At 41.6% G+C, this 236,393-nt stretch overlaps 19 protein-coding genes across 44 annotated transcripts; 12 read left to right on the top strand and 7 right to left on the bottom strand.

The window, feature by feature from the left end:
• Positions 1-35,421: 35,421 nt before the first annotated feature.
• On the top strand, positions 35,422-38,300 carry LOC143211815 (transient receptor potential cation channel subfamily A member 1-like). The gene has a single exon (XM_076429816.1). The coding sequence runs from the start codon at positions 35,521-35,523 to the stop codon at positions 37,207-37,209; it is 1,689 nt and encodes a 562-aa protein (XP_076285931.1). The 5' UTR covers positions 35,422-35,520; the 3' UTR covers positions 37,210-38,300.
• Positions 38,301-38,946: 646 nt separating this feature from the next.
• On the top strand, positions 38,947-40,030 carry Wrm1 (wurmchen 1 transmembrane protein). The gene is made up of 3 exons (XM_076430111.1): positions 38,947-39,088; positions 39,550-39,767; positions 39,837-40,030. The coding sequence occupies exons 2-3, from the start codon at positions 39,578-39,580 to the stop codon at positions 40,028-40,030; spliced, it is 384 nt and encodes a 127-aa protein (XP_076286226.1). The 5' UTR covers positions 38,947-39,088; positions 39,550-39,577.
• Positions 40,031-40,219: 189 nt separating this feature from the next.
• Positions 40,220-42,166, top strand: Wrm2 (wurmchen 2 transmembrane micropeptide). The gene has a single exon (XM_076430115.1). The coding sequence runs from the start codon at positions 40,220-40,222 to the stop codon at positions 40,397-40,399; it is 180 nt and encodes a 59-aa protein (XP_076286230.1). The 3' UTR covers positions 40,400-42,166.
• LOC143211943 (uncharacterized) lies at positions 41,243-94,790 on the bottom strand. The gene is made up of 5 exons (XM_076430108.1): positions 94,320-94,790; positions 53,082-53,221; positions 49,821-49,970; positions 47,737-47,892; positions 41,243-46,163 (listed from the first exon to the last, which is right to left on the bottom strand). Exons 2-5 carry the CDS (start codon positions 53,218-53,220, stop codon positions 46,129-46,131), a joined length of 480 nt encoding a protein of 159 aa, XP_076286223.1. The 5' UTR covers position 53,221; positions 94,320-94,790; the 3' UTR covers positions 41,243-46,128.
• Positions 94,791-101,257: 6,467 nt separating this feature from the next.
• Pan3 (Poly(A) specific ribonuclease subunit PAN3) lies at positions 101,258-106,719 on the bottom strand. Of its 4 annotated transcripts, none has more exons than XM_076430092.1 (9): positions 105,656-106,719; positions 105,098-105,360; positions 104,597-104,854; positions 104,145-104,523; positions 103,942-104,058; positions 103,353-103,592; positions 102,988-103,270; positions 102,383-102,737; positions 101,258-101,946 (listed from the first exon to the last, which is right to left on the bottom strand). In XM_076430092.1, the coding sequence occupies exons 2-9, from the start codon at positions 105,173-105,175 to the stop codon at positions 101,830-101,832; spliced, it is 1,827 nt and encodes a 608-aa protein (XP_076286207.1). In that variant the 5' UTR covers positions 105,176-105,360; positions 105,656-106,719; the 3' UTR covers positions 101,258-101,829. The 4 variants fall into 4 exon arrangements, with proteins under 4 accessions (XP_076286207.1, XP_076286208.1, XP_076286209.1 ...); XM_076430093.1 differs by having other exon boundaries at positions 106,078-106,719; XM_076430094.1 differs by having other exon boundaries at positions 106,420-106,719.
• A 2,551-nt stretch (positions 106,720-109,270) lies between these two features.
• Slu7 (Pre-mRNA-splicing factor Slu7) lies at positions 109,271-111,740 on the bottom strand. Its single transcript, XM_076430096.1, has 5 exons — positions 111,161-111,740; positions 110,807-111,078; positions 110,406-110,729; positions 110,028-110,325; positions 109,271-109,947 (listed from the first exon to the last, which is right to left on the bottom strand). The coding sequence occupies exons 1-5, from the start codon at positions 111,386-111,388 to the stop codon at positions 109,345-109,347; spliced, it is 1,725 nt and encodes a 574-aa protein (XP_076286211.1). The 5' UTR covers positions 111,389-111,740; the 3' UTR covers positions 109,271-109,344.
• A 280-nt stretch (positions 111,741-112,020) lies between these two features.
• Positions 112,021-113,231, top strand: Rpb10 (DNA-directed RNA polymerases I, II, and III subunit Rpb10). 2 transcript variants are annotated; one of them, XM_076430113.1, is made up of 3 exons: positions 112,021-112,176; positions 112,432-112,552; positions 112,954-113,231. In XM_076430113.1, the coding sequence occupies exons 1-2, from the start codon at positions 112,082-112,084 to the stop codon at positions 112,538-112,540; spliced, it is 204 nt and encodes a 67-aa protein (XP_076286228.1). In that variant the 5' UTR covers positions 112,021-112,081; the 3' UTR covers positions 112,541-112,552; positions 112,954-113,231. The 2 variants fall into 2 exon arrangements, with proteins under 2 accessions (XP_076286228.1, XP_076286227.1); XM_076430112.1 differs by lacking the exon at positions 112,954-113,231 and having other exon boundaries at positions 112,432-112,588.
• Path (solute carrier family 36 member pathetic) lies at positions 112,954-129,874 on the bottom strand. Of its 2 annotated transcripts, none has more exons than XM_076430097.1 (10): positions 129,616-129,874; positions 117,926-117,971; positions 117,751-117,833; positions 117,355-117,453; positions 116,629-116,779; positions 116,211-116,332; positions 115,749-116,113; positions 115,106-115,289; positions 114,839-115,005; positions 112,954-114,743 (listed from the first exon to the last, which is right to left on the bottom strand). In XM_076430097.1, the coding sequence occupies exons 2-10, from the start codon at positions 117,926-117,928 to the stop codon at positions 114,502-114,504; spliced, it is 1,416 nt and encodes a 471-aa protein (XP_076286212.1). In that variant the 5' UTR covers positions 117,929-117,971; positions 129,616-129,874; the 3' UTR covers positions 112,954-114,501. The 2 variants fall into 2 exon arrangements, with proteins under 2 accessions (XP_076286212.1, XP_076286213.1); XM_076430098.1 differs by lacking the exon at positions 129,616-129,874 and adding an exon at positions 124,255-126,566.
• LOC143211941 (uncharacterized) lies at positions 129,699-136,855 on the bottom strand. Of its 3 annotated transcripts, none has more exons than XM_076430104.1 (7): positions 136,714-136,855; positions 136,520-136,661; positions 135,911-136,075; positions 134,785-134,911; positions 134,510-134,723; positions 133,033-133,162; positions 129,699-132,951 (listed from the first exon to the last, which is right to left on the bottom strand). In XM_076430104.1, exons 1-7 carry the CDS (start codon positions 136,720-136,722, stop codon positions 132,689-132,691), a joined length of 1,050 nt encoding a protein of 349 aa, XP_076286219.1. In that variant the 5' UTR covers positions 136,723-136,855; the 3' UTR covers positions 129,699-132,688. The 3 variants fall into 3 exon arrangements, with proteins under 3 accessions (XP_076286219.1, XP_076286220.1, XP_076286221.1); XM_076430106.1 differs by having other exon boundaries at positions 132,776-132,951; positions 133,029-133,162; XM_076430105.1 differs by lacking the exon at positions 136,520-136,661.
• Positions 136,856-137,064: 209 nt separating this feature from the next.
• Positions 137,065-142,542, top strand: LOC143211940 (uncharacterized). Of its 4 annotated transcripts, XM_076430103.1 has the most exons (4): positions 139,508-140,074; positions 140,375-141,042; positions 141,433-141,728; positions 142,330-142,542. In XM_076430103.1, exons 1-3 carry the CDS (start codon positions 139,958-139,960, stop codon positions 141,695-141,697), a joined length of 1,050 nt encoding a protein of 349 aa, XP_076286218.1. In that variant the 5' UTR covers positions 139,508-139,957; the 3' UTR covers positions 141,698-141,728; positions 142,330-142,542. The 4 variants fall into 4 exon arrangements, 3 of the variants coding, with proteins under 3 accessions (XP_076286214.1, XP_076286218.1, XP_076286217.1); XR_013009576.1 differs by lacking the exons at positions 141,433-141,728; positions 142,330-142,542 and adding an exon at positions 137,065-138,169 and having other exon boundaries at positions 138,864-140,279; positions 140,375-140,502; XM_076430102.1 differs by having other exon boundaries at positions 139,508-141,042.
• Positions 142,543-142,705: 163 nt separating this feature from the next.
• On the top strand, positions 142,706-148,698 carry LOC143211935 (uncharacterized). Of its 3 annotated transcripts, XM_076430091.1 has the most exons (6): positions 142,706-142,846; positions 143,251-143,417; positions 145,526-145,636; positions 145,974-146,204; positions 146,277-146,537; positions 146,767-148,698. In XM_076430091.1, exons 2-6 carry the CDS (start codon positions 143,319-143,321, stop codon positions 147,907-147,909), a joined length of 1,845 nt encoding a protein of 614 aa, XP_076286206.1. In that variant the 5' UTR covers positions 142,706-142,846; positions 143,251-143,318; the 3' UTR covers positions 147,910-148,698. The 3 variants fall into 3 exon arrangements, with proteins under 3 accessions (XP_076286206.1, XP_076286204.1, XP_076286205.1); XM_076430089.1 differs by lacking the exons at positions 142,706-142,846; positions 143,251-143,417 and adding an exon at positions 143,460-144,860; XM_076430090.1 differs by lacking the exons at positions 142,706-142,846; positions 143,251-143,417 and adding an exon at positions 143,464-144,728.
• Positions 148,699-148,827: 129 nt separating this feature from the next.
• Positions 148,828-150,091, top strand: LOC143211944 (uncharacterized protein KIAA1143 homolog). 2 transcript variants are annotated; one of them, XM_076430109.1, is made up of 3 exons: positions 148,828-149,090; positions 149,468-149,600; positions 149,666-150,087. In XM_076430109.1, exons 1-3 carry the CDS (start codon positions 148,980-148,982, stop codon positions 149,827-149,829), a joined length of 408 nt encoding a protein of 135 aa, XP_076286224.1. In that variant the 5' UTR covers positions 148,828-148,979; the 3' UTR covers positions 149,830-150,087. The 2 variants fall into 2 exon arrangements, with proteins under 2 accessions (XP_076286224.1, XP_076286225.1); XM_076430110.1 differs by having other exon boundaries at positions 148,949-149,090; positions 149,434-149,600; positions 149,666-150,091.
• Positions 150,092-150,595: 504 nt separating this feature from the next.
• Positions 150,596-162,571, top strand: Mep-1 (zinc finger protein MEP-1). Of its 13 annotated transcripts, none has more exons than XM_076430078.1 (10): positions 150,613-150,752; positions 152,259-152,397; positions 155,520-155,612; positions 156,625-158,976; positions 159,096-159,184; positions 159,673-159,810; positions 160,434-160,610; positions 160,703-160,825; positions 161,365-161,469; positions 161,579-162,571. In XM_076430078.1, the coding sequence occupies exons 3-10, from the start codon at positions 155,543-155,545 to the stop codon at positions 161,891-161,893; spliced, it is 3,369 nt and encodes a 1,122-aa protein (XP_076286193.1). In that variant the 5' UTR covers positions 150,613-150,752; positions 152,259-152,397; positions 155,520-155,542; the 3' UTR covers positions 161,894-162,571. The 13 variants fall into 13 exon arrangements, with proteins under 13 accessions (XP_076286199.1, XP_076286193.1, XP_076286191.1 ...); XM_076430081.1 differs by lacking the exon at positions 152,259-152,397 and adding an exon at positions 154,927-155,112 and having other exon boundaries at positions 150,738-150,752; XM_076430079.1 differs by lacking the exon at positions 150,613-150,752 and adding an exon at positions 151,078-151,383.
• A 2,301-nt stretch (positions 162,572-164,872) lies between these two features.
• Positions 164,873-169,804, top strand: Parp1 (Poly-(ADP-ribose) polymerase). The gene is made up of 5 exons (XM_076430088.1): positions 164,873-165,076; positions 165,750-165,891; positions 166,519-167,057; positions 167,120-167,325; positions 167,623-169,804. Exons 1-5 carry the CDS (start codon positions 164,963-164,965, stop codon positions 169,586-169,588), a joined length of 2,967 nt encoding a protein of 988 aa, XP_076286203.1. The 5' UTR covers positions 164,873-164,962; the 3' UTR covers positions 169,589-169,804.
• Positions 169,805-169,810: 6 nt separating this feature from the next.
• On the bottom strand, positions 169,811-171,875 carry Eif3i (eukaryotic translation initiation factor 3 subunit I). The gene is made up of 5 exons (XM_076430107.1): positions 171,719-171,875; positions 171,161-171,407; positions 170,456-170,736; positions 170,186-170,386; positions 169,811-170,113 (listed from the first exon to the last, which is right to left on the bottom strand). Exons 1-5 carry the CDS (start codon positions 171,719-171,721, stop codon positions 169,865-169,867), a joined length of 981 nt encoding a protein of 326 aa, XP_076286222.1. The 5' UTR covers positions 171,722-171,875; the 3' UTR covers positions 169,811-169,864.
• Positions 171,876-172,538: 663 nt separating this feature from the next.
• On the top strand, positions 172,539-175,884 carry LOC143211827 (uncharacterized). Its single transcript, XM_076429831.1, has 7 exons — positions 172,539-172,751; positions 173,027-173,203; positions 173,596-174,007; positions 174,296-174,489; positions 174,631-174,960; positions 175,020-175,148; positions 175,224-175,884. Exons 1-7 carry the CDS (start codon positions 172,557-172,559, stop codon positions 175,296-175,298), a joined length of 1,512 nt encoding a protein of 503 aa, XP_076285946.1. The 5' UTR covers positions 172,539-172,556; the 3' UTR covers positions 175,299-175,884.
• Positions 175,885-177,036: 1,152 nt separating this feature from the next.
• On the top strand, positions 177,037-181,520 carry Afg3l2 (AFG3 like matrix AAA peptidase subunit 2). The gene is made up of 13 exons (XM_076431285.1): positions 177,037-177,250; positions 177,629-177,749; positions 177,822-178,137; positions 178,216-178,309; positions 178,394-178,559; positions 178,637-178,772; positions 178,971-179,089; positions 179,167-179,442; positions 179,530-179,757; positions 179,963-180,189; positions 180,287-180,463; positions 180,566-180,784; positions 180,969-181,520. The coding sequence occupies exons 1-13, from the start codon at positions 177,167-177,169 to the stop codon at positions 181,236-181,238; spliced, it is 2,433 nt and encodes an 810-aa protein (XP_076287400.1). The 5' UTR covers positions 177,037-177,166; the 3' UTR covers positions 181,239-181,520.
• A 2,638-nt stretch (positions 181,521-184,158) lies between these two features.
• Positions 184,159-206,034, bottom strand: LOC143212443 (uncharacterized). Its single transcript, XM_076431286.1, has 4 exons — positions 202,871-206,034; positions 196,182-197,339; positions 195,044-195,539; positions 184,159-194,298 (listed from the first exon to the last, which is right to left on the bottom strand). Exons 1-3 carry the CDS (start codon positions 203,034-203,036, stop codon positions 195,100-195,102), a joined length of 1,764 nt encoding a protein of 587 aa, XP_076287401.1. The 5' UTR covers positions 203,037-206,034; the 3' UTR covers positions 184,159-194,298; positions 195,044-195,099.
• Positions 206,035-211,382: 5,348 nt separating this feature from the next.
• LOC143212444 (uncharacterized) lies at positions 211,383-214,192 on the top strand. The gene is made up of 2 exons (XM_076431287.1): positions 211,383-212,372; positions 212,460-214,192. The coding sequence occupies exons 1-2, from the start codon at positions 212,251-212,253 to the stop codon at positions 212,731-212,733; spliced, it is 396 nt and encodes a 131-aa protein (XP_076287402.1). The 5' UTR covers positions 211,383-212,250; the 3' UTR covers positions 212,734-214,192.
• Positions 214,193-236,393: the final 22,201 nt, after the last annotated feature.

Genomic DNA, 236,393 nt, shown 5'->3' with positions numbered 1-236,393 from the left:
CAAGATCTGTATTAATAAATTGTTTAAAAGAAAAGCAAAACAAAAAGAATCTTGAGGCGCTCAGCAATGATTACTATGATTACTACCTTCCGAGACATCTCGTGAGAAATTCTGTGAAAAAAGCATCGACTCTCTCGTAAAACCGAAGTGACATCATCGGTAGCGTGTGTGGTGGTTGATCAAACACACGACTCACGCTTGTTTCATTGACTGATTCATTGGTGTCGGGCAGCGCCGCATACCTCTCCACGACTGACATTACTGGATCGAGAAAAACTACGTCCAGTGAATTGTTTTTTCTCGGAGGCGGCCGAGTCAATTGGCAAGTCAAGAAAGAGATGACTCACGATCCTTGGAATCATCGACACCGTTTCCGGTCGGTCGCAGTTTCCCCGAGAAATATAATAGTTCTCATGGAAAACTATTCAGATCTCTGCGAACGAGGTCATTAATGATTAATGAGATCGTTGTAGATTTTTGCGTTTGCTCGACAGCAGGAAACGCGAGTCGATCATAATTATCGGACGATACCGCCTCGAGATATCGCCGTTTACATATACTCGGTTATCTCGTGTGGCAGGAATAAATAGTGTTAACAATTATTGTAAATAGAAACGCTGGAGCAAACCGAGCATGAAACTGTTCTGGAAATAACTTCTCAAGCCTGTTATGTAAAGGATCTTGTTAAAACAGTTGTAAAGAGTATCTGTGAAAAAGTGTTGCGAATTTTTAAGAATTACGAGCAGCTGCAAGTTCACCCTTTGGAATCGAAGCAATTTTAATTCCAAAATCATTTCTTTCATTCCAGATCATTTTTATTCCATGTAATCTTTTTTACATTGTGCGCATCGAATTGAACCTGTTTTCTCACACAATAGTTGAGTATTTTACAATTTATTAATATTAAAACTGTTTTGAATAATGGTGTAATGGAAAGATTAAGTGAATTTAAGGGAAATCAATTTCCATCGGACTAGGCTTTTCAAGAACCGGTGCCGATGCTATAACACTTTTCTTGACTGCCAAGAAGGCCAAGAATGTCGATTCCCATGAACGTGTCTGTGCACCGATTAGCATAGCGCTCCGCCTGCGTGAGAGCAGCTTTTATTGCATCTAATTGACGGAGATATTAATGCGGTCTTGATAAACGGGACAGGTTGTTTTTCAATTCGGTGAGTCACCGATTCATTCATGCAGATTGTGCGATACCCGGCTCGCTCTTGAATAATTATGTCTCGGATGTTGTTTACTATTCGACTCCGCGTGGAAAATCGATTGGTCGTGATTTTTCTCTCGATCTTGCATTCCCGTCGACAAAAGAACCGCGATTAATCTTCGTGCCTCGTTACCATGGATATTCACAGTATTTTTTCTCGTCTTTTTGTCTTTTCTTTACGTTGCGTTCTTCTTGCAACAAGAAACCAGGAACACGTCCGCGCGAAAAAATAAACGAGGAAACTCTTGCATTACGCTTCTTGGCCAGTCTTTTGTTCCCGTCCACGCGCAGCCAAAGCTCGCCGGCGAGTTTTTCTTGATTATGCGAAATTCCCATCGCTTTATTTCACGGTTGTAATCATCCCCGCAAGCGTAAGGCGTGCATTAAAATTTCAAATTCTCGCGGCCCTTCACGGTGTCTAGCGCTTTCTCACGTTCGCTTAATTCACTGTTATACCGTGGCGTCGGATGCATATAATTGCCGGATTATAATAATAATAAATCGCTTTTTCCTGATCCTTTACTCCCGGTTTATTCAGGAGAAGGGATTTAAAACCCATTCTCGCGCATTCAATAAAACCGAGCTCGCTCGGCGTTACGCGCACGCGTCCCTTGGAACGCGCGTCGTTAAGTCAACAATGGGAATGTTTAATCGCTTCGCTAAAAATTCTGGAATATCCAGAAACAATCAGAATAAACAATCCCGTGACGAAGTTTTTAACGAAGTCAAACAAGTATGAATGTTACGCCTTTCTTTTTAGATGAAATGATATTTGGTTCGTTGGCGATCATCTTTAAGCATTGAAATGAATGTAGCCATACAAAAAATATAAATTTTCTTTTCTGTTCTACGACACTTTAATCACGCTAATAGTGCTGAATGCAACATCTTGCAATTTATTCAAGTGTCTGGTTCATTTTCTGGTGTAATCATTTTCGTTTATGGAGAATTAGATACTTTTATTCGTTTTAATCACTGTAACTGTAAAGAAACTGTTACAGCAAGGGGTTGACCTGATGGATGTTTATGCAATTTACAATTTTTATAGATATTACGTATGCAGACGCTACCGTTGGTGACTCTTGACCCTTCCGGAGATATGTGTCGAAACAGAGGGCCTATTTAAGAACAAAGGGCTCACCCAAAATCGGATCATAGTGGGACTCTTGCAAGCGATGCAACGAGTTATATAATTTCTAAGAATTCAGTTCTAATCTCGGAAGTAGCACGCGTGGCCCCCACCATCGCTTAGGCCCGATTTTGGGTACTATATAAGGGCATGTATCCTTCCTATTAGTTGGGTTGATTCAAATGAACACGCGCAGTACATATGGTTCCACGACGGAAGTCATTTCGAGCAAGATCGGGTGTGTTAAAGTCCTTTTCGAACACTCTGTAGTAGATCGCCCCCGCATTTCTCGGTGCGTCAAAACTGAGAGCATTTAGTCCGCGAAACCGCGACACATTACTCTAAACATTTGTATCCATCATTTATTATCAAGAATATATTATTTGTATTAATCCATTCAGAGTTGATTTCCATTAGGCATATTCCTTTTCGATTTTCCAGTAGCTAGTATCCTATGACGATACATCTTTGCCGCTCGAGGTGTATCTATTCAAATCAAGAAGTTACGAGACAGCGGAACCACGACCCTATCCTATACAGGGTGTCCCAAAATTCGTGAAAATCCCGAAAGGGGATGGTTCCTGAGACAATTTCAAGCGACATTTTCCTTTGCAAAAATGTTATCCGCAGCTTTGTTTAGGAGTTATTAACGAAAAACATGGACCAATCAGAGCGCGACCTAGACGCGAGTTGGCACATTCGGCCTGGCGCGCCAACCGTCTATTGGCCGACTGTGGCAACTCGTGTCTAGGTCGCGCTCTGATTGGTCCGTGTTTTTCGTTAATAACTCCTAAACAAAGCTGCGGATAACATTTTTGCAAAGGAAAATGTCGCTTGAAATGGTCTCAGGAACCATCCCCTTTCAGAATTTTCACGAATTTTGGGACACCCTGTATAGTGGCGACCCGGTGGTGAGATAGACATCAGCTAGTCCTCGCGTACCTCTACAGTGGCGACCCGGTGATGAAATAGACCTCGGCTAGTCCACTCTTCCATATTCCACATACGGGGCGACCCGGTGGTGAAATAGACATTGACTAGTCCCACGTGTACCCTTCCTACCTAGACCCAAACTCCCCTCGGTTCCCGCATCGCTGCCTGAACCTCGGCTCGTAATTTTTAATGGGAACAGCCTTTGTATATTCTAGTATTTTTCGAAAATTTCACAGAGAATAGAGACTTCAGTCTTGGCACATCGCGCTCCGATTCTTCCACGCAAAGATCCACGGAGGCCATAACTTGCGGCGCGCGACGAAAACAGGCGATCCGCGTGGAAATCGAATGGCACCCTTGAAATAAGGGTGGCGCATGGTGTCCGCGATGGCGTCGCGTCTTCGTCATCGATTCTGTCTCGCGGGGGTCCGGGATTTTGCAGTTTCAATCAGACAAACCATGCTCGTCCGTCTCGGCGTTTATCGCCGGGACCGGGCTCGACCGATTCGAGGGAAAAGCAATTTGCAAATAGGTCCGAGCACGGGGTTCAACCGGCGTCGTATCGGATTCGTCATGACACGCGACCCGTGGCGATACGCGAGAGATCACGCTCGTCCACGTCAAAATACTAATTAGTCGCCGGACAAGCCGGCTCGGGATGCAAGCTCTCTCTCCTCGTTCTCTCTCTCTCTCTCTCTCTCTCTCTCGTATCGGTTCTCGAGCTCTCGCGGTCGCGCTTAAGTATTCACCTTCCCCTCCTGTGGAACCGATGACGCATCGATCATTGGTTTCGACTCGGATCTGATTTTCCCGAACGTTTCGCCCAGAGATTGGATTTTCTAGTTTCCAGGGGATCATTGTGTCCGAGCAGGAAGGGCGCGCCACCGATATTTCATTAAATATTCAACTCTGGCAGAAACGCAACTCCTGCCACGCAGTACGATAATCAGTCGACGCACAATTCAGTGTTTAATCGCGGGTCAAAGTGTGAAGACATCTAGGGGTGGCTACATGTTACCGGGGTAAGTTGCCCCGAGCGTTAGACACCGGGAAAAATTTATACATTTTTCTATACTGATTTTGGAATATTTCGACGCTGGACTTATCGACACTTTTAAAAATAATTGCAGATGAAAAAAAAATTACAGACACCATTCTTGACACAATAACACAATTCAATATTGAATTCCGAGTACGGAAAGGTGTTTTAACAATGATCAAATTAAGAAGAGCGTCCGAACGTTTTGTCATCGAATTGAAAGAGTATGAACGTACAATAAAAGCTTGGGATTTTCCAGGACGATTCGAGCAGCGAACCGCGAAACGGTCCGTGGAGCAACAAAGAATCATTATCCGAACAAGTGCATGTGCCGGTGCACTTACTGTAATCCAATAAGGTCGGGGGTGAATCTGAGTGTATCGGCGACCGTGCCCTTTGCACGGATTTCCAGCAATAATACTCCGGTCTGTTAAACGATCGCCTAGGAGATTATCCGTAATTGCTAATAGTCGGAACAGTCGGCCATGATATTAGGTAAGTACCTACGTTTACATTGCCGTCGACAGTAATACGATGGAAATTCGCAGCGATACCCAAGCGATACCAAACGATACGGCGACGCGACGCTTTTGTTTCGAGTTTCCCGTATCCTGTGAAATTAATAAATTCCGACTGCACTTTGTTGCATCCTCACGCGCTCTAATAATCCGTTGCAATTCCTCTTCGACTTTAATATCCAAAAATGCTGAGCGTAAAATTTGAATTTCGATTAAAATTGGGTAGCTGAGAGTTGAATTTGAATTTCGATTTAAATATTTGCCAATAATTATGAAAGTGGTCCAAGTCATATACAATTTCTTCTTATTATAAAATCATCAAGACTAGAGACAACTCAATGCAACGAAGAACAAACATTCTTCCCATCGTAAAACGAAAACAATGCCGAATTCGTTCTAGAAAAATCCGCAGCCACTTCGCATCCTGGCCTCGATCCCAGAAACTGTGTCACACCTGTTACAAAGACGACCGATCCCGAAAGTTGTCGAGTTAGGAATCGTCGGTAAAAATCTACTCTGTATGCAGCGATCCGATAAATCGCTGCGCGCGACGGCTACTTATAGGAAACGGAAGTTGAAGCGTCCCGATCCGGATAGGATTTCCGGTGGAAAGTTTTCGCGCTTGTCAAGAAATTGCCGGAATTAAGGGAGCATCGATCCTCCTCGGTTGATTCGCCGGGGGAATTTCGTGAAGACGAACTGAATCGCTTGTTCGCAAAATACCAGCGAATTGGAACAAGCAGAGAGTTTCCCGCGGCGTCGCGTAATCCGTGATCCACGAGAGTTACGCTTGCGGCAGCCTTGCGAACGATAATCGCCGAAGAAAATGCTCGAGCACGATTATGCAAGCTCGTCGTCGTCGTTTCCTATGATCGAGGAATCCGGCTTCGAGTTTTTGTCGACTGTTTCTCGGGAAACAGGAGTAGAAATCGACTACGGAAATTCGACGCACGGGTATACCAAGAAAGTTTAACAAGAGTACTTTCACGTATGCTGCCGCTGATTCCAGCCCGCTTTCGTTTGTATTCCATTGTTGCGAGTGCAACTGTTTCTGCTGGATTTTGTAAGGTTTCGCCGTGCGAAATTGTTTGGTCGCCGGCTGTCCTGTTGCCGAGGTTTTTACAACTTATTCGACGTTGTGTATGTTTCCAAAGAATGAAATAATTTATGTAGGACTTTGTACGAGAATTTTAACGATTCATCTTTATCGGGGCAAAATATTAGGTCGTTGCATATGAAATGTCCGATTTTTAACAGTAACGTTTAACATGCACAACTATTTCCTATTGAACAAAGAATCACAGGTCTCTTGATTGTATTATGGCAGTCATTGAATTTTTTAAAATAAACAGTAAACACTGTCTCTGTTTACTTGTCATTGTGACTGTCATTGATTAATTTAATACTTTCAACAAGCTGAGAAAATTACATAAATTAGCACTCTTAAATCATTGTAATCTTACCACTGGTTTAAATTGCACCCACTCATTTGCTGCCATAAATGCGTGAAATCCGCAGTCTATTGATTAGTCACCGATATGTTGTGTGTTTTGTCACACATACAAAAAGAGCACGCGCAATCACACTGATTTATGTTGAAGTCGAATTGATTGAAAAGGAAATCTTACATGCATAAATTAAAATTGAAGATAGGCTCGTAAGCTTTGTACCTGAAACTGGCGTACAATCAGCCTCTCAACTGTTAGACCCCGTTCAGACACGGCGGAATCCGCGCGTTTTTGACCGCGCGATTTGAACCGCGCGGAGCTTATTTACATTAGCGTATATGGATTCGTTCACACGCATCCGCGCGGTCGAACAATCAAAAACAAAAATCGCACGGTTTCCGCCGTGTCTGAACGGGCTCTAATAGTATTTCTCGATGAAAACGCATCGCAACGTTTGCATTTGAAAAAATCGGACATTTCATATGCAACAACCTAATAAATTCGTCAGGCTAGAAGGAGAATTAGCACACGCGTCTTAATGTGCTGAAAAAATTCGTGTCCGTATAAAGGTCCGTTCCAGATGACGCACGAGGCATAATCTTTCCTGGAACACTCTAAATAGAGCGAGGGCCGCACACGCGACCGTTCGCGGTTTTGCTTTTCGCGTTTTATCGCGGTCCTCGTGACCTCGCGGCCTTATCCGTCGCTTTCAGCCAGGTGATTTCTTTTAAAGTCAACCGACGAGCAAGCCCTCGTCGCTAACTACCGTCTCTCCGCAGCCAACCCCCTTGCTCGACACACTTCTTACGAGTTAATTGCACAACGCGCCACGCCACGGCCAACCCAGCATTTACGTAACCGCGGTTTCATTCATGCTTCTCGAGACAAGCGCGAAAACCACCCCTTGCCTGAACCGACTCTTGGCCCGCACCCCCTCAAAACACTCCGCTTTCTAATGGTTTTTTTTTCTTTTCCTCTTTCTGGTCCTCTCTCTCTCTCGTGGTTTTGGTTCTCTCAGGCGTCGATTACAACGCCGCGCCGGTCGCGCTCGACACGGTTGTTCTCGCAACGTGGCCCGGAAACGCGGTTTCCTTTCATGGCACAAATGATGTCACGCGCGGAGGCCTGATCGCGAATCGTGGTCTTCACGGTGGATAAAAATAACTGGGTGAGATATCGCGTTTCCTCTGAAAAAATGGCGAAAAACCGTACGGCTGGAATAATGCGCCGCGTTCCTTGCTCTGCGGTTCTTCGCCGGTCTCAACTGGTTCTAGCAAATTTTTTATAATAGCATCTTGGGATATTTTTTACTCGTTCATTGAGAATTTTCCGTGAACCATAAAGCACCACACCTCCCTCGCAGCTCAACCTTGAATGATCCGACGAGGTCTTATAGGTCTTCGAAACCACGTGAAAAACTTCCGGGACAATGAGAAACAGGAAACGTAAGGTTTCCTTGAAAAAACGTAATTGACGTCGTGTATCCTTGACTTTCCATGCAGATCAGCTGAATAGCTGATAGTCGTCAATACCGAGCCTGATCTCGAGCTGTCCTTGATACGAAGCAAAAATATCTTCACGATGTTCTTGTTCCTTAAACGACCTTAAAGTTCCTATCGAGTACTTAGTAATTAGCTCCAGTTCATGGTGACTGCGGATCTTCATGCAAAAATCTTAAAAATTGAAGATGTCAATGTATGATTCCTCTAGGTACTTGATTACTTCAAGGTAGCTTCTATTTCTTGCAGACAATTTTTATTTTGCATAAAGGTCAGCAGGCCAGTGATTATACTACATTTTGTCAAACACGTTCAATAATAACGGACAAGCTCGATATCGATATCTGTCACCAAAACAAATGGAACTCGATAATTCATTGTGGACCCGTTTTCAAGCTTCTTCGCGTTGTACGCGCAAAGTGGCAAACGCGAAACGTTGAAGGGAGTCGAGCGACAGCTCGATGCTGGGATGTATGGATGTTGCAGTTCCGCTTCGCCGCAGGATTCGCATGATTCATTGCGTAATGCGCTTTGGAAGAGGCAAAGTCGACGGATCAATCGGGCGACCGGTTTCCTCATCGATGTGACATAACCGTTGCGAATCAATTACAGTTTGGAAGCCCGTCGGAATCGCTTCTGGCGTATCCCGGCTGCACTGAGCCGGCGACACCCGCCGTTCCGACGCCGATTCGCGATTCGCACGAATTTGCGATCCCCTCTCTCTTTCTCTCTCTCTCTCTCTCTCTCTGTCGCGTGAACGCACAGCGATATCCTTGAGCAGGCTCTCTCCGTTCGGTCGCCAAATATTTGCCAGTATATTTCAGAGATCGTTAATATTGGCTCTCGCCGATGCCCTCGTATTGATCACGCGCGAATTCCCCCGGCCTTATGCAATCGAAAGGTCGTATCACTTCGCGAGATTATCACCAGTTTTGCACACCTCGAAAATCGCCTCGAATCCGCGATTCTGCGTTCTTGCTACGAAACGTTGTAAACGCGAGCACTTCGTTAATAAAAAAGCGAGCCGTTTGGGTAATCGCGTGCCGGCAATGCGCGCTGTGTGCGTCGCTTAAGTGCAATTTGCATTGTGTAACGTTACACGCAGCGACTTGTTTCCACATTGTACAATTTCCATTGTGCAATCTACAGATGCATTCCAGTTGTCTCGCAAATCTCTCCCCGCAAAACATCGTATATTCTTCGGGTGCAATTTATACGAAGCGTCACGCATTCAGCAGGTGCAATTTACAATTTATACTCGGCACTCGTCGGGTGCAATTCTATATTGTGCATACTGCGTCGCGCATTCTACGTTGTACAGCCCGTAGTTAGACCCTGCATTCCATTTCTAGGAGTCTAGCGTACTCGCGCTGCATTCTACGACACATGTGCGCTCGGTGCAACGTCCTCTGTGCAACAATCTTTACTGTTCCTATAAAATGATTCGATGTACTGTTATTAACAACGGAATACCATCTTTCCACGGTGTGAGGCCGGGCCGATGTAATTATCGAGTTTACGACGAAGAAGACGCTGCGAGGGGTAATCGTAATTGTAATTGGCATCGACGCGACGGCCAACTACGCGACTCCAATTAAAACGGTTTTTCCAAGCGCGGATATCGGATGTTTCGAAGACAATCTCGCTCGCAACGTGCTCTAATTAAAATCAGGCAAATCTATATTTACTTGCAACATCCACTCGTTGTCTTATTATGATTAATTAGCCGGCGTCCACCGATTCCGAGGAACGCTCAATGGGGGTTCCCGGTTCATTAAGCCCCGACGGTGCACGATTATAATTCACCTAGCCGCCACCGACGCCGTACTTCGTGGAAAACTACCCCTGTGGCCCAGAGGATAATATTCCACCGGTTCGCATAAGAAAAAACCGAGGGATAACTTGTAAATACCCCGGCCTCATTAAACACGGTTTCGTTCCCTTCGTTTAACACGTTTTAATAACCGCCGCCGGTACGCAATATGCTAATCGACTCTAGAAATTTGCAATTACATTCCCTCCCCTCCTCTTCTCTTCTCGTGTCTCGGCTCCTCCCATCATCCCCCACTTCTCCCCTAATTACCGGCGCCGTTCGGGCCACTCCAGAGAGATCCTAGTCGAACTTAACAGCATTAAAAGAGAAAGTTTTCGGTCGCGTTTATATCCGCGGATTTCGCGCGGAACGCTAATCCGCTTCATCGAGACGCGTGAGAACGGGGCTGAAGAAATGTGCAAATGATCGTTTCCCACCTGTTCTTGCATTTCTGTTATTCGACAAATATTTGCCATTTTTAATTTCCACGAAATTCGTAGAAGGAGGAAGTTCATGCAACTCGAAAACCCAGACTTTCACCCAGGGACACCCCAGAGTTCCAATTTCTTCGAATGTTTTCTAGAAATGTGAAATGATGAAAATGGTATATTTTCCATCTTTAATTTACATGAAATTCGTAGAAGGAGGAAGTTCATGCAGCTCGAAACCCGTGGAAAACGGAGGTGAAGAAATGCGAAGAGGACACCCCAGAACTTGTATTTCTTCGAATGTTTTCTAGAAATGTGAAATGATGAAAATGACATATTTTCCATTTTTAATTCACATGAAATTCGCAGAAGAAGGAAGTTTATGCAGCTCGAGGACAAACGAGGGGGTCTCAGGTCCCCGAAAACCATGGAGAACGAGAAGAAGGGTGGGGGGCGGGATAAAGCCGTTGTACAGCCAGTGAAATAAATGTCACGAGTTAGTTACTGCCCGTAAAGTGCACCGCACTCGTTGCTCACCGCGCCGCGAACTTACCCGTGGCCGGTTACTCATCTTTTTCTGTATCCCCCCGGCTCGTCCGCCACCATTTCGTAATTTATGCCGCGTTTAATGTGGATTTTTACGTGCCGGTCGGCAACACCTGTATAATTGAATTTAAATGGAGCCACCGCCGTTTCCGGGCGTCCCGGAGCCCGGTTTTATCTTAACCGGCACGGTGAGCCACGGCGAACCACGGTGAACACCGTCCCCGTTGGCAATTAGAAATCACTGGACGCCGTAACTGACGCTTTTTATTTCCCCCGTAGTACCGCGTACCCCGGGGAATGCGCCGACCGGAATTTTATTCGACGTTCTATCAAGCGAACGGATCCCTTATCTACCGCCGCTTTTCATACGTTTTCCGTGTACGAGCCTGTCGAACATACTTTCGCTCCGGTCCTGTAACTCTTCTTGCGAAACAGAATTTTGTTTGACAGTTTATTGAATCTAGTTTTGAAGAAAATTAATCGCTAGTGGCTTGTGCTGACTGTGTCCTGTAACAACTGTGTTTTACAATCGCTCGAAAGAATTTTTATTTTGCATAAATTCCCCGGGACCGTTTTGGTCCTCGTAACGATCCTTGCAAAACAAAATTTTTGTTATTTCAACTTTGAGATTCAGCGTGTTACAGCTGATTGAATCTGTTCGTTAAAAATATGAATTTCTACTTGTGTCTTGTAACTATTGTGTCCTATAATATATGTTGTGTTGTAACCGTTGAAAAAATCACTTTTTGCATAAAAATCCCCGGTACAGCGATTACGGTAATCGCTGTGAAGGATAACGTGGCCAAGGATTGCAGCACAGTGCAGGAGAGCTGCCCATTCGAGTGGACGCGCAAATGGAGCTCCGCGATGACTGTTGGCATCAACAAAAACCCGTAATGACAGGTTGCATCTAGGTGACACGCGGCCAGACGGAATTCCTTTACACGCGACTGCACCCGGAAGCCGGGGATGCAACGGTCTCCTCCCACGCAGCCTTCCGCCACTTATTTTTACGCTCGTCCTGCACTCGCGTTGCAGCCATCGAATAATAAACGTCTCCTTCAATGCGGCGACTAAGTAGCATAAACATTGAGTCCCCGGGAACATTGATTTCCTGTTCTTTTCTATGCACCTTTATATTTTTCAGCGTGCTCAACACCTTCGCCATCTGAATTGCAAAATAAGTTCAGCGTTCAATCGAAAATATTAGCGTAGGCATATAGTAAATATAAATTGTCTTTTCGCTAGTACGAAAATATTGAGGATGAAAAATCTAAAGATTGGAGCAAATCCGGGATTTCCTCTTGCTTTGTATGCACCTTAATTGCAAAATAAGTTCAGTGTTCAATCGAAAATATTAGTGTAAGCATATAGTAAATATAAATTGTCTTTTCGCTAGTACGAAAATATTGAGGATGAAAAATCTAAAGATTGGAGCAAATCCGGGATTTCCTCTTCCTTTATATTCGCCTCAATTGCAAAATAAGTTCAGTGTTCAATTGAAAATGTTAGTGTAGGCATACAGTAAATATAAATTTTCTCTTCTCTTGTGCAGAAACGTCGAAGATGAAAAATCTGATCGAAGCAAAGTCTGCCCCATTCCGAAAATTCTCTGTTTCAGCCGGCAGTTAAGCAGGAACAACGATTCTGCGTGGGTAAATAGGGTGATTTTTCAGATACTCGATATTCGCACGTTCCCATTCCGGTTTCAATAGGCCCGCTAATCGCCGGCAGCACACACACATATTCAGGAAACACAAAGGGCGGATCGTCGAACAACGTAACAGACTTTCGTCGACAAACTTGTCGAAACAGCCCATTGTACGTATTTGTGCCATCGGATGGAGCCGACCCATTGTCCCCGGGGGTTGATTGATGAAATTAACTAAGACAGAGGGAACTTCCCAGCGTCCAATACCACGCGACGAAGCTGAGAATTCTGCGGGGCCGTGTATCTTGACTCGATTAGTCGTTTAAATCGTCTTCGACGCGCTTGCCGCCGCGTTGAGCCGTGAACAAAGTTGCGCAACTATCGAACGGGTCTTTACATGCTGATTTACCGTAATCGTCACAGTTTCTAACATCGTTTTCTGCCGCTACAGCGCGTTTAATAAAAATCGTCTGCAAAATACAGTGAACGAATCGGCACGCGAATTCGTTCGCGAACGACTGACTAGTCGTATGCAGTTTATGACTTAACACTAAAATGTAAAATGCAACTTTTAGTATTTTTTCTACAATTCCAGTCAATTGCAATTTTTGAAAAATATTTTTTTCACATCCACAACATCAACATCAAAATATTGAAAATCTTATCGTCTCTTTTTAGAGCGTCCGAATATTAATCCGAGTCACTGTACGTAAAATAAGGAGAGTAAATTGTCTTGTGCGAGGAAACATCGATAGCCATGTTGGAAAAATGAACTCTTGCACAATGCCGGTCATGCTTCTCGTCGCTGACAATGGTCTGTCTGATCCAGTCGCGTCGTCGCGTGCCATAAAAAGCGACCGGAAACGGCGATTGCCGTTCATTAACCGTATTCCAATAAGCGGATACCGGATCACTTATCGGGCCCACGCATTCGTTAATGATACAGGATCGGCGTGTCCGTTAGCTGCTCCATCATCTCGAGGTTTCGATTGTTCCCCGGGCCGTTTGCGAACACACACACGCACATTTCCCCCGACGTTAAATAGACGCGTGTGCTCCCACGGAACCGTATGCAAGTAATTAATTACCGGCTAACCGGCACGCGTGCACGCGAACGTTTTGTAACTTGTCCCCCACAGAAATATACCTCTCCGGCGATGCGATGAATCCTGGGAACTGCACTTCCGGTCCACGGACCTCCGATATACCTGCGCAATTCGGCGGAGCACCTAGGTGGTTTTACAAACAGTTGGTAATTAGTAATTAGCCGGTCGGTTCCCGTGACAACCCACGTAGACCTCGCTTTCTCGAATTAATCAACGCTTTCTATTCCGCGGAACCGGCCGTTTCTCAAAATCAATGTGGAATCACAGGAAAAATGCTCCTTTGTTCTGATGTCCCTGTTCGTGCAACAGAGAGCTCGTACAATATCATAGGACAACATATTGACGATGTCCCTGTTCGTACAACAGAGAAAACTAAAAGCAATTCAGATGTTTTGGCTCACAAAAATGACGTGGCTCTATTTATTTCCAGTACACCTTTCAAAAACTAATAACTTTCTTATAATTGTACCTTAATGATCAATTAGATGCATTGGTTTACGAAATGATATGCAAAAAAGATTTTCCAAAAATTATAATTTACAAGATTACATGCAAAAATAGAAAAGGCACTTTTTAAAAGATTCGTAGATAACGGTTTTGGCACAATTATAAAAAAGTTTTTAGTTTTTAAAAGGTGTACTAATACTTTGTACACACACACCCACTGTAGATGAAAAATATAAAACTGGTCATTTGACCGACAGTGATTGGTCTAGCGTTAATTCCACATCATTTTTGAAAATTCTTATAAGCCGGGTTTCCTCGAAACTTCCGATTAGCTAAACAATTGCAGAGCACCGTATCTAACAGCACGGTGTTCTGTTACTGAATTCGTAATCAGCGTCGCATTAGCATCGAAGAAAACGGATTATGGTTCCACGGTCGGCTCGCGCGATGCTTTACGACGTTCGACACCGCTCGGCGACATGCGGCGGCCGTTTTTGCGCGGTCATTAAACGTTTAATAATTACTTTTGGCCAACTGCTAACCGCCCGGTAATTACTCCCATAGTAAAAAACACGAAGTGAAGTCCTCAGAGGAGGTACCATCACTACTCAGACACATCGTTAAAGTCAATTAAGGTGCTCGAAGGTTTTACAATGCTGCTTTCCGCCGTTTATGGCCGTACCGTCCGCAATTTTTCTGTTAATCGTCCGCGGGATCCGCGAATGGCTATCGAAAGGGAGATTCGTAGGTAACGGGAACACGAATCTGCGTGGTCGCGAGTCCTTAAACAACTTGTCGAACAAACCAGGGATCTCGTTACACCGTGTAACCTTGTTCGGGACGTCCTGATTGTCGAGTGAGTCATTCGCGAGCAGAAAACTCGGAATTGTGTCGTCTGCGCACGTCAACCATTGGTAAAACTTTTTGCTACTTTATTGCTAAACCTACTTCACATTGTTCTATGTAAAATCATTTTCTCCTCGGCCACTTCCTTTGGACTATCTTCTATACAGCTAAAGCCGGAACTTCTTTGCACTAAGTAATTCGGTAGTGGTCAAAGAAAACTAATTGTCAATTCTTTTTACCTTTTTAAAAGGACGAATTTCATTCTAAAAGTTATTGCTGTGATCTCTTCGGCCCATAACAATTTCTACACACGCTAAATAGTAAGGTAGAACGTATTCGAACGAAGTCCCGACGAAAGGACAGAAACGAGCAACGAAACCGTCGCATGAATACGACAGTCAAACGCATGCCCGCCGGTTTAATACAGTCCGTAAATAGAAGACGGTCTCGCACGATCGATTATGCATAACGGTGAAATGCCAGTTGCATTCTAATCGCGGCGCAGCATCGACCGTCTCGCGGCTTGTCCTCGGCGATGCGCTTTCGCCGCCGAAAAAAAATCTTCACTGTTGCATCGACTGAATCGATAGTAAATTTTCCTCATCGTAACAATTTATCATTAGTAGACTCTGCGGATGTTCATGCTTTCTTCAATTTTTCTAGAGAAAAATTTTAAGAAAGCGGAATGACATAAAATTCTATTTTTACACTGGAAAATGTAAGGCGAGGATCGCAATGCAATTCGATTTCAAGCATTCTCGGAGGGATTAATCAAACAGTAGAAGGTTAGTCAGCAAGGTATAGTTTATCGGTGAACTTTCATCATTCCCGTGGTTCCGCCATCGAGATTTATAAATCTTTATTACCGCGGCTAGAGCCGTGGTTTAACCAGCGGCGGAGCTAATGCTACTCTATTGCCCGCATTAGAGTTATAAATCCGTTGTCTACTACAAAAGCTGGCCTAGTCCACGTAGGATTATCCCATAATCACGCCGGTACGAATGAATTTAAGGCCGGCATCGGAATAAGCTCTTACTATAATTCCGTCTCTTCGACCATATTCGCTCGAACGTATGGCGGCCGGAAGACTATGCGAACCAACTTTGCCGGCATCGCCATTCTATTCTTTGGAATTCTGCGCACGCATGATCGTTGCAACAAGACATTGTGAAAAGACAATCATAAATAGACTGCGGATCTTTATGCAAAATAAAAATGTTCTGCTTCGATTGTGGGAAGCAGGAATAATATAATAATAAAAGCAGGACTTCCTTACATTATAAAAACAACATTACAGTATTCTTAAATCTTTCTAATCTTTTATTGTTTTATATTTCACCCAAACAATTTCTTCATAAATGCATAAAGATTCGCAGTCTAATCGTAAAGTTACAAGAGTTAATTGTCTTCATGAAGAAAGAAAAATTTTATCATGTACAGAGATTGTAATCAGCACAGAGATTTTCGCAAGAAATTCAAACTCTATCTCCACTGTTTCCCCATTCGTTTAACAAAATAGGAAACCCATAAATTAAACTAGAGTCTATGTGTCGAACAAGTCTGACAAGGTTCGGAGAAAAACATTATACCTTCAGAACTCGGACCGAACTCCCTTTCATACTCATCGAAAGATATCATCTACAAAAACAGTTCTACAGTACTCGTACAAGTTGTTGAACCCGCCCGACCAGTCTGTCCATTATTCACTGTTTCTACTTATTACAACCACTGTCAATGATCGAGTGCCGGTGTACGGGTCAATTTGCCTTTCCATATTGGAATTATAAATCTGTAATAAAACAAATTATGAACACTCCGACTGGAGTAGTCGGAGACCAGTTAGAATTACAAATGGCTTTGCACAAAGTAGACATGCGATATGTATCGTGTATGCTGCAGGGGACGTTGCGAATATTTCAATCATTTTTCTCAGAACCTAACTCAATAGTGTATCCTTGTGATCGTCGTCCGAAAGGGATAGTAAAATTGTTTATACAAATTAACTATATTTTATTAATATTCACTGGCAATATAGACAAATTAACTAAACCCTTATTTGATAAAATTTGACTATATATTCACCCTTATTAAAATCAATTTATTACAACTTCACATTTATTAAAAATTCACTGGCAATATAGAAAAATTGACGAAAACCTTATTTCATAAAATTTAGCTATATATTCACCCTTATTAAAATCTATTTATTATAACTTCACATTTATTAAAAATTCACTGGCAATATAGAAAAATTGACGGAAACCTTATTTAATAAAATTTAGCTATTTATTCACCCTTATTAAAATCTATTTATTATAACTTCACATTTATTAAAAATTCACTGACAATACATATAGAAAAATGAACTAAAACCTTATTTGTTAAAATTTAACTATAGGTATATTCACCCTTAATAAAATCTATTTATTATAACTTCACATTTATGAAAAATTCATTGGCAATATATAAAAATTAACGAAAATCGTATTTAATAAAATTTAACTATATATTCACCCTTATTAAAACTTATTCACCCCAAAAAATAATCGCACAAGATCAATTTCGCGATCGATTCGGGCCCGGGACCGTTCTGGGAAGAAGATTGAGGATCCCCAGAAAAGTGCGAGCGCGTTTCCTGAAGTTCTCGAAGGACGGTAGATGCGGACATTAATTAAGGGCGAGGCGGATCGTTTCTGACTCGCTACCGCGCTTCCTATTCGTCCGCGAAGTAACAGCTGGGCGGTATCCATTCTCCATCGTTCTTCTCTTTTTCTTCGTGGTTCCTGGTGGTTGTCTAGTTACTTTCTTTATCGTGGCGGTGCCTTTGCGACCCGCGAGAGCTGCGCAACGTTCGTTATGCCAGCCGGAATAATAATATAAAAGTGCCGAAGCACGGGGATTCCAGCGGTGGCCGCACGCCGATGCTGCACGGCCGGGGGGAAACGAGCAACAACGATAATTGCTTTGATTCATGCAACTATGCGGCCGTTTCCGATGCACCGGCGCATCGGGCTGCGGTGAATACAGTTCCCGGCAAAAGTCTCTTAGAGCCCCTCCATCGATCGATATCGATTTACTTCGTTCCGCGATCTTGGCCAACCCTTTCTCCACGGACAATGTACGAAATTTTAACATTATTATATATTTCATTTTGCAATTATCGAAATTATGTTGTTTTGAAAAATGTTTTATTCACGTAAGGTTGAATATCAATGTTCTAGAAATTATGCAAATTAAAATGAGGATGCATTAATGCAAGCGTACGTAAATACACGTGTACATGTATACACGTTCAAAACCACGATCTTGTAATTTTTGTATTCTAAAACATTTTAATCGCTTGTACATCAATGACTGCGTGAAAATAAAAATTGAATATATAAAAAATCGATTTTTCTTGGAAAGTACAGCATTCGAGAGACATGTAAAATTTTTTATTCCAGAGTACAAGCTCGCTTCGCCGACCACAATTTATTTCGGTGAACGGGTTACGTTCGTTTAACGGCGCGGCGCTGTCAAAAATCGTGCATTTCGCATGCAACAACCTAATATATTTCCCATCGTTCGAAGCGCACGCGAAGTGTATTCCTCCTCCGGCGATTCTTGTTTTTCAATTTTCTGGCGGCGCAATCTCTTTCGAACGGCCGGCGAACCGGCTCGTTAAGGGAAGCGGCAGGATAATCGTTGCAGACAAGCATATTCCAGTTTTGCGGCTAATTGAACCGCTGATTGATGTATTACCTTCCGGACGAATCGTTGCGCGGCCAGCTCGATTACCATTTAATCAGTTTCTCTCGCAGAGCGGGCTGTTATCTGCGGGCCGAATCATTTTTAATAATTACGTGGCGTGACGTGCGGCTATGGGGCCCCGTTGCGTCGCGTTCGCCGTTTCCATTGGTGAGGGGGATAGGTTACGGTGGACGGTTCATCGAGCGCTGGGTTCATTCCCCAGCCAGAAATAACGTTAACAATTTTCTTTGATCAGAAACAGGGAAAGTGATGAAAGCTGGATACTAATTGACATCACAGTCCGGTGAACAAATGTTGCCGGGCGCGCGACCCGACCGCTATAATCACGGTAACAAGGTCGAACGTCCACCCTCCGCAATAGTCGGTCCGAATATAGTTAGTCGGCGACCAATCACGTGATGTTGCGGAAATCGTTGGAATACTCATCGAAATTAATATTTACCGCGACACGAGAAAAACTCCGTATTGTCGCCCCACTCGCGATGTTCATTTCGCAGCCACTTTCGCGAAGCGTCTCTCGAGTAGCTCCTCGCGAGAGGAGACGCGTATTCAATCCAACCCCCGTAAACACGCCCCTACAAGAGGAACACTAACCTAGGAGGACAAGCGTCCTATCCCACGTGGATATTCGTTGGGGAAGACAATTCAGCTTCTTTTCGCTCGGAAGTGCAACCGAAGGTGACAAGGGTATTATTGCCTGAATTTTGGGAATTTTTAACAAAGTCTAACAAATATCAATGTTACGCGTTTCATTTTAGATGAAATAAAATTTGATTCGTTTGTAATCAATGTTCAAGCATTGAAATAAATGTAGCCGTACAAAAAACTTTTTTCTTCTACGACGTTTTTCCAGACAAAGATGTTCTAATCACTGTAACAAGGCGGCGGGTTAAATGTTTTCAGTTTTGTGGTCCATTTAGTAATTCATTAATCAATAAAATGCGTTATGGACACACAGAACGATTTAGAACTTTTCCAGTCGATAACAATGTCGATCAGTGCACCGTTTAACATCGACGTCAATCAGTACATTTTGGTCCGAACAGAAGCATATAGGTTTCTGTGGCTAACCGTAGTCAGTCATCGGGGACAATCAGGCTTCTGGTAGAATAGCACCGTGCAAATCAAGCATTCCGGTTTGAAGTGCATGCTGTTATAATCACAAATGAGCAATTGTGCAAAAAGCATTTATATTTCAAGTATACAGTGGCCCACAAAAGTGTTCGTACGCCCTTTAAAACAAAATAACTATTTTATAATTGTAACAAACGACCTGACTTATTTACTAAATGAGGTGCAAAAAAAATTTCCAAAAATTATAATTTACAAGGTGACATGCAAAAATAAAAAAGGCATCTTTTAAGACTTTTCTATTTGGACCCTTAATGAAAATTTAAAATATTTGTTTTGTAGATCTATGTTATTTATACACATACGAAATGTTTCAGATTTCGAAATGTTTGAACATATCTGTAGTTTCAGTTTATTTATATTAATGTTCGCCAACTGTTGGTTTGGGCTGAAATTCATTTTCTCTTTGTCAGTAGCTAGTATTATCAGTCCACGTGCAGTTCCCAATATGGCACTATCAAGTGTTCCCTAATATGGGTATAGCTATATATATTGACATTCTTGGTGTGGGTGCTGAATACTAGCTGTCACTAGGGGTCATATTAGGACCTCAAGGTGTACCATCCTGTCGCTGGAACCTGCAAATGACACACCACAAACAAAAATATGTTTCCCAAGCTGTATTAATTTTTAAACAAACTTGACCCCAGAATCTTATAGGGAGGAAATGCATCTACAACTGATTATATTTTTGGACGAAAAAGAGCATTCTAAAATAATCAAAAAATGACATCAACAAAAAGTGGTTCACATTTGTGCACTTTGCCCTAACTTTGTAAATTATAATATATGGAAATTTTTTTTTGCACGTCATTCAATAAACCAATGCTTCTAATTGCTCTTACAAAACATCAGGTCGTTTGGTACTATTATAAAAAAGTTATTCTGTTTTAAAGGGCGTATGAACACTTTTGTGGGCCACTGTACATAGATTGATATCGGAAATGGAAAATCTACAAAAGTCTACAAGACTGACCCAACCGGACCAGGCTTGAAAAGGTTGCCGTAACAATCCAGATGTTAAGCAACACAGCCAGCTCTCGTCTAACAATTCTAATAATTTTCTCCGACGCTGTTCCATGCCCATGGAGCTCTGGAAAATAGTGGGCGAATGGTAATCGACGGTACGTAATCAATCCGATCTCGCAGATCTTATCGCGAGGAATCCTTTGGCAATCTACAGGTAACCGAATCCGTGAGACGTGAGGAGGCATGTCGGTCCATTAATTCGCGCATCGAATGCAGGAGCCCGCGCGATTTCCGCGCTCGGCTGGCCCTTAATGGAGCACCGGTTATCGGTGAAATTTCCAATAAGACTCGTGAGTGCCTCGGGAATCATTCCGTTGCCTGGTCTGCTAGCACGTACAAGCCAGAACCCCGGCTCAGAACCTCTGAACACAGTTTTGACGGTTGCTCACGGCGCCCGTAATGCGCCAATAAAAATGCAAAGTGCGCCCGCGGACTTTCCTTAGCTGGAAAATATCTGCAGCGGTTGGTAACGCCGCCCGAACACGTTGTGCAACCGGCTCCCATGGCACGAAGATGTTGCGAATCTAGGAAAAGTACAAATTAAGCTGCGTCCACACCGAGGTAACCTCGACGTACTTGTTTCAGGGAAAGAACAAATTCGACGTAGCTTCAGTGTGGACGAAGCTTAACCCTTTGCACTCGGAGCTATTTTAACTCGAAAATTAAACATTTCTTCCGACCTAGAATATTTCTTAGATTTTTGACATTTTATTAAATGTTTAGTAACTGATTAGTAGACAACGGAAGGTTTATGCAAAATAAAAATTTTCTTAGATTGCGATCAACTAGACTGCAGTACGTGTTTGTTTTAATATGTTGAATATAATATAAAACCGTATTTTTAAATTCTTCTAATTTTCTTACTGTTATAAATTACGCATACTCATTTTTTACGTAACTGCATAAAATCTGCAGTCTACTGATTAGATGCCAATATATTTATGATGGTACAGCAATTTTTAGTGACGCCTCTCAGAAAACGACGAAGTAGGCGATTCTTGTGTTAATTGCTGGAAATACTGAAATGATTTTCAATGTTTCTCGCGTACATTGATGTAGATAATTTTCTGTCGCCGATAATGGCCGCCCGTCGCACCGTGTGAAATGCACATTAATTAACGAAGATTATAAGTTATAAATTGATGTAGATTCGGGTGCCTATTAGTTATGCCGGAACGCCAATTATAAACTTTCGCGGCTTTGGAGACCTGGTGCTTAGCATAAACTACAAGCTATAAGTCCGTGCAGGTTAACCTACTCTCGAAGACTGACTATGGTTCTAGCAGGTGTCCACGGAATTAGGTGAGACCGGGGGAAACAGTGCACAAATTGGCCTCGTTCACCTTTTATAAGAAAACTTTGCTCTACACTGCAATGAAGTTGATTAACAATCCTATTATTCGATAGGAATAGTTGCGTTACCAACTGTTGCTGTCGCCATTGAAAGATTCCTTATGAAATCCGTGGCAGTGAATCACTTGTTCTCTAAAGACTATCAAATTACCGATGGCAGTGTTAACATCCAGAATGAATCATGCACAGTGACGCACTTCTGTGACTTGTTACGTGTGTGTATCCGGTCTTACGAGGAAACTAATAAAAATTACAGTCAGCGTTTAATACTGTCCTGAGGAAAACATAATTTTTAAGGAATATTTAAGAATTCTGAAAGATCTGTGCTGGTACAGAGAATAAACAAGTTATAGTCTTGTTTCCAGGATTGAAGATCAAAAGTCCTATTTTTACGTTTGTTCGGCGTAACTTGCAACCCTAAAACAAGGCTACCCCCGCAAGGATTAAGCAAACGTATCCTCATCAGCGTGCAGAAACGCAAAAGAAGCTTCCGGTATCGATCCTCGTCGGAAGACCAGCCCAAACTCATTTTCAACATTAAACAAATTCCCCTCGCCTCCATCGGATTAATTATGCGCCTTTGAGTGCTCCAGCTAGGAACCAATGGTTCGGTTTCGAAATCCGGTGGTTCTCCAAGATCGCAATACCCGGTGAAACGAAACACAGGGATCTTGTTTGCCTCGTAATAAGGACATCGTCGGGTCGACGTTTCATTAAGGTAGATCATTCGTCCTCTAGCTGAAGGATACTGCTTCGGGGGTTCGCGGATACAAGTAATTTCGATACGGAAAACCGAGAGTACAGCAGAACTAACGGAGAGAGAAATGTTTGCTCTTTGCGAGACTTGACGAGTAATTTACCATCACAACTTACGGGGACACAATAACGCCGAGCTTTGTTCGCGAAGGATTAATTATACACGGACTCGCGTATCACGTCCAGGTGGATGGTCCGACGTGTCTGTAAACGACAGCCATCGTATTTTCATTTCGCGGCAGCAGGCCGCAGGATCGACGGACGCGTCGAGGTCGGCGTCGACGGCGTCGGAGTCGGCGTCGCTCGTACACCCACGCCAAATGGACATTTCGTTTAATTCGGCCACCCGATTATCGGAATTTAACGATCGAACGATCGCCACGCTCGAGCTGGACCATCCGCTCAACCACGATGCGCGTTTCCATATTTTTTTTGTTCTTTTCCGAACCCGTCAACCGAAATTTCAAATTTTTAGCTTTCCGCGCGGTAGACGACGCGACGGTATGGTGAACAGTTGTAGAGAGGATTTGTGTGGTTGTTGTAGGATGTCTATGAAGTGCTATAATATGCAATGAACAAACAAATAACTGTCTAGATGCACGGTAGTGCACCAGCCACGTTCTCGCACTACCTCCTTGTACACAAAACAACTTAGCCGTTTTTAGAGGCTTATAACTCGGCACTGGAGGCAGATGGGGAGATGTAATTTCGTACACTTGTTAAGTCTCAATATTGACAAAACATTAATCTTCCAGCATTAGCAGGTTCCGAGATATAGGACCTCAAAAATCGCTAAATTTGTCACTGACTGACTGACGGATCATCAAAACCTTTTGGGTACTTCCCATTGACCTACAAGCTTGAAATTTGGTACATAGGTCCACCATAACAAACACTCAAAGGAATAATGATCAAAGTTTGAAATTTTACACCTCAAAGGGGTTGTATTGAAAAAGAAATATTACGAAATAGGTACGTGTGGGTTCTATGAACATAGCAGCATAACATACAAAAGTACACGTTTTATTAGCTTCGAAGTCGCAACAAATACTGATGAAAAAAACAATCGCTCTAACGTAAACAAAAGAAACTGCATCGAGCATCGTCTACAGTGGCGGGGGGTAAACGGATCCGGGCGTCGCGTCGCGTCGCGCGCCGGCAGAGTGTTAATCTTCGATACATCGAATTAGGATGTTTTTGTTGGGATATAATAACACATAATATTAGTGACATTCCACAGAATGGTTAGACGATGTCCATGCCAGGCGAATCCGAGCGTTCCCGAAGACTGCCTCTACATTAGTTTCAACCGCTCGACAACTGCATATCTGGTGACACCGCGTCGAAGGTAGTGCCGCAAAAAGTTCACGGTGGAAGGATGAGGGATGGAGAATCGACAGGGTCTGGCCGAATGCAATGGGATGCCTATCGATCGTCCGCCATGTGTGAAATAACTCAAATAACATGCACGTGCACACATACGCACGCACCCACACCCTCCTACTTTCCGTGCACCCACGTTCGCTGGAACCTTTCGGGGACGCATTCCTCTATGCTCTTTCACTCATTCTGCATTTCTTCCTCTCTCTCTCCTCTCTATCTTGCTCTTTCTCTACAGTCTTGTTCCGGTATAAGGCTCGGGACAGGCTTTGGCCGTGTTTCGGACGAGGGTAGCTGTGCAGCTCAACTTTGTTCTCGAAAGGAGTGAATTTCAAAAGAAGAAGAGAGCAGATTTCCTTATTTCGGAACAAGACTACTTCTCACTCATTCTGCAGTTCCATCTGCAGTTCTATCCCTCTCTCTCTGCTTCCCGCAGAAATATTCAGAAAGGAACACGGATGCGTCGCAGACGCACGAATAACGCGCATGCAGTTTTTCTCCGCGTGCGAGGCGCAGCGCCGATCATCTCATTGATGAATACGCAATTTCCATGAATACCGTATGAGATTTGTCAGGACGTGTATCCTCGACACTCGATACGATCGAGGGAGAGAGAGAGAGAGCCAACGTCGACTCGAGTAGAGCCGTTTCGTCTTTCTCGAAGCGGATTTCGAGAAGAACGACCTCGATGCACAACCCACGAACGAACGCCGCGCCGGTACGTGCAAAACTTGATCGTCGCGTATTATTTATGACTTATGAGAACGAAACGGGAGAATAATGGCAACGGCACTAAAGGAGAACCAGCCTCCGACTACAACATGCTCGACCCGTTCCGGACCACGGTGAAACCCTGTTCTTCGACGTCGATATTATCCGAATCTGTCTCTCGACGGGTTTCAACGGAGAAATTAGTACCCCTTTGTATTGCTCCGGTGATCGACGATTAGAAATTGGGTCGTGGCACTGTCGAGATCTTGCTCTTGCAGATTTTCTGCATTTTTTTCCTAGCGATCGCGCGTTTCGGAAGCCGTTCGGTCGAGTGAGATCGGAATTTAGGTTGCGGGAAAAGTTTATGAGGAGTTAGAGTGTGCTTTTCAGAGTTATGCTCGGGGTTAATAAAATACAAACAAATCAGTTTTGCAGAGTTTATCGCATGTTACGCGATAAGTTTCAGCCAGCGGTAAGAATCGTTTCAGAATCGAAACGGAACGGTGAATCAATCTGAAACGGAAGCGAAAAATTCGAAAAATCTTTACCGCTCGGTCGTCTTCGCAGACGGTTTTCGCGCGAACTTTTTCCGCGAAAGTTTAGCACGGCATAGCCGTTATAAAAGCCGGCGCGGCGGCGGCGGACCGATTTCATTTTATCGCGACGCTGTCATCGGCGAATTACCACGTAAACCGGCCGGCCGGCCAGCGTTCGAGTGGATATTACGTTGGATCTGCAATAACTGTAAGCGTTTCGGGATTTATATCGTTTCATCCTCGTGTAACCACCATATTGGCCGCTGCTAGAGAGCTGCTAAGCCCCTTACCATTCGCCCCGCGCCGGACAATATCCGGCTAACTTATATTCGAAATGTTGCATCGTGCTGTTACTCCCTCCGCTTCGATCCGCTCGTTGCGCATGGCCCCGCTTCACGATGCACTGAAAATTCTACAACCGGTTACCACTTTCCTCTCAGTCAATATTAATTGCATTATTTATCGCGTCGAGCTGGCGGACGCATAAACTTCTCCGATCGACTGTCCAAGGAATTCTGTCGTTTCTCTCCGAAGGAATTCTGAAATAAGTAGAAGTCGTTTTTTAATCTCTCAGACAAGTAATAATTAACTTGATACACGAAAACCGTTTCGAGGTCAATACTGTAAATCATTAGGAACAATCTACATCCAAAGTTCTTTATTCAATGTTCATAAGGCAGAAAAGTTTCGAATGAATTTTCTTCTTCGTTGAAGGTCCTCGGGGGAAGTTAGTGTTGCGCGTGCGTTCGTCAGGGGGTTGAAACTACAGTTAGCCGCAATTCCGAAGCACATTCGCGCGGCAAGTATTTCCAGAAAGGATCGGTATCCATCTCCGGGAATCCAATTAGACAACTTTTTCTCAAGATTCTGCGGGAGGGGAGAGAGGGGCCGAGGAAATGGCTGGCATAAAATCGAGAAAAACATCGTGAGGGGTGCGTGCTGGCTAGCACGAGGCTCCACCTAAAATAAGGGTTCGCAGAAATGTATACAGTGCCTCGAAAAAGTATGCCATCTTTTCCTGAACGATCCTCGTGCGCTTACGGAAAACATTCGTTAAAATCTTGCGACACACTTTTAGACAATCTCCATCAAGTTTTAATATTAATAACGAAATATTAATAACATAATATTAAAAACAAAATTGAAATTGAAGTTGCATTATATTTTAAACAGACTTAAAATCTTGTACACAGTTTGAGACAATCTGCATCAAATTTTGATCAATAAACGATATTAAAAACGCAAATGAAATTACCACCGTTCCATCAAATTGCAACAATAACATAGAAGCGCAAAATAAAATCGAACAAAAATTTCGTTGCGAGAGAAGAGGGTGCTCCGATACTTTTCCGTGCCACTGTACAGGGGTGCGATCGCGAAAAGGGGGTAGGTGACGCGAATATCGAGATTGGATCGGGGGCGTTCGGGGTTCACGTTAAGGAAACCTCATAAATATGTCGTCAGGCCGGTAAACAAGGGCACGCGAAGTCGGTACAAGCTGTACGTTGGTTCGCGTGCCATACACAAGGGCCCCGGTGCGTATTATACTAGAATAGTGTTCGATGTCCGCGGTGGTGGTCGTGGTCGTGGTCGTGGCCGCGGATTTAAAGCCGGCAAATTTATCGTTCCGCGAGTAGGCGGACAGAAGCGACGAAAGGGATGAAACCCGTGTGCGAGGAAGGGGTTGTGCACGAATGGATGCGACCAGGAGTTGGATCACGAGAGAAATCACCTAAGAGAGAGAGAGAGAAAGGACATCGGGGGGGGGGGGCACCGAAAACCTCTGGCAGACGATCGAAAACCAGTCGTCTACCATCCCTACCCTTGCAACTCGATCTGGCCACGATTCAACGACCGTTCTGCCGGCCCTTTTCACCCTGCTTCACCCTTCTCACTTGTTCCGAAGCATCGAGACCCTTCGAACTGTTGTGGTTTTGCTTTGCTGATCGGCCGTCACCGTTTTCGATTCGTTTCTGATTGTGTCCTAGCGCTTCATCTTTTTAGGAGATGTTTTGGAATCTAGAATTAGATGATGTTCGCTTGGTTCGAGCTCTACAAAGTTCAAGGATTTCGTCGGAAGCTCTTTTGAGCGATCGTTTCGCGAAGTCGTTGCATCAGGACAGTAAATAACCAATGCAGTTGCGAGAAGATAGCAACACGAGAAACAAGAGCAGCGTTCGCGAGCGTGGCGACCATATTCTTCAAAGACCACCGGTGAAGCACAATCTTTATAGTGATCGTCTGCAACGTGGCACGGTGTTGCGCCGAGCCCGAATCCAATCTCAACCGAATTCCAGGTCCGGTATCGCGTTATCGCGTGCTGAGCGAATTCCAGCGAGTTTAAGAAGTCGGAAGCGAAGTCAACTCAAAAGCACCCCCTCATTTTCGCTCATACATAATGAAACCCAGCCGAACCCCAGGCAATCTACATCGAAAGCGACTTCATTCCGCCTTCTCGCCTTCACTTCGCCGAGGCCGTTCCCGGGCGCGAACTTCGATAACTCCGGGCGAACAATATTTATGAAAGAGAGGAGAGAAAGCATCCAGTGTCTTCTCGATACGACGAACATTCGGAAGAATATTGTATATTTTTTCGAGTCCTCTGAAGGATAAGTAAATGAACGCGTCCTATCCTACGTTCGTAGAGTTCCCCTTCGAGTAGAATTTATCGGACACCGCCTCCTTAAGATCTCCTTCTCGACGACGCGACGGTGGACCACGTTAGGGCGGATCTCCACCGTATGTACAGCCGCTCCAGTTCCGGTTCCGATAAGAAGACACGCCGTTGAATTAATTCCGACGCGCTATAATCGCTTCGCTTCCCCCGGCCTTCCTCGCCGGAGAATAATTAGTCAAACACCATCCCCCGTCCCAAAAAACCCTCTCGAGATCCACCAATTTTTTCCTCCTGTTACGCATCATGTTCCATTAATACTGTCATAGAAATCGAAACACATTTAATGAACGAATTGAAGGGTTCGCATTGAAAAGCAGGAAGTACAAGAGTGTGTAGATCTGGATTAGGTGGAATGTCGAAAGTACGAGGGTCGTCTGAAACAGTATCCTCTTTTTTAAAGAAAATGTGGTCGAAGCGTCCATTTAATTAATTTAATACCACACGTCGATTCGAATGGAAACAACTTTATTTTCCAGTGAAATTTATTTTATGTTCCTTTTGAAAAGTGAGCGAAACTAGGTCGCGCGAAGCAATCGAGACGAAGATTTGCGAGGGTAGAAGAATTCTTTTGTCAGTTCCGCGGGCATTCTCGTGGCACGTTAGTTAACGAGGAGGAAGAAAGGAATTAATAGTCTCTGTCTCATTGTCGGTGAATTATCCGGCGCGTATTACTCGTTCCCGGACGACGAAAATCGTTCTTTTCCCGAGTAGATCTTTCTCTCTCGTCCACGGCACCGATGAAAACGAAGGGAACTGGCGGAAGCCTATTCGGGAGGGGAAGAGCATCAACGAGCGGCCGTGATTACGGTACCAGCGTTCTTCAACGACTCTGACTTCTCTGCGTCAGGCAGGCACCAAGGACGCCGGTACTATCTCCGGCTTGAATGTCCTGAGGATCATTAACGAGCCGACTCTCTTGCCGCGGCTATTGCATACGGCCTCGACAAAAAGGGACGCGGTGAAAGGAACGTTCTGATCTTCGATCTCACCGCCGTTACTTTCGACGTATCGATACCGACTATCGTCGATGGCATATTCGAGGCGAGCCTCTGTAAATCTGCGTTCCTCCGCCGATCCTTTTTCCCCGACGCCGGTGGAATCCAACATGGTCGCCGGAGAGCGAGCGAGGAAATCCTTGCGACACTGGGAAATCCTCTTAACCCCTTGCCGCGTAACATTTTCTTTATTTTAACTGGAAAATAGAATATCAACAGATTTAAAAATGTACATTATATTTTGAATAAAGTGGTACCGCAACTTTTAGTGGTGACTCCGAGTCTCTGGCTACATTTATTTGAATGCTTAACACTAAAACTACCGAGCACTGAAAGCGATTCATCTGATAAAAACGACGAGGCTCTATTTATTTAGATTTTGTGCAATTTTTATTGCATTACGCGCTTGGATAAATAAATTTATCGAATCAGTTTCCATGTAAGCAACGTCATCATTTCAATAATTACAAAAATTTTATTAAAAAAAATTAAACCGACTTCGAAAAAACGCACTAAAAAGTATGAAATAATTTCGGAGAACCAAATTTTATTTCATCTAAAAAGAAAGGCGTAACGTTCGTATTTATTATACTTTGTTAAAATCTTCATCGCGAGTGTGACTCGTGAAAATACGGCAGAGGGTTAAAGAGAACCACGACCTCGCAGTTTATTCTGCAATTTATTCGAGCAGTGGGAGCAACGATGCTAGCAAGTAGAAAACGGTGGTGCTGTCGGCCATTCCTCGGCGAAGACTACGCTCCGAAATAGCATCGATGAAATTCCTCGTGAGAGTTGTCAGTCTCCGAAGCATCGATTTGGTCAACGAACTTACTTTGTACGGATTTTCGGGTTTCCTCGGTCATTAACAACGTTGAACGGCCGATGTTTCATGTCAGGCTGTGCTGATGGATCATCGTAGCGTCTGCCAATCAGGTAGCTCGCATCTGTCGGCGGGGATTTCATTTTAGGCTTCCTTGGCCGTCGATTCGAATCGATATCGGTATGCTGGCACACGATCGCGTAATTGGCCGCGAACGGTGCTCTAGACTGAGCGAACGGATCCAAGGGGAGGAAAGGATCTATATCTATCTTTTCTTCTCTATCTTTTTCTCCTTCTCTGTCCCTTTCTCGCTTTGGTGCGCTGTTAACGTCGTGAAACGAGCAAGCGAGCGTATTCCGGCCTCGTCCGCGGACAACTACAGATTCCGAAGCGGTAAGTCGATTTGGCAACGGCGAAACGAGAGCATTCTCGACTTTACAGCGGCTTCCGGTCGCGTTTCTTTTCGCGAACCGGCAACCGACCGACGCCGGAAGCCAGACCAGAACAGCCCCGGAAACGCCGTTGACTCTTGTAATCCCGGCTACCATGCCAAATCGCCGGACTTCGCCGCGAATTATCGAAAATTCAATTCGGCAACGTTTCTATTTCGCGGAACGGGCTCCGCCTACGACACACGCGGAACGCCTCTCGCGATATCTTCGGATTGCGAGACTTCGGGAATTTCTCAAGATTCTGCGACACTTTTTAACCCTCTGGAAGCGGGATAAAAGTTCTCGTCGCAACCTGATAAATCCTGAATCGACGACGGCTCGATGTCCATGGTTTCTAGTGATAATCTCGACCTTTCCATTGTGGAAGAGCCGCCGCGCGAGTAGGTCGTGCCGAACTCGATGGCAACTGCCTGGTGCTGGCATTGTGAACCCGACAAAATGTTGCAGGCCAAACGGGAAACGAGACGACGACGTCGACGTTCGTTGGTCGCTCGACTGTTTCGACTGTCGCGTCGCGTCGCGTCGTGGTCTCGTCTCGCCTATTGTCTTCTTCCTTCCAGCACCGTGCGCGATTACGCTGAATTACGCGACGAGCAAAGTTCGCAGAAACCTACAGGCCTCTCGAATCTGTGTTTCCCGTTCCGGTTAAAGAACCGGACGTGTCGCGCGAAGACTAGAATTTTCGAAATGAATAAACGATGCGCCGGGAAACGAGGCGAGCTTAGAAACGGCGCGGCGCGTCGCTCGAGTCCTCCCGGCTCATGTTGATTCGTTTTTCAAAGAAAACGCGTGGGTGGGAAACGGGGCACGGGCGTTTCTCTATCAGTCCGTGCAAACACAGTTGACGGTGTGCGTCGGTTCGTTAAAACGAAGTCAGGATGATATAGAGTCGGCTCGATAATAAAACGCATTAAAATTCGATTACGTTTTCAGGCGCGACCCCACGCCGAGCTAGAGAGAGAGAGAAAGAGAGAGAAAGAGGCGTTTTAAATGGAGCTTCGGGAAAAGCTGGACGAAAGGGGACGGACAACATCGGTACTCTCCCCCGTGGCAGCGGGAACGTTACAGAATTAATGAGCTCGATGACAAAGTCAACACCCGCGTTTTTCGACCCCAACTCTCTCTCTCTCTCTCTCTCTCTCTTTCTCCTCTCCCTCTCTCTCTTTCCTTTTTCTCTCTCAGTCACCACGTTACCGGTGCCATTAGACAAGAGCTCCGGCCCCGTTCTCGATATATTTATGGCGAAGGGTTTCGAGTTTTATCACGGGGACCGATAATCGTAATTAAATTACCGTATGCTGTCCCCGCGCCGCGCCGTTATCGGCACGATAAATCTTAATTAGATCGAGAGTAACGATTACTCGATTTTTTAGAGTAATTACGTTAATGCAGACCTCTCGTCCACAAGTTCGGCGTGCCCCTCAAAGAGGAAGCCCACTCTGTTTCGATTGGGCCTCGTAAATTGCCCTGGACTCCCGGGAACCACTCGCCTAAATTTCAATCCGCCTAATTATATAGATCAAATTGTTTGAAGCGCCTACAGGCGTTTCTTCACGAAACTATGAGGAGAGAGTGGAATTTCAAGAAATTCTGTGGAATTTTTTATGTTCTAGCATTTTTGGAAATTTTTAGAAGCCATAAATGCATAAAGATCCGCTGTCTGGTAATAACAAATGGAAGCAATGCCATCTCTACACAAAAAATGAAATTACTTTCCGAACAGCTTAATACTTTAGTTTAAAGAACAATTAATAACGTCTCCATTTAGACGATTCCGTTTGAAATCTTGATCGGCAGTCTTTCTCGTTGTTGCAGTGCAAGGGGTTAACAGAAATTCCTGTTTCTTGCGATTGCTTCGAGAAAATTGCGATCTCGCACCGAGATTCAAGGACTACCGACAACCTGAGCGTTCTCTGGCTGCGGCATGGGTAAGGGTGGCTGTTGGACAGGGTTGGCAAGATCCTTCCCAGGCGATCTCGTGTCTCGAGATTTCTTTTCTGCCTGTTGCCATCGGCGTACGAGCCCAGGCTCTATTGGAATTGTCAGCCCGTCCGGATAACCATCGGAACGGAAGGCAAACGCGAAAGGGGAACAGAAACGAGACGTCTGGGACGCGCACGGTCGAGAAAACGACGGAGAAAGTGGCTCGGCTCTTCTTTTCGTCTAATTTTCTGCCCTAGGTAACCTTCGACATCGACGCGTACGGTTATCCTGAAACGTCTCCTGTGGTCGAGATGTCGACGCACAAGGGGACCAAGATAACGATAATCGACGACAAGGGCTGGATGACCGAACAGGACACCAAAAGAAAGAGGACGGCTAGACAGAGAGGATGGTTGCGAAGAAAAAATCTCGGAGCCTCTATCGCTATAACGCGAGGAACAATGTGGAGAACCGAGAGGTCGGCTGTCGGACAAATGTAACGGGATCATCAAGTGGCTGGACATCAATTGTTGAAATAGAGAGCTCTAACTTATCCCGACTATCCCGACGAGATACTGTTAAAGACTGCCAGCCTTATGGGAGATCATGTCACTCGAATAATTCGGTGTTTTCTTACGCCCTCTAGGATATATCAGGGGGTGTAAGCTGGGATATATCTCGTCGGTGCAGAAGGCCACTGAGGAGATTCTTGTCGGTGCAGAAGGCCACTGAGGAGATTCTCGTCGGTAAGAAGGCAAATCATCACGGAATCATATTGATTATCTTGAACACCGACGAGATACTGTTTCTCGTCGGTGTCTTGAATTGTTACATTCTGCACCAAACGTATGTTTTGGTGTTGGTTTTTAAGGTCTAAAATATTAACAGCAAAAAGACCTGGGCACAGTGATGGTAGGTAAGGCGCTTTTTTCGCGCATGCGCGACTATTCTAACCTCAGACGGCCTCAGTCATGTACGAAGATCGGGGTACCTTGGCCGCCCCGCTAATTTTTGGCCCCTGCCGTAGGGCAGCGCCAAAGCCGCCACAGTTCCTCACAAACTTCGGACGTAGATACGGTCCTGACGAAACTCGCGCATGCGCGAAAAAAGCGCCTTACCTACCATCACCTACCATCCACTACCATTACTGTATCCAACAGTATCTCATGATCTCAGCATTGCTGCCGGTCACTCGAAATTTTTGCTGTGCCTCTCAGTGTCTCTTGCGTACTCTTAATTCTGAGGCCTGTTTTAAAGTACTGTCTTGATATTAATAACACTGTCCAACAAATTTCAACTTTTTTTGTGATTTCAATATACTGTTGGGTCCTTCTAATAGAGTTTTTTGCGCTGATTCCGAATCTGGTTTTAATTTTTTTCCTATACGTCCAGTTTTTGAAAATCATGGCTTTGAAAAAAAATCATATTTTTCAACTTTAAACAAATATTGTGATGTTATTATAAAAGATATTGAATTGTTGTTTACAGCAAACGATTCTGTAGACTTTCCCGAATACAGTGATATCCAATATTAATACATTATGATTGTTTAAACATGTTTAAACAATTATTAAAGACGGAGATGCACCACTTTTGCACCAATTTTTGCGGATATTTTCGAATTTATCTCAAAAAATAAGGGTCCAGCGAAAAATTGAACTATACCACGCGAAAGAGCAGACTTTTATCTTGAGAAACCCCCCTGTGAAGTTTGCATGGTCGACGTTTTTACCGAACCAGAAAGCAAAATATCTTCGCCCGACATGCGTTGACGCCAGTGGTGCTCTTCCACTAGCGCGGTCGTTCGTCGGGATACGGCGCGGCGCGCTGCGGTGAAACGGCGCGTGGCTATAAGCGCGTAATTATGTCAGCTTACTTAATGTAATATTTTATTGAATGTTATATTATTGTTATTTATTATTTATTAGTATATTTATTCTGTATAAATTATTTTATGTATTTTTTAATGTTAGTCTCTCGTTTATAGTATATTTAATACAAAAAATACCTTTTGTAACAAAAAAATAATTTATTCACACACTACACTATTACACCATTTACAATGCTAATATATATGTGTACACTATTCAGATATAATACACTACTAAAATACATATATTATATACACAACAACTAAAATACTATAAATAACTATAAATGTTTTTTATGAAGTTTTATACGTAGCAATGCAGATTTGAAATGCTTGACACGACTGATTTCAACAAACACAAAGCCGAAACTGAACTCTGGCATCAGTTTTCTTAAGAACCAACACGATATTTTGAAATAAATGACGGTCTACGGACAACGGAATACATACAATGTAAGGAAAGTCTGCAATGCGGTGACTGAAAAATTTTATTTTCAGTAATTGTCGTCTTATCTATGTATTGTAATTATAGTGCCAATGAACACTCGAGATTCTTCCGAGTAAAATAAGTCCAAACACAATATAAACGGGACTATTTTTATTGACTTAAATACATAATTAAAATAGTTTGCTCCATATTAAATCGATATAGTGTATTATATCTGAATAGTGTACACATATATATTAGCATTGTAAATAGTGTAATAGTGTAGTGTGTGAATAAATTATTTTTTTGTTACAATAGGTATTTTTTGTATTAAATATACTATAAACGAGAGACTAACATTAAAAAATACATAAAATAATTTATACAGAATAAATATACTAATAAATAATAAATAACAATAATATAACATTTAATAAAATATTACATTTAAGTAAGCTGACATAATTGCGCGCTTATAGCCACGCGCCGTTTCACCGCAGCGCGCCGCGCCGTATCCCGACGAACGACCGCGCTAGTGGAAGAGCACCACTGGCGTCAACGCATGTCGGGCGAAGATATTTTGCTTTCTGGTTCGGTAAAAACGTCGACCATGCAAACTTCACAGGGGGGTTTCTCAAGATAAAAGTCTGCTCTTTCGCGTGGTATAGTTCAATTTTTCGCTGGACCCTTATTTTTTGAGATAAATTCGAAAATATCCGCAAAAATTGGTGCAAAAGTGGTGCATCTCCGTCTTTAATCATTGTTTAAACATGTTTAAATAATCATAATGTATTAATATTGGATATCACTGTATTCGGGAAAGTCTACAGAATCTTTTGCTGTAAACAACAATTCAATATCTTTTATAATAACATCGCAATATTTGTTTAAAGTTGAAAAATATGTCTTTTTTTAAAACTCCATTTTCTCAAAAACTGGACGTATAGGAAAAAAATTAAAACCAGATTCGGAATCAGCGCAAAAAACTCTATAAGAAGGACCCAACAGTATATTGAAATCAAATTTGGTGTTGGACAGTGTAATCAAAGCAACAGAAGCTCTTTTAAACCACAGTACTCTGCAGAGGAAAAATGTGTGCGAAGATACTTATTACTAGTGTTGTGAATGGAAATCTAGAAATTGTTGAAGACCTACTGAAGAATGGTGCTGATGTTAACATGTTAGACTATAAGGTATACTTTGGAGGAATAAGTCTTCTACAAAGGGCAGTCAATGAGAAGCAAGTGCAAATGGCCAAACTATTAATAAACTATGGAGCTAATGTTAATGTTAAAAATATTCGAGGAGAAACCCCAATAGTTAATGCTATTCAAAACAGGGATACAAAAATGATCGAACTGCTTTTAACTAATGGGGCTGATATAAAAGAAGATCCTGAGGTAGTATGTACTGCTGTTATGTGTGGAAATCTAGAACTTGTTGAAGACCTACTGAAGAATGGTACTGATGTTAACATGTTAAACGGTAATATATACTATAGAAATAGTCTTCTACATAGGGCAGTCAATGAGAAGCAAGTGCAAATGGCCAAACTATTAATAAACTATGGAGCTAATGTTAATGTTAAAGATACTCGAGAAGAAACTCCAATAGTTAATGCTATTCAAAACAGGGATACAAAAATGATCGAACTGCTTTTAACTAATGGGGCTGATATAAAAGAAGATCCTAAGGTAGTATGTACTGCTGTTAGGTGTAGAAATCTAGAACTTGTTGAAGACCTACTGAAGAATGGTGCTGATATTAATGCATTAGACAATATGTACTTTGGAAATAGTTTTCTACATATGGCAGTCAAAACGAAGCAAGTGCAAATGGTGAAACTATTGATAAACTATGGAGCTAATGTTAATGTTAAAGATAGTCAGGGAGAAACTCCAATAGTTAACGCTATTCAAAACAGGGATAAAAAAATGATCGAACTGCTTTTAACTAATGGAGTTGATATAAAAGAAGATCCTAAGGTACTACGTGCTGCTGTGGAGAATGGAAATCTGAAAATTGTTGAAGACATACTGATGGAAGGTGCTGATGTTAACATGTTACTCATTGCCAATTCAAGTATTGGAAGATTTCTGCCTCTACATAAAGCAGTCATGCAGAGGCAACTGGAAATGGCTAATGTATTGATAAAATATGGAGCTAATGTTAATGCTAAAGATAGTGACGGAGCAACTCCAATATTTTACGCTATTAATAAAATGGATACAGAAATGATTGAACTGCTTTTAATTAATGGAGCTGATATAAAATTTCATCCTAACATACAACGTGTGAAGTGTTCAGCTACTAAACTACTTAAACAGCACATGGCTAAGATGAAAGCTGCAGGTTTATATGTAAGTGAAAGAAATTTGTGGTGGATTAGTAGAGATTACAAAATTAGTAATTTTCTGAACAAATGTGATGCAGAAGTACAGATCATGAAGAGGAAGAAGATTGATAATAGCTGTGCTTCTTTTTACGATATTTTGATAAAAAATACAAGCGAATTAGCAAAAAATGAAAGTATTGTAAAGGCTTTGAAATCAGATGATTACAAGACAATGTTTCCAATATATGCTAGTACGATAGATAGTCGATTTAGAAGAGGAGTAGAAAGAGAAGAGTTGTTGGAACAAGTTAGGAATAAGTTTTTGCCTTCACTTTTCAAAAGCCTTAATGAATTACCATTTCTTTGTACTGAAAAAATATTTAGCTACCTAAGCGATAAAGATTTAAGAATTTTATTAGTTGCCTGTAAGCTTTTCAATAAATAGATATATATATATATATATATACATATACAATAGAATATAACTTTATTGTTCCCCTCAAGGATTACAATTCTTACAACACCTGCTCCTTTTTCCGCCTTTCCTCCTTAAAGCTATGTGTTATCTTATAACTCTTATATCTTATATAGGTAATTATTCTACATATAAAACTAAAACTTCATACACACACACGTCGCTCGGTTTTTATTTAAATAAAAATTTCGAATAACGAATAAAAGATTTTTATCGAATTCGAAGTCTTTGAATAATTTTACGAATAAAACCACTAGACACAGTCCAAATTGTATCGAGTTTAGTCTTTTTCTAATCGGAAGAACGCCACGAAGTAGCTAGCGTCACTTTCATGAAAAAATTATGAAAAATAAACAAGGTCTAAAATTCAATTGTTAGTGGTTTCCAGAGTTGGGCAGTATTTAAATACAAAACTATTTCAATACCGATTAGAATAAAATATAAATAACTATTATTCTTTATTCAAAGGTTCGAATACAATAGTATCTTTTATTCAAAAATTATTTGAATAATTTTGTATTCGCCGCGAATTTATTCAAAGGTTCGAATAAAATTTTTATTCTTTATTTTTATTCTATTTTCTCGAAAATGAATACATCCACGAATAATTTCGGCCAGCTCGAGGCTACAATGAACACGACCGAGGCCCGAGGGTCGAGCCCTGAGGCCTTAGCCCAGAACACAATAGTAGTGCAATAAACACGACCGGGCAATCCCCCGGCCAGCCAGGTAGCTCGGCATGAAACCGCTAAGGAGTGAATGCTGAACTTGATTATTTTCTGTGCTGCCCTCACGAATTGGCTCATGTCACTTTGATTCTCTGTATTATACAATAAAGATAATTTATTCGTGCAAAATAAAGAGTATCGAATACTTAGCACAGACGAGATATAGGAAATGGGGTGCTAGGAACCCAATACCGACGGACACCAAAATGCATTGGGTGTCAGATCTATTCCTATATCTCGTCGGTGTACTTCTTACAGCAGAAAATGATTCGTACCGCTTTTCCCATAAGACACAATGTTAATTCCGGCACGAATTAATTGCTCTTCCTAAACGTCCGTACAGCGCCATTTCATACAGCGGCAAAACGCTCAAACTGTTAGCCAAATGTTACCGACAGAGAATCAGGTCGCAACAACGCCATCTAGCGGCAGATTTGGAACTAAATTTGGCTAACAGTTTGAGCGTTTTGCCGCTATACCTAATGGCGCTATTTTTAGATTTCCGGAGCAAATGATTCTTGCCGCACAGCCATAAGATGTAATGCACTTTTCGGCAAGAATTATTTGCCATTGCATTTACCTATTAGAATTCTATTTTATTATTTTATCTGTTTCCAGCATTCGATCTATATATTTAATAATTAATTACTGAATGTATAAAGAAGACAATAAAGACATTTTACTATGTAAAAAATAGAAAGACATTTTTTGAGAAATAAAAAGTACAGCAGAAGGCAAAATAAGAAGCAGGGTTTTGTAATAATTATTGAACGATTTCGGCATTATTGTAGACAATAATAGGCGAATTTATTTATATAGAAATATAACAGGTGCGTTGTGCGTTTTATTTGGTTCATTTGGTAAAATTTGGTTGTATTATTGTTACATGGAAACGGAACCTAACGCATTCATTTCTCCCACCATGTGTATCGCCCCGCCCAAATACAACTTGCTGTAACAGATTCCAAAGCATTCAGTGATGAGTGTAAGTGTAAATCCAGTCGAACGCATCGCAGTTTTAATACTAAACATCCAGTGCTATTTTACACGTCACATTCGTTAACGCAAATTCCCCTAACATTCAAGAAAAGAGTACAAGAAGAAACATAAATTATTGAACGGTACGTACGAATACAACAATTTGATTAACCCGTCCGAGATCCTCAGAGAGTCTTTTTACTGTTTGAACCCTTCATCAACATTCTATCATACTCTGATCAAACTCATTAACTATTCTACCACATAATAATTATCCACGTGCAATATTTAAAGAATTCAGCATACTTTCGTCATGTTGACCTCACGCCACGCCTTCACTTCTCTCAGCGCAGATGACGCCAAAGTGCGTCTCTTTTAAACAAATCCTCTTGCAATTTCCAAATGAATGCAACATCAGTTTCATTTAATAACAATTTCAAAGCATTCCCGTTGCCAAATAAAATTGCCAGTCTTCAAGCACGTAACTGATGAATTGGAAAAGACGATTTGTTTATTAAATAACGTTTCCGGTGAATGAATGAACTCGCGAATCTCTGTAAAAGTTTATACGTACATAAGGGAAAACTGTCTTTGTCTTTTTCAGAAGTTACTCAGTCTAAAAATTTATAAAAATGTCCATTCTAGACGAGCGAGAGGATTACCTGAAGAATCCCTTCTTCGTGAAGCATGAGTATGGTGATTTCACGCCGTTTTATGTCGCCGTGGCAATCTGTTCTTTTGTATTCGTCATCCTGTGTATTTTGAATATCGGATTTTGTTTCTGTTCTCGACACAGAGATTATTGGCAGAGTCCATTCACCGGTAAGTTTCCCGTAACCTTTCCTACTAACTTCAGCTTGCTTCGATTACATAAATTTATTCTTATAACAGGAAACAGGTGGATACAACCATTGTGGACGGTACTACCGCACAATTCTCCTCCTCTGGACATAAGCGAATTAGAACCAGGACGTATACTACAGCCAGAGAAACAGGTTCTGCAGTACCATAATCCTAAATTGCTTGCGTCCCCTCCGCAATCTCAAGAATACATGGAGATGCAGAAGCGAGAGAGTGAAATCTAACATAAAAACCAGAGGAGCTTAGACGCTAGGTCTGATGTTACACATATGAGAAAACAAGCGATACATTCAATGTACTAACATATCAGTCACAAACATCACGTTGTCAGATCGATTAACACTTTCTATAACCAAAGTTTGGAAACAGGTGTACCAGATACACAGGGTAAAGCTGTAAAATTAGGAGCCAAGATGGGACTGCACATATTCTGGCCGGCAACCACGTGCTTGACTCTTTTCGTAGTTTGCATTATTATAGTGATGCTGAAGTATGGCTCACGGCTGTGCAAATTGCGACATACTGCCGTGCCGTCTGACCAGGAATGGGAAGGAAAAGCGTACTCCAGAAAACTCTCAGTTTCCATGGCGTGAAATCAACGTGTTTTCACTGAATCTCGAAGAGTGTACAGGATGTTCCACGTGACTGGGACAAGCTGTACTCGTTTACAGCTCGACGCAAAAATGCGTCTTCTACCGCAAACGAAAATTTTCTATTCGATTTCGAAGATACAGCTTGTCCCAGTTTGCTGAAACACCCTGTACATACTTCATATCTATACATAACAGTTTACGGAACATTTATACATGTTTGAACAATTAGTACTACTTAACTTTAGTAGCACAGACGCCACAGCAATTGACACGTTATTAGACTGCGGATTTTATGTGTAAAAACGACTAGGTGCAATTTGAAACAATGTTTACAAGATATTAAGATTGTTGAAGAAAGAGAATTTTTCTTGAGCACAAAGATCCACAGTCTACGCATTATATATGACTTTTATACAACACTTTTGTACATGTAGGATAAGTAGTGTAGTCATTCCGTCCAGAGGTGAAGTCCTCATTACGATCTGCCTTATCTTCTACTGTGACGTGCCAGTAGGTTGATTTAAATATATGTATTAAAGGTATACAGATTTATTAATAACTTTGTTCGTATTCTATGAAAACAGATACGGAAAATTCGTCCAACTTTTTAAATATTTGATACTGTTCTTGTAACACTTTTATCGTCGAATTTTTGTAATTTTGATAGATGTTTTTTTTTGACAAATAAACGTGCTTGTCTTTATACAGAAACTCTGTGGATTTTATACGCACGAACGACTCCCACGTAATGAGCTTCAATTAAGTAAGAAGAACGAATTCCCTGCAAGAATGGGTTAATCGGGTTAATTAACCGGGTCTGGATAGACAGAAGCCGGTCAGTAGTTTTGTATATAATATTTAGTTTTTATTGACAACATTGGATTTTTATTACATGTGTAACGGTTACACAATTATTTAATAAGTAAGTATGTAGATACATTATACAATTTTCTGCGCTCAGTAATAACGTCAGCTTGTAAATAAATCGCTGACGATTTCCCACGAACTACGAGATATTTGATTTAGGAAATGTTTAATTTGATTCGATTGCCTAGCCAATTAAAACCTCAGCTGTTACTTTCTATCAAGACATCTTTTCTCGTATCCTTTGATTAACCAATTACCGTCGCGCTTTCGTTTCTTTTTTGATCTGGTGCAAAGAAAAATACTCCTACCAACGAATTTCAACTATATATTCAACAGGATCGAAGAAACTTTTTTTGATTATAAACTGTATAGAATTGCTACGAGCGATGCGATTTCGACTTCCAAAAAATTAGAACAATTTGAATCGCTCGCCCGCGTTCGAAAGACGGTTAACATAGTAATCGATCGCGTTTAATCATTCTTCTATCGTTACAATTCTGCTATGTTACAATGCAGTTTAAAACACGGAAGAACTTCCATCGAGTTCCACACAGAGAAAGGTGAAGCACAGGTTTATTAATTACGCTTAATAGACGTTTAATGATAGCAATTAGAAGAGACCATAGAACGTAGACAATGCTAATCTTAGCCTATCGATAGATTCGTTTTATTTATTTGTTTTTTTTTCTTTTACCATTGTTTCATTTTTAATGCGTAATGATGATATGGTGTTACATATGTAATCTAGCCTACGATCGACCAATCACCGTACCATCCTCGTATCCGAAAGATACTAATACAGGACGTCCCATTTACAATGGCCACCCTCTGCTGTCTTTGCTGTTTTTCAAAATACATAGGAGACAGAGTTGTTTTTTTTTTACGCCTCAAGGCCACAAATACAGTCGAACGAAAGTGCAACTAAATATCGGTCACACTGTACAACCGGAACTATTTTCTTTGTAATTTTTCATCCGTTATTCAAGATGGCGAGGACAGATTCGGTGGATGTGTGAATTGGAACGACCTGTAGATACTCGGATGCATTCGTTGTAAGGTCGACGCGTCAGAATCTGTACCAGCTGACCTTATTTGTCGAATTCTTTTTCCTCTGTATACATCTAGACTTAAAAACAAATACAATCTTGTATCCGGGGAAAAGGGTTTGATTTCTATTAGTTTCAATGGAACGTCTCGTGAGGCCGCGACCTAATCGTTTGCACGATTAGGCACCTGGCACCACGAGATACGCTTGAGACTCTGCGTTATGTTAATTTGATTTTTATGCTCATTCGGCTTTCGTTATTAGTTTACGATTTTCCATTCAGAGATAATACGAGACACATATAACAACTGTATACATCGACGTTTCTTAGATTTTTCTCGTTCTCTTCTTAAGGGGGTGGATCGTTTCCGGGATTGCAAGGGGGCGGGGTGTGCCTTCTCGTTTCTCGATAATGCAAAGATGGGGATTTTCAGCAATCAATGATAATTAGACTGCGAATCTTTATGCAAAATAGAAATGTCTTGCATTGATTGTGAGAAGCAGGAATAAAATAAAAATTGATTTCACCCCTCAACGACTTTGTTACATTAAAAGCAACATTACAGTATTCTTGAATTTTTAAAATCTTTTACTGATTTATATTTCGCTGAATCAATTTCTTCATAAATGCATAAAGATCCGCAGTCTAATGATAATAAATAAAAGACCAGTCTAGGCCGCAGTCGCCCTCGAAAGTCTTGCTTTTACGTTTACGTAATTTTTCATTATTTTCATTATTTCTTCAAATAACTGCATCTAATCAAAATAAAACAATCAGATCAAGCTGAAGCTTGTATTTTTTAACTACCATTTTGTTGAAGATATAAGTAAGTGTCTGAAATTACGCCTCGCAAACGTAAAAATAGGATTTTTAGATTGACCTTTTATCTAGCGCTTTTCGCCACTGAAAACCCCCATCTTTGCATTATCGAGAAACGAGAAGGCGCATCCCGCACCCTTGCAATCCTAGAAACGAGTCTAGCCATCTTGTCCAGAAGGATCGTTAGTACAATATCGGAGAAATGGTATTAATTATCGAATCGTGCTTATCATGTAACGCAGCGGTTCCCAAACTTTTAGGTACAACGTTCTCCGAGAGAAACGCGTTTCTAATTCATGTTCCTAATTCATTTCGTTATTACATATATCGTTTCGCAGGAGTTTGTTCAATTGTACAGCCGATTGAACATCGGCCAATTGTTGCAGAAAAAATCCGGAAGGTTTGGAAACCGTTGTTAGAAGACATAGTTAACATCGAACACTGTATATTACTTATAAGAGACGATATATACAGTCGATTGTAAAACTCAGTGCACACAGATGCGAAATGCTTATTGTACAAGGTACAAGAAGAAACACTGGAATGGTTCGACGATCGAGATTAGTGGATCAACGGTTAAATGAAATGTTAATTGAAACGCATCAGTCTGATTGTAAAACAACCTGTTAACTTCTGGTTGATTTGCTTTACAAACGTTCAACATTGAAAGATCAACATTGATCCGAAAAGAACCAGATTCTAAAATACAAAATAAAGAAATACAACATTGTAGAAGTGAATGCATGGCAATCCTGAAGCTAGCGCCACAGTTTCTTCGGAATCGTGAGATTTCTTCTTGCGTTGGAGGGCACGCTGCGTTCTACAACGGACCGTATCTCTGTCCACAAACATTGTACCTGGTTTTAAGTGTAAACACAGCTAGTCGAAATACGGGAGAGGAGCTGAACAGAGTAGTCAGCCTGAACGGAAATCGTACACCAGGGGTGTGCACGCGTCTAAAAGCTAACGGTATTCGATGAATTGAACGTCGGCCATCGACGCCATACCTCTTTTTCTCATTTCAGCCGGAGGAAGACAAAGTTAACGGACACCTTTCTTTTCTTTTCGAAAAAAACAACAGAGACCCTTTCCTTTTCACATCTGTCGACGTCTCGAGAGAAAGATAAACACTATATAATAATTAGACTGCGGATTTTACGCATTCAGGACGAAGGTGAGTAATTTAAAACAATATCAATGTGTTAGTTCGTCCTGATTAGAATCTTTAAACTAAGAATGAATTTTCTATGCGGCTCCTGTTTCGTACAATTTGTACAGACAATTTTTATTTTGCATATATCCGCAGTCTAATATAATAATCTAATCGGGGATCGCTACGCTACGACAAATCGTACAACGGTGGAAGTACGAATGGACTTCTCCGAACGATGCTTACAGCCGGGAGAAAAGAATATTCGTACACCTAATCTGCTTTCTATCGTTGATACCAATCCCAGTGCGACGCTACGTTAAAAATGATTGACTGAAAACTGTTTCGCAGAGTTCCATCGAGTATAATGATGATTTGCACGGTAGTGTTAGGCTGAGAATATTGTCAATTCGAAGCAACGGTGTACGAAACATTGTTTCCGCCGCTGTACATTGCTTCGGCGAGAATATCTTTCGTACAGAATCTCAACGGCAGTCGTTTCTCCATTGTATCGTCAAGGCAGTAGCATAGTGAATGAACAAATCGTTTTAAATGCAACCGGGGTCAATGTTTGTCGTATCGCTCGCATATATACACTTGAGGCGTAATCGAGGGCCAGGGATGAGCATAATTAATATCGAAATACAACAAGGGTTGTGTTCATTAAACATAATGAACGGTTTGAGTCGTGAAGCAGTCCCTAAGAAAATTTTTCTAGGGTTTGTTTCCCTTGAAGGGGTAGACTCGTTTCCAGGATTGCAAGGGTGCGGGATGCGCGTTCTCATTTCTCGGTAATGATGGGATTTCAGTAGTGGAAAGCGCTAGATAAAAGATCAATCTAGGCCGCGATCACCCTCAAAAGTCCTATTTTTACGATTACGAGGCGTAATTTGCATTACTCGGAAACATACAGCTGTCGCAGCTTTGTGAAAATAGCTACATGCGCATCTGTATGCTTCCGAATAGTGCAAATTACGCCTCGTAAACGAAAGAATAGGACTAGATCGACCTTTTATCTAGCATTCTTAACTACTGAAAAAAACCCATCTTTGTATTATCGAGATGCAATCCTGGAAAAACGAGTCTGCCTCCTCAAAATTGATGGGACAACAGTTCTCCGTCACGATCGAATAATTTGACAAAATCATGCTACGTCCTGGCCACCGTCCGTGCCTCGAAGACACTTGTTACTCTATCGAATTAATTCCTCGAACGAGCAGGTATAATGCACGGTAACTACGAGTGGGTGGAAGGCGGAGGATAATCGATAATTAATGACTATGCCGCTGCGTCGAGGATACGGTTTCGCAATGTTCATACGGAAATTGGTACGCAGTAATTTCAACGCCGATGGAACGGTTAAGTGGCGCATTATCGGCCACAGTTATTCGATGTGGCGCGTCCTCGCGATTAACAAATTTTTACGTCATTTGATATTTCGCCAACTATAACGACGCGCCCGCTCGATTACTGTTACCGACGATCGGCCGTCTACCAACAAACGATGCTCTCCGAAATCCCGGAAATCCGTGTCCCCCCGTTAACTACGAACGTTCATTTCAACAACGTTTCGAGAAAATCGTTTCTTTTTCTGTTTTCGAATCTCACGGCCGCTGTCAGTCAACTCCGGAAATACCGCAGACGTTGTTTTGCTCGTTCGTTTACGCTCACGCTAGACAGTAGTTATCTTGTATTGGTTTTTCTTGCGGTTTCATATTTATTTTTTTTTATTTTAGTCGAAAAATTAGAGTTTCACATCGAAAAGACAAGATTGTGTTTTCGTTGCGTGCTGCCGAAACAGAACGTCCGGACACCACCTTGTGTGATAGGTCGACGACTCTCCCGGCTTACTGTTTTCCCGACTTTTTGTTCGATCGTTCACCTGAAACAGATTACGCACAGTGATTATGTTCGCACGACCAGAAAATTCGAATATAGATGCCCCACTTAGGACAGGTCGATAAAACAGATCTTTAACCCGGCCGGAGGCAACCGGCCGTGCAGGTGCCTTTGTGTAGGCAACCAAAATGCACAGATCACTTTGCAGCTTTGATATTAACTTTTAATTACTCGCGTGTACAACGTACAATCTCAAAACTTTAAATTTAGCGTTTCGAGTATAAACGTTGTCAACACTGTCAAATATTTATTTTGCGTTGAAGTAGTTTTTCATTGAATGTGAATTTACTTATACATATTGGAGTGATGATATACTAGCAGTAAAATATGAAGCTCCTTGTTAATTTTCTTGGGATCTTCCCATTCGAGTATAATAAAGAAAAGATTGGTGGTAAAGGAGATACGCATTAATCAAAAAATTATGCATTTTCCCTTATGATGCAAATGGTTTAGCAATGGTCTATCGCTCGTATACGTTGTACCCTGCGTGAACGATTAAGAGCACAGTTTTCAAGCGGGGAAAAACGGGATTTGAATGAATCTCGTGAGCTTATTCGCGATGAATGCTGATGCATACGGGATCACGGGCGTGATCATTGGATGAGACACAGAAACACGTCCACCTTGGACCGAAGTTTCTCCTGTCTATTCAGACGTTTACACGGCGCATTTGCTGGTTCTTTTGTCCGTGACCCCAAGGAGACGCTTCAATAACCTATCTTTAAATCCGTCAATGCCATCGTCAAGCGTGCTTGACGAAGCCTCGCCGCTGCGACACTAGTGTCAATCTCGAGTACAACTAGACTACAACAGACCACTGAAGGTGCCAGACAATGGGGTTGTTGGCGTCGTTCAATATAATCTCGGGGAAGATTCGTTTTTACGTGATTTTATCAGCGACGCGGACCATTTTCCCGAGAACAGTAAAAAGGGAACACACGCCGCGATCTCCTTCAACAGTGGGTGTAGTGTTCGTACACTCTTTAAAAACGAATAATTTTTTAAAAATTAGTTTACTTAGCTCATGTGTAAATAATTCTTTTTTTAATGGTAAAAATAAATAATAATAATAAAGTTTCCCTTCGTAATTGTGACCAAAAACCATTAGCATTTAATTTCTTTTTTTTGCTACCAAATGCATCTTCTAAATTTTCATTACAGGGGCACAGATAAAAAATTTCAAAAGTATTTACAGCTCGTAAACTAATCCTTTTATCTTCTCAAAGAACCTCAAGTACGCACACTGTATATCGATTTCGCAGCTAGGTTTACTGTGCTCATTCTCCGGTACAAAAATGTAATGAGTGTCTCACAGATCGATCACTTTTTCAAGAGAATTCCTTCATTAATCGACTAAATTTTTATTCCACTTCTGTACCTTACAAAAGAAAATTTGTAATTTGTTCGATCGAATACTTGTCTGCATTTAGGGCTGATAAAAATCGCGAAACAACGCTGGAGTACAAAGTACAATAGAACCTCTCGTCTACACAAATGGAATTTATACTACTAGTAATGGAATGTATGTAATTGTTATGTAATTGTGGAGGGTATACCTTTATTGCTCTTCTTGGTGTTTGTCTCCGATTTACAGCCCCTGGTGAGCCGGCGCATTTTCTCGCAGGTCGGATCGCTGTTCGTCTTCAAATTGTCCACTCTCGTCATCAGCTGATTCACGCATCCGGTCCACGTGCCCTTTTCGTACCGGCAAGCTGTACTCCCCGCAAACATAAGGATGATAATCATACTGCCATAAACTCCATTTATGTTCACCCACGATGGAACGTTAACGTAGCGACAACGACGGTGCATCTCTCGTTACGGAACGACACGATCTCGATGAGTCTTTCCGAAGATCCTCTTTAAACTCGTAATTCCGTCTAGATAGCCGCCGGGGAATTATAACGCTGCCTACGGGGATTCACCTGGTAACTATACGCGACGCTGCATTGTCCCCTAGGAACCCCTTAACTTAAAAGACTGCTGAATATTCCTAGTAACTTCCCAAATATTCATGATCCTTAACGACGGCCTGAAAGTATTCAATTTACTAACTAGTAGCGCGCTGAGCTTCCAAATTTCAAACTTGATTTTACTAATTACGACCTCGTCTAGTTCTTTGTAATTTCTACCACGGATGACGGAATACCACACAATTTTTCCCCCAAGAATCCCTTGAATATTTCTACTAACTTCCCAAAAAATTCGTTAAAAATCAATCGTACAATTACGGAACACAATATGAACAGGAGAAATTCTATATATTTCATTCTATTCTAATATTCTATTTCATTAAGCTAATTGTACATTCCTGTAACTCGTGTCGAGAGAATTCCGCACATTTTCCTTCTAAAATTCAATTTTTTCTCGGCTCTCCGATTTAATATCGTAAAATTCCTGAGGTCTACTAACTACAATCGGCTGGTTACTAATTTCCGAGTATTCTCCAGCAACTCGTGCCACGATATCTCAACCAATATTCCCCAGAATTACTATCCGGCGGTTCTCTGATTTAATATCGTAAAATTCCTCGTGGTTTGGCAATTTTATGCTCGATATTCCTTTGCAATTCGGCGGACCTGTGAACTACGACTTCGCCACGGTTCAAAAAAAAAAATGACTGTTTAAATCTACAATTCCCCTCGAAACCACGATTCAGCAGTCTCGTAAACCAATAAGCAAAAAAAAATCCCGGGAAAGTCCAACTTTGAAACCGAATCGAAACCGGCATCCATCAAATTAAAAAGTTTTCGAACTGAGGCTGCGTTTAATAGCGACGAGTTTTTTCGCTGGCGACCATTGTTTTTTTTTCTATTCTCTTCTGTTCCCGATGCGTATGATCTCGTCCCGAGTAATTTAAGGGGCGAGCCTGATGTAGAATTTTTGAGAATTTATTGTAGATGATGGGTTGAATCGATCTCGAAATTTTATGCTAGGCCGCAGTCGCCTTCAGAAGTTCTATTTTTACGTTTACTTACGAATAATATAAACTTAATTAATTTCTCATAGAATTAAAATAGAGAAAATTGAAAAAATGGAAAAAGGGAGGGCTAACTTCTAACGAACGTGTTAAACTTCACGAAACGATATCCAGAGAATATTTTCGAAGGACTATCACACCATTGATTTATGCAGAAAACGGTCGTTCTTTTCTCAATTTGCCGGATCAGGCTCGCCCATTATCTCGGCAGGATTTCTTCGAGATCCTGTCGTCCCCCGGCGACTTTATCAGGGCTGATTAACAGAGACCGAGAGAGCAAGCTGCGTCGCCCGAAATCACCGATAACTGGGACACGTCGTGTCATTCTTTCGACTCGTTTAATTAATTAAGACGCCCCCGACGGGGATAGCCCGCTAATTAGCCGAGTCCATTAAACCCGTGCTCCAAGCCGAAGAACGCGGACATCCGATCGCGCCCGGATCCTCCCGTGAATTTAAACTGTATTAATTAGCCGAACACACGTCAGGAGGATCCGGTAGCTTGATATTACGATCCCTGGTCTCTCGATGAATCCCCACTGTCACGATAGAATTGGCGACTGCTAAAAATTCCTCGGGCGCGGCGCCAAAAACGTTCTCACGACGGGTGAACGAATAGATTCGCGATACGGGAAGATGGTGGATCAAAGGGGTCCCATACGTTTTTTGCACTTCTTCTGAATGGTCTTGGTCTGCTCGCAGGACTTGTCGCCCTTCTTAAGCTTCAGCGTACGGGACCGTGTGTTGGTTTGCGGGTCGCATTCCGACCATTGACCCCTCTCGTATTTGCACGATGCGGCGCTGCCGGATGCTACGTCAACAGATGCAAAACGTCAGTGGAGATAATTGGAGGCACGGCTCTCGGAGTGGTCAGAGGAATTTCCGAACAGAGCCTACGAATTCCTTAATTACCATCAACTCGTTCTTCCGAGATCGAAAGACACGGAACCTCTTACAATTCAGGATATACAATATACACTCCCGCTCATAAGTCTTAGGACATTTTTTTACTTCTTGGTAAGATGTTTGATATATGAGTGCAGCATCCTTTCCTTGACATGTAAACCATTAAATAAGGAAAAATTCGTTCGCATCCTTCAACGATTATTTCATTTTCACAGAGTTGGATGAAAATATGTATGATCACTGTCCTAAGACTTATGAGCCGGAGTGTAGGGGCAGAAAAGCCTTCACTCTGCAGTCTTGCAGTTCGGAACAAGAAATAAAATAATAAAAATAATAGGTTTGGGTTAGTTCTAGATTAGATCTGGAAATCCACGTGAAATGCGGAACATTGTAAGCGTCTGCGTTAGGTGAAGCCGTTCAGTAACAGCTCGTAGGAGGATAGAGGATTCTTGTAATCTAAATTTAACGAAAGTCTTTTACAGTTATCTCAATTGTCAATATTTACCAGTAAATTCACTGAATAATTCTCTCGACCCTCCACCAGCAGGCTAGAATACATTCAACCTAACAGGAAGCCATAAATATCCGTTGTAAAACGTTTCCAAAGTATTTCAACTCCCACCATAAAATTCTTACGGGTTGTTTTACGCGTCCAACATACGATTTCCTATCGGAACCATACCACAGTCGCTAAACCTAAAATCGCAAGGGTTCGGCGACCGGTTTTCGAATCGCGGAATGCGATTGTAGTAATAACGGGGCCACAGGGGGCTAGTTGTAATCTTTCATCGCCGAGCGACTGGTAAAACGCGCTTTCATTAAAACGCTATATCCCGATATACATTGATCGTTGAATGAACGGCAAATACAATGTAGGGGCAGAACGCGTAAACGCGACGCCGGCCGTCTACGCCGGTTTTTTATTATCGTGAATTCTCGTTTGATTTAATTATCAGCGCTTTGTCGAACATTGAGCGCTCGGCCAGCCGACCCAGTAAATTTTTAATAAAGCCCCCCCCCCCGGCCAATTATGAAACTTTGAATAATTTATACCGGCATTTCAATGGCCGGAATTTCCGACAAATATTTCACCCCTTCTCGATTTTTTTTCTTTCTTTCCGCTTCGTGCCTCGACCGGGTCGTGCGCTCATAACTGGCTTGATTAAATGCTTTCGATTAACAGGGCGTTGGACGTTGAAGATGTACCGCGAACAATTTCGTGTGCGTTCCATTTTTCGTTTTGCTTATTATTAGCGGATGTTACAAATAGATGTTATTATGAAGAGACAGCGTGTGCTTTGCATAGGAAACAGTCAAAATTAGTATTTTATAATTAGACTGGAGGGAAAGTTCTGTCGTATCTTAAGGAAACTATTTGAATGAATGTATAAAAATGTATGTTTGATATTATTCAATGTTACACAAGCAAAATTACCTGCTTATTTCAAATACGACAAAACTTTCCCTCCAACCTAATATATTGCTTTTATTGACGGTTGCTGCATACGTAAAACTGGAAGTTCTGTCAGAAAACGAGATAAAAATTGTTCTGTTACAGAGAGCTCGGACGATTTTGAAGCGACCTGTACAGAAAACAGCTTCGGCAGAGGAAACCACCCCGGAACCCATAATTTGCACATCGCTGCCAGTTCACCTGCTAGTTGCCCCGAAGGAATCGTGGCAGAGATTCCAGTTTCTGCCGATCAAGCGATCACGAGGCAGAATGTAGCTATTCCGCGGAAACGAGAGGAATTCCACTCGATCGCTGCCATTTCGCGCGAACCACGCCGATAAAGTTTCCCATTATCAGAGCCGGCCAATACAGCCTCCGATCCGTTACTCCATCGATAACGCGACATTTATGGCGAAGAAAAGATGGAGAATCGAGAATGATGCAGAAAACTACTGGGAATTCGAAGCTGGGCTCAGAAAGAACATCTTTGGGACGCTCTGTATAATGTAAAATAAACTCGCAGAGTTGTAACGAAGAAGGTTTTGAGGGATTATCTTTCAACCTAAAAGCATTGTTTTGCACACACGAGATTAATAAAACATGTGGTGGGTGCCGCTGGAGCATGCTTATCCTGCTAGACCGTAGGTGTCCAGGACAGTGATTCGCAGCGGACGTTGCGAAAAACCGAAATCGATAATATAACAGTTTGCAAGCCAGGGATTGAAGTGTCGTATCGCGGTGGCGGCCCGTCCCGTGCAGATGAAAGGCTCTTTTGTCTCAGCGGCTCTTTCTCATCTTTCGGGGGCTTCCTCTGCCGTGGCCAGGGGCCGCGAACACAATTGGAATATCATCCGGTGGCGTTTCATTGTCGGCTAAGATTATTTGCCGCTCTTAGAAATTTATTCGGGCCAGGATCGTAGCTTCCGGAGAGGAGAGATAGACCCTTTTCTTCATCGGCTTGCGGAGCCTTTCACCCGGGGAACAACCTCGAAAAGGGGGCCGGCGAAATTTCAACTTCGACCGACCCCCCTTTCTAATGCGACACGACTCCACCAACCCCCGCAATCTCCTCCCTTATCCAACCAGGTCCCTGGCTCCACTCTCGTTTCCGCTCTTATCCCGGAACAACGTTTCTTAATCCTCCCCCACGCTATTTCCCGGCCATTTTCCAACCATTCGACGAAATCCCGCGAAACTTCGCGTTTGCGCCGACAAATTCGTTGTGTCTGCCCATAATTATGAAAGTGGACTAAGTCGTATATTTCTTGTTTCAAGGTATTAAAGGATTACATTTGAATAAAAGTTGAATTTGAGTTTAGATTTAAATATAACGATCGAACGTTGCTATCCGAATCTTATAGTGGAGAATCTAGAAGATTCGTTGCACTCGAGAAGAACGAAACTCCATCATCGCGTTCGCAACTTCATTATTAATTGCAGCGAATAATGGTGGACTTAATAATTCGTGGCAATTGAGCTCGGATGGAAAGTATCTCGAGGATCGATAAGATGGTGGATTCGGTGGGTTACACGGGTTCTTAATTAAGCTTGAAGATCGGTTACCTCGTTCTTTGGTGCCTCGAACGGTTCGCACGAGGACCTCCTTGTCGTCCTCTTCCCAGAGATCGGGTTCCGCGTCCGCGGTGACAAACATCGTCAGTAAGGTGACAGCCACAAGCGTTAGACTCCACCACAGCTTCATTCTGGAAAAAGAGAAGCCGCAAACGCGGCGCCGTTAATTTGCCACCCTTAATTAGTGCAACTTTTAATTACAACTAGACCGCGAACGTTTGCGCGGACTTACGCCCCGAATAAAGCGTAATACTTCGCGGATCTGTGTCAACAGGTACGACACCGAAGCGTGGGCACGGTTTACACTTAAAAATCTTCTTTAACTTCACAAACAAACGACGAAGAACCTTCTTTTAACTTTTAATCGAACAAAATATTAACTCATTTCGTTCACACATTAAAGAAATCGTGCAGCTACCGAAAATAGCACGTTTTTCACCATTTAAAAGAAACCAACCCAACTCCTCGCAACAACAAACGGCATAAACAAAACGAAGCTGAATAAAACACTGTGTAAATGTTTTTACAAAATCAAGGTTTGATACGGCTCGTTGAAAAATCGTTCGGAGACCCGCGTCAGCTATTTTCTCTTCGTCTCTCTCTCCTCTCTCACTCTCTCGTCGCGAAATAAATAAATAAAAGACTCAAAGAGATATTTCTCGACTGTTTACCAGCGTTTACAAACGGGCCAGGCGCTGGAAAATTTACTGCGCGAAAGTTCGGTCTCGTTGTTAGTGTCTCGCGGGATTCGCCCCGGGAAAAACTAATATTTTTGCAGTTAGATAAATAATCCTCGCTGGTATTTTCCTAGCCGCAAGGGCAACTAGGTCGGTGGTTTTTCCCGGCGTAAACTCCGATCGAATCGATCGCCGCGACAGCCTTGTGTTTCCCCGAAGCGAGACGCGGGAATTATAATCACAGATTAACTGTAATATTTCATTTTTATTTAACGCGCAGTTAGAACCGGCTGTTTTTAACAGGTGGGAGAACATTCAGCTCGTTACCGACCTCAACCTCGACCGCAACAACCGCAGCTGCATAAATAGCCGCGGCCGCAGTCGATATTCCAATTATTTATTCTTTGCTGGCGGGGCCGTCGAGAACGTTGCGTTCTTAAATTAACAAATTACCTGCCGACGATTTTTCACCGCTTTTCGAAAGCCTGGAATTAGCTGGTGAGCATTTCTTAACGTACGAGATATTGTTCAGCAACGTTGGCAATTTCAATCGCAAGTCGACTCGACACAGCTCGTCGTCAGTAATATTTATATTAGATTGTCCTAAAAGTTTCTTTCACCACATTTCATATTGTTAGATAACATCAGCATACACAAACAACACAATCTTCCGTGTGTTAATGTTTTATTATTCCTTAAGCTTCCCCTTTATTAGCCATGCCATTGGTTTTCTTAAGAACTACTCCGAATTTGCACTTTAATCGAGAACGAAACGGACTTTTGGGACAACCTAATAATTAAAAAAAAACTTTTTGAAAACCACGCTTATATTAAAATGCACTAAACAGGAGAAAATAATTTTTTTAGACATTAGTGACTATATATACAAGCGTGGAGCGCTAAACTGTATTCATTCCACGCTTTTATTTATAGTGACTAATGTCTAAAAACATTATTTTCTCCTGTTGAGTGCATTTTAATATAAACGTGGTTTTTAAAAAGTCTTTTTTTATATATTTTTTTATTTTCTACTTTTTAGTCTTTTTTAAATGGAACGCAAGATATAGTAATACTGGTATGAAATAGTAAGATATAGAAACGCAAGGTAAGGAAATACGCGATATAGAATGAGGGGATGACTCCGAAAGGCGACGTCTCTTGATGGAGTCCGAAATTGTCCGAAATGGGACTGAATGAACGGAACACCACACTGACTGAGCTCCTTCGATGCGAAATGGGTCAGAGGAGTGGGGATGAGTCGGAGTGGGAACGCGTAGTGGAGTAGGGAGCGCTGGCGCGCGGAGTGGGGATCGCTGAACGCGGTGACGTACTACCGAATGTCGCGCGACGAGGTGTGACGGTTAATATTAAAATTTTCTTTTCTCCTGAACGCACAGTGGTTTTTTAAATTTGTTTTTTAATATTGCATTGTCATCCAGTTCTGAGCTATGTTTAAAGTTTCAAGTCTCTAGCTCATCGGGAAGTGGTTCAAAATTCGATTACAAGATTTGACGCATACAACAACGACAACTCGGCAAGCTAATATAATTGTGGTAAAAAGAAGATTCTTAGCGTGATTATTACTTTTGCGATTTATCGAAACAATTCCGCAAACAATCGAACGTTCGATTTTTATCGCGAGAAACAAAAAACGCCGGGCAAAAATGGAAAGAGAGTGAGCATCGTCGTTCGTATCGCGTATAGCTCGAGTAATTAGTAGAATTCGAAATTTATTTGCTTCCGTTCTCTGTCGCGGTCGTCACCGCAGATTTATTAGAATTCCCAATTAATTCAATCTGCAGCGATACCGTGCAATCATACAATGCGAGCTGCGCGAACCATATAGATCAAGTAGAATCAACCGAAACGATGTATCACGGGTTCGTTTCGAAATGATCTATGCCTGGCGACAAAAAGCAAGCACGCGCCGTAAATTTCATGTTTTCAGAATCTCTGATAAATTCGTCTCGAAAATAAATATCTTGCCCAGTGGACGATGTAAAAAGAAATATTACGAACAATAATAAATTGAAGAATTTTACGGAAAATGTTGAAATGTTTTCCATTAGAGTACCAGACAAAAATCGCAAGAAATCAAGTTAAACACGTTCCCATTGTGTTTCCTCGTTTTCGCGTGCATTTTCAGGAGTTTGTCCTAAGGGAACGCGGTTTCAACAAACGGCACATTGTCGCAGAGGAACGCACGGCTCGGAATACAGTTGTTCAGCCATAGGAACGATCCCGGTGTTAAATAAACAAACCGTGCGCCGCTGTGAAACGTGTTTCGGGGGTGCAAGTATTGGGCGAATGAAAATTTATCATCTCTCGCGAGGAATATTAAATATCTGCCAGGCGCGCTTACAGTCACTGTGCAAATGCACACATGTGCGTACGTGTGTGTGTGTGTGTGTGGTGGTTCTGTGTACATGGGGGCTAAATCGTCATGTTAATTAATAGGGAAGTGCGGGGGCGAGAAAATTATACCGTAAGCAATTCGCCCTGGCCGCCGTGGGAGGAAACGTTCGTTTGTCTCTTACATTTGCTCCGGAGGGCAATTACTGAAATCTTTTCCATTTGCGTCAACGATTTCGACAATCAATGCCAATGGAACAATGATACGTTTATCTCATTACGCGATGCTACTTTATGGTATAATCGATCGGGACTAGTTCAGACAATAAAACGCAGCGCGCGCGCGAACACGCCACGACTTGCTTGCTCGCCGATCCGAAATCGACGGTCAAACGATCGATTGATCGATTTAGGGGTCAGAAATCTGCGGTGTAACTGCCGTGTGATTGTTATAAACTGCTCTCAAGACAATCGAGAGAATGAACACTTGAAACAATTCGACCGAATCAAATATTAAACCTTCTCTCGGAAGTCCACAGAAGAGTTAGAACGCTAGATAAAATCGGAAATATTTTTGCGAGTGAAACGTTAATATGTATGCACGCGCAAATAAAATAACGGCAAATGTTAGCACGAATAAAATAACAGTACACGTTCGCCTAAATAAAATAGTAGCAAATATTTGCGGAAATGAAATGGTCGTAAACATTCGTGTAAATCAAATTTTAGTGAATGTACGCGTAACTAAAATGCCCGTGCAAATAAAATATCGGGCGAAATAAAGTATAGTTGGAAATTACTCGGTTTACTTCTCTCTAACTCCGGCTTTTCGCATGAAACTGTACGAAACATGTTTAGCCGTGTAACATATTCTCACGCCAGCGAGAGAGAAAGAGACTCATCGAAAAATCGAGTTTGCGGTTTCCCAGGAATATGTAGAAAATAAGTTTCGCCATTCCCTCGGCGGAGTCGCAGTAAATCCATCATGGCGACCGGAAGTCGAAACTCGCCGTGCGACTTCTGCGTTCGGTCAAACGCGTTCAAAGACTTAATTAAAACTACCCCGACCCACCCGTCCCTGTACAACTTTTCCGTCACGGTGGCGCAAATAATATCGCAAGAATCCGGCAGAAAAAAACGACCACTGGCAAAAAGTCCTGAAACAATGAACCCTGGAATTGCCGTGTCCTAGAAAATAATGGTCGTGTTTTCAAAACTGCAATTCCCTAAATCACGGGAACCAACTTCGATCAACAACATCTTTTCAATTTACTGAAAGTCTGTCTCTTTTAACAAATCGTGAGATCACGATTTCAACAAGAGAGCAGGACAATGAATTAATTGTTCATATACTGTTAATGCTTCACAAGTTGTTCCTTGAAACGGCACATGGTCCCATGACGTCGCACACTTTAGCCAATAATTCGGCTAGAACCGAAAGTGCAATCAAAGAGTACGGGGGAAAGAGAAAGATAATTTTTTTGTCGAGATAAATGAACGCTATATTCCAGAAAATTGACTGTGGAACGAACAAAAGAGCAAAAATCATGAACTGAGTGAAACTGGAGAACGAAAAATATGTGTGAAAAAAATTCGTAAAAGGATATCAATCGTTTGAAAGCAAGGAGCAGGGAAGGGTCTAGCGATTTCGAAGTAAAAACAACAAGAGCGGACGCAATTTTCTGCGTGAGCAAAAGGAGGATTCGAGGGAATTGAATTTCTCTCGACGATTTAATCAAAAGCTATCTCTCACTTCGTTTCTAACTGCAACTGGGAAATAATATCAATTCTGTCGACAGTGGTGGTGGGTATCGAGGAAAAAGCGGGGAACAACAGCGCGAACAGACACGGTAGTGGCTATGCAAATTTTTATTGTTGCTTGTCGAGCTGTTAATTCGAAAGCGTGCCCGCAAACTGCGCCCCGAGAAAGTTTTAGCGAAGTTACACGAAGACACGTAATTGTTAATCAGCGAGCGCGGCCCGGCCTGGTGTCGCGCCAATGTACACACGAAACGATCGCGTACAATTAATAGGGATTAGCGTGGGCGGTTTTCGAGAGAGAAAGAGAGAGAGGGAGAGAGAGAGAGAGAACGTTTTCGTACATAGCACGCGTTTTCGAGCGGACTAAATTAATACGCCGATGGTGCCCGCATAAAGCCGCAGTTTCCCGCGTTAATATCACCCTCGAAACGGTACTCTCGTTCTCTCTCTCTCTCTCTCTTTCTGCCACTATGCTAGCGGATTTTGTTTTTACCGTGGACCTCAACGTCGAAAATTTTTGCATAAAAATTCCTGTCCTCTCTGAACAATTTTAATAAGTCGCGCAAAATGTACCAGCAATATTAAATTCATCCGTCTCTTCTATCGTGTGTTTCACCTACTTATGTCTGCCATAAATGATATAGTCACAGATGCAGAAAATCCACTATACCAGTCAGCATCGGATAGAAATTTATCAACAGTGCTCTCCACCGAGTTCGAAACGCAGAATGATAATGGGATAGAAAGTTCCGTAAAATTTTTTACCGGTTCACTGGTTACACAATCCAATGCGACTCTGTTGCACCGGTGTGCACTCGACTTAAGGTCCGTTCATCGGCTTTGCGACGAGAGCCGGTGGAGTGAACAAGGTGAACAGAGTGAACGAAGTCTTCTTCTTCGGGAAGGTATTACGGAAATGCGGAAAGGATTGCCGGCGAATAGCAGCAGCGTAGAGGAGCGATGATTTTTTAATGTCGGTGGAAGAGGAGGGAGAAGCCTCATGGGCTCGTTTCCGACGAAAAGGGGACGTTAATTAATCTTAAGGAGCACAACGGGTCTTCGTTAACGCGGCGGCTAGGCTCCGCGAACGGAAAACTAGCCAGCAACTTTTTCAATTTATAATTAAACCGGTCCCCATTTCTCATTCTTTTCGCCGTTCGAAACATTTACATCGCGCCGCACTGGAATTTTAATAAGCTTACGACAAGAGAGAGAGAAAGAAATTCTTGATCTTTCTCTGTCTCTCTTTCCCTCCGTTCTTCTCCGGTCTCGTAAATATTTATGCTCGGGATAGACGGTCGCACAAATACGTGGACAATCTTTATTGTGTCGCTAATGAATGAGAACGGCGAAATTAATACCGAGCTACCTCCCCGGAGTTCCGATACAAATTACGCTGTTTTCGCGGAGCCTGCTGGAAAATTCACAGCAATCAGAAATTAATTATTTTCTGGCATTCTCGCCCATTGTTTGCCAACCCTTTCTCCCGCGCAGCCGTCGATTCAATGTTCTCTGTATGTGTGGGTGTGTATGCTCGCGCGCGGTTCTTGATTGTTATAAAATTGTTGGGAAGTGAAAAGGACGTACTGGCCTCGAACCGACTTGAATATGTTGATGCGTTAATGTAATTTTTAAAAAACTTCGACGGTCAACATGTTCTTCACCAAATTGATAAGACGTTCTCCGAATAGAAGAACGATTTCATCGGGACGAGTGAAAGAAGCCTGTATGTTCCCTTTTCATGGGACAGAACAAACGACGTAGTTCGATGGATTGGAGTCGAAGAGTGATTACTTCGACGGCTGGAGAAAAATTACCTCTCCGAAACCGTTGAACGATCCTCTAAGGAATATCTTCAGCATTCGATCGCTTTCTTCGTGTCTTGGCAAGCGAGTTCCCATTATCCCTCTAACAAAAGTATCGACAACTAGAGTCCATTTCGATTGTTCGAAGTCGCTAATATAAATAAGATCAGTGTCAATCACTTAGAAAAACTACAGGCGAATGTACAGCGTCAATGTTTTGTCTTATCCGTATTCTTTCTTCTATGTTCTGGCGGTGAGAGACATTTTGGTCCGAAAGTTTTCGCATACATGGAGTCGTTTGTCCAGAAAACTAATATCACGGGCTCGGCAGGCCGGGATCCGACGATAGGACGTCTCCGCCTTGGAAAAATAGCCGGCCGGGTTCGAGAGCGTGCAGCAAAATGAATTTTAACGAGCTGGGCGCAGAGAATGGCGCAAATCGGTCCGAAACCGGCGACGAAAAGTTTAATAACCGTGCCGTTAATGAACGGCAGCTGCAGTTCCGCGAATCGTGCTGCCGCGCCGTGCCATTTCGCGTCGCCGCCTGCCTGCATTCTTATGGGGTGAAAAGAGCGGCCACTAGAACAGAGGCAGAGGGGAAGAAAAAGAAGGGGAAAAAAGCGGTAAAAGCGTCGGCAGCTGCGGGGGCGGAAGAGGGAACCGGCAGAAAATCGAGAACGCCGCGAGAAATCAAAAGGAAACGACCGGGGAAAAATGAGAAAGATAACTGCCGGCGAAAAATGGGCGTGCGTTTGCTGCGAGAGGATTGAAACGCGAAAAGAAGTCGGATTCTGTGTCCTGGAGGACCAGAACCTGTTCAAAAGAGTTGCAAACACTACGGCTGGCTGATTAATTCCTTTTAAGCATCACTGCGAAGAAATATGTCGGCCAAATAGGAATTTCTCTGTCGATGAAACCGTGAATGTTCGGAAAAACTAGTAATCCGCCAATTCTCAGTTTTGGCGGAACGCGAACAATTTCAGCAAGCACGGGGGAACACTGGGGCTCGTTCAATAATTTGTTTAGGAACCGTCGTGTTTTTCTGACAAATTTTCACACGCCACACGGAGGATTTTGTATGGAAATTGAACAGTGTTTGTCATTTTTTTTTATATGTATAGAATGTCGACAGTATAAATAATTGCGATAAATGCGTAGAAATTGGCTGGAGTGGGCGACTGAAGTGTCGGTCACTGTATTTTTCTCCTCTGTCCAATTAGCGGAATAAACTTTTTTGTTTGTCATACTTTTTCACCGAGTAATCCGTGGAAACGCGACGGAAGTGTTTCGCATCGGAGAATTACGAGTAAACTTTGAAATGACAATCGTTCGACGATTTAACTAAATGTTGTACCATTCGAAATTCATTAAAATGATTTACTGGCGACGTGTTGGTAAAATAGTGAGAAAATATAATAGCAGTGAATTAGAAACATTAAACTCCGGTTTCGAATTCCGCAGAGGCGTAATTGCGCAGGGGTTGCACAGAGTCGCGGTAATAGCGCTAATAACACTAACAATGGAGTTGAATATCTTCGAATGGAACTGCAAAGAGTGCAGAACTAACATAATTAGGAAAATTAAGGCGCGTGAAGAGAAAATCCCGTTGAAAAGAAAGAAAGAAAGAATTCTGGCGTGGATGGGGCTGAAGAATGGCGGCGCAGTGGATAATCGAAAGTAAAATGGAGGACAGATGACGATGGCGAAAGGAACTCGGAATCGGATGGAGAAGAACGACGGACGAGGAATTAGTCGCGTATATTAAGCTCGAGACAAACGAACGATAACGAGGCCGAAGTAACGAGTATATACTATATATATATATATATATATATATATATATATACATATATATATGTATATAATATACATTTATCTACAGTGCCGGTTCTCCAGAATGGCGGCGGTCCTCGGGTGTCCACTTGCGCGGAAAATTTATATTCTTCCGGAGCGTCAGCTTCTCTCCCTCTTATTCTCTTTCGCTCTCTGTTATTCTCTCTTTCTCCTGTTCTTTCTCTATTACGTCCCTGCCCGTTTCACTCATCGATCCTTCAAACTCCGACAAACGAGCCCACGCAGCACGGCGAACCAACGTTCTTCGAATTATTCTTGTAATGAATATTCCAAACCCGATTACGCTCGACTCATTTCCTCCCGCGATCGAACGCTTTCCCTCCACTAACGATATACATTGTACAGTGTACTGGGTGTCACATTAGAGCTGTCACAAGATTCTACTCGAAAAAGTAGAGAAAACAAAAATCACAACATCTTCTTATGGAGGAGTTGGACTGTGAATGTTTGAAGATGCTTGTTGAACATATTGATGTTCGAATGCGTTCGCCAACTTTTCTCGTGTATCTCGTAGTTTGTACCGCGAGTTGTACAACACCCGGTACATGTGCACTCGATGAACACCGATCCAGCCCGATCGTCCGGAAAATTTCACATGTTACAAGGAACACGGCGGCGTTGTAATTCCCAATATCTGTGCCGTCGATCGCTCGTTGTATCGCAGTAATTTTCGGGATTAACGACGAGCGGCCGTGCCAGAAAATCGCCACCGATCCTGAAAAACGGAACACGCTTGAACACTGTCAAGTAGAAAAAGTATCCTGGATCAATTCTAATAAACGTGGATAATAAAGGGAGAGAGAACGTTATTTCTCTTCTCTCACTGTTTAACCTTTCGAGAAAAACCTCTGCGATAAATATGGAATCGACTTTCCATCCAGCAGATTATCCACAATGCGAGCAATTTCCTCGAAGGAAAAATATCGTAGGAGCTTCGTAAATTCTTCAATACCTTCATTTTTATCATTTTAGGCTTTTATGCCTACATAGCAATAATTACGGGCACAATGAAAAATTGAACAGGCTAAGAACGATCTCCTTCTTCGAAGAAGAAGAAAAGTTTAGTTTCCACGAAATTCTGAACGAACAAGAACGTTCTCCTCGGGATATAACTAATAATCCCGAAACGAGTTTAGTGGGCCGTGATTTGAGAATATTTTCGCTTGATCGCATCGGATCTAACGAGGCCACAATTATTCTCTTTTGGAGTGTGTGCTCGACCGAGAAAAGAAAAAGCGGAGGCGAAAAAAAAAGGAACTAGAGGAGGCGCGGACGAATAAATAAGGGTGTCACCCGAATTTCGCCGGCAGCGAAACCGACTGGCCACCTTTTTACTTTTTGTCTTTCTTTTTTCGGTGTCGCTTCATAAATATGCGGAACGGAGCCGCGATGATGATGACGATGATGATGATGATCAAGAGAGGAGAGACACATACACATACACAGACAGGCGAAAATTGCTGCGCATCGGCCCTGACCGATCCCGGCCACGGAAGCTGCAGATTGATTCGGTTGGCAAAAGGGTGCGCGACGACACGCATAAATCATTGTTTCAAGGTCCTTCCTTGCAATGGGAGCGCATAATGTGCAACGGCTTGACGGAGAGAGGCTATATCTTCAAAGAGACTCTCGAAAATTGATCCTCAGAGATACTGCACGCTTCTCGTAATCACAGAAGACGAGCTGGTTCGTTTCAGGTTTTTTTGCTTCGTTGAGTTTGACAGACTAGAGACGAACACTTGGAATTAGACATTTCATTAATAATGCAGTCTATTGCAGCTAATTTTATATATATATATATCAATTTATACATATATATATATGTATATACATTTACTATTGTTTTTCACAGTTCCGTCCAAATGCATTTTTCCAACATATTTTTTACACATCATTTACTAAACTAATTCTTCTAGCCTTACAGAGAAATTGAAGTCGTTTGGTCCATTCATAAAAAAGTTGTTCGGATTTAAAGTGTGTGGAATCAGTTATGCTCCTTACTGTATATATGTATACACAGGGTGTTTCCTACTTTTCCGGCAAGATTGTAGAAGCATGATCTACAAGTGAAAATACGAAAGAAATGTTATATGAAGTTTATTTATAAACGCTTTATTACAATATTATAGGCAAATATTGAATGTAGCCTGATTGTGTTTACTTTGCCTGTACTTGCGAGATATTTCGTAACGTACGAGGATCGTTAAAAATTTTTAAATCATCATTTCAAAATGACCACCTTCTGGATTGATACAAATTTGACATCGTTTATAAACAAACTTCGTATAATTATTTTTTCGTATTTTCACTTGTAGATCATGCTCCTACAATCTTGCCGGAAAAGTAGGAAACACCCTGTACATATCACGCGTCACAGTTTTTGTCCAGAAATCACAGAAGTTCTACAGTGATGGGATTATAGTTTTACCACAAAAATGGCAAAAGGTGATCGATCAAAACGGCACATACTTGATTTTATAAACTTCATTTAAAATATGGAAAAAGCTCGATTCATTTCTGCATTAAAATACGAAGAAACTTTTTGCCCAATGATATACAATATATCAACAAGATCTGTACGATATTTACAGAACAGTTCCTTTGTGTGCAGTGTAGTTTATACGATCGTACGTCTGGTCAAATCACTATTGTTAGCCGGCACCCGTTGCACGGAACGACAGACGAAATGCGACAAGACGCGACAAGAAATAGTTCGCCCGGTTACGGGAACACCGTGGCAGGAAGAACGAACAATGGCTCCGAGGAATCCCGATGGAATCCTTTGGCCGCAACATTGTCCAGGATTCTCAACAATAAGACTGATATTTCTTGTCGGCGAATCTCACCGGCCGGAAAAAGAAATTATGTGTATCGGGTCGCTGCCTAAATTCTTCCGCGAGACAACCGTGCTTGTATCGAGACATCCTTCTCGGAAGCTTTGTTGGAATAGTCCTTTCACTCCAGAAGGACCCATCAACCCATTCACCGAATAATTTTACAATTTCAACACATTCGAGTTTCTTTTTATACTGTATTTACACAATTTCTTTTAATTTTCATTTTCAATCATCAAATAATGTGATCGCTGTAACTCAGCTGGTCTCTCCGCGTACTATCGACTGTTTGCGATCGATTCTTTGTACACACGCACCGCGAAAATATAATATTCGCGACCCGAACTCCCGTAACGGATAAGAGCAACCGAGTTATCGACAGACGAAATTGTTATCGCGTATATGCGGGCAGCACAAAGGGAAAAAAGAAACGCGTACACGCAGCTTTTGGAACGCAATCGATCCCCATCGGCCCTCGGCTCCGAATGATTAAATTCCGAGCAGCCTCGCGGCCCGATTCGAAGCCGGTTCGATTAAATCGTGTTTACCGGGAATACTTTAAATATAGGAAAAATGTCCAATCCCCGGAATTTGTTTAATGAATTTTTTCTACGCCTTCTTCACCTTCTGCAGCCTCCGTGTAACTTTCAAGTTCGACACATCAACCTTTTTTTCGAATTATTATTAGAAGTGTAAAACTGCGTTTTGTCACTTTGTCCAATTTTTTCTTCAGAGGGTTGTGTTTAGAGTTTTGGTGGACAAGTCGCCCGATGTCCAGCTGCAGGTTCACCTCGGAATAATTTGTCGGTCTCGTGTCGGGGCCACCCTATATGCACATCGGCCGATTAATTAGTCTTGTCGGGGGTAATTCAATCCTGCGAATAATCGAGGAGTCAGCAGTAACGCGAACCTGGTTTGCACCGTGCGGTTGCAATGGTCGAGGGGTGACGGAGGGCCCATTCAAAGAATTCGATTTCGCTGCGGTTTTCGTCACGGGATATTGTTGACGTCGCTGGAACATTGTCCGCGTCGCTGGACATTGTTTACCCACCGACCGTGTTATCGAGCGTACAATACCTCTCTTATCGTTTTCCGCTGATTTCTGACCCACCATTCCGCTTAAACCGGCCAAGAACCTACGATTCTTCCGCCCCCGCTTTGTCGGACACAGTTCGGCCATATTTAACCCTTATCAATCCTCAAACAGCGAATCATGTTCCCCAGCCGAATCGTTGGACTTGCTACAAACATCGAGTAGATTCGTCCATCCTTGCGCCAGACAATTGAATTCGACAAGTATACCATTTTTTTTTTAAATAATAATTAACACTAGAACTATACAATGAGTAAAATGACTTGTTCCTGATTTGTTCATTTAGTTCTTCTGATAAATTTTTTTAGCGAACTTCTCTGTCGAAGTACACATTTAAACAAAACTGATATGAAATCTAAATAAATGCAATTTTGTCATTATTGATCGATAAACAGTTTCGATTCGAGAGCGTAGGATATATCCGTTTTTTTTCCTGCGATCATAATAATTTGATCTCCCACTGCGTATTACTGTAATAAAATATGGGTGTCGCGAGAGTTCAGTATTATTTACCGAATTGATATGGCAACCGAACGGAAGGTTGGACCGATTGGATATATGAATTTTAATTGAATTCGCTGGAGGCTTTGTTATTTTGTTATAAATTGATATTAAATTTCATAGTTACACAGTACTTTTCGATTTGTTTGCCCGTACAGGATAGATACTGTTTACATTCAGTATCGATAATAAAGATTGTGGATGGTTTAACATTTGTATACTCTCAAATTGTGAGAACGAACTTCAGTAATTGTAATTCGATTTTCTGGTTCATTTCAAATTCACATTTTAATTTGTCTTGAGAAACACGGAATCAAACGAGGTTCTACGCTTCGAATGCTCGAATTAACTTCCGAAAGGAAAATGATTGAAAACACGAAACCTGTAAGCTTCGGAGCTTTCCGAAACCATCTAGAGGTCAAGTTCTTGATCGCCAATAATCGTCGATCAAAATATAATTAGTGCTAATTCGAAGGAGTCAGTTGATTCTCTTTCGAGAGAAAATAAGTCCGAAGTAATAAAAGGAGATCTCTTTAGATCTGCAAAATGGTGTTACGATCTTTTCCATTTGCATGCATTTACAGCAGTTAATTGCAGTTTAATCCGGATTCGCCTCGTTCTAGATTCTCACGGTGAACTTTTCAGAAAGAGAAAATACAATTGGAGCTTTTAATGCAAAAATCGAGCGTGTCCATTTTCCAGTGCAGTTGTATTAAAAGAAGTTCTACATACTTTTATTGCCGATTGTTTGAAGTTGTGAGAATTAAACAATTTCCACGAGCGTTTTCCCTCTCTTCCAGCCTTACCAATCAGGGTTGCCGATTGTCTGAAGAATTGATCAATTTTTCCTTTTTCGTTCGCATTCAAAAATTGAAATTACAATTGAAACAGAATTGAAAGTCCCCAAAAATTACCAGCAAGCTGTTTCCAAGCTGTCCACGTTTCTAGATCACGGTGCGCGGTCTTCTTCATCATCCGGCACGCGACCGTAAACAAAAGCGGAGCCGGCTTTTTTTTCGTTTTACGGCGCCAGCAGAAGAAAGGACTTGGAGGCCGGGGGATCTTTTAAAAATAGCTTTCTCGCGCGAGTGGGTTTCTCTAATTAAACAGAATTTCCTTGGTTAACCACGCCGCGTCGCGGCCGGCGAGCATCGCCAGGATGTTTGCATGTTTGCCACGTGGACGCCGCGGAACAAACCTAACATACTAGGGCAGCAAAGTTATACATTTGACCATGTTATTCGTGTTATACATCCTCCATTTTATTTCCTCGACGGTGTATAATCGACGGCCGAAGTACGTTTCCGGTTAATAAGGGCGGAATCTCTTAAACGCAGTTGCTTATGTTCCCCGAGTAGAAAAAGTCTCGAGTGAACTTCCGTAATTAAAGTGAATTTTCCAAGTGACACGGCAGATTAACTTAACGACCTTCGTGGTCCGCTACGTTAGAGTCTCGACCGTCTTTTAATTTCTTTTTTTTTTCTACTTCAATTTTCCATGCTCGTTACTTTATTTCCAGCCGCGTTTGATCCGCACGCTCTCATGCCGTGTACAATTTTTTGAATCGTGCGCGATCGCTTTCTTCAACAGCGAAACCGGAAATGTGTACGTAAATGGAAACAAGTCGGCTCGACCATCGACATGGGAGGTACATGTTTATTGTTCCAGATACTCTGAAACATTTACACGTCTATTTTTTCAAGATACCTGTACATAACATATTTTCCCAAACAGAAACACAAGAGGCATCGACAGAAGGCTCACGAAACATCGAAAGCCCTTGGGCGTACAAGTGAAAATTCCAGTTGGTACGAATATTGCGCACCATCGCGTGTTTCCGCGATACAATTTGCGCATTTACTGCTCATCTCGATCGACCGCGTGAAATCAATTTTTCCATCCGATCACGTGCTATATCCGTTGGTTCGCTGCTATATGTATCCCGGAATTGATTTTTCACCGAGCACAGAGTGAACAATACGTCTCGGGATCTTGAACATAGCGTTCACCGAGGCTCGCGAAAACCTGGATGGCACAAGATTCGCCAAATTCCGAGGGCTTCCGGTCCGCAAGGATGAAGGCTTCCGTTTTCCCTGAGGCGGACAATACTGCGCGCCTCTCGGAAAATAAGAGTGTCAACTCGATTTTCATGGAAATTGCGGTCGCCGACATTTTCCACGTTCCAGGTGGAGACAATGCGAGTCGAACGAAACCGTTACGGTCCCATAACGCCACCATTTTATTATACAAATACTTCAAATTTCCTTGGGAACCCTGGCGAACGTGTCCGTCGCTGTTTCACCGTTGCCAGATCTGTCGTACAGTAAGGAGCATAACTGATTCCACACACTTTACATCAGAATAACTTTTATATGATTGGACCAAACGACTTCAATTTCTCTGTAAGGCTAGAAGAATTAGTTTCGTAAATGACGTCTAATAAATAAGTTGAAAAAATGCATTTGGTCGGAATTGTGAAAAAACAATACTAAAAATTGATTTTTACAACTTTTTTAGCTGGCCCAATAACGAAAATTTAAAAAATGTTTTGTCAACTGGTATAAATTATATACGCTCTGAAAATTTCATTGAAATTGTTTAATTGGTTTGCGAATTATAAACGATCAAAAATGGTAAAACTTGTCACTTTATGGTACACCACAAATTACCACTTCTGATCGTTTATAATTCGCAAACCAATTAACTAATTTCAATGAAATTTTCAGAGCGTATATAATTTATACCAGTTGACCAGACACATCTTTTGAATTTTCGTTATTGGCCCAGTTAAAAAAAGTTGTAAAAATCAATTTTTACTATTGTTTTTCACAGTTCCGTCCAAATGTATTTTTTCAACATATTTTTTACACGTCATTTACTAAACTGATTCTTCTAGCCTTACAGAGAAATTGAAGTCGTTTGGTTTATTCATAAAAAAGTTGTTCTGATTTAAAGTGTGTGGAATCAGTTATGCTTCTTACCGTATATGTATCCATTTTATGTAATTTTTCATACTTTATTATCATTACGTTCGGAAAATCCGAGCGAAGGAACAATTCTACACACGAGCCAGATTTGTCTTGTAGCTAGTCTGTATGAAAATTGAATTTTACTCCAGCGGACGGTGCGTACTCGCAGCAGCAAAAATCGCTTATTTTTTCGAATTCTCGTAACGCGTGTATCTGGCATCGAGTGGCGCGACAATGGCTATCGACGAGAACAACGACACTCGACAAAGGGAGACGTTCGCGCATTGTCTTCCGGTTTCCGCGATACCAATAGCCCCGATAATTTTGTCAATTCCGTCGCGTCGCTCGCAACGCTGCCGCCATTCTTCCCGGCCTTTCTTCTTCGTTCCCCGTCCGTTCTTCTTTCTCTTTCTGTTGTTGTTGTTTTCTTGTGTTTTGCACCCCTTTGCGAGGGTACGGGGGGGAGGCCAATAGTAGCAACTTTCAATTGCCATTCACGGCATGCGGATTCTCATTGTCAGACGGTCTATCCACCCCTGCTAGTTTTCCGACCTGTCGCCAGAGCTATATTGGCACTTTTAAGGACCGTCGCGTGAAAATCGAGCGTTTTCCACATTCCTCGTTTTTCCAGCCGTCGCACACTGGGCCGAATGTCCAATTTAGGTGGAAAAAAATCCTACACATCAGAAACGGCTGATCATATCAACTTATGCGGTGTCTTTCAAAAAGCGGAGGCCTCAATCTTCGAGTTTATGGTATTTTTGATCGTGAGAAAAATTTTTGAAAAAATATTTTAATTACATCTGTAGTAGTTTATGGTTTATGGCTGTTACCAAGGTATTTAGGGCAACGCATGTTATTAGACAGAAGACAGCAGTATCTCACCGAATGTAAACCGATCAACATCTGTAAATCGAGCAACAAACTAATTTTTTAAAGATAAAGTATCATAAAAGCACTCAATTGTTGATATAAAGGAATTTTTAAGAACATTGAACTTCCGGGTGCCCAATCCAGGTGGCAAAAAATATTTCTGCAATTAGAAACGAATGGTGACAATATAATTTATTTTGTTACTTATGCAATCATCTAGTATTTTACGGTGTACAGTAATTAGAACTTCTGTACGCGTGTCTGGTGTTTTCTGGAAGCCTGAGTTTATCAATGGCGTCGGAGAGCGTTACCCTAATCGCGAATCGCATGGCCGCTCGGACAGAGCTGGCGATTCTAATTGAATACGATAAACAGCTCTATATTTAGACATCGTCTAGCAGTCGGCGAGATAACGCGCGAGCCGTTCCCTTTGTCGAAACTTCCGGCGAGAGATCTCTCAAAGTAAACACGTTCCTAGAGGGAGAGAAAGAGAGAGAGAGGAGAGAGAGAGAGAGAGAGAGAGAGAGAGAGAACGTATACATTCGCAGGGAGCCATTGACTCCTAGAGCTGAAAACACGCGAAAATAGTCTAACCGGTGGAGCAGGAAATGTGCCGTGTCCCACTTGGCACCGCTCCTGATTTGGAAATGCTGCATACTTTAAAGCGCGATAAAGGAAATGGACGGAGTCGAGGGAGGGGGCAGGGACCAGCCGAGCCGGATCCGCCCCTGAGGTCCAATTAAATTAACGAGGATTCGGGAACACCGTGGAATTGAAAAACATCGTTTAACCGGCAGGAAATTACATATTCGGCTGAACTGAACGGCTGGGACGCCTTGAACGATTTAATATTTAGACGTTTTCACGGAACCACCTACCAAGAGCTCGGCCATTTTGAACGAGGCGCGAGGACGTCGAAGTTTACACTGGAAACTGTTCTTTTATACTGTCCACGGGTAATTTTTTAATTGTTCTCTCCGGTTTAATTAACCGAGAAGTGTTGCACTTTTCAATTGTTGTCTGGTCGAATAGTTTTTACTTTCTACGGAGAGGATGTCTACAAAAGTTTGAGACTGGACCTTGAGAAAGTTGAGCCTCGCAGTTGTAAATACTACTTACTTTACGGAACAAGAGTAATTAAAATTAATTGTGTTTCGTGGCGTTACAGATTCTTCGTGAACAGGAAGCTTGAAGCTACACATCCCGAGGAAGTTGAAAGAGTTCAAAGGATAAAACTTACAACTGTTCGCCAATGAAAGACAATAGTGAAAGTTTCTTCTAGTAAAACTTTACCGAAGCATCTAAAGTTGATTGTTCTGTATACCAAAAGTTATACGAGCAAGTGAAACTTTAAGGATTACAATTATGTATTTCGATAAGGGAAAGTTGTTCTTGATCCTTTCGTATAACTAAGGATACCGAATTATACATTTCGCTAAGCAGAATTTCAGTGAACAATGGAAGTCGATTGTTCTGCGAGGAGAAGCAAAGTTTCAGGAAGTTGACGAACTTGAGAAAGTTATACCTTGAAGATTATAACTACAATTGCAAAGAAAAGCAGCTGTTAAACTCGCTTGTCTGACATAATCGAGCGAATTAAATTCGAAATTGCTTTCGATAGGACTTTGAAAAGTTTGTACGACAATAAAACATGAATGGCACTTCTTTCAGGTATCTTCTGAAGATTTATCAAGCGTGGCCATCTGGAAGAGAGATGTTTTCAGGATACTCTAACCGCAAGATAAGGAATCAGGAATGTTTTTCGGAGGCAGGAACAATAGAATGGCGCCGGGTTACGGTTTCTAGTAATTGAAATCTGCGAATCGCAGAATATTCCTGGCTCGATATTCGACTGTTTGAACGTTGAACGACCACTCAGGCAGATTGAAACACCGGAGGCTACTTAACAACGAATTGATCCTTCGTTCGTGGAAACCAGCGAAGTTCGGCGAGCCGCGATGTCGTGTGCCAGACAGAATTGACAAAATTATCGGGAGCAACGGAGTAGAGACCAGGGACAATGAGACAATAAACGCGTTTTCCTTTGTCGAAGTTCCTCGTCGAACCCATTGTCGCGCGATCCCACACCGCCACCAACATATATACATATAATGTATATGTATATACACACATGGATATATGTATATGAGCGTATACGTGTACATATGTACGCGTTCACAGCCGTCATCACTTTCCTACCCCGTGCTGTGCGATAAAGGTGCAACGAGAGTGCAATCGGAACAGCAAAGTGACGAGAATCGCATCTGGAGAGGAACCCCTTCGAGGAACGTGTACACGGTGGCTCGGAAATTCGGATTTAGGCTTGTTCGTTGGGAAAATTGGAATCTCGAATTTTACGACTGGAAGCCTTTCAGACCAGGATTTATGTAGAAAACAGGGGCCAAAAATAACAGTTATTCTAAAATTTCCTACGATAAAAATCGTTAATAAAAAGTTGATGATTGTTGAAATTTAAGATAATGTACACAAAATATAAAGGAAAAAACTCGAAAAACAAAATTATTAAAAAATATCGATACTTTTTGGTTAAAAATAACAGTTATTAGTGTTCAAAAAATTGGATCCTCCTCGATAACTGTTATCAATGAAGAAAAACTGTTACGATTGCTCAAAGCAGTTATCGATGAGAGAAGTTCATTTCGATCGCTCATAACAGTTATCAATGAGAGAAATTTATTTCTGTCGCTCGTAACAGTTATCGATGAGAGAAATTTATTTCGATCGCTCATAACAGTTATCGATGATCGAATTTCTTTTCACTTGTTCATAATAATTATTGATGAGAAAATTCATTTTGGTTGCTTATTTAATTATTGAGTTGTCTACTCTTTTTCGGATGGAGCAAGCCCGTGAAATTCATTGAGAAGGTTTCGAACAACACAAAATCTGTTTGTTTGTCACATTAAATTTTGATTGTAGCAATTAATTTTACGAATAAAAAATTTATGAAATATTGATTGTCTGCCATTTGAAAGTTGTACTATTTAATAATAGCTATTACAAATTTCCTTCATCAATAACTGTTATGAGCGATCGAAATAAATTTCTCTCAACGATAACATTTACCAACAAGAGAAACAATTTTCAGTTACTTATAATCCTTATTTGTAACCAATACGATTTTTGTCGATGAAATACCTGTTATTCTACGACTTTTTTTCTTTTTGGTTATAACACAGTTATGGTCCCTGGTAGAAAATGGTCAAATGTCGTCACCGGATTTGTAAAATTGATGACGTTTTGAAACAATGAAAAAAAAGGTTAAATTCATCTGGTCAGGATTATTAAAGAGTTCGAAAACTCAATTATAAACCCGAATTTCAAGCACATTCGGTCCTCTCGATCCTCAATCGTTCGAACCAGATTCCGCGAAATATCGAAAATTGGAGCGATCCACTCGAAGTCTCTCGATCCCCTAAGTCCAACCGGACAGTTCCCAGCGCTAAATTCTCTCGACACCGGACAGCGCTTCAAAGCGTTTCGTTCCATAAAACGCGTTCGTCATCATCGTGCCCCTATCAATCGAGGGATCGAGCGAATCGGTCAACGATCCACCGAGTTTCAGCCTCTGATCCAGAATTCCCGGTCCGATATACATATACGTGTACATCTATCAGCGAGCCATTCTGCGCCAGATTTACCCTGAAATATCGGCGAGCTATTAAAGAGGGAGTGGATATACCTCGAGCCAACTCGGTCAGGCCTGGAACCGACGGGAAACAATAGGGGAGGTCACAGGGAACAACGTGGAAAAAGGAATCAAAGGAGTGAATGCTAAAAAGACTTCCGCAATCGTCCCCGGAAGAAATCGGATCTAGGGTGCTCGATACTATCGCGAAAAAAATGGGAACCTCCGCGAAACAATTTTTTTACAAAGTATTAGGACTTCAAAGATTCACAATTTTCACGATTTTTCCGAATTGCAGCTCACCATCCCATAACTCAGGGTCTCCCAAACTTTTTCTCTGAAGTTTAATTAATAGTTAAGGGGAGGTAATGACAAATAATCAATAAATCTTAGGCAAATTCATACGTAAAAAAAAGCTTTGTTATTCACCCTCATCCGTCCCTACTTTTCCCGGAATAAGTTACACTGTTCTGTTGTAGGTAAAGTCCGGAACTTCGTGACTTTTATCTTCTTTTTTAATACGAAACACAACCAAAAAACCTAATTGTAAGACATAAATGTTAACTCATCAATTTGAATAAAAGAACGTCGGAAAATAGCTGTTTACCTGGTTACTTTATCGATTTTTTATCGCTATGTCAATTTGACACCGAGGATCAGATTCAATTTGGGAAACCCAGCCCTAACTAGATAAAAATTCGATGTGCCGCGCATCGGTACCGCAAAAGGGCAGTAGAATTGATGGATTCCGGTTCGGAAAACGGGCTGTGCAGCGCACGAAGCCTCGACGATCGTCGAACACAATAAAAGAAGGGGCGGTGCAGCATCGAAAAACTATAGCGCGAACGGGCGCAAGAGGGATCGGTCACGCGACAAGGAGCGATCGCCGGGGGTTGAACGATGGAAAATAAGGGTGGCGCGGGGAGGGGTTGGGGGGATGCACGGGCAAGTGACATAAAAGAGCTCCGAAGGGCGGTGAAGGGCCAGAGGGACGATGGAGATGTATCGAGAGTGTCGGGAAACGACTCGAGTAGGATGCAACGTCGGGAGAAAGAGGGAGGCGAAGAGTGCTGCGGGCGGCAAAGCAGATAATGCGTCGTCGGATATACATAGACCCGTGCCGTGGTGGATGCTGGGAACTGCGAACACGCAGCGCGACATCCAGCCAGCGGACGTTGCTCCTGCATCCGGATGCACGCGTGCCCGGGCCCTGTGTTCCGCGGAAAACGAGACGACGACGTAGGAGGACAGACTTCCCTGCAACTTTCGACGGAACAGCATCCTGTCCTGGGAAACTGGTGGAAGAAACTGTTTGGGAAGTAGTCTGGGGCTTGATACAGCCCTGAGAGACTCGCACAATATTCCAGGGAAAACATTTCGGATACAAATTTTCGGGCGCGACTCATTATTAGACTGTGGGTCTTTATGCAAAGTAAAAATGTTTTATATTGATTGTGGGAAGCAGAAGTAACATGAAAACTGATTGCATCCCTTCACGACTTTGTTACCAACCAATTCCTTCATAAATGCATAGAAAGATCCGCAGTCTACTCATTATTTTGAACCTTCAGTCACTCGCACACCGTTTTCTGCATAACTACTTCTACATAAACATCTTTTCAAAAAAAATAACCACTCTTTAATGCAAAATAAATGTTTGATAGCGTCGTCGACACCTTCGTTTATGCTCGAAACACTAAATTGAAAGTTTTCAGATTATAAATATAATGTATGTATATGAATAATTAATAGTTAAAAATCCGACGACCCTCGGAAACCCTTACAAATGAACAACGAAAGCTCCCCGCATTTCTCCAGACAGCAATTCACTTAGCATCCATTACAATCTCATAATTTCCAAGACACGCAGGCGCGCCGGAAGTTCCGTACTGTTTTAAGGGGCTACTTTTCCCCGGAAGGACGAAGTAGCGTGTATACTGCATACGCAAGGACCATGTACCAGGCAACCAGGTATAGCTGATGGTTTTTTGTGATAACAATTCACTTTGCATCCGCTAGAATTTTCAAGGTACGCAGCGAGAGACAGGAAGGCGGGCATTATTTTTTAAGGGATGCTTTCACCCTCGACAAGAAGAAGAAGAAAGGTTGAAAGGACGATTCCCGAGAGGCTCCGGAAGATCCTTTCTGTTGCAATTACCACGTACGGCCGTTTCAACCTATCTTTACCTCATTCTCCCGTAATTCCAGTGCCGTTCATAGGCTGAAACCGTCCGTGCAACTTGTTTCACCCTGTAATCGGCGAAACCAACCTGGATACGTGTGCTGAGGCCGGATAACACGATTCATAACATTTTATTATTCATCCGTGATTCGTGCATTATTCATGGGGGAGCCAAGATAAGGGAAAACCGCGGATGATATTCAAGCTCATTATTTTATAAACGGAACGCCTCTGCTGCCGACGGATTCCGGTTACAGAATCCCGTTTCTCTTTCTCTTGTTTCGCTCTGTTCGAGCATCTGCATAGCAGACAATCGAAGGAAAAGTTTTAATTGGAGGATGCCCAGACGATACTTCGACGATTTTTCGTGTAACGATGCTCGATCGGACAACAACCATCGCGAATATGCGAGCTCTCCATCTCTATCTATCTCTCTCTCTCTCTCTCCCTTTCTTTCTTTTCATACTCGTTTCGTTATTCGAGAGTCTGTATAGTTCGAGGATGTCTTGAGAACAGAGAATCTCGTTTTACAGGGCGAAGGAAATTTTCTGAGAGAAGAAAATCCTGCGAAGGATTCTGGAAGGAAGACACGCGATTTTCTGGTGCTTTTACTGCGTTACTCGGCTTGGAAATGGTCATTTTGCAGGGATTCGAGCGGCTTCCGCGGAGATTCTTTGGGAAATGTGTTGTAAAATAATATTACATTTTGTTTCACTTTTAATTACTCGCATCTAGTATTTGCAATCTTAAAACATGAAATTTATGTTTTATTTATATTTAAAATTTATTTATGTGTTGAATACAATACAAACAATATTAAACTGAAGGTTAACATTGTTTTAATTCTTGGAAGGTGGCGATCGTGGGAAGAAGAATAGCTTTATTAGAACAGTAACCATTTTCACACACATCCCCCTCAAAGCGGACCATAGAAAATGCAAGTACTATCTATGAATTAAATATTGTTTTGAGCAGTGCATCGAAGAAGAATAGTTCAGCGAAATAGATCGTTGGTTACTATTGGGACAACAGATCTTGGAAGACATGGAGGAGGTCTGGATCCGGATCGATACGATCCGAAGTCTGATCCGCGTATAATGCATCGCCGTTATTATGCCACGTATTCCTGTATTTGGACCACGGATTACCCGTGGATATCGATGTTATTAGACACAGATGAAACCCGGCCAATATACAGGGTGAGTCACGAAATGTGATCAAACGTGAAGCTAACCTTGATAACTCTGGAAAAAAATGGTTGACAAGAAAAATCCGGTGCAACCAGCTTAAAGCTCTCCTTGAACCATGTTATTTCAGCTAAAAAATCTTCCGATCGAACCACTAACAGCATAATACCTAAGCTGATCGCGCTTCGTCACTCACTCTGTATAGCAGCGATGACGTCACTGATGTCGGTGCAATGCAAGCCATGCAATCGATTCGGCTATGCAATTATCGTGATTTGTTCCCTCCACGTTGCGATACTGACCGCAGACTTTCGCATTAATTATATATTCGAATCAAAACAACGCGGCGGAAATACTGACCGACCGCTCTCGATCTTTTCCTCGAATTCCTCAATGGTATTCAACAACGTTCGTAAACAATTTCTAAAAATAATCGCAAATCGCAACTGTGTTTCGGACAGCGAAAAATGCGGGCAAACATTTCCGAGCGGGGCACGAGCATCATTCGTACGTTCACTTTTGGCAGCACGAGAACACGAGAGGAGCGATATGGTGGGGGGAAAGGGTACTAAAAAAAAAAGGAAAAAATTCGGATGTAATCATGCAGGAGTGGCCTTTGAAGTCCGCGCGTTTCTTTTGAGCCTGCTCGTTTCGAGCCGTGCCCATATATTTTTAGTTACCGGCGCGCCGCGGCACGGCGTCTCTTTTCTTGTATATTACCACGGATGTGCGCGATGTAAAGAGCCGTTTTTGCCTGTGGTCCGAATAAATGGCAAAGTGGAGGCCATGCGTGCCACTCAAAGCCGTACTTTTAAATCTACTCTCATCTGCCCGGGCATTATACGCTGGCGAGAGAGATCCGATTTTTTTCCTTCTCCCGCATTCTCTCTCTCTCACACTCTCTCTCTCTCTCTCTCTCGCGAGCTTGTTCCCCAACCTACGTTTTCTTTCGTTCCGGTGTGGCCGGGATAGAAAGTAAATTGGATGAGAACTCGAAATCACCGAATGCTTGATGAATTCGCCAAGAACCTTCCTCGAGGAAGGTCGTTCGCGAAATACGGCGCACCAGTGACCCGCTGACTGCGCCATTTTTCGACGGAAAGGGATACAGCTCGCGGGGAATCGCAGATTGAATCGCTGATTGAATCGGTCTCACCGGTAAAATCGTCTGTCTCAAATCAGAAATGTCCTCTGAAAATTGTTGTACTCCAACGTCATTTCATTTTACAGCTAGGAGCATAACTGATCGCACACACTTTAAATCAGAATAACTTTTTTATGAACGGACCAAACGACTTGAATTTCTCTGCAAGGCTAGAAGAATTAGTTTAGTAAATGACGTCTAATAAATATATGTGTTGAGAAAATTCATTTGTTCGGAATTGTGAAAAACAATAGTGAAAATTGATATTTACAACTTTCTAGCTGGACCCATAACAAAAATTTTAAAGATGTGTTTTGTAAACTCGTACAAATTAGATACGTTCTGACAATTTCATTGAAATTGGTGAATTGCTTTACGAATTATAAACGATAAAAAGTGGTAAAAATTGCAGTTATAGGCCGGAAATCATGAATTATTGCAATTTTTACCACTTTTCATCGTTTATAATATTGAAACTTCTTTAACACATTTCGTTCGTCTGTCTTGAACTACTGCAAATATTCCGCTAACTTACAGTATGTGCATTGTCGACGTGTCTTCGACCAGTTTTTATTGTATCTTATAAATAAAATACTAATTAACGGAACACAGCAAAATAATTCTACTAAGCTCCTGCTCAGGAAGATGGTCGATCTTGAACAGTACTGTTTTCCAGTTTCATGGAAAATTCAGGTACGAACGGTATTTCGCAGAAATGGATTTAGAAAAATGGCGCTATGATGAATATTAACTTGTTTTGTGACCACGACATACGAATCCGTCGTGGATTAACTTCCTTAAATAAAATTAACCTTGACATTCGTACGCCGATACGATCCCAAGAGACGAACGTTTAGGCGCAGAAGCTCGCGTATATCAGCGTTCCGAGGGAAAAGCAGAACGGTCGCGATAGCGGTCCCGATATGTACGATTTATCTTTAACCTCCAGCGAGATTCTTTTTCTCTTTTTTCCCCCTCGACGCCGGTTGTCGAAAAAGATGGTCGGCATGTGTGACCCAGACGATTTCTCAATCTACTACAAACTTGCGTGTGTCGAGTAAACACGTCGAGGCGAGACGAAAAAATAAACCGCGGGAACAATCGTTTTCGAGAGCTGTGTGGTCGGTTTTCTTGGTGGGCCTGTGGCTTCAACTAAAGCGGCAAAGACTGGGAATGGCCGAACGAACATCCTCTTGTTACCATTTTAATTAAAAGCGCGAATTTTAGTCTCCCTTGACCAACAGCTCTTGAACAACACCGGGCAAAATTAACCCGCTCTCCGTTTCAACTAGATCTTCCGACCTTTTAAAATTTCTCCCTTGATCCTCGTAAATCAATTTTGGACTTTATCTATGTGCCTTCGTCTTGTTTCGAGTTAAAGGAAGAGTATATTAACACTTAATGTTAACATGTTAACGTTACATTGAATTAATTTAGTTTAAAATAACTTGTCTCACTGTCTAACACTCGCGGCGTGTTCAAAACACTTTGATCGCACTTTAAACGAGCGCACACGCCATAAATGTTCGAAGAGCTCCATAGTTCATCTGCCCCATAAGAACGTCCCGAAGAGCCACCGAGTGCAACAATAAAGCGTCATGGGGCCAATGGTCCAGGCAGTTAATCATCGCGCGGCTAAAAACGAGTCGAGGACTTCTTACGAACTTCTTCTCCTTCTTCGCAAGTATCATCGAGAATCCGCTGGGAAGACGACAAACAGACCACAGATACCGAAGCGAGTTAGACGTGTAATTTACGGACGAGCGGCGGACTTTTTCGAACCCAGGAAAAACTCTCACTTCTATTATATTCTCTCAAATTATGTTTAAGACCAAATTCAATTTTCCAGCATTTACGATTCTCAAGATATAAATTATTTTCTACTGGAGGACCTCGTTAAAAATCCTCTCCTTGTAGACTGGCGCCTCTCTCGACTTTGCCAGTCTATCGCGACCACAAAAAAACCACATAATTTAGTAATTGCGTATACCGAGATACTCGGGAAAGCTTCCCCTATCTTCCGAGACGAACTTCAAATTTGTAGACCGACCAACCCACTTAAAACGCCATAAATGCGTCGGCGACCGAAGAGCAAAGGGGGGCTACGGCTAAAAAGAAGACACGGTTGTCTTCCGTGGGGATAAGCGACGCGGTAAATGATTCACCGGCCACCGGAAGCATCCGACGTTTCCGCACCCTGTCCCTTGAGCACTTCCTCAAACACGTCCGAACAAATTTGTGTTTCGCTCGGGAAAACCAACCTCTCGCTCTCTCTCTCTCTCTCTCTCTTCTTATCAGTCTTTTTCTCTCTGTTCCGTTGAAACTACGAGATGAAAAGGTGGATGAGAAATAAGAACGCCAGAGGTTGTAGAGGACCAGAGGAGTTTCAAGAATCTCGGCCGGGCCCAGAAGAGGAATTTATTAAGCCATCAGCAGCAATTACGCGGAATCGCGGAAATTACGCCGCGATGGCGGGGCGGCTGTACGTTTCTTTGTGAAGATGAGCGGTGACCTGAATTTCGGGGACACACAGATCACTCTCTTTCGAGCATGATGCGCCTCGGAGCCGATTAAAGTGCACTGCCGGTGACTTAGAATGCTCTGCCAACGTAATCGATCGGCAAAATCTGGCTCCGGAAAGCTTTTTCTAAAAGGAACGCCACCGGAAACTCTTCTGCAGCTCTCTTGCGCTTCGAGAAGAGGAGATTGTTTTGTTTGGGGATCAAATCAATCGATCAATCGCGTTGAATTACTGGAGCTGTCTCTTTTTTCCGACATTTAATCAAAATAAAACAATAAAATCAAGCTGGAAGCTTGTATTCTTGAATTACCATTTTGTTGAAGATATAAGTAAGTGTCCGGTGATTTATGGATGGAAGAGTATCGCGACTTGCATCGTAGTTTGGAGCTGGAGCAATTGATGGGAAATTGGGCAAAGAAAAGTGTTCGATCACGATCACTATGGCAACGGAATGCTGTGCACGTGGTGTAATGAGTGTTTGCAGAGTCTGCCGAGCCTAAAATAGACGCAGGAACGAGAAGGGAGGGGGCAGTAACTCGTCCATGCAAATTGGCATTAATATGCAATTGGAACAATAGATCCCAATTAATTATCCCCGGTTAATTGGGATGCCGGGCTGTACGGAAGGCGTCTTAACGAAGTTACCATGCATACCCACTAATTTGGTAACAAAACTATGCGAAACTGCGCCCCCGCGTTAACTAGAAATTAATATTTACCACTGCAATTCGAGCACCGGCGTGGTCCCGGGGACGCGATACAATTTCTACTCCTCCAGGAATATTACCAAATTGTTATGATTCCGACGCGTGCGATCGTTGCATGGAGTATATCGATAATTTTCGTTGTAATATTATAATCGTTCGCCTCCCCGGATAAATGCAACTATCCGCGGGGAAAGATGCGGGGGAACAATGACATCGTGTGGATCGCAACGAGAAATTAACTTTGGCGAGGATTCCGCATAATTAAACGATTCCGAAGGGAATATTGGATTCTATAGCGACGGCAAAACTGTTCGGAATTATATTAGGTCGTTCGGAAAATCACGTTTTCTTCAGGGAAAATGAAAGCCAATTTGTTTACCGTTTAGGATAGGTTTTACGACAAAAACGAAATTACTTTCCGAACGACCTTATGGTTAACACGAAACTGGAACACTAGGATCTAAAGAGTGATCTGGGAAGTGGGAAACTGAAATTGTAAGCAAGAGGGAACCGCAGGACTCTAAATGGACTAACAGAGTGCTAAGAAATTAGGATAAGCGAGAGCTAAATTATTCGGAGGATCAGTTTACAGCAACAGGACCCACGAGTGTGGATGCACGACTGTAATAATTTTTCAATCTTATTAGCAAAGTTTAGACTGTGGATTTTTCGAAAAAATGAAAATCGTTCGAACGGTTTATTCAACCTGAGAGCGTCGCTCCAAATTTTTCAGAAATCCTGCGCGTACAAAAAGGGGACAAGATCCCCAACACTCGAAATCCAGATGTTATCGATAAGCAGACCACCGAATCGTATCAGCGAGATAGGATCGACACGTCGACGCCAGGAGCACGTCTTCGTCGAATGTGGTGCACTCTTTCTTGCGAGGTGGCGCAGGGACGAGGGAGAAAAAAAGAGTAGAAAGTCACGTTAAACCGCGATAAGTACCGCCTTACGGTGGTAGGTTGTTACAGGTGGGATCCATCTTCCCTGGTCTCGAAAAAGGGAACGAGCCGAAACAAGGAAGCGGAAGGATGAGCTACAAAGCGGAGGCTGCTCGTTTACATACCGCGGCATTTCCGGTACATCATCCGGTCCTAGTTTTACTGGTCCCTTAACCCGTACTAATTCTTCGGGATTTGTTCGTTGTTTCAAAATTTTTAAGGATCGCCACGCAATTATGAGCACGGGTTTAAACGAGAGTAATGATAATGTTGAATACTAGAATATACTAGAATATAGCAGAATATACCTGAAATACCAGAATGTTCCAGAATATTCTAGAATATACAAGAATATACCAGAACGTACCAGAATAAAACGATAATGTTAAAAAATAATAAACGTGGTGAAGTTTTTTTCGTATGATCTTGCTTAGCGACTTTCGAATTGGCAATTTTTCATTCCTTCGCGCACACATCGCCTACTTTCGAGTGTGCCGCGTATTTTAAACGAGGAACTGATACTTCGTTTCCTTTTCATCGTGTCCCGGAGTTAGAAGCAGAAAAAAGAAATATATATCACGAGCGGAGTTTCGCGAATTTCCGAATATTCAGCCGAGAGTATGCGCGAGAGGAGCGTTTCTCTTCAAACTATTCACGATCGAATTTATCAAAGGAGCACTTAACCTATTAAGTACTAAAGGTATGCCGCGTACGTTTGTTATTCCATGCGCGAGACGGCCTATGAACGTGTCGCTGCGTTTCCGGTTTCCTTGCATCATACACTGCACTATGCGGTCTTGATGATTGCCGAGCGTTTGCGTACCGCCACGTGACAATCTATCGTTTGATTGTTTTCCAGTTGAAAAATGGAACCGACCACGAGCCACGGTGATGCAAGGAGTGACTGGCGTGTACCTTGCACCGGTTAACTGTCTTCGTTTAGACCCGACAATCCGTCAAACGCTGTTACGCTTAAAGGAGGCGAACCATTGAAACGTTCTGCGATAATTATCTTCGTTGAAGTTTGAGAAACAATTAGAACTATTCAAAGTTGTGGAATTGAATAAGTGATACAACTGGGAGAAGGGAAGATCTTTACAACTTTTTATAGGTTAATAGACAGCGGATCTTTATGCAAAATAAAAATGTTGTACCTGAACTGCACTAAACTGTATAAGGAGCATAGAAAGAGCGGGACCATAAGCGATTATCTATCTGGGAAATCTAATCAATGCCACGGACACCCGTAGAAAAATGTCGATTTACCTATGTAAACTACCTTCCGTTTATCTTTTCTGTAAACTATGCGCTTCGCTTCGTTCGACAGGAAGCTGAGCTCGTGAGACTCCGATCGATAGATTCTAGCCCCTTTGAATTTCAATGGCGACTTTCACGGTTGATATTCATGGTGGACTTCGCCTCGGTCGCCATTTTTGTTTCCGAAGCATTCTGTTGCCGGACACATCTGTTTTCTCGTGAAATATATTCTTGAAAAATAAATCAACGCAATCGCTTCATTAGGTACGCACATATATTAACGCATACTGCCTTGGGCCGAAGAACAGGAGTATGTAATAGACGTTGATACTGGGTCAACATTCGCATTCGTTGACCGAGCGTTAAAATATCCAACTATGTATCATTGTATGTGTCTACATGTTGTCGCTCTATAGCCAGCGTGTCTCCGGTGACCCAATATCAGTACCCCAAGGGTTAAATGTCGACATCACCGTTTGCTAGACATACTGAACTATTAAACGGTTTAACAAGAAGCTCTGTTGAACCACGTAGCGGAACGTGATCTCGAAAATCAGCCGGAAAGTAGACAAGTAGAGAGCATCGAACTACAACAACAAGTTGTGAACAAGATTGATCTGGGAACTATGAACAAAATTGACAATCTGCAATTTTTATAGGACACTCCACAATTCGTGTAGACGATTTTCGGTGAGAATCGCAAAGTATTCAGGCTCTGATCCACATAGGCCCTTTCTTGCAAGGTCCCTTCTGTTTTTGCCGACGACGCGACGGGAACGATTCCCGCGGCCGTTCGAGGACAAATTTATTTGTTCGGACGGAAACATGTCCGAGCATCGAGGACCGTCGCGTGTTTGCAAAGTAAATCATTGAGAGAGAGAGGAGCGGTCCCGCCGGCAGAAACGGTTTCCACCCCCGCAGCTCAACCAGACGTCGCATAAAGCGGAAAATGCGGTTTCGGTTGCCCGGCTCCCCACGTATATACGACCTATGTAAATGGGCTGAAGTTTGCCCCGATCCCCGCTCTATCCACCCCTTTTTTCTCCTCTTTATAATGGATGTCTTAGCTTCCTGTCCCCTTCTACAATCACCCCCGTAACCGCCGAGCGAAAGCGAGCGGCAGAGAAGACGTATTCGTTCTGGCCGCGCGGTGCTGACGCTTTATCTGTCACTAGACTTTTCTCAAATTCCCGAGCCCCCAAGTTGTGAAGCGCCCAACTTGTCAAGCCCCAAAATTTTTTCCCAAGCTCTGAAATTTTCAAGCCCCCAAGTTGTCAAGCGCTCAAGTTCTCAAACCCCCAATTTCTCAAGCCCCCAACTTGTCAAGCTTCCAAGTTCTCAAACCCCCAATTTCTCAAGCCCCCAACTTGTCAAGCTTCCAAGTTCTCAAACACCCCATTTCTCAAGCCCCCAAATTTTCTACTCCCCAAATCCCCAAGCTCCCAAATTCTCAAACCGTTAAATTCAGTAGAATTTAAAAATTCCTTGAAGACTCTTCGACCGATTATGTTATACAAAAAACCTCACCTCTCTATGTATAATGGACACCTAAGCTTCCCACCCCCTTCTACAACCACCCCAGAATGCGAGCGATAGGGACAACATATTCCCTCTGTCCGCACGCTTCCAACGCTTTATCCGTCACCGGATATTCCGCGTTTTCAATTTCCATCCTCGTTTACGGAACACCGACGCCCGGGCATCGTCGGATTCCGCCCCGACGAAATTTATAACGTCGATTTTCACGTGACCCATCCCCCACAAAACGCGACCCGCGATTTACCCAGCCATTGCTCCTCCCCACCGATGAACTTTATCCTCGATAATTCACCGACGGAGAAAGGAGCTGGATCTTCGCTGCCTGTGAATTAGTCGCGACACGAACCGGTTACCTAATCTGATATCTGCGACTCATCCCCGGGACTTTCGCGCGACATTTATCCCCGGTTGGTCGTATTAAATCAAAATTCAATCATTTCATTTGTATAAGGCTCCGTGCTCGGTAGTTTTGGCGTTAAGCTCTTTAAATTGTAACAAACGTTTATTGCAAAACCGTGTATCTCACTATATCATCGAAATTGAACCCGACACGAGCAGGTTAAACGCAAAACTCGCAGACCCGCGTAGACAGACCAAAAATTCCAAACTCCACTAATTCCCAAATTTCCTGAAGCTTACAGAACTGCTTGCAGAGATCACAATCCCCGTCGCGAGGTATAATTAAATCTCGAATCACAAAACCACGCGAATCAACGCGACGCGCGATGGTTTCGTTCGTCGACACCGAAAACTCCTCGGTGGAAATGATGTCGTCTTTCGACGCGAGAATTGTGTCAACATTTTCCTTGCATTTGTCGGAACTTTTCCGTGCGTTATTTTGCCGGGGAACGTTCCCGGGTGCTCGAATTACGAAGGCACACGATGGTCTCTTTCAATGGGAACGTATCCGTGCGGCGAGGCACAGGTCCTGCTGGTTCAGTACGTGTTCTGTAGTTCTGTGCACGTGTGTCTACACGTGCGTGTGTACATACGCGTGCATATGTGTGGACCTATAGCGTAGAGAACCCGACAATGGGTTCGATTGCAAACCCCCCGGCCCGATACATCTTGCTGACAATTTACCAGAGCGCGATGCGCACGATACGTACGCCCCGCCGATAGGGCAAACTGCTTCGAGAACACGAGACGCCGGCAAATTAGCGGCAACCATGTCGCCAGATGCACCGTGGTAGATTGGGGTTGATTAAAGAGGGAAACACGTCCCGTTGATAGGCCCATGATACCCGTTTAAATACGTCCACGGTTCTTAACAAGAACGCACCGCGTCAGGGTGCGGTTATCTAGCTGTGTAGATGCTTGTGTTCGGATGTGTTCCACGGTATTTGTCACTGTTGTACGTCCTAATTCCACGGTTCATTCTCCTTATTCGGAACGCGGACGGATTAACCCCCATGATCGCGCCATCAGGGTCGACTCGCTTCTTCGCAGCATTCTTTTGATTATTGCTGAACTCCTGGTTATAGCAGTGTCTGTGAAACTGACTCACAGTTGGAATTCTCCTTTCACGGCAGCGATAATTGTGAATTATTTTAGCCAGTCACTATTTTGGCCAAACTATTGTTTACACTATTAAATATGCCAATATCGAATCAGGCTTATGGCTTAAAGGACGGGTTCACCCCTATGATCGCCATCACGGTCGACTTGCTTCTTCGCAGCATTCTTTTAATCATTTCTGAATTCCTGGCTGTAGCTGTCACTGTGAAATTGGCTCACAGTTGAAGGGGAATGGAATCCTCCTTCCACTGCGCCGATAATTGTGACTTATTTTAACCAGCCACTATTTTTATTGCGACATGCGACAATTCTGTAGCAAATGGCTTATTGTGTTAAGCTGGAAAGCACCGCAATCAAAGACTGTGTAGACTGGCATCATTCGAAAGGCGGATGGATTAACCTCAGCATCACGCATCACTATCAGGGTCAACGTCGTCAGACCATGTCTTCCTTTATCGTGTGACTCTTTAATTATTGTGGGATTCCAGCTTATCGCGATTATCAGTCGAGTCTTTCTAAGAACGCGACGCCATCGTTTACACTTGATGAAGAGTACAATTCTCGCCCAGCGGTAATTCACGATTAACGCGCTGTCTCCTCGTTACGCATTAGAAGAATTTAAGAATACTCTTACATCATTTGCTACTCACCAAACATATTAAGAAAGAACATAAATTTCCATTTCACTCTAGTGTCTTGCAATTCGGGTACGACATTTTTATTTCGCATGAAGACCCGCTGTCTACATATATTGTCATACCGTTAAACCACGTGGTGCAACGCTAAAAAAACCTTGTATGAAACTAAAAAAAAACAAAAAAACTCTACACGGGATCTGGAAAAATTCGACGGGAAACATACTAAAACTTTCGGCAAGTGTCATCGCTCTCTGACTATAGAAAAAAAAATCGCGACGACTACGTGTCGACAAAATCGATCCGCAGCGTTGAACCACGTCCAGCGACAGTGGCTGGGACAAACAGACTGGCTCTCTCGCGAAATCACGTTGATCGATCGTTAAGTCTGGAATACAGCACTACAGTAAATCTTCATTCACTGTCCGGGATTGCCTGTGCGATCACTGTCCAGTGCCTACCCACTCCACTACCAGCCAACGCCGCAGGGCGGCAATGATTGATCTCGGCTCGGATATATCGGTGTGAACACCACTACATTGACACCATGAATCGAATGTTCAAACTTCTTCATTTTCATTATTTTTTTATGAGACTTTCGCTAACTTATTTCTGGCATTTTTCTGATTAAAACAAGACCAAACACGATACATATAATTTCAACTGTATTTAGTGGTTTAATCGACGATGAAAATTTCGAACGCAACGAAGAACAGCGTATGGGACACTCTTTGAACTATGCCGGCGACACGCATCGGCCACGCGATCCGTATTTCATTCTGTCCTTCTCTATGTTCGGCTCTCTATTGAAGTTTCGGCGCGGTAGACGCAGTCATAAAAAAATAGTGTCCCTATACGATCACTCTCCGTGCAGAACACGGCGGCTGTTGGACAGTAAATGAGGATTCACTGTACTTCTCTGCTCATGAATTTATTCGTCAAGAGAGGTTTCGCGGAGAGGGCAGTCCTCGCGTTCTCGTTTCGCTGTAATCGTTTGGAAAAGTGTATTGAGTTTCGGTTCCGTGGGATTAACGCGAACGTGAAATACAGTCGACCGGCTGGAAAAAAGCCGCAGAAAGAGAGAGCGCGAGAGAGAGAGAGGGTGTACTCGTGTGACGGATACGGTGAGAGGAAAATTATCGTCGACAGAGAGAAAAAATCCACGAGAGAGCAGAAGGGAGGCGGAGAGAGAGAGAGGATCGAAGCGGTTGAGCGTCGCGAGCGAATTAAGTTACGGGGGAGCAATTTGAGGGGAAATTGCGTGCAATATTTGCCATTGCCCTGGCGGAATCGTATTACCGGTCCTGTTGCCCGACGAAGACGGAACGATCCTGGCTTTTCTATGGGGGAGAGCGGGTTGAATTCCACCGTGCCGCATGCGAGCAGCAATTCGTAACGTCGAGTTTTATCGTCTCGAAAAAGCTTCCACGATGACACCGTGACACGCGTATCTTTCACGAGATCTCCCACGGTGCAACAGGGACAGATAGAACACGAGGGAAAAAGGCTGTTGCGAGAGAGGCGTCTCGATTTTCTTTCACGGAGAAACGTCGTCGCGCGCACACGGATAACCGGATAGCTTGATGCATGAGCCTCGAACCTACGCTGACACTCATTCCGTGATTTCCTGCTTATCGTTGGGTCTGCGTTTATTCTTAGCATTGCTGCTGCTGTTGCTGCTGCTGCTGCTGCCGATGCGATGCGCCGGATGTCGGGGATAAGGATCTTGCAGCTCTGATATTTACCGGTCCGATATCGTATTCCACGCGCGTATGCCATTTGTATTCGTGACCATTTTCTTTCCATGCATTTTTCGGAAATACCGGTGAGCGGGGAGTAATCCAATCATTGAATTTTGGATAGTTCGGTTGGTCGAGGTATCTAATGAGTTTTGGGAGCCTCGCCTGTATAAGCATTTTTTGGTCAATTGTTTCAAGTGACGATAATCTGGTATCGAATACTAGACCGACGATGAGTGGAAACAATAGTATAGCGGATTAGTTTGTCGGTGAGCTGATAATAGCACTCTCTTTGTTGCGAACGATAAATCACACGAGCGACACACAACAGGAAAGAATGACAACAATAATGGATGTAGAATGAGATAAAAGTGTACGAAGAGAATAATGAACGTTGCATGCTACATTAAATAGATGAAATATCAACTCCGAGCTAACAAGAATGGTCGTAGAATGAGCCGGCTTTGAAAAATCTTAACCAAAGATTTATAAATGGCGACGTTAGATCGAGATAAGATCCTTGATAGGGTTAATAAATTGTTCGGTCTAAATTTATCATAGCTACACCGCGGGTTTGATGCGTTTATGACGAAAATGAGTAGGTGGAACACAAAATGGCAAGTGGAGTTTTGTTTTAGTTTCTCTATAAAAATTGACGCTAACAATAGGATAGAAGCGAAAGAGAATGAGACAGTTGCAGGATGGGCTACTAACTCGACATCAGATATCTAGTAACCCCGAATGAGCGCCTCTTGGATCCATTTGGAGCCAGCTTTTTAAAGGCTGCGTCTAACTCCTCGTCTTCTGAGGTTTCATTTCAGTTCTCGATGATTTATGTTAAGTCTGTTAAGAGAATCCAAACGTTCACAATTATTTCGACGAAAATCGTGAGAAATGTCTTTTACTGGGTGAAACAAAAGGAACCTGCTTAACTTCTCGTCTTAGTTAACGACTTCTTAATTGCTTGTATTGAATCTGGTAAGAGGATCTGAACGTTCTGAATTACTTCTCGGAAAATTGACAATGCCACGGGGACTACTATAAAATCGTCTCAAATGATTTTTCAGGAGGTGAATAAGAAATTAGAACTTTTCTATAGGGGGAGCGAAGTAAAATTATAACACTCCGATTCGTTTAACTTCTCATAGAAGGCTGTCCCCATTAAAAAAAGAATTTTATTTCATTCCTAGTCGTTAATGTTCTTCCAGAGGGTGAAATAAACCACCTCGAGTAATTTCTCATCTTCGGAAGCCCGTATGAAGTTCTCAACTATTTATATTAGGATCGTCGAGAAGATCTAATCTATTTCCCTGACAAATTAATGAACTTATAAACAGGCTATGAGATCTTATAGAATGTCTTTCAGAGGGTGAAGCGAGAGGGTAAAGCTCCATCTAACTCCTCATCTTCTTGGGTATAATTTCTTCATTATTCAGTTCTTCATTATTTATATCGAGTCTGCTAACAGAATCTAAGCTGCGCCCAGACAAATTAACGAAGATCCGAGGAGACAGTCTTTAGGGGGTGAAATAATATATTCCATCTAACTTCTCACCTTGTGAGACCTAACTTCAATTTTTAATCGCTCATATTTAATTTTCAATCATTATATTTAAATTAATAAAAATCGAAGCATAGAATCGTTTCTAGAAACCATCTAAAATATCCTGCGGATATTTCAATAATTCCTCCACATCCATAGGAGAAGAATTTCGATTTCTCACCGAAGCTTCCCGGTTATTCTCGAAACAAATTTGCCAGGCGAGAACCGATCGACGCCACTGCATCAGCAAGATATCCCCGTGTGTAAGCTTTTAAAGGGTTGTCGCAACATCGTCGACCGTCTACGCGATCCTCTAATGAATTAACAGGAACGTAGTCGGGAGTGGAGAGGGGTTGACGGAGGCGGCTCGAAAAATCGTTAAACATCGCTTCCAACAGAGCCTACGCTCTGTCCGCGATAAACGTGTATCGTATATCTCATATATCTATGTGTAATACTTGCAGACCTTGTTGTGTAAAAGACTCCATATCTGCTCGCGATGTGTGTGTGTGTGTGTGAACCGATACGCGTGAACCGTGTACAGAGTAGAACTTTTTATGGAATACGGTGTCCTTAAAGTAGAAGATCGTTAAACGCACAACAATGAAACCGCCGTAAAACTGGCTTGTCCGGTGAAATAAGTGCTGCGCGGCGGTAATTTCCATCTTTTTGTTTTCTCCCGACGCGACGCGAAGCTTGTCCGCCGAGCTCACCCCGGTTCGATTATTAAAATTTTCCTGCCACCCCCGGCGCGGTAAATATTCGAAAACTGTGAGAGCGCGATCGTTGGAAGATTTATTTGGCCGTATATTAAAAACGGAAAATAGTATTCGCGCGGATGTTTCGCAAACACGCTGCAGAGGATAATGATCTTTTCACTGAATATGAAATTATTTGCTGTCCATCCTTGTGTGAACGATATAGAAAAAATTTTAATAATGCGACGCTCCATCGGAACGGGGTTTCGTGTTTGTACGTTTCTTTTTGTACCTTTCGGGAAGAAAACAAGCATAAAAGATTTCTATTACTGACGACTTTTTCACGATACTTGAGATTTTTCTGTCGTTTTCGATACGTGAGATTTTTCTGATCAGAAATTAGTGTGAGCCGACTGTTTACATCGTTCCCGAACACCACAGCGAGTTCGATTAATTCATCCTATTAGTGCCGGCTCTTTTTTCGTCTACGAACCATCGACTTTTCCCGCGCGTTTCGCGATAAATCCGTCTCGTCGTTGGGACGCAGAGTTGAATTCGACTCATCGAGCACAAGGAGCCATTGAAGAAGTAATACGGAACGACACACAAAGACCGAACCAACCCCGCGTGGCAACGTACGACGACTGGCAATATCACATTCGCAATAAAGATTGCTTTTCTCTTCTGAATGCTTCGTTGTGCTCGGATATTCGAAACCGAGCGTCTTCCTCGCGGATAGAAAAGGTCAAAAGGAGTGGCCGGCTGTCGTGGACGCGCCTCTTTGAAACGATAGGGTTCGTCGGAGAGGCCCTTCCACAGTCCACCAGTTGTAAAACTTTCGAAATAGATCGCCTGATTTGTCTGAAGTACTTTTACCAATTCGTTGATTCCTTTGCCGAAGCCGGCATAATATTCATCTCAAAAATGAATTATCTCGTCTCTAGATTGCGGATCTTTATGCAAAATAAAAATTTTCTGCATCGATTGCAACAAATAGACAAAATCAAATGTTATTTGACATCTTGAATTTTGAAAGTTTTCCAACAATTTTGTATTGACGGTCCCAGCGTCGAACAACTGTTTTCCTGTTTTTCAGGAGCCGCCGCCGTCGATTCCGACACAATAAATTCGATCGATCTCGTAAAAACTGCAGCCCAGTGGGGTTCCGACGGTGGCGTGTACGGCAAAGTTTCTGTCCCCAGCGGATTCTTTCTGATCATAGAGCTCCCGTCCCGGTGTAATTCGAGGGGCAGACGCGACCTCCGCGCGAACAAAACACTTTAAGCGCGCGCAGCTCAAGAAATACCCTGTGGATCGTAAACAATGAATTTCCACAGTGATAAAGGAACCATTTATCACGGACCAACCCGCAACTGCATCTTTACGCATTCACTACCGACGAAAGTTCTCCTTGAAAAAAAGATACGAATGTAGATTTTCATAAAACGCGCGATGAAGACGGGTTTTCGCGAGGTTCCCAGAAATATTAATTTGGGTCAGCCCTTGCAGATCCAAAACGAATAAAAATCTTAATAAACTCTGCCGAATTTTATTTTCATAAGCCATAAATGCATAATGATCCGCAGTCTCCAATAATTTATTAGAGACGTCATTTGTATCAAGAATAAAATGAATGCTACCATTGCACAATTAATTCGGAAGTCTCTGGGCGCTAATACAGTATTGATACAGCGTGAAGTGGATTTTCAGAAATCCTCTTCAAAAATTCAACAGCCTAATTAATACGCTTAACATTCGCTTCGAACGAATTGGTAAAGAGAAATCAATTGAGCTTTAAAAGTAGCGAGACAAATGAAGGTTTATCTAAACTTTGTACTAACACCAGTACGCGTTAAATAACTAACAGCATCAATTTCAATGAAATAGAGCAGTTAAGGGTTGACACCACCAACACAGAGGGAAAAGTTCTGGTAGTCCCTTGAAAGTTTTCAGCAAATACTCAGTGTGGAGCTATTGAATTCACTGTCCAGTGAGAAGCCTGCAAATATTTTTAGAGGTTTGCTACTAACCCTAGAAACTCACAATTGTCCACGAGATTCAAAATGTTAGCCATTTTAATATCAAAGGTACAGTCAAAGACTGACCTTTACGGTCTTGTAAAAATGATGAGAATTTATTTCGAATTTCTGCTAGAACAAAGAAATGTTACCCTTTCCAAATTCAAGTTATTTTAACTTTCTCTACATTTAAATATCTCGAAACAAAAAATATACGACTTAGACCACTTCCATAATTACAAGCACATATTGTTCGCTTCGTTTTTTGTCAAAAGAGGCATTTGTTACAAGTTTTACGTTACAAAGGTCATAAACAACACTGGACTATAAATAAACATGCCCAGCACAGAAAAGGTCAAATTTCCAACATACAACACACCTACGTACACTCAAAATAACCAACCCTTAAGCTGATTTTAATCCTAAACATTCTAGGACTAACCAATTCAATACCTTTCTACAAAATTGCACGCAATAGCAAAGCAAAATTACGAAAATTTTCGAAAATGATCGAATCAATTGCCAACTGAATCGAGACGAGGGACAAGCTCGGAGTAAAGTCTCCGGCGCGGAAGTGTTCGCAATAAAGCGTCGGTGGATTCGGATCGCGGCTGGATCGTGCAGGGTATCATCGATTCTCGATGCGTAGGACGCGTGGTCCATGGTCTATCGGTGGTGTCGTGTTGCGAGAGCGAGTCCGGGCATGGAGGGTGAACCCGAGAAAGAGAGAACCCGATAGCGAGTCCATCGATCGTCGTCGACAAAACACACGCGCCGCAAAAAAAGGACCTGACGCACGGCGTTATGATCGCTGGAGGTAGAGGTACCCGTGCAGTCTGGATGAAGTTCGATTTTGAGTGTTGGTCCGGAGTTGCGAGTGTTAGGAGAAGGTACATGGGGGATGTAGGGATGGAACGAAGCATGGAGAGAACGAGAGAGAGAGATGCAGAGAAACAGGGTGAGAGAGAGAGGTTGAGAGACAGAAAGAGAGAGGAAGGGTAAATTACAGGGCGGGTCTTGCCGTGGAAAATCGATGGGAATACACGGCGAGCCGCGTGGGACGAGTAACCGAAGCTTCAGGAACGTGATCGTCTTCACGGAGGACGCTCCTCCATTTTCATGGTCTACCATGGGGAGCTGGCGACCCTGACATCTTGTTTGGAGCGGTGGAAGAGTATCTGTGTGTATATCTCTGTTCGCTGTGGTACGTGGATAATAATGCTGCCTACCTGGAGCCGTTTGGAGGGTCGAGAACGAAGGGTGTCCACGAGAGTGCTCGTCCTGTTCGGAGGGGGTGGACGGTTAGGTCTGGCTCTTCTCGACGGTCCTGGCTAGGTTTTGCGTGTTGACAACAGGCGGTGCAGGTGGTGGTAACGGTGATGGTCGTAGTGTAGTTGGTGACTATGCCTCTCTGGTAGCGGTCGGAGATAGGAAAAAAATGTGCACGCGTAACGCGGCTGCGCCACCGGACCCGAGAGCGAGCGACTGGCTCTCGAAGCGAGTCTACGGGCTCTCTGCTCTTTCTACTTTGCTACCCGTGAAGCAACGTGATACCGTGTGTATGCCGTGTATAGATGTATATAATAGATGTGAGCAGAGACCAGACGAAACTCAAACGAAACGCGTGCGTCCTCGTCAAGGTGCTACCGTCTACTACGTGTTGCTGCTGGCAGAGCCACTACCGCTCTACCCGCCGCGTCGCTCTCTGCTCTCACTCCACCGCGCCAGCCTCCTCTTCTTCTTCTTCCTCGCACCCGACCGTGCGCGCTATGCCACTCCACCATCCCTCCAGAAAGTCCACGCAACGGAAAGGCGAGCGGGGTTGCCGCTACCACCGTCGCCCCGCGTATCAGACGAGCTGATGAAGGATACTTTCCTACCTTCCACCTGTGTTTGTACGACGGAACGCTCCTTATGTGGCCACGCACATTCTTTCCTGAAAGAAAAGGTTTTTTCTTCGTTCAATAGCCAGGTGGAGAATATTACCCGAAACTTTCGAATTCGCTCAACTTGTTACTTACACTATTATATGTTTGTTCGTTTTGTATGATTTGCATCGGCCGACCCTCTTAAGTGTGTGCAGATCCGTCCGCCTAGAAAACAGATATTTTGAATTATTTCAATAGTATATAGAAATATGTCCATTTAATGGAGCAAGAACAAAAAACAATTTCTGACCCCTACGAAAATCATTCTAGTGCGAACACGAGATGAAATTTTGCCAGGAAAAATATCTTGAACGCCGTTTACCAGATCTGCCGCGATACCGTTTCAGTGAAATAATATTCCGAGTGGAAAACGAAATTTTGAGAAAATATGATAGTTGATACTTCCGTTTGTAATGTTATACTCCACACAGAGCGCGATAATGGTTTGAGTGGGACGCGAAATTTTGAAAATGTATTCTATAGTGTAAATATTCTTTGGTATATTTTCAGAACAACTTATTATTTTATTATTTATTTGATTTAAGTCACCCCTACCCCTGGTTTCCAAGTTCCCCGTTCATCTACCTAGAAAATCGAAATTACATTAATACCAGTAACAACATCAATCGGATTATAATTATATAATTATTGCATAGAATCACTTCGGATCGCTATCATTCTCTCTTGCCAGAGTCCATATAGGCATCCACGGTATTCGTAGAGAAACTGTTCGATTAACGAGTTGAGATTCTATGCTGGAATCTTGGATTCTACTTCATAATAATAAATACATGTTTTGCAAATATACTTAAAATTAAAAGTAGCTGTTTGATTGAATAAAAATTTTATTTATGCTGGAATGACATAAAGTTCCATGTAACCAGTTACATATGTAGAAAGTGAAGTGCGAGTAACTGAAAGTTAAATAGAATCACGACAAAATGGTATTTCGTTGTTTCATTCCAGAGTCACCCTCGAGGTGAATTCGATATGCGAAAGGATGCATTTGATCTGTGCAAGGGTTAATTAGTCGTGCAAAGGGACCCTGGCAAACGAAGCATCAGTTAACAACTGAATACCTCCGTTTTACAGCTTGATATAATAACAATACCGCAAAAAATAATTTCAGAACTCCGGGGAAAAAGTATTAAACCTATTACCGTTTCCATCACTCGACCCGAACATTAAATCTTCCGTTTATGACCCTGTTTACTGCGTTGTTATGTCGTTACCATCGGCTATATTATGTAGAGACCGCAAAATATGTTACCCGCTAGTGAAAAGCGGCCTGTTGCCTACTGAGCTGTAATTAGTGGATTTGGGTCGAGGGATTCAATAGAACCTCTTGCTCGTTTCGCCTGCTGACCAGGCATTTTCGAATCCAAGTATTAGGGCCCAAAGGAATCAGGTCTGTACCCTAGCCGAAGCTGAACTCTCGAAGAATTTAATATTTCACATTCTTTACCCACTGGGATGCTCCATTTGCTTTACACCCCCCTTGCCTCGATAAATAATAGAAAACGCATGTAATAATGAACGATAGAGAACCCAGATTACCGTCTTTGTTCCTTCCGTAACAAATACGGAACGGAGAACCTACTGTTTATTCGCCAGCTAATTATTTAACATGTGTGCGAGTGTCCTGCAAAGGGACAAGGGTTAACAGAGTTAATTTTAAAGTAAAACCGTGGATCGATGCGCGCGAAAAGGGCACCGCAAAATTATCGACTGGAGGGATTAACATTGACGGGGAAGCGTCGCTAAATATTTTGCAAGTCGGCAATGCGAAGAATGCGGTTCTCAATTGTACCCATAATTATTATAATAATTATAATAATGAAATTCAATTTTCAATTATTGTATTTAAATCTAAATTCAAATTCAACTTTCAATTTCGAACTAAACGAGTTCAACGTAATTTTTACGATATCGCCCAAAATGAACCGTCGGACAGTTCTTGTTATTTCAACTTCATATGGAATTCATCCAGTGTTAATATCCTTTTCCTTGAAACAAGAAACATATGACTTTGACCACTTTCATATAATTATGCGTGCAATTGATCTAATGGAACCGGTATCAAACGGTGTAACATTGTGCACTTGATCGCCAATCTGGGTAACAATACCATTCATTGAGAAATATTATAGCAATTGTATCTGAATACATCCGTGGGGAAAATATGATTCAATAGTTACAGAATGCAAACGACGAGCGGTTCGCGAATGCTGATCAGGGCATGTGGCCAAAACGGGATTTAAACGAGGGAACGTTCAAGTGCGTAGTTGTTATGCTACCCCATTACAATCTCCATAATCTTTCCTACCCATAATATTATCCAAGGTGCCCTTGACAATATTTTCAAAAAATCCGGCGAGTACACGTTGCAGAAATACCTTCGCGTTATCTTTAAAGACTATAACGCGCGGTGTAATATACTTCGCGCCTCCTACGGGGACTGCATTACCACCATGGCTACGTAAATTCGCCACGGCCCACATACATTACCCGACAACTTGTCTTCCCCGTATCTAACGGACAATTAATCACCGTAATGCGGCGATTAAACTCCGACTCCGAGTATGCTGGAATATCGATTCAAACGAATCCGATGCAAAACATGGTTGTACGACGACGGGAGGCACTGTATTGTTCACCCCGCCACAAACACACGGCAAACATCCATCACACCGATGGAGATGTCTCTCTGTATCGAGTACTCCCCTACCTCCCACCATCAACATTTTAACTCGGGCTGGCTACTCGCAGTGTCTCTCATCTTACAATTAGACACCCAGCGAGATCGAAATATTCACGCAAACTGCTCTATCTCTCGCGGTATAATCTTCTGGTCAGGAGCTGCATTACGTCGCGTTCATTAGTTTTCCGGGCTGACCTCCTAGCAAAAGAGGCTTCCTCCTATAGCGATCTGTGCACAGTAACCCCCATTAATATTCGGACGATCTAAAAAAACGATAATTTTTTAATATTCGACTACACGATTTGAACTTTTTTGAGAAGTCGGAGCAATTAGTTTACTGCGTGTTGTGAAAAGAAATTTTTTCGATAATTGCAGTTGGTCGGAATTGTATAGAAAATGGTAAAAGTTGCAGTTTACAACTTCTTAATGTGGGTCTATATTGAAAATTTTAAAAATACGTTTTGTAAATCTGTGTCAATTGATATACATTATAAAAGTTTCATCGAAATCGGTTGACAGACATTGAAAGATGTAAGTGTCCTTACTTAACACAACTGTCACCTGGCTGAAATAAATCTCTTATATGATTTTCTGCAAGAATATAAATGTAGGACGAGGCCGTCTTTTTTATTAGGGAGATGGGAGATCATTCTCTGTTGAGAGGGCAGCGCTAGCCAGAGTCAAGATAACAGTTACGACGAAATTCCGTTAACGAACACCGCCGTTGACGGTGCGTCTCTTCAATTCGGTCCACATTCCCGATAAGCGTATACTAGTAAACATTTTTTGCCAGCGAATACCACGACTTCCCGAATGTGGCCGACGGAGGTAAAGGAGGAGACCCCGACCAGATTAACGAGGTGGCTCGCTGGCCGTATACATTCTATGCCATATATTGCGCGGGCACGTTTCACTGGTAGCCCGTTTTTCTCGGAACGCATAGAAGAAGCTAGACGTTCTTCCTCCGCGGAGCTCGGGTCATATACATTCGCTGGTTCCCTTAATTGCCTGCTAGAAGTGGTTTCTCGTTGTGGAGGTACGCGGACCGGTCTCTTTCTGACGCGGGACCACGACCCACGTTAGCCCACAATGCTCCTGATCAGTGACATATAGCCAAAAAGTCTCGTTCACAACGACTACCTGTCAGCAATGACATATTTCGTAATTTTTTCAAGTCAAATTCATCATTGGACCATTTGAAAAATTATTTTAGAAATACAATGCATGTCGCAATAAGCGACATTATTTTTTCTGAAGTTCTCTAAGTTCTCGACCTTCCGTCGCGCAATCCTGTTCCACGATCGTGGGACGATCCAATGAAAAATCACTTGCGCAAAGGTTCGCTGCACCGCGGCGTTCGATGTTTCTTCACGACCGGCTGAACTGGATTTAAAGCAAACAGGATCTCGCGATCCTGTTACAGTCGTGTCCCAAGAATTTTCAATTGCGCTCGGACTATGTCCGTTTGCTGAGGCTTTATAGACTATCTACCAAAATGGCTATCTACTAAAATGTGAAGGCTACCACATTTTAGGGAGGACAATCTTTTCTTTAGCATCGTGGAAAATGTAAAACTAATTTCTCCCCAACATCCTTGATTTTTTCTCTGAAAAATCGGGTAACTGAACAATTCAGGGTCACGTAGGAGTTAAGGGGGTAGTCTCGTTTCCAGGATTACAAGAGTGCGGATGCGCCTTCTCATTTCTCGGTAATGCAAAGATGGGGTGTCTCAAAGATCATTCTAGGCCGCAGTCCCCCCCAAAAATCCTATTTTTATGTATACATGGCGTAATTTTTTCAATGTAGCAATTTTCATAAGGCCGCGACAGCTACAAATAGGACCTTTGAGGGCTATTAATTAATCTTTCGCGGCCTATATTGATCTTTCATCTAGCGCTTTTGACTAAACAAGAAAGCGCGTCACGAGTCTTGCAATCCTGAAAACAAGACCACCCCCTTAAAATCTCCAAAAATCATCTGCTTATCACCAAGCAAAACATATGCGTTCGGGCGTTGTTAACGAAAATTGAAAATATCGTTCGCTTGACGTCTCTGGGTTAGCGGGTTGACGTCGAATAAAATGAAGACTTACACGCGTTCATGGTACGTGTACACGGTTGATACGTGCCCGGGGAATGATTGTCAGAAGTGACATAGCGCAGGGGAGTAAATCACGTCGGCATTAAGACAATTAGGCGGAGAAGTGGACAGGCCGGTCAGCGGTCGGTCGACGTGTGTCTTGGACAGAAACAGATGTCTGATATCCCTTTTATTTCGACTGAACGGTTCGAGAGTTTCGCACGTGTGTATGTATAATATGTTAAACACTTATTCGATCCTGTAGAACGCACGTAGGATAGATGCATGGGCGTCGATACGGTGCATTAAGAACGTGACGGATATCGTAGCTCGTATATAAGATCATGTATTTGCCTGTCAATGGGAATACTCCCTTAAGACTGACATATGGCTTTGGAACTCGATACCGAAGAGATCTTTATTGGACAGTGGATATTTCTCTGTTCCCGATACACCCATATGGGCAGCACTGGAAACTTGATTCAATTTTTAACACTTTATCGACCGGAAAACGTATTAACACTCGGTGTTGTTCGTCGGTTTTTTGAAATATTTTTAATGATATCTTATCTGGAACCATTTCGATTAACATTCATCAGCAGAAGCTGAATAATCACGCGATGCGTTTAATCCTTTGCAATCGGAGCTATTTTAACTTGAAAATTAAACATTTCTTCCGATCTAGAATAATTCTATTGTGTATGATTTTCTTCATCTTACAGATATGAAATTGATATAATACCTCATACAACACTTAACAGGGTTTTCAATAATTATGCTGTACCAAAAGGATGCTACAAATCATCTTTACGATTGAAATGGATATTGCTGTTGAAGGATCTACTAATCTACTAACACATTACCGACCGGTGATTATTGCATCATTTTTAAAAGATCCTTCAACAGCAATTTTAATAGTGAACCAACAAGTCACCCTCAGTAACGTCATCTAATAATTTCACCAGCACAAGCATTGATAATCCTATTAATTAGGCTTCTAGTAGGTAAAGTGCTAAAAGATCCTCAGCCGTAGACCGTAGGCTTTGGAAAAGTCTGAGATAATAAATGAAATGAATCGTTTGAATGTTAGTTGTACGAATTTACGTGAACGTCCTGCGATTGCGGTTGTGTAGCCAGAAATGTTAGCGACGACCATGTGTACGAGAGAGTGCATGCGTGTGCAAAAGTCCATGGTTGTGGTCGTGCAATTGTGCGAAGGAAATGAGATCAAGTTTGACTGATTGCGGACAGCGGTTGAAGAGAGGTGGAGAGCTTGCAGGGAATGTAGATAGGACAGTTCAAGAACCGAATCTACAGATCGGTAACTGGATATACTGGAACAGATCAAGTACAAGATTGAATAAAAGAAAACGATAGAAGGAAGAACAGTGTTACGAATTCACTCATACCGAGGATTATCGATGGAATGTTTTCGTTTGAAATAAAGGTACAGCGTCGATTAAGATTGCTTTCAAAAATAAACATTTATTTCAAAATTAATGCTTACCAGCTGTATCCTAAAACCTAAGATCTATTCTATACACCGACTGTGTTTTAGGTGTTCCTCTTCTTAAGACCTCTTAAGAATCCATTGCGTTATTAAGTTGTGTACAATTTTTTGTTTTCTTTTTTATCCTTACTCTGTTGTCTCTTGTGCAGTACCGTAATAGCGTCCGCAGCAGAAATTCTTTCCGATTCACAATCATCACAACGTATGATCACCTTGCACACATATGTTACAATCGAATGGCAGTTACCAAAATGCGTTTCACATGTTTATCTAATGATTCGAAACATGCTCGCAAACTGGATCACGTACTATTTTATATTTTTTTTCTTCATGGTTTTTCTTCGTATATATATGTATATATACTTATCACCGAAGTCCCGGACCACATCTCTCACTCTTCTATGTCTTGATAAAGTTTAAAATGATAGTACCGCTAAGTGGTGATATCACATTTATGGTTCGGAGTATGTACTGTCTGGTCGGCACGACGAAAAAGAAATTGAAAAGAATGCGACACAGACCTAGACAGAGTCCTTTGCAGATTGTACCAGCTCTCCAAACGAGGTTTCCAAGCATTGCCGCAACTCGGCGTAACTTACTACTAATACACTTTGTTCGTCTCGTGACATTAAACATATCTACAACATCACACAAAAAATCAGATATATATACACATAATAAGTAGACTGCGGATCTTTATGCAAAATAAAAATGTTCTACATTGATCCCGGAAAGCAGAAGTAAAAGAAAAATTGATTTTATCCCCTAATGACTTTATTGCATTAAAAACAGTATTACAACGCTCTTAAGTTTTCGTAATCTTTTACGCAGTCTAATAATAAGGAATTGTTTCTTCAAAAATTACCTCGTTCATAAAATAAATACGTACTACCGTCAGACTCGTGTAATTAATTCTTGTACTCGGAAATGTGAACGAGGAGCGTGATTTAAGGTTTACAAGTAAAAATAATGAAACAAGAAGTACCAACAAAAATATGTTTCAATAAAAAGAAGTAGTGAATAGTCCTGAACCCGAATGTTAAAAAGGTTAGAATAATTTTGAAGGAAGCGTACCTTGTCCTGAGACCCTGAATCCAACTTATTTAAACAAAATACAACATGTGCCATGTCCAGCCACGGTCTTCCATCAGCCAGTACCTGATGGAACACATAGTCCCTGAACAATTTGAGCATGTACCGGTCGCCCGTCTCTGCCCATGTAGGTTCCATGTTAAGCTCTGGTCTTTCGTTGATGGTAGCCAGCTTTACAAGTAATTTAAATAACCGGCCGTTCTCAAGCTCCTTGGCAAGCTCATTCTCGAGCACGTCGGATCGCAGCAGAGCCGCGTCCAGCTGCGTATAAAATCGGGCTCCTATCATTGGCATGAGATCCGTCACGCTTCTTCTTGCTTGATTGGAAAGTAGATACCTGAAGCAACAGATTTTCATTTCTGTATGGATAAAAGGAAACCATGCCGTCAATCAAAACAATATGTTTAGTAGTAGTAACTGGGGCTGTTACTTTCTTTCGAAGAGCCGAAACTTCGGAAAAGTAACAGTTCTAGTAGTAACAGCTTCTGTGTATGTGTGAAGATTCTGATCGAATGAAAAATATTTGAAAAATGCTCGTTATCATCCCGAACGAAGATTTCATAAGAATACTTTGCATGTATACGAACAGAATGAGATTTCGAAGATCCGTGGAGTAGGAACGTGCGACGAGCTCGAGGGAGGCTTGCATGTTATCGCGATGGACGGCAAGGAGGCTACGACACGCTAAAGCCAACACCAGTTTCCCTAGGGCGATTAAATCTTCTTGCTGATAATGTGGAATAAGTGAAAGTGGATTCGCCGCATTCCCATCGAATGTGACTACGTCTGGTATAGCAACGCAACTCAAACGAAGTCTTGTCCGCGATGTGAGCAACACTTTTGTGGGGTCCAAACATCTGTATGCCAAACCTGCGAACAGAATTTTCATGGTTCAAGAATTAACTGAATATTATTCTTCTTTTTCTTATATTGTTTTTGTAATTGTACAAACCAGCAGCATGTATAACGCGTAGCGCTGCAGTCAGCTGGATAATGTAGCTCCAGATCACACTCTCAGGCAACATACTACTATGTTGCTGTCTGAGAATCGTGTTTTTCGTATGACTATACGGTCGAGGAGCATTTGGATCCGAGGAGAACGGATCCGTGTAGCCGTTTAATTCGGTCGCTGAGAAATGTTTATTTAACAGCGTCTCAGAGCCGGGATGATAGTCATAAACGAATACCATGGCTGAAATAACAAAATTGCTTTATAAAGATCCATCTAACGTGTTCTTTAACCCTGCAACGGGACACCGAGTTCTCTCATATCTCAGCAAAATTTTCTCTATATTTCTGTGACTGCATCTCAACTAACTCTAGGCTTACGGACCGCTCAAAGTAACTGTTTTACTATAAATCACTTTTATAGTGATTTATATAATAAATCACTGTATTAAAAATAACATGAATGTGTCTTTAAATTTTGAATGTCTTTACCGTAAACCTAGCATTAAATCTTGTAGTCGTGAGCTACAGGGAAACTTTGTACAGTGCGAAAAAACAGTGTGTCTTTGCAGGGCTAAGATATTAATACAAACAATGGTCGCCAAAGGCCTTGGTAGTAAAGACTTCTCTCAATTGCACCAAATTGGTGTGCGATAATCGTTTCCACATATCTACCAGCACCATGCATTTTGTGTTGGCAAGTCTGAAATCTAACAACAAATAAAATGCTTACTTTCGCTACCCTTTAGTCAGATTTACGTTCGATCGGTTTAAGCGGATAACTGAGGAAGCTCACCATGTATACGACGTAAACAGTACCGTGTACCACTTTTGATGCTGGTAGCTTTGTACGTTGAAGTTTGGTATCCAAGCATCGTCGAGGCAGGTTTATGAATCTGTTCTAGAGGGCACAATTCATGGTAGCTGTCTACCTCGTCTGGCAAGTCGGGGAATCGTACTATGTCGGGTTGTGCTAACGTTAACGCGTTCTTCTGGAGAATGTCCATTCGTAAGCTCTCGCTGATAAAGAAACTAGGGGCTGCTTGAGGCGGCGGAGTCGAGGGAGCAGACGAGCTATTAGACGACGGAGTTTTCGCTGGTTTCACAGGTTGAAGATGCGCCGGTGTGCCTGGATAGATGAATCCTATTTGACCTGCTCCCACGGTTCCAATCTGCTGACAGAAATCGTCCTTAATATCGTTGAAGATTGAATTAAAAGACGTATGAATTTTTCTTCTCATTCCTTACAGTCTCGGTTCCATCGTCCGCTCCAACAGCATCGGTCGCAACGTTCCCAAGGTAAAAGTAAGTAGTACCGCCCACATTCTCTTGAGAATGGTAAGAATTATTGAAAAGATTCGGGGAACTGCTGTTGCTACTAGTGAGCCCCCTTCCTGGTACAAATTCTGGACTGGCAGTTACTTTTTTCTGTGAATCCAGAGAAAGGTTCGACAAATGTTTTGTAACGGCGGTGGTACTTAGAGTTACCCCTGGACTTTGACGATTCTATTGAAAAGCACAAACAATGAAAAGACTATAAACATGTGTGTATATGGGTTTGAAGATTGGTAAGAAAAACAGCAAAGTTATAAAGGAGGCAAATTCATAAATAAAAGCGTATCGTACTACTATTTCCCTAACAGTTTGCGTAAGCATGTGTACACGATGTTCATTGAAAACTATATTCAATAGAAAACTTTTACTAAGGTTTGACTCTCCTCCAATAAATTGCTGAAGGGTGTACACTACCATGTAGGTAGCAAGCTTGGACTCCAGTGGAACGCCGTTTGTTTGAGGAGTGTATGCAACAAACATTGATGGGTCCATATCTCCTTCAACCACTGCATTTACCGCTATCGCGTTGAACCCTCACTTTTACTCTGTTTAAGTTGCTTCCAGCTAGAAAACACTTCTCACCCAACCTCCTCGATCCTGAACAACAACAGTGTTTAACCGCCGCTCTTTCAGCCTCCTATTGTACAGATGTACAACTCGACAACGACCGCCAGGCTCTGCAACATATCTCACAAACATATCAATAAAAACATAAAACACATCATTTCGAATATATCAGAAAGCGAACTCCATGTACTCCTTGATCTGAAGGTGCGAATACACCAGCAAGTATTTTGCGAGCATGTCTTGGGAAAGCTGCTCTCTCAGAGGGTGAAACAATACGATAATACTTGCAAACAAGCGTATACTCTTTTAGTGACTATGGAAAAAAATTATCACGAGTCTGTAGTAAATTCGCACCTTTATTTACAATCGGTAGTAAGAGTAAATATTTTCAAGTGGGATACAAACCCGATCGTTTTTTACCGATCGTATATAATTGTACTACAAGTAAATAATGAATTATTTTAATCCGCTTAATAATAAGACAATATTTTGTTTACAGAAGTCGTGCAAGATCGACCGTCGTGTTTGAATCTATAGTTCGATTTGCGTATCAGAAAACGATTGGAAAAGAGACTGTAATAAAATGTACCGCTCGTTTCAGAGGAAGGGGGGAAGACGACGCGTACGACCGTGTAAATGCGACGGATAAGAAAGAGCCGTGGACGCTGAATGAAATTTCGTCGTTAGCAGTCGACAATTTAGTGAAAAAACCACGGAAAAAAGCGGGAGAAAAAAGAACGAGGAGCGAGAATTAGCGGAATAAGCATGCTATATCAATGGCAGCTGATTTTGACAATACAGCCCCCGAAAGACGCACAAGATATAACCTTGGCTGCAGGTTACTGGCGATGGGAAGAGCGAGCACCGTGACCGCGAATCCGAGCACAATTCAAGAGAGAGAGAGAGAGAGAGAGAGGGAGAGAAAGACGGGACAAGCTCGTCAAAATAAATGTACGCGTGCGAAGAAACGCATACTACGAGATATACGCGGCGTTAAACATAACCATTTAGGCTGTCACTGATGTCGCGTCGGTGTACAGGCGCCAAAATTCCGATCGCCACGATACAGTCCCGAATCAGGCACGGTGTTGTAAGTACGCGTGAACTAAACGACGAAATAAAAGGGCAACGCGAGATAATTAGAATGCCGATTTTAATAGGTGTCTGACCGTGTTATAACATGTTTCCATCCGGCGGACAAAGGAGAAAGCAGAACCAATCCGATCTTGTATGTTATGGTGTTCTCCCTTTTGCTTCGGCCTCGTATTTTTCTCTTTCTCCTTCTCTCCCTTCCACCCTCCTATTCATGTCCTTCGATCGGAGCAGCTGTGTCTCGACCACGGTACAAATCTACAGCAGAGGTGAAGCTCCTGTTGCAAACCTTAGACAATATACAGGGTGAACCATGAATCGTGACCAGTAAAGATTATATATATTTAGATAGCGGATCTTTATGAAAAATAACACCTAAATTGCAATAAACTTTAATAACAGTATTTTCAAATTCTTCTAATGTTCTTACTGTTTCAAATTACACCTATTCATTTTTGCCATAAATGCAAAAAATCCGCTGTCCGATAGAAAATGTTTTTATCAAGTATAGTATAGCATGGGGTTTCAAGCTTAGACCATATATACCTATAGACCCGGCGCAGATAATTTGGCCCTCGGAAAAGATAAAGACGGTGTGACGTCACGTTCTCGAAAGATGTATAAGCTATGCTCATCGACAGTGCCTACGCTTGGCTTATATGGGGGGTGAGGGGGATCAGCGGGTGCGCCATGTACATGTACATACCCAGTACGCGGGAAGAATGGACAGGATAATTTCAAAGAATTTGACATTGTATCATGAAATTATCTATTATAAACTGTATTTGAGATACAGACGTTTATTCTGTATGTTTTATTAAGATATAAAGTAATAATAGTATTATATATATTAACTATTTTAGGAATCGCAGGTTACAAAATGGTTTTTTACATATAAATTGATCACATTTACAACATTTGAAGGTAGTACTGCTAGTTTTACACAATTTACATTTACCTCGCTTGTGATTAGTTATTGCATTGCTAGACTACGGATCTTTATGCATTTACAAAAAAATTGAGTAGATGAAATTCAAATTCGTTGAAAAATTGAAAATGTCAATACATGATTTCTGCTCTATTACAATCATTCAGGGAAGAAATAACATTCAATTTAATTTCTATTTCTTGCCATCGATGTATTGCTACACAAAATTTACACGGAGCAAGTGTATGATGGCGTAGCGTCGGCGTCGGTCTGCCGTTTCAGCCATTTTGAAATTATCTTAAGACTGCTTAAAACTTATCTTGTGACGTCACACCGTCCTTTATCTTTTCCGAGCTGTACTCTCGGTTTTCCTATACACATACTATACCTATGCCGGGTCTATGGGTATATATGGTCTAAGGTTTCAAGAGATCTTTCACGTGATTATAGCAAATTTTTTGTCAACTCTTTTTTTTCATGATTTTTCAAGGTCACCTTGTTCAAGGTCACTTGTTTTTGCAAATACACCTATTATTTTTTAGAGGATTTCTCAAGGCGAATTCGGTAACTATATATATATCATAACATACAAAAATTGTAAAAAATTGCTTTTTTATTTTTTTTTACAGGAAAATTTGCTATAATCACGTGAAAGCTCTTTTAAAACCATGCTGTATGTTGATAAAAACATTTTAGATCGGACTGCTATTATCCTCTCTGCTGCTATATAATAATTAACACGTAGTTCACCCTGTATATTTATAAACCCACCAGGTATAGGATACGCATAGAACACAGTGTTCCAAGATAACAGAGTACATATCTGGTGCCCACAAGTCGCGTCACAAGATAATTCAAAATTATGGATAGCGATATAAAGCAAGTGCAACTTGGTGCAACCTTGTTGCATAAGTAAGTTGCGAGTAAAATTTAACTTTCTCAAGATTATAATTTACAAAAGGAAACTATTTTAAGTTGCCAACAACCGTAGTCCCGTTGAAAGCACCGGTTCTCGTTAGATCACCGAAGTTAAACAACGTGGAACGTGACCGGCACTAGGATGGGTGACCGTCTGGTCAAAAACCGGAAAGTGACCCACCCGGGGTGTTTTTCACGTGTTGTTGGCAAAAGGTGGTTCGGAACCCACCATAAACAGTAGGTCCCGCTGAAAAGGTGATGGGGAGAGCGGAAAGAGGAAGAGGATTGGTAAATGAATTTGAAACCCTGAGGGGACCAAATATCATGTCCATACATATAAATGTAAGGAATGCCATCGTAATCCATATACTCCCTTCTCCATCATCATTTCAAAATAATTTATAAAATTATGTTACAATACGTCCATTCATGTACAAATGTTAAAAGTATTGTAATTGTAAATATTATTTTTCCAATGGCGCATAATTCAGCAGTTTCTCGATCAGATCAACGTGTCCCAGGAGCATTCTACGGCAACAGTACCTCTTCAATCCTAGTGTTATCACCTGTAAATTTCGAAGTTGAGATTTCACCTGGGAAGTGTTGGAAAAGACATGTCGATCAAATGTTTAAGTATAGAGAAGAAAATAATTCTGATAATGATAGTCCAGGAAATCGCAACTTGAAATAATAGTGACACTCGTGGGATATATCCTATCGCTATACTGGCTCTGATCAGCTTTGTTATACCCATTTTCATACTGAAGGGTAGCTCTTTTAGTGTTTTGGGTATAAAGGGAGAAGAGATTGTGATGTATTGGCACCGACGAGATACTATTAAAGACTGCCAGCCCCTGTGCTATTCAGCGAGCCCGGTAACCGGGCGCGGGGATAACGTGAAAGTTACAGTGATCTGATATACCTGACCGGAAAGTGACCCACCCGGGGTGTTTTTCACGTGTTGTTGGCAAAAGGTGGTTCGGAACCCACCATAAACAGTAGGTCCCGCTGAAAAGGCGATGGTGAGAGTGGAAAGAGGAGAGGATTGGTAAATGAATTTGAAACCCTGAGGGGACCAAATATCATGTCCAACTATTTTAAGTTTATTCAGTATGTACAACTCTAATGCTAGACGGGCTTAAATTAAAGATATTGTTCATTTGTTAAGAAATTCTGCCATAGGATCATCCTCGCGTTGCCGCTTCATTTGGAACGCTTCTATTTCTTCCACCGTTGGTTCTTGTACTTCGTACATACTGTTATACGGCCGCTTCCTTTCGTCTATCCCCAACAGCTTTTCTGCTCTCTTTTGATTCTCTCTTTCTTTCTCCAGCGCTTGTTGCAGCTTGTCTTCCTCTTCCTTCTTCGCCATCTTCTCCTTCTGCTTTCGTTCCTTCTGTTTTCGTTTTTTATCCTTTTTCTTAGACGATTTCGATCTCTTGATTGTTTTCGGTCTTTTCTCCTCTTCGTCCGACGAACTATCGCTACAAGATGATTTTTCATCAGGTGAGTCTTCCTTCTCATTTTCACCGTCCGAAATTTCCTCTTCCGCTGTTTTTTTGTTTTCCGTAACTTTCGCATCGAATGCCTTTTTACCTGCTTCTCCTGTACAGTAAGAATTCTTAACAAACGAATGGCAACACTTATAACCCCATGTACCAGCATGCCAGTAAGATCCCCACACAGAGGTGTGATTATTTGGATAGACATCCTCTTCATATTTTGAACGAATTACTTGTCTATCCTGTCCTTTGATAATCTGTAAATTATCCATATAAATTAAAAGTACTCATCGAATAAAACAAATAAAGTATTATAGGATTTTGTTAAGTTACGTACTTTTCCGTATCTAGAATATTCTACGTATTGTTCTGTTTGCGCTAATAAAAGAGAAGACGGTAGAGTATCGAGATGCTCTTCGCCACCATATGTACTTATTATACTGTCGCGAGCTTTGTCTTTTAGTTCATCCCGCTTTTTATCGTACTCCTGTTTAAGCAATTCCAGTTTCGTTGGTTCAGCAAGTAAATGAACATCGACACCCCTTTCATGAGCTTCCCACGCGAACAATTGAGCGTTCGCATGACATTGCGTGTCTCCGGAGAAACGAACAAAGTTTTCACCTTTATAATCCACTCTGTAATGTTATGCAATAGGTATTTATATAGAAGAATGCTTTGGAAGTTAAGAAACTTGTTAAGAAACACAGATACTCACTCTCTTTCTGTTCCAGTATAAGGATTGTCACGCATAGATCTCGTTTTAGGATCATAGTATGCGGAATTCGGATCCAAATTTCGTAGGTATTTTGCAGTGTCTTCTCTGATTCTCAGATTTCTAACTGTAATACGTTGTTTCGAATCTACTTTTGTCCCTGGCATATCAACTTCGTCCACATATTTGTCCTCGTCTTTATCCGAATCTTGTTCGTCGTTCTCTTCCGCGTTCAGCTTTTCCGCACGCATTTGTCTTTTAGCTTCTTCAATTTTCTGATATTCTTCAACAATGGCTCTATGCTCCGAAGGATCATAACCAGCCCACCTATAATAAAAATAAATTGGAATTGTAACATTGTAATTTATTCCCAAATAAAAGCACACATGGGACAGTTAGATTACCTATCTCTTTTGCCGTCGTAATCCATAGATAATTCAGGCTGACCGAATTCATCCGGAGCGATGTTCGCGTTTGTATATTTGGCTCCAATTTTACGCGGACGCTCCATGCATTCCTTTCTTTTGTGAGTCATGGCACCGCAGTTCTCGCAAGCTCCTTTACGAAATTTTGTTATTAATTTAGAAGAGTCGACACCTCGATTATACCATTCGTCTATTCCGCTAAATTGTTTTTGTTTCTCTGGCTGTGGTCTTTGATGTTTCAAAGTAGGACCCTATAAAATATTTTTGTACAAATATATTAGTTGTCGAAAGGATATTTTTCAACGTATAATTATCGATAGAAATACTAAATACCTGTGCTCCAAAATACCAAGGTGTAGCACTAATATACTGTGGAATATGTGGATTGATATCTTTCCCTTCTTCATCTACCGCGGCTGGTGCTGTACCAGCTTTTCTTGCTTCTTCCAACTCCTTTGCTTTTCGCCAATCCTCTCTACTCTTTTTCCTCGGCTCATCCTCAAAAGTGCTTGTATTCTTTATAATCTTCGATACAGGCACATTAGCCAGTGTGTTAGCCATTTTTACTGAGTTATACTGAATCGAATTGAATACTCGTGCCGATACTGCCGATCAGTGATGACAGTATGGTGATGCCAGAAATGCGCAACAGTTCACGCGCATGCGCGGCGATTAGCCTCAGTATTCAGTATAATAATAAGATTCTCGATAAAATGGGGTACCGTGAGCACCCCGCAGAATTTGAAAAGATTTGTATGATTTGATTCTGAAAAATGAATGTATAACACGTGCATTTGTGTATATTTTGTAACTTGTAGAACACGTCCTGAAGTTTTTTTGTCCGGAACAGATTGTTTCGGTATTTCCGCGCCAATATAACTGTCTCAAGGCACAGGGCGCAGGGCTTCATTACCTCGTCATCATAGATACGTTACTGTTTTTTCCGCGCAGCGTCTCTAGCTGCCATCCATGGAACCAGTGATGGTATAGGTAAGTCGCTTTTTTCGCGCATGCGCGAGTTTCGTCAGGACCGTATCTACGTCCGAAATTTGTGGGGAACTGTGGCGGCTTTGGCGCTACCCTACGGCAGGGGCCAAAAATTAGCGGGGCGGCCAAGGTACCCGATCTTCGTACATGACTGAGGCCGTCTGAGATTAGAATAGTCGCGCATGCGCGAAAAAAGCGCCTTACCTACCATCACTGCTCCTAGTGGCAAAAGGAAGAAGTTCAGCAATTTTAAATGAATCTGCAACCATGATCATACCGGTGCGTTGTTTCACTTGTGGCAAAGTAATTGGCAACAAATGGGAAGCTTACCTGGGCTTGCTACAAGCAGAATACACGGAAGGGTAATTATTGTTTATAAATCAACACGTAAATAATTAGCAGCGTATCATTTACAATCTACTCATGCATCAATGAGAACCTAACCTTACTTTTGTGGACTTCATAGAACTTTCGAGCGAAATAAATCTATAGTATGTAGCTAAGATTCGTAGCCATGTCAAATTTGTATTTTTGGAAGCAACCATTATAGTAGTAGCATCTTTGTTAAGAAATTGTATATTATTTCCATGTAAATATATCTCGTTTGTTTATTGCAGAGATGCACTTGATGCACTAGGATTGAAGAGGTACTGTTGCCGTAGAATGCTCCTGGGACACGTTGATCTGATCGAGAAACTGCTGAATTATGCGCCATTGGAAAAATAATATTTATGTTATGTACGCGATGGTGTAATAAATGACAATTGTATAGAACTCGTCGATTTGGCTACCATACGTTTGCTCGGTGCTACAGTCGGTATCGCTCTGGCTCATCAGGCGCGCTCTCTGTCTCTGCTTCGACTCACACGCTTACCACACGCATACCAATACATCACAATCTCTTCTCCCTTTATACCCAAAACACTAAAAGAGCTACCCTTCAGTATGAAAATGGGTATAACAAAGCTGATCAGAGCCAGTATAGCGATAGGATATATCCCACGAGTGTCACTATTATTTCAAGTTGCGATTTCCTGGACTATCATTATCAGAATTATTTTCTTCTCTATACTTAAACATTTGATCGACATGTCTTTTCCAACACTTCCCAGGTGAAATCTCAACTTCGAAATTTACAGGTGATAACACTAGGATTGAAGAGGTACTGTTGCCGTAGAATGCTCCTGGGACACGTTGATCTGATCGAGAAACTGCTGAATTATGCGCCATTGGAAAAATAATATTTACAATTACAATACTTTTAACATTTGTACATGAATGGACGTATTGTAACATAATTTTATAAATTATTTTGAAATGATGATGGAGAAGGGAGTATATGGATTACGATGGCATTCCTTACATTTGTATATATAAGCAGGAAGAATAAAAGACACTGTTTCTAGTGTAAAATGTATTTAATAATTGTATTTGTTGCATTTTCATCTTTTTTACCATGAATATGTAAAAATTTTCAACAGTTGTATAAAAAGATGATTAGTTCGCAAAAGTCTCAGAGCAGAAAACATTGCTCCGAGAGAATATTCTTTTTTTTCCATTTGTAAATTCTGTATTCACAGTAAATGCAACATAGAAAGAGTGAAAACATTTTATACACTGTATGCCTATCACATGTACTAGTCATGGAACAGGAACCGTACGCTTATGATTCCTATACATGAAATGTTTTCTCGTTTTACAAACATTTTACAGATTTCAACGCTATATTCTAACAAACAAATGATTTATGTCACTGAATTGTAAAATGTTATACTTCAAGATATGATTAGGTTTGACTCTCAAATAACGGACATCGCATGTAACTTGAAAAATTAAGTTGAGATTGTAAATTAATTAATAAAAATTAATATGAGATTGTAAATTTCCATTTTCGAAACATATTTCTTAAAAAATTTATAAATATCGATTCGCTATCATAGCAATTAAAAATACTGTCTGTGAAAACCGTTCATGTTTCTTTTTAACCCTTAGCACTCGAATAGTGACTGAGGCGCCACTAAAAATTACTGTATCTAATAATAAAGTATTTTACCAATTTCATATCCATAAAATTTGGAAAATCATAGGGAACGGAAATATTCTAGTCAAGTTAGTTTTTGAGTTAAAATAGCTCTGAATAGCTCCGATTGCAAAGGGTTATTAAATGGTTCACAGTTGCGATGTGTTTATAACTTGAATACTGCCAATGGTTCTCAGTCTGTGCATGCCTCGTGTCGAATAAAAATTAGAAACGTGACATTACTAGCGCTTTGAAATGCATCGCCTAACTTCTCGTATACTCATCATACTTTCATATAACCGTTCGATGACATAATTTCAGAAATTTGTGCGTGGAGGCATACTTCGAATCGTAGTACACCTTTCTAGATCTCTTCCTTGCTCAGCAACCGAAGATAATCTTTTTTCAACAGTTTTCTCATTGTATCTTACTAGAGCACTCACTTTATAGGCACATGAGTAGCAAGTAAATTTCTGATAAGACTTTCTCATCGCCAAAGTGATACTGCAAAATAAGTTATTGCAAATGATACGTTATCATTCGTGATTGTCTACTTAAAAAGTACATATCAGAAATTTATTTCCTACGAATCTTGTAAGTGATTTTCCAAACAATTACCGGCTTGGAACATTTTTGAATATGTACACAACTATGAGGACACCCACTTTTAACTGTATAACTTCACGATTTCTATCAGCGCGCTACGAGATCCGAACACCAAAGCCATGAAACCGATGATGCAGATCACTATGTTCTTCAAGGCCACCCAATTTCCTGGACCGAAACCAACGTCCCAGTACGTTACAGTTTCGATGAACACAGGGATCAGCAGTCCCAGTATGGAAAAGCAAAATGCACCGATCAGCCCGATAAAGGGCCCGATAGTCGGCACGATCACAGCCAGTAGAACTGCAACATAATGCAGTTTAGTTAATTATTTTCATTTAAGCCAACCAAAGCGGCCATTACGCAATCTCAACACGTATAGTATTGATTATAAGTACCTGCTCCAGCGACCATAACAGTTCGCAAAACATAATTAGCCAGGACTGGTTTCTTCTGGAACCTGTCTTTAATACCATTCCAGGCGATATCGAGACACACGTAAAACTGAAGACCGAATGTGCAATAAACAGCTAGGGCTATTAAGATCTTCACAATCTGGGCTGGTCTGAAAATGTATATATATTAATTAGCACATTTATTCAAGAGTGACTTCTTTGTAAATCTTGGTATGTATTTTGTTTTTTGTTTTATAGATTGCAACTTACATTTCTTCCGTTGGCAAGTTCAGCGTAATGCTGTCTAAAGTCTCGTCCTGATATCTCGCGTAGCCCAAGAATCCCAGTAGAATGTATATAAGTGTAACCCCGGACATTCCCTTGTTGAGAACACCGCAGATCCCGACGAAATGCTGCGGTGTTTTCATGTTGTTCTCCAATGGCATCACAACACCTGAAATTACATTCGTTCAAACGTGTTCTTTTGTCTACAATTAAACTGTGGATTTGTAAAATTTGTATACACCGTCATTCTAATCTTCTCAACCCTTTGCAATCGGAGTTATTTTAAAAATATGATTTTTTTCATTTTATGGATATGAAATTGATGTAACACTTCCTCCAATACTTAAATGTTTAGTAATTGATTAGATACTAATGTATCCAATAATCTAAAAATCTAAACTATAGTTTGAATATGATATAGCCATTTTTAGTGGCGACTCTGACTCACCACTCGAGTGCTACGGGTTAAAATAAAGTTCTGTGATTCTACAAGGCGTGCCATAATTGACGGTACAACAAGAAAGGTGTTACTGTACAAGAAAATAAAATATTATCATTTGATTGTTATCGCATTCTTCCTGGTTGCACCATAAGTTATAGGACGCCGTTATCATGAAACGTAACGTACCTATCGCTTCCATAGCAAACACAGTAATACTGAAGAACTGCGGGAACCCAGCGATAGGCGCAATTAAGGGTACCGACGTCAAAGGTTTCAATTCCCCTACTAAGTAATAAAACGTAATTCCTAAACCTGTTCCCATGAATATGTTAGCTACCATGGAGACAGGCGCGAGGTACTTCAGGTTTGGTATCCAACTGAGTAGTATCATGGGGATCAGCAGACAAGCTGTCGTTAGTCTTAGACTAAACTCGCCAGCGCCAACGTCTGCATAGTGCTCGATGATTTGATTGAAGTTCGCTGCAACTATTACTGTGTACACACTGCAGGTGCCAAAGTACGTTGCGAATAAACTAATTTGAATTAGATACCTGCGGGAACAGAACCACAATGTGTTATGTAATCATATTTATGATGATAACGTTGTGTAACGATGTAACATTTGCTCTTGCTGGGTGCCTAACTTACCTAATTGGCTTGGAAAACCTTCTTCCCCATTCTGGTCCCGTGGAAAATGCTACTTCCGCTACGTCCGCGAAGCTCATCTCCGTTCGCCGCGTTTTGTGGTAAAGGACGTGTGCGCATTTTATCTAAAATACAATCGATTTCATTCACAATATCGTTCGCGATTGCTACACTGCGGATCTTTATGCAAAATAAACGTTTTCTTCGTCAAATACAAGTCTCTATAAAAATTTCTTCCTAACTTTAACGATTTTAATCAATTGAAAATAACACATGGATGCTTATTAATTGTCTTGACGTGTTTACTCTTTTAAATTACATCTACCAATTCCTGTCATACATGCATCAAATCCGCAGTCTAGTGATTACGTTACATTACATTACAGTTGCATGCTACAAAATAATTGCAGTTTCTCTTTACCAAAATGTAGGCGCAGTGCGTGCAAACAAATGCGACCAGAACCGTAGCGAAAACACCGACAAGAAGACCGGCATGCTTGAAAGCAATCGGCATAGATAGGATACCGGTGCCGAGTGAGGCCTTCAATAAATGCGTTAATGTGTCACAGTCCCTGGATAAAAAGAACGAGACAACGTTATTATAATTGACAAATATGAATATCGTTGTTTGTTACGCGAACAATCCTACCAGCTTCTTTCAACTTTAATCTGAACGACAGGATAAAGAAGACTTTGAACCCCTGTTTAGTACACATTACTTTACAAATTCTTATACTAATTGCTTGCGCCATGTCGAACAACAGATACATATATGGATAGTTTATGACGTGCATAACAAGATAACATATTCGTAATCTGAGTTGCAAGCGGAGGGTTATAAACAATTGAATCGCTGATAAGCTGACTGCGAATTTTATTACAAAAATGGGGACACTGGACAGTTTCCAACTTGTTAATATTAAAATGAAGAGAAAAATGCAGTCTACTGATAATATACAATAACTACCAGAATACGCAGTGCAGTTAAATACATATGTATAGAAATCAGAAACAAAGGCTAATGATGCCAGCAATATTAAGATAGAATAGTCGGCACGTGCCAACATTTTTTTAACCCTCGCTCTACGATGGACTATATTATTAAAACTCTCATTCATTAATCATTGTCTCGTGACCAGACACTCACGTTGTCGGGTTATCAATTCTTCGTTCGGTGAACGGATCAAACGTTTTGCCGTCTCCTTGACCGGTCTCCGGATCTCGTGGAGCTACTTGTACTTTGTATCTGCAAAGAGCAGAAAAAATTACGATAATGAAACACATGCTATGTTGTTATTAATGATCAGACTACAGGAAAGATAATTTATCCTGTTAATCGTTGAGCGATTACGTTTTATAGAGTTTCGATTTTAATTATTGGTCATATCGAAGCATTTTATCTGCACATATCGTACAGTAAAATAAATTACTACCTCTACAGAGGTTTGATTCGCTTTATCTCGCTGATACGAGGTCAAAAATAAATTTAAACTTCAAGTGCTTCTTAAATTGATCTCGCTAGGATAACGTCGATAAGGCTTACTTGGATGATAATACGCCATCTTTTAAGTTGGACCCATCCTGAGGCAGGAAAGTGTCCATCTCCGTTGGCGGTTTGTTATTCTCCTAAAATAAAAAGAATAATATTAAATTAACATTAAATTAAAGACCACCACTTGTTTACGAATGATTATGGAAGTTTTTCTGTTTACACGTACCATTTTGGTGGTCGAGTAGTAGTGCTCTGCAGCTGAGATGAATTATCTGCAATAGAAGGACGACAATTAAAATATGTACTTATCTTCCTGGTGAACAATAAAAATAATTCTTGAAAGCAATTACAGTGTACCGACTAATTATGGAGTATCTCACGGAACAATAAAATTAACGATAATAATAATCATCGGGGTTTTCTACCGTGACAAATAATATTGGTTACTTAATGAGATTAAATTAAATCGCGGAAACTTTTCGTTTTAATTGGCTCTACACGATTATCGCCGGCAAATTGGATAACAGTCGCTCTTGCCAATCAGTTATTATTATCGTTCATTTATCCGGAGCGTCTGGACTGTGGGATGACTGATTGGCAGAAATTAGATCTATAAATAAATGGGAAAAAATGGATGGGATGTCGTACTGTAACTTAATCATCGAGCTATCGTCTATTTCATGTACAAAATTTTCATTCTGAGTCAAGATTTAAGAAAAGTGTTTAAAAATTGTTATATTATTTTCGGAAGGTAGATTGAAATCTCGATTCGGTGCCCGATTTCGCGCATTCATTTGCATGGACTGCAACCAAATCTGTTCCAGAATTTGTTATGCAAAGCAACATCGATTTTGACTTTAAGACATATATTTACGACCTTGCAAATTGCAGTCTCTCGGTGCATAAATAATGCACGCGGAAATAGCAAACAGTAGTAGCAGACGGAGCCAGGCGAATTAACATAATTGTGCAAATGATGTTCCGTTAATAAGTGTTTGCATCACGCGACGTTGTAAAAAGTAGGAAACAAAAATCGATTCTGTAGCACAATTTCTTCGCAATAATATTCTAGGAAGAAATGTTTAATTTTCGAGTTGAAATAGCTCCAAGAGCAAAGGGTTAATTATTATTGAGTGGTTCAAATTGTATGTATTTTGATTTCTGTTGCGGCCGCCTCTCTGCATCATAGCACGGCACTGTCCTGATTAAACGCAACTCATCAGTTTCATAAATCCGGTATTTTATAAGATACAACATTTCTATTTCTTAGTAAAAGAAATTGAACTCATCAACTAGACTCTTGGCTACGAATGCATGCGTCTAAAGCAACACTTGCAGTTTGTACGTAACATGATATCTTTACTTATATGACAGATCAAATAGCAAACGATCAGATAGATTAACCGGTGGCGCTTAACTTAATCTACAGATTACAGCAGCGGAAGTACATATGTATAGTCTAAACATTTCGTAACTGAAGAAGTTCTGTAACAGTGCAACGAATCAACCTATCCTTTGATTAGCGCGATTAAAGGTCTACCACCGACCGTCTAGCACTCGACGATGACCAATTTTGTTTCTTATGCGAAAACTTTCCAGTCCGAGTTATCTGCGAGATGGCAACAATGGTTACGCCCACACAGGGTCGCCGAGTACAAAATTTAAATTTCAATGTCCTCTATAATGCCATTGTAAATGGCGATCATAAATTACAATAAAAAACAAACTTGTTTGAGAGTCGCGACCTCAGAGAGATTATGTATATACATTGCATAAAGACGACATTGTGCGTTTCCTGGCAGAAAAACTCGCTAGACCAAACATACTTTGTGACCTGTATGATATTTGTATTTTGTTAATGCTGCCAGGAGTGGGTAATCGATGACGCAGACGCTTTTGTAAAAACGATAGAGGTCATAGTAGATGTAGCAAATGCTGGGATAAACAAAACCAAACGTGTATAGTATCATCGATTCAAGCGCCATCAAAATTTAGATCGAATCAAAACAATAAGATGAGGAACTAGGTGAGACGTTTTTGTTTTTAGACCAATTAAAAACAGGTGTCATTCAAGCATCCTTTAAGAGACCATAGTCGTCGTAAACTGATGAAAGATTCTTTGTTCCCCGATACAATGTTACACACACACGCTCATCTCGTTCTCAGCAGACAAAGAGGATTATTGTTAACCCTAATGGACGCATCTTTCGCCAGACAAACGTGTAATTAATGGCCGAAGAACAAGTTATTTTTTAATATTTCTTCTATCTCTGATTCTCGTTGATGTTGATAGGGTTGCCAGATCTTCTATATTTGATATGAGTCTTCTATATTTCAACTTGATCTTTACGTACCTGTAGGAATTTTCAAAAATCTTTGTTTGAATAAAAAAGTTTAAAATGTGCTGTGTACCTCTTTTACTTGAACTCCTATATTTTGAGCCTATCTCATATATACATAATTACAGTTTTCACTAGTTCTTCTATATTTGGATAAAACATTTCTGGCAACCCTACTCGGTGAACACATTGCCTTAATCTATACATACCTGCTCACCGATTTTCCCCAGTTATAATTATCAAGTACATACATATATGTATACATTCCAATGAGTCATCGCGGTGTCTCACAAATGCCGAATGGCAGTTGGTTAAACTTAGAAACGCGCATTTCTCGGTCCAGTTTCCAATTAACTTATTAGTCGGATGACTTCGGGGACGCAAATACTCGCTAAAGTGCTGCTGCACTTGCTGCAAAGTGCATCCATTTCAAATAGAGTGTATTCTACTAATTCATCGTGTAATGTGTGTAGGAGGAGTTCGCGAACAGAATCTAAGCTCGTGATGAACTTTTCCAACCCTTTGGACTCGAGGCAATTTTAATTCGAAAATCAAGAGCAATCTTTTTTACATTGTGCACATCGAATTGAACCTGTTTTCTCGTTGAGCTTTTTACATACAAGAGAACGAGACAGTGATTGAAGAAAAAAAGCGTGACCACTAGCGTGGCAAATTCATCGATTATTACATGACGTAACTCCGGACATTGTCCTCAAAAATATAGAACGGTTGGCAATCACACGGATACACGGTACATATAGTATAATGTACGCGCGTGCCGAGCCTAAAAATAAACGACCGTGCGATGCTCCGCACGTTATCTCAGATTATCAGCTTTCCGCGGCTGCGGTGATGGACGACGCTTTCTATGCTTCATTCAGGAACCATGTCCACCTATCAAAACCAGGGCTTTGGAGTCGGAGTCGGAGTTTGGGAGTAAGTAATTGCTGATCACTGGAGTCGGAGCCGGAGTAAGAAAAAGCTATACATATATCGACTCCCGGAGTCGAAAAAATATATCTACTCCGACTCAAACTCTGGCTCTTTTGTTTATAAATCATTAATAGATTTATGTACACATAAATAAATTGCTAATATTCGATCTACAGTATAGACGTATTGTATATGTATATACCTCCGCACTATGTAGAGGAAAAACAGTTAAAATTATGGTAGTAGTATTTTCTAACTATTTCCTGAAAGTAAGAAAGTAACAGTCGTGTCGTGTTGTATCGCAGTTATCTGTTCCATATTCTTAGACTTTAATACAATATTTCAACTATTTATTCAGTTTTATTACAACTCTTAATTATTTTGAGTACATATTTTTTCAATTTCAAGAGTCGGAGTAGAAATTGGCGTCGGAGTCGGAGGTAAAAAAAGAAGAGGAGTTGGAGTCTGAGTTGGAGTTAAGAATTTTGTCTACCGGCTCCGAAGCCCTGATCAAAACAATTTTCAATTCAAATCGACCACACGTTCCTTAGAATTTTAATTAATCACGCGAGAAGAAATTTTAGACTTTTATTTGCTTCATAAAAAGAATGGAGGATTTCAGATAAGAAACCAATCAAGTATCCACCGGTCACGGATAATTGAGGATAGCGAGTTAATTAAATCGATAAAGTTGACTTTGTATCTGAAGTACGTTTCATGACGAACAATTTACGAGCTGCATTGTACATTTCGATATCTGCTATTGGTCACACCGTGGTCACACCTGAGCCCACACCGGTTGTAATGGACGATTTACATATCGGTACTTGTTGAAACGAGCAAGCAGACTCCACGTGCTCGTTTCACGGTGAAGGAAACGCAGGAAACTGGTAAAACAACTTTGCATTCGCATCGGGATATCCGAGTATGTATATTATATTGTAAATTGCCCGTTTAAGTTGCTATTCGTGTCTTAATATTGCTGTACTAAACTGTATCTCTTTAAATTGTATTTCGTTGCAGCAATCACTTGCGAATAAACTATGAAGATCATGACTATCGTGTGCGAAGAACATATCTACTTGATAATAAAATTGAATAGATGAATATATGATTTCTCTCCTATTACAATAATTAAAGGAAGAAATAACATTCAATTTAGTTCCTATTCCTTGAAATCTACGCAGACAATTTCCATTCTGCACGAAGATCCGCAGCCTACTTATAACGCGAAGTAATCGGCGTGACACTGCGAAAACATCCTGTATTTACCACTTCTGATAAATATGTACTCGGAAGCGATCGAGGATTTGTTTAAAAACGCCTCAACAGGCGCCATGTTGAGCAATTCAATGTGGCGATCATACAAGTCGCGGAGTGAATAATCAAATTCTTGCTAATTATTATTCTTTGCAGATAGAGTGCAAAGCATTGTTGGACTCATCGATGACTACTTGGTACTACACAGCTTGCTGAACAAAATTGCCCCTCGCCGTTTTATCGAAGGAATAAAACCGTGAATCTAGAGGACATTTAAAAAAAGTGTTTTCCGTTAATAGCAACATTTTCGCAAAGGTGAAAAGTTCCTTTAAATGACGTCGGAACTGTATACACGTCGCGCGACATTTAAAGAGCGGAGGTGGGTATCTCGTAACCTGAAACCTATCGTTAAATATTATAGAGCTTAATTATTGTTTCAATACACCGCGACACTGTGTCGAGCGAAAAGAGAAGATAAAAGGAGTCGAGGTGGTAATTTGTTGGCATTCAAGCACGTTTGAAAAACCAGTCTGTCAACGATGCGGTCTACCTGCACGCGCGTGGTGTTTCAAATGGCAATTTCACACCTGTTTCGCCTCTAACACACGCAGAAATAGCTTCGGGTAATTGTGGCATTTGATAGATCTCTTGCTGGTTAGATCACGAGACACGAGCCGCAATTCTGCAGCTTTTTAGCTTCCGGACATGACGATAACTTTTTAAATATTCGATAATAAATTCAATAACTTCTCAAAAACATTCGAGTCGTATAGTCCAATATTCAAAAAGTTATCAAGTCCAATGATAAAAAAGTTATCGTCTTTTTAAGATTGTATGTTAATTCGCATATCGACGTCACACGCCTTCGATTGGACATTTCATTAGTGAAAACATGTTGGATCTTCAATTAGAACTTCCTTTTATGTAAAGGTTCTTGGAATATGTCAATACAAATGTGTTCGGTAATTTCTTAACATCTTCTGGTTCTCCTTAGTGAGAACGTACATTTTAAAAATCGTATAAAAACTATATGGGATATAAAATTATGGTTCAACGAAACACATTTTCATGGAACGGCAAGATTTAATTGGTCGTTAACACCGGCATTACACGGAGAGAGGATTGGTAATTGAAAGAAAGATTCATTGGTTTACGAATAGTTATTTTCGCCCACTGTGAATTAGAGAAAACGAGCCATCACAGAGACCGCGCGGACGATTCTTGTAATTTCACAATACAATTAATTAATCTTTAATCTATCCTCGTTAGAGCGATAATTACCGGGTCGAGCGTTACATTAGAAATTGGGTCGTTCAACTTTCAGAGTTAACCTTTCCCTAACTACGGTCAACTTTGTTCCTGCTCATTACCATCTAATTTCGGAGAAAGACAAACCATCGCAGAATGGAAAATACTTGGCACGATAATTTCGGATAATTTCCATTCGACGGGGATTGCTATCGTCACGATTGTTTTCTTGACCCCAGACAAGAGACAACGCGATATCAACAACGCATCGGATGACATTGTTGCGCTGTTGCTCATCTCACAAAACATGCTCTGGCCGTACTCACAGTCGTTGTTCACTCTCATCGACAAAGTTTAGACGATTAACCGGAAGCTTCCGATTAACTGAATCACCAGCTTGTAGAAAAACTCGAAATTACTGTGATCATAATTTTTACGAAGCGTGATCTTTCGATACGAAGCGCAAAAAACGCGAGTGAAAGGTAGCGAGTCGTTAACTGGATATTATCTGGCTGTAACTAGTACAATTATGTATGTAAATGAAACATGCAATTTGAAAAAGAAAAAAATTTCATTTGCGAAAGATATGCGGAAGCAGGGCACTCTTTAACTTTCGATTGTTCAATAGTCTTTCGCAAGCTGCGGAAAAAGAATGTTTTCTTTTTTTTTTTTTAATTTTACGTCGCTTTTTTAACTCTGCTGTGGTTCTTTCGCGACGGGCTAAAGTAATTTTTGTAGATTTATCGTACGCTACACATGATATACATATACATACATAGTGTTGCTTTTTTTAGACCACTTTTTCCTCGTTTCATCTATGTCATTGCCATTTCACAACGTCACTCAATTGTCGAGAAATGCAACCCATGTTGGTAAACACTGAATTGGCAGCTACACCTCAGATGACAACTCGGTGACTAACACGAATGACTGGCACATCTCGGACCGTGTAATCACTGTACAAACAAACAGTTCTAATCCTATCAACATTTCGCTCGAAATCAAACTATTTATAGCTAAACTGAAATATTTAAACGTTTTAATGCAAGATCGCAAATTTCCTTTGTGTGTCTTCAGTTAAAAAAAGAAACATTTCAATGTAATCCGTTACAAAACATTTTAATACAACATCATAAATTATCATTATTGTATCATCTGTGAAGAATCGCATTGATATACAACACTGTAAATTATCTCGGCGCGCCATCTGATATAAAAAAATACATTTTAATACAAGATAGTAAATCATCTGTGTGTCTCGCAAAAAATATTCTAATACATATGCGACATATTGTTACTAGACAATATGGCAACAGTTGAACGTGTCACTGTCATACTGCACATAAAATTTAAATTACACTGCCAGCGGGACGATAAGATTTGCTCACGTTTCACACTTGAAAATTTGATCTTGTTCATTTTTTTTTTACTGACAGCGCGGCGTGTCTTCACGTGTACCGTGTCGATACACTTGCACGTGATGCAACATTTCAACCAGCTGCATGAAAGTTTGATCGATGTTGCTGAACAAGTTCCCGATCTGGGTCGCCTCGGTAAGTTTCCTAGTTCGTTGCCACATGGGTTGATGTCAAGGTTCGTTCGCACGGTCGATTGATGTTACTCGAAAAAGCTGTGCAAACTGTACGTTGCACAATGCAATTATTCTTTACCGAGGATTGCTGTCAGAATTTTCATTTGACAGACCAGAAAATAATCAGCGATAGATGTTTCTGTACAGTGTGCAATTACATAATGAACGAGAGAACCATGGATGCGAATCTTATCAGACGCAGATAACGAAAACACGTCAATGAAACCGCGCATTCACTTTGTAAATATCAATATATCAATTCCGAAAACTGCTGGTCCAACTTCATTGGTAATTAAAAAAAGAAGCTTTAACCGTCTTGACGCATAAATTATTCCGTTATGCGAATACGTAATAAGGAAACTCAATCTAGTTACGATTGCGCACGATAAGGTTGAGCGAGTGCAAGGTCAATGAAGTTATGCACGGCGAGAAGGAGACTCCTGGGTAGTTTCGTTTTGTGTCAACCGGTTTCCCCATTGCGAAGTTTACTTTCACGTTCATTGCTATTTCGACATGCATCTGTGTATCGCTGAAGGAACTTTAGTCCAAGTTCAACGGTGTCGAAACATTCAAAACACTCTGATCATGGTCCAGACAGCAATGGAGGATGCTTATGGTAGTCTGAACAACTTTCGGAGGTCATGGGACTACTAATCCCGTCCGATCCCTTCTAAGTCGACTCTAAACTGGATCCAGACAGGCTCCTCTAGTTCCAAGAAGCGCTCCCTAATTTGGTAACGACGCAAAACTGTACACAAACGTGTTGCTATCTTCTAATTCCTGTTTTGAGTCTGCACTTCAACAGTCTCGCAATTGATTAAATATTTACGAACGGGTTAAACATTTTGTTGTGTGTAATTTTCGTAAGATATTGATTAATAATCAATTCATTATTATAGAATAATTGTATAGGATATTCAGCCTTAGAAAGCTTAAAAAAACAATGAATCTATACACTGTGACCTCTACGATGAACAACAACAAAAGCAAGGTGAAAGGTGAACCGCCTTTCTTTTTAGCTTTTCGACCGATTGATAACCAAGTTCAACGGTTACATTTGGCTCGTTCGTTACGTCAACCTGATAGTATTACGTCAATGGGTTTCGGAATTTCCTCTTTTAATGGCCGATAGTAAAGGGAAAGAAACGGCTTATAAAACCGTATCGCTAGACTGCACTAATTCGCGTGCTCTCTCCCTGAGTGACGTATGTTCTTTAAAAAAACTTGATGAAATGATTTGATGGAAAGACGTGAACATGTGGTACGCTGCTATTCACCGGACAGGGTGAATTCATAATTACAAGGGAAATCGATTTCTGTGTCGCTCGGTGCAACGAACGAAGTGACGTGTACTGGGTGCGTCAGAAAGATTGATGAAATCTTTGTGTCAAGTCTTCCTCGGTCAATTTTTCTTTGGACAGTCCGGTTAGTTACAGAACAGCAAGACTAGTCGCCATACATCATATTCCTTGTCGAAGAGGTCGGTGATACTCCAAATTCTAATTACTGAAATATTATAATTACCAAGTGCACCGCTAGAAAAAGCCCCAGCGGCGGTAAAAAAATAATACACCTCTAAATATTGATTTCTCAAGCATAGAATGAAGAGCTATACGTTTCTCTCTGTTTAGTATGTTAACTTTGAAATGTGTGTAGTTCCTTCGCAGCACGACCCTCAAAATATAAACAAGAACGGTCAATGTCGCCATTGAATGATAGCACAGGCCTGAGATTCTGTCTTCTAATTGTAAGACAGTCATAATTAAATACAACAACGCGGAACGCAATCAAAATTCCCACGAGGCAGTAAAGCAGCACGTGAATCCGTCGCCGGTGCATTCTGCACAGGTATAGCGCCAGAAGAACACGAGTCCGAAATATCGATGCAAAGTTACATCATGCGACGCTCCGCACGAACCAACGCTCGTCACGAGCCATACAAGTCCACACACAAACTTAGACTCCACGTGTTCGACGCCGCGGTGTGAGTTTTCTGATGAAACACACGTTAGGATTCTCGTGTACAAATTTATGTCGGCAATAACCTCTGCCATAACTGCCAAAATTTTATCCCCCCCCACTGGAGGGATCACCCGTGGAACCAGTCAAGTATGAACAACCAACAAATAATGTAGCATCTGACGCGACGATACGACAGTTACGGAAACGCTACTGTAACTGTACATCCACCGGAATCCCCAGACGACGATTTTCTCAATTGACGTCATGCGAGACGTCACCATGTGTTATTTTCACGTTTGAATCACTTGTGTAAACCTCGGCGCGCACTTGTGCAAAGCCTGGTTTATTTTCTTTTTAGGTTAACGAATTATGTCCGACCATAGACATATAGAGATAGACTGCGCCGTCTTATGGGCGAGTTGAAGCCCACAATGGCGGCGCGCGGTACAAAGAGTGAGAGAGAGAGCATTAGCCGGGGTCCATAGCGCTCTCTTTCCAATTGATGTATTTATTGATGTTTTATTTTTGTTTTTTGCCGCCATTGTGGGCTTCAGCGCTTCGTACAGGCCGCGCAGTCTATCTCTATATGTCTATGTGTCCGACAAACCTCCAAGTATTACGTATACAAACATCGCGTGGCTCCTATCGTTTCAAGGTGATGTATGTTCGGTTTTCGATAGTAGTATCAGGTATGAAGTTACCGTTAGCTTGAATATTTTAAGAATGCGCGTGACCGTGTTTTGTTGCGACGGCAATTCATTAAAGTTTGAATATTGTTATACTTGATTGTATTAGATGTTATGGTTTTATTTTTGTACTACATATTACCTGTTGGGATACGTGGTGGGACAGTTAGGAAGGTTTTTCGAATGTGGTAGATCGTTCGAGTTAGTTAGAACGTACTGTTACAACCGTCGCGAAGAATTCCTATGGAATCGTATTATCTTTCCTCGAAAATCGTCTGCAGCTCTTCCATTAACCCGTTAGAACCGACACAAGATAACATTTTCTACTGCTGTATTTCTAACATTAGTATGTAGCTGGGAAATGAGAATGAACTATGTACCTACAATATTATATGTATATCAATTCTAGAAAATCACTTCATTGTTATATTATGGAATCTATTAAGTTTCTTTTAGAAGACAATTTCTTAACATATTTTTATTCCATGAAATATTATCAGGTTGTTTGGAAAGTCATTTAATTCGAAACAATACCATCTCTACACAAAAAACGAAAATACTGTCCGAACGACCTCATATATTCTAGTTATTATTACCAAAAGCTTCTTAGAATACACTGTTAAAAGCAATTAGTCTAAGAAGTATGCATATATGCAACAATATACATATATTGAAACTGGAATTGTTCTAGTTGGAACACAATGCAAGAAAAGATTAATGATGCGAAGGTTATCTTTCATTCTTCCTTATAATACAAAGAACTTTGATGTATGTTACTTCTGTGTAATTTTCTACATCGTCTAGTAAATTATGAACGACGGAACAAGTTCGAATTGTTGCAGTGGAGATCAACGTAGGGGTTAACGGTGTACGTTGTACCCGTCACGAATAATGCTCGAAGGCAGATGGTTGACCACGCGTGAAACGAATTCTTAAAATACCTTCCCGATCGTTGATATTCAGGGGTAGAAAAGCGCAACGAACAGATCCAGTTGTAAATTACGATAACGCCGGAGATTGGGTGGCGTTCTGGTTCAAATACGAGAATACACTGCGTGTCGTTTTCGTTATCAATCGGGCCGACGCGCGGCAGGGAAACAACTCCGAATACTAAATTATCACTAAACCTCCGCGTCTACACGCTGCTTAAAATTTTCCGAGACCATGACAAAACCATGCAGGTTCCAAACATTCTACATATGTAATTCTCATTAACCTCTTGCACTACAATTTATTTTTATTGTATACATATTTTACAATTTAACCTTTAAGGAAAAGTAAAAACTCGATTTTAGGGGTTACGTATTACATACTACGCATAATCAATTTTTCAAAATACAACAAAGTCAGTACGGTGCATAAGGTGTCGTCCCTGTGAAGGGTTTCGATTTTCTCTGCTTAATTTTTCCGTAATTTTTTTTTGAGTAATCCGCTTCATTTTTAAATTAAAAAAGAAAGAGAAGTTTCTTTTTATATTTTTATTGTATAGTAGTAGGTATATGAATAATAAAAAAAACTTTCCTCTATGCAATTTACACAGTTCTTCGGTGATCGAGATAGAAGAAAACTTCTTCTACCTTTTACGAAGAATGTTATTCAAGTCGCGAGAAACTTAAAAATATGAGAATGATTACAATTCTGTTTGCCTCGTCAGCGAGAATACATTATCATTGAATTCTACACATTTATTCGGTGCAAAATATTCATTTGTACGTATTTCAATCTCACTGTGAAAAAATACCGCAGTAAAACGTACACCCTCAGTTGTCGAAGTTCGTTTCGTTCGACGACGCGTCGTTTATTTTCTAATTAAGATCGGGAGCGCGGCCACTTTAAATAGTGCCAGACAGTGTCTAATAATGTCCATCGACTTGTAAATTTGGGAACGGACACGTACCTGTGGTCTGCGCACGTGCAGGATGAAAACGAAAGCAACGTGGGTACGATCGATCTCGGTGTGTCTGACGTTTAATTCATCCCTTGGGCGAACGCCGGTACGCTGGTTGGCCGATGAATAGGGTTCTCGCAGATATATCTGTTCTCAAGACGTCTGGATGTACTATGTACTTGTGAAATTTCCGAAAAAAAGGCACCAGAACGTACCAACGACAGACACGTACCGGCGTACCACGACGACACGACTACGGACCGAACGAGACTGACTCGAGGAACCACGCCGTGCAAGAATAAACCGAGTTTTTGTCCCCGGAAGAGCGTCCGCCATGATTCACCAGCCGACCACCAGAGGTCGAGCAACGTGCTTGATCGATGATCGGTTCGCTTTCTTCAATTTTTATTCAGATTCGTGATCGACCATATTTTTTTATCCGACAATCGATTCATTAATTATTTAAATCGACTCGCTGGCCATTGTCAATGTTCTTCAGTCGAGATTTGTTGCGTCAGAAAGTTTCCGAGGATATCGGACTCGCCGGTCTGATTGGCTCAACCACTTCCGGTGTTTGAAAGACGGCGTCGACGTGCGAAGTGTTGTTCAAACTGATATTTGATAAGAAAGGTTAGATTTTGGGATTGTTGTTGGTGATATTAGACTGCGGATGTTTATGCAATTTCCAATTTTTAAAAAGTGGAATGAAATCAAATTCTTTTTTTAATAGGAACAGCCTTGTAGTTCCAAAGCAAATAAAAATCGTACTTAGTTCTATCGAATTTGATATTCTGGCATTTTTTGAAAATTCTATGAGCCATAAATACATGAAGATCCGCAGTCTAGTGATGATTAAGATTAAACTGCGGATCTTTATGCATTTATGGGTTCTAGAAATGTTCAAAAATGCTACAATACAGAATCTTACAGAATAGAATAAGATTTTTATTTGTTGCAGATCTATATATATACACTGACTCCCACTAATTTCTGGATACTGTTTAAAAAAGGCGATAACTTTATTAATATTGGATTATACGATTTGAACTTTTTTGAGAAAAATTGCAAGTTTTGTCGGAATTGCAGAGAAAATACTAAAAGTTAAAACAGTTATCGGTTTTTAGAGAGCGTCCCTATACATAAGTGAAGAAAGTAAGAAAATAAGATTTCATATTTGTTCCCGCTTTCTTGAAATTTGCCTGCGAAAATTAAAAATTGCGTAAACATCCGCAGTCATTAATTTTTATCCTATCAGTTTCTGTATGGTATAAAAATTTGTTTGTTGTTTCGATTGCAATTCAGTTGACGTTTCAACGTGTTAATTGCACAGTTCGCCAAGTAACATGTCCTGTTCGGTTGCTAGAAAAATTCTTGTGAAGTCTAACGGTAGATTATGGTATCTCGGCTTTATCTAGTTTAATGCTAACCATTTAGGCGCGGTTTTCGCGCGAAAACGCCCAGCGAGCACGTGGGTAGACGAAGCATGATGAAATCCTGGGAGGGATATTGCAGCGGTACGCTAGACTACACACACTACACACGACGACGCGACGCGGCCCGCAAGCTTGAAATGTCAGCCAATTGAGTTAACAATCAATTAAGAATTTTGATCACTGTCAATAATATTTAATGATAGTGTACGGCTTCTATACCGACACTCTCTGAACTTCTTGCTCGGGCACGATCATTATGCGCTATTTCGTTCGATAAGGCTGATGCAACACATTTCTCAATGTTTGTTGATAACCGATTTGTAATCTGCTGCATTACGTTGCATAATGTTTTTCTGATTCGTAGAAGAATCTTTGAAACGATTTTTAATTATATGGCCAATCGTCAAATAAGAATTAATGATTATGTATACAGGGTGTTTCTGGGAATTGGGACAATCCCAGTCCACACAATCCATTCTCCGTCATTCTTTTTCTATTTTTTTTACTTAAAAAAAGAGCAGTGACTTGACCCAGTTCCCGAAAATAATTTCACAGTGAATTGAAAAGAAGTCATTCAAAAGATTTTTATTAATGGGAGATTTGAATAAGAATTGATAATAGTACGCGGAACGTAGAATAATAATTTTTCAAAGTTCGGACATGCAAGTTATTTTGCGCGAGATAAATTTAATAAAAGACTTGTTGAGAACTTAATCGGGATTCGCGATACACGTGAGCGTACGCGTTCAAGCGTGCCTCGGGTTCATCAATAACCGCGCTTACAATCAATGAGACGTAATTTGACACATTGGGCATACTATACATCAAGTCGAGCTCATGTTCGATATTTAATTTTCGCGGGGACGCGTTTCTTGTTTTAGGAATAACATTAACCCATTTCTGTCAGCGAGCAAAGATAAATTATAACGCAACGATTTAGCACAATTAAAAATTACCGCTGATAAATAACTACAATCATTCTCAGCCTAATTGTAACACCGCCAATAAAACAAGTATATTGTATCTTCAACGTACGTTCATGAATGGTTGCAGTTATAAAGAAATACTTTTGCTACAGATTTTTTATCGAAACCGAGGTAAATAAAAATTGAAATAAAATTCAGAATACCAAAGAACACGGTAACAACGCAGTTATTCGTACCGTCGATGGCGTGGCAGTTGCTGAATCCGCAATCCGCAAGCACCATGCGAAAAAGGAAATGTAATCTAGGAAGCGTAATTTAATAGTAAGACCGCGCGGAAAATCGGTTGTGCGAAAAGAGATACTTGGCATCGTCTACTAATTCTATTAATCCGACGATGCGTGAAGCTTATTAATCAACCAAACAGAGTCGATTTTTATCGATCAAACAGATTGTTTGATCGAACCAGGTAGTTGATCGTGTGCGTAGCTTATCGCTGAAAAATTGTGACATAATTTTTAGTGTGTTTGGTATCTTCCTATCAACTATGATAAGGCTTCTACTTTGCTGTAACGTGCGTGTGGTTTTAACCTCATTCGGATTCGAAAGTGACCAAATGCTTCTGGAGACGAGCATCGAACATTTTCCTGCTTTGCTTTCCATGAATGAGGAAGATATTACTAAAAATCTCTTTCTTTCTGCTCATTTTAATCGGAGAGGCACATTTCACAAATGTGAGAACCTCATTTCCGGAATCGGTCTCTTTCCCGTCCACTTCACAGGTTGCACGAGCTCCGTGGGCTTATTCTCAGAGTACCATTTGTGCAGCTCGTGTGAAAACGGTTTCGATAATTTTCGCAGTTCTGACTGTAGTTCGAGGTCTGTTCCCGTAAAGCCTATCTTGTCGTAGACCGGCTGCCATCGCCTATCGTTATCGTGAAGAGGTTTATCATTGTCCTTACATTTTGCATCCCGCTGCAGCGACGTCGCTGCGGAATAAATCATTTTTCTTGGACTGGCATCATCAAAGTGTGTAACTTGAACAAGTAGAGAACGCTAAGAATACTTGCTAGGTTTTTTCACGGGATGGGAATATATGTCAGCAGATGGGCCATTTTTCGGCACTTTGTCCAGTCTTAACGTCACTTTGAAGGAATCTACTTGGTCCAGAACATCCTTCATGCTTGTATCCTCTGAATTCTGGCAAAATTGATTTTACGCATTTATGGCAAAGGACAACAGTGAAATGATTAAAATCTGTTAATCAAAATGGGGTCGAAAGTAAATTATTTCAGTCGTTCATGCAATGAAAATGTTATTCTTAGCGGATGAAAAATGATATGCACATTCTGATACCCATGATGAGCAGAACTGGAACGATAACGCTCAGTGTGTCTTACGTATCCATTTTCGCGATATTTGCACTGCGCGTTTGCCACGCACAGTTCTCCGGTAGTAATTACACAACCTTAATATGTATCCAATGCAAAACGCACGTGACTCTGTGCACACGGTGACGTAGAGCATCAATGAGCAGCACAAATACTACACATATTGCGCCGCCATTTTTCTAAGCTCGTGGGAGACTTTCTGTACAACAAACTGCGATTGGAACGAAATTGGTAACATTTCAAACTCATTACCACTCTGTGACCGCTGTAATTAATTTACAAATCGTCCAATTGATTAAATTTCACGCTGCTTTTTAATGAAAATTATACCCTGAGGCTCTCCTAATTTTTAAACGGAAGAAATCAGATATTGATCGTTTTTAATTCAATTTGAAAATGAAAATTGTACTCTGGGGCTCCCCTAATTTTTAAACAGAAGAAATCAGTAATTTGTCGTTAGAACGCTCCGTTAATAATCCGTGTTTGACTGTCAAACTAATAATCGCACACAGATGCGTACACAGTCCACACATGCAGCGATAACAAGTCGTTATCACGGAATGACAGTTGAGCGTACACACTATAATGTATCTACACCGAACGTGGACGAGTTGAGAGTTTCGATCTTTATCGAAGATATTGTTACAACGAGAGAACGTGTTTGATTATACATAGAGTTTCGAAGGATCTATTGATCGACGATCAAGAAATGTTAATTCCATAATTGGAACCGCGAAGAACGTTCACTTTTCACGGTAGCGAGAGAGCTCTCCGACCTTGATCCGTTTTACGCAACTCGGTAATCAAACGTCAAGATTTTTGCGACACAGCGCAGATAATGTTCGCGAGGGGAAGGTTATGGCAGCATCAAAGGCCTTCGTTCATACAATTCCCCCGGATATTTAATTCCGCAGATGCGGCGTTCTCACGGTGGCCGTTTCGCGGACGAATCATATACAATATACACTATACACTATCGCAGTTAACGTGCACCCGGCTGCACTTTCCTGGAAACTGCATAGGTAACGTCGCACTGACATTCTCTACTGAACATAGTAGAAACAACCAGCGAAGCGTTGCAATAACGCCAATTTTTCTAGCACGATAATCGTCGAAAATATTTTGCACGGAACGTTTTTTGGAAATTTTCCTTTACCTTGATCCGATGGATCACTCCAGGTATATACTTCTTCGGATGGTCCATCTGAAGCCTCTCGCTGATCTTTCTGCTATCTTGCTGGGATTCTTGCAATTTTTTGTAAGCATACTCATCGATATCGCCAACCGGAAGGCTTTTGGATCTTGTAGTCTCTTCGCCCCACCAAAATGGCGGTTTAAGATAGCCACAAGCTTCGCCATTCGTTGCAATCCTGTGCAAAATACTGCTCTATCTCTACTGTGATACTCACGACAAATAAATAGACCATTTACTTATCAATCTTTTCTGTTTTCTGGAGTTCTTCCATCGTCGCAGTCAATTCTCCACCGTCTTTTCGTCGTCTGTCGCGAATGTACCATAATTCGTATTGCTTGGAACGAGGGAAGAAGGCAGAGGAACCTGTGCAAATTGAGAATTAATCAATCGATCATTCAGAATAGGTTTTCAAGTCCCTGAACCCATAAATTCTTTCCTCGCGAAAGCAATGCCGATCGCGGATCAGTCAATTACTCGACGATTAGCAATCAAACTAGTTTTACAGAGCTCTCGGTGAAATTAGGTTACAAATCACTCGCGATTCATTAGGTAATTAGTGTCGTGCGCGATTCATTGCGCCGTCGATTGGTTCTCGGACATCTTATTGTTCGTGTGGCCTATATTCGATTGGTCAAAATTGCCGGAGCAATATATGTGTCCCTTCGTTACTTTAATTGAGGAACAATTAAAATTCCAGACGACTATTTAAGCAGCCAGCGTTCTTGGTATGTCGAATGAGTTGCTGTTTCGGATGAAACTTTTCGTTTCATTCACATATTAGGGTTTGCAATCCCAATTAAGACTGTGGATCTTTATGCACTTATGGTTTATAAAAATTTTTAAAAACCGCTGGAGCTAAATTCGACAGAATTTAGTACGATTTTTATTTATTATGGATCTACAAATGCTATTACCAATGAAAATAGAATTTTATTTGGTATCACTTTCTTAAAATTTGTCTACAACAATTGAAAATTGCATGAACATCAGCAGTCTAGTTGTTACCAATGAAAATAGGATTTTATTTGGCACCACTTTCTTGAAATTTGTCTTCAAATTTAAAATGTTAAATCAAAGCTATCTTGATTCAATTAAAATCAGAAGAATGTTCAAATTATATAAAACTGAAAATATTTCATCAAAATTTCAAATACGATCGTAATAGCGGAAGGAGAAAACTATTTAAAAGTGTGCGAATCCGCCTTAGATAGCTATCTGAGCATCTAGGAGCGTTCTCGGCATGATGGGTAAGATTAGGGTAGCAATCACTGATGGGACTTTTTAAATCTAGACTCTTCTATTCTGTGTGACGTATTAGGACTAACTTATGGCGCGAATAAGGATGATTGACCCAATACAAACATTGCGACGCATCTCGGGCTGTTTTTGATTTGGGCATCAAGTTCAACGTCTCGAAGACCTTGCCATCGTCTGCTCCAGGGGGGTCCACGAACCCCTCCTTCTCCCGATTCATCAATCGATCCAAACTCTCTAGATCCAGCTCGCGAGGCGGCGCTATCGGATCGCCTGTAACAAACACACATACTTTTACCTAATTGAATCGCCTCGATTCAATTGCGGCGCCGCACGTTAGATGCCCTCAACCGAGTCAAATCAATTAGATGATGCTCGATGAAGGTTCATCGACATGTTCTTGACCGACACGTGCACTCTATTACCAAACAGTCTTCGAATTTACTTCGAAAACCGCTTATTCATTGAATCAGAGAATTTCACCTAATTTCTATTGGGTGGACACACGTTGATACACAAAAGGGGACGTCTTAGGCTTACGATCACAATACTTGATCTATTTTTCGAGTTTTCTTGGCATGGGGCCAGGCAAGTGGCATTCGGCTCGCCTAACTTGTGCTCTTTTGAAAATGACACATTTTTGTTCAATCGTTCTTTTCCAATTTTTCTCTAATCCTTTCTAATTGAAAAAAGTTGAAATCTAATGATTAAACTAACTCAGCGTCCTTGGGACCTCTTTGAGCATTTTAGCAACGAATTTATGGGTGCACGCAGGCCTTCCATGGTGGAAAATCCCGTCGGATGAAAACGCTGGCGAAACATTTACGACACGGTGACGGATCGGTGGCGGCACTGGAAACTAAACAACCCATAAATCATTGAACCTCAGGAAAGTTTTTGGAATTTCTCACCAGAAACATATTTCCGTGTCAAAGCGCACGAAATCCAAAGAATCTCCTTCTCGAAACCATTTCAGAGTCGTAAAATTGCATAGCTGAATGACTTGGCAGATTCCGGTGGAAACTTGTTAGCCCGTCCGTTGTTACAAACGCAGATACCACTTCGTCACGGCGACCATTGCGCCAGGTTGATGCGAAAATTTCGGGTAACTTTTCAACTTGTTTTGACCGATGAGTCAACGGACAGAAACGGTAGATAAAATCCACGCGATTCGTTCAGCGAAAGAAAAACCGAGAGATGAAATTTACTAACTGATTCTACCCGTTACTTGCATTTTGTATGTAATCGAATGGTTAAGCAACATCGAGCAAACTAGAAATACGTGAAAGACTGTTATCCGCTACTGTATCAACGCAAGAATTAATCGTCGAATTCAGACAGCAGTTCCAAACACGGATGACACAGCGGTGTGTTGAACATTTATCTCCACTCTCTAGTTTCCGTGTAGTCATTGCGATTACGTGTAATCCCGCGCTATTTCAAGTCACGGCTGGCCAATGCTAAAATAACGGAACCAGTTTCGCCAAGGTTACGCGATCCGCGCGAAACCTATCACTTATCGATTGAACGAGAACTTCGGAACGATTCATCATCGAGAACTTCAGGGAAATGCTGTGTTCTAACCCCAACCCTTGAAACTTCTCTCCAAGAAGGTTCTGTCCTGATCAAAATCCCAAGTGAAAGTTGCCGATGCTGTCTGCTCCATGTCGCTCGCAAATATAAGAAATCGCAGCGATGGAGCGGGGCAGTCGTTCGAAGAAAAGTTCCCGTAACAATCCAGACGTTAAAGAAGCTGAAGAGACGTCATTAGGAAGCAGAGACACCGCAACACCAGAAACCAACGAACAGTATCTCTTTCTGCTTGAATTCTTGGTGCACCATGTAACCGGCGATCGTCTAGCAAAGCTAAATCAGATGTTCTTCGTTCCTACAACTATTTCCGTCAACTTCCTCAACTTCTGCAAGGATGATACCATCGAGATCACACCTGTCGATCCTCTATTCCAACCCCAAGCAGGGGTTGCGGATGATATCGAGTATTTTTACTCCGGAAGATCAGTTTTGTTCGCCATCGATCATCGAACAGTGATGAACAAGGTTCTGGAGTTTTTGGTGAATCTTCGGGTTGAGAAGAAAATGCCGGAAGGACTGAAACCGGATGTCATGATCGGAGAAGGAGAACTGAATATGAGCAAACATTTCGCGGCCTTGCGGAAGGAGATGCTGCAGTGCTGGTACAGAATGGCGCCGCCACCGAAATGTTTTGAGGGAGAGGTGCCCTTGATGTACAATGACGGAGAGGTTGGAACTGTTTGCATGTTTGTCAGGATCTCTGCTTTTGGACAGACTGTTGTGACGCAATTCGAGGCGCCGCCTAATATGGACGTCGATGCTTATATCTTCCAGGTAGATGAACGAATGACCTTCGCGAGGTCTTCGTTGAAGTTCAATGAAATATGAATACCTTAACTTCTCGGCGAATCTTTCGATGTGTGACGCCCCCACAGATTTTCATGATATTTGGATATGTACTCAAAACTTGGAACAACTTTCTCCTTTTCACGCTCGTGGCGGTCGGCTTTAGTTTAGTTATTTTATCATTTTTGTCTTTTGTGGAACCAGTGGTGGCTCAAGTCAAGTGGAATCTTTAACATAGAAAAAACAAATTTTAGTCTTTAACATAGTAGCCTATAACGTTCGCGGTATTATGGTAAAAATAAGCATAATTCACAATTTAAAATTGGAAAAGTTGTTTTAACTTTTTGTAAATAAATTGAATTTTTTTGTAAAAAAATGAATGCTGCGTGTGGAACTTGCCGAAAAGCTATGACCTCACTGATTTGGAGTTGGTAGGGATTAGGCACGTGAGATCTACGATTAGTAAACAAAAAGTAGACAAAAAACGATTAGTAGAGAAAAAATGCTAGAATACATCCTTCGATAGAATTCAGTCAGTCCAGAATTCTCGTCGCTTAACCAATTCTCTCGAAAACCAAAGCCGACCGCCACGAACAAAATGTTGATTTCTTCGACATATCCAAAAATCGTGAAAATCAGTGGAGGCGTCACATATTGAGAGTTTGACCAACTTCTCTTCAAGAGCAACGAGGTGGACCAAAAATCCCTGTCCTACAAGTGCCGCATCATCGACTCCAAAGACGCGGACATCGGCAGAGACTCTTCGCAGGATATAACGAAAGGAGGACCACCGTGTCGAGTCTGTGTAAAAGAAGAACATCCTTGTACACCATGTGGAAATCCTCAAGGTGCTACCTTAAAGCCGAACGTCAGTGCACGGCAATTTGGCGGATCGGATGGATATCCAACCACGGTATCGAAGTCTCAATCGAAACCTAAGACTTGCGACGACGTCCACAAGAACGGACTGATCCAATCTAGTCGTGGTCCGGTTCAACCGTGCGGAAAGGCAGTTGTTCTCAAGGTCTCTGGCGTGTTGGATACTGGACAGGATAAGAAACCGACGGTCACTGTGGCTTCTGAGTCCGAATCAGCTGATCAGGGTTGTTCCGATCCTAGTCATGATGTTTTTGTGCTGAGGATTGGTAAGAAGGGGATTGTCGGTGCTGGGGAAAAGTCGGATATTCAGTTGGAGATGAGGACTCCTAAGGGTGTTGAGAAAGGACCGCCTATCCGGATGGAGACTAGGGAGATGCAGACGGATGAGGATAAGAAGAAAAAGAAGAAGAAGAAGAAGGCGAAAAAGGAGTAATTTCGTAAACTAGTTGACTATAGGTTCTGGCAGACGAAAGTATTGAAGAAAAAATAAATAATAAAGAAAATATAAATTGTCCATGGCGGCGTGAGAGGTGTAGCATCTTTCGTATTTTTGTATTGTAACAATAAATAAAGTGACATGTGATATTGAAATTAAAGGCGATTGGGTTGTTGATCGAGGAATATAGGAATTAAGGATCGATTTTGATTAATTTAGAGTTGAAACTGATGATGGGTTAATTTTGGAGAATTGTTCAAATAATTAACGTCAAAAGCGAACATTGAGAGCCATCTAGTTGGACCTTGAACTTTGAAATCTTCCGCGTGCATTACACCGTTCGAAAAGTATATTTAAATTATTAGTGCAATCGCATACACATCCGAGAGGATTTTTGACTAAAATAAAATTGAAAAGTTTCACGGAAGACAGTTTACGTTGTTTTTGAATTCGTATTCGAAATGGGAGAAGAGCAACAGTTATTTCTGATCGAGTTCCTCGTCGACAGGGTGAAGATTCCTGTGATTAGGGCGATGCAGGATGAATTGTTACCGGCATGCACCTGTGTATCGTTCCAAGTAATCATCAACATTGTTTTATACAATGTTTCTTTATAATTGAATAATCAAAATCAGTTTTCATTAGGAAATGTTAACCTTCAAGTACCATCATTCAGATTTGACTAATTATAGACAGTCTTTGATATTCTATCTCTTGTCTGGAATTGCTTCCCGTTGTGCAGTCGTTCGATGCAGATTGAGTCAGTAGGGACTATACAAATTGGTATTACATTTGTGTATACATGGAGGTTATACATATCAATGTACAGGCTTTTTCATAATACAGGGTTTTTGCAGAATTTTGATTTTGACCCACAGATCCTTAGTCTACCAGCCATAGACATCTGCCAAGAGGCTCTAACAGACGGCTGCGGTTGTGAGGATGGCGACACACAGATCTTCAAAAAGGGAAAATCATGTCTGTTCGCATTGCCATCAATAGTACTTCAGAAACCGTTGACAACGTTCCCGATCCAGATGTTAGTCTACAAGAAGCTACCACCGGGAGTGCTACCAGACGTGATGACGGTCGGCAGCCACCAGATCGAAGCTAAATCTCTGATGAACGCAGTATTGAGCCAGCAGGTGTTTAAAATCCCTAATCCTTGTCAGACGATCAAGGACACCTTCAAGATTACCACAGCAACCGGCCAATGCGTTGGCACGGTGACGGTCTACGTGAGGGCTTCCGGTTTCGGCAAAAAGATCATCACGCAATTCCAGATCCCGCACAACAGGAAACCGTACTTGTTCAAGGGCGCCGACGACAGTCCTGTTTTTCAATGCAAAAAGATACCGTCCATTTGCTATACACCTGCTCCGGTCAAGTGTACCTGCGTTAAGAAGTGTCTCGATGGCAGCGGAGAGTCTTCTGGAAGGACCTGTTGCCCTACACCGGCACCTCCTTGTCCTCCACCACCTGTTAGGGTTTCGCAACCTGATTGGGGCCCTAGACCTTGCTGCCCATCACGACAGGACTCCCCTGGGTTTGTTCCTTTATTTTATTATCCCTATTCGCCTTCTACTTCTTCTTCAAAGTAGCTGAATCACTCCTCGGCAACTAGGGTCGCCGACGGAACTACGCTCCTTTGATTAGGGGAGTTGCTCAGCTGGGGTCGAGCGGTTCATCATTGTTTTCAATTGTTTGGAATCTAACAAGGTAGTAGTGACTAGGATTTGCAATCCCGCGCTACGGGGTCCCGCGGGGCTAAAGATTTCGTTCTTCAATCTAATATATATTTAATAAAGAAACAAATTCTACTTAATGAGATAATCATCTTTAATCGTAGTAATCAAAATTCATTAACAAAACACAAACAATTATTTTACGTTCATTAATTAATTTATATAAAAAATGATGTGCATCCATTATCTAGGAGACAAAACTCTACTTGTCAACCATGCTCGACCAAGTCGCGAGGCAGGGATCAAGGGAACTGTCCTCCTTGCTGCACACCACAACCTGGGCAACTCGTGAAATTAGGTCAGTCGGGAGCTGACAAGTGTCCTCCTCGTTTTTCATCGTCGTCGAAAGGATTTCAGCCTTTTAGCAGTTCCTCGGCTAGGGAGACTAGCGTGAAGAATTGCGGCTGTCCTGTCAAAGAACGTAAGGATTATAGTTGCAGCTGCAAGCAGAAATGAGGAGACTGCACGAGAAAGAGATCATCGCACGGTAATTTGAATTTGTTCATTTTATAGCAGCTTCGACAATTTATAGAACTATCTACTGTATCACAATTAATTCGTAACTGGACCCTGGAATTGATGCGTTTCTAACAAAACACAAAACATGTTCTTTTCAATTGATTAAAATGTTTTTAAAAGAACAAAAAAAATTTTTATTCAATTTCAACGTTCCGGAATCGATGCGGACACTTTGTTATTTTCGATAAAACATCTGTTTCTACCTACTGTTAGTCTACAGTCTGTTTACAATCACTATGAAATCATCTTCAAACGAGCAAAGTCTGTTTGTGCTTCTCACTTCACGACATCGATCTGTACAGAATCAGTACAGCAAAATTTTCGTGTGAACATTAGCGTAATAGGAAATACAAATTCTGAGTTTCTGTTCGTGGACTCATATTCGACTGAAGAGACAACTATCATTTAATCAGAACTACAGCAACATTTTCGTGTGATCGCGAAGCTAACGAATACATTGTCAGAGTCTCTATTCATGTTCGTATATTAAGCCTCTATTGATGATTATATTGTCAAGCATATAAAGACAGAAATGGTCTCCAGGAATTCATTCCGTCATCAATTTCCAGGTAGCCTATCGGATCGACGTTTTAGTTCGACTAATGATCGAAAACGTTCATCAGCACAATAGAAGGCGATACCGATCCACGGATCGCTTGATCAGAATAATAAAGCGGGTAGGATATTGACCGGCGACGAGGGAAGGGGAACTTTCGCAGCAATTAAAAGCGACCGGAAGCGGTGGTTAACGAGCCTTGGGAAAGGATAGACGTCGAAAATGCGGGGAACGTGAAAAACGATGCCAGCGGCCGCTGCTGTTGGGAAAAAGGGTAAGAAGAGGAGGAAGAAGTCGTGCCGTACAAAGGAGACCAAGCGAAAAAATGAAGTAGAGACCGAGGCAGAGGAGCAGGAACGTTTACGTAAATGGGAGGAGTGTTGGGAGAGGAAGCTTCAGGCCCAGGAGGAACGCGATTATGCGAAATGCTGCGCGGCCAAAGGGCTGTGCATGAGGCCGAGGACGCAATCTAATATTTGGATAAACGTGTCGGAGGATAGATCGCTCCAGGAGATCAACATCGCCATCAAGTAAGGATACCAACCGATTCCTGCAAAAGTAGAATCTCTTCAAGTTTTCTATTCACAACGTTCAACTTCCTTCTAAAATTTTTCCTGATGCACATACAGATTTTGCACTCTGAGTTCACCCTTTTGCAAATCAATTTCACCCATTAGGAATACTTATTTAGATTAAATTATATGAAACCCGATACTCCATACGCTTCAACAAATACACATGTACATTCATTCTAAAAATTTGTTAATGATGTTAATATACATATCTACACACGCTTTTCATACATTACTTAAAAGCACTTTATTTGCAAAAGGGTGATTATGGAGTGCAAAACCTGTATCTCCCGTTTCTGCAATAAATAATATAAAATCCACAATCTACTCGTGACGTTTCAAATTTTGTCTTAATCCTCCAGGCACGTTCCAGTACCGAAACCGAAGGCTCCTCCTCTGCCGCCATTAAAGCCGCAGAAACAAGTAGAAGATGCAGTCTCGGGGAAAGGCGCCGGAAAGAAAGTGCACAAAAAGGTCGGCACTGGAAAAAGGAAAAGAAAGTAATGGACGTCCGCCGTCGCATCACGGGGTAAGTCATTTGTTATAAAGATCGTCTGTGCATGTACTGCCATAAATCGCGTACAGTTTCCCCTTGAACGACTTCCACTTATTGTTCTCCATTCACGTGTGTCCCGCTCTTTTGTCGTTCGTAAAAATACATTGGACTGCGACGGCGACGAAGATGGCGTCGTTGTGTGTTATTCTCGTCGTTCGTTGCACGTTCGGCGAACTGGAGCTGCGTGAATGAATTCACACTTTCATTCGGGAACAAGTCCGTAAGCAATTGGTCGATAATTATTTCCAATCTATTGGGTTGGCAAGAAGTAAAAGCCAATTTTTTTATTCAAGCGATGAACTTTAATCAATAAACTATTTTCTTACTTAATCCTGTTGCCAAAGGTCATCAAACAAAATGGAAAATATCTTATTCATTAAAGTTCATTGCTTGGATAAAAATTACTTTCTTGCCAACCCAATATTAAGATTACTAAAAACGTCTTCTATGTGTTCAACCATTTCGTCTCTCATACAAAGCAACGACTGCATACCTCGGTATTTCCCCGCTGAAATGCATGCATATTCATCGATAAGCTGGCAGGAAAGCCAGATCACTGTAAAATCGCGAAAGTTGGGCAATCCCCGAAATCTTCCGGGAACAGTCGTTCATTGACACGTTCCCCGAGAAAGATGACGTTGCAACAGCAAGGACGTTGCACGTCGGGCGTTATTCCCGTCCCCGAGGGGAAGCACTCGAACAAAGAGAAAGAGAGACAGGGTATGAGAGGCAGAATCGAGTCTGCGCTCTGGTTCCTCCTCTTCCACCCTCTGTTGCCATGAACGTTGCGACGGGCACGGGGTTGTAAGCCGATATTGTCGGGCAGGCGCATTGCCCGGCGACGGTTCTTCTACCGAGGAAGATGACAATAAAAGAGCATATACATATAAACCGCGGGCTAAACGCACGTTAACCTCCGCGGCTGGCTGGCTGGCTGGCTCGCCTCTGGCCTTCCACTCGCCCTCCAAAATGTGAACCCGCGCGACCCTCCTCCGCCATCGACAAAAGTTTTTCCCAGTGAAAGTCGCCGACGAAGTCGTTCGAAGCTGATGAAGCTGGTGGTGCCGGTGTTCAAAGCTGTTCTTGCCCTCCCCCGAAAGCAGACGGGAGACTTTCCCTCCCCGTGAGAGAGGAGCTTAGAAATCATCGTCCCAACGGTTATCATCCAGTTACCGGCGTGGAATCATGAACAGCTCGCCGCAGAACTCGGAGGTAGCTGGGCAACAACATCGAACCGGCGTCGAGAACAGCGACGAAGAAGAATGGAGTGGTGTCGTGGAATGTGTAATGTTATTACATCGACTCGTGTATCGAAAGAATGATTTTTATTTGCTGAAACAGCCTTCCTCGAGCAGTTTCTTGTTGCCCATTTCAAGTTGTTTTTCGTGGTCAAGGAAGTTCTGTGGGTTGCACAACGTGTGTTGAAATCTTTATTATCTTAACATTTATTCTTTGTTGTTACGTTCGTTGTTGCCGATCGTTCTCTGTGTCGTTTGATTCTGTTTGGTTCTGTTCGACGGGGCTCTGCTTTTATCTGTTGATTCTGTTTCGTTGCCGAACAGATTACCAGAAAGCTTCGCTCTGAATTGTATTATTTTCATTGCATCTCTTCGGCGAGCTCTGGATCGGCGCGATGATGTATCAGGTTGCAGAGATCGGGATCACTGTCTATCAGTGTTTATTAATTTTGAAATATTCGTCAGAGTCACCGTTAGTCAGTATCATCGTTATATTATATTTAAATCTAAATTCAAATTCAAATTTTAGATCACTTTCATAATTATAGGAACATTTGTATCGATTTGAATAGGACCTATACATTTTTCTCATAAGCGCATACGCAGGATCATGATCATGATCGTCCCCAGCTCATTTTTGTTTAGCTTTTTGGGTCAGCATTCCGCGAACGTTTCTGTCTAGTTACACCGATCCGGAATTCACCGAGTTCAGCATGTTTCCTGTCGCCTCTATAGTCGCGTTATAGTTTCTCTTTTTCTTGTTTCGTGAGAGACACGCGATCTCGGAAGATGACGATGGTGTGCGTCTCTTCGTGTTCACTACAGTAACGTGTTTCTTCGTAGGCTGTTCTGGAGAGGTCGAAGTCGGATCGGGTGTCGCGAACGGATGAAGACAGACGTCGCCGCACTATTATCGTCGAAAAGAAGAATGGCACGTACGGTTTCACCTTACAGGTAAAGTACACGTCCACGTGTCACTCGCTTTCACGAACTCGCGTTCACCGACCTCCAAAACGCTTGATCGGTACATGTGACTCTTCGGGGATTTTAACAGTAAACCCACCGCAAAGACATAATAAAATAAAAAATTTCAAACCGGTCATTGTGACTGATGCTGGATGTTAGAGATGAGAATTGTTCTGTTCTTTCTTTTTTTGCTCAAAATTGTCCAATAACAAAGTTCTGGGGAAGAAGGACAGATCTTTTGTTAGCACACTGATCAAATTATTTGTTTGCAACTTTAAAAATTGAAACTTGCGATTTCGAGTATCGGTATGGGTAAATTGTGCAGAGTTATGGCATCCACTACAAAAGGGAGCAGGAAATCGAGATGGTCACGTATGTGGACTATGTCGAGTACGATGGGCCAGCGTCCAAAGCTGGCATGCGGGAGGGCGACGTGATACTCTCTATAAATGGCCACGAAATGGACCGAGCTGACCATAAGACCTTGGTTAATTTCATCAAGAACTGTGATACTAGGATGCGCATGGTGGTTTCTTTCGAAGACTGTGTGAGAAAGGTGAGACAAGATATCAACTTGGAAGCTGATTGTTCTAACAATAAGTCTTATGTTTTGTTTTTGAACCCCCAGGTGGAATTACATATGCGCTACATCGAACTGCAACGCGCTCTCCAATCCCGGTTAGGCGAACTGGAGAGGCTGTGCGAGAGGGAACAGTCCATTATAATGGGTCGATGGAAAACCCATTCACTGCCAGCACGCAAGCGGACGCCTAACAGCGTGATCACCAACACCCCTAACCAGCCATCGCCGTCATCCAGTTTCAACTCTTCGACGATTCAGTGTTGCCGACCAGCTACATCCACGGAACATCTACTGCTTTACAACGTGGTACCTTTCCAAACCACCGTATAAACAAATTCAAAACTGTGAACTTAATCCTTTGCACCAATCAAGTATAATATATTGTACAGAGATCATACAAGCTGTGTTGATCATCTGCAAATTGAACAGACCCCTCGACGGATCAGCTGGAATCTATAGAACGCATTTTTTAAATTTTGGGAAACATCCAGCATTTTATCCGCAACAAAATAGAATAAATAAAATTATTTTTCAGTTCTCGGACGGTCGCCCCTGCTTGGTGCCCCGCAACGCAGCCTGCCTGGTGGCCGTGGGGCCGCCACGGTCTCGCAGCGACCACCACCACTTCCTGTCTAAGATGTCCAGCGACTCGGGCGTGGCGACCTCTTCGAGACACAGCTATCACCAAGCGAACGGCATGAGCGGCACGCCTGCAAAATCGAAATCACACAAATCATGTCAACAGCAGCAACAATCTAACTCTAGTGGAGAGCCTAATCTTCATGCGCCACCTCAAAACAGCCTATGCGTAGCATGTATCTCCAGCACGAATCGTCGAAGAGAGCAATCGGACAACGGTAGTCTAGACGCTTATGACCTAGCAAGCCCTTGTTGCGACCCTAACTGCGTCCCTAGTCGTCGTCGTCGTGAGAAACAGCGACGAGCAAGGACCGAGCAAAATCATCATCAACAACAGCAACAACAGCAAATGCAACAGCAACATCATGTACAACGAGATCAACCGCAGCAGACACAACAGCAACATGGCACGCACAATTGCTCGCGGACTTCTGGCCATAGTTTGCATTCTATCACCAGCAGCGACGTCTCTACCATCGCTGACAGCGTTGCTTCCTGTACAACTAGTCTCAGCACGGATACCCTATACTGGGATCCGACAAACGTTCATCAACGACCACCGCCGTGCCTTCAGTACGCAAAACCAAAGTCCTGGGACAATCTGACTACCAAAGCGTTCGGTGGATATGGATTTGGATACGGATATTTGGACACAGCTACCATAAAGACCCACAGCGCTGAAAGACCTGGTAAAGGATCACATGGCAGAGCCAAAACCCCTACTGGAACCGTTCAAAGAAGAACCAGCACAAGTACTACGTATTCCGGCAGTTCTGGTAGACATTTCCAGCCTACAAAGTCTACAGAAAGTCTCCTGATACCGCCTCCTTATCAGACGGAGCTGGACGCTAGCCTAAGTTGCGAATGCCTCGATGGACCTGCTCCCAGATGCGTACCTGTTGTGCAAATCGAGAAACATAATCGACAAGAGGAGGGCGGGTATATTATCAGCACGCACACGCAAGTTAGACACCGGAGATCTAGTCATTCCGATGGGAAGTTGAGGGCTCTAAACAATTCTGAGGTCACGCGGCTGTAAACGATCTTCCCTTTATTGGAAACCGTGATCCGAGAATATTCTCATGAGACGTTGAAGACTTTGGCTTTAGTCTGGCTTAGAAGTTAAGGGCTCTAAACAATTCCAAAGTTACGAGGCTGTAAACGATCTTTTCCTTTATTGGAAACAGTACCTTATTGAGGATATTCTCATAGGACATTGAAGGCTCTAAAACTCTAAACAATTTCCACTGTACGCGACCCACCCCGCAAAAACCATAACCCAATGAAGTATTCCTCGTGTTTAGATAGATTCGTATTATCCATACAGAATGTTTCGTCCTGTGTGGATAGCGTGAATCTATTTTATATTGTATCAGACGACGAGGTTCTCATTCGAATTTTTGTATTCAGCTTTTTATCGACGGAAACCATGCTGAAACGTGTGTTAGAGGGTAAATTTAGTGTTTTATTCCGGAACGGACCACGTTTTTCGAAACCATTTTCAGAAGTACAAGCATCATTGGTTCACGCATTTCGTTCATAGAATATCGCCTGACCAACGAATCATTTTCGATAATCGTTTTCTGAACGATTGATAACGGCATATCGATGCTCGCGATGAGTTCTCCGAGGTCTTTTTCCAAATTTTTTAATGGTTAGTTAGTCGTGCGATCGGTTGAGAACTAAGTAAATGTTAACAGTAATATAATCGTTATCGTAAAATGAATAGATTATCAAAGTATATTATTTCGAAAAAAGTGATATAATCATCCTGTAACTCCTCATTGCGGCGAAGTAGAAGCCGGAAATAAACGAGAACTTTTTACGAAAACCTAAAGGCGTTATTCATTGGTTGGTTTTATGTGGTTTTATGGAAATTAAATAAAGAAGAACAAAAATTCCCTATAGAATTTAACGACCAATCAGCTGCTGTGTCGTGTAGGAAGGTTCACCAGAAATTTCACTGAACGGTGCTCATTCGTCAATCTATGTAGCTTGTAATTTTATGGCTTTGCGCGGCGTTATTTTATAACGTATTCGATGCATGTAGGTTATAATTTTAATGTTTGACTGAACAACTACTAAAAGTATCAAAGACAAACAAGAAAAATGTCTAGAAAGAAACATAACGTTGCGTACATTAAACCTGACGAACCTAAATTTTTACGGGAATTGAAAGAACGAGCCGGATACAAGGAAGGACCCACAATTGACACAAAGGTATATATTATTGTTTCACATTTAAATTAATACTACCATAATAATATCGTACTTGTAACATTTATCACTAGACTGCGGATCTTTATTGCAAAATAAAAATGTTCTGCATTGATTGTGGGAAGCAGGTGTAAAATAAAAATTGATTTCATCCTTTAATGACTTTGTTATATCAAAAACGACATTACAGTATTCAATATTTTATATTTCACTCAATTAATTTCTTTATAAATGCATAAAGATCTGCAGTCTATTTATCACAATTCGTATTTTATTTCCTTTTTCCCTCCAATATACTTTGCCCGAATAACCAAGTAGATTTTAATTAAGCATTGTTTATAATTAGCATGAACAGCGATTTAAATGACTTCTTAAAACAGAGAGAAGTATTACCGCAATATTCAGATGACGAGAGGGAAGACCCTACAGAGGAGCAACCTATTGTGGTTGTATTGAATGCAGGCGATTTAACTGCAGAAGAAGCAGACGCGTTCAAGAAAAAGAAGGAAGAAGGTACAGATAAAATATTCTCATTATCAATGTGCAGACAAAAGTGCAGGTAATATTTCTAATTCCAGAGGAAGCTAACGAACGGGCAGATTTATCCAAACGGGTTGTATTCAAGAAGAAAAAAGATGCTGCAGAGCCCGATGCCGCAGACAAGCCAGAGAAGAAGAAAATGAAGAAAGCGAAACCAGAAAAAGTTGTACTATCTTTTAACGATAATGACGATGACCTTTAACACTGTCTAACTATGCTAAATGTTATGACTTTTAACATTTTATACTATAGGATAAGTTGAGATTAATAAGAGAATGTATTCTTCACGTAGATATACGAAATAAGAATGTGTAAAGTACTTAAAGTTTGTAATTATAAGGCTGTTTTTACGATAAGATAGATAATGTACAAAATAGAATCACTGAATGTAAATATTATTCATGTATGTACATAGATTATGAATTACATTTTCCTTAAAAGAATCAAATCTTTGGGTACAGTGGATTCTGTGAACATTGCAAACTTTCGATAAAGATTACTGGACGCGCGCGAATAAGAATAAATAATAAAATTCTAATAACTAGCATCGTGAACCGTTCGATACAAGAAACCGCGCAAACATGAAATTCTCCGTAAAAAGAAACAGAAAATCGGTTCATTGTTTCACGTAGTCTGCAATCATTAAAAAACCCAAGTGTTATGCAATGATCGCAATATAAATAAATTTTTAAATAATTTTTCAATAATTCTCGTGTTTATAGAGGAATAATTGTTCGGAAAGGTGGTCCACGAAAGAAGTCCGTAGAAAAAGGGCGGGGATTCGTTAGACGGCCCTATTGTTGTACATTGTTACAATTGCAGATTGCCCTTATTCTTAGGAGGGTCTCCCATTGGATGTGCACGTGTACCCGGTCACGTGACAATATATAACAAACGCTACTGGTCGTTTTGTCCCTTTAACATTACGCGTACGTCATAAAATTTGCGGTCACGTGATTATCGTCGCCATCTTGGCAGTTTTCGACGACGGAGGTAAGAAGGATCCGTGACGTCGAACCCAAATAAACACAAAGTATATGTGAAGAATTTCGGTATAAAAACGGTGTGTATCGTGTGCCGAAGGGAGTCGCGTGTGCAGCCGAATAATTCTCGGTGCTCCGAACGGTCAGTGAATTTAAATAGCGCGGCATTTGCGATGCGTGTGTGTTTTCGATTATTGCTCCTCTCTCGGGGGGATAATCGTGATCGGCCAGCGACCACCACGGCAGCTGTTCCGAGCAGTCTAAGCCAGCCCTTACGAAAGAAATGGCGGGAGCTTTCTAAATTCTGATAAGACCAGCAAACACGTGTGCCCACGGGTCCTACCCGTTCGTGCATACGCGAACATTTAACATTCCCGTTCGTACAACACGGGACCCCGCCGATTGATTTGTTGGATTTTATGATTTGTACAGTTCTGCTACCGAATAACACAATATTACCAGGGCCGTGACTATCCTCTCAATTCCCCCTTACCGCTGTCTCGTCATCCCCTCTCTCTCTCTCTCTCTCTACATACACACACACACACACCCCCCCGCCTACACTTTGTCTCCTCTACGGATAGACTTCACAGTTTCATATCGTAACGAAAACTTCTTTTCAACGTTACACATGTAGTACACATAACTAATCTTTTGCAGTGTTTCTTTTCTCTCTAATAACTACTCTACTGACAGATACATGGTTCAATAATACACGCCTGTGAGGAATTTTACAAACGGACTCGGCCAGACTCGTACTTCTGTTTTTTTTGGTAAAATGCCTGCCTGATCTTTCTCGGAAATGATGGGTTGTCGAGTGAGAGAGTTTGGTTCGGGGATGAAATCGTTTCGTTTCGAAACTAGGAAAATAGTGATCGGTTTCGTCGGAGACGTGTTATCATTCCGCGCATCGTGAATTTATCGAAAGGAAGGCGCGTCGTCAGCAAAATACAGAATATAGAGTTCCTCTACCGGAAGGGACGAGTTCCATCGTGGTTGCTTTTAAGTTTGATTATACATATTTACTGGTTACGTTTGTAAATATACGATAATATTGATGAACTCGACTGATTCAGTTGTTCTGTTTTTCATTTCACCGTAATTCTCGTTCCTAGACGAACAACGTATATATTTAGTGTTTCTCGACGACCTCTCCGGGTGTATCGTACATCATATAAACATATATATATACATGTACATATATATATATATATATGTAGTTGCCTTCAGGGGGAAAAAAGGAGAAATAAAACGAAAAGAACGGGAAGCGTTCAATATCAAAAGCACTTTAATCAATATCGTTGTTTGATGGGGATTCTAATCGACCAATGGACGTTGGCAAAAAAAACCGTAGGGGGTACCATGATCTTCCAAAAAAAAAAACGTCGGTAAGCGTGGAACAACGGGATTTCGTTGAAACGGTGTTAGAAGTGTGACGCCGATTAAATAGACATAGAGAAATCGTGAGAACATGTCCGGGATTGCTCTTCGCCGCGACCCTTTCTTTTCTCCGTGTCTGGTCTAAACCCTCGCCCGTAGAGGTGCCCCGCGACGTTGCGACGGCCCTGGGCATAACTTTTTAACGTTTCCAACGTCGCTCCTGCCCTCTGGTGCCTAATATTCAGCGATGAATGTTCACTATTTACAGGTTTTGTGAATAAATCGTGTATCGTGCATTTGTAAGGACGAATCGTAACGCTCCCGGCCGCTGCCGCTCCGAGGATCGCAGCATTGTGAGAAATGTCACGGTATCAGAGAATTCTTTAGGAGAGCAAAAACGGGTCCAGGTGCGTATATCAGTGCCTGGTGACAGGAGTACCACGGATCAAGTTCGTAACCGCGTTTCCATTGCTTCGTAGAACCGCCGGGATCCGTGAATAGCGAGTTAAGTAGCACGAGACATGCCCCGAACCGAGTTAAACCGAAATTATAATAAACCCGGACTACGCTTGATCATCCTGCAGGTCTATCGAACGCGTTCTTCCCGTTTGTTCCCTTATCATTCTTTTCGCAGCAACGTGATTATCGGTCGCCTCGGGCCGATGCACGTTGCATCGAGTCTCCGTGTAGGTTAAATGTCTGCTCAGCATCTTTTAACACCGTTGTCGCGTGTCCTTCAAGCGAATTCATAAACGATTTTCGTATATATTTATTCCTCTAGCATTTTCATCGTAGAATTCACATTTCCATCGAGCATCTTCGGAACGCTGCCACGGATGGACCTCTATAGATAATCTAACAAAATGGTCCGCGTTCATCTAAGTAGTTCCTCCTTCGTCACGCACGGAGTATCTCCGTTCGAACATTCATCGGCGGTATTGGCTTTTCCTAGCTCCACGATTATTCTTTTCGCAGGCAAAACGATTTAAATGCGCAAGGGATGTTTCCGAGATTCTGGATTATTAATGCTACATTTCTCGATGCCTCCATAAGAATGCACTTCTCTGAAAGAGAAGCTTCGCTAGAACAGCTTCTCTGAATTATTGTTCGCAGTCTTCTATGTTTCTTCTAGTGCTATCACTAGACGCTAAATGAGTACAATTCTAAATTTCATGTTCTACAATCGTTTGCGAATCGATCGCGTCCTCCACGGTTATCGAAACGACTGCAAACTTTGCGGAAATATAGTTAGCAAACGACTGGACCAAACCGAACGACCTGATGTCCCTAATCAAACCTTGTTCGCACGCACATATGTTCCGTCCGCGGATGTAGATTGCATATCAACGGAGAATTCCTCGAACTTTAGGGACGTCCCTCGTAACATCATCATGGGAGATCAGTATGTCATGATCGGATTCGGTAGGTCATAGGGTTGTTCTGTAGGTGGTTGGCGTGTTGTCCGTCCGGCATGCAGCATAGAGAGTTAGGAAGATTGTGCGCTCGCGCGCGCGCCAAGCTAGTGGATGGTGAGTTGATGGGTCTCTTTACTCCGTGTACATAGATGTACGCGTGCGTGTGCATCTGTGTGCATTTTCTTTGTACATAGGAGAGATGTACATGGGTATACGTGTGTATATACGAGAGGGAGAGAGAGGGTATATATGTGTAGGTTGATAGGTTCGCTGCGAATATAGAGATATACAGTCGGGGACAAAATTAAGTGGACACCCTTTAAAAACTAGTTACTTTTTCAAATTTTTTCGAGATGTCAACGAGATCGGTTTGCCAGGTGATTTATGATCAAAATTGATACAAATTCCGGAGGAAAGAGTAATTATATCCTGTGTCTGTAACGAAAATTTAAAATGTAACTTTTTCGGAGTAAGTTCTAGTATACATGCATAAAATTTCATCAAAATCGATCCGGGTTGCTATAAGCTATAAAAATAATAGCAAGCCTAAAATCCAAAGATTCTTACATCGTTTAATATGTACAGCTTTTCGATGCGCTTCGATCTACGAAAGGTATATTTGAAATTTTCATCATAGCCACAGGTAGAAAAGTTAAACATCGTGACCTTCACGGTTTCTCTCCGCAATTTCGACCTCGCGGTCAAGAGACTTGGTTTACACATTGATAACAAAATAATTCTCTTCATCAATACCTAATAACTAGACTGTGGATTTGATGCATTTTTAAAAAAAGCCGAGTAGGTGCCATTTAAAACAGTGAAAAAAATGATCTAATAATGCCAATTTAGTATTTTCAGCCTGTTAAAATGATTAAAGCAAGAATGTCCATCTGGCTCCAGTCTCTTGCAAGTGATGCAGATAGTTTCTATTTTGTATAAAAATCTGCAGTCTACTAATAACTAGACTGCGGATGTTTATGCAATTTGCAATTTTTGTAGACGAATTTTAAGAAAATCGAATTAAGTCGAATTTAAGAAAATCGTCAAAAATCCGCAGTCTACTAATAACTATTAAACAAATCCTTCCAACATCTCGAAAGAAAACTAAAATCGTTCGGTCCAATTTGAAGAAAAAGTTACTAGTTTTTTTTTAAAGGGGTGTCCACTTATAATTTTGTTCCCGACTGTATATACATGGCCGGAGTACTTGTGTGTGTATATACACGAGAGAGAGAAAGAGCGAGAGAGAGAGAGAGAGAGAGAGAGAGAGAGAGAGAGAGAGAGAGAGAGAGAGAGAGAGAGAGAGAGAGAGAGAGAGAGAGAGAGAGAGAGAGAGAGAGAGAGAGAGAGAGAGAGAGAGAGAGAGAGAGAGAGAGAGAGAGAGAGAGAGAGAGAGAGAGAGAGAGAGAGAGAGAGAGAGAGAGAGAGAGAGAGAGAGAGAGAGAGAGAGAGAGAGAGAGAGAGAGAGAGAGAGAGAGAGAGCTCGATGTGTTCGTCGTAGGTATAGGTGTAGGTTGGTAGGTTTGCTGCGAAGGTTGAGAGGAGAGGTGTACGCGGAGGGCTGACTGACTGGCTGGCTGGCTGGCTGGCGCTCGGACGCGGTGGCTAGCGAGTGCAGGTGACTGACTGAGGAGACGCTAACCATTCAAGCTACTTCACACAGGACTTCTCCTCGTCCGATCGGTTTCTATCAACGGCGACCAACGGGTGACTCCCTTGTCCTCCTAGAATCGCTTCACGTCGCGCGTACCTCGCAACGATTCTCGCGGGCCGGACCGCGCGGAATATCTCGGCTCGGCACGGCGACGCGACGCGGCGACTGGAAACCGACACCTACCCGAACCGACCAACTTTGTTGGTTATGGGAACAAGGAAATAGGAGTACGGAATTCGCAGCGCCATTTTGAAAAATTCGGCCCCGCTAAAAATTCCCTCCCTCTCTCTCTTTCTCTCTCTCTCTCTGTCTCTCTCTTCCTCCCGCCACCCCCTCTCTCTCTCTCTCTCTCTCCTCCTCCCTCCCCTCGTCCGCCCTCGCGCGTTCACGTCGTGTGTATGTAATGAAACGCGTCGTCGCCACGGGCTGCTTATTCCTGTGTTTCTTGTTAATTGTTTAGATCAACTGTACAGTGGTGGCCCCATGGAAGGCACGTTGGAAGAACCCCCTGTTAAGGACTCATCTCAGGCCAGTCCTGATAAGGTTCTCAAAGGTATACTCTTTCTCTGTCTTTCTTGTTACTATTTAATCAATTCTACTATACTGCTATTCTCCCATGATACTTGTTCCTTGCTCGGACCATGTTCCTCGAGTTGTTGTTCATGGTCTCGATACGTTGCTCTTGAGTAATTGTAGTTTGTGACAGTTGCGCTGATTGAGGGATAGGTCTGTCATCAAGCTTTGCTTGTTCGTTGCCCCTATACTACATGCTCCTGAATTATTAATAATTTGGAATGTATTCTCCTCTGTATTTCCCTTTTTCAAAACTATCGCAAAAGATGCTCTCTTTCTTGTAACTATTTAATCCAGTCTACTATACTGCTATTCTCCCATGATACTTATTCCCTGCTCGGACTGTGCTTTCTCGAATTGTTCTTCATGGTCCTGATACGTTGCTCTTAAGTAATTGCACTTTGTGACAGTTGCACCGATCGAGGGGTAGTTTTGTCTTGTTCTTTGCCATTTTAGAATCTATTCACTTGTACTTCCCTTGTGGAAACTATCGCAAAAGATGTTTTCTTGTAACTATTTAATTAATACTACTACACTGCTGTCTCATGATACTTATTTCTTGCTTAAACCGTACTTTCTCGAGTTGTTGTACATGGTCTCAACACCTTGCTCCTTCAGTTGGTCCGAGTATACACTTGTTCGTTGTCCATATACTCCATGCTCCTGAGATATTAATAGACTGCGGATCTTTCTGCAAAATAAAAAATGTTCGCATTGATTGCAGGATGCAGGAGCCAAATAAATATTGTATTCTTCTTTTAATTATCCTACTAAGCTAAAACTAATACATTGATATCCTTAAATATTTTTAACATGTCCACTGCTTTAAATTGTACGTGCCTATTGTTGTCATAAATGCATAAAATCTGCAGTCTAATTATTAATATTGACATTGTATATATTCTCTACTCTCTCTAATCGGGACGACAACGTGCGTTTCATGTTCGACAACCGACGCAGCTTGTCTAATCGCATTTCTTTGTGATTTGCAGATGTTGTGATACCGAATGGAGTTAACGGGAATTATAATGACAATGAAGGATTTATTGGCACGGAGATCGCATCGAGTCTGTCGAAAGAGACGAACGATGCGACGGAAGGGGAGAGGGAGGAAAATGAAGAAGAAGATGACGAAGACGAACATAGAATGGAAGTTGAAATTGAAGACGGAGAAATAGAATCTGAAGACAGTGAGCAGGATAGCGTAATGCCGAGTAGGAGTACAGGGGGTGAAATGTTCGAGTCAGGGATCGACTCTAATATAACTAAATCAACCGAGGGTGTCAGTGAGACGAACAATACTAGTGAAGTGTCTAAAACTGATGATAAGTGTAAAAACACATCTTGTGAGGCTATGGAGATCGATGAGCAGAGTAATAATTCAGACGTTGAATGTCTGGACGAGAGCATAAGCGAAATACAATTCGATAATGATGATGTGTTCACTATGAAAAACCCTCTCCACAAGGATAACCTAAATTTATCGGGCAGCAGTGATATACAACTGAACGACAGCGGTGAGGTTACTGACAGCACATTGGATACATCCGATGTGAAGATATGCGAGGAGAACGGAAGCTGTGAGAGTCCAGATATCGAGGAAATAACTGACAGCGCGAAGAACGGTCATAATACTTCGCCGGAGCGAGCTAACAAAGATCCCACCAAGCAAAGAAAGCAGAGGAAGCAAGTAGACCTCAGTAGTATTACGCCGAGACGAAGTTCTCGTAATATAAAGAGGACAAGCTATATAGAGAAAGAAATAGAAGAAGACGTGGACGACGATGGTTCCGATATAGAAGAAATTAAGCCGGAAGATCCTTTGGCTGGTATCGACGGTAAAGACAAAGAAAATTCGAAGCTGAAGTCACCAGTCAAGAACAGTAAAACTACTATCGTAGTAAATGACACTAAACGTTTGGTAGAGATTGCTGCTGGTAGTAAATCGGTAAAAGGGGGGAAGAAAGAACCCACTTTAGTTATTATAGACACAAATTCTATTCTTTCTGGGCGTGGTGGTGTTCCTGTGAGTAAGCCTCACCACTCGGTCTCCAGTTCTAGCTCTTTTTCGGTTGTTCCCATGGGCATGGGTACAACGCAAACAATGTATCCTAACATGAGGACAACCATTACACCGGTACCCATGACATCGAAATCTGCACAATTAAGTCCCAAGACCAGTAGTATGACCACGGTAACACCCACGGTTCCTCCTATATTACCCACATTGACCGATGACATGTTTGTCGTGGAAGCACCGTCTTTTATAGTACCGTATGTATATGAAAAACCCCCTCTGAAACCGTTGAAAGATTTCGTCACGAAACTAGAACAATGCTTAGAGGAGAAGGAGAAGGAAGAGCAAAGCCAGAAGAGCGAGGAAATTAAAGGGGAGGAGGGCAATGAAGACTCTTTGGACATGAGTCAAAAAATGAAAGACAAGGGCGACGAGAGCGAGGGTGAAGGTAGCTCGAAGAGCAAAAAGGATATAGAGGATATTAAAGGGGGTGACAATTCAGTAGACCTAACCGAATCTGGATTTAGTAATATAGGCGACAAACCGGACGTGATCAGGCAAGACGATAGAAATAAAGTACTGACATACTTTGACTTACCACTGGGCAAATTTTTCATGCAGATCGGAGTGAATCTTGTTCAGGAATACGTGCAAACAGATCTTTTACGGACTCAAAAGCGTAAACAAGGCAAAGGTAGCACATCCGCTGAGACTCAAATAGCTATAAATTCACTCATCAAGAACCTAGAATTTAGTAAAGAAAATAACGAACCATTCCACTTAGAACTGAAAAAATGCGAGTTCTGTAGTTTTAAAACAGAATCGACCTTAGTCATGCAGCATCATTTAGAGACCCCGCATATGCGCAATTACGTTTATAAATGTAACTTCTGCCCGATCGAGGTGCGTAGTCCTCACGATATATTGTTTCACATGGAGGCGGAACATAATACTCGTGGAAGGCTGGAACGTGGTCCGGCCTTCCATCAATGCCCGAATTGTCCGTTCGAAGACAACCAGAAGGGTAAGCTGACTCGGCACATACTTGCCTGCACGAAGAAATTCAGACCGGAGAAGAACTTGGAGCCAGCTGCAGACTGGGAACCGCCAGCAAAGATCCCACGATTGAATCGAGCAAGACCAGTCGGACCCACTAATCCCAGTGCTCTCGCTGCCATGGCAATGGGTGGCAAAGGACCGCAACCACTTCTACCAAAACTACTTCCTGCTCCGATCGGAACGGGTCGCGGAAGAGGACGGCCACCTATGCAGCCCAGATACTCAGACATGAAGACACTGCGACCCGGTGGAACACAAATGCGGCAAGGTAACTTCATACGTTTTCAACACTAGATTTACAGAACACTGAAAGTGACTATTTGACGACTGTAAACCTAGTGTTAATTCGGTAGCAACATTAACTACAATGAATACTTCGTGTTTCAGATAACGTTGCAGGAATGATGTATCGTCCAACCTCTTCTGGTCTATTGGTACCTACTTCATACCAATTTGGTAGTAATCAGATATTCCAGGTAAAATTTCTTCCTCACGTCATTTTTATCAAACATAGAAGCAAAGAATCAAATTATTTTCGCACTAGCGTCATAGTTCTTGCATGGGCAATGATAATTTTGTAAAGTCATGCCCTTAAGATGCATTTTAGTTGTAACAGCACACATATGATATGCATAGTGTACCTATGCTTTAATGTTCCTTTAAAATTCGTAAGAATTGAATAATGATATATTACTGTATCTTGATAAGTAATCGAGTAGATCGTCCAAGAGTAGTTTCATTTTGTATTGTACTTTTGTACACTTCGTGATCGCTTACAAGGAGCATTGTCGAAACATTAGCGAAACTTTTGGCTGTCGAATTGTGTGCAGTAATGTTAGTCTACCTTTGAATCGACGTGCTCTATTTTAACAAGAGTACATGTAAGAGATACAGGTTCAGAAAATTCAAGTAAATAAAAGTAAAGTCTAAGAAATAGTAAAAAAATATATGGGTGGTGTGGCAGGTGGTGGGTGGCTCTGGGACTGTCATGTCGGCTGTCTCGGGAGTGAGTAGCAGTAGCGGCGGCAGTTCCGGTCAACCCACACCCATTGCACTTGTACCCAACGTAATCGACTCTCTCTCTAGGTTGTCGTCATCACAGGTAAATAAATGTTGGAAAACTACCAAGGATGGTTACATTGATTTTGTAAACTTTGTGATCGCATGGATGATGTGTTTTCTGCAGGTGCAAAGGCTTTTATAACAAATCTCTTTGAATCCTCAATAATTACAGCTACATATAATTGCTTCTAGGACTTAACAAATACTTTTGAGATCATGGCTACATATCATTAGTGTGCAATGCAACTAGTTACGCTGTTGTTGGTTTCAGCAATATATTTTTGTCTCGTGAACAGTTGAATGGCAATTTACAATTATAAACATATTTCCTTACAACCATTTTACACCATCACTCTTAACAATTTTAAAAGGAACCAATTCGTACGTTTACATTATGAGATTATCGATACATTCGAAAATTGAACACTATAGAACATTTACAAACATTTACTTTGAAAAAATTGCATACCTTCGTTGTCGTATACAGAAACGAACGATGTTTTGTGTTAATAACAAATTGTGTAAAGGTAGACGAGAATTTCGATTTATATTACATAGTATTTTAAGTGGAGAGACTAATTCATATAATTTAATATTCTCATACAAACAAATCTCTTCTGTACAATTGCGTTTTAAATAAATACTGTGTTTTATATTTTCCAGAACACAACGTCCAGTCCTAAAAATCCTACAGCAAAGTTGTTAAGTCAACCGAGTATATCTATAACACCATTACCACGTACAACATCTCAGTCTTCTATTCCTGGTTCTGGTACTTCATCAAAGTCAGGGGGGAAAACTACATTTGTTATATGCGAGATTTGCGATGGTTATATTAAGGTAAATCGTAGTGGTCTGTGGCGGATCGAATTTTTAATCGTTTATTATCACATTAAAAAATATATTACGTAAACGTATGCGTCCTCTTTTAGGATTTAGAGCAACTACGTAATCACATGCAATGGATCCACAAAGTAAAAATACATCCAAAGATGATTTACAACAGACCTCCTCTGAATTGTCAAAAGTGTCAGTTCCGATTTTTCACAGATCAGGTATACACATACACCATTATGATTAACATATATTGCAGTCAAATCTTAAATTGAAAAATGTCCGAGAAATTTGGAGCAGGGTAAATCCTTAATACTGGGTTTACGGAGGCGTCAAATGGTGCACGTAACACGTTCTCGTTATTTTTGGAAAATAATGTAAAATAATCGCTTTTAATGCTCCGTGAACCTTAAAGTTAAAAATTCAAGTTTTAAAAATTTAACATTTGTGCCTAAAGCGTAGAGATCTATATAATATAATAATATATAGACTGCGGATCTTTATGCATTTATGGCTTCTGAAAATTTCCAAAATATTCCAGAATATATCTTTCGACAGAATTTATTAAAATTTGGATGTATTTCAGATCTACAAAGGCTATTAGCATTGAAAATAATATTTTATTTGGTTCCCCCTTCTCTTAAAAATTGCAAATTCTATAAACTTCCGCAGTCTAATAATATATAACAATAGAGTCTGTGCTGGTGATCGAAACTGTTTCCCTGTGAAATGATTTATGTGTCGTATCGAATTACCACAGGGTCTAGAAAGACACTTACTTGGGTCGCACGGATTGGTTACGTCGAGTATGCAGGAAGCAGCAAATAAAGGAAAGGATGCTGGTCGTTGTCCCGCCTGTGGCAGGGTAAGTTCGATCTCTTAATAATAATAGTTTTGCGATTGTGTGTGCAGAGATTAGGCGTGGCTAGAACGACATAACACTTGAATGCTGTGAATCTTGGTTTTGTTTTTAGGTATATCAGTGGAAATTACTAAATCATGTCGCGCGAGATCACGGAATGACATTAAAACCTGCGCATCTATCTTATAAATGTACAGTTTGCACTGCCACGTTTGGAATGTATAAGCAGTTCGAGAACCATGTTTATTCGGCACATAGTGTCGTAGCTAAGAGAGTAATGGATAAGAAGAACACACCTTCATCTCCATCGTCCAGATCCAACGATTCCCTTTTGAAACCATTGAAGATCAATGACGAGATCACAATTATTCCACAACCGGCAAAACCTACAACCAGGTCGGGTACATCTCAAGGCAGAGGAAAATAGCAATGATCAGCAGAGTGATACATGTGTCTTGTCTTACTGAATTTCACGTAACAATTTTGTGGTACTCCATAACGGTCATTGTAATACACAGTGACTGACGTGCCGTGTACATGTGTATGCATATTATTGCTTAAGACGCAATTACAAACAAAACAAAACGAAAAAAAAGGAACACACACACACACACGTAAAAAAATGAAAACAAAACTATAACTCTTGGCTGAAACAGAAAAGAAAAAGAAAGAAAAGAAAACAAACTAGTTGATTGCGTAATAATATTCCATCAATGATTATACCGATATATTTATTTAAGAATTTTTATTGTTGTTATCGGACATACATAAAATAGACTGTAAAAAATATTAAAGGGTGGCCTTCAGTCTAATTCCTTGGTTGATCCTAGAGGTGCATACTCTCCTGACCTATAAACACACGCCTATGAGAAACAAAAGAAACAAAAAAAAAAGAAACGAAATGAACCTTATAAATATTAAGTGGATTTACATTTTACGCGACACTCACATGTCATACTGCGAAAATCACTCTTTAAAAATAGAAAATTCACTATAATATAAAATTCATTTTCTAAGATAAATATATTTGAATTAATTATATTTTGTTATTAACGCTAAATACGATTGCGTATAGGGCAATGAAACGATGAAAAAAAAAGAAAAACACTGTCCTTACTCTTACATAATCGATAAAATCGACGCAACATATTGCGGAGAGCAATTTCTGAACGATATACGAGATAACAAATTGTACTAATTAACCAGAGTGCCCTAGACTGTCCCGCGCGGTATACACATTTTGGTATTGTAACAATACCGCTACTGCAATCTTTTTCTATCATGTGTACACTTATATACTTTTTTTTTCTCTCGAATTTCGCCATCGTATTTTTTCTCTCCCCCCCTTCCCCGTCGCTGCTTAATTTGTAAACATTTCGTGAAAGTTACGTGTACGAGAATAAGTTATAATATTAAAGACCCCCCCCCCTCTTTCGAGTTGTAAATTGTATCTATTTCTATAAGTTACAACCTTCGCGATGGCAAGTATTGTAATAAAAGCATTCAGTTTTATTTTTGCGCTTTTATAAGAACAAAAATGTACATTAATATAGAATATAATATAAACGATTATATCAATAAAATAGGATGGCACACATAATGTGTATACAGTTTTTTTTCTGTTGAAGAAAGAGTAAAAAAAAGGAACAGGAATGAAACCAATGAAATTTATCATGGAGCATTATTAAATACACATCGCGACACGTATATACATATTTATATATGTATATATATAATATCCAGCAAGAAATATTATATATATAAATATGTAAAACTATTTCTAGTATAGCGATAGAGCGTGGTATATATAAGAAGTGATATGGCTAAACTTGATCTTCTTGTATACACTCTGGATTGATAATAGGCTTATACCAATATGTAGATAGTTGAAAAGAAAAAGTAAAACATGTTTAATTTAATAATTTTCGATTCGTTCTCGATAAGTTTTGTACGTTTATTGTAGACCGATAATTTTAGAGGGAAAAAATAAGTACCGCATTCGATAAAGGAAATATAAAACATAGTGCGTTTTTGCACTGTACGGCTGTATTATTTAATTATACTACTTGCCAGCAAACTTTCCTGGCAAACCATGTTGGTAAAACAGAGAAACATTCATAAACGTAATTACGAAAATATATAGTTTACTGTAATAATTTGTACAATATTATATGATTATTAAAATAAAGTGTACCAACATTGTACGTCACTGTGCGATTTATTTGTGGAACAACGTCGGATCTCCCCCCCCCCCCTCTCTCTCACTCTCTCTCGAAGATGCCAAATATATCAAATATATATATCTTATATTATTATAAACATGATATTTTTATGTATGTATATATATATATCTGTACAAAAAGTAGTCTTTATATTGAAATTACGATTTTAGTCAATGTTAGTCTAAGAACTTAAAGATTAGTAACAACTGCGCTCATACAGCTCACGCTCATACTCATCATAATGTATTACTGTTATTATATTTTGTCTGTCTTATGTTTACTTCTTTTTAATGATAAATATTAGATGATGATTAATTACTATAATTTTTCTCAAATACTGTCTTTTCGCGATCGAAACTCTCGAGTTGGGCCGATCATGTTCAGGAGAACACCGGAGGTTGGGATACGGAGAAGGAATTTAGTCCGAATCTACGCACGTTTAACGTTTATTAATCACGTATGTATATACAATGGCTCGACTTGTGCTAATGCACAAGTTTTTATATTTGTTATCGAATGTTCTCTGGATCGCGGCTCGCGTTCTAGCTGTGTCCTCGGTGGTCCTCGGCGACAACGGTCGTCGTGCCGGGCACGCACCGTGTAGGAGAAGGATGGAGAAGGACGCGCGAAACGGGCGGATCATTCGTTTACCCTTTGGTTTGCCCGATGTCCGATGTATGTTTTGCTCCCTGGTATGTTTGTCGTGGTTGTGGATGACTGACGCGCCCGCTGCCTTCGACTCCATTCGGTTTTGTACACTGTTTCTATCAGACAAAGTATGATGTTCCAATAAGAGAACAAAGAGCTGCACGACTATTATCTTTTCATATTGTAATTACTATTACCATTCTAATTTTTATTATTATCATTATTCATATCCATCATCATCATTCTTTTAAATAAATATGAATAAAAAGGTGCGATGAAAGAAATTCCAAATTTACTTGAAATTAAAATGCACTTCCGGTGAAAACACCTGCGTCCATTGGTCGATCCGCGAAATTTCGTCAAAACATTTACTTTTCGCATAATATTTTGATGAATTAGAAAGCTATGCTTCTTTTGAAATTAAAATTTCATTTCGTTGTAACAAAGTTTATCGTTATTCTATTGTAATTGATTCGTTTATGTGCATATATTGGAGAAAGAATGTCTGGAGATTTGGCGGGTAATCGCACTGCGCCATTGCATTTCTACTACGGTTGCGAGCGTGTCGCTTCCGGGGGTTTCATTTCAAAGCTGAATTTCGCCAACGTGAGAACCATTTCGGAACGATGAATCCCGATTTACCGTATTGCGTGGATTACGCGAAAAGCTCGCGTTCCTCGTGTCAAAATTGCAAAAAACCCATCGCGAAGGAAACGCTGAGGCTTGCTGTCGTCGTACAGGTAATTGTGAAGCATTCTCCAGATCTATCTCCAAGTAATATACCATGACCGACACCGGCAACAACATTGCAACAAGCTCTTTGTCAATCGTTATTCAACTTTTAATTTACTCGCATACAATAGTTACAGTCTCAAAACTTCAAGTTTTAGTATTTCAAGCATAAACAAAGGTGTCGACTAAATACATTTTACTTTCCATTGAAGTAGTTACTTGATTCAATAAAAATTTATTTTAAATATGTCGGACTCGTATGAAGTTCCAGTTCTGTAGAAAGTCGAATTCGAGTAACTAAACGTCAACATTTTTCATATGGCACGTCAGAATAAATACTGTGAAGCCATCTCGTTTATTAGGTTACGCGTACTTGTTTTTTAACATTGTTTATTCATCTTATTACACGGTCTGTACCTTTGTTTCCACTGTATACGCGATCCTTGATTATCAATTTTTATTTCATTATTTACTTCGTTATGTATACTCATCCCTTACTTTTTTATTATTTATTTGAAACTATTTTGCCTTGTATGAGGACATCAACTTAATTCTTTTTATTTAATTAGTAATTTCGTTGTGTATATACTCGTTCTTCGCCTTTATTTTGATTATTTCTTTGGAGCTATTAGAATGTCTTGTACAAAGATATTGACTTAAATAGTTTTATTTAATTTTTAGAGTCCTGTTCACGATTCAAAAGTACCGAGATGGTATCATGCTGCGTGTTTCTTTGTAAAGCAGAGACCTAAATCTGCAGCAGACATAGCGAACTTCGATAATATTCGTTGGGAGGATCAGCAAGATGTTAAAAAGAAGATTGGTTTGTTCTTTGATATTTGTATTTAGAGTAATTATCTAGGAAACAGACTTCCTCACAGATTTCCATGATCTTGAAATATGTTGTCAAGCTCATTGTTCCGAACAAATTTTTTCTATACATGTTATACTTAGTCTTTTAGATATTCGCAAGAAACTATTGGAATTACAGCTTACTGGAATTCCAAGCGAACTCCAGCTTTTTCCAATGACCAAATTTACCCGTTATAAAATAATAGTTTGCGTTCGTTAACACGGTCCGTGCCAAGTTATTTTTGTTCGACAATTAAGCAAACTTATGTATCAGATGTTTGCATAAGTATGTGCCTAATTTTCATAGATGCCACAAGCTGTACTGCACAGCAGAGTGTAAAAAAAATGATTGTAAAGAATTGTAGAAAAGAAGAATGGTCACTGACCAAGTTGTACTCTTTAAAATTTAACCATTGAATTTTATTTTGACATTGAGCACGAACTTATGCAAAATCATCTAATACTTTGGATGGATAGTTTAACGTGTACCATTGGTGGTGCACGTGGCAAGGACCGTGTTAACGACATCAAAGTTCATATCTAACAAATGTTTTTGTTGTGACATTAGCTAACAAAACATTATTTGTCCTTAAAATAGAGGAAGCACATGCACTTCCAGCACCTACCGGAAGAGGGAGGAAACGAGCCTCCGCTGCGAAAAGCGCTGGCGTCGCTAAAGACTTTACTATTCAATATTCAAAGTCCAATAGGGCAACTTGCATAGGCTGCGAAGAGAAGATTGTGCAGAGTGAGATAAGGGTGTCGAAGAAAGACTTTGAAAGTGAACATGGCAGGAAATATGGTGGCATCGACAGGTGGTACCATTTCGAATGCTTCGTGAAACTACGACAAGAGTTAGAGTTTTACGAAGGTGGTAATGTGTTGCCTGGCTTCGGTGACCTCTCCAAAGAAGATCAGAAAAGAGTGAAGTCAGATCTACCGAAGCTTCAAGAGGGCGAATTTGTACCGGTGAAAAAAATGAAAGAAGAACTAGAAGATGTGGACGAACAGAATGAAATGAAAAAGCAGAATGAAGAGTTATTTAAAATTAGGGGTATGCTGTCTCCGATAAAAAAGAGTGATCTAATTTCTATATTGGAGAAGAATGAGCAACAGATCCCAGAAGGAATTTCAAATGTAAGTAATGAATTTTCTACAATTTTAGAGAAACATTTCAATGATCATTCATCTTTTTATAGATATTGGACCGATTGAGCGATGCGTTTTGCTTTGGAGCTCTGAAGCCATGTTCAAAATGCAGCGGACAACTTGTGTACACATCGGGCGTTGGATACAAATGTACAGGAGACTTAAGCGAATGGACAAAATGCGAATATGTAACTCAAGATCCTAAAAGGAAAAAGATATCGATACCATCCAACGTGAAACAAGGATATCCTGACCTGTAAGTAGTCTACTCAGTGTTAAACTTCACTTACGCTGACCATACAGCAATTTTTATAGTGACATTAATTTATAACTAGACTGTGGATGTTTATGCATTTATGAAGAAATTGATTCAGTGAAATATAAAACAGTAAAGGATTAGAAAAATTTCAGAATACCGTAATGTTTTTAATGTAACGAAGTCATTAAGGGATGAAATCAATTTTTATTTTATTTCTGCTTCTCATAATCAATGCAGAACGTCTATTTATAACATATAAGATGATGAAATAATGACTAGTTAAATATTCCACAGTGAATCATTGAAATGCAAAGTAAAAAGAAGACTGATAAAGGTGACCGCCGCGTCAACATCTACTTTAGTAAAGAAAGAAGATGAAGTTGACTCCGGACCGAAAGTTCAAGCGAAGCCAAAGCCGTTGAAGCACATGCAGTTCTTCATTATAGGTCGTATGGCGAAAGATAAGAACGATTTGAAGAAAGAAATCATTAATTTAGGAGGAGAGGTCTCTTCAAAGCTTCACGAGAATATTGCTGCGGTGATATCGACTCAGAAGGAGATCGACAAAATGAGTGCGAGGATGGAGGAAGCAGAGAGTCTGAATATTCAAGTGATCACTGAAGATTTCCTCGAGGAAGCTAAAGAATATACGAAACCTGCAATCTCGTTGATTAAGAAGAAGACTATTTCGACTTGGGGTGGCGATTTATCCAGCAGAATAAACGTGATAGCAGAGAAATCTACAGCGAAGAGCAAAGCTAAAAGTAGTTACGAGAAATCAGGATCTGGAAAGATGAAACTACAATTGAAAGATGGTGGAATGGTTGATCCGGACAGTGAGCTGCAGGACGTGGCTCACGTATACAAGATCGGCAAGAACAATTACACCGTTACGCTCGTGCACACGGACATACAGTCTCAAAAGAACAGTTACTACAAATTGCAGATTCTAGAGCACGATAAACAGAAGAAGTATTGGCTGTTCAGAAGCTGGGGCAGAATAGGCACAACGATTGGTGGTACGAAAGTGGACAATCTAGCTGTAGAAGAATGTATAAAACAATTTGAATTCCACTACGAAGATAAAACCGGAAACGTTTGGTCTCAGAGAGATCACTTCGTGAAAGTGCCTCAGAAGATGTATCCAGTGGACGTCGATCACGGCGAGGAGGTCTCCGCGCAGTTATTAGATTCCGATATCAAAAGCGAGCTAGAGAAACCGGTTCAAGACTTGATCAGAATGCTGTTCGACGAGCAGAACATGAAGAAAGTTATGGCAGAGTTCGAGATCGACGTGGAGAAGATGCCGCTCGGAAAGATCACCAAGAAGCAGATACAGAAAGCGTACTCCGTGTTGACGAACATGCAAGACCTGCTGAAGAACGAGACCGTTGAACGACTCACATTGATAGATGCTTCGAATAAATTTTATAATTTGATACCTCACAACTTTGGGGTATCCGGACCGAAGATTTTAGACACTGTCGAAGAGATTCACACGAAATGCGAGATGCTGGACGCGTTGCTGGAGATGGAGATCGCTTATTCGCTGCTGCACACCAAGGTAACGTCGTCGGAGAATCCGCTCGACGCTCACTATAAGCAGTTGAACGCGGATATTAAAGTGTTGGACAAGGAAAGCAACGAGTACAAACTCATCGAGCAATACGTTCAAAATACTCATGCTACCACTCACAAGCAGTATGATCTTGAGATCGAAGATGTGTTCGTTGTTAAGAGATCAGGAGAAGATAGCAGATTCAAACCGTTCAAGAAATTGCCAAACAGGAAACTGTTATGGCATGGTTCCAGAACGACAAATTACGCTGGTATACTTTCTCAGGGATTGAGGAAAGCTCCTCCAGAGGCACCTGTGACCGGTTACATGTTTGGTAAAGGTATATACTTCGCGGATATGGTGTCCAAGTCTGCAAATTATTGTTGTACGAACAGCGAGAATTCCACTGGTCTTATGCTACTTTGCGAGGTAGCTTTGGGTAACATGTACGAGAGATATTCAGCTGATTTTATCGAGAAATTACCGAGTGGTAAACATTCCACGTTTGGTCGTGGTCAAACGCAACCTAATCCCGAAACCTCGCATAAGACCAAGGACGGTGTTGAGATTCCATTGGGTACAGCCATGACCACGAAACTGCCCAAGCAATCAGCCTTATTGTACAATGAATACATTGTATATGATGTTGCTCAGGTGAAAATACAATACTTGCTGAAGATGAAGTTCAGGTATAAGATGTAATATTTTTGTACGCAGAGTCATTGAATTAGAATAAGTTTGTTATATTTAATAAAGTTTGTTCTTGTTTCTTAAGTGTGTTCCCCCTCGGTACTACCTCGTGCATAAACCTAATAAGTTCCCGTGATATATGTATAAATATTCTTTTGTAAGCTGATGAAATAAATTTATGTAAAATGCCCATGTACGTTTTTATTGAGATGTATGCTTTCGTATGGAATGGAATAATTTCAATCGAGTCTTTATTTGATACATATTTATTGTTTCAATTCTTGAAAATTAGTATTCAAAATGGAAGTCGAAGTACGATTGATCAAACGTGTTAATACGAACGTAACCATCTTCTCCGCCTGTTGAAAAGCTGCGACCATTCGGATGGAACGCAAGAGAATTAATCGGACCGAAATGGCCCTTCAAACGCGCGAATTCTTCTTCGAATACTAAATGGTAAAATCGTGAATCGAATTTTCCTTGACGAGTGGACGTTGTTGTTACGTCCATGGCGTCTTGACCACCTCCGAGAACCACCTGCGAAAAACAGGTCTCATGAATGATCAAAAATATAATCCCTATGAGTACCGTAATCGAGCGAGAACGTACATGATCAAAAATAGGAGAAATTGTGGCAGAGTTAACGGGCCTCTCTGTTTTATATGTCTTTAATAACATCAACGATTCACTATCGAACAGTTTCGCTGTGTTATCCTTCGATGCAGTGACAAACATAGTGCCGTCTTTGTTGAACTGCATATCATTGATTTGGGACTTGTGACTCATAACGCTGTTCAGCTTCTTCCTTGTCTACAAAAACAAAGTGTACTGATTAGTAAACTGCGGAAACTGCTATGAAAAACATTTGGTCAGACTTACTCTCACATCCCAAAGAGTGATTTCGCCATCTTCGTGGCCAGTGATAATTGTTTCATCTAAAGCACCCCATAAGATAGAAGAAATTCTGGGACCGTTAACAGAAATTCTAGAAATAGCATCTTCTTGTGACAATGCTCCATCAACATTTCTGATGTCTATGATGAACATCTCGCACTGGTGTCCCAGAGCTTTGTCTGTAGAGTAGACAGCAAGATCTGCCGAATAACTGAAGTTACATGTCCTTACCGAACTGTTTGTCTGGAGTTGACCGATTTCCTTTCCTGAAAATGAATTACAAAATGGAGTGGAAACCTGCTACAGTGTTTTCTCGATAAGTGTCCCAAATGTCTAGCCTTCAAGTGGGTAGACTCGTTTCAATTTCTCATTTCTCGAAAATGCAAAGATGAAGTTTTTCAGTAGTCAAAAGCATTGGATAAAAGATCAATCTAGGCTACAATTGCCATCAAAAGCCCAATTTTTAAATTTATGGGGTATAATTTGCATTATTTGACAGCATTTAGCTGTTGCAGCTTTACAAAAATAGCTACATTAGTATAATGCAAATTACGCTGCTGAATAATGCAAATTCAAAGTGTTCTTTTCAAATTCCTGCCGAGTGACTTGTCTCTGGTTGGATCTGTTTTGGACAATTATCAAGAAAATATGGTATTATTTTTCTTTCAATGTTGATAATTATATACAAACCAGTTTGACAATCCCAAACTCTCAATGTGTTGTCACCACTGCCGGATATAAATCTAGTCGTGTCCCAATTGACATCGATGCACCATACTGAACCATTGTGACCATTGAAAGTCCCAAGACGTTCTCCATTCAAAGAGTACCAAACATTTGGCTTTTTGTCTTTACTTGACGAGAACAACAAATCTCCTTCTCTGTTGTATTTGATTTTTGTTATAGCACGTTCGTGCCCGTGTAACATCAAAGGTTTCTGAAATACAACAAACAATCTATTTACGTTTCGGTCGCATTAACATAACCACGAAACACTAGCAAGCACATCGACTTTGTTACCACAAAGCATATTATGTATTACGGAGAAAAAGAATTGATCAGCGGTATAGTGATTAAACGTTTACGAAATTAAGTGCACTTTAAATCAATTTAAGTATTCGTTAACGATGTCTCAACGTCATCGAGGTTATGCTGTCACATGTTTATGTATTTCACGAAAAGCTCGTGCTAAACCAACCGGGTTTAGACAATATGTATAATTGTTTATTAATCTGTAAAACGACTAACCATTTTTTCGTGTGATACGCAATTAACTAAACTGGTGGAAAGATCAAGAGTACTCAATCACAAAAATCTAAAGCGGTGAAAGGACACAAACGTACAAATTCATAGAAACTATTCACCGAACCATAGGGCATGCAGAAGTGACTGGAAGCGACATTTTATTAGATAATTTTATAAGATTGAAAAGTTACGCAGTTATCAAGAAATTAGCTGGATGAAATATAAAAGAGTAAAACATTAGAAAAATCTAAGAATATATTGATATAATGGTTTTTTCAATGGAAAAAGTCTAAAATTCTTATTTAACTCCCGCTGCCCACAATCGTTGCAAAACATTTTTATTTTGCATAAAGATCCGCAGTCTATCCATTTACGAAGATACTACTAAATTAAAATAAATAGATTTGTAATTATTAGATATCGCTGCGAATTAAATATTAAATTTAAATTTCCCGCGTGTCAGATCGACGTCAAAAGAACCGCCCGGAGAACCAATCACGTTACAGAGAAGAATCTTCCCTATATACATGTCCAATAGAGTTGTATAGAGTCTTCAATTGATAAGCAATTATTTACATATAATTTATCATTGCAGTTTATGAGAGAAATAACGTTAGTAAAGTAAGTAGAGTATTCACAAAGAATGTGAAAGAATGAACAGAAAATATTGTTATGAAATGGAAATCTGTCCAAATTTGTCCGAATTTCTGTGAAGTGCAACAACTACGTTACAGCAACGAGATGTCCCATCTAGGTCACGAAGAATTTAGTCCCGTTCCAAATTCCGGTTGTGTATATACGCATTGTTGAAAATTGGAAAAGGAAACGAAACTGAAACAGCATGTCTGAAGTTGTTGCTCAACATGAAATTAATCAGAGCTATTGTTTCAAATGGAATGATTACCACAGTCATTTATCCGATGTAGTTAGACAACTTTTGGAGGAGGATTGCATGGTGGATGTAATACTGGCAGCTGCTGGAGAACGCATTCATGCCCATCGCATAGTCCTCTGCGCTTGTAGCACTTTGTTTCGAGTAAACAACTTTTCCAATTTTTACACCCTGATAAACTGCGGAACATCGATTCCCTCTGCAATTTTTAAATGATCATTGTTGATTCGACAGCGTAATAAATCAATTACAAATTCCGTGCGTTCCGACACGCGCGTTAGAATGAAATTTCATTAAATTTCATTTATGATAATCAATTTGTTTGGAGCACAATTGAGAAATTGAGCACTGAAATATATAATTATTACGAAATTCTGATTTGAACGGAACATATATCTCATGATTGTATATTTTTGTAGGATGTTTTGAGTCAAGTAAACGAGGATCATCCGACAATAATATTAAGCGATATATCAGCACAAGATATCAAGTGTATTATTGAATTTATTTATCATGGGGAAGTGAGGGTAGCAGTGGAGAATATTAGCAGTTTGCTGGAAGCTGCACGGTCCTTGAAAATATGTGGTCTTATCGAGGTTTTACCATAATTTGTTTTTCGAACAATTCGACTCATCTTAAGGGAGTAGTCTCGTTTCCAGAATTGCGAGGGTGCAGGATGTGCCTTCTCGTTTCTCAATAATGCAAAGATGGAAGTTCTCAGTAGTAAAAAGCACTAGATAAAGATCAATCTAGGCCACAGTTGCCCCGAAAAGTCCTATTTTTACTTTTACGAGGTGTAATTTTCATTATTCTCCTGTATACTTCCCAATAATGCATATTACACTGCCAAATAATGTAAATTACGCCTCATAAACATAAAAATAGGATTTTTGATCTTTTATCTACCACTTTTGATTACCAAAAAATCCTGGAAACGAGTCCACCCCCTTAATGATTATTGATTATTGATGCTCAATATTGATTACAGATTAATGGACTAAACGAGATTCATTCAACTGTAAGCGCTAAAGACTACAATGATAACAGCCAAGAGCCAATGACTGTTATCAATGAGTCAGACGAGAATGTTATGAACGCGTTGCAATACGGATACGAAGATTTAGAAGATCAGCAAGAGCAGAGGTTCGCAGAGAATTCAACGTTGAGTAAAAAAAAGAAACGCAGGCGGGATACAATAAAAAGAGAGTATAGCGACGACATGTTAGCATCCGCTATCGACGGTTTAAAATCAGGACAAACATTAATAGAAGCTTCAACTAAGCATAACGTACCACGTTCGACATTGTACATGCGTGCGAAGGCGCTAGGTGTACATTTAACTGCCACAAGGAATGAATATCCTGCCGAGTGTATGAAGGCTGCTATAAATGCTGTGGTTGGTTGGTATCTGTTGCAACATATCGCTATCTTTGTTTTCAGTAGATTGGAGATTTTATGCATTTATGGCAAAAATGAGTTGATGCTATTTCAAATATTAAACACATTAAACGAATTTAAGAATGTTCAATTATTTTTAACTTGGAAGAAAGAAACTTTAATACAGCTACTACTTCTTGCGATTGATGCAGACAATTTTTATGTTGTGTAAAGATCCGTCTAGTTATCAGGTATAACAATGTTACGAAAGCAAACGTATTTCCATATCGTTCAGTTTATTTCGTCGACAGGTGGATCCAGTTTGCAACACGCATCGGAGATGTTCAGTATACCCAAGACTGTTCTATGGAGAAGAATTCAGAAGGAAGGGTATAAGATTCTGCGCTCCGAGATGAAGATGACTTACGGCGTTGACAGGCGGGAAGCTGCGCTGAAAGCTTTGGAAAGGGGCGAGAAGCTGACTAAAGTTGCGCTCGAATTCAAAGTGAGACGAATAATGCTTGCTCAAGAGAAAAATTATATTAACCTTTTGCACTAGAGCTATTTCCATTCTATATGATGCAATTTTCTTATACAATGATTTAATAATGTCTCAGATAATCTTTATTTTCAATTGTATTCTCAGATTCCGAAGACCACTTTATTCAGAGACAAAGCTCGCTTAGTGGACGAGGGAAAGCTGCCATTGTCGTTTTGGAAGAAGCGCAAGACGGAGAATGAAGAGTTGAAGAAATCCCGTTTGGAGGAAGCTGTTGCGGCCTGTAAAGGAGGGAAAATGTCGCAAGCGGCTGCGTCTATGACTTATCGTATCCCTAAAACGACGATATGGAGACGACTCCAACAGGACGGCAAGAAATCCGATCGTTTGCTGAACTCCAGAAAACAACGGATAACAAATTCGAAACAGAATGCCACGGTGAAGAGCCAAGAGGGATCTGACTTCTCGTACTGCGAGGTACTAAACGATTACCTATCTTTTTATTGTACATGTATTAAGGAATATTTGAACCGTAGGTGTCCTCGGAGATTCCTATAACTTACATAGATGAGAATAGCATAGCTGAGGATTCTGTGATAATATTAACAGCGGACGACATGGATGGACTGAATTTAGAAGAGGGACGACAAATTATTGTTAACTCTGTATGCATTTCTAGTTCTTTTATTTCTGAAATTAATATTGATATTGTCACTGTTTTATTTCTTTTTCTTTTTCAGGCGTCTGTACAAGAATATGTTCCCTGTTCCATAAGCATCGAGGAGAACTCAAATTACTCGCAAACGGAAAGTTAGCACAGCAGTTCCGATCGTACGACTAAGAATGATTAATATTCTTTCTCGTATGCAGTATACGGAGTCGATCGTTAACTCTGTACATTATAAGCAATGTTAGTAATTAATGAACAACCGCTCTATCACGATAATATAATCGAACAGGCAGTTGATCGTGGAATTCCCTTTTATACATTTACGACGAAACTATCGCTATCTTATTATCCGCTTCTCGAAACCGTAAAATTCCAGCTGCTTCATTTTCTTGACTGCTTCGAGTAGCAGGAAAATATTTTAAGTGCACAGAGTTAATGAACCTGCCTGTACGAACGAATACAAGAAGAATGCACTCGCCCATAGAAATTAATTATTCTCTGCATTCGTTGTAATTGTACAAATACGTCTGATTATTCTAATTTTATATCGAGTAACGTGTATATTAATTTTCACTGCGGAAACAGAATATATTTTGTACGTTGTAGACTTATTAAAATTTATAGACAAATAGAATTATTTAAATTATTGCGTTTCTGTTTCGATCGTATGTCGCAAGCAGCACGTGACACAATAAAAATAATTTTTCCTAGAAAATCAAAAATACTTTCCCCTCGGTGCAACGTCCATTATATTATTTTGCGCAATTTACGAATAGTTACATAAAATTTGTTGAATCTTTCGTCATTAGCTGATTTTATCGGCGCGACGAAGATCGACCAATGAGAGGTCGTTTATAGATCTTACTCATGCAGCGCTGAGATATTGGCTAAATTCTCTCGCGCACGCGCGGCGATTTTGGCATCAGTAAAGTCAGATCCTCGGTAAAATAGGGTACCAATAGGGTACCTTGGTCACCCTGTAAAATTAAAAAAAAAACACATTTTTCGCGGATGTTTATTCAAATTTTAGAAAAAATTTTTGGATTCTGGTTCGACGTTTTTCTCGATTTCTTCAAAAACCGCGTGTTTTACGAAAAAAAGTAATAGGACGTGAAAGTCGTATATGTATAGTCTATAAATAGTTTAAATAGAAGATATTCGAGAGAAACGATTTTATGAGCATTACATTAATTAATTTTAACGTTTAATTCATTTGGGGCACCATCGAGTTGAAACTTCGCACAAATTTTTTTCGAATTATTTGGAACAACTCTGAGGGGTGCCGTAAAAGAAATTTTAACAAAAATTTTTCGAAAAGAGAAAATAAGAGCCACCCAGAGCCACCCTAATATCAGTACCCCGTTATCTTTTCATCGTAATATACTAGATACGCTACTGTTTTTAGCGTGCATGCGCGAGCCATCTTAGCTGATCTTACAATTAGCCAATATCTCAGCACTGTACTCATGTGCGTTGGAAACGGAAAGTGGGGGACTGAGACTGGGGGGCAGTCAGGGGCAGTGCTTCGATTGAGCCCAACCTTTTTGATACGATGGATGGCCGCTAGAGGCGCTGCGCGGAAAAACAGTAACGTATCTACTATTGGGTAGATGAAATGGGGTTCCTTGAGCACCCCGCAGACTTTTAAAAATTTATATGATTTGATTCTGAAAAATGAATGTATAACAAGTGTATTTGTGTATATTTTGTAACTCGTAGGACACGTCCTGGAGTCTTTTTGTCCGGTAAGATTATTTCGATACATTCCCGCCAATATAACTGCCTCAGGGCTCTGGCCGCTCTGCTACCCAATAGTAGATACGTTACTGTTTTTCCGCGCAGCGCCTCTAGCGGCCATCCATCGTATCAAAAAGGTTGGGCTCAATCGAAGCACTGCTGGGGGGATTTATTAGAATGGTTGCTTGTAGCCGGTGATGTGTTATGCAGTGGTATTAGAGATAGAATTTACGAAATTTCATCATATTACGTGATTGTCGATAAACACCGAAAAAAATGGCTCATCAACTATTATGCTCGGCCTCCAAATTCGAGAAGTTCATTTTGAAATTCGTGCACAAAAATGCGGACACACTTCAGGTACGAATGTAACCTATGTTAACCTATACCTCTTCCTAGTATAGACGAAATGAGTTTGATGTCGTTCATAATTTCCAATTACGATCTTAATTCTTGTTTTATAGGCTATACTCAAGTCCGTACATTTTCTTTCTATTCATCTTTATTCACGTTCTCTATATTATAACAATAAAACACTTTACTCGAATCACACTTAAAAATACTCAAAGCAAATTGTAGCTCATTTTTAAACATTGCCTAAAGTGGTGTAATGAATTTCGTTTTGTACAAAGTTTGACTATTTATTTGTTTTATTAATAATTGTTGCAGAGATTTCTGCTCCTCGTTAATGAGCATGTTTTTTTATTTAATTTTTCAATGTATCATGATTTATTTCAGTTGCGAAGGTACCTGTCTTTATTTAAGAGTGGCAATGAGGCTACTATGTTGGAGCAGATACAACAACAGTGGAGGTTATTAAGTAACGAACCACCTAAAGGATTCGAAAAGTTTTTCAGAGGTTGTTGTATTATTTATTTGCCAAACGTGGCATCGATAAACTCGATTTTGTCTAACGCTTACACATTCGTAGGTAATGGAAAGAACTCTCCCAAAACTGCAGAGAAAGTTGCAGAGAAAGTGAAAGAGGGATCGACTAAGGGACCTGCTAAACCGGAAGCGTCTAGATCTGCTAGCGGATCTGCTAGATCCACGCCGACTGATAATCTCGGTGCTCAATGGAAGTTTCAATTCAATATGAAGGCTCCAGGAGGGCCACAACCGTTTCAAAACGGGCCGAACGAGAAACAAATGTATATAGCTGGCGCATTGTTTGTAATAGCTGTTATTACATATTTTCAGATGACAACTTACGGCGAAGAAATTACATGGAGAGAGTTTTTGTCGCAGTAATTACACATTTTTATTCATCTTGACGAAGATACAGAAATATACACAAACAGGAATTAATTGTATTATATTTGCAGGTGTTTAAATAAAGGAGTCGTAGACAAATTAGAAGTTGTTAATAAACAATGGGTTCGTGTGAAGTTGTTACCTGGTCAGCTTGTACATGGATCTGTGAGTTTATTCGATTATTGTCTATAGCTTGCATATATATATATACGAAACTAATTATCATAATTTATTGAATTTGTTTTATAGGACACTCTGTGGTTCAATATTGGAAGTACCGAGACATTCGAGAGGAATTTAGAGAATGCCCAGATAGAATTGAATATAGAGCCACAAAATTATTTATTGGTAGTCTATAAAGATGAGCTTGAATTTCACCATTTCTTGAAAGTCTTGCCGCAAGTAATCATGTGGGGTAGGGTATATTTGTTCGTGTTATATATAAATTAAAATTAAATTAATAAATTATAACAAGAAATATTTCGGTCATAGGATTCTTCCTACTGATACTGCGAAGATCAATGCAAACTCTTAGAGGCGGTGGTAAAAGGGGCGGAGGGCTGTTTGGTTCGATGATGGAATCAACTGCGAAATTAATTAATTCCAAAGACATCGGCGTCCGATTTAAGTAAGTTAATCCGCGAGACTAACGATACATTCGTTTATCACTTCGATGAATTGTAGGCAATTTCCTTGTAGACTGAGACTCGTTCTTTCTAGCACGTTTAAAAATAAAACATAATAAGTAGGAGTAGAAAAGAATTGTGTGCAATTATGCGATACAGTTGATTGTGTTTTAAATATTCTATGTTATTAAAATGTGTAGGGATGTCGCAGGATGTGAGGAAGCAAAGATTGAAATTATGGAATTTGTAAATTTTCTAAAGAATCCTCAACAGTACATAGACCTTGGTGCTAAAATTCCGAAGGGTGCAATGTTGACGGGTAAATGAATTTTCTGCAAGACATGTAAGTAAATTATTTATCTTATTCTAGTATACTAACCATGTGATTGATTATAGGCCCTCCTGGTACCGGTAAAACGTTGTTGGCTAAGGCCACGGCTGGGGAAGCGAATGTTCCTTTTATTACAGTGTCGGGTTCAGAGTTTTTGGAGATGTTCGTCGGAGTTGGTCCTTCCAGAGTCCGGGACATGTTTTCAATGGCTCGGAAGCATGCTCCCTGTATATTATTTATCGACGAAATCGACGCTGTCGGAAGGAAAAGAGGTGGTCGTAATTTCGGCGGTCACTCTGAGCAAGAGAACACGTTGAATCAACTTCTGGTTGAGATGGATGGTACATGATAATCTTAACAGCAAAGTCTATAGCGTTCAACGCGTTAATGTATTCGACAGACTGTTAAAACAAGTTCTTCTCTACCAGGATTCAATACCACGACCAACGTGGTCGTGCTGGCAGCTACCAACAGGATAGACATTTTAGATAAAGCGTTGCTACGACCTGGAAGATTCGACAGACAAATTTTCGTGCCAGCTCCGGACATTAAAGGACGCGCCTCTATCTTTAAAGTACATTTGTCGCCTCTGAAAACTACGACGGACAAAGTTCAATTAGCTAGAAAAATGGCCTCTTTAACACCTGGCTTTACTGGTACGTAGGTTGTTCCGTTGATCAGGGAAGGACAGTGTTAAGTCTTATAGGGTATTTTTAAAAGATGTTAGAACTGAAAATATTTGTAGGGCACTGAATAGATCGATTGATTAAAAGTTCCTATAATACTTATAACAGTATCCTTTTTCAAAGGAATATCGAGAGATTGTTGTACCATCGGAGAATTATACATAGGTCTTTCTAGGAGCTGATATTGCTAATGTGTGCAATGAAGCGGCTTTAATAGCGGCGAGAGACATGAACGATAATATTCAACTAAAACATTTTGAACAGGCTATTGAGAGAGTAATCGCCGGTATGGAGAAGAAGACAAATGTTTTGCAACCCGAGGAGAAAAAGACAGTTGCATATCATGAGGCCGGTCATGCGGTAGCAGGTTGGTTTTTGAAGCACGCGGATCCTCTTTTGAAAGTACGTTTCGCCATTATCTTTATGTCATCGTCTTTATCATTTCCTGAATATTCTCACAATTGGTTTCAATGATTATTTCTAATGCGAATATAAACAGGTCTCCATAATCCCCCGTGGGAAAGGTTTGGGATATGCCCAGTATTTACCACGTGAACAGTATCTTTACACAAAGGAACAATTGTTCGACAGAATGTGTATGACACTTGGTGGACGAGTGTCCGAAGAAATATTCTTCGGTCGCATAACAACCGGAGCGAAGGATGATTTACAGAAGGTAATATTCCAGTAGGTTGAAAGATTCTCAACATTTCGACTGTCTCTTGAACCTAGTTAATTTCATAATACGGCCATTTCGACTGAAGTATACTTTTAACAGATTACCCAGAGCGCGTACGCTCAAGTCATTCAGTACGGTATGAACGAGAAAGTTGGCAATGTTAGCTTCGATATGCCGCAGCCTGGCGATATGGTATTCGACAAACCGTACTCTGAGCACACCGCACAATTAATCGACAGTGAAGTACGAGTGTTGATCGAGCAAGCGCATGAGCGAACGCGCGACTTGCTTACGGAACATAAGGATGATGTGGCTAAGGTATGATTCTAACTGGACTGCGGATCTTCATGCAAAATGAAAATTGTCTGTATCGATTGCGAGGAATAGAAACCGAACAGAATGTTATTTCTTCCCTTAATAATTTTAATAGCTGAGAAATCATGTATATTTGTATAATCCGGATTCTACCGACTGAAATAATTGTGTGCTCTTTGTGAACCAGGTGGCAGAACGGTTGTTGAAGCAGGAAATCCTAAGCAGGGACGACATGATTGAATTGCTGGGAGCTCGACCGTTCCCTGAGAAGTCCACTTACGAGGAGTTCGTAGAAGGGACAGGATCGTTCGAAGAAGACACTACTTTGCCGAAGGGCTTGAGGGATTGGAACAAATCGATAGAGAAAACCGAGGAGAACGAAAACGAGAAGCCTCCGACGCCTCCGTCGCCTAGCAATCCGAAAGAAACGCAACCGGAACCGCAATCGCGAGCATAATTATACAGTCTAGATGATAGTCTGCTAAGTACTTTGTATCATAGTTTGAAATATATAACGGTATTAAGAAACAACACAGAAAGATTGCGTTCGATTGCAAGTCGATTTAATTCTCGCGATCTTATAAGTCGGTGGCTGACCACAGTTATTAAATAGACTTTTCTCGCCAGACTTTTTTAATCACCGCAGTTCTTTTGTACTTGTACACACTTTGTCTTCTTCGGCTAGCGTGATCTCTCTCTCTGTCTCTCTCGTGAAATAAATTGTAAAACGATCTAAAAAGGGTCCATAAAAGTTTTCTTCTTCAGAAAAAAAAACAAATTCGTAACACGTTTTTTTTCTATTCTATTGTACTCTCTTTGTTTCATCGAAAAAGTGCAGGAATGCCTGAGCGATGCGTAGAAGGTCTTAGGGATGAAAGGAATGATAAGCCACGATTTATATTTTTTGCAACGTATAATTAATAAAGTTTACAAATGTAGTGCAATTAAACTGTTCCATCCTTAAATAAGTACATTGATAATTTGTTTACGTTACTGCTTCTAATTGTTGGGTTTTCGCTTTGGCGGAATTCCTGGTGCGCTCCAATGAAAATATATCACGTGTCAGTGACGGGTGTGACTGTGTACGTGTGTATGTGTGTTTGTCTGTACGCGTGTTTTTGTAGATTGAGTACTCTTCTTTTTTTTTCTCTATTATATTACATCTTTCAAAGGAAAGGAGGAAAAATCAACGAAACAGGAGAAAGAAAAACGAAAAACAGTTCTAGTTGCGTTCCTTGTATACGAAGGTCCGCCTATACATATACATATATGTATATATATGTATCATTTATATATATATGTATATATATATCTATATATATCTTTTTTGTTTGTATAATAAGATTGAAAAAGATTTCATTGCGACGAAGGTCCTGCGTCGATTAGGTTCATGGCTTGTAGGAACAAATTTTCGCCCCGGGCTGTTAAACACGTTCGAAAATAATTTATTTACAATCTTTCCGTTCTCTTTTCATTTTCGTTCAAACGAAATCACCGCTCTTACATCATATGCAACATTCAACAACTTCGATATGTACAAAATGGTACATTGAGAATTTCGCGATCACTATTACCTTGTGTTTTATATTTATGTGTATAAACAACGGAACGATCTCATCGGCTGTAAAAAAAAAATTACATGACCCAATAACGTCCGGGAAGAAAATGTTTAACACGTTGAAGATCGAGCATGAATGAATTTCGCTTCTTTTCTTTTCTTGAATTCTTTTTAATGTACCTTTGTCAACGTGTTAAAAAATTACGTTCAGCGGAGAACAATGATGCGTCCATGAATATGGAAAAATGTAGAACCTTCGTCCACACTTTCTCGCTGTTTTCTCTCTCTCTCTCTCTCTTTTTCTCTCTCTCTCATACTCTCTCCTGCGCACATTATTCAGTAAGTCAGAACATTCAAAAACGATTTCAATAAGATAAGCATCGAGCTCGAGCGATAGATGTGCATGCATCTCGACATATCCTCTATCAGTCTTGGGATTTCCATTGTAACTTGTGTTTTATAATCCGAAACGCTCTTGGGAATTCTGTAGTCTGATCGTTTATACATCGATCGAGAAGTTTGCTTCTTTATGTTCTTTTTTATGCTCCCATATCGTCCCGATGGGAAAAAAAATAAATGCAACGCTGCGCAATCCCCGTCGTTCACGACAGTGCATTCTGCTGCAATCGTTGGACAGCATATCTGTGCATTCTGAAATTATATTCGTCAATAACTCGTGGCTTAACAATCTCTTTTCCTCTGGTTTTATTGACGCTTCTTCCGCAAAATTCTCGATCGATCCGTTGATTAAGCGGCTGTTCTGCTTTCCAGGATTGCAAGGGTGCGGGATGCGCTTTTTTCTTCTTTCTCAATAACGCAAAGATGGGGTTTTTCAGTAGAGGAAAGAGTAATAATTAAAATTGAGAAAACAGGATATTCTGGTCGGATTTGATTTACATGTTCTCTACATTCGAAAAAATTAGTACCATTTTTATTTCATGATATAGGTTCTTTAATAACAAAAAATCGTCCGCATCCGAAGTTGTATAAAGCTGCGACAGCTACATGCTACCGAATACAGCGGTCTAGTCTATATTGATCTTTTGACGAATGAGAAACTATTGAGACAATTATTGAGAAATGAGAAATTGCAATCCTGGACACGAGAACATCCGCACGTACGATTAAAACGAAAGGTCACCAGTTCGTGTTGTAGTGAAACAGGATAAGGATGGACTTGATGTAAACAAACGACGGCGAATTTGTTTATCACGTGATCATACTCTCATTGGTCCATTTCGCTACGAGCAGGAGCGTTTTGCGCTTGTAACGTGTTTGAGCATGAAACTAACAGCACTTAAATGCTAGTACTACGATATTCTCACTAAACTTATCATTTCATTAGTGAATCGAATAGAAGGGAATCTCGATGAAAATCGTCAAAGAACAGGAGGACGTGTTTCGTTTTTCGGAATACATACTTCCAATATATCGTGTCACTTACAAAAGGTTCATCCTTATTTCGAATAAACTCATTTCGTCGGAGGATCGTCTTTTTCAATGGATTTACAAAAAAGTACAGTTCGTTTATTTTGCGATGCAACAAATAAGTCATTGATCCCAAGACAGCGTTTTTGGTTTTTTCCTTTCATTCTATCTCTATATATCTCTCTCTCACTCTCTCTCTTTCTTTCTCATTTTTTTTTGTTCTTTTTGGTTTTTCTCCTCCGAAGTGGCGCGTCGTCCCAGCGTTTCTACAAAACTATACGATTTATCGAGTAAATATTTATATACGTTCCGAAAACGTTTTACCATTAAACTTAGCACGCTAACTCACTAATCAAATGTATCATACAATCACTAAATTATTGCTTTGTCGTACCTTGTATCACACTAATCTAAACCCTATTCTTGTTTTTTTTTGTTTTTTGTTTGTTACCTCGCGTTCTATCCGTGTTCTTTTTCTCTCGGCTCCGTTTTCTCTCGTTTCTCTCTGTTCATTCCTCTTCCGAGAGCCAGGTTCACACGATGATCATGCCTGTTTCGTTCAATTAGGGCAGTCGAGATCGAAATTGCACAGATCCATTCCCAATTGCAGTAATGTTGCAGTATCCCTGTTCCTTTTATTCTCAATAAAAAGAACGGATAATCGTGTTCATTAATTCTGTACCGATTACATTCATCCTACAGAATATAATTTCGGGTTGCAATTTTAAAGCTAATTGCATTTATATATGTTTAGTCGAAAGCTTGCAACTGTACATTTGTCTGCTAGCTTTCGGTGTAAAACTAATTTGTATTTAATACTGTGTGCAGTCGGTTTAATCGAATTTCGTGGATCGCGACCAACTATTTCGGTTTCGACTGCCCGACTCGTGTATTTCTTCCATTTTCTAGATCTTTGGTAGGTCTCTTTTGTTCGCTCGATCGTTCTCACCGTGTTGTGTAATACTTGTGTACCTGTGTGTGCATGTGAAACGACTCTTAATGGGCGGTAATTAGCGATGGGATCAGGTAAGCAAGTATTAACAATTTTTCAAACACGCGTTTCTGTACAAAATTATTGGATAGTACTCGTACTATAATAATTAGACTGCGGAGTTTATGCAATGGCAAAAATGGATAGGTACACTTTAAAATAGATTACATATTAAGAGAATTTAGTAACATGAATTTACTCTATTTTCAAAATATTAAGATTATTTATTAAAGGATGAAAGAATTTTTCACGTGGCCCCTCCTCCTTAAAATTAATGGACAACATTTTTATTTTGCACAAAGATCCGCAGTATAATAATACTAATTGAACGAATTATGAGCTTAGATTTACAAAACACATCTATTAAATTTTCATTACAGGCACAGATAAAAAATTTTAAAGTCGTGACCTTTCGTAACAATTAACAAGAAAAATCATTTATACATTAAGCTGTTGGATCCAATTTTGGAGAAGTTATTCATTTTTAAAAGGTGTACGAGTACTTTTTACACTCACTGTAAATTAACGCATCGATTAATTATCGAATAAAATCGAACAAGCCACTGACTATAATTGGTACATACACAATTTGTCTTGAAAATTATTGGTGCTAATTAAATACTTGCAAGTACTCGATCTCTGTACTCGTCACAAGGTTCGACGACAGTCCAGCGCCGAACACGTCACAACTAGGTAATACAAAGAACGGTTTTTCCATATTTTTCTCTTTATTGTAATCGAACCGAGTGAAACGAGTGTTATCGAATTGACTGGTGTCGAGCCTGATTCCATCACCAGGCGGTAATTGTAAGTTAAGCGCAGGTTCCATATTTATTGACTCTGCATGTGACTTGAGCGAAATCCAAATTATCGCACGGCGACGTGCCGTGGACCGCGCTCTAATTAATTTCGTAATTGGATTCATTAATGGATAACCTATTTCTTATCCGGCGCCTACAAGTTATCCGCTTAATTATGCAACGGATAATTCATTTTTCACGCCCCCTTTCGCCGCCACGGAAATCATTCCGCCGCGGTCTACGTATTTAGACAGCCTTGGGCATGTTCGATCGACGATTATTGCAAAATTATCCTGTCCCACTCTGACTATCTGCCATTCTCCGATCGAAAAAGTTCGGCCGAATGTTTAGAAACTTGTTCGGCGTGATCGTTCAACCGCGGAGTTGCGACGACCATAATTTTCTCAAAAGAGACTGCAGATAGAAAGAATTTTTATAAATCCATTTTTTGAAGTTTAATGTTCGCTGTATCAGCGAAATTAAGGTTCTTTGCAAAAAGTTTAATTAACGCTTGGATTGTGGGCTTTGGGTCAATTTTGACCCAGCATTTCAAAGGCAACACCTAGCTGCTCAGCTCCTCGGGTGATCAATTCGAATCGAAGGCTATATGTAATTCTTCTAAAGTTACGTCTAGATAAAGCACCATTAAATATATCTTGAAAAAATTGATAAATTACCATCAATTAGGATCGTTCACCTTATAAATGTTACATTACGCAAGATCAGTCTATATGTTTCTACTATTTAAGACTTGGACATATAATCTCGTTCTCCGAGGGGAATATTTAGAAAGATCCTCGCTAGTCAAGAATTAACAATACGCAGGGACGCTCTGAGATTCTTCCAGAGTGTCCTCAATTTTGTATTCTATTCCTGTTTGCTCATTCCTGCCGTAACTATACGAAATCCGTGGTTCCCTGATCACAAAATTGGAAATCATAGGAAATGCAGATGCTTGAGCGTTCGACCATCAAATCCTCCAAGGCCATCTCAACGTCCTTGTTCAACCAAATTTCTAAAAATTCTTCTAAAACGGCTAGACGAATGTTCGAATAGAAAATTGTTCGACTTCGACGGATTTCGAAAAAGGATTTCAATGAATTACAGTATTAATTAGAGGCGATCACGGTCGGTGAGGTGTCTGTGTGGGACATTCGACTAACATACACGTACATATACATATACAATATCTCGGGGTGTCTGTCTAATAAGTAAACTAATTACATTTACGTGGACAATCTTTGTCACGTTGTTCGTTGTTCTTTTTACCGTGTTCTCAAAATGTACAGTACCACGTTCGCCTCGTTCTCATTTATTTTCTCTCTTTTTCTTTCTCCTTCGCCTATCTCTCTCTCTCTCTCTCTCTTTCATTTTGTTTTCGTCTGCCTCGGCTCAACTCATTATTGACAATGCGTTTATATCACCACGTATGCGATAATTAATCATTACGTTAGACTTACCGCTGCTTCGGCGTAGTAACGTTTAAGTACTTTGGTCCTCTGTAGAGTCTTTTCTTTTTTGCTTTAATACTTAATTATGCGACGAGTCGAAATGGCGGCCGGTCCCCTGCGATGGCGGTCGCGGACAAAAACTACGGTGCTGCCCCTCTAACTGGCCGCCGCGAAATTTCAATCCAACAGCAATTAGTTTTACACTTCAAAGATGTTTCAATCCGATCTAAAACTTGAAACCACTCACTGACACTGGAAGTATGTCAATTGCACTGTCAACGTGTCGATTGAATTAATACAAGTGCTGCAATTAATTAAATTAGCCCTCACAAGCTCCTAAAGAATAATTGCGCAAAGGACTGGATCGATATCCATGCAATTCTCTTTCACACTTTAATTTAAACAAATCCATCAATGTACAACATAATTAAAGAAAAATGAAGATCAATTTTCACCGAAACAGAACCCATTGGAATGTAACGTGGACATCATAAGTGAAATAGCTACCCTCCTTCGTTAATCGTCGCGGCCCGCCCCGCTCTATAGGCATTTAGAGAGGCAGCAGTATCTAATAGTTCTCGTCGCGCGCTCTTTCGGTATGTGGCTCGCGGCTTCGATTACGCTTACCCTTTAATTAACTGTACAGCTAGGAGGTGTCTCTCTATCGACGAGTTAAGTATAATCGTGCTCGTGCATCGGGGAGGGGTTGATTTTATCTAATAGAAAAATTTCGTTCGAGCGCGGCTTCGTGACGGTAACGAGTACGACGAGAATCCGAGCGATTACTGTTGAAATATACAACGGTGTCGTGGGGTACGGTTAACGATGGTGATAACGTAATTGCGATTACAAACTTGCAGCCCCCTCCACAACCCTCCTTAATTACGTGAAGCAGTTACATGAAGCTCTCGGCCCCCCGTCGACAAATTAACTAACGCTGATAGACAATCGCCCGTCGAGCGAAATGAATTTCGTGTTTCCGGTGAGCTTTCTTCGGCTCTTTCAAGGACGTAGATCCATTAACATTATCCTGTGCAGGGTGTTTCATTTGTAGACAACGGATCTTTATGCAAAACGAAAGTTTTCTACCTGAATTGCAACAAACTAGAGTGAAGTGGAAGTTCATGTTCTTTCTTAGCATGTTTAACGGGTTGAAAATAATGTGACAGTGTTTTTAAATTTTGCTAATGGTTTTTTAATTCAATTTCTGAACACCTTCCAATTTTCAAGCGCCTGTTCAAAATTTGTTCAAAAATCATCTTCCGCAATCTCTTCATACTGTATTTCGACTATTTTTAATCATTAAAATCGGTTCTAGTCACCCTGCAACAGAATTCTTGCAACCCATTGACACCATGAATTAATTAAACCATCAACAATTTCTTAAAAATGTGAGACAAGCTCGGATAGTCATCGTACTCGTTCAATCCATCCACGAGTCTATTGAAAATCATTTTCAAGCTTTCCTCAGATCGAGAAACGTTTCGAGGCATGATCGTCCGCTGGGGCCTGGCACTATCGTTTCGCGTGAATCTAAAAAATAGTGTGAGCCCGTTCGCTGTCACGTCGTTAATTATTATGTATCGTTCTCTCTTCTCTCTCTCTCTCACTCTCTCTCTCTCACGTCCGTTCTCTTTGGTTTCCTCGAGTACACTACGACGAATCTACATAATTAGTCTGTATTTACGGGTACTCAGTTCTGCGGCTTGCGTTCTTGCGTGCTCGCTCGTCGAATTAATTTCGCCCCTGTTATCCACCCCGTGCATCCTTATCCATAAGTATTAGAACAATTACGAAACTACTGGATAAACCTTCCAGGGTGACAGAAATCGCTTTGTTATTTAAATACAGCAGTCATCGGACAGCGCTATGCACCAATTTATAAGAATTAAAATACCGTATTTATTCTAATTTTGTGTGATCTATAATACTAAAACTAAAAATAGTTCCAGTGTGAGTCAATTTAGGATTTCAATGGAGAAATCTAATCTTCCTTGGAACGTTCTAATATTTACGGACAAGGGGGAGCTTTCTGATTTAGGCGAAATCCGTTTCAACGATGGCGGCGCGTACCGGAAGTACGTTTCTGCTCTCGTCTAAACGGTCCGAGCAACAGATCGATTCGATTTTAAACATCCCCACTACGGTTACTGTTTCATTTATTTTGTTTTGTTTAAAAGACCCGGACGTCTAAAGGCCGAGCGAATTGATCGGAATGGCGTTATCGATGATGCCGGCCCCGGTTCCGAGCCGCTTTAATATTTACTTCTGTGTTAGTTCCTTGTACTATGTAGTTCCTTTAATCACCTAATAGAATATTCTGCTCTCGATCGTTACTATAACCGGTTTAAAAATCAGATCGTTAGCCGTTCAGTGCCAGAATGAACGGTTCGCCGGGTAAACGCTATAGCACTTCGCGCCTCTTTTCATTCGGAATATATTATTGACTACCGTTACCGAGGTTTAACTCTATTTTGTTAATTAATAGATTCGATTGACTGTCGAGTATCGTTAATATAGTTATGAAGACGAGACTGGTAGCTCTGCGAATACTATTCCGCGATCGGAAACTTCTCTGCGAACGACTTGGTTTTTTCTTCACGACGAATTGTTTCTTCGTGCGAAATTCTTAGTTGCACGGAAACGATGCTCACGGGGGAACATTATGGTTTCTCTCTTTCTTTTCTCATTTTCTCTTGATTTTCTTCCAGGTCAGAATCAGACTCGCTTAACAAATTCAGACGAACGAAGAACGGTTTATATCGCTAGGAACCCTACTTACAATCACAAATCATCTTATTGCTCGCTTTTTCGAATCCGTTCGGTGAAAAACATGGAAAAATAATGGAATATATTTACAAGTCAACAGTCTCTTTTAATCTAGGTTTCCGAAGCGAACGCGGGGGCGTTAGGCAAGTCTACTTCTGACGTTCCGATACGAGCAGTGACACAATCGAAAGCATTCTCGTTGCAAGTTCGATTTATCAAAAATTATTTTGTTCGCCTCTCTTTCTATCACTGCGACATTGAAAGCCGACGTCAAGCGATTCGCGTCTTTGCAAGCTCGTTCGTAGATACAGATTTCTTTACAGTGTACGCACCCGTCTGCCCATATTTCCCTTCTTCTTTTTTTCATTCGTCCTTTCTGTGTACACTTCGATAAAATCGAACTGTTGCTTCACTGTAAGCCTGCAACGAGAACGCGGCTGCATTTTTAATATGCTTTCCTGAATCCTTTGATGTCACCACTGCTCGAGTCAACCCTCGCACTGCGTTCACCTAATTACTACACTCACGCGAGGCAAAAGAACGATCGGAGAATTATTCGCCAACCCTCGGCCATCCCTTCTGTCGATTTCGCACATTTCTCACTTTCGCTTTAATCGCTGCGAATTACCTTCTTTCAACCCTTAAGCGGAGCGTTGATCTCGTTTCAATTTTCACTGCGGACTTTTGTGCGAACTGAAAATGAATTCTATCAAATTTTGTCTGCAGCAAATCGAAATTGTCTCACCAGTTCGATCAGAAAAATACATTAATCGAGTTGTTACGTTTTGAACGTTCACTTAAGGGTTGAACCCATCGCTCTTCATCTTTTTCTCGTCAAACACGAAACTCAGAAAGTTAATGACCCACCTGTCATAGTGGAAATTAAATTGGAACACCGAGGAATGGGCGAGAATGAATTTGCAGGCGCCTGGTACAAAAAGAAGTGGTATAAAATCGATTCGTAGGAGGGAGACGCTTCGCGAGGGTTGAGAAAACGCACGCAGACGGGTGAAACGTTCAATTAACAATCAACACGATGAACAACGAAGCGATAGGACAGACAGTTCTGTACAACTCAGTACAACTTTTGTACAACTTAAAGCTAAAAACACCACGGTGCTAACGATTAAGCACAAAAACGATCGCCCCCCGGCTATCGTATAATCGCCATGAAAATCTCTCGTACCAAAATATCTCTACGTCGTATATAAAACGTGTTCCATTTTTCTGCTTTTTTTTAAGAAAGAGAATCATGCGGAAACGAAACTTAGGAGATCCACCGGGTGTCTACGCGTTCACTAAAGATAAGAAGATACAATGTTTCCAAACGCAGCTCGCTGACTAGTGGAAAGTCTCTTCGACGATTTTCTCCTTCGATTTTCCGAGGAATTCTCGGATTTTCGAAGTTTCACGGCATTCCTTTCATCGTTCGGCTGGCGCTCGATGCCGAACACTTATTTTCAAGGCTCTTCGACTATAAATTAATATCACATTGGCCTACTTGGTGCTGTCTGAACCGAGAACAAGCTGGAAGTTTCGGAAACCCTTCCCGTATCGTGTCTACAGGGTGCTCAAAATGTAAAGAACCTGAGAAATGTTCGAGAAAGAATACATACATTAATTTGTTTAGATAGAATATCGAATTTTTTAGAATGTATCATGAGAATCTTCTTCGGCGATTTAGTTTAAACAACGATGGTACAGTGTGATCGAGCGACCTCCATTTCGGTGGACGATCTGCCGCCATCTTGTTCGCAGTGCTGTTGTTCTTGGTTCTTTAGAATTTCGCTGATTTTTCGGTAAAAAATTGCAAAAGGTTTGAAACTCTTTCTATAATTTAATAGTTTCAGCACTGTTTGGACAAATCACCGCGACGATATAGAGAGGGAATAGAACTTTTTGAATACCCTGTGCACAAAGTTATTCTCCTTTGATAACACAACACTATCTCTCTCGCGATTAAATCAATTATTATTAGTGACTAGAACAACCAAAGCGTGCTCCCTCGAAAAATATCTAAATATATCTATCTATCCTATCGACTAGCGAATAAATTAAGCGAGCAATTAAAGCAACGACTAGGTTTCGACGCGATATCTGTTTGCGAATCGAACGAATCCCGTGGCGGTGTTCTTCGGGCGAAAAAAAGTCGCCGATAAGTTTTACGGCTTGGGCCGCAATTGGTCGCGATCGCGTTTCGCGCGTTTAACAACGGGGGAAATTACAGGAGGATGTTCTATAATTCAGGGGAGCAGAACGAGCGACCCTTTCGCCACCGAATGGTCATTCCAGCGTTCAACAGGTGGTCCAGTTTACGTGAAATGTGATGAAAACCTTCGACGTGTGCCTGGTCGCATTGTGCGCCGGAGAACGTTGACCGAACATCGGCGAAACGAACGAAGAAATTCGGATCGGTAGGAACGTTTTTTCCTTGGCACGACCTAGCAAATCGACGTCGTCTCGTTGTCGAGATTTCTTTCCCCGAAAGAGTGTTAAATTGATCGATAAATTGATAAAGATCAGCAACCTCTTTCTCTCTCCTTTATAAATCCTGCAAAATTTTAATAATTGTAATCTGGATTAATCCGAATGGTGTAATTCTCGCGCCTCCGTCTCATTTTCCGCGTTCGCCGAAAGATTGTTAAATTGATCGATAAATTGCTAAAGATTAGCAACCTCTTTCTCTCCGCTTTATAAATCCTACAAATTCGTGAAGCTCAGCGAGCTGTTTCCTTTCGCTTTAGAATTCCTCGAAATTTAGAGTAATCGTTAATCTGGATTAATCCGAATGGTGTAATTCTCGCTCCTCCGTCGCAATTTCCCCGTGAATGAACGTTACTGGTGAACTGGTGGTCCCTTGATAGTATTGTATCGATTTATATCGTATCGGTGGCTCTCCGACGGCCGTGTGCCGCTAATTACGAGCGTCGTTCGTTTCCCTTGAAGAGTGGGCCTTGCAAAGCGACGTATCTATCGATTGCTCGAATATCGGCATCGGGCGCAGGGGGACGAAAAGAATGCCGTTTTGCAATCGAGTCGATTCGAATCGTGTAATCGGGAACGCGTCGGCGACGCCGACGACGTTTCGCCTCGGCTACGATCGATTTTCCGCAAAAGAAAGTCGCGCGTGTCTGTCTCCTTGCTAACGGCCGACGATATCGCGAGAAATTCGAGCTGATCGCTCGATAAACCCACCCCTCCCGCACTTTCAGATCTTCGTCTGTCCACCCACGACATCGGAATTCGATGTTTCGCGCCCCGCTGCACGTTCTGCAACGATGCGTCTCTCTGGAGACTATGAAAGCACCAAAAAGTCGGATCCCTGGCGAAATAAAATTCAGCCAACATTCGAACAACACGATCAATCGACCCTGTACAATCGAAGTGATCGGTGACCGAAGTTTATTTACGAATTATTTATCAAGACCATGTGATTTAACCCTTTGCACTGAGATTGAAGGTGCTGCTCGATGGTTGGCTGTACTCAAGAATCGTTCCGAGTAAAAATTAACTCCTGCAACTGATGCACTTTCTTGGTGCGAGGTTTAAATTCATCTACTGACTACTTGCAAAATTGCAGGGATCAATTTTCTTTCAAACTACCGTCAACTATTCTTTTAATCCTCGTTTACGATCTAAGAAATTGAAAATGTATCTATGAAAGCTCATTACGATTCTATATTGGCGATTTTCAACCCTCGTCCAATCCTTCTATCAATCAGACGTTGTTATTCACTGATTCTGAAAGAATGATCTCACGTTACTCGGAATTCTTTCATAATTTATAAAAAAAACATCCAATGTTCAACATCCAGTTGAATACCAACAGAGAAATGAAAATTGGAGAATCGAAGGATGAACAAGGGTTAGGTAATTTCTAATTCGCTCCCAACAGGTGTACATTATTGCTATATCGTGACTGGTGCTTTGATACTCTCCGATCTTTCATTAAAAACGGAATACAAAGCTCGCATTTTGGAGCAACACTAAATCCATTCTGTTTTTGCGTCGACGGTTCGCGGTTGAAAACGATCGCCAGAGTAGATTCGAGGTTTTCTTCGCTTACCCGTATGCGAATATGTATGCTGCGGCTTAAGATGACGGAAGTTCTGTTCTGTAGCATCGACGATGACACACGCGTTGTCAATTGTAGATTTCATGCAATTCGTCTCTGTTGCGTTTCGCGCTGGGATGTTTCAGAAATTGGTCGATTGTTGGAGAGAGTTTTCGTTAGCAATTTTCGTAATCGCTATTGTTGTTGCGAACAGCTTTTTGGGGATGGTAGGAATCAGGAGCGAAAGAAGGGAAAGGTGATGAACTTGTGTCGTCACCGTTGAAGCTATCAAAGTTCCTACCAGACCGATTCAGACTTGAATTGACCCATTGTCCTCGACACGGATCCGGCAGCCCGAAAACGTTCGCTTTCCACTTCCTGGCCGACGGGAACGTGAAATTGTTCACCTAGCCGTGAACTTGCACACTGTCTTCGCTCCTTTCAAATCCGGCGACGTGGTCTCCGGCTGCGAAACAGAATTTTTCATAGTGATTATCGCCTGCCATCAACAAAATCTACAATTTCATCTTCCACATCATTGCTTTTTCTTTCTATTTATTACATGATTCAATGTTGAAGCTAATCGAACCTGATATAGTGCAAAGTACTTCAAGCGAAGCTTGATTTATGTTCGAAGTAAGTATACAAGTTTACCGAGCGAGGTTGAAGTTTGTAGGAGGAACTAAAGAGAATAGATGGGAGGAGCTAGAGTGGAAGAAGGAGTGATAGTGAGTTAAGCACTCAAAACTAGAGACAGTCTTGATCATGGATTGGTGACTTCTCCATATCAGTGGGCGGAGTCGGAAAATCAAGATAATTGATTTCGATTCAACTGTGGCTTTTTAACTGCAACAAACAGATGTCGACAGCTCTGTTCAACGAAAGTAGCAAAAGTCCTGATCTCAAGAACACAGGTGTCTCCTGCACAGTAGTAGGCGGAGTCAGGCCCGCCCACTGGCATGTCCCACTCTTCCTGTGCTGTGTGAGACCCAATACAAGGGTGAAATATCTGGTAGAAGTATGAGCGAGCTCGATACAGGTTTTGCACTTCAAATTTACCCTTTCGCAAATCAATTTGAACGTTCACGTGTGTGTTTAAATTAATATATAATTTGTGATCTAAATAAATAAATAATTAATTTTAAGTATTCTTCATGGGTGAGATTGATTTGCAAGAGGATGAATTCGTAGCGCAAAACCTATAAATTTACCTGTCGGTCAGCGACCGTGTCGTTGACCCTTAGCGCACAGTTCTCTCTCCCCGTTCTTAAACGGACGGGTCGACGTCGTTGCTGCTGTCGTCGTTCTCCCTCTGGCAGGCGGATTCCAGGTGTTTGTTCAGGTATGACTTGAGCGCGAACGACTTGTGACACTTGTGGCACTCGTAGTTCTTGTCCGCGGAGTGTGTCTGCATATGGGCGCGCAGATTCGACCGATCGGCGAACGCTTTACCGCAGTGTGCGCACCCGTACGGTTTCTCGCCGGTGTGACTTCGCAGGTGGCCTTGCAGCAGCCAAGGCCGCGAGAACATCTTCCCGCAAACACCGCAGCTGTGCGTCAGCTTGTGTGTCAGCACGTGCATCGCGAGGGCGGGCATGCTGACATACGCCTTGCCACAGTGAATGCACTTCTTCGCCGATTGGGAATCGATGCTCCGGTGCGTCTGCTTGTGCCGCGACAGGTTCGACGATGTCGCGTACTGCTTCCCTGCAAACCATACCGTTCTTTCTGTTAGTGGGCGGGGCCTGGGCAGAACCATCCTCTAACGCGAACACTTACTGGACGACTCTATAATCTTAGAGGGAGTTGATTGCACTTATTTGGGTATATGAATTAACTGTTCGAGAGCGAGTGAATCATTTTGGAGACATTGACTCTATTAAGGGGCGGAGCTCCATCAGAACCACCCCCAAACATAGACACTTATCGCAGGACTAATCTTATAGGGAATTGATTGACATATTTGGGTGTACAAATTAATTGTCTCTGTAATTGAGTATACAATTGATTAATTGTCTCTATTAAGAGGCGGGGCCTCGGCAGAACCATCCCCTAACGCGAACACTTATTGGACGACTCTATAATCTTAGAGGGAATTGATTCCACATAGTTGGGTGTCCGAATTAACTGTTCGAGAACGAATGGATCATTTTAGAGACATTGTTTTTATTAAGGGGCGAAGCTTCGTCAGAACCACTCCCTCAACTGATTAACACTGAGAGCTACGAAATAATTTGTACACTTAATACATGACTCGCTTCTCCTAAGATCTGGATTAGGTCTCTCCGATTTACTTGATTGTACAAATAATAAATGGATCTCGAAGCAAAAAATTTGAATTTTTCCTACCGCACTCGCAGCAGACGTATCGTCCAATCTTCGAAGTCTCCGGCGCCTCGACGGGTTCAGCCTCCGGTGCTTTCTGGCTACTGTTGGTCTTCTTGTTCTTGGACCTTCCATCAGCGACGAGCAACGTGTCGTAAGTATAACTGGCAGGTTTCACCTCAGCCTGTTCAATCACAGTCTGCACCTCTTTGTCCTTCTGGCTAGGTTGCGAGTTTGGATTATTATTCTCGATATCGCTGCTGCATTCGGACGTTGGTGGCGTGAGAGGCGGCGCTGATTCGATCGCTGGGTGTTGTTGCTGTTGTTGCTGTTGTGGTGGTGGTTGAAGAGGTTGTTGAGCTACGATAGGTGTGCATGGGATGGACGGGGCGCTGTAAGTCAGTAGAATCTCTTGAACCGGTGATAGAGGGATGAAAACGCTGCCAGTTTGTTGAACAATGGTGGCGCTAGGTTCGTAGATGATGCTGGTTGTGGATGGTTGCTGTGGTTGAGGATGACTGTAGACTGCGGAGCTGGCTAGGTCGATGGTGTTCACCTGGTAGATGGGCTGGTCTGATTGGTACACTGACATTTCTTGTATGTCCGTCGCTGGGGTCTCTATCACGCTTTGAGCAACGCTAGGAGGTGGCAAAGGTGGCAGAGATCTTGAAAGCTCTAGCAGATCGTGGGCAGCTTCCGTCTCTGCTGGAGAACGGTCCTTGAACATGGAGGACACGTGACTGGTGGTCACGCTGCAGATTGATCCTATCCTCGAGTCCGTCCGACTGCTTTCTAGATGATAAGGTGTAGCTGTGCTCGAAGGTGGAGACGGTTCACCGGGTGGCGAATGGTGAATGGACGAAGATTGCTCTACCATGGTTCTGCAAGGTGACTTCAGGATCGTGAACGGGCTAGAGGAGTTTCTTTCCCAGGGTGTTTCCATAGTCTCCACGATCGGGGTCGGTTCCTTTGGTGGATGGATCGTTGGAGAAAATCCTGTTGCACAGATCACCGTCGTCGCTTCCGTTCTCGCGGATGTTGGAAGATCATTCGCTGTGGTTGATGGAGATGACGCCACGGTGACGTCGCTGGCCTCGGATGTTCTCTCCTTGATTCCATCTTCTTGGTCCGGGGTCTTCGTTCCTGTCGGCGTTGGCTCCTGCGACTGGCTGCTCAGGTATTCTAGAATGAAAAGTGGTCAATTTGTAAAATCATTTTCTATAACAATCCAATCTGTGCATTAATCTTGTTAAAAATGTCTGCATTGATTGCAGAACACAGGAGCTAAATAAAAATTGTATTCTTCTTTTAATTATCCTATTAAGCTGGAACTAACACATTGATGTTCTTAAATGTTGTTTACATGTCCACTGTTTTAAATTGTAAGTACCCATTTTTGTCATAAATTCATAAAATCCGCAGTCTAGTCATGGCACTACAGAAACATTCGAATCATCATTCGACAAATAAGCTTCGATCAGCGAAAATTGGAGGACTCGATGATCCCCGGGCAAACAGTAATTACAAGCAACCCATCGCTCGAACTTCAACCCCCGCGGACACTTTTCGAGGAAAACCAGCCTGAAGAGAGAGAGAGGGAGAGAGAGAGAGAGAGAGAGAGAGAAGAAGAAGCCTGGCACTATTAACTTCCACTTCCCCTTCGAAAGAAGAAGCGGTATCGATCCCCGGTTCACTTTATGCGTAGCAATTAAACTTTCCGCGGAGCAGTCTCCGAAGGAAAACGAGAAGCCTCGTGAAATTTAATAAACTCGCCCCTTCGGAAGTGGGAGGAGAGAGAGAGAGAGAGAGAGAGAGAGAGAGAGAGAGTAGATCGGAATTTCGTTTGTAATAGAAAAACTTTACAGCGAGCCAGTTTCCGTCCGATCGGTAGCGTTGGAAACAAAAGAAATCAGAACCGGGATGAGGAAAAATGGAAATGAGTGAAAAATCTCTCGGAAAAATCCAAGACGATCAGAAAGGAGAGAGAACATTATCAGTTCTCTGATATAGACGTACAATATCTTTTTTTGTTGAAGAGGAGGCCAACCCTTAAGGGGGTAGGCCCTTACAGGATTGTAAGGGTGGAAAAAATGGTAGTTATACGCCGAAAAACATGAAAATTTGCAATTTTTACCACTTTTGATCGTGTACAATTCGCAAACAAAATTCGTTATTGGCCCCGCTAAAAAAGTCGTAAAAGTTTACTATTGTTTTTCACAATTCCGCTCAAATGCATGTTTTTAACATATTTATTAAACGTCATTTGATAAAACAGTTATTCTGATTTAGTGTATGTGTGATCAGTTATGCTCCTAACTGCGTATATGTATAATGTTGACACAATACTTAAAACCACAGTAAATGTATGATAACGTAAACTTAATCTCGGGCCATATAGACCCGAGGAAGACAGCAGGGTTAAGCGAGGGTCAAAAGACCGGGTCAAAAATAACCAAGGTGGTTGGCAGAATGTTTTAGGGTGGGAGATGGCCACTCGATACCACGATTTGACTTTTTAATCGCGATTTAACGAGAACGAGCTCCGTTGTCGGCGTATGCCAGCACGGCAGAGTGTCGAACCTCGTTGAAGAAGCGTAGGGGTGGTCGAGAGGAGGGGCGGAGGAGGAGGTTGGGATCGTGGCTGCTTGGGGACGGGATTATGACGGCAAGTATGTTGGAAACGGGGTCAAAGGGGATGAGTGGATGGCTAAGGAAAGTGTAGGAGCGAGCGGATATAAAATTTCACGATAACTCGGTTATGAAACTGCGCGTTTCATTTCAACGCCGTCCGACATCCTGCGAGGCTGCTTCCGCGCGCGCTTTCTCCGTCTTCTAACTCTCTCTCTCTCTATCTCTCTTTCTCTCCCTCTCGGAATCGTTCTCCCAACGCGACGGTTCCCTTGTTGTTTTTCTCCCTGTTTTTCTACCCTCTTCCACCCCCGCAATCTCACCACTGCGCTGGGAAACTCTCCTCGATTAGCGCGAACCGGTTATCAATGACTCCGCCGATTCCCCTATTACCGCGTCTCCGCCAGTCGATTTTTTTCCTCTTCGTTTTTCCATCGTGATCTCGGTACTCTCGAGCAACCACTCGCAATGGTATCTCCACCCGACGCAAAACTAGTTTCCCCAGGGAGAGAAGAAATCCGAAGTTCAGTATGAAAATCGGATTTTTGCGAAATTCCTACCCTCTTTGATTTTTCTCGATTGCAAACTTCAATCTGGAAATTGGAAACGCGTTCTGCTGCTTGTATCTCGATCGGGGAAATGTGTCAGACCTTTTCCCCCTCGGAATTTTTGCGTGGGATATGTCGATTGAACGCTGATTATCAGATTTTCCTCTGCCACGTCGCGTCTATTTTATGTGGTCGGTTTCATCTCATTAAGCCTTTGCACTCGGAGCAATTTTTATTCCAAAATCAAGGCACTTCTTTCGACCCAGATCATTTTCATTCCATGTAATCTTTTTTATTAGGATACAGACGAATTTAATATTATTACAACTGTTTCGCATCATTCGAGTGCAAAGGTTTAAAACAGTTCTACTTATGTTCTTCTGAACAGCAATCGTGAGGATTGATAATAATCTGATTGTCCTGTGTTACGTCGACAACTGGCAGTGAAACTGCGGAATAATTCCACGAACATTCCAGCGAATGTTCCTTTGAGAAAGAAGAGTTCAGGACGTCCATCGGGCTGTCTTCCGGTTGTCGGCCATCTTGGCTCGTGCAGAGCATGGTTGTCGCGCACGCGAGCTTCCCTTAATTTCCCGTGGCAACAAAAAGCGGCCGTTTAATTATCGTTCATAATGCTCGCCGGGTATTCTCGGTGGAAGTCGGGGAAAGGGGTTGTGTTCCGGTCGCGAGACGAAATTCAAAGTCTGGTGCCGTGCAGTTTCACGTATGATTGTCCCGGTTTTCGTGGCGGCGACAGAAGCGTGCCCCGGCATTGTAACGAGTCTTAAGTGCGGTCGTTGCGGCTCCATTAACGTCTCCGGGGCAAGTTTCGCATGACACTTTCCCATTCACTCGATTATGAACACGAACCCGTAAACCGAGCCGAACAAAACGGAGCCTCGTCGCCCGCTCGACAATCCGGACAATTAATGCAGTTTTCCTTACGAGCGGCGAAGCATTATCGCGAATTATGCAACGCCGGCGCGGCGTCTCGCGAAATTGCCAGCCCGAGAATCACGAGAGAACGTTTTCGTGTCTGTTTCGTCTTAGAACTTCCAGCGGGAGAAATCGAACTCTGTTTCGCGTGTACACGTGTTTTTGGCACGAGCGAAACGCTCTTATCGCGATGCTTGCTGACCATAGACGTCGTTCAACTGCCGAGTAAAAATTCGTTTTCTGCACCGGTCATTTTTGTGCACGTTGTTTCGTTCGATCGATCTGTTGCGCTTCGCTTGACGAGGCATTCACGAAGATTATTTAATCTCGAAGTAGAAAAACGAGGTTGACTAGTAAATAAGTGAAGTAAAGAATCGACTTACGGAATGAAATTAGTTCAACGTAGAACGAAGAATAAAGTGAATACAAAACAGCAGGAGTTTCATCGTGAACGAAGTAAATATAAATGAAGAGAATGTTACAACGAACAAAAGACAAGGAGATAGAAGGCAGAAAAACGCAATTTCCTCCTAAATAAACGAAGTAAATACAAAGTAAATGCAAAATAAAGTGAATACCAGCACAAAGGAGCAATTGCGAGAAACCGAGCTGAAGAAGACGCAACATAGAAAAAGGCAATTTGCCAGTAAATAAATGAAACAAACTCAAACTGGAGGGAGAACGAAGTGAATTTAAGTACAAAGCACGCACAACTGCAGAGTGAAGTGAATATGAGATCAAAGAAGGACGAAATAGAAAAAGGTATGAAGTGCGAGGAATGTAATTTGCTACAAATGAAGTAAATACGAAGTGGAAGAAGAACGAAGCTTATACAAAGTAGAAGAAGAGAATTTCCTAAAGGCAGAAGAAATCAGGGGAAGAGGGATTGGCTCCTGAACAATAATTTTCCCCGAAAGCTGCAGATTGAACGTTCTCAGCAAGCTCTATTTCATTTCGTGGCGGTTTCTTTTTGTTTCGGTGAGGTTCCAGCAACAGACTGGTTGCGCACGTAGCGCAACAGCATCGACTGCAAGGTGTCTGCGAGAAAAGCAGGAGTACAGTTGATGCTCGCTAGTTATATCTGATCGTGCTTACCACGTTCGACTTGCGTTCGAACGTGTGTCTCCTGCCATAAGGGCCACGACGCGATACGATCATCTCGAACGGCGCGGCGTGCGAAAAAGTTGTCTCGCTACGATGCGACGTTTACAATTCGCGGGAGCAAGGCGTTCACGAAAGAGAACATTCGTATGCAGAAATTTTTCTTGGCTGCGACGAAACACGCGGCTCTTTCTCTCTCTCTCTCTGTGTGAGCCGCACCAACACGAGACCCGCGATATACGAGCGCCACGGTGAATCAATACCGCGGGCCTTTGGAGCAAACAGCAACATTCACATTAATTGGACGTAATAGCCGCGGCCAAGATATTGATTACTATATGCATTCTCATTTCCACGTTTCCCGATCACGGATCCACAAACCCCGACCTCCTCCTCGCTACGATTCCCTCGACGTCTCGGCTTCTCTACTCTAGAATTCTAGATTATTCCGCGCGAGGAATGGCGCCGGCTCTAGCCTACACGTCAATACACGCCTCGCCGTGCCGGAAACACGGATCGCTACTTTTCTCGAAATACTGTTGGCTAGAACGGTCATTGTTATGCTAGTTTTAACTGGCATGTCGCCGAAATTGTCCCCAGGTACTACAAATTAGGAAAATACCACCAGCCTTTTAATAATTATGCTTGGATCACACAGGTGTCATTTCTATGTGATCGAACGGTTCGCAATTTCATTTTTCAAAGACGCTTGTATCGGTCGCTATTTATACAAAAATTATTATAGCGTTCGTCAGTTTACGCGACTGGGATGAGGGCAGAGTTACTTAACTGCATGTACGTATAGTTACATCATGGATGACGCGAGCCCATCATCTTCATCTATCTGTCGCCCTAACTTAGCCTTTTAATAATTACGCTTCGATCACACAGGTGTCATTTCTATTTGATCAAACAGTTCGCAATTTCATTTTTCAGACACTTGTATCGGTCGTTATTTATACAAAAATTATCATAACGTTCGTCAGTTTACGCGACTGGAATAAGGGCAGAGTTACTTAACTGCACGTACGTAGATGACGAGCGAATATTTTTAAGCACCGACGCTGATGGCTTCGACGAGCCACGAGGAGGTTTCCAATAGGACTTAATTGACAGATAAAATGGCAACATTGCCAATATGTCGGGACCATACATTTTCATACATTAATGCGGAATACTCGATACGCGCGATCAGATGCAATCGGATGCAATGAAAGCAGAGAAACTTCAAATATTGAGTAATATTGCTACATCGGACCAAATTTCAAAGTGATCGTCGACACATGGGGACAAAAATCAGAAATACTCCCCAGCGCTGAACTTCTCCGAAAATCGGTGGAAAACAGCATGGTACGATAGCGAATCAGTGTCGCGTCCCGTCACCCTATGGCTGGAAGGATCGAATACCGCGTAAGTCGGCCTAGCACGCCGCCAAGCCGGCCTCATAATGATCAAAGGGTAGTAGCCGGGGTAGTTAATGGTTCGACGGGGGTCTCGTACCTTGAGCAACAGGGGGTGCAACGCTCCCTTCTATAGGCGAGACTGGTATCTGCATGGTGGTTGGTGATGGCGTGCTCCTGTCGCGACCCCAACTCTCGAATCCTCTGGCAACGCTGCTGACATACTTGTTGCACAGGGCCTTCTTCACCATATAGCACCGCGGCATCTTGGCTGTCCTGGACCGTGTCCTTCAAACTCTTTCTGACAGATCAACAGCACCAGAAGCTAGAAAACCAATTGCTAGAGTCCTTGTTCGCGACGAACTCCTCTTCTCCGATGTTTGCGGGCCACCGAGTGCATCAGTCCGAAGAATCTCTTCCTTCGTGATCAACCGAGTCCTCTTTTGAGATTTGCTTTCTTCTTAACAGGACACTGGGTACACAGAAGAGACAGGTTCAGGACGATCGTCTTTTGCTCTCTGTCTCCTCGAGTAAAAATGTCGTCCTGGTGGTCTCCGCGGAGGCCACCAGGATCTTCACGTCTTTCTCGATCGTTGATCGACGTCTCAGCCGATCCTGGCCGCCACGTGTCCCATCGTCCTCTTCGTCTATCGATCAAGGTTCCTCCTTTCTTTCCACCTTTGTTTGATCAAACTCGTTTCAACGATACCGATCGCTGCTCGGATCACCGAACGTCTGCCTTTCGTAAATCTCCAGAGGAATCACCGCGAGATTCTAGATCCTCCAAAGTCCCTCTATCGATATATCGATTCCTCGTGGTAATCTTGCAGAGTCGGAAGGTTCGCTTCCGGTTTAGCAGGTTATACGCGTGCCGACGCGTCGCGAACGGCCGGTATTTTAATTCTAGATGTCGTTGCACGATCGCTGAACAGCTTTCCCCTGTGCAGCTTCTCCCCGTGTACCTACCTCCCTCCTCCTTGCGTCTCCGTGTAGAATCGACTCCTATGTACAATCGTGTATATACATGTATACGTTCGTATTAAAATATTTTTCGGCGAGGCGTCCGGCTAAACGAACCGGAAATCGGCTGTTTAGATATACTCTCGTGGTGCTGGATTAAATCGGAGCCGAGGACAACGCGCGGACAACGTCCTCTCTTCTTGTCTTGTTTTCTCTCTAGCGTTTTGCGTTTTACCTTGTTTGTAATATTGCTTTCGTTGTATTCACGGGTGGAAGATTACGTCATAACGACCCCCTAAGCTGGCTCGATCATGTTCCCTCTTATTCCATCGGAAACATCTCTTCGGGACACGCTTATCGTTCTAGCCTTACCCTAATCCTTCGATGCCAGCGTCCTCATCCGTTCACATTGCTCTAACGTTCCTTCTTCTTCTTCTTCTTCTTCTTCTTCTTCTTCTTCTTCGTCGTCGTCTACAGCTACAGTCTATATATTATTTAGATTCGTATGTACAAACGTCAGGTCAGCTATGTTACACGCCTTCCAGTCAGTCTCTCAACGCGACAAATCTTTCAACAAGATTCTTGACGAATTCTTTAGAAGACTACCCCGGCTGGTCCGAGAGGTGGTCTATTCCAGCAACATCCTCCGGGACAAGTCTTTGAACAAGTCTCTACAGTTTAGGAGACTATCCTACCCGGCCGGTCCGAGTGGTGTTTTATTCCATCAGCGAGGTCCTCTTGCTCCGGGATAGCCGGGCGTGTCCTCTTCCGCGTCACCCTCATCTCGTGATTAATCCTAGACACCCGGACACCAACTACCACCTGCCCCACGGAATCCAATCCCACGCAACCGATCGGACACTTGTTGAAGACCTCCACACTAATCCATCGAACCGTTCACCCTACAAGTTTCCCGGAAGTCTTTGCAGCAGTCAGGCACCAGGAGTCTGGGGTTCAGAGTCGGACAGCTCGGGTTCCGGTGATAGAACTGCCAGTGTTTGCGAGCATAGCGTCTCATCGAGTCCCAGAAATATACCAGAAGCGTATCGGAACGATCACCTCGAAGAGGAACTTGATAATTGTTCGAAAAACCGAAGGTGCGGTGGAGTGGTCGAGCTAGCTGCGACGCGGATCGGGTCAGCCGTTCAGCCGTTATTATCTTGTCCGTTGGTTCTGTTCGGTCTAGGGCTAGCTTGAGGTTCCTTTTCGAAAAGCTTTTTTGGCGTCTGTCTGTCGGAGGTGGGCGGGTGTGCCTTTTGCAGGGACGAGCAACAAGTTGGACAACAGGTCCGCGATGTTTGTGTATCCGTACGTGTGCGCTGTCGCCTTACGCGTGTTCGTCGATCGCTCCCCCTTTCGTCAGGTTCCTCTTCAACCTTTCTCCGCGGCGTCTTCCTTCGTCCTCCCCTAAGCTTTTGGGAGTCGAACGATGGCCGCGGGGGGTTGTCGAGGATTGCCCACCGAAGAACAGGCTACAAAACTTCGATGTTCCACGCGATGGGAGGCTACAACTCTGCCCTCGCGCGGCTGTTCCTCTGCCTGGGGCTTTCGCTGCACGTTTCCCTCAGTTTCACCCCTTCTCTTTCTCTAGCTTCCGGTGTGTCCCCTTCGATTAATCCCGGTGAACTCTCCCTGGGGAACGGAGAAGGTCGACGACGTTGAAACTCTATGATATATCCTTCATTCACTGGATACACGTACACGCGCGCACCCACGCTGACACACACGCACACACGTAACCACGGACAACGACGACGATGAACCACGACGACGATTCCGAGCACCGAGCATCAACGAAGAGACACGAGCAACCGTTCAGACCGCTTCGCTAACCCCAGCAAGCAAACGCTGGAGCTGTTCTTTCTTTCCGCGGCGGGTACGCTGGCTGGACGAACGGACCAAGACGTCTCTACCCAGGACGAAGATCGAAGATGAAGATGTACCACCTGTGGGCGCAGAAGCAACAATTGTCCGCCGTGTATCGCGGTGGAGGGTAGCCCGACTACATGACTCGTACCGGGTGTGGCTGGGGTGCAACTGGCAATGCAGCGTCGTCGACCAGCGTCGCCCAGCGTCCTGGGCGCCTGCGTCCTTTCCTCCTCGGCTTCGTGCAGCTCCTCTTCCTATTTCCCTCCCCTGGAACCACTCTGCCTGTCTCCCTCTCTCTCTCCACCGCTCTGTCCTCGTTCCACCTTGCGAAAACACCTCCTCCACCCTCTGGAAACACCTCTTTCTAGCTGGACCCTCTCTTTCTAGCTATGTCTGTCCCTTTTCTGCTCTGCGGAAACACCTCTTCCACCCTCGCTAGACTCCCTCTCTGTCCAACTACCACTGGTTTCATCCCCTAGCCTTGTCCGTCTCCCTTCTACCCTGCCGACACACCACTTCCACCCTTGCTAGACCCTCTCTCTTCATCACTGGCAGCTTGCAACTCGGGGCAGGTCGTTTCTCGTTCTCCCCTTTGCTCCATGCCACCCCCTCGAACGAACCCTGACCGCCTCTCCACCCCTCGCGAGGGGTTGGAACCAGCGTAGGAACGAGGAAGCCGAGCAAGAGGGTGAATCGCCAGGGGAGAACCCTCGCCGCGACGCCGATGTGGCTCTTGCCCATCGATTTTGTACGAGTTCGGGGCCGGAGCAACACCTGTTACCGCGTCGGATGGAACGGAGTCAGAGATGGGGGTCGAGGGAACATGCAGAAAAAGAGGGAAAGAGAAAGGAAGGAATCATCGAGGAAGACAGAGAGAAAGAGAGAGACAGAGAAAGAGCTATGAACCCGAAAGAGGGACAAAGACAGTTTTAGAGGGTGCAACCGAGAGAGATCTATGATCCTCGAGGAGGGACAGAGAGAGTTATGAGGAGGTTTCTAGTGGGAGAGAGGAACTTTGCGGACAAAGGGTGACGATTCTCGGAGGAAGCTGAAGAGAGACAGTCTTATGATGTTTGATGAAGAGAATAGGGGATGCATGGTCGCGAAAGGGGACAGAGGGTTGAGGTTGAGTGGTGGTTGAGGGTGGCGAAGCAGGCTGAACGAAACCGAGGTGAGAATGGAGGATAGAGCAGGATAGAGAATTGCGGAGGAGAGGAGAATGAAGAGAGAGAGAGGAGACGGCGGCGGGCAAATAGCGACGTCGAGGAAACGCCGACGCCAATCGATAGCGCCGACCCCGGCGTCGTGCCGCGTTCGCTGGCAGGGCTCTGCGATAGCGCGTTCTCTGTCTCCGTTCAACATTTTATTCAGCTAGGTGTCTTCTCCTCGAAACTTATCTCTCTCTCTCTCCGTCTCTCTCTTTCTTCCTCTCTGTTTTTCTCTGTTGTCATTCTTCGTTGAAACTTTTATTCGGCTAGGTGTCCCTCCTTTTCCTCATCCTTGATGGAGAAGACTACGGCGTTCTCTGTTCGGCCAGCGCCACGTGCTCGCGCAAGAGGGAGAAACCATCCCCCCAACCATCAACCCCCGACGACGACGGTTTGTATGCGTACCTTATAATCTCGACGCTTATTCTCGGACGTCGCCTAACCGCTCGTGTCGTCTGCGTCATTCGTCCCGGCGCGGCGCACCGTGTCGAGAACTATGCACGTTGCTCGCAGCGAACGTGGAATTGCAAAATTGAAAAATGGTTATGGCGCACGGCGGACTATCAGTTAGTTTTCCAATTTGAATGACGAAGGAGCTTGGACTTTCTTAGAAGTTTCTATGTATTTTTAGGTAGAGGTATTCTTGGCTTTGCTCGACAATTTTCACGACTCTATGGGATGATAAAGCGTGCTTCTAATTCTTTTCAGCATTTAGTTCGAGTCGGAAAATCGGAAAATATATAGTTCATACCAGCCAGAAGATTATGGCACATCGTTCAGCTTTTTTCTGTTCTTGCTACCCCTTTTCCCATCCCCTAACCTCGAAGACTGCGAGGGAATCGTGAGGGGACGCTTTTTGTCGTCGATTTAACGAGCAGGTTGATATTCCTTCCTGATATACTCACAACCGATTTATCTTAACGGATCCTATTTCTTCTTACCCCTTTTTCCTCTGTTTTGTTTTTTGGTAAATCGTTCTCGAGGTTTGTGGATTTTCAGTTCTAAGGGTTCAGTGTAGGACTCTGTGGACCTTGAAGGGTTGGTTACCTCCTGTCGTGACCGTAATGCCCAATTAATCATTGATTTTATGCAACGGAGACGGAATTACGGTTATTTCCATGTTCAAGGGGTTAATTAACAGTATAACAACTATTAATTCCTGGGAAATCATGGTTGTTCGAGTGGCTGATGGCCGGGGGAAAGTTTCCACGAGCACTTTTTCACGTCGAGATCAGTGATAAAGTGGGGGAACTGATATTAAATCGGTGAGCGGTAATTATGCTCCTCGAGCTGTGCTATTAACACTTATAATCAGTTTTAATTGCCGGCGGATCTACAATTTCTGTTCCTGAATATGTATATGCTATGTAATTATCGAACAACGTTTAGGTTTTTTAATGGAAAGGGGAAAGTCGAACAAGTAACTTATAGTAACTCAATTTCAATGAATTTTCAAAACAAATGGTCAAACAAAAATACTCAGGGTTAGATGAATCTGATAGAATGTTTGAAAAGATATTTGAACGCAGACGAGCTTTGCAAAAATGTTCTAATTACGTTGCCACGGACATTCCGCGAGCAGAGCTCTACAAAAGCGATATAAATTGCGACGATTAGGCAAGCAGCACGGTTAAAAATCGCGCGGTTATTCGCGGTCGTGCCAGCAGCGTTGACTTAGTATGTTGGCAGAGACGTTTCTCCCGTGGAAGGTAACGTAACCGAGAAGGAAATTTAAAGTCCGGCCCGTGAAAGGTTAACGCGATTGAACCCTTCGCGGTCCGATATATTTTCCAGGCCACCCCTTCGCAAGCCCCGTGTTCGGGATCGGTCAATTTAATTGCGTTGCCAACCAGGAGGGAGGGGGATGGGGTGAAACGACGTTACAGCGCTCGCGGGGCTGTTTTATTTTTACAATCGGTACAAATGCTCGTATTAATATTTATCGGCCGATGGAACACCGACGAGATGATTTAAACGGCGGACTCGTACGCCATCGGGTAAGCCGGAAGGATTAAAAGGAGTCTGATTAGCGAATCGTATTAACGTTGCATTCCTTCTTCTGCTTTCGACGTGTTTTCGTCGACGTCATGAATTAATACACGTTCCGTATAGAATTTTCATTGCGAGTATTTGTTTCGTTGTTTGCTGAAACTCCGAGAAGAAAATTTCATCTATCGAAGCATAAAATTTATATCTATTGTATGCTTATACAGGGTATAAAAAATAGGACATTCCATTTAAAAAAATGAAGGTGACCTTCACATATCTCTAAAAAAAAATTACATAAAAATAAAAATTTTTTTGGTATCGTATGAGCCCCATTTTACCATTCAACTTTGCCCTTCAGACATTTGATGTATCTTTAAAAACAACAAAGATATTCAAGATGGCAACGTTAGGTGACAAAACCGGAGTAGAACTTTATTTTGGTTTGAAGGAAATGATTGAAATTAGAAATATTGTAGGAGAAGGGGTTCAATTATATTATGGATGAAGTATTTTTACTGTGTAAACGTTTCGAGAATGTCAGGATGCTCGGTGAACGTCGCTATCCAATTTTCCATGTCCAGTGTCGCAAAAATAATTAATAATGGCTCCGTCGTTCGGTCGCACTGAATCGAATTTCAAAGTTCTTCGGCTACTCGGGGATTGTACGACCACCATGAACGGAGATCCAGTATACGAGCAAGTGGTCTTCCATAAACAAGCTCTCCGAGACGTCCCCAAACGAAAACATCCAGGAAGTTGAGATCCGCAGGACCAGTAAGGAGGCCACTTCGCGTCGTTCCTTCTGCCATGGAAGTTTCCAGCAACTTGTTAGAAAAGCGTTTCCACAGCAATTTTCAAACCTGTTTTCAGTCGAATATTTCCACAGACTCCGGTTCCTCAACAAGAAAATACAATTATGATTTTCTGCTGAAGCGGGACCCGAGATATTCTAATCGCGAAGAAATGCGGAAGTGAAATTTCGAAAATATAAAATGAATTGAAAATAAGTCTGCATAATAGAAGAATTCAATGCAATTTTGTCCCCTAGATTTTTATATTAATAATTGCTCGAATATAGGGACTTGTTTCTATTTGATATGAATGTTTGTAAAACGATACTACTGAAAGATTTATTCGCGTCTCGTATGTTCGCTAATTAAGTGGCACATCTGTTGAAGCAGGACTCGAAATATGCTGAACACGAAGAAATGCGGAAATAAATTCTCCCGAAATTGAAAATGATTGAATTTCGTAATGAATTGAAAATAAATCTGTATAATAAAAGAATTCGACGTAATTTTGTCCCCTGGATTTTCATATTAATATAATCGTTCGAACATAAACCACGAATTTCAATTATATCAAATATGAATTTTTGTAAAACGATGCGAGCGGCGCTCGCTTTGAAACGGAGAGATATTACGGAAAGATTTATTCGCGTCTCGTATATTTGCTAATTAAGTGGCACAGCGGAGGGGTCGAAAGAATTTACAGAATATTCATCGCGGCCAAATAATCGCGTCGTTGCCTTCCGAGTATTCTAAGGTATTCATTTACCGGAGGTGTAAACGGGCGCGCCGCGCCGCGTCGCGGCAAAGGAAAATTTCATTTTTTATTTCTGTACCCTTTAATGGAAAGCTTTTATAGTATACATTACAGGCTTAACTTCTTGCTACTAATATTTCTCTGTTGGAAAAGCAGGAATGCCGCCTCTTCTAGACGAACACGATATCCTCTTTCCATCGCGCGGGAATTCCTGGAATGCACGGTTTACTAACCTGATAACAGCTGGATTGTTGAAAAGAGATTCTGTAAAACGCACAATTTCAAAACCAGACGATTCGTTACACGGAGAATTTCATTATAGAAGTAATTACAGGCTGCGATTCGTATTCAAAGTTGTAATTGGTGTAGTACTAGTAGCAGCGGATCGTTAAGTACGTTCAATTCCGGCAAACTATAGCAGCATCGAGAAGCGGTCATTCAATATCTCTGACAATCAGCCCCTCCCATGACTTATTGCCGCTATTACTTACTCTCGACAATCCATCTCCTGTCTCCGTGTACATCTGCTTGTATAAGTTCTCCATTGCTCAGGCTGACAGTTCGCCTAACTCCTGTATTACTTGTGTGTACGTTAGACGGCCGATTCCGATAATTAGATCTCTTCAAATATTTTAAATACCACTACTACTCTGAACAGTAACACAATAATATATACTTCATTTCATCCATTCGCTCATTCGCTCAGCAACGTCTTCAACAATGTCTAAATAGCAAATTTGCGGATAAAAATTCGCAACAGACGATTGCTGACAACTTTAGACTGTTACACCTACGAACGCAGAACAATAATTACTAGACTGCGGATCTTTATGCAAAATAAAAATTGTCTGCATCGATTGCAAAAAATAGAAACCAAATTGCATGTTGTTTTTTCCCTTAATCATTTCAATAGATGAGAAATTATACATGGTATTTCACCTAACTTGACCACCTTGAATATCTTTGTTGTTTTTAAAGATACGTCAAATGTCTGAAGGACAAAGTTGAATGGTAAATTGGGGCTCATACGATACCAAAAAGTTTTTGTTTTTATGTAATTTTTTTTAGAGATATGAAGGTCGCCTTCATTTTTTTAAATGGAATGAGGTATTTTTTAATACATCAATCGATGCAGCTGGACATTCGTTATAAAAACGTACTAACGTATGTATGTCGTAAAGTTAGTAGTTCATCGACGGATCGGTGTATCGATGGGGTTTAAGGTGAGTAGGGTGAACCGGTTTGGCAGCCCCAATTTAGACACCGAGATGATCGAAATCGGTCTTTCCCGTTCCTTGGAAACCCTCGTATTACTTCCTGCAGTTCGTAAATTGACCAATGGGATTCGAGCTGCTTAATTAGTCTTCGGCCTTGGCAGGCTGCATGTCTGCGTAGTCGGGGCTCGCTCGTCATTCCGGTCCCGGGATACCAGTAGCGTCCGAGGTTGCCGAGCAACCGGTGAATATGCGCAATTACCGTTGGACCGGGCGAGAACGAGCGAACGGACGTCAACTGGGAGTTACCGAGGAGATTGCAAAATAGAATGTATCCCCCAATTACACGGCCGGAGTCGAATGCGATCGTGTGCAAGAGAACGTGGCGTCGAGCTCCACGTCCGAGACTTTCGACGCTCAAAGACGTTCCTCCCGCTGCGCTGCACCGACGCACAGTGGTCAGGATCGAGGAATTCACTGACGTTTTCCCTGAAATGAACTTTCTGGTATCGATATCTAATCAACGAGTGACTCTTTGAGGGTGATTAAATCTCTTCGAAATTAAAAATAAGTACTTTACGTTTGTATCTAACAACAATAATCAAAACTTTGTTAAGTTCATATAGGTACCATCCCACAGTTGTCTTGTTGGCAATGAAAAGGTCGACTTACTTGCAAAAGAAGCGACAAATGAAATGGCCACGCTCTCTCTGGATATCAAAACCCCATTTACCGACTTTGTCAGCGACTTTAAAACCCAATCAAGGAAATCCACTAACAACTTCATCAAAGAGCAAGGTTTATTTAAGGGTAAAGAGTACGTTCAATTTTTCCATAAAGATGATGGTAAATCATGGTTTCATGGGAGTAGCCTACCTAGAAACTTTGTCACTTTTGTCAATAGATGCCGTTCTAACCATTATAATTTGAACGCTTCGTTAGCCAGAGTGAAAATTATTGTAGACAGTGCTTGTGAGTGTGGTGCTGAATCCCAAGATCTAGATCACGTCATTTGGCAATGTCCAAAATATGAAGATGAACGCGATACACTCCTATCAGCTCTTCTCCGTTGCAAGTACTGCTTCCCGACTTGCATAAAATGCTTCTTATATGGCCCCGATATTAAAGGTCTGTCAATTATCTTCGATTTTATTAAGCGATGTGCAATTAAAATCTAATCTCATTAAGTTTACCAAGTAGAAGCTATATAAACTAGTTGTAAGTTAAATTACTATTATGTACTATTATGTATTGCTAAGAGAATTAATATGTAATATGTTAATATGTTCATGTATTGTTTATGCTACATAAACCATACTTGGTTTATATACGAGCATTGCTTCCTAAATACCGATGGACCTCAAAAATGAAGATATTAGTACAATTCAATAAATACATTGAAAGTTGGATATTTAGAGAAGAATGATGAAAAATTCTATTCTATTTGATATTATCTCTTGCTTTCTTTTTAAATTGATCAGCAGACTTCTGTGATAAAAAATTATATGTTCTATTAATTATCAAAGTATATATTAAATATAGTATATTAAAAATTATCAAATTGACACAGTGATAACAGATCGATTTCTTATTATAGGTTTTTCGGTTATGTGTTTCGCATTAGAAAAATAAAAGACACGAAGTTTCGGAAAAATTTACCTATCATACAAATAACACAACAGTATAACTTATTTCGGTGAAACTGTGTTAAATTGACACGAGGGATGGATTAGGGTTAAGAAAAATTTAATTTTAAAACATTGTTTTGGACACACGACATGTCCAGTCTTATCCTTTTGGACTTCAAGCATGAACAACATAAAACTTGTTAAACCGAGTCGAAACTAGGGATACAGATCGCAGATGGAGCGACCATTGTAGAATCAGTGTTCCGACGATCCCAGCCACGAAACATATCCGCGATCGCGGTTCTTGATCCAACGAAATTGCTTACGTAAGTCGCGAAACGGCCAATAAGTTTTCGGGCCGTTTTAGAAGCCGCGCAATATGCAGTCGCGAGTTGCCATAGAGATCTAGACTTCTTTGGAAATCGGCGCACGTTCGCGCGCACCTTTCGCGCGGATACCGAGTCTACGTGATTTAATCTGCATGGGGAAGAATTCGACTCGGCAACGGATGTATGAATAAAGGTGATGTCTGTTTTCCAGGGGGGGGAGGGGCTGCGTCCCCCTTCATCCATAAAAATATTGGACGTACCCCGGAGCTTCATCGATGGCCTTCAACACCCCCATGTTGAACGAAATTAGGTTTAGTCCAGCGGTTTCCAACCTGGGCGAAAGTTCTTTACTGAAAAAAGAATTTTCATACCATAATATCTACGAATAAATAAAACTTTTTATTACCCCTCTATATAACGTGTCTATATTATTATATCTATTAAAATATTTGTACATCCTTTTTGCAAGTCAAATACACCCTTTTGAAAATCAATTTCGAGCTTTTGCAAACAAAGTATTTTTATTATATCTATTAAAATATTTGGAAAACGCTGGTTCAACCAAATTTAAGAATTCAAAAGAAATTTTAATAAAACGTGCAGTAATATACTGAAAAATCTGTAGAACTGTTGAATTTCATGCAAGGTGTCGATAAAAGGGTTTAATAATTGTTAGTAGGAATGCTCGACTGCATTAAAAATCGTACGGAATTTAATCTTTGCGCTTTGAAGGGATAAATACGATTTAAAATCAGATACATAGGAGAAATTCCGCGATCCGGACAAACAGTCGTAAATTGATTGTTCATTAAGCCGAGTGTTTGCAAAGTGTCGAGTCGAAATGAAAGTTAATATTCGATATTACTGTGCATCGCCAGCAAATATACAGAAATTATGTTTTCAGGCTGTTTACGTGTATCGCGTGAGAAATTCGTCACTTGCTTCAGCCATGTGAACGGAAGTATAAATTGACCTTTGTAATAGTAACAGTTCGGACGTTTTTGTGGTCTCGGATCGACCAAGGCCCGCACGCATGGACAACGCGTGTCTCGTTCTCAAGTAATCCCGTCGTAATCCTTTGATTTATGAAGACCCACGTTTCACCGGTGTTCTCCTCCTTCTCCTCGGACCCCTTCGGTGATCAGTCTGTAAGCTAGTGAATCAGCGGGGTAACCTTAATCGATCAGCAATTTTAGTTTCGTCGACCCCGATAGCCACTTCCGGTAGTCGAACACGCTGTCGAGTGAAAGTAGCTGTTTACCGGTGAATCCTCCCTTTGCTGAATCATCTTCTAGGGTATCATGACAGATTAGAAGTCTCTTCTCGCATTTAGCCGATCATCTTTCTTGTTCAGAGTGATCCGGACCGAATCAAGTCTTATCCAGAACACGGAATTTCGGAAATAACGAGATAGCCCCTCCGAAGAGACCGTCTTTATTATTATTGAGTTGGCAAGAAAGTAATTTATGTACTTTCAGGTGAAATGATGATAACCTGAAATCACACTTGGATCTTGTGAAGCTACCAGAAAGATGGCAAAAGATCATCGAACAAAATGGAAAATATTCTATCGATTACAGTTCATTGCTTGGATAAAAAAATTGGGTTCTATTTCACCTGAAAATACCGAAATTGCTTTTTTGCCAACCCAATATATCTTGAGCGGGTAGTCTCTTTTCCAGAATTGCAAGGGCGCTGCGGGATGCGCCTTCTCGTTTCTCGATAATGCGTGGAAGGAAACACAAGCAGAGAATAAGAAACGCAAGATTTGTTGTAATAATAATTTGTTCATCGCCATCTTACGGCTTTCAACATTGCTTATGGCAGAGTTTATGGATTAGTAGCAAGATCCATGTTGAAATATGTAGCGTAGAATGATGGCTCATGATCATAGAAATTCTAAGTAGAATAGACACAGCTGTAGTCAGACAAAAGAGAATACTGTAGAAGGACGTCTCTAGAAACGTTCAAAGCTGTCGCTTCCTATTTGCAATTTTGTCTACACAATGATGGCACTTAATCCTCCATAGTATATGCATAGAATTTTATAAACCTTAATCCTACGAAAAAAACCTAAAAGAAACAATAAAAAATATTTTTGCCGGTTTCCGAAGAATGTAGCTACTGCAGTTGCAATAATGTATTACACATTTTATGCATGATTCAATAAATTTTTAATTTTAAAACATTATGCAAAATTATGTAATTCGCGTTTCGGAAGCAAAGAGACAGGGAAGATTACAGAAAAATCCTATTCTGTCCATTAATGAATTCAGCTAACGAAGAATAAAATGGAACTTTATTAAAGAACGTAAAATAGAAGGTACCTTTGTTAGACTAAAACAGTTCGAGTTTATGACAAAAATGGGTAGTTTTAATTTAAAATAGTAGTGTTATATTATTTTCAACCCACTAAACGTATCAAGAAAGAAAATTAATTGCTATTTCACTTCAGTTTGTGGCACAATTCTGGTAGAAAATGTTTATTTTGCATAAAGATCAGCTGTAGTACTAATATACAGGCTGTGGCCGGACGTGTGGTACAACCGAGCATGGGGTGATACTATCACACATGTAAAAATAAGTAAAAAAAAAGGAACAACATCTTTTTGTTTCACGCTTAATTTTCAAGAAAACCGGGTTTGAAAATACACGTCCTACTGCATAGGAATCGTTTGACGCGTCTGACCATGAACAACTAATTCTACTTCCTGCACATATACTAAAACACGCGAACCTGGCGGAACTTTAAACTCGATTTTCTCGAAAACGAGCTGCCAAACGAAAAAATGTTATTCCTTTTTTTCGACTTATTTTTACATGTGGTACAGCCCCTGCTCGGTTGTACCACCCGTCCGGCCACAGCCTGCATAAATGTACAGAAATCGGTAACTGATAAAAATCTATGAAGCAGACTTTCTATCGAACAAATAAAAATGGTACTGCTTCCGTTTGTTAACACATGCCATAGATTATAAACTATTACAGTTCGGCCATATATTCTAAACTATTGCCAAATTGAGTTCTCGCGTCTGGAATATTATCTCGCCCACAGAACCGTCGAATCGGTAGTGGAGCTCGGGCGTAGTTTCGCGGACCTTGGCACTTGTTGGTCATCCTCGGACGGCCCCGGGGCGTCGTATTGGTATTCCACGATCGTTCTTCGATATTAATTCCCGTTTCCATGGCGTCGACTAATTTCGGTACCGTTCGCTTATCGGTCGTATGTCCCGAACGGCGTCGATCGGCATCGATAATCGGTTCTGGCTCGAGTCAAAGGAATCGCACGGTGAATACACGATGAGCTTACCGATTCGCAGGGAAGCTCGTGCGAGAGAACCATAATGGGATGATATCGCCGAGCAGGACCAGTGGAACGCGAATCCCGCAGGATCAACCGGGCAAACGCACGGAGAGATTACCGTCGCGGTTTGCTTCGCCGCCATTTGTCTTACGTGTGTCATCCGTTCTAGCCGGTGACTACGATTCCCGCAGCCATAAATTATTCCGCCTAATGCGCCGCGACGCTTGCATTCGCGCGGCGCGTCGCGAATTTACTGGCTCCCACCGTTCGCGTCCACTTTTTTTCCTTTTGCATGCGATTTAATACTTCGGCCCGCGATGCGGATTTTACGGCGGCGATTTGTTCACCGGGAAAGTTGTCGGAATCAACGACGACTCGGCAATTGAGCAAATTGGTTTCGCGGGAAATTTATCAAAAGTTTTGTTCGTGGACTTGATGCATTTTTAAGCGAAACACTGACACACTGCGCCGAAATGATGAAACAATTATTACATCTACCTGATCGAGTCCTCTAATCCACTCAATCAACGTTTTATGGGAAATGTATCGGAAGTTTCATCGTGATCTTTATGAATTTTCAAGCAAAACACTGACACACTGCGCCGAAATAATGAAACAATTATTACATCTACCTGATCGAGTCCTCTAATCTACTCAATCAACGTTTTGTGGGAAATGTATCGGATGTTTCATCATGGTCTTTATGCATTTTTAAGCGAAACACTGACACACTGGGCCGAAATAACGAAACAATTATTACAATCTACCTGATCGAGTCCCCTAATTCACTCTAACTCTCCTTGATCCACTCAATCAACGTCAATCTTGGTGTCCCCAGCGTATCCAACGAATCAAAAAATTTTCCTCCAATCTCCCACCGCCATTCCCGAAGTCCGTAGATCGCCTAAACGGCGGTTCACGGGTTTGCGGTTAGGGTGGCCAGCAAGTTAGGGGTGACGACCGGCATCCGGTCGGTGTGCCGCGATCTCTGCTATATATCGATTCGCACGAATTCAAAGCGAAACGACGATGGCCGTGAATCGTTATTAGAGAGAGAGCAAGAGATAGAATACAGAGAGCGCATTAACATATGCTCGGCCGGTTTTAATTTCGCGGAACGAGGACCGACATTCGCGCGAACTATACGCGAACTGTATATACACTAACGGCCAAAAGTTTGGAATCACGGCGTAAATTCAGAGAAACAGTAGGTGTGTTAATAAGAAGAACGAAATACCTTTAGAACAACGAGCAGTATGTTTTACAATTTTTCAAATTGCACTTTCATTAAAAACCCGCCTTTATTTTTAATAACAGCCTGACATATTCAGGGTTTGCTTCTGATGTTGCTGATATTTTTCCATGCTTCTTGTAGAAGTTGCCAAAGATGTCCCTCTGCAAAAGGGCATTCCGCACATTGTCTTACACTGGGTGTATAAATTATGCAAGAGCGTTATGGACATAAGAAAATGCTGAAATCTGTTTCGAAATATTATTGAACAAGTTAATATTTGATATCATTCGATTTTTACAAAAATCAGCAAGTGATTCGAAACTTTTGGCCGGTAGTGTATATATGTTAGTGGCGTCCTTGTTAGCCGGCTTGACATTTCTATCTCGTCGGCGCAGGGGCTGGTAATGTTGCTGACACTGGTGTTGCCGCAGCAACACGTCGAATTGATAGAGGGTGGAAACGAGACGGATCGAAAAACCATAGGAGTAAGAGAGACAGTCAGATGGATAGACGAAGAGGAGATAGATGGATAGATAGAGAAGGGGATGCTCTCGTTCGGAGGCTGTAAAGTGCCTACGTTACCAGCTCGAGTGTCAATGCACGAGGGAATGACTCATCCTGCGCCGCAGAGCTCTGCTGAATCAGGAATGACTGCGCATACATTAAATACATATACATACATACATCCCGTGAAGAAAAGTGGCTCTCCTCCGTGGAAGATACACGCGTTGCATCCCCGCGCGAATCCCTACGAAACGACCGACGCAAACTCGCGATCCTATCGCCGAGTCATTCTATAATTAATCACAGGAACCACTTCCGTCGTTACGGAATCCTTTTGTGCGACGCGCCGCACCGGTTCCTGGCCCCCGCGGCCTTTGCGAATTAATCACACGGCTGAATGTTTTTGTGTGAGTGTTCTACGCACCGGGGACACCGCCTCTCGCTTACTGTAACCTTGCTTTGTTTTCCTTCGGCGTACTCGTGTTGCGAGACCGTACCCGTAGATTTTTGGTTCCAGCTCATAGAGAACCTTTGATCATTACGCCAGCCCTTGTTCGGATTTCCACGATCGCGTCGCGTGTGCGCGTCCTTCTTGATTCTCTGCGTTTCTTTCATTTCGTTTTGTCTTTTGCATTGAGAGATTGTGAAATGTCTATAATAATTGTTTTGCACTCCAAATTCACCTTTTTGCAAGTTAAATACACTCTTTTGAAAATAAATTTCAAGCTTGTGCGATCAAAGTATTTTTACGTAAGGTTTCGTAAAACGAAATCGAATCAAATGCAAACTAATTGTTAGGAAATTTAATATTTTACTTATTGCGAAGATGTACATTTATTGAGGATCTTTATGCATTTATGGCTCCTGAAGAATTTCAAGAAAAACATAAAATTCAACAGAGTTTAGTACGATTTTTATTTGTTTCAGATCCGCAAAGGCTACTACCACTGAAAATAAGATTTTATTCGGTTCCACTTTCTTAAACTTCGTCTAAGAAAATTGCAAGTTGCTAACCCTACATTTATGCAAAGTACAAACATTTTCGAAATAAACTGTAAGGAACAATGGTGGAACGTGATTCTCCACCGAAGGGAGAAGTCCAGCGAGTAAATGAAATCCGTTGCTCATATCGACGTCTTTAGGCTCCGTGTCTGCCATTGAAACAAGCTATCGGTATTTCGGCGAAGCAGAGTATAATAGTATTTAGCGATGATCGAAGCTGTACAAACGGAAGTAACAATTCCACTGTCTTCGAGACGATACCTCGTAGTTGCCGAGGTGTATTATCCCCTGTGCACGGAGGTACTCGAGCACCATGGTAACGTAAGCTCTCCGCAGACAGAAACGACCTCTCTTCCTCTCTCTGACTAATTGACGCGGATCTACGTGTAATGCGGGTGGAACGTGCTTAGGCAAGAACTTCAAGAAAGAAACGTCGATCGATGGACTAGAGGAGAGAGCAAACCAGCACGGCGACTGATGATTCGTGATACGAGAAACGTGTAGACGCGGCTTAAAGAACTTGAGGAATGGAGGTCGGGCCAGATGTTACAAAGAACGTGGCTGAAGAAAGAAATACGTGGTTTCTAAAGTGTTCAGGTAGAAATTTCGATCCACATTGTTAGTTTCTTGTAATAGACTGCATCTATGGGGAATGTAGGTTCACTTGACGACAATTATACAGTAACACTAAACTTGTGCAAGAAAATATATGCTGGAGCAAACATTTTCAGAATGAATCATAATTTGTCTCTTCGTGTGTGTTCCGAACAGCGAAACCCTATCCACAAATGTATTAAAATGTACATTAATATAAAAATGTACATTATAAATGTATACATTAAATGTACAATAAAAATGTGTGTACATTGAATTTATACATTAGATGTACAACAAAAATGTGTACATTAAATGTATACATCAGATGTACAATAAGAATGTACATTAAATGTATGCACAATAAAAATGTGCATCAGCATTTCGCCACAATTCCACTAAATTAATTAACTAACCAAAACACCATCCATAAATGTATTAAGATGTACTAATGAAAATGAATATTTCGAAATATTCACCGAAACGCGCGCGCGCGAAAATGTGTAGATCAGTATTTAACCAGAATCCCACCAAATTAATTAGCTAAGTAGAGAGATCGTGTCAAGGACAAATAAGAATGATTCCGCGGGCCACCCTCTTTCCATGTCCCTTGGCGGGCCCTAGATTCACACGGTATGCAGGACATCATGGTCGTCCTCTGCGTCCGTAATGCTAATCTTAGACGAGGATCTCTGTACCCCACAAAGCAACATAAATACTCGACGCAGACCGTACATCGAAAGGGTTGTCCTCGGTGGTAGGTTAACCCGGAGGCAACGGTGTGTGTTGTATTTATAAAGAAAAGGCTCGGGCAAGTTGTACGAAGAGATAAAACTTCGAGTAACGAGACGGAAAGATGTTACGGGGGTGAGAGAAAGAGAGAGAGAGAGAGAAAGCGTAGGCTGGTGGTACCGCGACACAATTTATTCTGGGCGCATTCGCGAAACTTAACCCTTATACGACGTAGAATTTTTTACTAATCCGCTTTGGTCATGAGAAACTCTTGATCGAATAATTACGGAAGGAGAACGTTCCAAGAAAATGGAGGAAAGCGAGGACGATGTATTCGCATAAAAAGAGAATCGCACGCAATGGAAGTAGTAGAAGTACATGTCCGATTTTGTTATACAGCTTCGTTTCACAATTTTATCCGAGCCGTAATCATCGAACCGAATTACCGGAGTCTTATAATCACGCTGGCCAGCAGAAATAAAATAGTATTACGTTCATTAAGGGACGGAGATTCATAGTCACCATTCCTTTGTATTATCGGCCCCGTTCTTTAATCCAATTTCCCGGTTAAACGATCGAAAATTATCTCGGCTTAAGTGTTCCCTTTTGCCGAGGCCGATTAGCTCGTGATTTAAATGAACAGGCATTAAACGTTCGAGCGGAGAGCGTTGTAGCTGTTGTTTGCAGTTTGTTTGAACAGCGACGTTTGTGTTTTCAACAAATTGCACGCCGGTTTTTCCACCCGGTTTCAATTAATTTCCAAACTGTGCTGCAATTTTGACTACGGTAACCGTGAGCTGAATTCAATGCACTGAACGTAAAATATGACTTTTTGAATTTTTTTGAAAACGAGGATTCTTTAAGGACCTGTAGCGTGTCCTGCGCAATTGCAGCGTCCTGTAGAAGGACAGCGAGACAAGGATAAGCATCTCGGCGATACGGCGATTCCGTTTCGACGGGATTTCTTAATAAATTGCGCGGGTGGCCGGTGTTTCCCGCGATAATCGCGGGCGGAACGGTGAAGAACGCTCGCCCCGGAGCGGAGCAGAACGGAGAGAAGCGGAAAGGAGAGAGAGAACACTCGACAAAATTGCAGGGTCGTTTCACCAGTCATCAGATTGCATCTTGATATAAGAGGATACAAATGGATTCGCGTCGACGAGCGGCTCGACGCTCATCGACGAGCCGCAGACCGCTCACGTGGATGCACGGGAGAGCCTCGATTGTATCGCGGCGCATGATTCACCGTGGAATTGCAGCAGGGTGCAGCACGAGCACCCTTCTCCCTCGATTAGATCTGCCTGGATGTGGATATATCCCCGCAAACGTGTGCTGCCACCGTGTTTCTCGTTCTCGCGGACACTTGAACGTCCTGTCGTGTTGTCTTTCTCTTTCTCTTCCTCCCGTTTACCAAAAAATGGATATTATACCAATTATATTATAATATATTGGGTCGTTCGGAAAGTCATTTCGTTTTCTAAAGGGAAAATGAAAGCCAATTTTTTACCATTTAGAATAAGTTTTATGACATTTTGTTCTATGATCTCTTGCGATTTTTCCGACAACTTAAAGATCCCATGCTAGAGAATTTCTGTTTTGTTATTAGCAATTATTGAGTTATATGATTTTTCTTGTTTGCACGACATAAAAAATTTGCACCGCATAAAAAATGTTGAAAAAAGCGAAAAAAATAGTGATCGATGGTACTTTCTCTCCTTAAACAGAGCGCACGAATTTTTCTTTCGTGCACTGCACTTTTATCCTTGCGGTAATAAAAAAGTAAAAGGCGATGGAAATGCGTACTTTGATTTTGCATATTTGATGCGATGATAAAAACATACTTCGAAGACTAGAAACCACTGTGAGGTAGGAAGTTACTGTCAAGATATACCACGATTTTGCGATTTAAAATAAGGTTAGTAATAACAAATGGAAGCAATGTCATTTCTACACGAAGAACGAAATGACTTTCCGAACGACCCAATATCATATCAAAAAATAAGTTGTTTTCGTACAGATTTGTGCGATCATCGAGAATTTGCTCCTACAATTTCTAGTGGTAACGAGAAAACCATTTACTTCGTAATTCTTCATAATACGCTTCATAAATCGTTCACGGTGCCACGAAAACTGCTATTTGCATAAGCATTCGCATTTGCTTGCTGATTAACGAAATTGAAGCTTTCGAGAGCCCATCGACTGGCGGTGTCCCGACGGCAGCATTCGGTTTACAAAGAGAAAAGGAACGAGGAGAGGCGAGAGGAGGAGAGAAAAAGAAAACAGTCTTCTGGAAGCCGGCTCTCGAGTGGCGGCGCTCGATTTAAAAGGAGGAAAACCAAATCTCCTCTCGGGAACGTACTAGTTTTAATAAAATCTCCTCACCGCGGGGTGCATTCGATTAAGGCGAGCGAGATAGGGGGCAAACGGGGGACGAGAGATTGTGGAAGGAGGAGAAAGAGGAAAGGAGAGAATCAGGGTTTCGCGGGTGACACGGTAAGCCCCTCTTTTCTAGCCCTTAACTGCGTTTTCGGTCGAATCGCGAGCTGCTTTGCTTTTCTGGATTACCAGAACCACCGGAATCGGTTTCCTGAGCCGTCCATGCTTTTGCATATTTTTCACACTATGTCTGTTTTCTGAATAAAAAATTTGTTTGACGGATTTTTCGTCTGGTTCAGTTCTAGCGAAGCAAACACGAATGAATTCTTAATCCTTTATACTTGCAGACTGCAGAAATATAATCACAAAGTCCAGCCGCCATCTGTACACAGCTCGCCTCAGGACTTCATTACACTGTAGTAGAATCGTCTACGTTGTTTATCCAGGACCGAGAAGCTCGTCGCCATTTTGTGATACCGTAGCACGACTAGAAATACTTAAATTGACACGGTAAGCTTGCTTAGCCGGTCTCTCGAGCGTCTTTAGCTGTTCCCATCGAATCGCGAGCTGCTTTTCTGGATTACAGAACCCCCGGAATCGGTTTGAAGGGTGGGAGGTCGAGTTTTCAGGCCGAAGGGGTGGAAAAAGAGCGGAGGGACGCGGCACGTTCCGATTTCCACCGTGGAAACGAGCTTTTCAGCCGGACTCGAATGAGTCTCCCCCCGCTATTTCGTCTTTTTCCAGTCTCGTGGCTCGTGCTGATCCCTTCGCAGGGGGTTCATGGGGGTGCAGAGGGTTCGTTGAAGTTCAGGGGGTTGGGTGGGGGGTGATGCAGGATGGCTAGGGGATGGACATATTCGACGAATGTTGCGCACGGCGAAAATATCGACGCGACACCGGAATTTACTGCTCCGGCCTGGAATTTCATGTACTCCGCCCCTTTTGCTTCTTTATTTTTCATCCCCCTCGACCCTCCCCGTACCCATTTTCGTTACCCGGCCATCCCCCACCCTTCACTCTTCCCCCTGCCACGGACTCGGTCGACCGATCCGAGTTTTTGACGAATTATGGCCGAGCAGTCCGGAGAGAAGTCTTTTGTTACGGTTTTTTCGCGGGGAGGAAGATCTGTGGAGGGTACGTGTCTAGGATGGAGTGATGACACACGACCATTTATCATTGGGTAGGTTCTCTCGTCTATTTTCGGGGGAGAGAGAAAGCCGGGAGAGGAGAGACGGGACTCTCGAGTTATCTAAATTGTTTTCTTGTTGCGAGAGGAAAAGGCTCCGTCCTCTCGGATGCCCGGGCTATTTTCTAGCACGAAATTATCCTGTTCCCCGTGACCTGGATAGAGATTTTTTTATCATCCTTTTTCGGTGCGATCTTGTTTTTAGCTTGTTTGAAAAAGTGGAACGGTAAAACGGAAAACGGACGAATTTTCACCCAGGCAGCGTACGATCTTTACGGAACAGAAATCGCCGTGGAAGCTGACGAAGCGTTTCGAAATCGATTGTTTTTTGCGTGTGGCGTAACAAGAAGACGTAGAAGAAGACGGAGAAAAAAGGAAAGAAGACAAAGAAGAAGAATAGTGGAAGGACGTTCTCCCAAGGACAATGAACCGAGCATAAATTGGAACGCTTATTCCGTGCCGTTGGAACGGGATCGAACAAAGGGAATGAACTCCTCGATGCGAATAATTGAGTCGAGCTTTCGAAAAAAATTTCCTCGGGGATTCGGTGCAGCGCCGCGGTGCTCGGCGTCGGCGCATCGGCCATGAGATGCAATTGCACGATGTCGAGGGCTAGGTATTTGTACGAGAGAGCGAATGTTTTTTTTTAAATCCAGCAAAAGAAGTGCCCCCGAAGAATTTAATTAAAGCGCTCCGCTCTCACAGCCGCCGCCGCTGCCGCGCCGTTCTGTCTGTGTTTCTTCCCTGTCTGTCTATGCATCTGTCTGTGTCCGGCTGTGTTTCTATGTGTTTACTCTTGTGTTTGTATAGGGGAGTATGCGCGCGGGCGCACTACAGCCTCGGCACCTCGAGGGCTGAAATATTTTGAGATCTCTCGGCGTGTCGTATTCAGCCACTAGTTGCCATCTGTTCCGAGAGCTCGGAGCCTGCGAAACGCGGCCACCAGCGAAATCAACTACCTGTGGATGCCACTTAAACGACCACGCCGAGAAAGCCGACGTTGCGCCACCCACCGCCGCCAATTATGCGCGATAAACTTTCAATAACGCGAATTTCATTCCCCGCCACCGAACGATTGTCCCGCGGACCATTAATCGAACACTCCTCGCGACTTTCTTCAACCTTTATCGACACGCCAACCGTCGTGTCGCTTCGAACCTTTCTCCACCATTTTTGTTACCGACCCGCAATTATCGATTCCACCCTTTTTCGATGGCCTGGTCCTGTCGGTCGCACCCCGTCGACTGCTGTTGGATTATCAATAAACAGACTGCGGATGTTTATGCAAATTTCTTCCGTCTTTGTAGATCTGAAATAAAGAAAAATCGTACTACATTGTGTGGAATTTTATCTTCTATCTTTTGCACATTTTTTGAAGCCATACATGCATAAAGATCCGCAGTTTATCAATAAGTTCTCAGCCTTACAGCTAAGAAATTGTGACTTGGTTTACATTAACCTAACTTTATACATATCTATCTTATTTCACACATTCGGTCTATGCCTTGTTTCACTCTTCTTCTTTGTCTCACTCATTCCTACCCTAACCTACTCTGCTTGTATCCTAATTATTACTAACCTAATTATTGCATTCCTTCCCATTCCCTAACATTTGTTTTTATAATCGTTTGGTATATTCTTTGGTGTATTTATGCTCTCCTTTCTCTTTTTCTCCTCAACATCTCCAACCACTCTTCGACATTTCTATCTTTCCTCCTACTCACTACATCCTCGATAAATACATCCCTTGTTAAATGTTCTAGGCTACCATACTTGTCACCATAAAGGTCGCATCCTCTCGCGACGTCTCCCATCCAGTATTTGCTCCAGTTTTCTGTGTTTCCGCATCTTACCCGTGCTATGAGCTCTTTTGACTGTCCCCTCTGCCCTCCTTACTTAAATATTCCGGTAACTCCGCTACTCTTACATATTTGTACCTTTCGTTGTATTTGGACTGCTCTATCCTCGTATACTGCTCTTGCCGTTGTACTTCGAGTTACCTTTCTATCCTGCCTTCTCATTTCTTCCACCCCTGCTTGGTTCCACCCGTTTCTCTTTAAATATTCCTCCCTTAAAGGCTAAGTATACAATACTCAAAAAATTTGAAACATATCACGCAAAGTTTGAAATATATTATGGAAATGACGTTGGTATAAAACATCGTTTGAAATGTCTGGATCGACATCCCGGAACGGGAACAGCTGCTTAAACAATATCCGTAATTCGCAACGGGGAAGCCTTCGAAGTTTGCAGAAGTTCGTCGATCGCAGCAATTCCGAGTTTAAAGCGGAATCGAATAAACCAACGCATTATGAGATCACGCGAGAGGGATCCGCTAGCGCGCGCACGTTCTACGGGTAGGATTAAATCGACGAGAGTCCCGGTAGATTTATTAATCTCGGATACGTTATTCTTGCATTGACCTTCCTTCGAACTGGGGCTACAAGCTGGGAAAGGGAGGGATTCCATGTTTAAATCGCTCCGGACGATAAATCTAACCGGGCAAATCCGTTTAACCGTGGACACATTAGTCGCGCTCAAACGACATATTTATGTTTCGGTTTACTTGAATTATTCCGCTGCGAAACGCGTCGCAGCTCGCAGCCCGTATCGCGTAATGCCCAGACATTTGTACACGCTCTCGCTTCCTTTGTCCTGGCGAGCGACGGCTTTCGTTGAAAATTGCTGAACGACACTTCAAGCCCCGGATTACGGCCTCGTCCTGCATTTACTTTTGTGATATCGCTTTCGCGGAAAATACCGCGTGCACGCGCCGAGAATTAATTACTAGAAACCATTGCTCGAGACCGTCGACTGCCACTCGAAACTTCCGAGGACATCGTGATTTTCGAATCGAGGGTACCCTCGTTTTAATTAGCGGGGACATTAAATTTACACCGAGGCAAACTAATCGGAAAAAATATTGATGAAAGCGTCCTGGAATTCTTAAGATAAATAATCATTTTTCGAATCAGGTGTTTCGTCGTTTTAGTTAGTAGGGACAGACACATCCGGGGGGAACCGGTCCGAATTCTAAATTATTCTTAATGATTAAGGATTCTAAATGAAAGTAATCACTAGACTGCGGATCTTTATGCAAAATAAACATACACGTGGAAAACCAGCGCGGCAGAAGTGAAACTTCTTGCAGTCTAGTAATGTTTAGAAGTAAATTAAGATTGGAAATGGTAAAGAATCCTAATGAAGCGACAACAAGATCAGGAAAAACTCTTGATACAGTATTTGCAAGACATTTAGACAAAATTGAATCAAGAATATTTATATCATATTTTAGCTATCACAAGCCAATTGTTTCAATGATAGAATCATAGAAAATCATAGAAAAAATAATGAACGATAAAAATTTCCGACGCAAAGAAGGAGAGCGTATGGGAAATGCTATGAACTATGTCTCTTTCTTTCCCATATGCTCTCCTTCTTTGCGTCGCAAATTTGGATCGTTCATTATTTTTTTCTATGTTCTATGATTTTAATCACAGTGGCAGAAGCTGTAACAGCATATTTAACAGCCCTTGAAAAGCCGATAGCGGAGGCTAAAAGATTCCCTTTTTGATTATTCATCGAGAACAGCAATTTCTCCGGGGATTACGGTGTAAAAGGGAAATTGTTAAGCTTCTTTTTGACATAACGCGGCCATTGAGAGGGCTATTACCGAGCTTCCGGCCGGGTAAAGTGTTAGTATCTTGTAAACTATTATTCACGGGCTCCGAAAGGAGGTGCTGGCGTATTCAGCCTGACGAGTACTACAGTCTGTCAAAGGCTCATTAAAAAGTCAGCGCAGCACTCGGAAAGCTGTGCGTTCTCGCAGCAGCAACCAAGTCGGAATTGAACCAGCCGCATTCAGGAGAAATCCTTGGCTTTTTGTTCCACAGGGTGTACCGCCGCATTCCTTGTTCCAGCCCCCGCCCCGTCTTGACACGGGGGTTCTCGAGGATAAGAAGCATTCTGGCTTTCCCACGGTGTTTCCTGCTTTTCGCGAACGCGACCCCGCTTTTCTCGCTCTTCGTCCCAGTATTGCCAACGCAACGACGGAACTGAATGCTGAAAGAACGCCGGGGAAATTTCGTGGCCCCGAAAACTCTCGTCGAGATTTAGGTAAGAAGAAAATTGCAGAAGCTGTTCCAGCAAGTAACTCATTTCCTTGGAACGAGGTGTCGCATGGTTTGCGAAAATTAAGAATTATGGCTCGGTGGTTCTGGCGAGAGGAACAAAATTTTTCGAGCTGATTCCGTGGGAGCGTTCACGTCCAAAATGGAAGAATAACACTTTTCCGTGGATGCTGCGAATTTCGAAAAATTCTCTTCTGCTCCACTTAATTCAGTCCTTTGCAAACGTTCCACGAGGTTACGCGAAATTGTTCTCGCGTGTTTTACGACATTTCGCGTCAGCGATTCATGGGGCGTATATATGTATATAGTTTAGCTCCGGTTATCGGAAGAGAGACGACGAGTTACGAGATTGAATACGTTTCTCGGTAATTCCGATATGTTCGGTTCTCCGCGGAGGAAGAAGATTCCGCGAGGGAGGGAGAACGTTGTGGAAAATCGGCGGAACGCGAAAAGGGAAACGGGGAAACGTTCGAGGAGAGAGGGACGGAGAAAGGAAGGAAATAACTCAGAAGTACTTTCGACGTACGATAGAAGCACTTTGATCTCCCTCTTCGATGCAAGTAAATTGTGTGCCCTCAAAGGGCATCGTGATTGAAGTCACACGAACCGTGCAACGATCCTCCCTCCATTTGCCTCGTTTTATTTCTTTTTTTAAGGAATTGCCTTAGGGAGTCTCGCTCCTCTCTATAAATAATTGTTTGCTCGTTTCTGCTCCTCGTTCGAATATCACCGGATAGTTTCCTCCCCGCCATTACGACGCTTCGTGTTTGTACGAAATTTTTGCGATTTTATGCAGCGCTGTCGCGCGATTCCCTTGTTTAAACATTTTAGGCATGATTTTATTAAATCGTTTTGTCGTGACGAAGTGTCCGGAGCGCCAGGAATTTTTCTTGGTAAACGATCGTTCCTTTTCGATGAGGAATTTAATATATCATATTTCTTTTCTAATTGTTGAAAAGGGCGGTGACTATATAATTCATTAATAGACTACGGATGTTTATGTATTTTCCAATTTTTGTAGAGAAATTTTAAGAAAGTGGAATGCAATAAAATTTAAACAAATAAAAATTGTAGAAAATTCTAACGAATTTTATATTCCAGCCTTGTTTGAACATTTTCATAAGCCATAAATACATAAGCATATGCAGTCTATTGATTAAGAAAGCTGTATTCTCTTTAAAATTTAATCATTGAATTTTATTTTCAGATCGGGCACGAACTTGTGCAATCATCCAATAGATTAAACTTATTATTTTCAGGGAAAAATTGAAGGTCCAGGCACTGTATTACACCCGCAAACGTAAACAGAACATAAGAAAAGATTGTTGAACATATGCGCTACCTTATTACAGCGAGGTATTTCCGGTAGTGTGTTTCCCCATTCGTTTCCGCGGCTCCCCGTCCCGTTTCGGGTCCCCTGATTGCTTTTGTTCCAAATTCAATTACGCCGCCGCCGACAAAGGAACGAGGTCTCGAGTTCCGCGAACGATCGATTAGGCCGGTTATGCAATTTTCAGAACGAGATCACGAAGTTTCGCGAGGAGCTAAAACGACGGCGCACATTCAGTTTTCTTTTCCTCCTTCTTTGGCTTTCCTCTGGAAAATCGCTCTTCTTTCTTCTCGGTCGGATGATTCCTTTTTCGTACACGATATTTATGGCATGCCCCTGTTCGAGGCTTTCTTTAAACGGGAACACGCAACAGTGAACAAGCGATTCCTTCCGGAATCAGCATTTCGATGTTCCCCGCGATTCCTTTCGAAATCTCCACCGAGCAGTTCCATTTTTCTGCTTGTTTTGAACTCTGTGTCACCTTGTTGCATATGCAATATAATAATTGGATTTTTTCGAAGATCTTGCCTACAATGCAATCAAGTTTCAACAAAAAATTGAACATACAATCGTTATATTTAAATCTAAAATCAAATTCAACTTTCAATCATTATATTTAAATTTAAATTCAAATTCAACTTTCAATCATTATATTCAAATGTAAAGTCAAATTCAACTTTCAATCATTATATTTAAAACTAAATTCAAATTCAACTTTCAATCATTATATTAAAATTTTAAGTCAAAATCTCGAAACGAGAAATGCAACATGACGGACCATTTCCGTAATTACGGGCACATTTAAGCAACGGAGTGCGAAAAGCAGGGAAGTTTGCCACAGTGGATTTGTTGATAAAAGCGCGTCAGTTTTCAGTTCTGTTATGCATGGAGCAACATTTCGCGGCGATATGACGCTCAGAATGGAGCCGAATAAAAAGCGAACAGCCCTTGCCGATGGGAAGCGTGCTACAAAGGCGAGGTTCGAAAGCATTGTTGAAGAGTTTCGTTTTTCGGGGCAAACAGTTTCGGGTGGTTGGAGGGTGGTGGTCGGGAATGAGGTGGAGGGAAAGGGACGAGAACGAAAGAAAGAAAGAAAGAAAGAAAGGAAGCGCGAAAAATCGGGGCACGAACGGGGTGAGAGTCAATTACGGGAGAGCACGTGCTTGCCATCGCGTTCCCCTTTGATCCTTTTCCCGTCGCAAAGAGACGTCGGGATTTGCTATTGAAATGGAACCTTTGTGCCGTGTGAAACGGCAAGACGAACGATTTTCCTGTTTTCTTTTTGCAGACGTGAAATTCCAACGGGACGTTCGTGATAACGACAACTCTCTCGTCGTTGGTAACAATGTGGCAACGTGTGGCTTCGTAACCCTTTGGCAAACAACGCGAACGTCTCTAGATACTTTTACCCTAAACGAAATGATAACGTATTTGAATGCATTTTAAAAAATTGTCACCTAGAATAAAACGCTGTCTATAATGCCTGTCAAACCGAAATGAAATCCGATGATTACGGCACGACACTTATAATAGCAGCCATTCGATTGCTAATTTCAAGGATCGTCCATCATTTTCGAAGTCTCGACTTCTCGTGGATGTAACCAGCAAACGAAGAGACTCTTCTCTTCTCTCTCTATCGTTTTCCATCGTTCTCGTGGTTCTCTGTGTCCGCTCGTCGAAAGTTCGAACTTTTAGCGAACGATCGATCAGGAGGGGCATAAATTAATGGCTTCCTCCTTCCTTTAGCCGTTGCGAAAATCAAGGACGACAGGGGGCTAGAGAAGCGAGGAGGGTTCCGGATACGGCGACCTTTGTGAGCCAGCTTGAAACCTCGGCCCCATCAACGGGAAGAAAGAAATAGAAAGGGAAAGGATGAGGAAGGGAAAGAAGGGGATGAGTCATTACGGGTGACCTGATGCCGCTGAATCTGCCATTAACTTTTCTTTTAGCCGAGGTATTGCAGGATGTTCATGCTGGCAAACGAGGATTCGCTTGGCACGAGGAACTACGGATATCTAAACGTAAATATACCCTTCGGAAATTCATTCAACCCGTTAAATACCAAATTTTCATTTTTAAACATTTTCCTCGAAATTGTTGTGAAGATGTCAATACACGATTGCTCCTCTATTAAAATCATTAATATTTTTTGCAAACAATGCAGACAATTTTTATTTTCTACAAAGATCCGCAGTTTAGTAATAACAAATGATTGGTTAAATTAAAATTAAAAAATGGTTAAATTTTCTACGATTAGAAAAGAATGGTGACTTATGTATAATTAATATGTATTCTCCAAAATTTAACCATTGAATTTTATTTTCAAATCGGGCACGAACCTATGCAATCGTCTAATATCTTCATTTATCTAGGGTTTCTTACAATCGACGTAGACAATTTTTATTTCGTATAAATCCTTGACACTTTCTGTTGACAGTACTTGTTAAATACCAAATATTCATTTTTAAATATTTCACTCGAAATTGTTGTGAAGATGTCAATACATGATTGCTAAAATCATTAATATTTTTTGCAACCAATGCAAACAAGTTTTATTTTACACAAAGGTCCGCAATCTAGTAATAACAAATGAACTGAATAGTTACAAAATGTTTTCTAGCTTCGCTACTATCATGAACTCGAATAGAAATACCCAGATTGGGGATATTATTAGCTCAGTCGCAGAAAGCATGATGTACAAGCCACGATCACGAAGAACGCAGCTAAAGTAGCATTCGGCGATGTGGTGTGGGGTAATAAATCACAGATCGATTGAGCTTTTTTCAATAGATACGTGCACAGAACGAAATCTCGATCCCAATTCCCGGCTGCCTCGAAAATCGTAAATCTGTCCTGTATCACGATAAAGTGCCCGTGGAATACGTCAGCGGCGGCGTGTTCGTATTGTTTTAGAACCGTTCCCCCAACCCACCGTACAACAGTTGGCACGCACTTACGGAGAGGGTGAGAACATCCCCGTGCACCATGGGGGATGCGACCATTCCGTGACGAAGGTACCCCACTTTCGGGAGATAATTTCGAGTCTGCGATAATCTGTGACGGCGCGCATAAATCTTCGGGCTACGCGACGAAGGGAGCCACCCCTGAACAACACTTACACCCCTGCCCGAGGGCCTCCTCTATTCAGACATTTTCTAAATACTTCTGCAACGCGATTGGCTGCTCCTTGTTCAATTTGTCAACCAAGTCGTTTCGTCATTTATCCCAATTTCATTGCCCCTACTTACACATTTTTCTAATTTTTACTTGGATATTACTAGACGGCGGATTTTATGTATGTACTTGTGACAAAAATGAGTAGGTGCAATTGGAAACATTAAAGGTATTTAAAAATATTGTTTTATTATATTCAAATTATTGAACATGTTAAGAAAGAAAATCAGTTTGTATTTCGCTCCAGTTTGTTGCAATTCAGGTGGAAAACATTTTATTTTGCATAAAGATCCGCTGTCTAAATAGTTCTGCAACGCGATATGGCTGAATGTTAATAAAAAAAATGCGAGATAAATATTTTTATCCCATCAACGTACACGAATCTGATTAAAAACGTACGTGTTAAATATTTCTCTGAAAGCCACCTACTCGCGAACATGCGAAATAATTTTGTAGAAAATTAACACAGCCTAATAATTCCCCGTTTCTATTTTTAAAAACGAATATTTTTCTACCTCAACCTGGGGCCTCTGTTTAGTCTTTCAACACGAACGAATGTTAATCAAGAATATAGGTTAAATGTTTTTCTGCGACCTAACTCTTTTATGAATACCAGCTAAATAGTTTTTTACTGTCATTTTTAGAACCGGAATTTTATTCCGCCCTAATTTTAAGGATATTTTAAAAATATACACATGCCATATTTTTCTGAAAGCCACCTTTTTCATCCATGAGCTGAATAATTTTTTTAGAAAATTAGCACGGTTAAATAATTTTTCGCTTCTGTTTAAAAAAATACACATTACGTTGGGTTACGAATAATTTCAAGATATACTCGATGCTAATGTTAAATAAAATTGATATACAGCCACGGAGATTGTATAAAATTTTATTTACGTTATTTGCGGACCGTGCATATTGAGAATTCGAATGAGGCGCAGGGGGTTGAAACGCGTTTAATGGATTCGGCGTTCAATTACGTGATTCAGATTAAAGGCGGCCGTGAAATTGGTAAAAAACCTTCGGCTGTGCTTGCTTTTTTTGTCGGATTGCTCGAGGAATTTACATTTGAACGCAATAAATATTAAGCCTTTTGAGTTGACGGTGGAATATTGCCGGCGGCGCGGCGCGGTTCGACCAGTTGCGCTTTCCGTGTACCTTTACGTTTCAACCCCTTGAGGTCGAAAGCCGGGATATTCCCTGCAGCATATTACTTTCAGCCACCCCTTTTCGGCGCAGATTTAAATATTAGTTCGCGACGTCTTCGCTAAATATATTCCTTCCTGAGATTTTCATTACCTCCGCCCGAGGAAGACGCTGCGCCTCACCGGCAAGAAGGGAAGAGGCTAAATGATCTCAAAGAAGCTGCTCACTCGAGTTAATGAAGCCGAATTAACCGAACGGAAAGTAATAAATAATAATTAAACCTTGAAATCAGATTTCCGATTCTCTGCTTCGTTTTGTATCGTCCCCTTTTCCTTGCAGAGAACGTTCTGTGTAAAACATATATGCAGCAGTGTTAAATCAAGTTTTCAATGTACTCTTTTAAAGTAGCTTAAGAAAAGAAAAATAAAATTATATATTTCTATTTTATAGGTTTCATGCGTTGTGGTCGAGCGAATATGTAGTAAAATTTCATCGGCATCATAGCCCTCTATTTTTATGGGAGAACCTTTCCATCGATTTTTGTTAAATCATTTTATTAATATCGCTTTTCATGTAATGCTGATTAACCGAATCCGACATTGTTAATAATAAAAGCACAAGGTCTCGAAGGCAGATAATCATTCGTTAATATTTGATTTTATCGTAAATAAATACAATTCAATTTCAAATTGACTTCTCTGAAAAATTACACAGTTTTTCAGAACACACGATGGACGACACACAATGTCAAACAAAATTGCAAACACACCGCGATCACCACTCCGAATCGAATTCCCCCCCCCCCCCCCCGCCCCAAAGTTACGCTAATGACACCGCGTCGATCGCCGAGCTCAAACTAATATCGATCGGAAGCGCTAATCAATTAGCGCGCAGGTATTACCGCGTTCCCACCTTCACCCTTCCCCGATTCGTCATTGGACAACATTACCTGCAACCATCTCCCGTTCATTACCCCCGTTCTGTTGACGATAAAGCAAACATTCATCCTGTGGAACGCCATGCCGCTGGTCGAGGTCGTTTCAGTCGATCCGTGTGAATCTCAAGAGTTAAAGTGAATTTTCTAGTTACGTGGGTGGAGCTCCGCTATCTGGAACTCTATCCGATCCTTCTTACGCGGATCTCTTGGCATTCTGCCCCCTTGGCACCCCGGTGCAAGCGCATCGAGTGGTGAAACGTCGGGAATAGAGTCTGTACCCGAGGAGATTACTCAATGACTCGCGATCGTGCTGGGGGGCTTCTTCGATTTGGCTGCTCCCGGAATATTTCATCCTTGTGCCCCGAAAACTGGAGGCTGGAAAGCTCCAAACCACTCGCATTCTGTGAGAGCTCGAGATTTGGAAGAGTGTGAAGTGTGCAAGTGTTAGAAAAGAGTTTGAAATTTGGAATGGTTTCATGTGTGGGAGAGTTGAAGTTTGAATGAGTGACTTTTAAAGGGGTTTGAAGTGTGAATGAGTTTGATATCTAGAAGAGTTTCATCTGTGAAAGTGTTAGAAATTTGGAATGGTTTAGTGCGTGGGAGAGTTTTAGTTTGGATGTGTGGCATTTAAAGGGATTAGAAGTTTGAATGCGTTGGTGTGTGGAAGAATTTGAAGTTGAAAAGTGTGTGAAAAGAGTTTGGAGTGTGAAAATGTTAGAAATTTAGAATGGTTTCGTGCGTGGGAGAGTTATAGTTTGAATGTGTGGCATTTAAAGGGATTAGAAGTTTGAATGCGTTGATGTGTGGAAGAATTTGAAGTTGAAAAGTGGTTGAAAAGAGTTTGGAGTGTGAAAATGTTATAAATTTGGAATGGTTTTGTGTGTGGGAGAGTTGAAGTTTGAATGAGTTTGAAGTTTGAAAGTCTCTTTGAAATTCGAAAGTGTTTGAAGTTCTAAAGAGGGTGTTCTGCACGGTTTCCAATCCATCGAAAGAAACTCTTCCTCCCCACCTACTTCTTCCGGATCACCTCGTGTGTACGCTTGAGGAATTAGGTGTAACCTATACGAAGGCTCAGCATCAATTCCCTGAACTTGGAAGAAATTCCGAGTACGCGAGTGCCGAATGGTGCACACCCTGTTTCCACAGTTCATCGTTTCCCGTTTCGCCTGGGAAAAGGCGATTTCCTTCGCGCGGATACATTCCACCCTTTCCTCCATCGCTCTACCCTTCTT

The sequence above is a fragment of the Lasioglossum baleicum genome, chromosome 9, assembly GCF_051020765.1.
Source record: "Lasioglossum baleicum chromosome 9, iyLasBale1, whole genome shotgun sequence".
Taxonomy (NCBI): domain Eukaryota; kingdom Metazoa; phylum Arthropoda; class Insecta; order Hymenoptera; family Halictidae; genus Lasioglossum; species Lasioglossum baleicum.
This window is presented reverse-complemented; position numbering and strand designations above follow the sequence as displayed.

Coding starts and splice junctions, on each gene's coding strand:
- LOC143211815 (XM_076429816.1), top strand. CDS start 35,521: ATGTGTGCGAAGATACTTATTACTAGTGTTGTGAATGGAAATCTAGAA.
- Wrm1 (XM_076430111.1), top strand. CDS start 39,578: ATGTCCATTCTAGACGAGCGAGAGGATTACCTGAAGAATCCCTTCTTC. Junction 39,768..39,836: donor TTGGCAGAGTCCATTCACCG/GTAAGTTTCCCG, acceptor TTCTTATAACAG/GAAACAGGTGGATACAACCA.
- Wrm2 (XM_076430115.1), top strand. CDS start 40,220: ATGGGACTGCACATATTCTGGCCGGCAACCACGTGCTTGACTCTTTTC.
- LOC143211943 (XM_076430108.1), bottom strand. CDS start 53,220: ATGAAGCTGTGGTGGAGTCTAACGCTTGTGGCTGTCACCTTACTGACG. Junction 49,971..53,081: donor TCGAGGCACCAAAGAACGAG/GTAACCGATCTT, acceptor CTGTTGACGTAG/CATCCGGCAGCGCCGCATCG. Junction 46,164..47,736: donor CACCAAGAAGAGCAATAAAG/GTATACCCTCCA, acceptor AATCTGTTTCAG/GTGAACGATCGAACAAAAAG.
- Pan3 (XM_076430092.1), bottom strand. CDS start 105,175: ATGGACCCATCAATGTTTGTTGCATACACTCCTCAAACAAACGGCGTT. Junction 103,593..103,941: donor CAAGGCCTTTGGCGACCATT/GTTTGTATTAAT, acceptor TTGTTATTTCAG/CCATGGTATTCGTTTATGAC. Junction 101,947..102,382: donor ATTCAGGGTCTCAGGACAAG/GTACGCTTCCTT, acceptor GTGATGTTGTAG/ATATGTTTAATGTCACGAGA.
- Slu7 (XM_076430096.1), bottom strand. CDS start 111,388: ATGGCTAACACACTGGCTAATGTGCCTGTATCGAAGATTATAAAGAAT. Junction 111,079..111,160: donor CTTGGTATTTTGGAGCACAG/GTATTTAGTATT, acceptor AATATTTTATAG/GGTCCTACTTTGAAACATCA. Junction 110,326..110,405: donor TATACTGGAACAGAAAGAGA/GTGAGTATCTGT, acceptor ATAACATTACAG/AGTGGATTATAAAGGTGAAA.
- Rpb10 (XM_076430113.1), top strand. CDS start 112,082: ATGATCATACCGGTGCGTTGTTTCACTTGTGGCAAAGTAATTGGCAAC. Junction 112,177..112,431: donor CAAGCAGAATACACGGAAGG/GTAATTATTGTT, acceptor TGTTTATTGCAG/AGATGCACTTGATGCACTAG.
- Path (XM_076430097.1), bottom strand. Junction 115,290..115,748: donor GTTTGCTATGGAAGCGATAG/GTACGTTACGTT, acceptor ATGTAATTTCAG/GTGTTGTGATGCCATTGGAG. Junction 115,006..115,105: donor AACTTGCCAACGGAAGAAAT/GTAAGTTGCAAT, acceptor ATACATTTTCAG/ACCAGCCCAGATTGTGAAGA.
- LOC143211941 (XM_076430104.1), bottom strand. Junction 134,724..134,784: donor AAAACAGAAAAGATTGATAA/GTAAATGGTCTA, acceptor TATTTTGCACAG/GATTGCAACGAATGGCGAAG. Junction 133,163..134,509: donor GAGTGATCCATCGGATCAAG/GTAAAGGAAAAT, acceptor CAATTTTGCCAG/AATTCAGAGGATACAAGCAT.
- LOC143211940 (XM_076430099.1), top strand. CDS start 137,498: ATGGAGCGGGGCAGTCGTTCGAAGAAAAGTTCCCGTAACAATCCAGAC. Junction 138,170..138,863: donor TCGATGCTTATATCTTCCAG/GTAGATGAACGA, acceptor CTTCTCTTCAAG/AGCAACGAGGTGGACCAAAA.
- LOC143211935 (XM_076430089.1), top strand. CDS start 144,630: ATGAACAGCTCGCCGCAGAACTCGGAGGTAGCTGGGCAACAACATCGA. Junction 145,637..145,973: donor CGTACGGTTTCACCTTACAG/GTAAAGTACACG, acceptor TAAATTGTGCAG/AGTTATGGCATCCACTACAA. Junction 146,538..146,766: donor ATCTACTGCTTTACAACGTG/GTACCTTTCCAA, acceptor ATTATTTTTCAG/TTCTCGGACGGTCGCCCCTG.
- LOC143211944 (XM_076430109.1), top strand. CDS start 148,980: ATGTCTAGAAAGAAACATAACGTTGCGTACATTAAACCTGACGAACCT. Junction 149,091..149,467: donor GACCCACAATTGACACAAAG/GTATATATTATT, acceptor TTCTTAAAACAG/AGAGAAGTATTACCGCAATA. Junction 149,601..149,665: donor CAAGAAAAAGAAGGAAGAAG/GTACAGATAAAA, acceptor TTCTAATTCCAG/AGGAAGCTAACGAACGGGCA.
- Mep-1 (XM_076430074.1), top strand. CDS start 153,462: ATGCAGCATAGAGAGTTAGGAAGATTGTGCGCTCGCGCGCGCGCCAAG. Junction 153,520..155,519: donor GCGCGCCAAGCTAGTGGATG/GTGAGTTGATGG, acceptor TTAATTGTTTAG/ATCAACTGTACAGTGGTGGC. Junction 160,611..160,702: donor TTTGCGATGGTTATATTAAG/GTAAATCGTAGT, acceptor GTCCTCTTTTAG/GATTTAGAGCAACTACGTAA.
- Parp1 (XM_076430088.1), top strand. CDS start 164,963: ATGAATCCCGATTTACCGTATTGCGTGGATTACGCGAAAAGCTCGCGT. Junction 165,077..165,749: donor GGCTTGCTGTCGTCGTACAG/GTAATTGTGAAG, acceptor TTTAATTTTTAG/AGTCCTGTTCACGATTCAAA. Junction 167,326..167,622: donor AAACAAGGATATCCTGACCT/GTAAGTAGTCTA, acceptor AATATTCCACAG/TGAATCATTGAAATGCAAAG.
- Eif3i (XM_076430107.1), bottom strand. Junction 170,737..171,160: donor AGTTTGGGATTGTCAAACTG/GTTTGTATATAA, acceptor ATTCATTTTCAG/GAAAGGAAATCGGTCAACTC. Junction 170,387..170,455: donor TCACTCTTTGGGATGTGAGA/GTAAGTCTGACC, acceptor TTGTTTTTGTAG/ACAAGGAAGAAGCTGAACAG.
- LOC143211827 (XM_076429831.1), top strand. CDS start 172,557: ATGTCTGAAGTTGTTGCTCAACATGAAATTAATCAGAGCTATTGTTTC. Junction 172,752..173,026: donor CTTGTAGCACTTTGTTTCGA/GTAAACAACTTT, acceptor ATATTTTTGTAG/GATGTTTTGAGTCAAGTAAA. Junction 175,149..175,223: donor GACAAATTATTGTTAACTCT/GTATGCATTTCT, acceptor TTTCTTTTTCAG/GCGTCTGTACAAGAATATGT.
- Afg3l2 (XM_076431285.1), top strand. CDS start 177,167: ATGGCTCATCAACTATTATGCTCGGCCTCCAAATTCGAGAAGTTCATT. Junction 178,138..178,215: donor TGGAGAGAGTTTTTGTCGCA/GTAATTACACAT, acceptor TTATATTTGCAG/GTGTTTAAATAAAGGAGTCG. Junction 178,310..178,393: donor GTCAGCTTGTACATGGATCT/GTGAGTTTATTC, acceptor TTTGTTTTATAG/GACACTCTGTGGTTCAATAT.
- LOC143212443 (XM_076431286.1), bottom strand. CDS start 203,036: ATGCCGCGGTGCTATATGGTGAAGAAGGCCCTGTGCAACAAGTATGTC. Junction 197,340..202,870: donor TGCACCCCCTGTTGCTCAAG/GTACGAGACCCC, acceptor TTTTCATTCTAG/AATACCTGAGCAGCCAGTCG. Junction 195,540..196,181: donor ATACGTCTGCTGCGAGTGCG/GTAGGAAAAATT, acceptor TATGGTTTGCAG/GGAAGCAGTACGCGACATCG.
- LOC143212444 (XM_076431287.1), top strand. CDS start 212,251: ATGGCCACGCTCTCTCTGGATATCAAAACCCCATTTACCGACTTTGTC. Junction 212,373..212,459: donor GGTTTATTTAAGGGTAAAGA/GTACGTTCAATT, acceptor TTTTGTCAATAG/ATGCCGTTCTAACCATTATA.